At 39.9% G+C, this 288,358-nt stretch overlaps 9 protein-coding genes and 2 long non-coding RNA genes across 14 annotated transcripts; 5 read left to right on the top strand and 6 right to left on the bottom strand.

The window, feature by feature from the left end:
- Nucleotides 1–9,491: 9,491 nt before the first annotated feature.
- LOC124262148 lies at nucleotides 9,492–22,202 on the bottom strand. The gene is made up of 4 exons (XM_046696609.1): nucleotides 22,136–22,202; nucleotides 20,734–20,796; nucleotides 14,695–14,735; nucleotides 9,492–9,966 (listed from the first exon to the last, which is right to left on the bottom strand). Exons 2-4 carry the CDS (start codon nucleotides 20,784–20,786, stop codon nucleotides 9,581–9,583), a joined length of 480 nt encoding a protein of 159 aa, XP_046552565.1. The 5' UTR covers nucleotides 20,787–20,796; nucleotides 22,136–22,202; the 3' UTR covers nucleotides 9,492–9,580.
- Nucleotides 22,203–31,764: 9,562 nt separating this feature from the next.
- LOC124262139 lies at nucleotides 31,765–43,467 on the bottom strand. The gene is made up of 3 exons (XR_006894502.1): nucleotides 43,458–43,467; nucleotides 35,931–35,934; nucleotides 31,765–31,882 (listed from the first exon to the last, which is right to left on the bottom strand). It is a non-coding gene; the product is annotated as an uncharacterized LOC124262139 (long non-coding RNA).
- Nucleotides 43,468–53,619: 10,152 nt separating this feature from the next.
- On the bottom strand, nucleotides 53,620–56,072 carry LOC124262133. Its single transcript, XM_046696592.1, has 2 exons — nucleotides 56,012–56,072; nucleotides 53,620–54,799 (listed from the first exon to the last, which is right to left on the bottom strand). Exons 1-2 carry the CDS (start codon nucleotides 56,048–56,050, stop codon nucleotides 53,894–53,896), a joined length of 945 nt encoding a protein of 314 aa, XP_046552548.1. The 5' UTR covers nucleotides 56,051–56,072; the 3' UTR covers nucleotides 53,620–53,893.
- A 62,176-nt stretch (nucleotides 56,073–118,248) lies between these two features.
- LOC124262146 lies at nucleotides 118,249–132,031 on the bottom strand. The gene is made up of 5 exons (XM_046696608.1): nucleotides 131,938–132,031; nucleotides 131,473–131,541; nucleotides 126,734–126,774; nucleotides 120,067–120,144; nucleotides 118,249–119,574 (listed from the first exon to the last, which is right to left on the bottom strand). Exons 2-5 carry the CDS (start codon nucleotides 131,537–131,539, stop codon nucleotides 118,702–118,704), a joined length of 1,059 nt encoding a protein of 352 aa, XP_046552564.1. The 5' UTR covers nucleotides 131,540–131,541; nucleotides 131,938–132,031; the 3' UTR covers nucleotides 118,249–118,701.
- A 20-nt stretch (nucleotides 132,032–132,051) lies between these two features.
- On the top strand, nucleotides 132,052–135,960 carry LOC124262147. Of its 2 annotated transcripts, XR_006894504.1 has the most exons (3): nucleotides 132,052–132,281; nucleotides 135,413–135,531; nucleotides 135,801–135,960. It is a non-coding gene; the product is annotated as an uncharacterized LOC124262147 (long non-coding RNA). The 2 variants fall into 2 exon arrangements; XR_006894503.1 differs by lacking the exon at nucleotides 135,801–135,960 and having other exon boundaries at nucleotides 135,413–135,768.
- Nucleotides 135,961–139,340: 3,380 nt separating this feature from the next.
- Nucleotides 139,341–149,108, top strand: LOC124262145. The gene is made up of 4 exons (XM_046696607.1): nucleotides 139,341–139,619; nucleotides 140,831–140,873; nucleotides 143,859–143,933; nucleotides 148,534–149,108. Exons 1-4 carry the CDS (start codon nucleotides 139,374–139,376, stop codon nucleotides 148,947–148,949), a joined length of 780 nt encoding a protein of 259 aa, XP_046552563.1. The 5' UTR covers nucleotides 139,341–139,373; the 3' UTR covers nucleotides 148,950–149,108.
- Nucleotides 149,109–153,605: 4,497 nt separating this feature from the next.
- Nucleotides 153,606–224,042, bottom strand: LOC124262142 (propionyl-CoA carboxylase beta chain, mitochondrial-like). The gene is given in 18 exon segments (XM_046696601.1): nucleotides 153,606–153,959; nucleotides 154,802–154,881; nucleotides 154,883–154,902; nucleotides 156,978–157,076; nucleotides 158,014–158,114; nucleotides 159,751–159,858; nucleotides 160,912–161,035; nucleotides 161,933–161,961; nucleotides 161,964–162,013; nucleotides 163,165–163,285; nucleotides 164,553–164,619; nucleotides 203,535–203,576; nucleotides 214,096–214,145; nucleotides 216,263–216,437; nucleotides 217,600–217,656; nucleotides 219,030–219,098; nucleotides 219,874–219,987; nucleotides 223,812–224,042. Coding segments are annotated over 18 exon segments (1,623 nt in total). The 5' UTR covers nucleotides 224,007–224,042; the 3' UTR covers nucleotides 153,606–153,837.
- Nucleotides 180,656–202,782, top strand: LOC124262144 (beta-1,4-galactosyltransferase galt-1-like). Of its 3 annotated transcripts, none has more exons than XM_046696603.1 (3): nucleotides 180,656–180,772; nucleotides 198,772–198,958; nucleotides 200,600–202,782. In XM_046696603.1, the coding sequence occupies exon 3, from the start codon at nucleotides 201,252–201,254 to the stop codon at nucleotides 202,731–202,733; it is 1,482 nt and encodes a 493-aa protein (XP_046552559.1). In that variant the 5' UTR covers nucleotides 180,656–180,772; nucleotides 198,772–198,958; nucleotides 200,600–201,251; the 3' UTR covers nucleotides 202,734–202,782. The 3 variants fall into 3 exon arrangements, with proteins under 3 accessions (XP_046552559.1, XP_046552561.1, XP_046552560.1); XM_046696605.1 differs by lacking the exon at nucleotides 180,656–180,772 and adding an exon at nucleotides 189,506–189,627; XM_046696604.1 differs by lacking the exons at nucleotides 180,656–180,772; nucleotides 198,772–198,958 and adding an exon at nucleotides 198,998–199,310.
- Nucleotides 224,043–224,175: 133 nt separating the features above from the next.
- On the top strand, nucleotides 224,176–240,428 carry LOC124262141 (alpha-1,2-mannosyltransferase ALG9-like). The gene is made up of 17 exons (XM_046696600.1): nucleotides 224,176–224,348; nucleotides 227,484–227,622; nucleotides 228,995–229,129; nucleotides 229,823–229,893; nucleotides 230,171–230,333; nucleotides 231,106–231,167; nucleotides 231,550–231,637; nucleotides 232,198–232,303; nucleotides 233,035–233,123; nucleotides 233,779–233,815; nucleotides 234,128–234,198; nucleotides 234,761–234,832; nucleotides 236,095–236,224; nucleotides 237,106–237,256; nucleotides 238,193–238,322; nucleotides 238,463–238,590; nucleotides 240,251–240,428. Exons 1-17 carry the CDS (start codon nucleotides 224,281–224,283, stop codon nucleotides 240,369–240,371), a joined length of 1,761 nt encoding a protein of 586 aa, XP_046552556.1. The 5' UTR covers nucleotides 224,176–224,280; the 3' UTR covers nucleotides 240,372–240,428.
- A 4,430-nt stretch (nucleotides 240,429–244,858) lies between these two features.
- On the bottom strand, nucleotides 244,859–251,193 carry LOC124262143 (interleukin-1 receptor-associated kinase 4-like). Its single transcript, XM_046696602.1, has 3 exons — nucleotides 249,505–251,193; nucleotides 248,801–248,803; nucleotides 244,859–244,885 (listed from the first exon to the last, which is right to left on the bottom strand). Exon 1 carries the CDS (start codon nucleotides 251,121–251,123, stop codon nucleotides 249,573–249,575), a length of 1,551 nt encoding a protein of 516 aa, XP_046552558.1. The 5' UTR covers nucleotides 251,124–251,193; the 3' UTR covers nucleotides 244,859–244,885; nucleotides 248,801–248,803; nucleotides 249,505–249,572.
- A 4,141-nt stretch (nucleotides 251,194–255,334) lies between these two features.
- On the top strand, nucleotides 255,335–284,847 carry LOC124262137 (monocarboxylate transporter 12-like). The gene is given in 7 exon segments (XM_046696596.1): nucleotides 255,335–255,438; nucleotides 279,122–279,339; nucleotides 279,831–279,974; nucleotides 281,040–281,173; nucleotides 281,175–281,844; nucleotides 282,126–282,176; nucleotides 284,469–284,847. Coding segments are annotated over 6 exon segments (1,308 nt in total). The 5' UTR covers nucleotides 255,335–255,438; nucleotides 279,122–279,152; the 3' UTR covers nucleotides 284,591–284,847.
- Nucleotides 284,848–288,358: the final 3,511 nt, after the last annotated feature.

Raw genomic sequence — 288,358 nt, 5'->3', positions numbered from 1 at the left:
AAGGACATCAAGGAAAGGTAGTTGGTTGTTCTGCTCTGTTTCAATGGTGAATTTGATGCGGGGATGTTGGCTGTTGAGATGGTCGAGGAGCTGCTTTGGATCTTGCTGAGGTTGGAGGACGACCTTTTATTGGTCGTCCTGCGTAGGGTGTGGTCTGGGGGCTTATCTCGTACACGTCCTCGGTGCGTATATTCAACAACGGATTCCAAACTGATCTGGAAGGACAGGCAAGCCGTCCCCACAACGATGACGTCGTCCGCACCCAGGTTGGGAAAGCACACCAACAGCATTTGGTTTTCGTCGATCGTGGTCGGATTGTTGGTGATCGTCACCGACTGATGCACGGCTTTGACCCCAAGGGGTTCTCTCAATCTTCGGAAAGGGTTTAGTTTATGCCCGTTTTGCAACGACATCGTTTATATTGAATGTATGTTTTCATATCTTCAATAGAAACATGGCTGAAGGTGGTTATGATGATATTTAAATGGATGATTTGGGGGACGATGGAACCCCGTTGCTCAATGATGATGATGATGATTACGCAGACACGTCGTTAACGAGCGACCTCTTGAGTGACGAACTCTTAAAACAGACCGTCAATGATTATTATGATACCTTAAAAAGATATAAAAATTACGTTTTGATCGATAGGAAGGTTACGCTGCGATTGAGAGCAGAAGCAAAAATCGATCTGATAAACACCCGCACGAGAAAACCGCTCGCTCTGTCGACTCTGCCTGAAAATGATGGCGCCCAATTCGCTTGGCATTTAATTAAACCTGCGTAGATTACGGTGGCGCGACGGCCCAAACTACATCCTCCGCCTCAAGGTCGCTCCAAGATCTCGGGAAAACGTGAGTATTGACTCAACAATATCACCGCTGGAGACGATCTGAAAGACGCCCCAACATTCCAAAGAAACTTCGGACGACATCGAAAAATTATTGGCAAGACATACGCTGACAAACTCCTTGCCTCGCTCGAATTTCAGGAACTGCGAGGGCTAAACAAGGCCTTGCAAACCATTCGTTGGTATCGCCGTGGACAACATGGCCAAACTGAAAGAAATCGACAATCGTTTGCCTTATGAGACAACCAAACTCAAACAAGCGGATGATATGGACGATGACATCAGCTGACGTCTGATCGAGGAAAGGCTACGTCAGTTGTGCGATGAACGATCGACCTGATTAGAAGCGGCGTCGTACAACCGAGACGAGCTTCGATCCCAGATAAGCCGCGTGCGTGAAACCATCGACCGAGTGTTGAACGAAGACACCACATTGGCCGACAGGATCCGAACATTGTTCCAGGAACAAGGAATCACCATCGCCAGAGTTCTGATTGCTTTGGGCTTCATCGTCTCGACCCTGGTCTTAGCGCTGACAGGTGGCAGTGGAGGCGGCTGAGGTACGACACAACCACCACCAAAAAAAGGTGGCAACGTCAGAGACTAGATTAAAAAACAGTTGAAATCGCTCAGGGAAGCCTTGGGGAGACTGGCGGGCAGCATCGTGTCCTGGTTGCTGGGCTTGTTGTCGAAAACGGTCAAGTGGCTCGGTCAGAACCTGTGGGCGTTCGTCGTCAGTGTGGCCGGTCTGGTGTATGTCGCCGCTAAAGAATGTTTGACCAAATGAGGCACACCCCGACCGCGATCCCGCCGACTATGAGGGCCGTTTTACGATCAATGTGTTGCTGATGTTTAACCTCCTCGTGTGGTGATAGGCGTGGTGGTGGTGGTGTGGGTCGAACGCTGGGCTCTGGTGCTGGTGGCGGCGTCACGATCCCCGTTTCACCTGTATGTTTGGGTGGTGGGATGTGGGAGGCGTTGACATCGGGATTGATACCAAACGTTTGATCGGCGGTCACGATGATGATTTTGTTGTTGTAGTCCACCACTTTATGGATCCTCAGTCCCATGTCGCTCAGAGCCATGTACAATCCCACATCAAACACGTAGTCGACTTTCGATCGGGCATATTCCAACGTGTCCTGGTATCGCTTGATGGCACTCGATAAATCCACTGGGCTGGCGATGGCGTCCTTGACGTTCAACACGAACTGTTTCTGCACGTCGTAGCCTGAACCGAGGATGCCAGAACGGCCCACATGTACGTTCGAATCGAATCGTTCAATCTGACAACACCAGGACAAGTAAACCCCTTATATCCAACATATATACTTTCCAATCATCTTCAACGTATTGAGGCTGCTCCACCTTTTGAACGGTGAAGGCAACCCCACCTTTAAAATTCATATGATCATCTCGCCATTCATTACTCGACAGAGCAAAGTCCTGTCGGAGCCAACCACTTTTCAGTAAACCATCACTGACTTTTTTCACGGATTTCACTCCACTGTATGGAATACCCAAACCGTGATTCACTCCCACCGGTATATGCAAATCCGTGTTCGGATCGATTTCGAATTCGCCACAAATTCGTTCATATGTGCGCCGATCATGCGGATTGTTCGATGCATCCATCGCCTTGTCCTGTGGAAACGGGGTGCTGATTTCTTTCAGGATGCGTCTGATCTGGTAGTACACATGGAAATAGAACACGGGCTGACTCAGCGGATCATGGCGCATGTCGTTCAAGGTCACACCGCACCCCGTCGTCGCGCACCAGAATTGCATCGGGTTGTGAAACCATGCATGGACTGCCTTGACGTTCGTGACCGAAAGCCTTTACTATACCATGATCTTCATGTGCGTGAGATCGGTAGCGGTGACCTTTGTATCACTTTTAGGATAAATCACTCCCGGCTTGTACTTGGGTGTAGCCATATTGAAAGCCATGTGTAACATGTACGTCACGCTCCCAGGAATCACGAACGGCGAGCCAGTTTTACTGTAGCACTCGATCGATAACATGTCAGGGGACCTCGAAGTCGCGCTCTCGCGATCTCACCTACTACCTGCCATGGACGAACATCAGTCAACGTCAAGGGAACAACAATCATGGCAATCGCCACGAGTCGTCTGATGGTTATTACAGCGTGTGCATGCTCAATGAGAATTTTCAAACCCATGGGAGCCAGCCTCAAACTCAACGAGTCGAATGGCACGCTGACGTTCACGAATGGGGAAAAACCCATCCGATTCGGTAGGTCCTTGGCGAGAACGCTCGGGTTTCTGTCGAACAATGTACAACCCAGAGACAACATCACGGGTTCGAAATTACCTAGCCTCGTGGTCTATCACGAGGTGTACGTTCATCTCAACCGGGTAAGCATGATGGACAACATTCAAGGCGAACGCCCTTCCATGCTGCTGAGAGCCATGCCCATCAAAAGAAAAGTGCAACGATGGCAGAATGGAATCGTTTTCGACCTTGCAGTACAAAACTCGGGGCAACATCACGGAACTCCGTTTTAGATATAAAACATAAACCGATGCATATCGGCTATCTCAGCGCCATGCTGCACAATAAACAACCATGACTCAAGCTTCGGGTCCCGGAATGGTCATGCCCTACCACAGCGATCTCCGACCTCAGAGACACGCGCGGCTTCGACGACCCCATGGTCGAAGTCAAGTTATACGCTTTCGAATTAAGAAGCAATACTTACAGGCGAGCGGAAGTCCGCGGTGTTGGTGGTGGTAACCTAGGAGATTTAGACGATGTCAAGACAGGAGGGCTCAGGAAAAACATCCAGTACATTCTCGTCCGCAACGACAATAACAAATGGGTGATGGTCCCGGCATTCGATGGCAATCTAGGCAATTTAGACAATGTCGAGACCCGAGGTCTCTTAAAAAACACGTCTTACATGTTCGTCCTCACCGATGATAACCGATGGACGTTGCTGTCCTCCCAAATCGACTGGCTACTTGATATCACCCTCGTTTCGCCCTACGTGTTTGCGGAGTCGAGGGATCATTATTTAACGAAAGTCATCAATAAGGGGATTCTCATCGCGGCTTACGTGCGCTCGCAACGAAGGAGTGTGCTCGTGAGCATCATCACTAGAAAAGCAGGTCATTTGCTAGCGAGTCGACCGGATAGTCGAAATACGAGTTTGAAGTTGGTGCTTGAATTCGACGAGGCGTCCGATGTCCTAGAAGAGATTCCAACCAAGTCTTTCTCGGGGAGGCATCACCCACCCAAAGTATTGAATTATAACGGGAGTATACCTCCGTTGGCCTCGTAAACATCAAATCATGTGTGCTCCATTTAAGTACAGAAAGACGGCAACACTTACGCGAGTCACGATTACCATGGTAATCCAAAAATCCATCTCATCAGCTTAAAGTTTACGCTCGAGAAATGATCAGAGAATCAATTGAAGGCTCTTCCCTAACACGAGTATAACCACCATGAGTAACATGTCAAACCAGGCTACCATCGCGTTCTCCAATCTCGGAGACACGCGAGGATTCGACAAACCTGGGACGGAAAACGCCTTGTATGTATTGCACTTACAAAACAACGTGTACCGACGACGATAGGTGAAGCTAAAAGTTGACTGGTTTATTAACCTTAAATTCATCTACCTATCTTTAGATGATAATGGTTACGTTATCAAAGTAAAAAATAAAGGGATTATTTGGACGCCTGCCACTCCAGCACCTCATTCGATACAACTTTTGCAAATACCAGATCATAGTGGCTCTATGTTAGCCCCCACCCATAAACAAGCCGCACTGATATGTGGTATTCCCCCATATCAATTTGATTTTTTAAATCCCGATTTCAGTATGAAATTACATTCAACACCGATTATAGAATGCTATCTTGGAAATTACCCCGAAAATGAGGTGATCCTTTTGCATGGGGTAAACATATGCTGGGGTCCCGGACATAACCATCCACGTTGCCGTATTTATATGCAACCTGGCACAGTTCCCACGACCAACCAGGTAGGAGTTTTTGTTTGTATTCCAGATACCCTGAAACCCATTAAAATATCAAGGGTTTATTTATATGCCAATCTCAACCTCATTAGCTATAAATATATCAAACAAAGATTGACGGCGGACCAATTGAAGCTAATTTCCTAAACTCGTCATATACTCGATATGGGATTGTTTCCAGCCATGGAAGACGTGGCTCAAACGCTCGAAACCGTGGATGGATTTCGGTTGCGACAGATCTGTGAAATTAAACACCGATTGGAACGAGAACGCAACGGATTGCACAAAAAGTACCATCGAGCTGTCAATGTCATCCACGGCGTGGACACATCTCTCATGGCAGCTGCCATGGGATTGGGCGAAGCAGGCGTTGGCTTATTATCCACCATCATAGCCACACCCATCGTCCTGGGATGGAAATAGCCGTCGGAGTATCGTGGTTGGTGGGAGTAACCCTGAAATTCATTTCGCGTCGCCTGCAACGGAAGGCCTTAAAACACGATGAGATCAGGGTTCTGGCCGAAGCCAAGCTAAACACAATTGACGATCACATCATCATTGTTTAAAAGCGGTTTGCATATCACGTGATGAGGCATTGTAATTTGTCATTCCACATGATGATATTCCTCTGTCACTCATATTTAATCAAAGGATGCCTCGCGCTACACCCTCGCCGATTTTAAGGTGGGCTTGGAGGCTTAAGTCCAATAAATAAGCCTCTAAGCTGCATGTGATGCAGAACCCCCATTGTGCTACTACTTTGGGATAACACTTTTTCACTAAAGGCATTATGTATTCATAGTCCTAAAATATATTTGATACATTTGGTATTTTTTCATATTTTGTAAAGCATCGAACTATTAATATTGAACGAAATTATGTAATGTTACAAATATTAAAATGCAAAAGAAAAAGAAACTTATCTTCACTTATTATTGTTTGTCCTACAGACAATGTCAACCCAAAGTCTGCATGCCGTTACCAATAATATCTGTGACGAACACAGAAAATATTACTGTCCATAATGATATATCATGAGCTGATTTGATAAAAATCGATTCAAACAGTTATTAAGATAAACTTTCCAGTAAATAGCTAAAGGTTCACCACAACCAAAATAATATATTGCAACTAAACAGGATCCCTGCAAGGTGGTCTGGCAAGGCAGCCTTAAAGTTATATCATTTCTGATTGTCAAAAATAACATCCCATTCTGTCGCCAGAACTGTACGTTAATATTTCCCTCTCAGGGTCTGGCTTTCAGACTTAATTTCACTTGGTACACAAATCCTGAGTATTGTTTAAGCCTTAACATATTAACAATGTTAACATACTAAATGTGAAATGTGAACATTAAGTATCTTTATCTCAAGACAGTACAGGATATAGGTGAACCAGCTCACCTTATTAGTGTCCTTGTCTATGTTGAAGATCACTTCCATCCCGGATGGGAGAATTTGTTGGTGTGGAATACTATTGGTCTGAAACATTACAAAACAGTGTCAGATTGTTCATACGATATAGGCGACACGTGAGGGAAAACTAACAAGGAAAACGTTTTATTGCGTTCTATGACTTTGCAAATGGTTTGCCATCGATCGTGAATGCAATGTTGTTTCACGGGGACGGAAATTCGGAATCCTTGAGGTCAGTTAGATTATATGTGGGATGAATGATTTAGCGTCTTTTGGTAGGATCAGGCTTGCACCTATCTTGGATGTTCGAGACAACCTGCATAATGCCCAAAATCAAGAGAAAAATTGGGCTCAGTATAAATCTTGCTTAGGGAACCTCTCGAGCTCAGAGTTATCCAGCTAACAATTTCGTTGTGGAAACGTTATGATATTACGCCCGTACAACGTTATTCTGTAAACTCCCATTAACGTGGTCGCAACGTTGTGACGTGGCGTTGTAATGCGTCATTTTCATGTCGTCACAATGTTATAGGAACGATATAAGTACGTTGTGATAACGTTGTATTTTACGTTGTAGGAACTTGATGATAGTACGTCCATATAACGTTATTCTTTTCACTCCAATTCATGTTGTCACAACAATGTGGCCTGATATTATGATAAAAATCTGACATTATAATAAACATCGGGAATATTTTGAATACAATTAGTTGATATATTATGCCTATATCAAGACAATTTTCAAGTCCATATTTATGTTTTTACGATGCTATCTCATGTTGTTGTTCTGTGTATTGTTAACTCCCTTGCAACATCTGCAAATACAAACTCACACCCGTAGCCTGTGTAACGCACCTGGATAAAATTTCACGATACGAACAGAAGTTTGTCCAGTGAAACAAAGAAGAAATTCACTTCATTGTTATTTTGTTTTCGATTTCCATGTTGTTTTCTGACGCAGTAGCTGAATACTATGGTCGACAAGGCTTAAGTGTAAATGGCTGCTTCATTTGTTCACCAAATTTCTTCAAGCATTTTGATACGTTCAATGTAGGAAACAAGTTCGATTCTGACCATCTTCCTCTACAGTTAGCATGTAAATTTGCTGACAGTGAGTGACACTGATAATCTATTTGAAGAAAAGATCATTTGGAATTATTCTCTTTCTGAAACATTAATTCACAATTTACAGAAACGGTAGTTGACCCATGTTGAGAGTTTAAGCGAGACAATCGAAGTGGACGTGAATCGTGCTATTGCTGACTTTGTAGATATTGTAATAGATTCTGCGGATTGTATGAAAAAAAAACGATTTTATTATAACACAAATTCGAATTCAGTAAACAAATCCAGGCTGCTTAAGTGCAAAAAGAGCATCGTTCAGGGATGTAAGGCAATTTAGAACCACGCAATTTCTTGTTGATAGAGCAATGCATATACATGTATGACTTGCTGTGGAAAGTACAAATCCGATCTTTTTACAGTACGATAGGGGAAAGATAACTTCTCCTATTTCTAAATGTGAATGGCTCGGACACTTAAAAAATGCATTTGCAAATATTGAGATATTCAACAATAATCGACTATACTTGATGATACCATGTACTCCGATTACGATGATGATGGTGATGAACAGGTATTAGCTATAGATTTTCCAATAACAGAAATGGAAATATGGGAAGCTTTAAGACATTTAAAGAGGGAGAAAGCATATGGACCTGATAATATTGTTATAGATATGTTAAAATGTTCGCAAAATGAAACTATGCCTTTTATGTAAACAACACCTTTACAGTAAAACTTACTTGCAATGTTTACTTGTTTCAAAGTGTGGCAAGTAAAGCCGATATATCACTTCAGTGTACATGATTGAAAACTGTCATCTCTTTTAAATGAAAACAGAATGTGAGAGTGAGCTCCCTTGGTATAGTCTAAATTTTCATATCTTACATGAAAAACCTTACAGTTTAAAATCTAATTTGCTGGAAAGCCTAAATTCCAGTTGTCGGCTAATAATTATTGCTCAATAAGTCAAATGTAGTTTTCCATACATGTAAATTATAATATTGTATTTTTCTAGTGAAGTGAAATATTTTTTTTAATTCAAATTAGTCAACATTTCCAGTGGATGCTTCCTTCATACTGATGTTGTGTTTGCAGACCCTACTTACTCACTCCCTACCTTCACCCACAAGGGAACCCTCAACAGCGGTATAATGACAGACTGTGTACAACCAGAGTAACCATAGAGAGGACCTTTGGCCGATTAAAACGAAGGTTTCATGTTCTGCATTCTGAGGTATTAAGATATATGCATTTCCTCGCAATTGATTTAAAGTAAGGGCAGATAGCAGTTTAAAGGAAATGTAATATTTTCAGTAAGATATGTAAAATAACATATTTCTTAGATAAAGTTTTCAATACATAAATAATGTTTGATTGCTTATATGATTTTTAATTAGCAAATAATGTGATATGCTTTTTAACTTTTGTTTTAGATCCGTATGAACCCGGGAAAGGTGTGCAAAATGATATTGACCTGCGCAATATTGCACAACATAGCTATCCTTCGGAATGAGGTTCTTGATGCCGATGATGCCCATGTGAGACAGGACCAGCCACTCATTGACCACTACAGAGGACGGAATGACGTCAAGGCTATCAGGGATCATATAGCAAGTACTTTCTTTGCTAACTAGGTAAGTAGAAGTTGTTTTATAAATATAATCTGTATATAAAACACCATGTTTAGGTCAGTTCAAGATTACCAGTGTATTAATTTACAGGGATATGTTAAAAATATTGTAATAAACAAGCACAACTGAAACATTACATATGTATGAAACAAATATATTATTTTTTTATAATATCTGTATTTACTGAATCTAATTCAAAATAGCTTTGTCTTTAAGAAACAAAATCACAATGACATAAGACATGGTCAAAGTGAGATAATGTCAAAGGTGTGATGTATGTGGATTGTCTCCCTTTGATTAAAAACAATAAAGAGACTCAGGAATTTTAACTTTTGATACTTGTTATGAAATTACACTGGCTAAGTTGATTCATAAATGAAAAAGAGCTCATTTTGAACAAATTAATATTTACTCAAATGATATTGAGCACCATTATAATTTGATATGAGTGTTAATAGTTAATAGAAGTTTGTATATACAGATAGAGTAATGTGGAAGAAACAATTTAAGTATATTTACCATCTTATTCACTTAATCATTATCAACAAACTATTACAATAACAATGACATCATTAATTGTGAAATTAGTAATGCAGCATAGACATCAGAAGCTATGTTGGATTAAGGTTAACGTCCAAATCATTCTGAGCCAACAGGCGTTGAAGTAGTTCAATCTGTAGTTTCAACCTCTGCTTCTCTAATATCAGTTTTTCTTTTTTCAGACTCTGGTTCTCTCTCTCTCCTGTTAAGACCTGGTACTGCATATGGAGTACATCGTCATTACTGTGTTTAGTCTTCCTGGATTTTCTCAGTCTGCCCTGGACCATCTCTGTCTGCACTTCATCTTGCCTGCTTGATGATTGAATTTTAGAACGTTCAATTGGTGTATCCATAGGTGATGCTGGTAGTTCGACGCCAGATTCAGGATCGGTTGGAATAGTTTGCTGATTATTTGTAGAAAAAGATACTAATTCCATATCTTCCAGATTGACTGTTTCTGTAATTGACAAGTGTTACACTGCATCAGATTTAAATATACTAATATAATGTAATGTGGCATACACCTCATTGTTTACTAATTAATACTTATGTAAAGTTCAATTTAGTAACTGATGTTTTGAAGCTGCAATATGATGTCTTGTTATTTTCATCATTACTTTCTATATTTAGAATCAACAATTTAAAAAGAAATGAAAAATTGACAATCAGTTTCATATCATTTTTATATTTTCTTTCATAAGAAATGAAGTTGTACAGAATAAATATATTATCTGTATAGATTTGTGTATATAATGCTACTATAATGTCTTCATTCACAACTTTCATACATTTAATAAAATCTGTTATTCAATTCAAGTGAATACATTTGTTTTGTGTGTTATCATGACTTAGTAGTCATTAGATATGTTGCTACCTTTGAAGCTGTGAAATTACTATGATTTTTTCATTTATGGTCATTCACAATTATAATTGATTTGTTATCCTTGTTGAAATTATAATGTAACATATGTATTTCCACTCTCCATGCAATGAAACATAACCTTGATGAAATACAAGACATATATTTATTTCTATGTTTCAAATAAATCTGTGCTATTAAAGTGCGCGGGAGCAGTGTCATCGATTGAGTGGATGCCCAATCTTTGTCTTGAGAAATTTTATTCACAACTGTTAGTTTATATATTTTTTTTAAATCAGTATCTTTAGATCATTCATATCACTATTGATGCAAAACAAACTGCCAAAACTAAATAATAGCAATCGTAATGTTTAGTAAAATCAGTAACATCGGTTGTCTACTAGTAACATGTAATCTATAAATAGGATCACAACTCTCTCTACGGAGCGATAAATAAGGCTCTTTCAAACACCACCGTCGACAACCCATACTAAATCACCAGATGTGGGGAGCGGGAACAGATACGCCTATGGGATATTACGATGACATCAACGTTATATTTGGAGAAAACACTTGATAATTTTGTGTTTGATAGATGAAAACATCATTTATCACTCAAGGTTAGTAAAATAAAAACTTTAATTGACATTAATGATGAAAATTACGTTTTTGTCTTACATCGTTGAAAACAGGGATATTACATCATGCCTAACATTTTTGTATCATCTGCATACTATGAAATTTTAATTCATTGAATTTATTGTGATACAAATGTATAGGGATAGAAAATTATATGCACTTAGTAGTATGTAAACCTTTCTGAAACAGGCTAGTTATAATCTCAATGGATAACTGAGGTTCAACGGTGGCGCTGATTGTCACTTCCTCTTCCTCTCCACAGGGGCGTGTCACGCTTAGAAACAGCGTTAGATATATAGGTATATAGACCCTACCCTAGTACTATAAAAAAGGAAAGGGATGTAACGACGGAACCACCCCCTCCTCAATCAAAGTTAGATTTCACCACGTAAACTATTTGTAAGGCCCCGTCGAGGCCTACGGATCGAACGCGAGATGATGTCCCTACAAAATGAACTATCAATGGTCACAATCGGATCATTATTTCAAAAGTTATACGCCTAAAAAACCTCTAAAATTATTCTCAAAAAATTATTCTGAACAATTTACTGTTCCTCACATCACTTAAATGTCAAACTTCAAGGCCATTATGGCCGACAATCTTGGGTATGTTGGTTGTCGATGGTTTGGGAGAAAATGCCTGTTTACTCTCGGGGAAAGGATTTGTAGACGTTTCAATATGCAATAAGTTTTTAGACCCGTGGAATGCCGCTGCCGATCGAATCTAGCCCTACATAGGTGCTGTCAACGTGGCTGGAATTAATAAACGAATTTAAAAGGTGAGTTTTCGCTGTCTTGGGTGATCCATGATTTTGGCTTGGAATTGCGGAGGTAGCTGTTTTCGGTGAGTCGTGGCGTATAACTTTTGAAATAATGTGACCATTTATAGTTCAGTTTGTAGGGAAATCATCTCGCTTTCGATCCGTAGGCCTCGACGGGGCCTTACAAATAGTTTTCTAACTTTGACTGAGGAGGGGGTGGTTCCGTCGTTACATCCCTTTCCTTTTATATAGTACTAGGATGGGGTCTTTATACCTATATGTCTTTTTAACGCTGTAAGCGTGACACGCCCCTGTGTTCCTCTCAGAACATGTTAGCATGGACGCTACTGTTAGAGGCTGTATCCTTTATAGAATCTATGATGGTTGCCGTTGCCTGGCTCATCTCTGGGGGTGGGGGCCCTCCCCCCGTCTTCCTCTGCTGCATCGTGTAATCGCTGAATGTCTTTTTTGCTTTTTGGGCCATGTTTCCCCATTTTTCCCTAACTTGATCCACAGTACGGCAGCAAACGCCTTTGTTGTTTACACAATCTGTTAGTTTCTGCCAGATTGCAGCCTTGCCCTTATTAGTCACCTCATTGCTGAATTTTTTATTAAGAATCTCAGCATTTTCCTGAAACATTGCCTGAATGACATTCTCTTCTTCAGCACTGAAATTATTTCTTCTTTTTCTATTTTTACAGTCAGAGGTTACTGGGCTCATTTCAGGTGCTTCTTGTTGCGATGCCATTTTCACAGGAAATCATGGGACAGTATTCAAGGAATTGTGGGTAATGGTTAGGTCCTTAACAGGCTGTTAACCTCTAATCATACCATTAGTTAACGGCCTGTTAAAAACACCTTCCAGCAACCAAATTTTAACGTACTGTTAACTAACTTTTCGTTAGCTATTTAACGGGTCGTTAGTGTTTAACGGTACGTTAAAATAACGGTGCTTTGAGCAACCGGGCCCAGTTCAGTGACTGGGGTGGGTAGTGGTTTAGGCTGACAAATACTTCTTTCAGGTGGTTGATTTCCTCATGGAGATTCGTAGAACAAATGTTCTTAGATCTTCTGGTAAGCGGGGAGATGATGCCTGACTTTACTCGTGGAGGGTGGTTGGACTGATAGTGGACATACTGGTTGGTGTGGGTAGGTTTCCGGTATACAGATGTCTGAAGTTGGTTGGAATCGGTGCGGGATACAAGGACGTCTAGGAATGGGATCTGGTTGTTGGATTCAGTATGTCCACTATCAGTCCAACCACCCTCCACGAGGAAAGTCAGACATCATCTAATACATACATACATACATACATACATACATACACACACACACACACGCACGCACGCACGCACGCACGCACGCACGCACATACATACATACATACATACATACCAGCTTTCAAGCCACAGTCATCCTGGGAGTGTACAAATCATTATCTAGAATAATATAATATCTGATTAATAATAGTACGTCCTTATATAATTATTTCCAAGCAGTACTTGTTACATGTAACAGGCATTCCGTATCAAATACATACATACCTACAAACCAGCTTTCAAGTCACAGTCATCGTGGGAGTGTACACTAATCATTTTCTGATCATGAGTAATGATATTTTTTAGATATTAGATATTTAATATTTTCTCGCGGTAATCGGTATGTCTGGTTAAACCAAACTGTTGGCCATATTGATGTTTTTATTAACGATTTTCGCAATCGAGCTATTAATGTTTCACAAAGAATGGCAATCACGTTTGTATAATACAGCACGCTATGATTGTTATAAGACATTTGAAACTTTACTACAACCAGAAAAATATTTGTCTACACTTAGATGCAAAGATTTAAGTTGATAAAATTTAGACTAGGATTGCTAAATTTGATGGTAAATGAATTGAGAGGAAAATGTCCATTGAAAGGAATCGAAGAATCTGTCCATTATGCAAAGAAGCAGTAGAAAACGAAACGCATTTTACTTTTATCTGTAAATCATATGTTGACATTAGAAAGAAATATATACCAGACTATTACCTCTCAAAACACTCCGGTGTAGCTTTTAAGTCATTATTATGCTCGTGCAATAAACAAAATATCAGAAATCTGTCATTGTTTATAAAACATGTCAGTAAGTTAAGGGATAAATTATTGCTGAAAGATTAGCAACAAACAATTGATTTGTAAAAGATACTTATGTATAAATGTTGGCCGTAGGCTTTGAATGCAATAAAATTCGTGTCTTGTCTTGTCTGACTGTAGAACACCTTGTCAATGGATGACCTTCATTGGCAAAAACATCGCATCTTTAGCGACATGATGGCGTGGCATCTATTGTTCAACCACGAATATGTCCAGGGCGTCATGGAAAATGACAATTTTTAACTTCTTTGGAACAGGTCCATATGCATCCTATACAAATTCCTGTTAACAAACCTGATCTTGTCCCGTTTTGATAATACCATTTAATTGAAATGTGTGTCTCAATATGATTGTCAAGATTCAGGATAAGCATGATAAATTTGCCCACTTCACCCTTGAAATTCCTAGCTTGCATCCCAAGCTCACTGTCGTCAGACTACCCATTGCTCTCGGATCCTAGGGTTAGGTACCTCCTGCTCCCTTGGCGTAGATCAGGAGAGTGCCAGGATTCTCAATCGATAATACAGCCCTTCTGACACTCTGGGTAATGGGGACATCGACAGTGTTGGGGAGTCTCCACAGTCTCCAGGTAAGATCGACTAGTCAGCGCGTCCTGGGAGAAGTCCCATTCGTTGTCTGTGCTGCATGTAGAGGGGGCAAGGGTACCTGAGATGATTATAACCCTTACTAGCCAGACTGTGCCTGGACAACCCGACCTCTCTCTACTGCAAGTTATCTTAATTTGTAAAAATGCAAACAAAACTGTGTTTTTCCGTTTAGCACTTACCAGTGGGCTCGGTAAGGCTGAATGTTTCAACCTCAGTGTCCCTGAAAAAAGTGTATCAAACATTAGCTGTAGGGCTGAACTAAGCTGCATAAGCAATAAGCATACATACATTGCTGCATTTAGTTTTCTTAACTTTCTGCGCCGTTGAAGATCTTATGTGTGGCTAATGCTATGGCAATCCATATTTTGTTTTGTGTTTCTCATAACTAGATACCATACCAGCAAATGAGCGAAAATATATTTTTATAATATTAAAAGACGTTTTAAAAATATAACATATTTATAACATTTTAAAGTTTACAAACACATTCTGCCAGTTTTTTGGTCCATTTATGACGTTGTTTTGAGTTGCTTTGTTTTGGATAACGAATTTGTAATATATTTGGTGAAGAAAAATCAAGTTTATCTCAGTCTTTTTTGTGAGTATGCTAATGTTGAAGTATGTTTTTCATATTGAAGTACAATTATCCACAGTGGCAGGGGAAATGTAGATACAAAACCGGTTTTATTATTTCAAGCTGGGATACAGGTCAGGGTTGGTGGAAGATGGGAAACCCCAAAAGTGGAAGGCATACGAGTACCATTTGGCTTTTGGTTATGTAATCGTCCTATTGTTGACATAAATGGATTGCCATCCTTCCTATATTATATATATAATTGAGTCGATCATAATGATCCGTTTTAAACTTGATTACGGGTCCATCATTTATGGTGGGTCTTGTAAAACAATTTAAATCATTAGGCGATTATGTTCATCACTAAAGCCAAAATCGTCAGAACTTCACCGGTTGATAGTTTGTTTGTGTAAGCTGATGAGCTCTCCACCAAACAACGTCCTATTAAATTATCATGGCAGTATCATTGCTTTTCTACATTCCGTTCTGCAGAATACAGTTACACTATATGACTTATGTTTGAATAGAAAATTTATCCATTTCTTGGAAAACTCTACAAACAGATCATAGATGTAACTTATTCCAACACATTTGATAAGAATACAAACAGATTATCCTGCTGCTGAAAACACACACCCCACTCAGCCTTTGCCTTCGTCATGTTAGGTGGACCTAACATTGAGTGAGTGAGTGAGTGGTTTTAAGGGAGGGGGTAGGTTTATGTCGCTTTTAGCAATATTTCAGCAATATCCATTGGGGGACACCAGATATGGGCTTCACCCATTGAACCCATGTGGGGAATCAAACCCGGGTCTTCAGCATGACGAGCCGACGATGTAACCATTAGCCTACCCCACCGCCCCAACTTAACGAAAGATATCAGAATCAAATCAACATATTTATCAATAAGTAGATCAGCCGTGTAAACATCTACGTTTAATCCAAATTCTTGAGTTTTATAATGATCATGCTACAAGCCAATACGATATCGTATTTTGTTGGTTACCCACCTAGGTTTGAATCATCGGTACCGCAGAGGGTCATAGAACTGCAAATGCAGTACTCAACCAATCTGAGCTCCCCAGATGCACATAGACAAACTGATCTTCAGAACACATTCATGCATGGACATATTCATCTATAGACACGTTCATGTATGATCATATTCATCTATAGACACGTTCATGTATGATCATATTCATCTGTAGACACGTTCATGTATGATCATATTCATATATAGACACGTTATAGACACGTTCATGTATGATCATATTCATCTATAGACACGTTCATGTATGATCATATTCATCTATAGACACGTTCATGTATGATCATATTCATCTATAGACACGTTCATGTATGATCATATTCATCTATAGACACGTTCATGTATGATCATATTCATCTATAGACACGTTCATGTATGATCATATTCATCTATAGACACGTTCATATTCATATTCATATAGACACATTCATGTATGATCATATTCATCTATAGACACGTTCATGTATGATCATATTCATCTATAGACACGTTCATGTATGATCATATTCATCTATAGACACGTTCATGTATGATCATATTCATCTATAGACACGTTCATGTATGATCATATTCATCTGTAGACACAGCCATGCATGGACAAATTCATATGTAGACACATTCTTGCATTACAATATGTATCTATATGCACATTCATGCATGGTCACCCATGGTCCCTAGTGTGGTGATCTACCTTCAGTTGTTGGCGATCTATAGCCTATTTTTATATTGTATAATCCTCTACAGTTAAAATATTTTAGATTTAATAACTAGTTTTAAATACATATCTATGATAGTCTAGTTGGTTTTACTGTCCTTTGTCGACAGATATTTTAAATTGATTACCTTGTTTTCATCGCTATATGGCTGTAATATTGCCGATGCGAAGTAAAATTTTAACTCACCCACTCACTAATGCATGGTCATATTCATCCATACACACATTGTGTCTACATATGAATTTGTACATGCATGACCGCCTCTACATATGAGTATGTTCATGCAGGAATATGGACATATTTATCTACCGACACATTCTTGAATTGACATATTCATCTATACACATTCTTGCATGGATGTGCATGTCTTCCTATATAGACACATTCATGGATTGACATATTCATCTATAGACGTATTAATCTACCGACACATTCACGCATAGACATACATGCATTTATAAGAGACCCAATCATGTATGTAAATAGTCAGGTATGGACATAGTCATAGACATATTAATGTGTACAAATATTCATGCGTAGATTACCCATGCATAGATAGAATGTTGTGCGGACACATTCATCTAAAGACTTATTCAGTTTTGGACATACTCATGTATCATCTTTTGAAATTGGATGGCTTTTCTGATTAGTCACTTTGAAATAACAATGAACCGAACATATTGACTGTTTTAAATTTACAATGTCTTGGCGTCGCATAACAAAAGATAACGTCAGATCTCGGCGGATCACACGTTACCCCAACAAAGCTTGATCAACCACGTTATGCAACAACCAGGACAGCGCGTAACAGGATCGTACTGAATCAATAATATCACCTGGCATATAATATCCCTGGTGTTTTTTGTCCACTAGCCTCGAGTGTAGTAACTGTAAACATTTTCTGAAATGTCAAGGTGACTCTTATGGGTAAATGAAATATGGCCAAATGGGGAATTGAATATGAAAGTACATTCATTTCTGTTATTCTAAACAATTGCGTATAACTTGTCACATTTTGTGCAATAGTTCTTACAATGCCCCACATGCCGTAAGTTATTAACGTTGCATGGCGTTGTGAGAATGTTCACGACAGTAATGAGGAGAAAGAATTATTTTCTGAGAAGGCAGGACTGGTGGGTAATAGAAAACAAAATAGCATGCATGTGTATCTTTTAAACCACTGTTTATTCTTTCCTGTCCAGAATCATAGGAGATTCACATTAAATTGTTTCGCTGAGATCAACATTGCATAGTTTATTGATGTGAAAATTTATTGCTAGGACAAACAACACTTACATCCCTGTCGAGTGATCACAATAGTGCACGTGACCAGGAAGTGTTGGCTTGAGTCATAGGCCGTGTGACCAGGAAAGTGCCGATTCGCGGTCATAGTGACCAGGAAGTTGGCTGGGGATTCAAAAGTGGTATGCACACTAGCGGAGAGAGATAAGGGACTGACAAACGCTTTATTTATGAAATAAATCTTTACAGAGTCTTTTGTTGGAAGTGATCTCTTACCGCTATTCTGTAAACTACTGCACGCCAGACAGTGGGAACACACGGAAGACCATATGCCATGTATCATCTTTCGAAATTTTATTCTGATTAGTCACTTTGAAATAACAATGAACCGACCATACTGTTTTTATTTACAATGTCTTGGCGTCACATAACAAAAGATAACGTCAGATCTCGGCCGATTACACGTTATCCCAACGAAGCTTGATCAACCAGGATTTGCAAAAACCAGGACAGCGTGTAGCAGGGTCGTACTTAATCAATAAAGTCATCTGGTAATAAAGTCATCTGGCCTGCCCCGGGTGTATTGCAAACATTTTTCTGAAATGCCAAGGTGACTCTTATGGGTTATTGAAATGTGGCCAAATGGGGAATTAAAAAGAAAGTACATGCATTTCTGTTATTCTAAACAATTGCTTATAAACGTGTCACATTTTTTTGCAATAGTTCTTACAATCCTCCACATGCCGTTAGTTATTAACGTTGCATGGCGTTGTGAGAATGTTCACCACAATAATGAGGAGGAAGAATTTTTTTTCTGAGAAGGCAGGACTGGTAGGTAATAGGAAACAAATGAACATGCATGTGTATCTTTTAAACCACTCTTTATTTTTTCCTGCCCGGAATCAAGGGAATATAGAGGTTACCTTTGCAAATATACATTGTCATTTTTACGTCCTGGCTAAATTGCAGATAAACACAGTGTGTAGAAAACAAGACGTACTCTCTGGAAAGCGTTTCTTTCGCAGAAAGGATAACTGTAAACTCATTTAATGTTTTGATTGTATATTTCTGACAATATGTCCAACTTTACCTGAGCAAAGACATTCTCACACAGAATGGAACCCAGGAAATGGTCTCAAAAACGCAACCTGATCTCGGAGATGGTACGGTGTTCTCCATAGTTTTCATGCAACTCATGCTGCACGTGCTGTTCACAGGGACCAGCCCTATAAAATGCACCCCCAAACCTGGTTGCAACATTCACATTACAACGTCAGCAGCATGCCGCGACACTTCCGGGTCAACGTTCGGACCATCTACAGGCTGCAGCAACGTTTCCGGGCCACCAACACCCCGTACTGGCAGTCCAAGGGTGACCACAAGACGACAACACCGCCATGTTGTGCGACAGCATGTATAGAATCTCTTCATGCAGGCATCCGAAACAGCACACCAGACAGTGGGAACACACGGAAGACCAATCACTACTGATACAGTACAGTATTATTTAAACCCAACTGAACATCTCTGGGATGAAATTCAGAGGAGACTGAATAATGTCATACCAAGGCCGAACACAGACGATTTATTGCGCCAGGCCTTTCTTAGAGTGTGGTTCCAGGTGCCAATGACCTTCATCATCGATTGGTGCACTCCACGCATAGACGCTGTGCTGCAGTTATTGCCGCTCGTGGTGGTCACACTAGATACTGAAGTTATTCATTGATGTGTCAAGATATTGTACACAAGAAATGTTTTTGATCTGCCTATTATGTCAATTTCTGTAATGATTTGATTACAGTGTCTATCTAATTTTGAATTCGCACTGACGTTTTGTTTTCCTGCTGAGTATATTTCTAGATGTAGCATATATTTGCTTACAATCCATGAATGATGAGGAATGTTAACATCTCCGACTACGTATAATATGACTCCACACACTACACTCTTGACTGTTCGTTAGATGCTCATATTCAGTAAAAATATTGGGAATGTAGTATTGTATAAAAGAAGGTATTGGGTACAAGATAGTCACGATCAAGTTATGAGAACAAGAAATTCACGACGATCACGTAAAACTGTTAATACATTCTTTCCTTTACTTTTTTTTCCTGTTTATATTTTATTCCGTTTATCAGTTATACTTGTGCGCATTTTCATTTTGCATATTAACAAGAAGGTGTTGGTAAACTTCAACAGGTAACGTGGCTTCCGTCCATACAAAATAGCTATCCAATGATAATATGTGCGTTGTTGTACACTATTTTATCTATTATCTTACTTCTTTTCCATTCATGTTCACTGCAGACAAGGAAACCAATTGTTCATGAGGTATGACACTAAATTTCACATATGTAACCACACGCATGCACACAGTCCTGTTACTATATACCTGCCAACACATTGTTCTGTTAGCAGACATCATATGAATTCTACCTATCAAGAAACTACCAGTTCTAAATAACTCACATTTCGAAACTGAATAATGAGTTATAGGTGGGTGATAACCTTGGATAAATACCAACGTCAATACACACTTACAATGTGTGGTGTACAATCCAGTGATTAACATTTATGCGTACATCGAATGGCTGCAGCGAATGTACAATACAATGCTTCAACATAAACAATTACTTACAGAAGACGTAAGTTCCAAAGATAAACACCAGTGTCAGACCAGTTTTCCTCCATGAAGCCATTGCTGTAAAATAATGGCATTGAATATCAGAAATGTTTTCAAATTTGATGAAAAGAGTGGTTGATCGTCCGTTGTATTCGCCAATCAAACCTTGATCGTCTTTCATTATGCACATGTGGGGAGTCAAACCAGGCTATTCAGCATGCAATATTTCAGCAATATCACCAGATATAGACTTCTCACATTGTACCCATGTGGGGTGTGACAAGCAACCACCTTATTGTCACATCTCCCATGGAATACAGGACAGGACTCCAAGAACGCCTTTCTGAATCTACATGTGGCATGCGGTACAGGACAGGTGGAGGGAGGGTAGATCAAGAGGTCATTCACCGTGTGAACCAATTCCCCTTTTCGAAACACAACTCGATTTGCACATTCACTGGCATATCGTTACCAGCCACGGTCTCTATTTTTGCATAAATATTCTCGATCAGGTCCGTACGTAAGTCCCAAAACATTCAAAGTTAATTTAAACTCACTCACTTTTTTTAATCGCAGCATATATGTTATAATTAATGTTGGCTAGATTATCTAAACTTGCCAATAGCTGAAGGGAAGATGTAAATCCAACAAGGGTCCTTACAGGTAGCAAATGAACTGTAAGTCCCCATGGTCCCTAGTATCGTGATCCACCTTCAGTTGTTGGCAGTCTGTTTTAATATTGTATCGTCTTGTATAGTTAAAATGTTTTAAACCTGATTACTAGTTTTTTTTAAATTTACATATGTGATAAACTAGTTGCTTCTTTACTTTACTTTACTTTACTTCTTTCTAATTAACCTATAATTATTATTAATATATAACTTAAAATAATCACAATATGGCTGAAATACTGCGATGTGACTTAATTTCAATTCACTCGATTATGTCCCATCTAAACCCGAAAGTATTGTAGCTACATGATGAACTCTTGTCTTTGAACTCTTCAACTTAGAATATCTATTTTCCTATAACTTGTCTTATATTTGGGATCAGACTTTCTTAGTAAAGTGCAGATTCTTGTACTTTCGTTGGGTTGAGTCCCATCCGGGATTCGAACCCCCACCCACGGAATCAGGCACCTAATCGCCTGCACACAAAGTCAGCCGCCTAACCCGCTCAGCAACCGAGAATTCCACAAAAATCGAAGTCGGGCAACTGGTAGTCTAGACTGCGGACTTTGTGTACCCCTCTGATAATTGTTAATTGACACGGCTCCCACGACCGAAAGCTATGATTACACAATGTCATTTAGAAAGTGGTCAAATGTTTCATGTGTTATATTTGGGATTACACTTTCTTAGTAAAGTACAGATTCTTGTACGTGTGCACTCTGTTAATGATATCGTTTGGAGCTTACCGTTGAATTGTATTCACCACGTCGAAGATTACTCCTCCCGTGTGTGTCACATGCGCCAATGTATGATTTTGCAATGCTACTGAGCATGCGCATGTTTTGCTGTTGCGAGTTAATGTTGTGTGGGTTAATAATAGCAGTGATCGTTGTTCTGGTGACACAGGAAGACAATAAGAGAATCAATACATATCATGGGGCGGAATTTGTCGTCCTCTCATTGGTCTAAGAGAGAGATGTCAACTAAATATACAAAATATAGAAGTAACCAGCAACACCGGTTTGGAAAACTTAACAAGCTGCTTTGAAAACCAATCGAACTAGTTATATTATATGTATCAGTGCACACTAGGTTTGGTTTTATGCAGTAATGTGTTTGCGTGACACAAGTCAATGCATGATACATTGTAAAGCTTCTCATTCTCAGAAAACAATGTCGTGAAACATTGTGTCACAAAATGGTTTTAAATTTTATTAAGTGTGTTTGAGTCTTAATGATAAATAACAGGTGATGGATATTAGTTCGGTCGATAGAGTATGTGGTATACAGTATACGCATGTGCAATGAGCACAGTATGCGAATGGACTTTTTTAAAGATTCGTGAATCAGGTTAATAAATAGGAGGAAACACGACCTCAACGAACGAATATGTTTTATTTTAAATATATATGTTGATAAGACACGTATTTTGTGTTGTGACATCAGAGATTCCTCATTTGTCAAGGTCTCGTTGGATTCACAATCACCTTTGAATTTGTAGTTTTTAAAAGAAGTCTAGCACATATTTATGACTACAGACAACTCCACTGTGACCCAAGACATGTTGTATTTCCAACACCATTTACAAAGACCGAGACGTGGGGTGACCTAACAAGGACCGGGTACACAGTTACTAAGATACGTTAGAGTTTAGTGCACTAGATAACAGAATCAAAATTGTTTTCATTGTCTCGATAAGGTGTGTGTCCTCAAAACCTCTGTTGAAGACATATAATCTTATCGGAGCTAAATAGTATCTCAGCACGAAGGTTTTCCGGTATATCCCTTTGGATCAGAGATACTTCACGGAGATCAACTGAATATTTATTTACACTGAAGAAAAAGCACCTACCAACTGCACTCAATCCACACCCTGCGCGCATGCATATCGTAAGCCCAGCTTCGGCAGAGTTCGGACTGTTACGTTGACACTGCATTCGTCTACATAACAATAAAGTGATGGTTTATTGAGGGGGTGTCCCTCCCCATCCATAAAGGTACCAAGTGTCATTTCTTCACAATTCTAACGTAAGGGTCGTGTGGAAAATTCGGATACAGCATAAATGGTATTAATGGTAAATATGTACAAATACGTACATTACCTACACCTTTACAAAGGTAAAGTCAGCAGAAATCATGATAAAAACGATGTGTTAGACATCGATAGTATAAACTATGCTGTACAAGGTTTTGCTTTGACAACTCAGTTTTATAGATAAGTGACAAAGGGGAAATGGTGTTTGTCAGGTGTTTTATGTACATTATTTCACTGGATAATATGGATATATGTTTATCATCGATCAAAAGTGATCAGTCGGAGGACGAGTTTCCTTTCAAAAAAACTATACAGAGATCGACAATAAGAATATGGCATACATGTTTCAGATAAAATGTGAGAGGTATCTTGAAAAAAATATTGTCAGTTCTATTTCAATATTTCCGTTTCAATCACTGTTCTGTTTAGATTTTTCTTCGTTTACGTTTTGTTTGTGAGTGTAATATAAGGTAGTCACTGATATAATAAGTGATGTTTTTGACCAAGACAGTGGCCCAGGAGTTGTGGATTACAAACGTTGTCGATAGAGACTGAGATTGACCCGGATTATGCGTATTTAACAGCAACGTGACAGGCAGTGTTGTAACATCGACAATGACCACCTTCCCTGGTCGACATGGGCCAGTCTCCGGTCAGTCTCTTCAACGTGCCAGCGATGTGACCATTAAGGATATAGTAAACAACTGCTGAGATCCTGTTATCATTTATGGCCTTTGTCGACATGGGTCAGTCTCCGGTCAGTCTCTTTAACGTGCCAGCGATGTGACCATTAAGGATATAGTAAACAACTGCTGAGATCCTGTTATCATTTAGAGTGATGTTTTATTTTGCTGTAGTTTCATCTGCACGTGTTTAATTTTGTGTTTCCGTTTCCGCTATGCTTTTAGTTTTACGTCTATGTGTTCGTCTTGTATTATTACTTTAGTTTCTTTCCTTCTTATGGTTAGAGATATTTGGAATTTAACTTTATTTTATTACCTTGTTATTTTTGCTTTTATTTGTAATTCCATCCTAATTGTTTCGTAGCATTTCTGTTTGGGTTTACCTATTTACACGAGAGAGATAGTTAACATGATAAGTATGAAGAAGGTGTGCATCATAGCTACATGGATAGAAAAACATAGGTCATGCATTTAATACGCACACAATTAAATAATGGCCAATTAATTTAATATCTCTAAGCCACAAATACAATCCGAAAAATAGGATCGCCTTTCTATAAGCGGGAAGGATACAACTTTGATTTCAAAGTCTTCTCGTTGTGAAGATGCTGTTTACTGTACGTAGGAAGGCCATGGTGGACGATCAGAGCTCTGTGACTTCTTTTGGTTCTGTTGATAATGACAGTGGAGCAGCTACACTTGCTAAACAGCAGATACTACAACTTACATGAGTATGCATAATAAACGTCAGTAAGAGTCAATTGTCGATGTCCGTCTGGCATGTCATGTCTTGCTTAGTCTTTCCTTTTTTCTTTCCTTTTGTTATATGTGTTGGAATTTAATTTAATTTTTGTTAGGTTTAAGTTTTTAGTTCGGTTTTAGGTTACTCTTTTACACGAGAGAGATAGTTAACATGATCAGGACGTAGGAGGTGTGCATCATAGCTACATGAAGAGACATCATACCTGATGAATTTAATACCCACACAATCAAATAATGGACAATTATTTTAAACATCTCTACAACACAAATACAATCCGAAACCTAGGATCGCCTTTCTATAAGCTGGAAGGATACAACTTTGATTCCTTAGTCTTCCCGTTGTGAAGATGCTTTTTACTGTATGTAGGAAGGCCATGGTGGAAGATCAGAGCTCTTTCTTTTGGTTCTGTTGATAATGACAGTGGATCAGCTACAATTGCTAAACAGCAGATACTACAAGTTACATGAGTATGCATACTAAACGTCAATAAGAGTCAATTGTCGATGTCCGTCTGGCATGTCAGGTCTTCTGCCCATTAGCTGGGTGTACACTGCATCACTGATATAGCAGCTGACATTACAACCATAGAGCACAATACCGAGTTCTCTTTTCCCAGTTGCCACACCTTAAGGAATTGAAAAGATTTAAGATGACAAATCATACACTGTTGCTGCAAGTGATCGTCCCTTATCCCTGTCTGCAACACCGGCGTTGGTGCTTGCTTCCAGTAAAGTCGTCTTTGAGTCAATGCCAATAATGGAACTGGTTTCACTGCACCAGGCAGCCATTTCACTACCTTAATCTCTCCTCTAAGGGTCGTCCTTGTATCTTCGGCATGCGATATATTTCAGCAATATCACTAGATACACGATTCACACATTATATCTATGTGGAGAATCAGACCTCAGTCTTCGACATGCAGTTTTGCAGCAATAAACTCCAGATATATGCTTCACAAATTACAGCTATGAGATGAATCACACTTTGGTTTCCGGCATGCACTATATAAGCAATAGACACCACATAGGCTTATGTCAAAACCTGGGTCTTCAGTCTTCCGGGTGTGCATGCATGTATCACACTCTACTCCAAGAACGTCGTCCTGAATCTACATGTACCATACTGTACAGGACTGCATCCGTCACCATTTACCCTTTCTGTAAGCTACAAGAGGACTCGACACCTAATCGTAATACATTTGCTTTATCTTTATGTGTATCCACGTTACACAACTGAACGAGCAGACGGCAAACAGCAAGAATATTACTTCAGTACTGAGAAGTCAGTTACAGTTACATCTTTACCCTTCATCAGCAATATTGAGAGATAGAGAGTTTGTGTGTGGGAGAGAGAGAGGGTGAGAGAGAGATACACACTCACACTACCTCATAAACAGGCTATACATGTAAATTCTATATTTCAGAGATAAACGTATAATTTTGACAAATCGATAAGGGGTATGTTCCGATCCATAGTTACAGGTAAGGTAAAATAATGAGCTTCTGGGATTATTATACAGACTACTGGCACGTCTGAAGGCCCTGTGGTGCCGAGCGAATGCAGCTCGTACAGTCAGTCAGGCATATGAGATTTTACACCCGCCTCAGGATGTAGACGATGTTGCCGACAGGGTAGGTGGGTTTACATAAAAACTACTATCTACATAATAGAGAACAAAGCACATTACCAAAAAGCTAAAACGTGAAAGATGAAAAATTAGGTGTGTATACCTGCGTTCGTGCGTGCGTTCGAACGTTCGTTCGCTCGTTCGTTCGTGCTTGCATGCGTGTGCGTACGGTCGTGCGTGCGTGTGCGTGTGTCTGTGTGTGTGAAATAGATTATACCCGGTAATATGAGAGTATGTTAGATAACGGTAGTACATAAAGTGGGCTTTTATTTTGAAGTGCAGTTAATTGTAAGCTGCTGCTAAGAAAAGGAAATATATATAACTAGTATATATATTAATATAACTAGGTTGGGCCGATACAATAGCTGAGGAGCACTCCACCTTGTTAACACCCACAGTCTTCTCACTTCCTATTCATAACAGACTCACTCAGTGCCATCACACAGAAACAAAACATGTGCTCCAAATTACGAAACGATATCCTCCACAACACCATCCAACAACACACACTCCACTCCAGCAACACAAAAAACATCCTTCTCTGCATTTCCAGTCACATAAACATCAACGGCAATGACACAAGAGCCACAGCAGCCAAACTAGCCACAACACAAAAAACACCCAACTGCATCTTCCCACATCTAAAACTGAATCAAAACAACTAATTAAATCACAAATCCATTCCCTACCAAAAACCCAACAACAACACCAAATCAACATGGATTAAAGCGCTCATACAAAGACCCATTAAGAAAACACCATAATTCTCCAACTCCAAGTGCGATATATTTCAGCAATATCACTAGATACACGATTCACCCATTATATCTATGTGGAGAATCAGACCTCAGTCTTCGACATGCAATTTTGCAGCAATAAACTCCAGATATATGCTTCACAAATTACAGCTATGTGATGAATCACACTTTGGTTTCCGGCATGCACTATAGTAGCAATAGACACCATATAGGCTTATGCTAAAACCTGAGTCTTCAGTCTTCCGGGTGTGCATGCATGTATCACACACTACTCCAAGAGCGTCGTCCTGAATCTACATGTACCATACAGTACAGGACTGCATCCGTCACCATTTACCCTTTCTGTAAGCTACAAGAGGACTCGACACCTAATCGTAATACATTTGCTTTATCTTTATGTGTATCCACGTTACACAACTGAACGAGCAGACGGCAAACAGCAAGAATATTACTTCAGTACTGAGATGTCAGTGACATGTTACATCTTTACCCTTCATCAGCAATATTGAGAGAGGGAGTTTGTGTGTGGGAGAGAGAGAGGATGAGAGAGAGATACACACTCACACTACCCTATAAACAGGCTATACATATAAATTCTATATTTCAGAGATAAACGTATAATTTTGACAAATCGATAAGGGGTATGTTCCGATCCATACTGGCACGTCTGAAGGCTCTGTGGTGCACCTCGTACAGTCAGTCAGGCATATGAGATTTTACACCCGCCTCAGGATGTAGACGATGTCGCCGACAGGGTAGGTGGGTTTACATAAAAAATCTACTATCTACATAATAGAGAACAAAGCACTTTACCAAAAAGCTATAACGTGATGCGACTGAAAGATGAAAAATTAGGTGTGTCTACCTGCGTTCGTGCGTGTGTTCGAACGTTCGTTCGCTCGTTCGTTCGTGCTTACATGCGTGTGTGCGTACGGTCGTGCGTGCGTGTGCGTGTGTCTGTGTGTGTGAAATAGATTATACCCGGTAGTATGAGAGTATGTTAGATAACGGTAGTACATAAAGTGGGCTTTTATTGGCATGAGAATAATTAAAAGCAATATGGGAATAAATAGCAGTGAGTATGGAATGTTTTCCTTAAACTCATCAATGTAGATGAATCCATATTATTTGGTTTGCCAATTTGAGAAATGTTAACTCTTTCCCCAAGAGAGGAAGAACTTTCTGCTTCTTCTTCTCCGGCCAGTCAATCGTTGTCAGGACCTTCTTCCTGCTTTCCAGCTTCTGATATTTGAAACAATAAACAATCAGGTACAAACAAACATTCGTCAACAATTTCGCTAGCTGGAGAAAGGAAAACTGTCCAATGTTCCTTAAGCTTGAGGAAAAATAAACTGTAACCACTGTTCAATAAGCACGAAGTTCAATAAATCAAAACTGATCATTTGACCTGAAAAGTGATAAAAGTTTCAATCGCAGAAGAACTTAGTGAAATTTTGTAAGAGTAGAGAGACAAGCGAGAGTAAAGGACATATTTCCTTAGCTTTGGTTGGACATTTGATGACTGACAAAAGGTTTTTCTTTCACTAAATAACAGTTGTGACTTATAGAAAAACATTGACATTGAATTAATAACATCTCTTAGGAATGCACACTAGCAAATTCATACTATCATTGCCTATTTTTCCGAGAAATTCTCATGTGAAAGCTATAACTTATTTTCTGAATGTTACATACATTATGCTTTGATATCACATGTATAGAACTACGAATTATCCATTATTTTGAAAATAATGTGAAAAGAAATTTTTGGGTTTAAAAAATAATGACGGGTCATTCTGGCAGACAAGAAATAGAATGGGGTCAAAGGCGGACCTCCATAACTAATATCTCATACTGCTATTGACAATGTGCTTGCAGCTACTATTTAGTGGGGTGTTGTTAATAAATTAATAAATGTACATTGGCGCTTTACTATATACTATTTAAAACTCTTTTAGCTGCATATTTCTAATTATACATTGCACGTATTAAACAGTGTTTATTTTGAAAGCTCTTTTGAATATCAGTGTACATTTTCATGAAATTACATTGAAGATCACATATACTCTAGGGGGGTACAATAAATAAATCACTAACTGGCATCGCTATAAATGAAACCCTGTCATTAAAACTACTCACTTCGATCTTTAATCAACTTAAATCGACCTTTTTTGACAACAGTGCACAATTCTCACCCGCGAATGAAATTTCAACCAATCAGAGCGGGCGTCTCTGTGACGTCATATGAGGAATAGATATGAGGGCCGATGCAGAATTCATCTACATTTCAGGGGTAAATTATCTTGTTTACAGGTTTGTATAAACCTGAAATCGTGACAACTGTTGTGGAAAATGAAAAGCTATATGTTCTCACAATCTTCTGTCATATAATTTTGTCTCCTGCTTTGCCTAGTTTCCGAGTTACAACTTGTTGTTTTCTTAGACGATTCTGTCAAAATCGCTTGGTGTCGTTAGGGCCTTATTTGTATAATGACTGATCCAAATTGATCCCATTTCTGTGCTTTTTACCTCGATATTTAATCATGTCATGTGAAAATATGACGTCCATTACGCGTGATATTAAAAATGACATTTGATTTATTTGAATCGGTAAACTAAACAATCCTATTTTGCCATTGCTAGAAGAATCTGAAATTTTACTTTAGGTAAATAGGTACATACAGTTTTAGCACACAGCAAATGCTTATATGTATTTCTTATGCAACAATGAAGCTCTGTTTGTATTCTCAAAACAGTTTCGGCCCACAAGTTTTCATTACATGCAATTAAAATTGCATGCAATACAGCAATTAATACTCCCCTCGTTGTAACCCGTGTTAGGTGGTATAAACCTACACATGTTATTTGTCATCATTCACTTGATGGTCAGTTAATGAATTTATAACAGGTATAATTAGTGGTAACACCACTTAGATTACCCGACAAAGGTTCCCATTTGGCATTTCTCGTGTCTGGAGTAAATATTCAACATTATAAACATCGATAAAAAGGATTAACCGAGAACACGCTGATTGATTGATTACTTTTATCTTATACAGCGGATTTGTCAAAAGGTAGTGTTTATCTATGTAGATTTATTAATCTTTACTGAATACACCCTGTCGTGGCTGTGTCTGCGTAAAAACAACGTCCTTCCTTCAAAGGATTAACCGTCAATACAGTGATTGATTGCTCATTATTGGCTAACTAAATTACCGCTTTTAAAGAATGGTGGACATTATGCAATCAGTTGCCAGGTGTGCTATCTTGGGTGACCAATGAGACTATACACCAATGTGACATACCTGAAACTATATATCATCACTTTTCATATACTAGACTGTTGAAAGACACATCACTTGGAACAGCTGCAGATGAATGGCATATCACTCGGGTTTTTTTTATATTGATGGATACTTTCCTCGAACAAGGTAATAGCCTGACATTGTTCCTATAAATTTATTCTGTTTTAATTTTAATATTTGCATTTTGTTTTTATTCATTTGTCGTAGCATTCAACAGAATTGTTGTTTTCGCCATGAAGTGTAATGAGACATACTAGGGCGTGTGTGCGAATTATGATTCACATTGACAAACTATAAAATGTCCACATATTACAGTCCTATTATAAATGCACTATAAGTATCAGCAGATCATCTGCTTTTTATTTAGTTTCAAAATGCATACAAGTATGATAATAAACTAATTAGGATTATAAGACCAAATATAAAGACGTACATTGACTAGTACATGTATAAACATACTGGTGAGTGGACGTAAACCACGTGAATGTAGCAAGAAAGTTATCGCGCAGTATTGTCACTTCGACCCCCAACCTCGCTTCCGTGGAAGAAATCGTTATGTTATAAGTTGTGTCATGCAAAATGCTTTTGGTTATGATTCAAATTAGGAGATAAATTTCAATTGGAACCGAACGCGTAGCGTGAGGTCTCGTAACGCGTAGCGTGAGGTTTCATTTGAAATGTTTAGTCGCCATCAATTCAGTAAAGCATGTCTCTGATTTTCAAACACACAAGGGTTATCTCCATTCTACTATGAACCATTTAAAATCGAACTTCCTCGCTCTGCGGAAGACACTGCGTAATCCGGCATGGGACGAGAGGCGAATTGAACTCGTCTGTGAAGGGTGCGGTAGGTGTCGTTCGTATTTTTTTAACATTACAACATAACAATATTCTGTCTAAAGAAATCAAACTACTGTTTATTCAATGCAATTATGTAATACCCGAGATCTTGGGGTTTTTTTCATTCCAACTCCACACGACTAATACCAGCCTATTGTTTGTGTGCCGTGAAACTGTACCCCCTACACACTATAATGGAATCGTCTGACCTACTTATTTTCATCGAAGTAGTCAGTTACGCAACAGTTTGAAATGGCGGACGAGCCAGTGTTTACGTTTTGCGAAAAGTTGAAATTTGAAGTGACAGTGGGGCAATATGACTAACTGTCGAATCTGAACCCTGCAGAATCGAAGAATAGATCCTTTCCTGATCAACCTACGACCTGTAACTCATCAAAGACTGTTGATTTTTATGACCGGCCGATCATGATTTCACTTACTGCCTCCACCCCGGCATGCAGGACAAAGGGGTGACAGTGCTGCTAGGCGTATTACATGCGACTAACTTGTGATTCCTTGGAACTTTGTTTTCATCATTTGGGACTGGACTGTGTCCAAGCGTGTTTCAAAGTAGATGAACATAACAGTGACAACCTTGCGGGAAGCTGGCAGAGAGAGCAGATTTATTTTTGTGAATGATGCAACGGGATATGATGGAGTATACCTGTGAGTGGCATAAATGTGGTGTTTCGCCAGACCGTTAGATCTATCTTGAATTTTCCCATTCTAAACGGAATTAAATATACCATTTACCAGGTAGGTAAATGTGTACTATGTTTTGCTGCATATTTTGTATAGATAGGACGTATTTTTACAAGGCTTTTCTGATTTATATGTTAGATATTGTTTTGTTTTTATGTTTGGGGCTTTTTGTATTGTAAACTGAGTTTGAATATTTTTATAATAGAGGGTGACCTGATGATAGTGAGGTTCCTCATAATTGTGGGGAAATCATATAATTGTACTTTTCGAGTTTAAAATAAATGTTTTATCAGCATTTCATCACGTCTGTTGTGTTGATATTAGTCATGTTGGTGGTCAAGCTGAAGTAGTGCGGCAGTGTTCCATACGTGCACAGTGAAGCGCAATGAAATCAAATGCATTTTATTCCAAACATTTCCAATTGCCTATGGAATATTCGAAAGTCAGCGTCAAAATCCATGGAGTTGTTGTTATGATCCGCCATCATTGTGGTCAAACGGAAGTAGTTCTCACAATAAGATTTGTTAATGCGCGGTGAAGCGGCCTTACATCAGATGAGCATCAATCCACAATTGATGCCGTCTGATTTTCTGAACAACCAATCAGAATCTAGTATTTCCTTGATTCATGGTAGAATACATATTTAACTACGAGTAGAAAGTAGTTTTGATTTTCTAACGTGATGAAAAACAAACCATAATCTCATTAATTCTAACAGGCTTTAGCCCGTGACTTCACGATTTTCAAAAATGGTGGCGCCCTGTCGAGAACATCCGCCAATCTGAGTATAAATGCTATTTAGGTTAGTTTTCACCGAGTTACGCAAAATCAAAACTTTTTCTACTGGTAGTAAAATATGTATTTGATTGATGGTCAATAGGATTTTTGCATGACATAGCTTATAACATAACAATTTCTCTCGTGGAAGCGAGGTGGTTGTCAATATAATACTACTTACAGTATTATTGTTACTTCGACCACAAACTCGCTTCTGAGGCAGAAAATCGTTATGTTACAAGTTGTGTCATGGAAAATCTTTATGGTCATCAATCATATACATATTTTACTACGATAAGTAGTAGTTTTGATTCTTTAACTTCCGTGAAGCGATCTGAACACAAGTAAGATATCGTTTCAGGCTTCCACAACGCTCGCTTCGCACTCTCACAAACATAACCCATTTTGCACGAACTGCGGGGTCCTGTGGAAATCTGTGCATGGTGACACCATCGCCCGACCTCTAGGAGCAATTGACGACAACGCAACGATTTGGCATGTCTTCGTTGATGTCGAGAAATCATCAAAATGACGAGCTTGCTACACATTTTCTATACAACTAACTGAAAATCCTTCCTCATATGACGTCACTGCAGTGCTCTGGCGACAGAGTTACGTAACCTGTCTGTGGTTTCGTTGGCGGGCGAAAGTGAAGCAGGCGACTTTTTGGCAACTTTTAATCGCTCGGTACTAATTAATCACAAGTTTTTAAGAATGAATTTGGTGTTCCCCATAAGACTGACCACAAATCTTTCATATGTAATAGTTAAAAGAGTAAAAAAAAACAAAGTTTATTTGTTCTTTAAAATTAAAGGTCTCTTTTTTGGTAAATCAAAATTTACTGGCTGCCCTTTCCAAGACATTTTGTATGTGTATCTTAAAGGTCAAATGCAACCAAAAAATCAAACATAATTAAAACACAATTATCACTTCTTCATGACATATAATTAGGAGATAAACCTACTGTGTGGTAAAATCAGAGGTATATAACGAAATTATAATAGCTCTAAATTTCATTTAAAACCGAACAGCGTAGCGTGAGGTTTTAAATGAACAATTTAGAGCCTATTATAATTTCGTTATATACCTCTGATTTTCCAACACAGTAGGTTTATCTCCATTCTACCATGACAATTTTATGAACAATTTCAGGTGGAGCTCTTTCTTTGGTTACGAGTCAATACGTGAAGCGGCCTCGCATTCCAATCTCAAGTGGTATCGCCCGAAACAGGGTGTTTGGTGGCAAACCGTCAATGACTAACAAACTCCAGATTCAGTAATAACAAATCACGTTTTGTTTTTTCAATGCATCAATCACAAATCATTAACTGATAAGTTGGAAAACATATATCAAATAAGTTTCAAAAGCTTGGTTCACATTTGAAAATTCCACCGTAGACCCTTTCCCCACCAGAATAGTGGCAGCAACCTCATGGCCTTGACCTTTTCTCGAAGTCATTGTTTACATTTGGAAAGATGCGACAGGAGAGCCACTGACAGTTTGCGCAAGGTTAACCTGATTGTATGACTGAGATAGTCTTTGATATCTAATTACTGGTACTGGTACAAAATTTAAGAGTAGGGGCGCTTTTGCTGTAACGAGAAGTCCGTGTTGTACCGAATTTAGATACTGTTGAATTTTGCGCCCTGTCAACTTGACGATTTCACGCACCTCTACGTCTGCGTGCGACAGCTGTGGTGACTCTTACACACTCATGTGTGTACTTTGTGCTCAAATTCGATTCTACGGATATTATTTTCTACATTTTGGAAAGTGTTTTGTGACCTAGTTGCTTCAAAGTGTAGTGAATTCAAATTGAATCGGATTGGCTGGCATGTTCGCGAGTCTGTTGACAAAGAGCCAGATTTTTGGTGATATTTCCGAAAGGATGGATCAGGACACGAGGGTGTACCTCTGGCATAAACACGGTAAGGTAATTAATTATACTTTAATAGACTACTTTAGATCAAGCAGTGTAATGGATAAGAGGATCATGACTAAGCTAAATAACTTTTTCAACGATATTATACATTTAGAAAAAAAAATATGTTGGGCTAAACAGAACGGTTTTGCAGATTCTGTAGATCTAATTGTGTTTTACTACCGCTAAATTTGAAACAGTACAAATTTCAAAATATCATTTTGTTTGAATTGATAACCCAACTGTTTATTTATGTGGACGGAAGGCATTAGAATCTAAAATTTCTTCGGCGTTCGATGTTAATGCATCCTCCGTTACCGGATCAAGATCAGTGGCGATATCGTTGACGAAAGCTGATAATAAATTTAACACGGAAATTTTGTAGCAGTCTATTACTGGATCTATTCTGACATAACATAGAATCAACGTAAACATATTTGTTTTTGCTGAATTTTTATTCGGAAAGCAGACGATGTTTTGATCTTGTTCGACTGAATATTTGTTTCCATGCTTTCGAAGTACTTTTGTATGTATAAACACCTATTGCTGTGATTTACGCAAGTAGTGAGTCGTGCCCGTCATCGCTAAATCCATCTTTAAAGACATATGTGTAATTTCCGACAGTAAAATCGCCGTAATTTATCGATGCATCGGTAGGTTGTTCGGTGTCCGCCATGTTAGTGGGCAGACAAAAATAGTGCATTACCGTAAACCATGTATGATTGCGCACGGAAAACAGAGACCTGTATAACGTGATTATATACCTCTGAATGACTTTAATTAACCAATCACAATCCAGTGTTTACTGAAGTCATGGTAGAATATGCATTGCTAATTATGAAAAAACTAATGAACAAAATTATAAGCGTATAATCGCAAATCAAAAGTGCAATATTTTGTACTTGGGTTTACCTCCCTCGAAACGAAGCAGCCGGGATACCGAACCCAGTCAGAGCGGGTGGATGTGCACTAAAGTGTAACGGCTGGTTCATTAGCAGATGCCGCCTTCACGGCTCATTGTGTGTGTATATATAGAGATGTTGGGTTTTGTAAATACATGCTCATTTTTTGTGTATAACATTTTGCAATCAACAGACATCATAACATGTCATGTGTTCAAGTATCACACCTGCCTGTCTGTGTTATTACATAATGTGACAGAGACCGAACTCGGGCCATAAATCAATGCATTTTGTTTATGGTGTATAGCCTGATTGGTGTTAAGTTCAAATTGCATGTGGTCAGTGATCGCAGTTGTGTATTGAATATTGTCATTAGCAGACAGGCAGGCAGACACACAGGTGTCAATAAAACAAGACATTGAGTTTTGTCTGTGACAACGACATATCTATATCACAGTTAGAAATACTGTCAACGCTAAATAATGACATTGCTTTTAAGTATCGAACTGAGAAAGTGACTCGGTAAGAAGAAAGTGTGGTGAAATAGACAAATGAAATTATATAAACAGTTTATTTACTGTCATAACATATAAAAAGCTCGCGCCTGTGAGATATCAACAAAACATTATGAAAATAGCTCACACCAAAGCCTTCACCGAGTATTCACCAGACAGCCCGGGGGAAAATTAGTGAATCGTTTGAACTCCGATTTCGCGCGGTTTTTTTCATCGCGTTATTTTTCAACTTTATAACTTGAATTTGCATTTTTGATGATTTGTTTCGGTACGTCCATACCGAAAGGTATCAGAATCTGCAAAGTTGTGTTTTACGTTGCATGTGACCTTTAAAGAATTGACCAAAGATTTGTACTCTTTCTCCTAATTCTAAATGCTTTTGTTTCTAAAGTTTTATGAGACTGCTGATTATGTAACTAAAAATAATAGGACAGAATGTAACTTAAATCCTTGAAGATGTTCAATTATTGACTTAATTTCAAAGTATGTATCAATATATGCAATTAGTAAAACTTAATGAGTCCTAAATCAAACGAAACAAGGCAGAATAGTATATAAATCATTGAATTAATTTCAAAGTATGTATCATTATATCCATATCTTAATACTAAATGAGTAATAAATCAAATTAAAGAGATTATATTATTTAACAATTTACGCCCAAGCTTAAAGCTTATGCCCAAGCTCATTAATTTTGACAAGAATCTAAACATGACATATTAAGTCACGTCTGGGCGTTTGCTCGCACATCGAAGACCCGTGTTCGATTCCCCACATGTACAATGTGAAGCCCATTTCTGGTGTTCCGCCAAGCGGTGATATTGCTGGAATATTGCTAAAAGCGGCGTAAAACTCATTATCACTCACTATTAACGATGGCAACGATGTCATATGCATGCTTCACATGCTTAGATTTATATTATGTCTTAAAATAGTACTAGCCCGAAACATCCACGAAAATTAATCGAAGTCGAAATGTCGAAGCAACGAGAAATCATTCTGAATTTCTGCATTTCAAGTTGTTAAAAGTAACTTCAAGTAACGAGAAAATACTTGACCAATTAATAGAAGCAATAAGAAAATAATTGAAATAACGAGAAAATACACAAAGCAATGAGAAAACTAATCAAGGAAAGAGAAATGTCGATGAAAAACTATCTTATCTTACAAAAATGGCTGCTTTAGGCTTTTCCTAATTCAAAGGAACGCTAACATTTGTGACATGTTAGAAAGCTTAGATGCTTGAAACTATTGCATCTAGTTTTTCGTCTGACAGTGGTTGAAATAATACACCCATCAATAATTAAAATGTATATGAGTGATTGCCATATATTACTCCAGATGCAACAATACTTAAACATAATCGCGGCGGACTGTGTAAGTGGGAGATCACAAGGCCATCATTACGCCATACTCTCACCTCCATTTTTCAATGCAGGAAGGTTCTCCTCTTCGAACTTGAAGTTGGAGCCCTTTGGCTCCCCCACAAATTGTGAAGCAAGTATCCACTTCTTTGCCTTGACCATTTTGATGTGATCCTGCTTATCTGTGTTCCCGATCTATATTTATTGAGCCGCGGAAATGACACAGCAGAAAACACTGAGTGTCCAGCAACGAACACATTCGTCTAAAGTTCGGGGGTAATTTATCAGCAAATCTATGCATATTTGCGGCACTGTGGGTTGTTGGTGGAAGGTCATGTGTAGGCATCACAAGTGTTCTCTTCAAAAATCTGCAACGCAATATGCTGGAGTGTAGTAGGATAGGAATGGTTTCTGACCACAACGTCCCAGTTTTCCCGTGTGGATACGATAGGTGGTCATGTAGCGATGTGCTGATGTAATGTTGACTGTCACTAGAGGCACGTGGTATTGTGTACATGTTCTGGTTGTGATTTATGTATTGGGGAGTTCACCGTCTGAGATGAAACGTGGAACTGTGTGGTCTCAATATTGGACATGACTCAACAAAGTTCGTACATGCATTGAGGAGAGAGATGGACTGAGCATCAGTTATGTATCATGGTAAGAGTGAGTGCGTGACTTTAGTTTTACGCCGCTTTTAGCAGTATTCCAGCAATATCACGGCGGGGACACCAGAAATGGGTTTCATACATTGTACCCATGTGGGGAAGTATCATGGTAAGAAAGATCAAAGTGAGGCTGGTGAAGGTTTGCTCTCCTGGTAACATGCCGTAGTATGGTGCAGTCAAACCATGGATCATAACCAGGTCCAATCTGGGATTCAAACCTTCGGAAGCATTACCATATGCATGTATATTTTCCTAAGCCACCCTTCAGATGTCCACAACCTTAAAGAACAAAGCCTCACCCCAAGGATGTATGACAAAAAGGATTATGTCATCTTCCAAGTTCCAATAGTAAACTTTCTCTTAATGTCGAGCAATATTCCAACAGCACCAGCCTTTGGTGCTCTCATTTCGCAACTTTTGAGGTACAATCGAGTATGCTCAGTCACCAGGATGTCAAAGATCTTTATATGACTCTTGCTCAGAACTTGTTCGATCAAAGTTACAACATTCAAGGCCTAAGTAAAGCTATCCAAAGGTTATATTATACTCACATGGGGAACATTTCTAAATTGGATGCATCAGTAAATAAATGATATCCGAAGCAATCCCCCAATATAACTTGTACCATGTGTTCACGTGTTTTTGGGGTGAACAGTTGTCTGGCTTTACACGTGTGTGTGAAGAATACCAATTGTTATGCAGGATACGTTCAACTGTTCGCGAACAGCTGATATCAATATTTAATAAACATGAACACATTGTTTTAATCGGAATCGCACAATCGACTAGGCTTTTTGACACATATTAGTTTTGATGTGGAACGTTTTTCTACTTCCAGGTCCTTCACGACTGTCGCTCCTTCTCGTTTTCGAGACTTACATATCTGTTATATTTTCTACAAACATGGCTTTACATTTTTCTTACATCTTTTACGACTTTTACTCTCTTCACAGTTTCCTGACTTACACGTCCTTTGGGACATTTACTTCCCTCAACGTTGTTTATATATTTCCGCTTTGAGGAACACTATTTCTGCAAATTGTGTACCAGTAGGGCAGGACATGCTCGCCTGGTGTCAAATACATAAATCACTAACTGGCATCGCTATAAATGAAACCCTGTCATTAAAACTACTCACTTCGATCTTTAATCAACTTAAATCGACCTTTTTGACAACAGTGCACAATTCTCACCCGCGAATGAAATTTCAACCAATCAGAGCGGGGCGTCTCTGTGACGTCATATGAGGAATAGATATGAGGGCCGATGCAGAATTCATCTACATTTTCAGGGGTAAATTATCTTGTTTACAGGTTTGTATAAACCTGAAATCGTGACAACTGTTGTGGAAAATGAAAGCTATATGTTCTCACAATCTTCTGTCATATAATTTTGTCTCCTGCTTTGCCTAGTTTCCGAGTTACAACTTGTTTTCATAGACGATTCTGTCAAAATCGCTTGGTGTCGTTAGGCCTTATTTGTATAATGACTGATCCAAATTGATCCCATTTCTGTGTTTTTTTACCTCGATATTTAATCATGTCATGTAAAAATATGACGTCTATTACGCGTGATATTAAAAATTGACATTTGATTTATTTGAATCGGTAAACTAAACAACCCTATTTTGCCATTGCTAGAAGAATCTGAAATTTTACTTAGGTAAATAGGTACATACAGTTTTAGCACACAGCAAATGCTTATATGTATTTCTTATGCAACAATGAAGTTCTGTTTGTATTCTCAAAACAGTTTCGGCCCATAAGTTTTCACATGCAATTAAAATTGCATGCAATACAGCAATTAATACTCCCTCGTTGTAACCCGTGTTAGGTGGTATAAACCTACACATGTTATTTGTCATCATTCACTTGATGGTCAGTTAATGAATTTATAACAGGTATAATTAGTGGTAACACCACTTAGATTACCCGACAAAGGTTCCCATTTGGCATTTCTTGTGTCTGGAGTAAATATTCAACATTATAAACATCGATAAAAGGATTAACCGAGAACACGCTGATTGATTGATTACTTTTATCTTACACAGCGGATTTGTCAAAGGTAGTGTTTATCTATGTAGATTTATTAATCTATACTGAATACACTCTGTCGTGGCTGTGTCTGCGTAAAACAACGTCCTTCCTTCAAAGGATTAACCGCCAATACAGTGATTGATTGCTCATTATTGGCTAACTAAATTACCGTTTTTAAAGAATGGTGGACATTATGCAATCAGTTGCCAGGTGTGCTATCTTGGGTGACCAATGAGACTATACACCAATGTGACATACCTGAAACTATATATCACGTTTTCATATACTAGACTGTTGAAAGACACATCACTTGGAACAGCTGCAGATGAATGGCATATCACTCGGTTTTTTTATATTGATGGATACTTTCCTCGAACAAGGTAATAGCCTGACATTGTTCCTATAAATTTATTCTGTTTTAATTTTAATATTTGCATTTTGTTTTTATTCATTTGTCGTAGCATTCAACAGAATTGTTGTTTTCGCCATGAAGTGTAATGAGACATACTAGGGCGTGTGTGCGAATTATGATTCACATTGGCAAACTATAAAATGTCCAGATATTACAGTCCTATTATAAATGCACTATAAGTATTAGCAGATCGTCTGCTTTTTATTTAGTTTCAAAATGCATACAAGTATGATAATAAACTAATTAGGATTATAAGACCAAATATAAAGACGTACATTGACTAGTATATACATACTGGTGAGTGGACGTTAACCACGTGAATGTAGCAAGAAAGTTATCGCGCAGCATTGTCACTTCGACCCCCCACCTCGCTTCCGTGGAAGAAATCGTTATGTTATAAGTTGTGTCATGCAAAATGCTTTTGGTTATGATTCAAATACATATTTAACTACGAGTAGAAAGTAGTTTTGATTTTCTAACTTGATGAAAACAAACCATAATCTCATTAATTCTAACAGACTTTAGCCCGTGACTTCACGATTTTCAAAAATGGCGGCGCCCTGTCGAGAACATCCGCCAATCTGAGTATAAATGGTATTTAGGTTAGTTTTCACCGAGTTACAAAATCAAAACTTCTTTCTACTGGTAGTAAAATATGTATTTGATTGATGGTCAATAGGATTTTGCATGACATAGCGTATAACATAACAATTTCTCTCGTGGAGGCGAGGTGGGTGTCAATATAATACTACTTACAGTATTATTGTTACTTCGACCACAAACTCGCTTCTGAGGCAGAAATCGTTATGTTACAAGTTGTGTCATGGAAAATCTTTATGGTCATCAATCATATACATATTTTACTATGATAAGTAAGTAGTTTTGATTCTTTAACTTCCGTGAAGCGATCTGAACACAAGTAAGATATCGTTTCAGGCTTCCACAACGCTCGCTTCGCACTCACAAACATAACCCATTTTGCACGAACTGCGGGGTCCTGTGGAAATCTGTGCATGGCGACACCATCGCCCGACCTCTAGGAGCAATTGACGACAACGCAACGATTTGGCATGTCTTCGTTGATGTCGAGAAATCATCAAAATGACGAGCTTGCTACACACTTTCTATACAACTAACTGAAAATCCTTCCTCATATGACGTCACTGCAGTGCTCTGGCGACAGAGTTACGTAACCTGTCTGTGGTTTCGTTGGCGGGCGAGAGTGAAGCAGGCGACTTTTTGGCAACTTTTAATCGCTCGGTACAAATTAACCACAAGTTTTTAAAGAATGAATTTGGTGTTCCCCATAAGACTGACCACAAATCTTTCATATGTAATAGTTAAAAGAGTAAAAAAACAAAGTTTATTTGTTCTTTAACTTGATTTTTTTTCAAATAAGGTTTTCCTTAAATTTTAACCTGTGTAACATTAGAATTGAGAACGGTTAGAATTTACTTACACATATGAATCTTTTGCTGTTCTTTGCGGACAAAGGCCTCTGCTTTCCCACTTCTTTGTCTTCTAGGTGAATGAACCCTCTTGTTCGTCCAAAACCGCCAAACTGCTTCTGAAAGGAGATGTGTATAAGTGGAAAATATTTCCAGTTGGAAGTTACGAAAATGGGGTTGTGTAATTTTTATGTATTTTTCTGATTCATAGGATTTACATTATTTGGATAATTTTATGTACATCATTTACTGAAGGGTTTGGATTACACATACCTGTTGCAGGTCAAGATCAGTTAGTCATCTTCAGTTTTTGCAACACTGCCCCAATGGAATGCTGGAAATGTAGAAATTAAGGGAAAAATCAGGAACTATCTAAGTGATATTGTACTCTTGATAACAATAAGGCATGAAAATAGAAGAATAAATATCAATTTGCAAGGTGTAGATATGCTAATATCAAAAGAAGCAAAATTAACAAGTTCATTTAATTTTAGGTTGGCAATGTACATCAATGTATCCCCAACATATCCTATTAAACGTTCTATATATCCAACTTTCTTTACAAACTTCTTTTGTGGATCTAACAAAATCCACATCTCTTCATTCAGAGTTAGATATCTTGACATTCTAAGTGTAAAATTGTTTACATCAGATGATTAACTTAAATTACCTCATACATCGATCAGTAATCCATCCTATACCGACTTGAAACCCTTTTAAAAAACAGTTTCCAAATATATTGTGTTGACAATTTATCCACTCAACAGCATTATAGTATCATGATAAATATCGTCTTAAAAGTTGGCTGGAAAATATTGTCGATTTTTGGGGGTCATAGGCTGTCTTGTAACTTTAATAACTAGACAAAGAATTTTGAAACTTCACTCTAACCATGCACCAAATCTGCTCAGAGAATTCCTATAAATGCAAAATGACTCACTATCCCCCACTGTATTGTTTTCAGTGGTACAAATATCAAAAGGAATTTGCAATAACAAACTTTAAAATAGAACTTCCAATCATTGGATATCTTGCAATAATATTCGAATACTTCTAAATACGTTTGGAAGTTATCTTGAGTCGTCACATTGCTGGATATATTTGTGGTTCATATTGTTCTTGCAAAGATAATACTTCATACATTACGATAATGAACCATTTAGTCGTATGTGACCTGATCCAAATCACAATCGAGTTCTTGAGTTGACTAAGTAAAGGAAGCCATATCTCTTGCCAACATTTCGACACGCAATTGCTTATCGAGTTCCATCAAGTCCAAAATTTTGATTTCATATTTATTGTCCTAGCTACTTATGTACATTAAACGTTACACATAACATGAGCTATTGCTTAATTCAAGAAATTTACACTGTACCTGACATGGTCGTGGAATGTTCCCTTTCTCCCTCCGCGATCGACGACTGCTCCTGTCTTCAAGTTTTCACGTACCAGAGCCTCCAAAGCTTCTAGTGTAACTCGCATTGCCATTTTCTTGATTCAGATAACATGGACAAGCGAAGGAATAATTCACTGTGCTGGGTTCCTTGTTGTGTTAATAACGGGAGACACTTTGGCCCACTTTCAAAACAACTTCTCATGAGATCAAGTGACAAAATGGCGGCAATTGTGTGTAGGGGCATTGTGGGTAATAACAAATACATAATCCCTTTTCGATTGGCAGGTATGAAAACATTATCTGACCCAATTTGGTTGTGATTTCAAGACATAAAAGACGAAAATGACCACTTCAGTACATAAAACCATTGCTTTTATAAAATGTCACGAGTTCGCGCGTGCCCACGGATTACCGACTCATTACTTCTACAGCAATTTAATTTTGATAATAGGTGCCCGTTAAGACGAGACAACCCCAAGGAAGCCGACACACAGACCACGACATACAAATGACATGACACTGATTGTTTGCCAGGTACTTGAACTCACTGTCAAAGCATACTAACTCTAAATGCTTTTAATGGTAAACATTACTCACAACCTCTATTCATAGTACAATTCCCTGATATTCTAGTTATTGAGAAATCCGTAATGTATTGACAATTGTTTGAATTACATTATACTAAAGTTCCTAAATGCTTATACTCTTTCACATTCTAAAGCAAACATAATTCAACCGATTTTCCCCTCAAATTTCACTTTTTGACGTTTAAGATTTTTCATTACTACAGTGAAAATTTTTAATCATCGTAGAATATCATCCATCTATTTAGATTTTCAAAATTCCCCATCATATGGAATCCCAGGATGGTCAACTTTATGCCAAATACTTGCAAATTTTAAGTTACTCAGTTCAAAACAGTGCACAGGAAACCAACATGAAACTACATATTCTGGTTTCATGTTGGTTTCCATTTAATGAAACTTCAATTGCCAATTCCAGGAATGGAAACCAACAAGAAACCTCTAACCTTAGTTTCTTGTTGGTTTACAGAAATGCAAAAATCAAAGAATCCAAAATGGAAACTAGTTGGAAACTCAGTTACTCAGTTTCAGTGAATGGAAACCAACTGGATTCGCAAATTACCCAGTATACGGATGGTTTCCAGGTTTCAGGAAACCAAGTCATTTTTGTAGTGAGGACACGTTCGGCCCCACAACAGCCCTATCAGCTCTAACTCTGATAAGGTTGCACTGAGGGACTGTTTATAACTTGTCACATATTACACATGCGCACCATGAAAAGGATACCGTATTTCCTCAATCCATTGGCGGGTATCGAAGAAATGACGTGTCAGTTACGCTTTATATGCATGCTTCCTCAGCTATTAACCCCACAAAACTAAGCAGCACCTTCCTGTTACGAACACACGAGGCATAGGATCCGTGCTTCATAAGTGTCACAGTTATTCCGCATTGTGGTCTCAGTGCTACAACTGTTGTAAGATTGTGTTGAAGTACAGTGGTTCTGGAAGTCTTCGCACTAAGACTTCGCCACTTTGTGGGAAGGGCCCTGCTTTTCATTTGAGCAGGTCCTGTAATCTTGAATTGCTGGCCCAAGCTCAGAATTGCGGAAATGTCATATCTGTAATTTAGCTTCATTTTGACAACCAAGACCTTTCTTTTTAAACAAGGATAACTTTCTATCTATTGCGCTATCATTAATGTAGGAATTTCTTTACCTTTTGGATAGGATTGAAAAAGACAGAACGATTCAAATTATTCAGTTTATTAAATGATCCTAATCATTGTGATCAGGTCTTGATGGGTCTTTAGGCATAAGTAGCTTATTCTGCAACCCAATTTCTAGTCGAGGGATGCTTCACTCATGATACAAAAAAACGATCTTACTTTGTTGCTCTTAAATATATGGTTGTATCAATGGTATAGATTCAACTCCTGCTTGTCTCTCACACTAAGGACGCCACTCTGCTCAGCGATTTTCCTCACTACCCTTGTCCCGTCTCACCACGAGTGACTAGGACACTTTCTTGGCTCTATCACGCTGTGGACGCAATTCTGTCAGTGACTTTCCTCACTATCCTTGTCCCGCCCCACCCCGAGTGACTAGGACACCGTCTTGGCTTTGTCACGCTAGGGGCGCCACTCTGTAAGCGATTCTCTTCACTACCCTTGTCCCGACCCACCCCCAAGTGACGGGGACCCTCCTGTTTTCCTCTCACCCTGGGGAGGCTTCTCTGCTCAGCGATTTTCCTCACTACCCTTGTCCCGCCCCACCCCGCTGGGACACTGTCGTAGCTCAGTCACGCATCGGACGCAAACCAGAAACTTGTCATGCGAGTATTGTCAGAAGAGTAATGTCAATATTCCCTGATATTATACCCGGTATAAGTGTTCAATGAGGAAATGAAACTACCGTGTTCAACCGAGTGGATTCTCAAATGACCCTTTGACGGTGTTTTGTGTTGGTAACGAACGAATCAAGGGGGATGCGGCTGGCAAGGAAAGGGGTAGTGGTGGTGGTGTTAATAATAAGGGGGCTATTAACGAAAGCAAAAGGGAATATGTTTAACTAGTTCTGATAAGGTTGGACTGAGGGACTGTTTACACCAAGTTTAAACATGAACATAACTTATAAGCCAGAGGTCTGTGTAGTTCCACTTTTTGTAGGTCAGAAGAATCAATGGCATTGATCTTTTTTTCCTCGAAATAACACAAATCTTTGATCCTGACTTAAGAAAAGCTCCATTACATTGTGAAGTCATTTACGTAAACCAACATGTTTTGACAGCAAGAAGAACATTATTTGTTTCCACTTTTATTTAGTTTCGGTTGAAAAACAACCCTTCCAAATCGATTCCTGAGCACATTTTTCGCATATTACAGATAGAGCGACAGCATGACAGTGGATGCACCTTTAACTTTGTCAACCTTTGGTTACAAATAAAACGATCACAGTACGAAACCCTGACAATGCGACTGTTGGACAGGCTTTTAACAGGCGGCTGCTACCTTCATATACCAGTAACTGAGGTCCGCTGGATCCTTGGAAATATATCACTTGCAACAAATTCTGGTTCACCTAAAGTGTGGTCTGGATCAACAAACCCGTGAAGATCCGTTTAGAATTGGTCTTCAGCAACCCATGCTAGTAAGAGACGATTGACGGGATCGGGTGCTCAGTCTCGCCGGTTGGTCGATGCATGTCATCACATACCGAGTACGTGCACGGATGCTCATGATGTTGATCACTGGATTCTCTGGACCAAACGTGATTATTTACAAACTGCCGCCATATAGCTGGAATATTGCTGAGTGTGGCGTTATACAGCAAACAAACCAACCAACTGAATCATCAGTGGTAAAAACATGTGGTTTCATGGAACCAGAGAGCTGTTGAAAAAGGACGTCTCAAATATGGAGACAAGGACAAAGACTGAGCATGAGTAGAATCAAGTCAAGTCAAGTATTTTTATTCCGTATGTAGGCCACAAGCCCATATACAACATACATATATTTGTTTACAAATATAGATACACTTTAAAGGGCATACATATCAATAATACACGTGTTATTTGTTCAAATAGATTTCTTGTCAGTATAAATATAATATTTAATATAAACATATATACACACCTTTATAAACATTTAAAATGGAAAAATGTGTGGTTTAAAGAAAATTTATTGGAGTTTGTTTGCTCTGAAAGATATATTTACATAAATTTCTTAAAAGTGTTTCATTATTTGTTGATAACAGGGACTTAAATTTATAGTAGTTTGGTTGTTTCTGATATACATGTGGCAAGTATTTTAATCTAAGGGAGTTACATTCAGTACATATAAAAATAAAATGATACTCATCTTCTACACCCAGCTTACACAATGGACAATTACGTTCTGCAACCTCAACATTTAACCATCTTCCCTCATTATACTTTAACCTTAATAACCCACATCTAAATTTGATCAAAATATTTCGAAACTTTTTGTCCAAGATACATGATAAATATTTTTCTGGAGTTAACAGACTTTTAAACTATCAGTAAATACGATATCGTGAACTGTTATTCAATGTACAATTCCATGATTGAAAACACATATTGATTGCAACAGTCTTGAATCTATTTACAAATGAAGCTGCATCACCAACTGTCTGAGACATCCAGACGTAACCAAATCCATGTGAAAAAAGTATTTCTCTAATATATGAAGCATATGTCTTATATCCACAGTTATCGTAATACATTTGCATTTTGTACACTTTGAAGGGAGTTGTATCTTGATGAATATGAATAACATTTAACCAATATTTTAAAGTTTTACACAATGCGTTTATAAAGAGAGGATATCTTCCACATTCGCCATATACAATAGCAGTAGGCGTTTGAGGGCTGACATTCATGGAACGTTTGCAAGCTGTTAGATGAACCTTTTGAATTTCATAAAATTTATGTATTCCCCAGATTTCTGCCCCATACAGTAATATCGGTTGTATCTGCGCATCAAATATCTTAAAATACACACTGGGGTCTACTATTCCAATTCCATTTAAATTATTTATTACTTCCATTAAAGCCCGCTTACCCCTTAGTGCTAAATCATTGATGCAATTTCTCATCTTAAATGTTGATGAAAATATAACTCCCAAATATTTATAAGCATTTAATGTTGTTATTGGTTGGTCATTTAAAAAAACACTTTTCATTTCTTGCTAAGCGCCCCCCACCCCCTCTAAAAACAACAATATTTGTCTTGTCTAAGTTTACTTTTAGACCTGAATATTGAGTGTAATTATTTAGAATATTGTATCAGATATAAGAACAACATCATCTGCAAACATAAGTAACATGATTTCTAATAAGTCTGGAAATAACTGCACTCCATTTTTACCATATCTAGATATGTCGTCTGATAATTCACTAATGAAAAAGGAAAACAATAAAGGGCTAAGAACACAACCTTGCTTTAAACCAATTGGACAGTCAAAATACTCAGTATATCCGTTATCACTTCTAACACAAGCTGTTACCGAGCTGTAAATACTAATTATAGCAGTTAGCATTTTCCCATGTAAACCAGATTTGAATAAGCGCATATATAACTTAGAACGGTCAATTGAATCAAAGGCTTTTCTAAAATCAATAAAAGCAACATATGACTTTTTCCTTTTCTTAATTAGACATTTTTCTATAACACCATGCAAAGTAAAAATATGATCAATCGTAGAGTACCCTTGTCTAAAGCCTGCTTGTGTTTCGGGAACTTTACTCATACATTTGCCTAGTTCGTGATACGGACATTTAAAATAGATGTATATAATTTATTTAATATACACAATAAAGAAATCCCCCTGTAATTATCTGGGTTTTTGCGATCACCCTTTTTATGTAAAGGAATAACTATTGCTTTCGTCCAAGCCATGGGAAAAACACATGTGTTAAAAATACTATTTAGCAATATCTTTAAAAAAGGCATAATAATATGTATATAATATGTATAGATGATTTCACCAGGTCAACAATTACACCATCTCTACCAGCTGACTTGCCATTTTTCAGATGAAAAAGACATGAACTTATTTCCTCATCAGTGATAGCAGACTCAAGAATACAGCGATCAATGTCATTAAAGGAATATTTACATCAGGACTGAAAACATCATTCTCAATGGTATCATCAGCTTGATTTTGGGGTGTGAACAACCTTTTAAAATGATTATACAATAAAGATTTATGTAATGGACAACGGGAGCTCTTTGTATTATTCAGACTTCTCAACTCTTTCCAAAAAGCAGAAGAGTTATGGATAGAAGATTTTATCATGTATCTGGTTGTTATTAGTTTCTACTATTTCGCATGTGTTTACCTTGAAGGAGTGGCAATTCATCATCACTGACATGCATTTTACGAATATCCGACCATATGGTTTTACGTTAAAATCAGACACGTACTAACATGGTGTATTTGGTGGTTCATGATATCGTTTAATCAGGGTAGAGTTCGTGTCGAGTGCCAAAGCATGTTGCTCCTATTTACTCAAAATGTGAATATATGTGACCTGCCACTATATTTCAAGATTAGTCCCAGTGGAGGTACGTTTCTGTTTCCTTCACTTTTACCTTCCACGCAAGGGAATTTAATTACGGTCACATGTTTTAAACTTCGAGAAATTACAGTTCAAAATCAACGTGCTGTTAAGCCTTTTTACTCTATTAACTATTGGTGATACTTATATCATATAATACTCTGGCCATAACTGTTGTCACACATGTCTATTAATTAGGTACCAACTATTTGTATAAACATATGTTATGGACTTATGACTGAACACACATTTGTCAGGCCTTAGACAGTACATTATGTGCAATGAAACAGTATTTATGTACTGTTCGTACAGGTAGCAGTAGTAGTAGTAGTAGACTAAGGCTTAGTCTCTGAATATATATAATTTTGATAGTAACAAACAAGCCCATTTATATTGAAAAGGAGCCCTAGGGAGACCAGAGATTCAGAGACTAAGAACATCTGCATTGGGGCTACACGTGCTGGGGTCATTACCAATTAGAAGTCGCATCATACAACCATCAGATAACGCTATAAGTGAATGGCATATTTATTGGCCCTCCTGTTAAGCCCTGTCCTATCTCCATGCTGTCATCACCTCATGTGGGCCAGTCAAGTGCCCCTACTGCCTAACATTTTACTGTTGGGAAACTTGCAGCCCACAATGTCACTTGGACACTAGATGACCAAGGTGCAAGATCTGTGTGGAACACCAACAAAATTATTTATGAATTTGAACTTATCTCCAAATTCAAAAGTTTCCATTTGTATAATATGCGAAGAGAATATAGATAACCATCTTTTTTTAAACAAACTGTTCAATGGAAGTGGAAAGGCCAGCATCTGTCTTACGCTTGAAGATGTTCTTGGTATTTATAGATACAAGATCATCTTCACTAGATTTCACCTTGCATGCCTCAATCACATCACGAAGGTAAACAGATTTAATTCCGAGATGCTGTGCCTTTAGAATTTGGTTCTTCATGAGAAGGCGACTAACGGGGTCGGGTGGTCAGGCTTGCTGACTTGGTTGACACATGTCATCGTATCCCAATTGCGTAGATGTTCATGCTGTTGACCACTGGATTGTCAGGTCCAGACTCGACTTATTTACAGGCCGCCGCCATATATGGAATATTACTGAATGTTGTGTAAACCCAAACTCACTCACTCACTCTTCATGAGTGCTAGGTCCCTGCCATATGTTTTACTGTTGAGCAATTAGATAAAAAGAGATACTCAAAACACACCAGAATTTCACACGGTAAGAGTTCCTCCCGTTCCCCCATCCCAAATAATATGTATAAATATTCTAGAATTATAAACGAAACTTAACGCAACAATTACTAGAGAACACACAAAATGATTAAAAGTCCAAAATTTAAGTTAGGGCTAGGGTTAGGTTTAGAGTTGGGGAACGGAAGGAACTCTTTCCTTTAACACAATAATCTTATATCAGGAATAAAAAAATTAACCCTTGTTTTAATTACAATTAAATCCTTAACCGCATTTACAAATGGGCCGCTATGTGTGGACCCAAGTCAGACAATGAAACAATACTTTTTACAACATTACATTCAGGAGGAACCTTTCCCCAAGATTTTGGTGGATTTGTCTCTTAAGACCAGAAACTGTGCACAAGGCCTCCACTATAGCTTCATGTCACCCAATGTGCTTGTTAATTAAGAGTTGACAGATGAGGCAAGATTCCAGGCCACTGGTTAGGATGTTGGTCCGGCCAGCCATGGTAGTTAGATATGTTTACTTTGTAATCCGACCCCCAAAGTGAGTTAGTTTTCTTGCAGATGTTAACAGACCCTGAACCTGAGGAAATTTAGACTTGCTTTATTTGGGGCTTTAGCACAGCAGAGAGGGCTTGGCAGTGGGGAAATTAATGTGGTTCAGTGACTGTGAGACAGACTATAGTAGTAGTAGTAGTAGTAGTAGAAGTAGCAGTAGTAGTAGTGGTAGTGGTAGTACCAGCAGCAGCAGAGCAGCAGGGAGATCAGCGTTTGGTCACCACACAAATAACCATCCTTTGAATTTTCTAACCTCTTAAAGCTGACCCTGTTTACTATACGATTTATGTTTTGTATGATAACTTGTGGGAGATATTTTCGAAGGTTCCGCTTTTGGCACAGACTACTGCTCTGATTTCCTTGTTTTTATTAGTTGTTGAATCTGCAGGCATAAAACCAATTGTCCATAGATCGTTGTCTCTAAGGTATGTAAAGCTACTAAAAATACATACATAAAATACACTTTTCAGAGACTTTAGCCAAACATCTTGCAAGAGCAACAGGTCTGTAATTTTTATGAATAGATAACAAAGGCAATTTTCTAAGTGGAAGCAAAAAAACGAAATTATCAATAACATATTTAACACTTTGACAATGGCGGATATGCTAACGTGGTTTTCAAGTGACTTTTGGTATATGATTGAAAAATCGTGCAATTTTAATATCTAACAATGAACTTATTGACAAATCAGGGCGATCTGTTCGAAGGGTTGTCAGAACATTATCAGGCAGAGGGTATAAACAAACATAAAGATTATATCAAGTCGTCCTGACACAGTGATCGCTTGCTTGGTGTGTGGTAAAACTTTGTGAGATTATTATCTGGCTATGCACGCACCCATAAGCCCAAACATGTCCTCTCACAATCAACATACACTGTATACAATGATAAAACACACAAAAACTTACAACTATATGAATTGCCATTTTAGACCCATGTAAGTCTTATATCTGGGTGGTCCATGCAGGTAACATAGGCACTGTAAATCCCCATTGTCCCCACTATAGCGATCTACAGTTGCTGGTTCTCTAATACCTGTTTTTTATATAGTGTTGTCTTGAATTATAGTATAAGTCTTAAGTTACATGCTAGTTTTATATTTCCATCTGTGATGCACTAATTTTTTAATTTCTAATTTTATTGATCTTTACGATAGATATTAACTCACTCACTCTCTCCCCTTATATCTGTGTACAATCTACGACGAATCTTTTCTTCTGGTGCTGACATATCGAATCATAATTACTGCGTAATACACCTCTTGTGATCCTAATACACTGTAGATCTGGACTTGACAACATTATACACGATGCATTGCAAACCATTGGGGAGCATAATCCTTTTTCAGACTATTGCTTAAACATCGTACAAGTATAAGCTAGTTGATCTATAGCCCGTTTGTGTATTGTATTGTTCTGATAGAAGCATAATTTTACAGATAAATGCTAGTTTTAAATTCTGTTTCTGTGATATACTAGTGTTTTTTTACTGTCCTTGGGTTGTTTAGGGGTGGATTGTGGGCACAAACCATCCGAAACCGGCTGCGAGCTGCTCACTTTAGTGTTTGACGACCAAATCTCAGAACCATTTTGACGCCATTACATCGACGTCAGCGTTTGCTGTGGGCACGACGACACCTCCGATGGACTCGGAGAGAATGGAATCGAGTTGTCTTCAGTGATGAATGAAGATTTACCCTCAGATTCGCTGATGGTAGGATGAGAGTTTGGAGGCGACGCCGTGAACATCATGCTCATAGTTGTGTATAGGAAGTTGACATATTTGGGGGCGGAAGTGACATGGTTTGGGGTGCTTTCTGTGGGATTGCCCGTCCCCGACTTCTGGTTATCCGTAGGAACCTTAATGCTGCAGTTTACCGCGACCAGGTTCTTGCCCCCCGAATTTATTCCATTCATGGCAGCACATGGTCAAGGTCTGCACTTTCAACAGACCCCATACAGCTAATCTGACCAGGATTTACCTGACCGTCAAGGGCACCTGATCTCAATCCAATCGAGGACATCGGGGATGCTCTTTGTAGAAGTCTGCTCACTCTCAGGAACCGACTCCAGAATTTCCAGGATCTTGGTTCTGCTTTACACAATAATGTGTTTACACGCACCAGACAGTCAATGAGGAGGCGTTGCTTGGCAGTTGTGAACGCAAGAGGTGGCACATTCGACACATCAGATTACGTTTCTTGTGACTTGACACTTTGTTTACGCCTTTTATTGATAATTTCTGTAACCACATGGAGCCTATTTTGGGCACTGTGTTTTTTCTCCGTTGATCCTATCTACCTTAACAAATAAATGATAACTTCTATACCACACTCTTGTGTCCTTTCTTTTATATATCATTTAATGTATGATTGTGAAGTTTCTAGTTTGACTCAGTATGTATGGTGAAAATCCAAATGGAGCCGTTTAGGTTGTTGTATACTTGACATGAGTTGGACTCCTTTTTCAATTTATTCTTCAGTTCTGGAAGTCAGGCTTGAACTATTCTTGCGTGCAAAATTTTGACCGTTCTGCCATGTCTCCCTGCACAAGTAACCAAGGTAAAACCATGGATCATACCGGCTTTTCGTTTGGGAAAATAACTGGATTTGTACTCGAGGCTTGAAATCAGACAGTGGGAGATACATTGAGTATATGACCTGCTGGTCGGTGTTCATTAAACGTCGTTTCAGCAACATCTTGACTGTATTCATGTAGTCTTCAGTATAATTGTGCAACACTTCAGGCGTTCCAAGAAACATGGCACCACCTACCCATACCTGGTTTCCTTTGATTACGCTTTCTGTTGTTGCTTTATCATTAAAATTAGACACACGGCTATAGGCGACTTTCCTTTTGTCCCATTCGTTTGGTACTTGAAGCTTGAACATCGAGGTATCGTCAACAAGACCACGAAAGAGTCCAATATCCAACCAACAAAAATATTTGGTAGGAAACAGTTCTTCCATTAAGACTTTGTTAACTAGCTCAAACTTTGCATGCATCGCGCATGAGTAGTTCTCATTTACTGTGTTTGGATGATGACGTGGATAGTTAGGCTGAATGTAAATATTTCGAATTTCCTGCGCCAAAGAGAAGGACCACAGATTGGCCCTATCTATAAGGAATACCTTTGTAATGTTGCTAGGGAACCTACGTCTGAGGCCCGTGAGTAAATCAAAGACATCTCTGGAATCCGTATAAGCCACAAGGTTGTTCCTGATTCGGCCAAACACCTTCATCCAGTTCATATAACGGCTAGGTGTGTACATGTTAGACTTGCTTCCTTTGGCGAAGGAGCCAATGTTAAAGTATGCTGTAATGACGGTGATTTCTGGTTGCAGAAGGGATGGGTCTTCAATACTTTGTGACAGAATCTGAAAGAAGGTAACTTGTTATAGAATTTGGTGACACATTTTTCACTCATGACGATCAAGGTTAGAATCAATCGCATGAAGTATATTTTCAGTTTAATTCACATAAAGACCTTCTTCAGTCTTATATCTGTGCTTATAAAAGACAATGTACAGGTAGGTGAAGCTGTAAGAGGTTGAAGATTTCATTTATTACAGCATGTTTATATGGACCTGAAACATGTCAATTGACTAGCATGTCAAATAGGAATGTACAATTACTTTGCAGTGCGTCGCATTCCAGCTCCTGAGCGATAATTTGACAATATTTGGGATCACATGACTGACCTCACCCTGTAAAGGTATCTGTAAGTCCATGTGTGTATTCACTATTAGTTTCACACAAAATATTATTTGTTTTTGTTCTTGGTGAAACAGATTGAGTTAATTGCATCATCATTTCGTTTGATTTGGCAAGTATATTGTTCAAACAAGATGAACATGTGCTGCATGTGTTTGATCATGTGTACACTTTGATCAACTTCTTTAGAAGAATGCATTTACGTTTTTCATGTGTGATGATAGCAATGGTCCTGGAATATAACATATGTTATATTTGGGATAACACTTTCTCACGAATGGCATTGAGTATTCATAGTCCTAAAATATTTTTGATACATTTGGTATTTTTTCATATTTTGTAAAGCATCGAACTATTCATTTTGAACGAAATTATGTAATGTTACAAAATATAAATGCAAAGAACAACAACTTTTCTTCACTCGTTATTGTTTGTCTACAGACAATGTCAACCCAAAGTCTGCATGCCGTTATCAATAATATGTGTGACGAAGACATAAAATAGTATTGTCCATAATGATATATCATGAGCTGATTTGATACAAATCGATTCAAACAAAGGTTATTAAAATAAACTTTCCAGTAAATAGCTAAAATTGTACCACAGCCAAAATAATATATTGCAACTGATCAGGATCCCTGCAAGGTGCTTTCTGATCGTCAAAAATAACATCCCATTCTGTCGCCAGAACTGTACGTTAATTTTTCTCTCTCATGGTCTGGCTTTCAGACTTAAACTCATGGGGTACATAAATCTTGAGTATTTGTTTAAGCCTTAACATATTAACAATGTTAACGAACTAGATGTGAAATGTGAGCATGAAGTCGGTGTATTATTACCTTAAGTCATTACAGGATATAGGTGAACCAGCTCACCTTATTAGTGTCCTTGTCTTTGATGAAGGTCACTTGCATCCCGGATGGGAGAATTTGTTGGTGTGAAATACTATTGGTCTGAAACATTACAAAACAGTGTCAGATTGTTCATACGATATAGGCGACACGTAAGGGCAAATTAACAAGGAGAACGTTTCAGTGCGTTCTGTGACTTTGCAAATGGTCTGCCATCGATCGTGAATGCAATGTTGTTTCACGGGCACGGAAATTCGGAGTCCCTTGAGATCAGTTAGATTATATGTGGGAAAATGTTCGCGAAATGAAACTATGCCTTTTCTCATAGAATGTATTGATTACCTTTTAAACAGCGGCACTTTTCCGGCTATCATTATCCCACTACAGGAAAAGGGGCCAAAAGTATTCTATGCTGACGGAAATCTGTGAACGTTGAAAGACCGGTGCAACAAACTATTTTGATTGTCCTATAGGTTTGCGACAATGTTGCATCCTCAGTTCCATTCTACTTTCGACCGCCTCCGTGATGTAGTGGTTAGAGCGTCTGTCCAGAGAGCGGAAGGTCGCGGGTTCGATGTCCGACCGCGTCATACCAAAAGTCGTTAAAATATGGTACTTGTTGGTCCCTGCCTGGCGCTAGGCATTCATGGGTACAGCAAGGACTGGTCGACTCGGAGTCAGTATAATGTGTCTGGGTGGGGTATTCATGCTTCACTGCGGCATGGTATCTCAATGGGCTAGCACTATAAAACCAGCTTAAGTCTAACCAGTACAAGCAGCCGCACATACACATACACACGCATGCACGTCGTCATATGAGCGAACAAGCATGTCCTGCTTGACTGTATTGAATTTTCTATCACAAGGGATAAGTATTTCAATGTTAAGACTGTAAAGGATCTTTTAGTAAAGTAAATTATCAATTAGTTATTGAATTTTTAAAAGAAATAGAATTACTCCATAAATTTTGATAAATGGTGTGTATATAGATAAATATTTTATATTTGGTAGTTTAGATTAGTAACTGAGATTGTTAGTGGCTGTACCCTCAAAGGGGGTTGAAGTATTGTAAAATATTGTCCTCCTGAGAGGATACGTAAGTCCCAAAGCATTCAAGATTAGTTTAAACATACTATTATTCTTAATCGTAATATATATGTTCTTTTAATTATTACTAAATTTTCCTACAATCTCCAGGAGCTGAAGGGATGGTGTAAATCCAACTAGGGTCCATGCAGGTAGAAAAGGTAATGTAAGTCCCCATGGTCCCTAATATGGTGATCTACCTTCAGATAATCTAGTTGTTTTACTGTCCTTCGTTGACAGGTGTTTAAAATTTAATTTTTAATCATTATAAATCTGTACCTTGTCTTAGTCACGATATGGCTGAAATATTGCCGATGTGACTTAAAATCTTAACTCACTCACTCAATCATATGAGCGAAATATTCTCAGGCACGACGTTAAACCCAATTCCACCCCCACCACAACCATCCTATTTTTATTTTTAATCAGTGAAAAATATGATGATAGCGCATCTTTTGGAAATATGGTATTCAACTGTTTCCAGATTACTCTTCGCAGATGATGTGATTTTACCATGAGATACAGTCGAAGGATAACTAACACAACTTGGTCATTACTGCTTGACGAATGCCATTACTAAATTCTATTTATTGAACAAAACGCACTTTAAATCCGCGATAACTGTTCTGATTTTCTACTGTATCGTGTGTCAATATCTAAAAGTTGGCTTAACTAGCTCAGTGGTTAATACGTTTACAGCGGACGGTACTTATGACGTCTTACTGTCGTCCACATTTCCTTGCTTATGATAAAATCCTCTCCTCTCTCGTCATTCGTTTGCAGAATGTCAGAAACAATCTGTGGGTGTTGTGAAATGTCAGGACATTACTTTTATTGATTACAGCTTGGAAATAATTTGTGCTGGCATAATTCATGTCGAAAGTAGATTAATCTTTTAAGTACTATTTCGAAAAGCGCATCACTTCCTGGTTTTAATGCCGCCATGCACAGGTCGGCGTTGTTGTTTTTAGAAGATTTGTGGGACTGCTGTTGGATGCCTTTTTGTTTTTGCTTAACATTCTAGATAATTACACTAACGAATGGAAACTCCCAGTATATCTTGATGAAACCAATGTAGTTATTGTTCGGAGTGGTGGTCAAATTTCTCAAAAAGAGAAATGATTTTTTGGTTATCAACTTGTGAACTTTATCAATATAAAACAGGAAAAGTGTTTATGATCTCTCCCTATGCCCTAAGAAAGCTCTTGTCCAGTTAATATCGCGATAATTTACAAGACTGGAATGTTAACACCAGGTCTATTCTTTAAACATTTGGATGACCAAATACTGTTACGGTTAATAAATTGCCGTGACAAAAGAATCCCCTTTGAACCAGCAAAATATAAAACAGACAAGTCTAAAATATTCAATAATATATTGAGCAAACAATGAGCAAGCTACAATGAATCACATTACAGATTTCTAATACAATGCAATTGAGTCACAAATCGAAAGTTATGGGTCACATATATTAACTCACCAGAGTCTTGGTAACCACAGTGAGATCAGTTATTATAAACGGAGCTTGTTTACAAATGAAAGCAGTCAGGCACGAAGTGTCAGGGTCAGACGATGGCGATGTGACGAAGGACGAAGGCAAACAACGATGCGCAAGTCCAGTGATATCGAAAGTCCCGTGTAATTCAGTGTGTTAGTACGTGTGTCAGTCCTTGCGTGTCACACCACACAACAGCCAGCCTTTATATATACTGACACAGATTCTCGAACATTCCAGCAAAGCATGGCTGTATCCTTAACCACTTAGATCTTTCTCGAAACGTGTTTAACATACGCCATGACGATGTCAACACATAAATATCCGGTCAAGGGAGGTAACCCTGGAGCGCTATCATAAAGGCGTGCCTGTTACGACGTAAATTGTAATAAAAACGCAAATTGTAATACTTGCAGCAAATTGTAATAAACTTGACGTAAATTGTAATAAAACGTAAATTGTAATAAAATTGACGTAAATTGTAATACGCAAAATTGTAATAAAAATTGACGTAAATTGTAATAATTTTCGTTGCGGTAAAATGTAATAAATATTTACGTAAATTGTAATAACAGTTTTAATCACTCGTAAATACGCGGGTGTTTGTTTTTCGTTGCATTTCATACATCAAATAAACTTGTTAGGGCGATAACTCAAGAAAGAAATGATGGATTTTGTTCAAATTTGGTACCAAGGTATATTGGCGAGATTCACCGACACAAGTGAAATGGACTGACCTTGAGATGAGTTTCAAGGTTTCTGCAAAAATCTGAGGGTTTTGCCAATATAATGATTGTTAGCGCGATAACCCAAGAATGAATTGACAAAATGACGAAAATAATATTCGTCCTGATATATAATCGATATAAACTGTCCTCTGTATCATGTCTTTTCGCAAATATCTTTTGAGGTTTTGATATGTATAAATATAAAGTAGGGTGGGGTGGGGATGGGTTTCTAACGGGTATATCAAATCAAATCAAATCAAATTAGACATTTGTATAGCGCTACATATCCAGAGTCCTGCTCATGTGCGCTTAGTCGAATGCTCGTTTGGATGGTTTTGAGACACGATCGGAAACTGTTGATATTTTCCGATTTTCTGACATTTTCAGGTAATAAATTCCAGAGTACAGCACCCGGTCTGCTAAATGATCTGTCTCCGTATGTTGTGGTTCGGACAAATGGAATAGCCTAGCTGACTAGCAATGAAATGCATCACAAATTAAACTTACAGGAAACAAAATATGCAAGAAACATTTTGTATGTTTGAGATTGGTAGAGGTCGGCTAGAATCAAACTTAGATATTAAACTGCACAAAAAGGCAAAATGACACACACACACACACACACACACACACACACACACACCCCAATATTATGCTGAACATATTTTATATGATACTATCTGAGGGTATACCATTATCCAAGAGATAGCGCAATAGTGCAGTTGTTGAGGCGTCTGCCTATCACGCTGAAGGGCCTGTTTCGAGGAGGCACCTAGGTTCGGGTCCCGAGATGGGGCACATTTGCGTAGTATCCTTGGACAAGATACTTAGATCTACACTAACTCAGTTCACCCAGCTGTAAAATGGGTACCCGTGAGTATGTGCTGGCAATGTGAGTGTTTAGTTCATTGCGCCTAACAGGCAGCATGGCTGTACAGTCCCCAGGAGTTGAAAAAGTATCGGAAACTACGATAGTGTCCTATGATCAGGGATAGTAATGTACGTAGCGCTGTGAGCAGGCAATGTGCCTGGATGTGAGCGCCATATAAGCGGACTATTACTATTACTAGATACAAAAAGGGAAATCGTTTTCCATTTTCTGCAAATTTGCAAGAAACATAATACCCCAATGTTGTGATGACTAATATCTCGTTAACCACATTACCCACATGAAATTTTGATATGACTTTGCTAATGATTCCTTCAAAATAAAATGGAAGCTGTTTTTCAAATATTGGACATCGAGAACATAATTAGTTTGACTACTTTTCAACGCCCCTCGTAACATACTTAAAAAGAAATGAGAACGTCTAAGGAAAAAAAAAAAAAACATTTCGATCTCTGAATACTTCTGAGCTATTTAAATACAAAAAGCAAAGGAATAAGTAAATAATCTGAAAAGAATAGCCAAGGGAAACTTTTAATCTATTTTTGATAACTATTTATCACTTCAGTCTACTCAATCAGGTTGTTACTACTTCATCGGGACCCATTCCCTTCTTGTCACTGATGATTCTGGGATACCTTCAGGTTTTACAGATTTGGATAAAGCTCAAACATTAAATGAATATTTTGTATATATAATGTATAACAAATGTCATTGTAACCGAAAAGGAGGTATCTGATAAGACCTTACCAGCAAACAAATCTAGTGGACCTGATGGCATTAACATGAGAGTGTTAAAACGAATTTGTACATCTATAGCTGAACCTCTTTGTTTGTTGTATAATATATCACTGAGTGGCTGTATTTCCTACATTGTAGAAAACGGGTAATGTTACTCCTATTTTGAAAGAAGGAAATGCATCCCTCCCAACTAATTACAGACCTATTAGTTTAATATTACCTATCCTTTGGAAAATCCTTGAAAGAATAATGGTAAAGCATGTGCACGACCATTTCCATGATCATAACATTTTAAGTAAATTCCAGTCAGGTTTTACTGCTAGTCATTCTACTACATCTCAACATAGACATTTATCATAATATATGCTCAGTCCTAGATAATCACCACCTTTACTGTATGCTGATGCCAGACGGACATATTAAAACAAAATCGGATAATTACTTGGAGTATAGACTTATATAAAATAGCATATTAATTAACAATGATATCAGTTTTAATAAAATCACTTATAATTCTGAAACGTTGCCGATAAGCCTGGAATCGTGTTCAGATGTTGTCATAAATACACTCACACGAACGCCCAAGTGCACTTTGCGCCCTATTGGACAGTGTTTACAAAATCACGTCTCGCGAAGGCCGGTATTGAAACGCCAGTTACATCACTTGTATTTCATATTCACGAATCACTGCATTCTATATTGGGACGGATACTCGGGTACTCGAATCCGGGTCGGTACAGCTGGAATCGAGTCCTATTTCTAGGAATCGAGTATCTGGAAAGGGAGAGAGCTCTGTAATGACAAAGGGCAGACAATAGCTTTTCTTTTCATTTTTGACGTAACACACATTTACATCAAAGAGTGAGTGAGTGAGTGAGTTTAGTTTTACGCCGCACTCAGCAATATTCAAAGCTATATGGCGGCGGTCTGTAAAATAATCGAGTCTGGACCAGACAATCCAGTGATCAACAACATGAGCATCGATGTGCGCAATTGGGAACCGATGACATATGTCAACCAAGTCAGCGAGTCTGACCACCTGATCCCTTTTAGTCGCCTCTTACGACAAGCATGGGTTACTGACGATCCATATTCTAACCCGGAAATTCACGGGTTTGTACATCATTGGTATTGTCCAATTAATGGAGCATAGTTTTAATGACTGTAATTTATCTGTGCATGAGCAGTGAGTGAAGTTAAGTTACAGTAGCAGCAGGAACAAAACGTTCGTTGTTATAACGAGGAGTGTAAGTAATGGTGTTACTCTCTATATTGGTTAAACAGACGTAAATTCAAAAAGCTTGGGGTCAGTTTTAATGTCTTATTACCAACTGTTCAAGTTTTCTACAATAATCTCTGTCAAATCGAGATTGAATATTCAGAAAGTTGACCCGAATGTATTTCTTACATTTCCGGGTACTCGATTCCGATTCGGGTACGTACATGCGGGTACTCGATTCCATTGTTTCCTACTCGTCCCAGCCCTACTGAATTCCTCATACATTTTAGAATCTAATTACAACTGGTCTTTTGGCACCAATACCAAGTGTCTAGATAAAGAGAAACGAAAGATATTGGGGTTGGAAACAACTGCTGTGCTCGAAAGACAACACCTGTTTGAAATGTAAACAAAGAAAATTTCAGACTTTTCACTGTGTAGCATTTTTTCTCAAATTTTCAGACACCCATTTGCATGGAAAGAGCATAGTAGCAAGAAATAGGAAATTAAAATAGATACAATGCAGGAATGTGATGTGTTTACACGAAACTGTCAAGTTTCTGTGCTGCGTGACGCCATGACTGACGCAAATCACGCAGAACGACAACGGTAATAATCGGCATTTCTGGCTTCTTCTCTATCTTAAAATGGGAGTGTATTTGGCAATTTCTCTGAGGTGAAGGTCGGTAGAATAATAGTATACACAATCACCATATCAGTATCATAATGTAATCGTTCGGATATTTTTCATGAAACTAATTTAATTATCTACATGTAGCCTTGTTCAATATCATATCATACGTGGGTATAGGGTGTACGTGTTATATTCTTTGAAAGTGTTTGTTTGAATAATATTTACAGAAGAAATTCACACATTTAGTGTAGTAAAGCATAGAAAAACCTTTCCAAAAGTGTTAAAAGATTAAACGTAGGCATCATGTACTTGTACAACATGTATTTTAGTTCCTATGATGTGCATAGATACAGTTTCGAATGTAACTCTTCGTCACAATAATTTCCAATATCGAAGTCCAGTCCACGATACACCCTATCCTTTCTTTGCTGAACTGGCATCATGAAAGCAGTGTTAGCCATGAACGCCATTTGCGAGTTAACCACACTGTTAAAAAGTTAGCGGCGGTCCTTAGGTGTGTTAACTTAACGTCACGTTAATAGCCTGTTAAAAGTTAACGGCTGGTTAAAAGATAACCGAGTTTTGAACAACCGGGCCCTGATAGACGACAGTGTGTCTCTGTTAATGGAACATTATGAAAACTAAATGTTACTGCAGGGGTTCCTCAAGGATCTGCCCTTGGTTAATTTGTGTTCCTTGTATATATCAATGATTTACCTGGAAATTTACAAAATATCACAATAATGTTGGCCGATGACACATCAATCGGTGTTGCGGGAAAATATGTAAAATCCATAGAAGCAACTCTAAACTATGATTTAGCCCAATTGAATAAATGGGCAGAAAAGTGGTGTGGTGTGTTCTAACGGTATATCTAGCATACTTGAAGACATAGAGGGGGTGGTGGTGGTTCTAACGGTTATATCTCAAATACATGTAGAGGCGGGAGGCCTAACGGGTATGAACAACAATAAAAACTTTCATTGCATTTATGACCCACATTTTCGAACCTTTTATCAGCCTCTAAAGGAGCTGGCAATAGATTTTAATGAGCTTCGTCCTTCAACCCTGGAAACCTTTTTAATATGGTTGATTAATCCTTTGTCATTTAACAAAAAAGTAGTGAGGTTGTGCTCTATTGTTATAGATTTCTAAAATATATGGACACTATTGGGACGTTGGTAACTGTCACCAGACATTATTTGACGACATTTCTCATGGTTTGAATATAGCCGACTTTATAGAAGATAAATATCAGTTTACAACACAAATGCCTAAATCTTGGTATTTTCGAAATCAGAGAAGGGATTTGCCGATATTTAGCCTCGTTAACCTAGCATATTATGGTCACGAATATAATTTTCTATTTATTAACGAAGTCTTTAATTGCGGAAATTATGCGATAATCTACTTTCCAACAGGCTCCCCGTCATCGTTGTATTTAGAAGGCGGCTTCTTAGAAGCAACGTGACGTCATAATATTGTTCATGATGTCATGTCACCATGACAAAGTGATATTTTACCCGGTGCATATCGCATGAAAACATATTATCCCCGATAAATTTGCCCCTCGTATGTTATAAGCATTGTTATTATCATTCTTTGAGGTTAATGCCACCCGTTGAATTCTTTGTTTGTATTTGAGCGGTGAAACTAAATAAATGATTTCTTTGGTCTACCCATAACAATTAAGGTGTCAACTTCCACTGTATATCTTACAGAAAGAAGTTTTGACTTTACTTTGCTAACGAGCACATCTGATCGATTCCTTTGAAGCAAAATGATGCAATTCAATATCATTTCTACATTTTATTTTAAATGCATCAATCAAAATACAACAAATGAGGAGACAGATTGACTGCTATGTGGCAAGGAATAATCAGGCGCCAGCGATTCATGATATCCTTAGCAAATGTAACTTAAAATTCCTCTCATAAAAATACAATAATATGTAGTAATATGATGAAGAAAAAATAATATGAAGCAGGTTAAACTATGACAACGCAATATATGAATGTATCATCGAAACATAAATCATAATAAATCACATATGATTAAAACATTAAATTAACTTCAAATATGTCATTGCGTCAAAATTGAAAATAATTCGAAAATGAAGAAACAGAAACGTACATTTCAAAGCGTAAACAAATAATATGCTGTTATTTTGGGATATGTTATGAAGAACTTCAAAATGTAATAGAAATAAAATTAAATTATTAAAAGCTATTGCTCGTAAAATATGTCCTTGCGTCAACATCGAAAAATAACTCCATAATGAAAAACAATTAACTTTAATTTTCGAAACATACACATATAATCTCTGGCTTTTTTAAGACGTGTCACGAATAATTTCACAGCTGGTAGAATTAACATGAAATTATAGAAACCATATCCTGACAAAAATTTGAAAATTAGTAATGACAAAGCGTTTGTAACAAACATATAGCTATTACCCCCGCCACATGTCGATATCTGAATGTAGCAATTATCCTCTGTCTGACCCTGAAAATTATGTAAACGTTACCGAAACTGTCATCTGATGGCTTGATACAAAATGCGAACAAATTCCATCCATTAGGTTTGGAGATATCCAAGAATACTCGCTGTGACCTTGAAAATAATCCGAAGGTCACTGAATTCGACTGGCGTTAGACGATACTCCCAACGCATCTTGGTACTACCTTTAAGCAAAACATATTAATTCTGCCTTGTATTTTCGCACTAAAAAGTTAGACATGTGCAAAACACTTTTCACTGTGAACTTAATATAAGCACAATGGTCTGGAAGCCAGACCCCCCAAATGGTGAAAATGTGGTGCAGTTCTGGCGACCGAATGGAATGTGATTTTTCACAATCAGGAATGATTTGGCTTTGATTTAAAGCCGGTTGTCATCAGCTACCGTGCGTGACTACCGTACAGAGGCCCTGTTAAGGTGCAACATGTCATGTCAGTTATGGCAATATTTTAACCGATAACTGGATGGTTTAATTTAATAACTCTGGTTTGGTTTGAACGATTTTCATAACACAAATAGTTTTGGAATGATCAGACCATGATTTAAAATTGTGGACAATAATATTACATATATGTTCATCGCAAAAAATAGTTTGGTAAGGTCAAAGGTCAATTTCAATAGAAAGGGCATTTGATGATGAAAAAATGTGAGTTGAACTTTTTACAAATTAAAGGTAGTTTTCCCCAAATCATGTGTTTCTGATTCGGCTATATCATTTGAAGATCATATAAACCTTTGGTTGGCATCGTATTCATGAAAACCATTACAAGGAAATGAAGGTCTGTACTTTGTATTTAGATCAGTAAAACATAAGATAATTTCAGCTCCATGCTTTACAAAGCATCAACAATACTAAATATGTCGAAGATACTATTGAACTATCATACAAATTTGCGTTTATTGACATTCTAGCAGAAACAACAATTCAGCTGATGTCAGAAGGAGATAAGTGTCAGTATTGCACTGACATGCCGTGAAACCCTTAAAGCTGATGGATAATAACATGACATCCTAATGGAAGGTTTACAATTGACATTATGGTGTTCCATTTTTCTGTTTACAATGTGAAATATTACGACTTTGGCTTTCTTTATTTATTTTACACTGGCAATCATTGATACATTGTAAAAAGATATGACACACTCATCAGAAAGGCGTTATGGTATCTTACCACCAAATATACACACACAGTCATGTCATCATAACACAAGCAACATTACCTTCATATCAATTCGTATTTATTGTTCTTAATAGTCATAGTGTATTCCCAGTTGACAAGTTAGTCAATATCAACATTGTCAATTTCACGGGAACATGTTTCATGTCCACATCCACATGCCGAAGCACACAACAGGTTCAACCTCTTGCAGCTACTCCTTCCTGTACATTGGCGTTTATATGCACAGATATGTTGAAGAAGGTCCACGGAAACGATTTAGTCTTAACTTATTTGCAACCTTATCACAGAGGAACAGAGGAATATTTGATGAAGATCTATTACGAAAGAAACGTACTGCTTTAAATACAAAACATTAAGTGCCTAGTTTTGTGGACAACTCAAAAGAAATTCCTAGACAATATTCATATAAACATCTTGCTTCTACTGTAACGTTCATAAAAATATGCATACCTTGGTTTTAGTAATATGTAATGATATACACAAAAGAGTTACACATAGCATGGTCATGACACTTTGAGCATCAATCTTCACAAGTGGGATACGATGGCATGCATCAAACAAGTAAGTGAAAACGACCACCCGATCACATTAGTTCGCTCTTTACAACATGGGTTGCTGAAGATCAATTTTGACCGAATTAACATATTTGTGAACCTGCCAGAATGGTTAATGAATAAATGCATAGTCAGTCTCGTGATATCTATCTAGCATTCCAAATGCTATTACTGACAACAGAATGTATGTCACCAATATCTTTTCTGGTCTCTGCATAAGTCGTACCTCAGAAGCCAATTGTCAAGCTGCATTTAATTAATATCAGCTGTTCCGTACACGCACAGATGTTGGTATATACGTTATTGTCTTTGTTGCATTTGTATGGGCTGGGGCTATTCAAGATGAAATCCACCTAAGCAGGATTAACTGATTATTTTCTCACCAACACAGCGAGTAGCGAATGAAGAGACCTACTTTTTGTTTGTACCATAAGCTCCCCGTTTCTCCTGCTAACGTCAGTGTGTGTGTGTGTGTGTGTGTGTGTCCTGATTGGTGAAATGCCACACAACTACATCGTAATCACTATATTTATTCATGGGTAAATTTTCATAATGTCTGCACTGTAAACTGATCAACATGTGGATGCTTGATGGGCATTTAGAATTTGGAAGATAACATAACAACGTATGGTATGGATTTACATCTTCTTTATTATTTACAACACAACGTCTCTAGGCTGCTTTATAGTAGCCTAGAAACGTTGTGTATTTATGATAATGAATATTTGCTTGATATTGTATGGAATATGGAAAGGTTAATCCAAGTACATTGTATGTACAATTGCTTGTGCGATCTCTTAATCAGAATGATTAGTTTCTTCAATTATCCATGGGGAAGTATATTTCACCAATCAGCACACACACACACACACACACACACACGCACGCACGCACGCACGCACGCACGCACGCACGCACGCACGCACGCACACAACACACATACGCGCGCGCGCGCACAATACACACACACACACACACACACACTGACGTTAGCAGGAGAAGCGGGGAGCTTATGGTACAAACAAAAAGTAGGTCTCTTCATCTCGCTACTCGCTGTGTTGGTGAGAAAATAGTCAGTTAATCCTGCTTAGGTGGATTTCATCTTGAATAGCCCCAGCCCATACAAATGCAACAAAGAAAATAACGTATATACCAACATCGGTGCGTGTACGGAACAGCTGATATTAATTAAATGCAGCTTGACAATTGGCTCTCTGAGGTACGACTTATGCAGAGACCAGAAAAGATATTGGTGACATACATTCTGTTGTCAGTAATAGCATTTGGAATGCTAGATAGATATCATGAGACTGACTATGCATTTATTCATTAACCATTCTGGCAGGTTCACAAATATGTTAATTCGGTCAAAATTGATCTTCAGCAAACCCATGTTGTAAGAGCGAACTAATGTGATCGGGTGGTCGTTCTCACTTACTTGTTTGATGCATGCCATCGTATCCCACTTGTGAAGATTGATGCTCATAGTGTCATGACCATGCTATGTGTAACTCTTTGTATATATCATTACATATTACTAAAACCAAGGTATGCATATTTTATGAACGTTACAGTAGAAGCAAGATGTTTATATGAATATTGTCTAGGAATTTCTTTTGAGTTGTCCACAAAACTAGGCACTTAAGTTTTGTATTTAAAGCAGTACGTTTCTTTCGTAATAGATCTTCATCAAATATTCCTCTGTTCCTCTGTGATAAGGTTGCAAATAAGTTAAGACTAAATCGTTTCCGTGGACCTTCTTCAAACATATCTGTGCATATAAACGCCAATGTACAGGAAGGAGTAGCTGCAAGAGGTTGAACCTGTTGTGTGCTTCGGCATGTGGATGTGGACATGAAACATGTTCCCGTGATCTTGACAATGTCGATATTGACTAACATGTCAACTGGGAATACACTATGACTATTAAGAACAATAAATACGAATTGATATGAAGGTAATGTTGCTTGTGTTATGATGACATGACTGTGTGTATATTTGGTGGTAAGATACCATAACGCCTTTCTGATGAGTGTGTCATATCTTTACAATGTATCAATGATTGCCAGTGTAAAATAAATAAAGAAAGCCAAAGTCGTAATATTTCACATTGTAAACAGAAAAATGGAACACCATAATGTCAATTGTAAACCTTCCATTAGGATGTCATACTCATTATCCATCAACTGTAAGGGTTTCACGGCATGTCATTGCAGCTGAGCGCGAAGTGACACATATATAAACAATATTGACACTTATCAAAACATATCTCCTTCTGACATCAGTTGAATTGTTGTGTTTCATGCATGCAGTGCCAACCAAAGATATGTATGATCTTCAAATGATATAGCTGAATTATAAAACATAATTTTGGTAAAATTACCTTAAATTTCTAAAATTGATAAAGTTTCAAATAAGTTAAGACTAAATGGTTTCCGTGGACCTTCTTCAACTTCATAACTGTGCATGTAAAAGTCAATGTACAGGAAGGTGTCAAAGAGGTTGAACCTGTTGTGTACTTCGGCATGTGGATGTGGACTTGAAACATGTTCCCATGATCTTGACATTGTTGACATTGGCTACCATGTCAACTAGGAATACACTACGACTATTAGGAACAATAGACACGAATTGATATGAAGGAAATATTGCTTGAGTTATGATGACATGGCTGACTCATCATTCTTTGATGAGCAAAGAAAGACATCTGGAATAATAGAATTTTACATTTAAGAGCTTTCTGTTATGTTGTGTGGTTTTAGAGATAGTCCGACAGTATCATCGACATATTTGGTATCGTTGACTATGCAAAGCATGGAGCTGTTACTGTTGAACAGACATTATATAATAATATTTTGCTGATCTAGATACAAAGTACCAACTTTTGTTTCCTTGTAATGGTTTTTTCATGCATACAGAGCAAACCAAAGGTATATATGATCTTCAAATGATATAGCTGAATTAGAAAAACATAATTTTGGAAACAATTACCTTTGATTTGTAAAGTTCAACTCATATTTTCTCATCAAATGCCCTTTCTATTCAAATTGACCTTTGACCTTACCAAAATATTTTTGCGATGAACATATATGTAATATTATTGTCCACAATTTTCAATCATGATCTGAGCATTCCAAAACTACTATTTTGATGAAAATCGGTCACTCCAAAAACAAAGTTATTAAATAAAACCACCCAGTTATCGGTTAAAATATTGCCATAACTGACATGACATGTTGCACCTTAACAGGGCCTCTGTACGGTAGTCACGCACGGTAGCTGATGACAACCGGCTTTAAATCAAAGCTAAATCATTCCTGATTGTGAAAAATCACATCCCGTTTGGTCGCCAGAACTGCACCACATTTTCACCATTTGGGGGGTCTGGCTTCTAGACCACAAGTTTCCCAATCAATTGGTGTTGGGGGAATCCCGCCAATACACCTTGATATAAAATTGGATCAAAATCTATTAATACATTCCTGAGTTCGCGGCTACCACGCTTGGCATGTGCAAAACTTACACCTTCGCTGTGACCTTTAAAATGACCTCAAGGTCACAAAATTCAAGTGGTGTCGGTAAATCTCCAATCTCCAGTCAATAAACCTTGGTACCAAATTTGAACAAAATCCATCATTTCTTTCTCGAGTTCTTTCAGTAAACAGAATGGGGAGTCATTTGAACAAGCGATTGTAGTTTCAAATTGCTTTTTTTGTGCAGTTTTATATCTAAGTTTGATTCTAGCCGACTTCTACCAATCTCAAACATAGCATATTTTGTTTCCTGAAGTTTGTGATGCATTTTATCGCAGATTTTACGTTTTTGGGGAGTACCAAGCCAAGATACAAAGTCTCACAAAATGGGATCGTGAGGCTGCAACATAGCAAAACCAATTTGCTTGAGGCTGACAGATAATATGTAGAAAAATAAAACATAAAAACAGCTGCATTTGTATCATATTCTAGGTGAGGCTGACTACTATTTGAACGCCCCTCGTAGTTATACCCGTTAGAACACCCACCCACCTCTCCGACTCTACATGCATGCAAGTGTGTTAGATATACCCGTTAGAAACCCACCCCCACTTTATATGTATACATATCAAAACCTCAAAAGATATTTGCGAAAAGACATGATACAGAGGACAGTTTATATCGATTATATATCAGGACGAATATCATTTTCGTCATTTAGCTAAGATTTGTCAATTCATTATTGGATTATCGCGCTAACAATCTTTATATTGGCAAAACCCTCAGATTTTTGCTGTGACCTTGAAAATTATCTCAAGGTCACTCCATTTCACTTGTGTCGGTGATATACCTTGGTACCAAATTTGAACAAAATCCATCATTTCTTTCTTGAGTTATCGCCCTAACAAGCTTATTTAATGTATGAAATACAACGAAAAACAAACACCCGCGTATTTACGAGTGATTAAAACTGTTATTACAATTTACGTAAATATTTATTACATTTTACCGCAACGAAAATTATTACAATTTACGTCAATTTTTATTACAATTTGCGTATTACAATTTACGTCAATTTTTATTACAATTTACGTTTTTATTACAATTTACGTCAAGTTTATTACAATTTGCTGCAAGTATTACAATTTGCGTTTTTATTACAATTTACGTCGTAACAGTGCCGCTAATATAATGTTGCCACTGAACATATATGACTCAAAATGTGACCCACAACCAACACCCAAAACTTTAAACATTGTGACTCATAATTATTATCACCTAACCAATGTTATTACAAATTACAAAAAACACACTCTCGTAACACAACTAATTTTATTATATAGTTCAGCAAAATAGGGATTTCCACGTTTCGATTGTTTAGAAAAAAAACATCTATTCGCATGTAAAATGTTTTGGGGAGTTTGATCGTCAATACCGAATGTTAATGGTGTATGTGGAGTGAGGTAGATACCCACTTTACATTGACTCACATAGAAGATGTTTAAAAACTGACTTAACATTCGTAACATGCCTAACCATCGCATTCCAAATCTGTCCTATAATAATTAGGTTATTATAGGACAGATAGTATCGGTAAAGTAACTTGGGCATCAAGCGTTAGATATTAAATATTTTCTCTCGGTAATGGGTATGTCTGGTCAAACCAAACCGTTGGCCATATTGCTGTTTTTGTTAACGATTTTCACAATCGAGCTATTAATGTTTCACAAGGAATGGCAATGGAAGATATAAGAAACTCAAAATCATTATATATGTATTCTGCCTTTAAATCCGATATTGTTCCGGAATTGTTCCGGAATTGTATTTGATTGCACTCTCTGCGTTACATCTGAACCAAATTCAGATGCGGCTCCACCAATTTGAAAATAGTTTCGTATAGAAGATCTAAAGACAATGACATTAGTGTAGCTATGTGCGATTATTGTAAATGTGTACCAGAAGATGAGTATCATGTGTTAATGAAATGTCCTTTATATGCAGCGGTATTATGAACCCAAATAAACAAAAATGTGTACATCTTCTAAATACTAAGAACCATAATATAACACTCCGTCTGGCAATTTTTGTGAACAAAATCATGTCCATGCGCTCTGAAAAAGTTTAATCTAAGTAGTCATTTTGTACTATTGGCCTCATGGCCACATTTATGAAATAAACCTGTCTGTCTGTCTGTCTGTCTGCAATGGAAGATGATAATTTTAAACTTCTTTGGAACAGGCCAATATACATCCAAATACAAATTCCTGTTAACCAACCTGAACTTGTCCTTTTTTGATAATACAATTTAATTAAATTGTCTGTCTCAATATGATTGTCAAGATTCAGGATAAGTATAATAGATATGTGGACCTAACCTTGGAAATGCCTCGCTTGCATCCCAAGCTAACTGTCGTCAGATTACCCATTGCTCTCGGATCCTAAGGTTAGGTACCTCCGGATCTCCTGGCGCAGATCTGGAGAGTGCCAGGATTCTCAATCGATAATACAGCCCTTCTGACACTCGGGGTAATGGGGAATTCGATAGTGCTGGGGAATCCCTATAGTCTCCAGGTAAGTTCGACTAGTCATCGCGTCATGGGAGAAGTCCCATTCGCTGTCTGTGCTGGATGTGTAAAGGGGGCGAGGGTACCCGAGATGAGTATAAGCCTTACTAGCCAGACTGTGACAGGACCACCCGACCTCTCTCTACTGCAACTTATCGTAATTGTAAAACTGCAAACATAACTGTGTTTTTGCGTTTTGCACTTACCAATGGGCTCGGTGACGCTGAATCTTTCAGCCACTGTGTCCCTGAAAAAAAGGGTATCAAAAATTAACTGCAGGGTCTGAACTAAACTGCATAAGCATACATAAATTGCGGCATTTAGTTTTCTTAAATTTCTGTATGGTCATAGATTCCATGAGTGGCTAGAGCTATGGTCATTCATATTTTTGGGGTTTGTGTTTCCTAAGTTTCTGTGCGGTTGAAGATTCAATGTGTGGCTCGTGCTATGGCAATCCAATTTTTTGGGTCTTTCTCATAATTACAAACCTTACCAGCAAATGAGCGAAAAGATATATAATATTTAAAAAAATATTTTAAAATATAGCATACCTATAACATTATAAAATTGAAGGACAGCTCCACGTAAGAATCATGCAAAATGTTATACATCGCTGGGATTTTCTCTAAAATATGTGCTCTAGTTTTCAAGATACACCAATATTTCCCCAAGATGAATAGGAGGTAGACGAGTGACGATCTCCATTCGTTTGAATAGTAAAGTACTGTTACTTCGAAACTAGATTTTGAATAACAGCAAAGGTGTGGCATTTAATTAAGTATATGTACAAATAAAAGAATCCGTAATCTAACCTTTTCCATCATAAAAAGTACGTAAAATTCTAATTTGCAATAAAAAGGTAATCTAAACGTGAGCGTCATGTCATCATTCAGGTACCTTGTAGAAATGACACCGGTAAGATATTTACTCAGAATAAAATATGAAAAACAAGCACTGCATATATACTGAAAGGCAAAAGAAACGATGTAATATTGGAAATGACATTCGAGAATCAATGGAGTATTTGAACCTACAGCTTGTTCAGCTTGACCTGATCAAGTGAATACTAATGCATTGCGTGACCGTGTCACAACTGGTTGGGTCTATTATTGTGAATGGGTGCACCTTTGTCAGTTGATTGTCAGTTAACATGTCCGAACAGCCGAGACAAGGTCGCCGTTTGACATCTCAGTGACGAGAAATCATCAGCAATGTCCTTACTTTCTTAACAAATAAGCTACAGTTTAACTGGGTGTATAGGGTGATAGCGAGAGTGAATCGGATTGTGAAAGTAACTGACGTCTGTTCGTTGTATAGTTAGTAAACCAAGCTAGATAGCATAGCATATGACTGAATAAATAATTCAAGTAAAACAAGAAATGATTTTTTTTTCTGAAGTGTTGTTTTCCGGGACAAGTTCTGTAACGAATTCATGTATGCATGCTTCGCACGAACGCAGCATTAATGACATTCTCTGCTCCCCTAATGAATGAAGTTAACTCGACCTGCCGTTTTTGCCATTTGACCTCCCGGGTCATGCATATGCAGAGTAGCTCAGGTCAAGCTGAACAAGATGTATTTTTTAATATATATACACCGGAAGTCAGGTTTGAGATAAACATGAAACACGGTCGTATTGCCCAATAAAATATTAAGGTTTGAAAAGTTTTTGTTTGTGGAAAGTGAAGAGTTCGTACAAACACAACTTTGAAATCGACATGCACATGCCTCATGCATGCATTCAGGCATAAATTGCCGGCTTGAATGGCAATCGTTCACTTGTTTTCTGAACACAGCTGCCATGGCTAGATTAACTACAGGCTGGTCTACGTGCTCGAGTCATTGCCAATGACTTGAATTGCAGCGTACGCCTTAGACAGCAATACAACGCCACCAACAGCACTGATAACCGTCCACGTCGTGAAGGACCCCGTGTAACAACACGTCGCCAGGACCGTCATATCGCCCATCAACACCTCTCGTTAACCTAGCTTATCCCAGCTGTGTTCAGAAAACAAGTGAACGATTGCCATGTTCTGAACAGGTACCTTTTAATATTTTCTGAAATTTGAAATTGATATTTTGATATATTTTCCCATTTCCATGGTTACAAGTTGGACTTGAACAAGATTCCATAAATGAATTCCATTAAAGAAATTACCTTTCTCAATGGAAGATATATCCTATGATTTATGTTGGACTGCCGGGATATGCTATCTCTTGATGACTCTTGTTTTATTAAACAAATAGTATTGTAATATGCATATGTAACCCTTACATTATTGAATCCCGATGAATACCTGTTAATTTACATTTAACTATACATGTATATCTGTTTTCAGAGTACTTACAGGCAAGACTGTCAACCATACAAATCTCAAATTGAAGTTACGACAAGGATTTGAGTTTGAATGATGTGAATCATACCCTAGAAACATTACCGTAGGATCATCCAGCCCAATACGAGCACGCCTTCTTCAGTAACGGAAAGCACAGTAAACTAATACAAAAGAAAAGCAAACGAGGCTGTTGGTGCTGTCTTAGATATGATTACGCCAACTGTTCAAGAAGTCAACTTCAGCTGCAAAATTGACCAAGCAAGGCTAATGTCAAAATCTCAAACAAGTCCAAAAGACGACGTCATCGAATGGACAAAGGTAAATTGCAACATGCGATGGATTTCTTTTTCAATCCTTGTTTCATGCAAGTTGTATCTTTTGAGACTACATGTAGATACATAGAGTTGGACACCCTCGAAAAGATAACTATTCCTGATCTCAAATAGTCTAGATTTATGAAACCTTGTGTGAGGAAACTAACTTAACACCACTTTGCCAGTCCACCCTTTTTCACAATTTGCAAGCCTGTGCTGCATCTAAAAGGAAGAATCTCCATGGTTTAGACAACACTTCTGCTGACGGAGGAGAATGGAATAAAGCACTTCAAGATCTAGTATGTAGACTGCACAGCTGTGGAATTATATCAGCACATGCTTTCAATGATATAAAAGGTCAACTTTCATCAAGTCGTATCTACATGAAAACTGATTAACTGTATTACTTGGGGACTCAGTGATCCAAATGACTCAGCATTGCAGATATCCTGTGACCATTTGCATTCTCTACAGTGTGACAGATGTCAGATTTTGGAAGATGTTGGAGAAAGATTCTCAAATATTGTAGGAAGTATAGAGGAAGGAAAACTGCAAGATGATTCAAGGACCTCATCATCCGATTCATTACAGCAGACCTGAAATTGGAAAACACACGATGCCAGTATTTTAGTCGATTTATCACGTTGGTTTGAGTTGATTTGTTTTGGATAACGAATTTGTAATATATTTGGTGAAGAAAAATCATGTTTATTTGAGATGTTTTGTGAGTATGCTAATGAAGAAGTATACTTTTCATTTTGAAGTGGCGGGGAAAATGTACATACAAAACTTTTTTTTATTATTTCAAGCTGGAATACAATTCAGATGGGAAACACAGAATATGGAAGGCATAAGAATGCCGTTTGGCTTTTGGTTACGCATCGGGCTGAATCGTCCTACTGTTGACATAAATGGATTGTCATATTTTATTTATATATAATTGAGTCGATCATAACGAACTCCTGTTCAATGACTTTAATGACACACGTTTGGACAATTACACTTTTTCAATTAACGTGAATGTGCATATTTCTTTCTTTCCCCTTATTATAATCAGGGTCAGGTTGTTCCAAAAGGCAGTATTTCGCCTGTCACATATCGCTTTATCAAAAAATTTAAGTGATTCAGTAATTCAATTGATGGATCACTTTTTTAATGTTATGTTAAACACAGCATGTGTTTGTTATGTTAATATAAAATCAACAAATGATGTTTAGACAAATAAACATATGCTTTCAACGAAATCAACGACTATCTTTTTTCTCTTTTGTCGGATATATATACCTCGAGCACTTTACGGGCAATCGCTAAACTCTGTAATGGAAGCCAAATTCCTGTTATTATTTCTCATCAACCTATAAAGAGCACTGGTCCGTTTTAAACTTGATTACAGCTACATCATGTATGGTGGGTCTTGTAAAAACAATTTAAAACATTAGGAGATTCTATTCATCACCCAAGCCAGAAGGCTTACTCCCATTAGTTAGACGTCCCATTAGTTAGACATCCCAATTGTCAGACTCAGATTCAGATTCTTTATTCTCCATAGGACCACTAAAGGTGGTATCAGAGTGAATTATTAAGTATAATAATACAGTATGGTGTGCAAGATGGCAGTACATATAATGGGTACAACAAACATGATAGAGAGAGGCTATGACACTCTTTTTGCAATACTATTTATACATTTTGCCAGGGATTTCAGTTCCTTTCTTTTACTGAAAGACACTGGACAAGGGATTAATTAGGGCAACACCCATATATAAATCGGATTGTCCCAATTGGATATTTCAACCAGTTAGTTGAACCTAAGGAAACTGTTATATCGTATCTTGGAGTTATTTTTTATAGAAAATGTTCTTTTTTAACGAAGTCGAATATTAAACTTATCAATACAATGCCAACTATATCTCATTGATTCAATGGGGAAATCAATCTAGTTGTACGGTTGTGAAATTTGGGAATATGCTAATCTAAAACAAATTGAAAATGTACATAAATGTTTTATGAGAAAAGTATTACCTGTAAAGTAAAGTACCCCATTGAATATGCTTTATGGTGAATTAGGTAGAGTCCCAATTTCTGTACGTTAAAGTTTTGGTCTAAATTATAATTAGCAAGCTGTTCATCTAAGTTATCTGCAATCTTTTATTCTATTGTATATAATCTTCATAATAAAACTATTCACAGCTGTAGCCGGATTTCATGAATAGAGAATATTTTAATAGCATTGGTTTAAGTTATGTATAGATTTCACAGTCTCCTATTTAATCTTCCTGGGTCACAAATACAGCTCAATCAATTTTAAATGCCAATGCTATTCAAATCAGGAGCTCAGGGGTGGAAATTCAAAAAAAGTCAAACATATTCACTTTTGATGTGAACTTGAAAATTATCTCAAGTCCCTACCCTTTAACAAAGTTATCCCCTTACTCCATTTTCCTACTTCATGCCACCATTTACTATTTGAAAAGTAAGATGGAATAGGATACCAAAAGATGAAAGAAAATGTAAATTATGTTGTATGAATGATGTGGGTGATAACTTTCATTATATTCTCAAATGCACATATTTTAGAAAAGAAAGATCAATGTATATACCAGCTTCCTTTAAAAACAGACCAAATATGTTACAATTTAAAACACTCTTTACATGTAAAAGGATATCCGTTATGAAAAGTCAAAGTAAATTCTGTAAATATACTAAGCAGCAAAAGAAACGCCAGTTTGGAATTTTCGTCTCAGAAATGGATAACTGTAAACTCATTTAATGTTTTGATTGTATATGTTTGACAACATCTCCAACTTTACCTTAGCAAAGACATTCCTTCCCAAACTCAGAATGGAAACCAAACTCAAAAACGCAACCTGATCTCGGAGATGGTACGGTGTTCTAAATGTATTTCATGCAACTCATGCTGCACGTGCTGTTCACAAGGACCAGCCCTATAGAATGCACCCCCAAACCTGGTTAAAACATTCACATTACAACGTCAGCAGGATGCCGCGACTCACGACAGCATGATCGCCCCGTACTGGCAGACCAAGGGTGACCACAAGACGACAAGACCGTCATTTTGTGCGACAGCGGGAACCTCCATAGCCGTAGACTTTACCGTGGACCTATCCTCACCCCTCATCGGCGTGAACGTCTACAGTTTGGCCTACAACACCAAAACTGGCGATACAGGCAATGGAGAACTGTTCTGTTCACAGATGAGAGTCGGTACTGCGTATCAACTGCAGATGGCAGAACAAGAATATGGCGACATCGTGGCCAGCGTTACTCAGACCAATGCGTTATAGACAGAGACTCATGTGGAGGTGCAAGCATCATGGTATGGGGTGGTATAGGCCTGAACCTGTGAGTGGGTCCTGTGGTGTTCCAGAACCTTGGTCCATTGAGAGGAGGCAGCATCACAACGGTGCGCTACATCGACCAAGCTATTCGGCTTTGTCAAGTTTAGCACGTCAACGGAACAACATTTTCCAGCATGTTATCGCCCGGGCCCATACTGCCAGAGCTACACGGGACTTCCTACAGCAGAACGGTGTCAACATTATGCAGTGGCCAGCCCTTAGTCCTGATTTAAACCCAATTGAACATCTTTGGGATGAAATTCAGAGGAGACTGAATAATGTCATACCAAGGCCGAACACAGCCGACTTATTGCGCCAGACCTTTCTCAGAGTGTGGTTCCAGGTGCCAATGGCCTTCATCAATCGATTGGGGCACTCCATGCATAGACGTTGTGCGGCAGTTATTGCCGCTCGTGGTGGTCACACTAGATACTGAAATCAAGAGTCTGAATGGACTGCAAACGTTCACGTAATGTCTTGAAATTGTCTTGAGTTATTCATTGATATGTCAAGATATTGTACACACAAAAAATTTGATCCGCTTATTATGTCCATTTCTGTAATGATTTGATTACAGTGCCTATCTCATTTTGAATTCGCACTGCTGACTATATATCATGCAAAGTTTAAAATCCTTTATTGCCATTTGTACCTCATGTGCCGATGATATCCGCCTGAGAGTAACAAAGTTCTGATCTGTTATTTATTTAAGGGCCATTCATATTTCATTAAGATATGATAGGCAGGGTATTAGCTGAGCACTCAAGCAGATGGTTTGTTGTTTTAACCAGTCTGACTATAGGGATGTCTGACAAATGGGTGGACACCAGCCAGAATCGTCAGACTTTCACTGGTTGATAGTTTGTGTAGGTTGATGAGCTTTTCATTAAATAACGTTCTATTAAATTATCATCGCAGTATCATTGAATTTCCGAATTCCGTTCTACTGAATAGTTACTGTACATGACTGTGTTTTCATCAATTCCTTGGAGAACTCTACAAATAGATCATTACTTATTCCAACACATTTGATTACAATACAAACAGATTACTCTGCTGCTGAAAACACAACCCCCACTCAGCCGTTGCCTTCTCCGTGACAGTTAGCAAATCCAGAGGTGAGTGAGTAAGTGAATGAGCCTGGTTGGGTGGGTTAGTGAGTGACTGGGTGGTGAGAGAGTGAATGAGTGAGGGTCCCGCCATCCATGTCCGTGAAGCAACCATTACCAGTACGACATAAACACTTTAAAACAATAAATTGAAGATCTGAGCGAAACCTGTTAGCATCTTTACTTGACAAAGCCGAACGTTTTCATCACAGTTCGCAAAGAAAACTTCTAGCAATATTTCAGCAATATCCTTCCAGGGAACACCAGACATTGGCTTCACACATTGAACCCATGTGGGGAATCAAACCCGGGTCCTCAGCATGACGAGTCGAGGATATAACCATTAGGCTATCCCACCGCCCAAACTTAACGAAAGAAACCAGAATCAAATCAACATATTTATCAATAAGTAGATCAGCCGTGTAAACATCTACGTTTAATACAAATTCTTGAGTTTTATAATGATCATGCCACTGGCCAATTGTGTTGGTTACACACGTATGGTCGAATCATTGGTAACGCTGAGGGTTTCAAGCTGCAAAAGCAGTACTCAACTAATCTGATCTCCCAAGATGCAGATGGACAAATTGATCTTCAGACACATTCATGCATGGACATATTCATCTATAGACACGTTCATGTATGATCATATTCATCTGTAGACACAGCCATGCATGGACAAATTCATATGTAGACACAATCTTGCATTACCATATTTATCTATATGCACATTCATGCATGGTCACCCATGGTCCCTAGTGTGGTGATCTACCTTCAGTTGTCGGCGATCTATAGCCTATTTTTATATTGTATAATCCTCTACAGTTAAAATATTTTAGATTTAATAACTAGTTTTAAATACATATCTATGATAGTCTAGTTGGTTTTACTGTCCTTTGTCGACAGATATTTTAAATTGATTACCTTGTTTTCATCGCTATATGGCTGTAATATTGCCGATGCGAAGTAAAATTTTAACTCACCCACTCACTAATGCATGGTCATATTCATCCATACACACATTGTGTCTACATATGAATTTGTCCATGCATGACCGCCTCTACACATGAGTATGTTCATGCAGGAATATGGACATGTTTATCTACCGACACATTCTTGAATTGACATTTTCATCTATATAACCATTCTTGCATGGACACACATTATTCCTATACAGACACATTCATGGATGGACATACTCAGCTACAGACACATTCATGCATAGACATACCTGTATTTGTAAGATACCTACTCGTTTCCAGACCTATTCGTGTATGTAAATATTCAGGTATGGACATAGTCATATATAGACATATTGATGTGTACAAATGTTAATGTTTAGATTACTCACGGATAGATACAATATTGCGTGGACACATTTATCTAAAGACCTATTCATTTCATACTGATGAATCATCTTTTGAAATTGGATAGCTTTTCTGATGAGTCACTTTGAAAAAAATGAACCGAACATATTGACTGTAATAAATTTACAATGTCTTGGTCTCAATGTCAGATCTCGGCGGGACACACGTTACCCCAACGAAGCTTGATTAACCACGTTATGCAACAACCAGGACAGCGTGTAACAGGGTCGTACTTAATCAATAAAATCACCTAGTAATAAATCCCTAGTAGTTTCGTCCTCCGAGGCCTGCCCCGGGTGTATTGCAAACAGTTTTCTGAAATGTCAAGGCGACTCTTATGGGTTATTGAAATATGGCCAAAAGGGGAACTAAATAGAAAGTACATGTATTTCTGTTATTCTAAACAATTGCTTATAACGTGTCACATTTTGTTTAATAATTCTTACAAACCTCCACATGTCAGAAGTTATTCACGTTGCATGGCGTTGTGAGAATGTTCACCGCAATAATGAGAGAGAGGAATTATTTTCTGAGAAGGCAGGACTGGTATCTTTTAAATCACTGTTTATTCTTTCACGCCCTGAATCCAGGGAATATAGAGGTTACTTCTGCAAAGATACATTGTCGTTTCTACGTCCTGGCTAAGTTGCAGATAGACACAGTCAGTACAAAAAGAAGGTGGAAAGCGTTATTAACAACATTTAAATATTTCTAGACGTAGCATATATGTGCTTACATTCCATGAATCACTCCACACACTCCACCGCTGACTGTTAGTTAGATGCTCATGTTTAGTAAACGTATTGAGAATGTCGTATTATATATTATGAAAGTAGGTATTTAGTACAAGAAAGTCACGATCAAGTATTGAGAATAAGAAAGTCAAGTAAAACTGTTAATACCTTTTTTCGTTTACTTTTTTTCCTGTTTATATTTTATTCTGTTTATGTGTTATGCTATTGTGCATTTTCATTTTGCATATCAACAAAATGGTGCTGATAAATCACCACAGGAAACGTGCCTTCCGTCTATACAAAATAGCTATTCAATGATAATATGTGCGTTGTTGAACACTATTTTATCTATCATGTAACTAATTTGTTATTCATGTTCACTGCAGACAACCAATTGTTCATGAGTTATGACAATAAATTTCACATATGTAACCACACGCATGTACACATTCCCTTGACTATATACCTGCCAAAACATTACTCCGTTGGCAGACATCATATGAATTTTACCTACAATCAACAAACTACCAGTTCTAAATAATGTGGAAGTGGTAAGGCTACTGATATTTTGTGCTGGCGATTAGGTGCCTGACTCTGAGGGTGTCGGTTCGAATCCCGGTTGGAACTCAACCCAACAAAAGTACTAGAATCTGTACTTTGCAAAGAAAGGGCAATCCCAAATATGACATATGTTTACAGCTCTAAATAACTCGCATTTTGAAACTGAAATATTTCCTGAGTTGCAGGTGAGTGACAACCACGGATAAATACTGTGTGTGTGGTGTACTATCAAGTGATTAACACTTATAACATCAAATGGGTGCAGTAAATTAATGTAGAATACAATGCTTCAGCATAAACAATTACTTACAGAAGATGTACGTTCCAAAGATAAACGCCAGTGTCAGACCAGTTTTCCTCCATGAAGCCATTGCTGTAAAATAATGGTAATGAATTTCAGAAATGTTTTCATATCTGATGAGAGTGAGAAAGTGAGTTATTATTTAACGTCACATCGGCAATATTTCAGCCGTATCGTGACGAGAACACTTGACATTGAAATAGAATATATATAGAGATTATAAAACCTGCCGACAAAGGACAGTAAAGCAACTAGAGTATCGCAGATATATATGTAAAACTAGTAATTGAATCTAAAAAAATTAACTATAGGGGACAACACAATATAAAACACGGGCTATAGATCGCCAACAACTGAAGGTAGATCACCATACTAGGAACCATGGATATCTGATGAGAAGAGTAATTGATCGTCCATTATATTCGCTAATGAAACCTGGGTTTTCCGTGTGCAGTATTGCAGCAACAGAAACCAGATATACGCTTCACACATTATACACAGGTGGGGAATCAAACCATGATTTTCAGTATGCAACATTTTAACAATGTCACCAAATATAGATTTATCACATTGTATTTCTGTTGGAGAATAAACCTGGATCTTAAGCGTGCAATATTTCAGCAATATGACCACATAGGCTTCACACAGTATACCCATGTGGGGAATCAAACCCGGGTGTTCAGTATGTAATATTTCATCAATATCACCAGAAATATAGATTTCTCACGCTGTACCCATGTGGGGAGTTAAACCCCGGTCTTAAATATTCAATATTCCAGCAATATCACAAAATATATGCTTCTCACATTGAGTCAATGTGGGGAATCTGAAATTATTACTGACATTGTCTGTTAATGACATCGTTCGGAGCTTACCGTTGTATTGCAATCACCACGTCGCAGGCTAGTTCTTGTGTGTCAGTCAAATGTGCCGATGTTTGATTTTGCATTTCTACTGTTAGTCAATAAATAGCAGTGATCGTTGTTCTGGTGGCACGGGAACACAATAAGAGAATCAATAGATATCATGGGACGCAATTTGTCGTCCTCTGATTGGTCTAAAAGAGAGAAATTGGTCAACTAAATATACAAGATATAGAAATAACCAGCAACACCGGTTTGGAAAACTTAACACGTTGCTTTGAGATACAATCGAACTAGTTATATCATATGACAGACAGGCAGACAGTTTTATTACCGTATGTAAGGCCATGGCCAAACTTACAATACATTTCCACATGCTTTTATTTGATGCTGGTAAACCTGTAGCAATCATACAACAGCAATCCGCGTTCCTAAAATACCAAACGTTTTTGCACAATGTATAGGCATATATATTCATATAACAGGTGAAACTTAGTATGCAAAATATTGACTGAAATTTATGCATTTCTAATTGAACGAGCCATAATAAGAAGTTTAGCAATACTGATCAAAATATTTACATCCTTGCATGATACAAGTCTCACACAACTTTCCCTACACGGGTTACTAATATAGGTATGGTGAAAACGTTCAATTCTTGCATCTTCATAGCTTTGACAAACCATCAATAAGTGGTCCTCATCTTCAACTAATTACATACCTTTGCTATGACAATAATAGTCTATTACAGTATAGTGTATTATTATTTCTCCTTGTTTCATTTGCAAGTTTAAAGTTATTACATCTGAACTGGCTTAAACCATGTTTGTAATACCATGGGATGTTAAAGGATATATATCTTTCAACTAGCAACATTGTCTTAAATTCGCAGCATGTCTGACATTTACTTAGATGTGAAACAGTATGATGCCTCAAACAATTAAACAATCTCTGCTTAAAAAGTGAGGTAAACATTTTCTATATCCTGACTTAACCATGACATACCAAAACCAAATTGTGAAATACAATATTTCTGGTATGCGATTTGTGGGCTGGAGAGGTACAAATGCAGGCCTCAGATACACAGTGTGCTGTCGTGGAAACGTCGCTCAGACGTCGAACATACACCGCCCATGCGCATGTTAAACATCGACACAGGGACGCTTTGACGCCAGAAGCATGTCTTGCTTGACTGCATTGAATATTCCATCACAAGGGATAACTATATCAAAGTAAACACTATGAAGGATCTTTTTAATAATGTCAGTTCTCATTTAATTATTGCATTTTTAAAAGAATTAGATTTGTTAAGTGATTTGTAACCCTTTCTGCACTGCAGAAGTCCAAACTGAAGCGAGTTTAGTCTCCCAATGGTTTTGAATCTCCGAGATCACTAAGGCTAGTTCGGTTTAAATGAAGTTATCTATATTTATTAAAGTTTCCTATACTGTAAGCCATTAAAAACGCAATTGGTATTTGTTGTCCTGAAAGTTACAAAAGTTCTATTGAAGATTTTCTCCTGCGATACAGAGGAAATAGGGATAGAAGGCTGTTATTCTGGCCCATTTCGAGTTCGAGTCCCGGAGCATTCCTCTCACATGAACTTTGATACTTAAAACTGAACCTTTGACATTTCTCGTAAACACAACCACATTCATGAAACACGTTGTGCACACGCATTACCTGCACCCAGGGCCTGTAAAAGCACAAGGAATTGTGGAACTCAATCACTTTGAGAAAATGCCACACTTGACACAAGACGAAAGGAATCAGGTTATCGGTATGGTCTGCCAAGGTGCTTCAGATGTGATGATTGCCAGGCACTTTAATGTGCATCAATCCACTGTAAGTCGACTCAGACAACGTTTTCGGGCTACCGGAAGTGTTGCTGATCGTCCGCGACCTGCTGCACCACCTGTGATAACAGCTCGACAAAACCGCAATATTCGAGTTTCACACTTGCGAAATCGGTTCCAAACAGCTGATGATTAGGCAAGGAGGACAATTGGGACAAGTCAACGTCATTTCAGCGCCCAAAAGGTGCAAGGACGCCTTGCTGCCTTCAACATCCGGTGTCGTCACCCGTACCGTGGTCCAACCTTATTGCATCGCCACAGACTTGCCAGACAGCGATGGGCAGCAAATGGGGCCAATCTTGGCAACAGGACATGGCCAGATGTCATTTTTTCAGATGTAGCCAGGTTTAACTTATCCTTTGCAGATGGACGTCAACAGATTTATCGACGTAAAGGAGAAAGACTTGCGCCAAGCTGTGTCCTTGAACATGATCGTTTTCGGAGGTGGTGGTGTCATGATCAGACCACAGACCATCAGAGGCTGCAGACCATCCAACAGCTGTTCCTGAGAAATGTGTGTCTTTCAATGCCCCAAAGACTGCGAGCATGTCTTGTAGCGCACGGTGGACACACACGATATTGACTGCAAGTGACCCCTCCTTTGTTTGATGTCGTTGTTGCGTCACTGATGTTGTTGTTGACTGGACATTTTCAGATGAAATTATTCACAGATGTTCACTTAAAACATATCTGCCAGTTACGTTCATATATGTTGAAATTAGTGTGAGTAAAGAAAGTATGAATGTCAAATTGCGTTTTTAATGGCTTACAGTATATTTTCAGAGACTTTGCACTTTGTATAACCTTTGCCAGGATCCTGTAGGTATTGATCATGCCCAGGAAAAGCTCAATGCTTTTTCAAGACCATACCTATATTTCTCCCACATTAGACAACTGTTGATAGATCGAATATTGAACTTCCACGCTGTGTGGTCTTTATATGGTATGTGTTGTATGTGCGTATGCGTCAACGCGCGCGTGCGTGCGTGCGTGCGTGCGTGCGTGCGTGTGTGTGTTTTCCTTCTTGTTACATTTATATGAGATGGGCGCCATTTAAGATGAAGCTAACTGTACAGTATAAATTGATTACTTTCTGACTACCACAGAAGGAGCGAATTGAGTGATCTATTGTTTCTTTGTATCATAAGCTCGCCTTTGTTTTGGTGACTTGTTTTTGCATGTGTTTTTAACGGGTAACAGATGTAGGCCAATGTAAAGGGTGTTAAGTTTAACTCTTAATTTTCTCAGCAAATGCACTTTCTATTAAAATTAACCATTGACCTTACAAAATATTTTTGCGATGAGCATATATGTAAGATTATTGTCCACGAATCATTTTAAATCATGATCTGAGCATTCCAAGACCACTATTTTGATGGAAATCGGTCAATCCAAACCAGAATTATTAAATTAAACCATCCAGTTATCGGTTGAAATATTCGCCATAACTGCACCACATTTTCACCATTTTGGGTTCTGGCTTTTAGACCGTGTGTGTTGGGTTCAGAATTTAATATTATTTACTAAGTTTGGTTTATATTATCATCACTAAGGTAAGTGACTGTAGATTACCAAGGGTCAAATATTGGCTAATTTTGTCATGTTTGTGGCCTCAGTTTTCGCGCATTGTGTCTCGTGAAATTCTCATCTCAGGTTGACCACAGAAATATCTGGGTATGGAGAGCGACAATGATCTGGATAGGGATGATGATATTCATTCTATCTCATTTGAGGACATCTCGACAGATGCCGACTTTGCAGAGAAATACGAGTCAATGATATCCAAACGTTTGAAGCGAAAACCTGAGGATGACCGAATTGTGAATGATGTGACTACGGCATTACCTACCACATTTGTTCTCATTTTTACTTCAGTTGACCCAAGATTATGTTTAACAATAAAATAAACATTGGCGATGCGGAGCATAGGAAAAAAAAACTGGAAAAGGGAAAACTAGTGATTTACTGTAGGACGGCAGAGTAACTTAACCTTGCAGTGAATGTTGCGAAAATCTGCGAGTGAGTGAGTGAGTTAAAATTTTACGTCACATCGATAATATTTCAGCCGTATCGCGATGACTAAGAATAAATCTCAGAATACTTCATAAAAAGCTGACATCGAAGAACAGTACAACTATTAGAATACCACATAGATTATTAAAACAAGTTTGAGAAAATTAATATATTAAGCTATTCATTTACATACACAATATAAAAGTGGGATTGGGGTTGCTAGCAACTGAAGTGAGGCCAGCATACTAGGGACTGTGGGGACTAATACTTCTGCTTCCTGCACGGTTCCCCAGCTAGATGTATGCCATCTCTTCAGCTGCAAGCGATTGTACGCACTGTTAGCCATATATCTAAAATACACAAATATACTATGTTTTCCAGTGAGTGTATTGTTTAAGGAGACTCGTGGCGTAGTCCAAGCATCATGGTGTGGGGCGTAATTGGTCTGAACCAAAGAGTTGACACCGTGGCGTACCAGAATCTCGGTCCAGGATGAGGAAATGACGTGACAGCTGCTCGCTATATTGACCAAGTCACAAGGCCCCACGTTGTACCACATTTTGGACGTCACGCATATCTCTTCTTACAGCAAGACAACGCTCGTGCCCACACTGCCCGAGCAACATTGGACTTCTAAGACAACATGGCATCCGAACCCTACAGTGGCCTGCACTCAGTCCGGGTTTAAGTCCAATAAAACAACTTTGGTGTTAGATTTAAAGATGACTGAATGATCTCCAACCAAGGCCGACAAGTGCGGTTGGAGGTTGGCTCGACCAGGTATCAAGACTGACCAAGATTATATTATATATAACGGGAGGTGATCAGACGGAGCAGGGAGAGGCGAACGGCAGCATAGGCGAACGGCAACAGAGTTGGACAGAGAACCGACAGACAGCAGCAGGAGAGACACCAGCAATCCTGCCCAGATAGCCAAGCCTCTGACAAATGCCATATTAAACAAGAACAAAGACTCCACTCTGCCTTCTTTGTTGTCCTTACTTTGTCACAAAAAGTGTTAACCATAATTGTAAACTTTGAACTCAATCCTCCTTTTTGATTGTTAATTAGAGTGAATTAAGGTGTGTGCCTTAAGAAACCTCTACCGGTGTGACGTTTCATTTGCGGTTCAGTATATACTACAGGTTAGCCAAACGTAGATGAATATCTGAAATATACTAGCCCCAATGAAGGTCCATATTTCATATGTGGAGACTTCAACAGCCACAATATGTTTTAGGGAAGTAACAAAACGGATTACAATGGTCAAATTGTTGAACACGTTTTAGATGAAGCAGATCATGCCCTTTTAAATGATGTTAAAATGACTCGCATGGATCTTGGCAAATTGACTTTTTCTCTATTAGATCGCTCAAATATATGACCAGTTTCAGGTTCGACCGCATCGTGTTTCTTGCGATAATGTCAGTCAGTAAAAAATTGGGCACTTTTTTCTTGTCCGTGTGCTGAAGATATCACATCTGATCTTATAAATGGTGAAGTTAATATGCCTAATGAAAATATCAGAACACAAATAATAAGAATTGCAGAAGAAGCCAATATCGCAAGGTAAAAGGCATATAATAAGATTCGTCACTCGTCACTACTATCCGTTTTGGCTGACTTTCGTTAGAAACGAGCTACGATCGAGCGTATTGTACGGAGTACAAAACGATCAAGCTGTCGGGAATATATTTCTAATATCAATAGATTCACACCATTAACTAGCATCTGGTCCAAGGTGAAAATAATCAATGGAACTAACATTCGTTCACCTTTACCGGTAATGGTAAACTGGGGAACTCATAACAAAAAGTCAGAAAGCAAATGTTGAACAATTTAAATCTGTTTGCATTTCTGAAAATTATTATCATGATTTTAAGAGAATACAAACAAGTCTTTGAAACAAACCTTCTGCCGGAAATGTCTTCAGCCATGTTAGAACGTAGATTGGAACTTAATGTGGCTTTTACTCATGATGAACTCAAGGCAGCAATATCAAGAACACATAATTCGACCACAGTGTCAGATGAGTTAAGCCATAAAATGTTAAGCATTTGCCAGATTCTACTCTAGCTGTTATTAAACTATGTAAATGCTTTACAAGGCTCTTACCTTATCTTGACTTGACGATGGTTGTCAGGTGTGTATGTCTGCGGCTCAATGTCATCTTAATAAGCTTGACCGTATTCAGTCTAAATTCTTTTGAATATGCACAGGGGCTTACGTAACAACTAAGCTCTTCAAGTTGAGTGTTCAGAAATGCCTCTTCACATTCGAAGACAACAGATATCTTTTGAAACACCATGCAGTCACTGAGAATCTTAATGACTGTGTGGAACGTGTCATGTGTGACTGGTCTCAAGGGAAACTTCCCTTTGGCTTGAATATACAGAGATTAGCTGATCAACACGGTCTTACAAATGTATTCTATTTCAATGTCAAATGTTCTCGTCACGATATGGCTGAAATATTGCCGATGTGACGTTAAATAATAACTCACTCACTCACTCACTTACAATTGTAACCCAGTCGATCCTACTGATTCGCCTGCCATACCCCCGTGGCTTCTGCTGAAGCCGAGATTGTTGATACCCGATTTCTCAATGGCTTATCTGTTTTGATTCCATGATTATCTGTCGGTTTTTGCAGCTGAACTTGTCCATTTTGCAAGCATTAACATGAGTAAATGAACATGACCATGAAGCATATAGCTTTTCAGATCCTACGGCAGCAAGTAAAGCTATAAAAGCTGGTTCAAATGGATCCAGAGGTGACTTTGTTTATGAGATATTAAAGTTGAATATATTTCTAAGCTCGAAGTACATTGCATGCGATTTTGGCTGGGTCCCAGCAAATGTTGGAATACATGGGAATGAGATAATTTTGACATGTCCGGATCACCATATCCTGAAGATGTTTTATTAAAATGTCAACTAAGCCCTACATATTTTGAAAATGTTTTGTCGAAATCTGTTACAAGGAGTTGGCAACAGTTGTGGGAGGCTTGTACTACCGGCCGACATATATACATATGTACATACTTTAAAATCTGGTCAAAATATTCGTCGGAAAAGGCGTGATGAGGCCATTGTGACACGTTTCCGACTTGGACACTGTGAGCTAAATGTCTACAGGAGTATAATTGATAAGACGGTCTCTTCTAAATGTGGACATTGCAAATTGGAGATGCCTGAAAATATTGAACTCTAATTACATGTCCTGGGCATAACAACATACGACAAAATCTCAGAAGTGCTGTACTTGAAGTTGATGATATATTTTCTTCAGTAAGAGTTTTGGACCCCACTTTCATGTACGAGTCCGTGCAACGGGCAGTTTTAGATTTTGTCTCATCATATGGAAAATATGATCTAATTTAGACAGGCTCTCAAATGGCTTAGAAAGAATTAGTTCTGTGATTCAAAGTAATTCAGCGCTCTCTCATGTTGACTTACTGCTTTTTATTGAATGAGTATTTCATTTTTCAGAAATGGGAGCGATTACTTAAGGTTTTAATGCGTAAATGAAGCAGAGGTCATTATTTGTTATGTATACAGGTATGCAAATGAATATTAATATTGCTGATGTCTCCTTTATGCTATCTAAACGATTCCCTTTGGCGATATAATACTTTATGATTTATATTAAGTCAAGTCAATGAGTTGGGCGCAAATACGCCTCTCAAATAGGTGTTGTAAGGGGGGAACAAATAGGCCCACGTCGCCCCGGTTGTCTTGCACCAGACCACATTTCGGAACCTTAGCCTCTCCTTCAAGGTTCGTCCCTGTCTCTTCGGCTTGGGATATGTTTCAGCAATATCACTAGATAAATGCATCATACATTATGCTTATGTGGGAAATCAAACCTTCGTCTTTGGCATGCAATATTTTAGCAATATACTCCAGATACAGGCTTCAAACATTATGCCTACGTGGGAAATCAAACCTGGGTGTTCAGTCTTCAGAGTGTGCCTGTAGGTCTCACACTGTCCTCCGGCAGCGTCTTTCTTAATCTACATGTACCATACAGTACAGGACAACAGTCGTCACCACTTACCACTACCCCTCCAAGAGGAATCTACGCCTAATCGTAATACATTTGTTGTATCTTTATGTGTATCCATGTCGCACAACTGAATGTATAGACGTAAAACGCGTAGACTCTCTTGATATTAAGAATATTACTTGAGCACTGATACGTCAGTGACAGGTTACATATATATCCTTAATCAGCAATACTGAAGTAAGTTACGTACATTTAAAGTACTGTATTTCTTTAAAACTATCGATTTGACTTTCCTTGGTAGAAATACCATGGAATGGTAAGACAGATGCACTTTTTTCAAGGGCTTGTCTGACATCTGACTAAAACTTTTATCATCAAATGATACCATTCACCTGGCTGAGCAATATATTTTCCCAACCTCGTTTTTAATTTCTTGAAAAAGAACAAAGACATTCACCCTGCGCAGTAGTCAGTAGTCCGTCTGATAGTCCCTGAATCTGAAGTCACTGGGACTCCTTTTCAATTTACATTTGTTTAAGAGAACTAATTGAAAAGGACCTGTCAAATGTGGAGACATGGACAAGGATTGAGCATGGACAGAATCATGTATCTGGTTGTTAATAGTTTCTACTGTTCCGCATGTGTTTATCTTGTAGGAGTGGCCTTCCATTGTATAAACATTTCAAGTGTCATTAGTACACAGCATTAGTACTGGTTCTCCTGTAGGAAGTCCCGTGTAGCTCTGGCAGTATGGGCCCGGGCGTTATCATGCTCGAAAATGTTGTTCCGGTGACGTGCGAAATGTGGTATGACGTGGGGTCTGAGAGCTTGATGGTGCTTGCACCTCCCCATGTGTCTCTTTCCCCAGATAGCATTCCGACTTTGGCCCAACGTTGGCAATGGTAGGCAACGTCGCGGTCGGATTTCATACGTTGGCCCGACGTTGGCCCAACATCGGGGTAGCATCGCGGATATTTTACTCCAAATTGTTAGCTTTTCCCAGAGGGCGCTCAGATTCTTCGAGCAGACGACGCGACATGATCACTAGCTTCGCCATCGGAGTACAGGTTTCCTCGAATATATAGCGGTAAGTGTTTCATTTTGTGTTTTTATTATGTTCAACTCTATTTCCGAACTGTGCCCACCGAAAAACAGCCATGGTTCCTTCAGAAATAGCAACGTGAATGATTATTTACTTGAAATTGAAAACATGTCATGACTGTTAAATGACCACATCGCGGTTCTCGGCTAAGGAAATTCATGACTGAAACCCAATAGGTACATGAATATGTGATCACACTGGTGGCTTTGAAAATTCAGCATTCCAGCATCAAAAGAAAATCGAGCTTGTCAGTATCATTTAGTTGGTGGTGATCTAGAGTGCATATAAGTTTAAAGTTACAAGTCGGCGAGTGACCCTCGCCTGCTCGCTGTAACGCGCGTAAATCTAACTTCTAAATACAGTCCGGAGATCATAAGCCGTCCATCCACCTACATGACCACCGAATGAGCCCGAATGTTATATGATGGTTGATTGTGGCAACGGTAAAAAAATATTACAGTTACAGTAGCAGTCATCCATGTAATCGACGTGCGGAGCTTCACTGGTGTAAGCGAATCGCGAGTTCAGTTTTCGATCACTGTCTGGGCGTGTTTTACAGACTCGTGCCAGTTATATTCGGACACTTCACGTAATTTCCATAGGCAAACATGTTATTTCAGTGCAGCATAAATAATTTTCATGAAGTGAGTTTAGGATGGATCTTTGTAAAATTTGACACTCAGACAGGCCCTGCCACTCAGTCCAAGGACTTGTAATTTAAGAAATAAATTAAGATGATCTCAACCAGAATTATCTTTTGTTCATTTTGTCTTGTCATAATAAAACTTTTAAGTGATCAAGAAAATCGATTGTGGGGCATGCAGATGCAAAGGCTATTTTGCTGCTCTCACTCTTGCCCTTGGTGTTAAATGTCTGGGGTAAGGCCAAGAAAACATTTAATATTTCAAATCATTGTGTCGGGCTTTTTTCAGGGGCCTATTGCCTAATGGTTATCTATTTAAAAATCAACTTTTTTTTAATATCGTTTGTGATATATATAGATTTGAAAATTGTTTTGAAATATGCATAATATTTTAACTTATTGTATTCAGAAACACATACCTCTTACCTAACATTTCAGGGTAGGTAAAAGGTATTGAGGAATGAAACAGACGTTGATCCAACGTTGGCCCGACGGTCACGATTACGTTGGGTCTGTATCAGTACTGATTGGTCTTCCGTGTGTTCCCACTGTCTGGTGTGTTGTTTCGGATGCCTGCATGAAGGGATTCTGTACATGCTGTCGCACAACATAGCGGTCTTGTCGTCTTGTGGTCACTCTTGGTCTGACAGTACGGGGGCGATCTTTTGTGTTGTTGGTGGCCCGGAAACGTTGCTGCAGCCTGTAGATGGGTCGAACGTTGATCTGGAAGTGATTGGCAATGGCTTTTGCAATGTGGTCAGCTTCAAGTCTTCCTAGCGCCTGGTTCCTCTGAGCATCCTGCTGACGTCGTAATGTGAATGTTTCAACCAGGTTTGGGGGTGCGTTTTATAGGGCTGGTTCTTGTGAACATCACGTGCAGCTTGAGTTGCATGAAAAACATGGAGAACACCGTACCATCTCCGAGATCAGGTTGCGTTTTTGAGACCATTTCCTGGGTTCCATTCTGAGTTTGGGAAGGAATGTCTTTGCTCAGGTAAAGTTGGAGATGTCAAAAATATACAATCAAAACATTAAATGAGTTTACAGTTATCCGTTTCTGCGAAGGAAGGAACATTTTTTGCCTCAAACTATGACTTTCGAGTTTGTTTACCACACAGGGCATAACCTGGAAGACGCGGAATGCGGGCCATCACAGTTCACGCATTTATAATCCTTCTGACAGTCAGCATCCTCATGGCGGTCTCCACAACGCTGACACACCACTGAGTTACGACAGGGTTGCGAGTCATGTCCCAAGTTTTGACATTTATAACACCGAAGTGGACTGGACATACACCTCCACTCCGATGTTCAAAGACCCTGATTTAATTCACCATGGAATAGTGGAACGGGCAAACGTCAATAGATAGGCATTGGTGTTAATGATGACACCCTTTCTCTTGACGAACGATGCCCCGACAGAAATGTAAACTTCTGTGCACAGCCACACCAACCTCGATATTTCCAAACGATTGACAAAAGATTGAGAGATTGTTGTCTCCGTGCACAATGTAGCGAGCCACCACGAAGACGGGTAACATTAGTTACTTCCCCACAAATTCCAGAAATGGCTTTTGAAATCGTAAAGGGTTTCAATTTGATAGATTATCCTTACCTTCAATAACTAGGAATCTAGCCCGTGAATCCGCATTAGTAGATATATTTCTTGTAGTTTGGTAAAGTTCATCCAAACGAATTTTCTTTTCATTTCTTGTAGAACAGGGACCCGTTCCTCAAAGCGATCGTAGCGCAAAGTTGATCGTAACTCCCATTCTTTAACATAGACTTACGACTGTTGTAGCGCTACGATCGCTTTGAGGAACGGGGCCCAGGTTTGTTGTAGTGCCATAATAAACGAATAATGGTTCACCACCCCTGTCCCCCATCCACCACGGAATGTCAACAAGGACAGTGCCATATAGCACATGATCTCTGAGATGCCTGACACAATGGGTACATGGGTGTTATACTCAATCGAATATGACTTCAATGGCAGTATTTGTATACCAATTAATTGTCAGGCTGGTTCTGCCCATGACAAAAATGGGATACATACTGAATTTGACGCCAGCGGCTGAAGGGATGATGTTAATCCAGCTAGGGTCCATGTAGGTAGCAAAGGTACTGTAAGTCCCCATGGTCCCTCGTATGGTGATCTACCTTCAGTTGTTGGCGATCTATAGCCCGTGTTCTATATTTGATCTTTACTTCGTTAATTCAAGCTGGTGTATTGACTCAAATTGCATTAACTCTACCTCAGTAGGAACTGGGACGGAATTTCCACGATTGGCCAGGAATGTCCATGTCAAATTCGCATGAATATGTTTATATAGAAGTGTAATGTATTGTAAACATATTTGTATTAGGTTTCAGATGAAGACGACTATCTAATGTAAGCAGTGTTTTGGAAGTTACTTTTTGTGTTTTTGGCGTCAGGTGTAATCTGAAATCTTCTATATCAGCTATGGGCCAATGCAACACGGTATGGAACTTTCTAGAAGGTATTTAGACTTAGACTGTATGGGAAGTGGAGAAGCGGATGCATCTCACATAACATAACACAAAACCAACTGTTGTTAAGAAATGAACTACAATAAACTAGGTAGTGGGTGAACGCACACGGCAACATCCGTTGCATTTTCTACTTGCATTAAAATCTTTGATTATAAATTACTACATGTATCATGTCTGGAGCTAAAACCTGGTTTCCTCGATTGCCATAATAAAGCCGTATTAATGACATTATTCCACCATTTGGAATAGGAATACAATATGACATATTTCTGCAACTAAAACAGCCCTTGAGGCGGCTCCTGCAACAATACTACTGTTACTTTACCATCGTAAAACTTCACACGGAAAATCAAAACAAAGTGATGATAGTTTGTTGAGCAATGTTTTTTATTTATTTATTTTTTATTTTTTATTTTTTATTTTTGGGGTGGGGACAAACGTTATGACACATTTTTTCCAGAGTTGGTCTGATGTTTTCATTACATTTTGCGTTGAAATGAATGTTTGATCATGAACCGATTTGGAGTTAGATTGTGATTTATAGTTATCATTTTCACCAAACAGACTATAGGTACCACCTGATCTCTTGGCGCAGATCAGGAGTGTGCCCATGTTTCCATTTGGGAGGACAGCCTTTCTGACACTCTGGGTAATGGGGAAATCTGCAGTGTCGGGGAGTCTCCATAGTCTCCAGAATATTCTTGGTGGGTTCGACTAGTCAGCCCTTCCTCGGAGAAGTCCCATTCGCTGTGTTGACTGCGTGTAGAGGAGGCAAGGGAACCTGGGATGAACATGCCCAGGGCGTCATGGAATATTATTCTTTTAAACTTTTGTGGAATAGGCCTATATACAGCCACAGAAGAATTCCTGCCAACAAACCTGCTCTTGTTCTTTTTGATAAAGCAAATGAGTTTATTTATATCATTGAATTCTCTGTCCCGTTTGACAGCAACGTGATTGGCAAGATTGAGGAAAAGCATAATAAGTATGCGGACCTCGCCTTTGAAATGTCTCGCTTGCATCCCAAGTACACTGTCGTCAGACTCCCCATTGTTCTTGGTGCCCTTGGTTTGGTACCTCCTGATCTCGTGGCGCAGATCAGGAGAGTGCCCGGGTTCTCCACCGGAGCACAGCCCTTCTGAAACTCTGGGTTATGCAGAAGGCTGCAGTGTTGGGGAGCCTTCATATTCTCCGGAAAGTTCTTGGTGGGTTCTACTAGGCAGTGTTTCCTGGGAGAAGTCCCATTCGCTGTCTGGGCTGCGTGTAGAGGGGCAAGGGCCCTGAGCTGATGATGAACATTACCAGCCTGACTGTGTCAGAACCACCCGATTTCTCGCTGCTGCAGTTTGTCTTAATATCTAAACAAATGCATTTTTGCGTTTAGCACTTACCTGTGGGCTCGGTGACGCTGAAAGTTTCAACCACAGTGTCCCTGAAAAAAATGTATCAAACATTAACTGTAGGGTCTGAACTAAAATGCATAAGCATACATAAATTATAGCATTCAGTTTTCATACATTTCTCTATGTTTGAAGATCCCATGTACCGTGTGGCCATTACTATGACGATCCATATTTCTTGTTTTGTGCTTTTCATAACTACTAACCTCACAGCAAAAGAGCGAAAAACATTTCAATTCTATTAAAAGGCTTCTTATAAATATAAAGCTAACTTATTTATAACATTTTAAAGTTAAAACACTTTGTGCCAGTTCTTGCATCGATTTATGACGTTTTTGTAGTAGCTTCGTTTTGGATAACGAATTTGTAATGTATCTGGTGGGCGCGGTGGGCGAGCTGTCTAAGGCGCCAGGCTAGTAATCCAGTGAGCTTGGAGGTGCCGGCATCGGGCCCACCTGTGACCGGGTGTAAAAAACCTTGGAGTCAACTTTGTGTGCAGACTCTTTCAGTGTTGTCACAACCCCAAGTGTACAGTACACAACCCTGTGCACTTAAAAGAACCCACGCATCCGTTGGTAGATGACCAGATGGTGCCACATGAATACGTGCAAACACCTAGTTGCGGGTACAGCAACGTGCAGTAAACTTGGACAAAGTACTGTGACTATGTGTCCCAGTCCACCCAGCTGTGAATGGGTACCTCGTAAGGATTGGAAAGCCACATTAACTCGGTGCGCCTAGTAGGCAGCAAGAGTCGTATACTCCCCAGGGAGTTCAGATTGAAAATACGATGTGCCGTTGTGATGGACATCCAATGATTGAGGGAAAACAAAGCGCCTTTGAGCAGTTGTACTGGATATCGGCGCTATACAAATGTTTGTATGTGTGTATGGTGAAGAAAAGTCAAGCTTAAGTGAGTGTGCAGTTGCAGATGTATATTGTTCACATTGGTGCACACGTATCCACAGTGGTGGGTGAAACGTAGATACCAAACATTTTGATTATGTGGGAATACAAATTAAGAATGGGCGGAAAGGGGAAACACAACATATGGACGGCCTGAGGGTGCTATTTGTTTTTTGGACACGTTTCGGACTGTCTCAATCATAATAAATGTTCATATTTTTTCTTTCTTTCTCGTCATTACAACCAGGGTCAGTGTGTTCTGCATGTTCCCCAACGAAGCTTGAATAATGCAAATATCACAACCAGGACAGCGTGTAACAAGATCGTACTGAATCAATAATATCGCCTGGTAATAAATCCATGGTGCTTTAGTCCAGCCAAGGATGTATTGTAAGTAGTTTTCTGAAATGTCTAGGTGACTCTTACGGGTTATTGAAATATGGCCAAGCGGGGAACTGAATAGAAAGTACACGCATTTCTGTTATTCTTGAAGAATTTTCTTCTTACGTGTCACATTTTGTGCAACAGTTCTTACAATCCCCCACATGCCGTAAGTTATCCACGTTGCATGGCGTTGTGAGAATGTTCACGGCAATAATGAGGAGGAATTATTTTCTGACAAGGCAGGACTGGTGGGTAGTGGAAAACAAAATAACATGCATCTTTTAGACCACTGTTTATTCTTTCCCCCCTTGAATCCAGGGAATATATATATAGAGGTTACGTTTGCAATAATACTTTGTTATTTTTACCTCATGGCTAAATTTAAGATAGACAGGGTAAAAAAACTGAGTTACACTCCGGTCGCATTTTGCGACATTAGAGGTATATGCTTACATCATTATATACAACATATATATGTTGTATACATGTATGATACAAAAAATGGTAATATATACATATAACTTGGTTGCGAGAGTAAACTTTGTACATGCATTTCAACAGTTAAAAGAAAACTGTTACACTCATGCGTTATTGTTTATCTTTTGCGGGGGCGTTGCTTGAAATGAGACATTATCGTTAGCAAAATATTGCTAATTTCCTATTTTTTCCTAGTTTGTTGGAGTGAAAAAGCAGGTTCATTTTGCTCATACTCAGGTTTCTACAGAAATATTTCTTGATATATTTTTCTTCCTTGGGCCAAGGTAGGGCTAATAAACAAAACGTTAAATTTATCTCCAATATCGTTTGCATTACAAAGAGTACATAATCTTTCATTTGGGTGTGTTTTAATCCATCGTCCTGATTCAACTGGAAGGTAATGGTGTGAAGTTCTGAAATTACGTTACACCCTATCATTAATATAATGTAATACATTCAGACATTCATATTTCAGTTCAGAATTTTAGAAAAATACTATAAATAGTTCCTCTTGAAGGTATTTTTATATCCATGTCTGTAGAATATTTTATTTCAGTCTGTTTACAAGTGCTTTACGACTATTTTTAATAGGATATGCCTGTGTAGCCCAAGTGTAACTCATTCCGAATTTGTCAAACGTGTCATTAATACAAGATGTGTTACAAGTTGCATCAAGTAATACATCTATTCTCACGAAATGAGCATCAACTGATAGCTGGAACTGCTACAAAATAATAATGAAAATTACAATACTCATTTTATTGTTAGATGATAATTTATTGTTAAAAAAATTCAAACTATGAAAAGTCAGATGTCAAGGAGATAACGAAGATCGCCAATCATTATTGGGTAAATTAATTTGCATATTCTTTCTTTAACTAAGTGTTACTGGATATATATTTCACATACGTTTTATCTGTATGATATTGTGATAAATAACAAACCTTGGCCTTTATACAACTTCAATACCAATCTTTTAATCTACGTTACCGTAACACTACCATATCTATATGGAAATTTAGAAAAAATTACTGGTGAAATGTTGCTATACGATTACACAGGAAGGTTCGTAGTTATTCCCACTGACAAGGCCTCAAATAACATAAACATATACAAAAACATACATGTAAACATCATTAAATAAATTGTTTGATCAAAGAGCTTGGGATACGTGACATATCAAATAATGCCACATATAGGGCCAGTATGTTAACTGAGGAAGAAATTGGCCTAAACCATTCAACGGTGCTATCAACCTTTGGCTTGACTCTAAAACCTGAAGACATGTCTATTCCTCTTTTGTACTGGATTCCAAAACTACATAAAAATCCGTACAATGAGAGATTTATTGCTGGTTCCATTAAATGTACCACCAAATCCCTGTCTCCTAGATTAGCCATAATCCTTAACAATATCAACGGAGGACTTTCTCGATATTCCCAGACAATGTTTGAGACAAGCGGAATTAATACCATGTGGATTCTCTAAAACTCAAAGGATTCGCTTACCTTTTCAGAATCTCAGAAATGGACCGAGTTCCCTTCTGTCAAAACATTTGATCTTTCAGCACTGTGTACCACTAACAAACTTAAGGGAAAATTCCATTCCTTGATTCATGGGGCTTTTGTAAACAAACGTGATGAGCAGAGACATACCTACATATCTTCAGAGGTTCAGGACAGTTTGTCCAAAATGAAAGCAAATGTCATTTGAAGTTTACCGAGACAACAATATGTGAAAGTATCTCATTGATAACATCTTTGCGAAGTTTTAGGGTAAAACATTTCGACAAGAAGTAGGCATCCCCATGGGATCATGCCACTCTTGCTCAGAATTTGTTTGATCAAGATTACAACATTCAACGCCTCAGTAACGCTTTCAAAAAACTTTATGGTAGACATGTGGAGGAAATTTCCAAATTTGATGCATCACTGACAAAAATGATGTCCGATGGAATTCCCTATTTTGACTTATACCATACGTTATTTCAGGTGAAAAAATGACTAGACTGAACATATGTTTGTAACTGTACAATCGACTCTGCTTTGGGCATAATCTGTTTTGTATAATCTGTTTTGTTCGCACTAGATGAATATTTACTTTGAAATATTCACTCAAAATATTACACTAGCTTTGGAGACATGCACATTTTAGTGATGTTGACAAACGTTTTACCCTGAGTCATACACATGAATAGCAGATCATTAACAATTTCTATGTCCCGGATACCTACCAACCCTGTTGACTTGCCATCACTCCAGTACATGATACACAAAATTTAATATTTTAATGCATGCTTTGAAAAACTTTTAAACATTTTCCGGTTATGTTGTTTGATTTCAATTTATCAATTTTTGCCATAGTCCCAACTGCCAGTGTTAAAGGCTTTTTAGAAATATAAGAAATTCTGCTCTTTAGAGGAGTTCCGAAAGATGATAAATTGTACAAATGTGGTCCATTGTAGAATACCCTTTTCTAAATCCCGGTTGTGTTTCAGACCCAAACCAGATTCATCCCCCATCAAGATATCCATCCCCTACTCTGGCAAACCGTCCCATCAAATCAGCCGTCACCTAAAACAACAAGCTGGCATAGATACCACCTTCTCCGCGTCCTCCAGCCTTAAAGGTCACATGCAACGTAAAACACAACTTTGCAGATTCTGATACCTTTCGGTATGGACTTACCGAAACAAATCGTCAAAAATGCAAATTCAACTTATAAAGTTGAAAAATAACGCGATGAAAAAAAACGCGCGAAATCGGAGTTCAAACGTTTCACTAATTTTACCCCGACTTTTCGGGGGAAAACGGGTTTCAACAGCTGGGCTGCGCTCATAGCACGTGCGCAGTGAAATAGGTTCGCGCAGCTTGGAAGCGGGTTGTCGGTGAATACTCGGTGAAGGCTTTGGTGTGAGCTATTTTTCTAATGTTTTGTTGATATTTCACAGGCGCGAGCTTTTTATATGTTATGACAGTAAATTAACTGTTTATATAATTTCATTTATCTATTTCACCACACGTCCTTCTTACCGAGTCACTTTCTCAGTTCGATACTTAAAAGCAATGTCATTATTTAGCGTTGACAGAATTTCTAACTGTGATATAGATATGTCGTTGTCACAGACAAAACTCAATGTCTTGTTTTATTGACACCTGTGTGTCTGCCTGTCTGCTAATGACAATATTCAATACACAGCTGCTATCACTGACCACATGCAATTTGAACTTAACACCAATCAGGCTATACACCATAAACAAAATGCATTGATTTATGGCCCGAGTTCGGTCTCTGTCACATTATGTAATTACACAGACAGGCAGGTGTGATACTTGAACACATGACATGTTATGATGTCTGTTGATTGCAAAATGTTATACACAAAAAATGAGCATGTATTTACAAAACCCAACATCTCTATATATACACACAATCAGCCGTGAGGGCATCTGCAAATGAACCAGCCGTTACACTTGAGTGCACACCCACCCGCTCTGACTGGGTTCGGTATCCCGGCTGCTTCGTTTCTGGGGAAGTAAACCCAAGTACACAATATTGCACTTTTGATTTGCGATTGTACGCTTATAATTTTGTTTATATGTTTTTTCATAACCAGCAATGTATATTATATGTCATGAATAAGTGATAATTGTGTTTTAATTATGTTTGATTTTTTGATTGCATGTGACCTTTAACAACATTCTCCATGCCAATGGAAGAAAACCAGCCTCCGTAAAGAACAACAACCCAAAATGTGTCCTCTACAAACTAACTGTGATTGTGGGCAGAGCTACATAGGCGAAACGTCCCGACCCATCAACACCCGAGTGAAAGAACATCAGACCTCTGTTACCAATTCCGACAGCAAATCAGCCATTTCCGACCACATCAAAGCAAGCCCCAATCATCAAATAGAGTGGTCTGACATCACCATTCTCGCCATCCACATCAAACGCCCAAAACCCACCATCAACCGAGACCAAGGATACTTCATTCCATCCGCTTATGATGCACTCATCCAACAAGCCCAATCTACTGTAAAGACTCTATTGTATAAACTCTGCTGTATAAACATCTCATTATTATTTGTACATCATTGGCTTCCACACCTGTCTTTTGTCTACTCTCTGGCTTCATCAGCCTACTGCCTAGCCAATTATGTTAATTATGTTGTTTTCTTTGTTACATTGTTACATCCAGTATATATATATATACCCCTTCTAGATGTTCCATTCTTGCTTGGCAACGGTATAAGAATCTGTATCGAAGCGTCGCACTCACGAATAAATAGAAGTTGTTATCCATAAAGCTTGTTCTGTATTGTACTTCCCAACTTCTAAAATGCCACTCAACGAAGTGATGAATGTTATGTGCGAAAGTAGGACAAACCAGTCAGAATGTTCGTAAGGATTAAACTGCTTTGATAAAAGTAACGCCGAGCAATTGAATCCGAGCAAAACATGTGAGTTTTTAAGAACTAGTGAAAAACAAAGTTCATCGTGACATTACAAAGTACATAGGCAGAAAGCACAGAATTGTGTTGCTTTAATTCAAGTTGACAGACACACCATGCACGTTGAGCAATTTCAATACTCACACATACGTTTGTTTACACAACGGCTACATTACGCATTTTCTCTGTCGATCTATTTGGCTTAATTCAGCTTAATCGTGGTTTTACCCTGAATGTCGTCTTTACATGTTTACTGGGGATATTCCAGCTGTATTATGTTTCATTCTATTTTGCAAACTATATTACGCCGAAGGTACATTATACTGCACATGAAAGACAAACGAAACGGTATTATAGCATTAATATCTATAAAACCGATGAAAGTAATCCGCAAAATAATGAATCAAAGCGAATAATATTTTGGGGATTTCTTCATATATGTACTACTGTACACTACAGCACATCACCTCATCGCATGAAACGAAATTATCGTTAAACCGAAACCTGAAAATTGCCGGTAGTGCCTTACTACATTAATAAACTATACTCAACTCCAAAAGAAACGCGACAAGTCTCATATAAAACAAGGTACCATTTGCTTGTGGTCGTGATAGCTAAGACAGCGATCGAGTTCTAAAACAAATGCAATAAACAACAACTGATATGGCTTTTTGAATGTTTTTTGCTGACATTAAACAATGGTAACCTGGATGTTAGACTGAATAGCTCTTACCACACTGTCATGTTATCATGTCATAAAGAACTGCCAGTATCGGGTATGGCCGCCATTATTGTTGACTACAGCCAAACAACGCCTCCCAATGGACATGAACAGATGCCTAATGAAGGCACGGGGGTTGTTGTTGTACACATCTAAAACGGATTGTCCAAACTGACGCCGATTCCGTGGGAGAGCTGGTCTCTGACGTATACGTCTATCAATCTCGTCCCACAGGTGTTCCACGGGGTTGAGGTCTGGGCTAAAAGCTGGCCATTTCATATCCACATATCATCTTCATAAAGGATAAAGCTCCAGGGCAGATTGTTTGTCGTGCACACGGGTACCATGTTTCACACACATCCCATCACCTGCTGTAACCCCCAGGTCAATATAACAAAGAAGGAAACATCTTTAATTTGAAGTGTCAAATTTTGAAACTGACTTTTCTAATCAGGTCAAAGGATACAAATCACATATATCTAATCATACACAAACATAATCAGACGACTTAAAATCGCCAACAACTGGGTGCCATATGGAACCAATTTTCCAATTGGTTAAAAACAAAAACAGATATCACATTGAATATCGATAAGATGAAAATCATATTTGGATTCTCTGAAAAAAGGAACGATGTGGACAGACGTAGAGAGATAACAGTGGACAGACGTAGAGAGACAACAGTGGACAGACGTAGAGACAACAGTGCACAGACGTAGAAACAGCAGTGGACAGATGTAGAGACAACAGTGGACAGAGGTAGCGACAACAATGGACAGAGGTAGAAACAACAGTGGACAGACGTAGAGAGATAACAGTGGACAGACGTAGAAACAACAGTGGACAGAGGTAGAGACAACAGTGGACAGACGTAGAAACAACAGTGGACAGAGATGTAGAGACAACAGTGGACAGAGGTAGAGACAACAGTGGACAGAGGTAGAGACAACAGTGGACAGACGTAGAAACAACAGTGGACAGATGTAGAAACAACAGTGGACAGATGTAGAGACAACAGTGGACAGAGGTAGAGACAACAGTGGACAGAGGTAGAGACAACAGTGGACAGACGTAGAAACAACAGTGGACAGATGTAGAGACAACAGTGGACAGAGGTAGAGACAACAGTGGACAGACGTAGAGAGACAACAGTGGACAGACGTAGAGACAACAGTGCACAGACGTAGAAACAGCAGTGGACAGATGTAGAGACAACAGTGGACAGAAGTAGCGACAACAATGGACAGAGGTAGAAACAACAGTGGACAGACGTAGAGAGATAACAGTGGACAGACGTAGAAACAACAGTGGACAGAGGTAGAGACAACAGTGGACAGACGTAGAGACAACAGTGGACAGACTAGAGAGATAACAGTGGACAGACGTAGAGACAACAGTGGACAGACGTGTGGACAGACGTAGAAACAACAGTGGACAGATGTAGAGACAACAGTGGACAGAGGTAGAGACAACAGTGGACAGACGTAGAGACGACAGACAGACGTAGAAACAACAGTGGACAGACGTAGAGACAACAGTGGACAGAGACAACAGTGGACAGACGTGAGAGACAACAGTGGACAGACGTAGAAACAACAGTGGACAGACGTAGAGACAACAGTGGACAGACGTAGAGACAACAGTGGACAGAGTAGAGAGACAACAGTGGACAGACAGAGAACAACAGTGGACAGACAGTGGACAGATCGTAGAGACAACAGTGGACAGAGATGAGACAACAGTGGACAGACAAGAGACACAGTGGACAGACGTAGAGACAACAGTGGACAGAACGGTAGAGACGTAGAGACAACAGTGGACAGTGGACGTAGAGACAACAGTGGACAGACGTAGAGACAACAACAGTGGACAGACGGTGGTAGAGACAACAGTGGACAACGGTGGACAGACGTAGAGACAACAGTGGACAGACGTAGAGACAACAGTGCAGTGGGACGTAGAAACAACGGTGGACAGATGTAGAGACAAACAGTGGACAGAAGAGAGACACAGTGGACAGATGGACGGACAACAATGGACAGAGTGGTAGAAACAACAGTGGACAGACGTAGAGAGACAACAGTGGACAGACGTAGAGACAACAGTGGACAGACGTAGAGACAGTGGACAGACGTGGACAACAGTGGACAGACGTAGAGAGACAGACAGTGGACAGACGTAGAGAGACAACAGTGGACAGACGTAGAGACAACGGTGGACAGACGTGGACAGACAGATGTAGAGACAACAGTGGACAGAGTAGAGACAACAGTGGACAGACGTAGAGACAACAGTGGACAGACTAGAGATAACAGTGGACAGACGTAGAAACAACAGTGGACAGACGTAGAGAGACAACAGTGGACAGACGTAGAGACAACAGTGGACAGACGTAGAGACAACAGTGGACAGACGTAGAGACAACAGTGGACAGACGTAGAGACAACAGTGGACAGACGTAGAAGACAACAGTGGACAGACGTAGAGAGACAACAGTGGACAGACGTAGAAACAACAGTGGACAGACGTAGAGACAACAGTGGACAGACGTAGAGACAACAGTGGACAGACGTAGAGACAACAGTGGACAGACGTAGAGACAACAGTGGACAGACTAGAGAGATAACAGTGGACAGACGTAGAGACAACAGTGGACAGACTAGTAGAGACAACAGTGGACAGACGAGAGAGATAACAGTGGACAGACGTAGAGACAATAGTGGACAGACATAGAGACAACAGTGGACAGACGTAGAGACAACAGTGGACAGACGTAGAGAACAACAGTGGACGTAGAGAGATAAGACGAGTGGAGAGACAACAGTGGACAGACAGACATAGAGAGACAACAGTGGACAGACGTAGAGACAACAGTGGACAGACGGTAGAGAGACAACAGTGGACAGACGTAGAGACAACAGTGGACAACAGAGATAACAGTGGACAGACGTAGAGACAACAGTGGACAGACGTAGAGACAACAGTGGACAGACGTAGAGACAACAGTGGACAAACGTAGTGACAACAGTGGACAGACGTAGAGACAAAAGTGGACAGACGTAGTGACAACAGTGGACAGGTAAAGAGACAATATCATTACCTTGAACGTATTGATGTGACGACACACTCTGCCCGGGGGATAACTAATCAAGGTTATAAATGTAAGTTAAGGTTATACTGTAAACAGTAATTAAGTACATTGTATTAAGAATAAACATTAACCTAAAAAAATAACTACACTGAAGTTATATATGTCTTGGCTGCATAGCAGTTGGCCTATGGAATTTAATGTGTATCCAGACAATGGCTGTCCTGAAGTAGTTGCTATGACAATCTCAGTAACTTTGATCGTGATCGCCGATTTCCTTAATCTCAGTCACCCTCAAAGGTATCCAAATATCCCTACTCAATAACTATTCATCGTTGATAACAAATACCATTGCATCAAACTCTTATGACAGCCCTTGAACAGTCCAGTCAATTTTCAGAAGGGATCTTATTAGAATTGATCCCCAGAAGCTCACGTGGTCTGGATAGGTGGCTAATTAAGTGCGTATTGCCCAGTGTTGTGAGTTTAGTTTTCCAGCAATATCACGGCGGGGAACACCAGAAATGGGGAATCGAACTCGGGTCTTCTGCGTGACGAGCGAACGCCTTAACCACCATACTACTCCACCGCCCTGTACCCGGAGGGCGTGGATCGTTATTTGTTTTGTGCGTATAAAATGTCAATCGCCAGTGTATTTGGTGGCTGTTTGGCATTTACAGACTTTCGATCAACTAGACAAACATGAGCTCTCAATGTCACTGCACCCTTTCAACATGCCAGATCGACCAGCACGTCGCCTAGTGCTCGAGCCACGGATGTCGAGTGGATTTGGTTTGACAAATTCGTTACTACTTCTGTGAAACATTCCGTATTCGTTAGAGGCTTTAAGTGTTAGTGATATGTTTCATTAAACATTTTTTTAAAATATTTAATCAACCAACCAAAATTCTCTGACACTCAAGTGCAGCCATAGGTTACTGACATGAAGCGTAGGTGATAAAAGATATGGGTGATTGCCTCAACACCCAAAGCAGATTACAATAATTAGATGAAATGAAAATGTTCGAGTCTGGACCTAAACACCAGTGGTTAATAGCTGCCATTCATCCAGGATGGTATGGACACGCATAATCTTGGCAACCGGTTTTTATCAAGCAATGTATTAATAGTGTATATTTTTTATCGCACAACTTGTTGGTCTAGAAGCCAGACCCCCAAAATGGTGAAAAATGTGGTGCAGTTTTGGCGACCAAACGGGATGTGATTTTTCACAATCAGGAATGATTTAGCCGGATTTGAAGCCGGTTGTCATCAGCTAACGTGCGTGACTATCGGGCCCTCTTCGGGTGCAACATGCCATGTCAGTTATGGCAATAGTTTAAGCGATAACTGGATGGTTTAATTTAATAACTCTGGTTTGGTTTGACCGATTTTCATCAAAATAGTACTTTTGGAATGCTCAGACCATGATTTACAATTGTGGACAATAATGTTATATATATGCTTATCGCACAAATATTTTGGTAAGGTCAAAGGTCATTTTTTTATAGAAAGGGCATTTGATGAGCAAATATGAGTTGAACTTTACAAATTAAAGGTAATTTTTCCAAAATTATGTTTTTCTGATTCAGCTATATCATTTGAAGATCATATATACCGTTGGTTGGCATTGTATTCATGAAAAACCATTACGAGGAAACAAAGGTTGGTACTTTGTATTTAGATCAGCAAAATATTATATAATGTCTGTTCAACATGCTTTTCAACGATACTAAATATGTTGGACTATCATTAAAATCACACAAGATAACAGAAAGCTCTTAAATGTATAATTCAATTATTCCAGATGTCTTTCTTTACTCATCAAAGAATTATCAGTGAGTCATGTCATCATAACACAAGCAACATTGCCTTCATATCAATTCGTATTTATTGTTCCTAATAGTCATAGTGTATTCCCAGTTGACATGTTACTTAATGTCAACATTGTCAAGATCACGGGAACATGTTTCATGTCCACATCCACATGCCGAAATACAGAACAGGTTCAATCTCTTGCAGCTACACCTTCCTGTACATTGACGTTTACATGCACAGATATGTTGAAGAAGGTCCACGGAAAAGATTTAATTTGCAACTTTATCACAGAGTAACAGAGGAATATTTGATGAAGATCTATTACGACAGGAACGCACTGCTTTAAATACAAAACATTGAGTGCCTGCTTTTATGGACAACTCAAAGGAATTCCTAGACAATATTCGTGTCCATTGTTCCTAATAGTCATAGTGTATTCCCAGTTGACATGTTAGTCAATGTCAACAATGTCATGATCATGGATCCATGTTTCAAGTCCACATCCACATGCATAAAAACACAACAGGTTCAACCTCTTGCAGCTACACCTTCCTGTACATTGATTTTTATATGCACAGATATGAAGTTGAAGAAGGTCCACGGAAACGATATAGCCTTAACTTATTTGCAACTTTATCAGTTTTACAAATTTAAGGTAATGTTACCAAAATTATGTTTTATAATTCATCTATATCAATGGATATTCAGCTGATGTCAGAAGGAAATATGTTTTGATAAGTGTCAATATTGTTTACATTTTTGTTACTTCACACGCCAGCTGCACTGACATGCCGTGAAACCCTTGAAGCTGATGGATAATAATATGACATCCTAATGGAAGGTTTGCAAGTAACATTATGGTGTGCCATTTTTCTGTTTACAATGTGAAATATTACGACTTTGGTTTTCTTGATTTATTTACACAGGCAGTCATTAATACATTGTTAAAGATATGACACACTGATCAGTAGGGCGTTATGGTATCTTACCACCAAATAAACACACCCCTCATATACCTCTGAAATACACAGTATTTCCATTACATTCCTTTTGATTGAAATAGGTGATGAAATTTCCGACTCGTTCCTAACTTTACTTTAGTTCGAAATATGGATATGTCCTTAGGTGGGGAAACATTTGTAAATATGTAAAATGTTCAAATGTTTTCATGGCTTAAAACCTTGTGCATCATTCTGGATATCAAGGGTATGTATTTGAACACTTTTTATATGCTTATGTTACCAGTACTAAAACAAATGGTTACAGAAAAACTGGGTTCACATTGTGTTATTCACATATGCTGAAGCCTTTGACATCAAGGCTCATACCGAGGGCCTGGCTAAAGCAAAATATTGTTGTGCAAGCAGACAGGTTTCCATTAGGTCACCAGCTTAATCACTTCGTTTCACCCCATTGTCAGTTCTTTAGACAAATGTGAGTGGGCGAAAAGGGCTACAGATGTTACAGACTTAAATGTTGTCATTCACATTGAGGTTTGATAGTTGTTTTGGCTATGCAATATGTTATTACTCTCTCCTGGTTTATTGGCTGTCAACTGCCAACAACATTACAGTTTGCAACATGTTTCGCATCCATGCATTATACAATGCAGTTCTTGATTCATGATTCATGCATTCAATCAATAACAAAAGATCTGTAAAAATACTTGTGATCGGAACCTGCTTAAAGCTGCATTGCGTTCGCTCGTCATGCCGAAGACCCGGGTTCGATTCCCCACATGGGCACAATGTGTTAAGCCCATTTCTGGTGTCCCCCGCCGTGATATTGCTGGAATATTGCTAAAAGCGGCGTAAAACTAAACTCAGTCAGTCAGTTAAAGCTGCATTACGCATAGGTACTTTCGCTCAGTGTTGTTTTACTTTTCAAAGTTCTTTTAGGTAAGCTTGTCTTCAAATGTATAGATTTACTATTTCAAGCGACGCTGCAGGTTATCTGGAGGTGTGGACGTATCAACGCATTAACGACTTGAACACATACCTCCCATGTTTCCTCTGTTTCCTCTACCCCATGAATAATTGGAGAAAAGAATCATGCTTATTAAAAGATCGCACAAGCAATCGTACATACAATGTACTTGGATTAACCTTCCCATGTTCCATAAAATCATGCAGATATTCAATATCATAAATACACGACGTTTCTGGGCAACTAAGAAGCAGCCTAGAAACGTCGTGCTGTAAATAGTAAAGAAGTTGTACATCCATACCATACGTTGTCATGTTACCTTCCAACTTCTAAAGGCCATCACGCATCTACATGTTGATAAGTTTACAGTGCAAACATTATTAAAATTTACCCATTATTAAATATAGTGATTAGGATGTAGTTGTGTGGCATTTCACCAATAAGGACGCACACACACACACACACACATAAAAATCAGGTCACCAGGAAAAACCGGCAGCTTATGGTACAAACAAAAAGTAGGTCACTTAATTCGCTACTCACTGTGTTAGTGAGAAAATAATCAATTAATCCTGCTTAGATCGATTTCATCTTGAATAGCCGAAGTCCATACAAATGCAACAAAAACAAACACACGCACAAAACCAAATGCCATTAAAAGGCGTGCAAGTTTAATATTGGATCTAACAACAGTTGTTTAATGTGGGAGAAATTCAGAAATATAGATATGGTGTTGAAAAACCAATAAGCATGACCGGAGCATGTTTGGATCCATAATTACAGGATCCTGGGCACGTTATACAAAGCGAAGCCTCTGAAAATAGGAAATATTGATAGCAATATATAACTCCGTATATATTGAATTATCCCCAGTGCACTCGGAGATTCAGAACCAGTTGGGGGTCGAGGCTGGCTTCATTTTGGACTATTTCATCACAGAAGGGGTTGGGCCGAAAGTTTGGAGTATGAGACTACTGGCATGTGTAAGGTCCCAGCGACCAGCGAGGGAAACGCATTTATAAAAGCTAATCTCCTAGTAATATTCGCGTTCGTATTTCGGAAAATATATATATAGATCTGGGCAACCAGAAGATGTCCTTCATTTGAAACACACTCTGCTGATCACAGCTGGTGGCTTCATAATATCTGTTGGAACAATGCAGTTCACTACAGCCGACTTGGTAATGGTCATCTGGGTGAAGTCTGTCAATATTTTAGAGCTGACGTTGTACTGTCGACCTTCATCAGCTGATGAAGATAGTGATTCACGTGAGCCAATTCCATGAAGCGGTAACTATTGTCAATTCATTCACTCTCTGCTTGACGAGGTCACTCAATACTTTCAATATGTATAGACGATTCAAGGTTTTCCGCGCACAATATAATTCTAAAGCGTCTGTCATCGTAAATGCCAACTTCTGTATTGTATTGAATAGCTGATAGTAATTAAATGTAACTTGACAATTGGCACACTGAGGTACGAGTTATGCAGAGACCGCAAAATATATTGGTGACATACATTCAATAATAGCATTTAGAATGATCTACAACAGATATCATGAGACTGACTATGCATTTGTTCATTAACCAGTCTCACAGGTTCACAAATATGTTGGACCAAATATAATGTTCAGCAACCCATGTTGTAAGAGCGAACTAATATGATCGGGTGGTCGTTCTCAATAACTTGTTTGATGCATGCCATCGTATCCCACTTGTGAGGATCGATGCTCATAGTGTCATGACCATGCCATGTGTAACTCTTTTGTGTATATCATTATATATGACTAAAATCGAGGTATGTATATTTGTATGTACGTTACAGTAGAAGCAAGACGTTTATATGAATATTGTCTAGGAATTCCTTTGAGTTGTCCATAAAAGCAGGCACTTAATGTTTTGTATTTAAAGCAGAACGTTTATGTCTTAATAGATCTTCATCAAATATTCCTCTGTTCCTCTGTGATAAAGATGCAGATAAATTAAGATTGAACCTGTTCTGCTGTTCGGCATGTGGATGTTGACTTGAAACATGTTCCTGTGATCTTGACAATGTTTACATTAACTAACATGTCAACTGGGAATACACTATGACTATTAAGAACAATAAATACGAATTGATATGAAGGAAATGTTGCTTGCGTTATGATGACATGAGTGTGTGTATACTTGGTGGTAAGATACCATAACGCCTTTTTGATCAGTGTGTCATATCTTTTACAATGTATTGATGATTGCCTGTGTAAAATAAATCAAGAAAACCAAAGTCAACCTTCCGATAGGATGTCGTATTATTATCCACCAGCTTTAAGGGTTTCACGGCATGTAAGTGCAATACTGACACTTCTCAAAACATATCTCCTTCTGACATCAGCTGAATTGTTGTTTCTGCCAGAATGTCAATAAACGAAAATTTGCATGACAGTTCAACAGTATCTTCGACATATTTAGTATTGTTGATACTTTGTAAAGCACGGAGCTGGAATTCTCTTATATTTTGCTGATCTAAATTCAAAGTACCAACTTTTGTTTCCTTGTAATGGTTTTTCATGTATACAATGCCAACCAATGGTATATATGATCTTCAAATGATATAGCTGAATCAGAAAAACATATTTTTGGAAAAATTACCTTTAATTTGTAAAGTTCAACTCATATTTTCTCATCAAATGCCCTTTCTATTTAAATTGACCTTTGACCTTACCAAAATATTATTGCGATGAGCTTATATGAAATATTATTGTCCACAATTTTAAATCATGGTCTGAGCATTCCAAAACTATTTTTTTATGAAAATCGGTCAAACCAAACCAGAGTTATTAAATTAAACCATCCAGTTATCGCTTAAAATATTGCCATAACTGACGTGAGAAGTTGCACCTTAAAAGGGCCCCTGCACGGTAGTCACGCACGGTAGCTGATGACAACCGGCTTCAAATCAAAGCTAAATCATTCCTGATTGTGAAAAATCACATCCCGTTTGGTCGCCAGAACTGCGCCACATTTTCACCATTTTGGGGGTCTGGCTTCTAGACCATGTCAAGGACAGTGACTTGCACATATAAGGATATTAAGAATAATTTTGTGAGGTGAGGTGAAATTTTATTTTACGTCGTGCTTGAGAATATTTCGCTCATATGACGACGTGCATGCGTGTGTATGTGCGGCTGCTTGTACTTGCCCAGACATAAGCTGGTTTTATAGCGCTAGCCCACTGAGATACCACCATGCCACAGGGAAGAATGAATACCCCACTCAGACACATGATACTGACACCGAGCCGACCAGTCCTTGTACCTATTAATGCCGAGCGCCAGTCAGGAACCAACAAGTACCATATTTTAACGTCTTTTGGTATGACGCGGTCGGGGATCGAACCCGCGACCTTCCGCTCTCCAATAATTTGTGACATATATAAACGTCAATAAATATACTGAGGGAAACAAATAAGGGAACACCACTTCATGGCAGTGGTCCTTTATTTATTCTCAGATTTCCACCCACAGCGCTATTCAAAGCTTGTGATGAAAACTGGAGAATAGTAAAGGAACACTTCAAGGCTAGCTCCCTGTCGTTAAATCCCCAGATCGAGTCCTGGAAGTACCTCTAGTACAGCATAAATGCTGTCTAAAATTATTGATGCTTGATTCTGCTCGGTTAAAAAGACTAACCGTTATCCGACTGATTAAGCCTTTACACATAAAGAATGAGCGTATGAACACAGCGAGCTTTAGACAGTGATGTATCGATTGATACAAAGGCTACCGTAACTCATATGAATATCGGATTCCGATCGATATCAAAACAACAACTTATCAAACAAGATAAAATTTCTTTCAGAACACACACATTTACCTGAACGTTCATCGTCGCACCTCCAACCATCACAATTTACATTATTGTTTTATCACTATCACGGTAAACAGGAATGGTAAACCAACCTTGCACCATAACTGTGTTCAGGTATTGACAGAATGGAAACTAAACCCTTCATACCATAAACGTACGTTCCTCACTCGGCTGGCAAACGAAACAGGTGCTTACGAGAGGCGTTCACAAAGTAGCCAGTCTCACCTAGAAAATAATACAAATGCTGCTGTTTTTATGTTTTATTTTTCTACATATTATCTGTCAAGCTCAATCTAACTGGTTTTGCTATGTTCCAGCCTCCCAATCCCCATTTTGTTTGACTTTGGTTGCCCAAAAACGCAAATTCTGCAGTAAAATGATCACAAACTTCAGGAAAGAAAATATGCAAGAGAAAATATGCAAGAGACTTTTTTTTGTTTGAGAAAGGTAGAAGTCCGCCAGAACTAAAATTAGATATTAAAGTACATTAAAAAGCAAGTTGAAACTACAATCGCTTGTTAAAGTGACTCTCCCCTTCATGTATACTGAAAGAGCTTGTTTTGGAGGCAGTACCCACCCCCCATTTCAGAGATTCATAAGGAGACAACTTATTCTAATGTTTTCACTGATTCATACATGATTCCAAGGGTTCAAACTAAATACCGAATAGTCATACAAGTGTCAGCTCTCAATGTATTGTAAACATAGCCATTTTGAATATCTGGATATATGTTTTTGAAAGATTAAGTCTAAATATAAATCAAGCAATCCAAATCCTTGAATGTGGATGCTTCGTTTGTTTGTTTCTTTGCTTAACACCAAACTCAGCAATATCCTAGCTATATGACGGCGGTCTGTAAATAATCGTCCCTGGACCAACAATGTAGTTGGTGACATCTTGAGCATCTATCTACAAAATTGAGTGAGTGAGTGAGTGAGTTAAAATTTAACGTCACATCGGCAATACTGCAGCCATAAAAAAATTATCGTGACGAGGATTTGAATAAGAAATAAAGCCGTAATAAATAAAGTCAAATTATAAAACCCTGTCAACGACTGACTGACTGAGTTTAGTTTTACGCCGCTTTTAGCAATATTCCAGCAATATCACGGAAATGGGCTTAACACATTGTGCCCATGTGGGGAATCGAACCCGGGTCTTCGGCGTGACGAGCCAACGCTTTAACCACTAGGCTACCCCACCGCACTGTCAACGAAGGTCAGTAAAATAACTAGAGGATCACAGATAAAACTAGTATGAAAAACTAAAAACTTTTAACTATAGAAGACAATACAATATAAAAACAGGATATATATTGCAAACAACTGAAGGTAGATCACCATACTAGGGACCATGGGGACTTACAGTACATTTGCTTCCTGCGTGGACCCTAGCTGGATTTACACCACCCCTGCAGCCGTTAGCAATTCAGTCAAATCTAGCCATACATTAAAATGACACATATTCTACGATTAAATAGGTGGTAAGAATATATTTATCTTGAATGTTTTGGGACTTACGTACCCGCTCAGGGGGACAATAATTTTGCAGTACTTCAACCCCCTTTGAGCATACAGCCACTAACAATCTCAGTTGCTGATTTAAACTAAACCAATTATAAAATACATCTATCTACAAAACATATCAATCAAAATGAATCAATTAAATTAATTTCTTTTAAAAAAACAATAATTAAATGAAAATTAACACTTGTAAAAAGATCCTTAACAGTTTTAACATTGAAATATTTATCCCTTGTGATGGAAAATTCAACACAGTCAAGCAGAATATGCTTGACCGTGGTTCTCTCATCACAAGGGATACATCTACACAATTGAGGTACGATGACATGTGTCTCACCACCCTAACTAACTCACCACCCGATCCTATTAGTCGCATCTGACGACAAGCATGGATTGCTGATGACAAATATAACCCGGATCTTCACAGGTTTCAATTTAAACTGCAAACCTCACAGTAAGAAAGCATAAATGAAGCGTGTTTATATGTGCATATGAGTGGCTAAAAGGAAAACTATATAAAGTCGTTGCATTTACGAGTAATAATTTCCACATCGAATTTTAACATGACACCGTCATTAAAGACGAAATCCTTCCCACTGAAATTACTATTCGCAGTACTATCAAAACGTGCAAACAGTTTACTTGCTTGTCTGGCCAAAGGCGCGTAGTGAATCATGTAAACAATGATGTAGGGCCCGTAAGTAAGTCACGGCACTTTGCGAGACCTCAGTACTTCCGGTAACAAACAACGTTTCATACCTTTTCGAATGGTCTCATGGTTGTCAGATGTCAGTAAGGAACCGATAACCTTCCAGGAATAATAAATTCCCGATCTAACCATCCAAAACTTAGCCAACTTTTACGACTGGTCCGGTCTAGCAAAGTCATATGTGGCGGTCGCGCAATTTGGAACCAGAACTGGTTCTTGAATATACGCTTATCACCAGAAATCTGTTACAGGAAGTAAGCTGGGCCCCGTCTCACTTAGTACCGGCAGAGCATCTCGCGAGACATACAGGCCCTAATAGTAGCAGAACCTTGCAATAGCATATACAATGTAGTATGGTTAACAAAACTGCATTCAATAATAGATTACTATTGGCCTTTCTATATGCAGCTGCTTACTGCAATATTTATTTATTCAACAATTCCATATATTTATTGTTAAGTGGTTGGCGTGTGGTAAGGTATATGGCTTATTAAACTGGCATCAGACTTGGGTGTTGTACGTGATCTTCATGTTCGTCAGTGTGTAGTGAGTGAGTGAGTTTAGTTTTACGCCACATTCAGCAATATTCCAGCTACATGGCGACGGTCTGTAAATACTCGAGTCTGGACCAGACAATCCAGTGATCAATAGCATGAACATCGATCTACGCATGTGTCAACCAACGTCAACCAAGTCAGCGAGCTTGACCACCCGTTAGTCGCCTGTTACGACAAGCATAGGCTATTGAAGATCAACACTAACCCGGATCTTCACGGGGCCGTCAGAGTGTATACAAGTGAACTTCTTTGTGTGGCGTTTTGAAGTACAACACTGACAATGTTATGGATCACAAATTCTTCTATTTTGTGAGCACGTCATTTTGGTACAGATTCTTGTACTGCTGTGCAGCGGGACAAATACCATTTTCAAAGATGGACACGATTTTTTCCAAATGTATATTTTTATTTACGACGTAAAAATGTCATGTCCTTCTTTGAGTGTCACACTATGATAATACACAAATTGAGTCATTGATAGATTGCGGGCTTCGGCATTATATGTGTATATATATTATCGATTGTTGTTTTTTAGCTCGTCAATAAATAGAAATCGGAAGAAAGTGGAACCTCATACTTTGCTCACAAACTGTTAAAATTATATCTATAGAGTGCAGATAAAAAGACGCGTGTATTTCAAAGGGAAACGTTCTTGCCACACACAAAATAAAACAGAATCACGCACTCGCGGACACGCACGCACTCACTCACTCACTCACTCACTCACTCACTCACTCACTCAGGGTCTGGGAGTCATTTTTGCGTTCTGAAAAGTCTCCCTGCACAAGTAACCAAGGTAAAACCAAGGATCATAACGGTTTTTCGTTTGGGAAAATAACTGGATTTGTACCCGAGGCTTGAATTCAGACAATGGGAGATACATTGAGTATATGACCTGCTGGTCGGTGTTCATTAAACGTCGTTTCAGCAACATCTTGACTGTATTCATGTAGTCTTCAGTATAACTGTGCAACACTTCAGGCGTTCCAAGAAACATGGCACCACCTACCCATACCTGGTTTCCTTTGATTACGCTCTCTGTTGTTGCTTTATCATTAAAATCATACACACGGCTATAGGCGACTTTGCGTTTGTCCCATTTGTCTGGTACTTGAAGCTTGAAGATCGAGGTATCGTCAACAAGAGCACGAAAGAGTCCAATATCCAACCAACAAAAATATTTGGTAGGAAACAGTTCTTCCATTAAGACTTTGTTAACTAGCTCAAACTTTGCATGCATCGCGCATGAGTAGTTCTCATTTACTGTGTTTGGATGATGACGTGGATAGTTAGGCTGACTGTAAATATTTCGAATTTCTTTTGCCAAAGAGAAGGACCACAGATTGGCCCTATCTATTAGAAATACCTTTGTAATGTTGCTAGGGAACCTACGTCTGAGGCCCGTGAGTAAATCAAAGACATCTCTGGAATCCGTATATGCTACAAGGTTGTTCCTGATGCTGCCAAACACCTTCATCCAGTTCATATAACGGCTAGGTGTGTACATGTTAGACATGCTGCCTTTGGCGAAGGAGCCAATGTTAAAATATGCTGTTACGACGGTGATTTCTGGTTGCAGAAGGGTTGGGTCTTCATAACGTTGTAACAGGGTCTGAAAGAAGGATATCTGTGATAGAATTCGATAATGTCATGTCATTTTTGAACCGGAAAGATCAAGGTTAGAATTGGTCTTCAGTAACCCATGTTTGTCGTAAGTGGCTACTGAGTGGATGGTATGGTCCGACTCGCTAACTTGATTCATGCATGTCATTGTATCCCAATTGCGTAGATCAAGGCTAAATGAATGTATTGTTCTGTCCAGACTCGTTCATACAGATCGCTGTGACATAGCTAGAATACTGCTGAGTGCGACGGTAAAAAACAAACAAACGAGAATGCACTTAATGTATAATGACCACGGATAAGTGTACTTGTGAAAGCAGGTAAACTTGCAGGTTACATAAAACAGCATATGCTTAAACTTTGAGATATGTCTGTTAATGCAAATACACTGTTAAGTAACCAAGGTAAAATCAAACGGGGAATATGAAACGTAATATCAATATATCTTTTATCTTCAGACAAGGCAAATGCACCTGCCCACCTTAAGAGTCTTCGTGTCTTTGTTGAAGGCCACTTGCATCCCGGAAGAGAGAATTTGTGGCGGTGAAAAACTATTGGTCTGAAACATTACAAAACAATGTCAGATTACTAACAGAATATACGCATCGCATAGAATTCTTCAGGCTGCTCGAGTTGTACAGTATAGCTTAAAGTGGTACAATCTACAATAATTAGCACATATAAATGTTTGCAACATCTCATGCATGCTTGCGCTGGCAGGACTTACTCAAAAAGAAAACAAAAAGGTTCATTTTATGCTGTGTCTTTGCAAATAGTCATCGACCATGAATGCCTGAATCTAATGGAAAGATTCACAGGATGTGATGTATTAAGAATATCGTTGACTTTAGCATTGAAACTAAAGTCCCTACATCATTTTAAATAAATGTTTTCAATTATATTCATATTTTGGTAGGCCCAGATTTCGCAACCATATAATAATATCGGTGATATCATCACGTCAAAAGCCTTCAGTAAATAGTCCAGAGGAACATCAGAATTTCTAGATTTCTTTAAAAGACAGAACATGGCTTTAGATGCACACTCTGATAAACATTTGATTGCTGACCTGAAGTTCCTGTTTCTACTGAATATAACACCTAAGTATGTGCAATTATCTACGATCTCAATTTCGGTATTTACCAAATAAAAAGATAACCTACATTTTTTGGACGGCCGGTTTCTAAAGATAAGAACTTTAGTTTTTTTCAGGTTAACATTCAATTTCCAGATATTGCAATAGTCTTTAAAGGAATCTAATGTTTTCTGGAGTTCAGTTGCAGAATCAGCAAGTAGGACCGTGTCGTCCGCGTAGAGAAGGATTAGTGAGTGAGTGAGTTTAGTTTTCCGCCGCACTCAGCTATATTCCAGCTATATGACGGCGGTCTGTAAATAATCGAGTCTGGACCAGACAATCCAGTGAACAACAGCATGAGCATCGATCTGCGCAAGTGGGAACCGATGACATGTGTCAACCAAGTCAGCGAGTCTGACCACCCGATCCCGTGAGAAGGATTAAGAAACAGATACATAATTGCACATGTAAATTGTTCGAATCGACAATTCTAACAACCGTGCATCCGTCTTTCAGTAGGAATGTTTCAAGATCATTGATGAAGAGACAAAATAACAGAGGTGATAGCTTTTCTCCTTGCCGCACGCCTGAATAACATAGAAAATACTGTGATACGGCACCATTTATAGACACACATGACCTTATATTTGCATACATATTTTGGACTAACTGGAAAAATTTACCCTTAATACCACATTTTAGCACGTTATGCCATAAGCCACTCTCCACACATTGTCGAAGGCTTTTGAGAAATCAATAAAAGCGCAATATTATCTTCTCTTACTTTGTTTAAGAATTTGAATAAGCATAGACAAAGATGAGTTGTAGAGTAACTCTTTCTAAATCCGGCTTGCGCTGAATTCAAAATATTATTTATCTCCAGGAAATCATTTAACGTTTTATTAAGAACAGCGGTGAAAAGGTTTCCAAAGAAGGTAAGTATTGTGATGGGTCTGTAAGCTTTAGGATCGGATCTGGTACCTTTGCCTTTGTATATTCCTGAAGATAATATTAAATTGAAATAATCGACAAATAGAATCGACAAACATCAAACGAATCAATAAGATAGTCGTTCTCAATTCTGTCGGACCCTGAAGCTTTATTACGTTTAAGACTCTTAATGGACTGTGCCATTTTATCCAAGGTTTTTTCTCTGTTCAACACATTGTCATCATAATACGTTTCTTCGTCAGTTTCTTCGTTTGCTTCCAGATCATCCACATGGTGTTCACCGTTTACATTCTTAAAAGCTAAAAAAATCAGTGATATTGGGTGTTTCCGAATTTTGGTTTACATTACTTATATTGAGAATCTTCGAGAATTCCTTAGGTGAATGTTTAGCTTTTTCTCTTATCATTGTGCTAAATTCAGTTTTGTACTTATTGATATGTTTATTAAGACACCTCTTATATTCCTTTGAACTTTGTTGATAATTACGTTTGTCAATTGTTGATTTATGTTTAAAGTATCGACGTTTTGATTTGTAGAATGTTTTACGTTTATTTCTACACTCTGTCCCAAACCAGGGTTTACTATTTTGACTGTTTGTCGGGCCGTGATACAATGGGTGGATTACCGAACAGCTAACGCCATATCCCGCCTAATTCCTGTTGTGTTTTATATATACAAATAATACGAAGCAATAACCCAGGTAACACTTTCACGTTGTCCCAACGTTCTGTGGACTCCAATTATCGTTGTCATGTGACGTTGTAATAAGTCATTTTCACGTCGTCACAATGTTAAAGTTATTTGATGGTAACGTATTTTACGTTGTCTTTACGTTCTATTTAACATTGATTATTAGCTGCATAAGCTTACTCGTCAATTTCCATGTTGTTTTGGTCGTGTGGTTTCTGAAGCTGTAGCTGAATAGTGAAGAAAGATTAACAAAGTGACAAGTTTTACAGAAAACTCTATCGTAACAGCAAGCTATTGGGTAACAGACGATACACAACGTTTTGACAACTTATATATGTAACGTTGCTGTACCGTTGTGAAATAACGTTATAAAAGGACGTAATACTAATGTTCTGACAACGTTGTGTCATGACGTTACCAATCTACAACCTTTCCACAACGTTGCGAAAACGCTGTGTGTTAGCAGGGAAGTAATGCTAACAAAGAACCGTTCAGTGGGAATCATACACATACACATACACATACAGAGGCAAGAAAGTCCTGTCCCCAAATCATCAAATATCCATAATTGTTTTCAACTCTTGTCGACTGGTCTGAACACCCATGTCAGGCTATTCCGTACAAACGGTGCGCCATAAACATTTAGTTGTGACCGAAGTGTCGTTGCTTTGACGCGTTATCGTCTGTTTTCAGTTGTGTACAGAAGGTTGATAAACTCTTTCCTCGTTCCTGTAACAGGAACAAGGAAAGAGTCCCTTGATCGATAGTTGTCGGCCTTGATAGTCCATTACTATTCCAGTATATAAAGCAGCCAACATGATTTGTACTTCCTCAGAATCTTGTGAAATATAAACATTACGTTGAAAATAGGATTCGTGCATATAAATATATGATAACTATATTTCACGATTTAATATTACATTACAGAGGATAATTCGATCGATCTCTTGTCATTTGTTTGAAGACAAAATTTGTCAACTTTTAAAATAAACACTTACATTGGCGCAAATTTATTATCATTTATCTATTTCTCACAGGTGTTTTCACTATTCGTTTATTTGGGTTTATAAAAGATAACTAAATCGCAACATTTTCCCAATATCGCCAACGTTCTGCACAGATTACAGAACTTATTACTTGATCAGTCGTATAATTGATTTGTATGTATGTTGCTTTTGAGGTTGAATGGATAATTTCTCATGAAATTATTTATTTCAACATGGACAGTAGTGATAATAACCGAACTGTTGTTGTTTAAAGATATCATATTCGCGCTCTTATAGGACCAAGGATACACGATTATTTAAGACTAACATACATTTGGCCTTTTGTGGCACTTTTAGTATCGGTTAACAATACCTTAAGTAATTGAAATTTGAGTAATTGATTTTTTTTCTCTTTTCGTCTTGTTTCGATTTATATATTGTATGTTAAACGACAGTTTTGCTGGAAGGTACTCTGGAAGCTCTGATGCTACACACTAAGAAAAAGCTGTCACGACCAGCTAGTTGAAAAGAAATACAGAAATGTAATTTTATTCGGTAATAGCCGTTTGTTCGAAAGTACGCAAAACGCCGTGAATGGCGATTTAGTAATACATGTATGTCAAAACTGGCGAGATTAATGATACATGTTTCAATGATACATCACATCAAAGTTAGGGTTGATGAGGAGGGATATACTGTACGATTTATAAAGAAATTAGGCAGCAAACTTAGAATGCCGGCACATTCACTGATGACCAGCTGGATGTAGTGCATATACCTTTCACTTTTGCTGAAAGAAGATATTATTGGAAGGTGACCGACACAGGTTGAATGTTATATAATTTGTTTACGTGGTAACACTTTTCGTACAATACCGTGGTAACACTTTTCGTACAATACCTTAAGTGGTAACACTTTTCGTAAAATATATACCTTTTTCCCAAACCGCAATGTTATTACAATGTGGAACTGACTGGTACACAAAGCCAGCTGACGGCCAGGTGTAAACGGTGCTTTAAAACCTGGCAAAATATTTTATCGAAAATGCATTTATTTTAGTGGTAACTACTTGCCAGCAGTTATGTCCCTTCAACTATGCAGCACGTGTTGATAGGTACGGATGCGCACTTGAATTTGTTCCATGCAACTTGCGTTCCAACATAAAGGCCTGAGCGTTAAAACTATGCTTTCATTGTAAATTCAGGTATATACAAAGCACCAAAACACATCCCCTTGCCCCATTATAATATTATGGACATGTTTGCTAGGTTTCATGTGAAGACATTTGTTTTAAAGTTGTTAATTCATCATTTTTAGGGTAACCAAGTTACGCGACACTGAATTGAGACAGGTCATGTGGTAGATTTCCATGTTTCGCTGGGTTTTTACCAAATAAGTTTCTTTTGAGGATTCGTTTGTATAAAGATATTTTCTGGTATATATTTACAATATTCTAGTCATCTAGAAAGTGCAACAAGTATTTCAAATACTGATCTTCAGTATCTACTGGTCATTTTGCACGTGGTTGAAAGAGTTATGTCCCTTGGATCAAGTACACATTCGTGTCAATGTCAATCGTCATTTGGTTGTAATGGAAAGAAGGTCCTTTGTTTTACTCAATGATAATCGTTATTATTATTATTATATTTGAATAGCAGCTAGGCAATATCGGGTATATTTTAATGTAAAATTGTCATGTTTTGTCATTCTCAGTAACTAGAGTAAGGTCACTCTGGCCATTATATCACATGGAAATATAGTTTTCTCAGCTAGATTTGAGTTATTTCAAAGCTGCATTTCAAATTGTTTAAAGTCATGTTTATTCTTCTTTCGTGGAGTACAAATTAGAATCTTAGTACATAACTTTTTGTCGTCACAATATGGCTACAATATTGCCGATGTGACGTAAAATATTAACTCACTCACTCACTCACAAATTAGAAACGTGTTGTATATATTTAAACACTTTTTATTTAAGTGAGTGAGTGAGTTAATATTTATCGTCACACTTTCTATTTGAACTTAATGTTTGGTAAAATGTGTATTTCAAAGTATTTTATTGAAGCAAGTGTTACTAGTATTTCAAATGTGGTCTTATGTTAAGTCATATATTTCATTATTTTATGCAAAGTGTTCAAGTTAAATATTTAATATAGCATAAATATGTCAGGTTCCAAGTATATACAGGCATTAAGTTTAGATAAGTAACACTTTGAGAAATGTTTTAAAGGTTTAATGTTCAAGGTCATGTGTATTAGAAACTTGTCCTCATACAGCTAAGCCTCACTTAGAGTCATATTGTTCATTGTTGTAAGCTAGGTTTGTTCAAGTTAATGTTGTTGAACAACCATACATATGCTGTAAGCCTTATGAGGTTGAAAGTTAATCAATGATGTGATAACTGGTAACCTTAAAGTTAGATACCAAAGAGTTAATGTGTATCAAGCTAAGGCACTGATTATTGTCAGGTTCAAGTTACAATCCTTGGTGCATGTGCACTTGAATTCGTTCCATGCAACCTGAGTTTCAACATAAAGGCCTGAGCGTTAAAACTATGCTTTTATTGTATATTCAAGCATTGCAAACCATCCAACCCCAAGAACCATCAGTAACCTCCCATGTAGCTGGGGAGCAATGACACAACTAACAAACAACAGACAAGAATTATTAAATTTTTAAAGCTGTTACAGAGGCAACAAGTCGGTTAAAACGGTAGCCTGTACATCGAGACACAAGAACCACACCTATAACTGCACCACGTGCCCTCGACGAGGGCTCGAGTTAAGAGAGGTTAATCTACTTGCACCAGGTGCAACCTAAGATAACAACCTAGTTCCATCAGCCAAATTCCAGTTGCAACGTAGCGTGTTAAAACGTTAGAGGTTTCGGTGCACATAAACATATTTCCGTGATGTAGTACCTATGAAACCATAGAAACTCAGAGACACAGCTGATCCCTGCTTACAAGAGCTGTGATAGCTGAAACGTGTATATGAATAGCAATATTTCAGTGCCATGGCTATTCAACGATTAAGAAGAAAAATGAGCTGACATATTTATGCTTATAATGTTAGATTTATTGTTGATTTATTTCTCAAAATTGACTTGCACCTTGTGAAAGCTAAGACTCATAACTAGGTTGCACTTTGTAATATTGCGTTGCACCAGTGCAAGTAACAAACACTAAATCAAGCCCTGCCTCGTGTCGTTGCCAGGATTAAAAAATTGAGATGACCCCAAGTCGAAAACTGGGCATGAAACATTGTACTGTGAAGCATTTCGACTCGGGTGTCGGGGTCAAATTCCATTTTAACCTTAATCCTCGCAAAGACACGCAGGCCTGTGGGCTTACTGTACCAGAATCACCATAACCCTAGCAACTGCTCCGAGTTATCTCACTCTGTAAATAACAATAATCAGAATATGTTTTGGTATTTAGCACTTACCGCTGCGCTTGGTACCTCCGAGAGTTTCAACCACACGGTCCCTGAAGAAAGAGGACACAGAACATTGAGAGTAGGGACTGGAGCACTGACTGACTGAGTTTGGTTTTACGCCGCTTTTAGCAATATTCCAGCAACATCACGACGGGGGACACCAGAAATGGGCTTCACACATTGTTACTATGTGGGGATTCGAACCCGGCGGGACTGGAGGAAAATGCTTAAGTATACAACAGGTACTGGATTGTGTGTTGTGCTACTGCAGGGGCGGGTAGAGGAGGGGTGGGGGTGCACAGTTCATTTCCACCCGTTTTCACGACAGTTTCAATGATCATTTAATAAACTTTCAGGACAAACGGGACCTGCACACCTCCCCACCCCCACCCCCCTTTGTTTTGTTGAAGTCTTAAGAGTTTACCGATTGACATTATTTATACTCTGTATGACAATGTGATTTTATGATCACTTCTGTTAATGAAAGTATTTTCAAATAGTTACCTTGGTTTTGTTTACTAGAAACATTATATTTTACACGTACGATGGGTGTGGTCAATGTCATATACATGTAACATTCACATATTTACATATTTAATGTTGGTGAGCCAGTGGCATTACTTAAACTGTTTGTGAGATTATTTCAACAGACATAAAGATATGTGTGTGAACCAACTTCAAGATTTCAATACTATGTACATATGCATAAGTATATTTAACAGTACTATTCTAGCCTGCCCCATTGCAAGGCTGCTCTGCATTTTGGTAATAAAACACCTTTAACCAAACTCATTTATTTTTGTCATTTTATTGGGAAATGTGACAATAGTCAGCTTTTGCCTGGTCAGCTGATGCTCCACGACCTTTCTGAATATACAAACAATTAACACCAGGGTTTCATGGATGTCTGTACTTGGACTTCACAGAAAACGTCCACTGTGACATGTTCACCTTAAACATGCTTGTCTATGTTCAGCTGCATGTACTTTATGTGATGCCACAGATATTGGTTTGACTCCCTACCCCAATGCAAATGTATACAGTTGGTGCCCTTGATTTGGATGTGACTGGCATGGTGTATAAAACCAGCTACCTCTACATGACCAGCTTTGAAGACTCTGCCTTATCTATGTCTCCATTCCAGCCTCTATGTCGGTACAGGAAGGTCGATGGTGTGTTTGCCGTCATCCATCCTGACCATGACCCTGGTCAACCACCTCAACAGCCAACATGACCGAATTCAATTTACTATGGAGACCGAACAACCACACCTTGCCTTTCCTCGATGTTTCACTCCATACCTCGCCTGACAAGATCACTACATCCGTCTACAGAAAGCCAACCCACAACGACCAATACATCCACTACCTGTCCAACCATCCCCAGATTAAACGCGCCATAATATCAACTCTAACAAGACGAGCCAAAGCAATCTGTGACCCCGTGCAACTACGTGCTGAAATAGATCACCTCAAGAGAACTTTCATCACCTTCAACGGCTATCCAAACACCTTGTAGAGCTAAAACTCTCAACCCGCAAAACCAACGCCTACCAAAAAATGAACCATTGCCAATCAGGACCAGCATCCCCTACCAAGGCCAGATTAGTCATCACATCAGCCTACTTCTCAGAAAAACTGCAAGCACAGACGTGGCACTTTATTCAGACAAAACTTTGAAGACCATCCTAAAAGCAAATGGACGAGGCACCAGCAATCAGACTACGCACAACCCCCGAGGCTGCATATACCAACTAAACTGCAAGTGTGGCAGTAGCTACATTGGAGAGACATTATGGCCATTTCATATAAGACTCAAAGAACACAAAACATCGGTTGAAAAAGCAGACCACAAATCTGCCCTGTCAGAGCAACCCACCCACTCCATTGGCAACATACCAGTATCTTGGCTACCAATGTTCACGATTGGCAAAAACGAAATATACTAGAAGCCATCAACATCTCTAGATTAACCCCAGAGATTAATAGAGATCAAGGTGTATACCTCCCTAGTGCCTGGAACATCACAAAAGCCGCACCACGCTCGCCTCTACTGTCACGTAATTAGCGGTATATCACTCTGCCGTGTTCACATCTCCTTACCCCCATTGTTTGTGTCAACTGCTTTACCTTATCCCTATGATCATTGTTTTATAAGTTCTTTTCAACTTTCATCATTGATTGATTGTATATACATGTACATTTATGGCTTCCTGTAAATCTGGTGCATATAATATGTTTTCTACACCTGTCTTTATCACCTGAAGAAGGGGCAAGAAATAGCCCAGAAACGTCGTTTTATATAATAAAGAAGAACCTTGCCATCCATATACTCGTCTTGTATACCTCTCATTTCACACTTTATTTAAATATTTTCAAAAGATGTCCCAAACATTTAGACTTCGGATGTCTATAGATTGATCAGTCATCTAGAATGTGGGTGACACAACACTCCCTTCCCCTGTCAAACTCTTAGATACAATGATACATAACTGATACAATGTATATCACTGTAATTAATGTAAAGGTTAGTAGTAGTAGTAGTAGTAGTAGTAGTAGTAGTAGTAGTAGTAGTAGTAGTAGTAGTAGTAGAAGTAGTAGTAGTTTGTACACATGCACTAGGGGTGTTTTCATTGATTTTGTACATGATATCGGGGGTGGGGGGCATTCAATTTGTTCATTAAATATCGGGGGTGGGGCAAGGGTCATCCATGAATCCATGAATTTACTGAAATCATTGGTTGATTAGTGAGTGAGTGAGTTACAATTTAACGTCACCTCGGCAATATTTCAGCCATATAGTGACGAGAAATGTTTTACATAATAAACAATAAATTTAAGATGCTAAATAATCAGTCATCGAAGGACTGTAAAATAACTAGAGTATCACAGATGGAGTCTAAAACTAGCATGAACATGTAAAACTATTTTATTTACGAAGACAATACTATATAAAAACGGGCTATAGGTCGCCAACAACTGGGACCATGCCATTGATTGATTAAAGTAAAGTGTATTTATGACTTGTTAGATTGATCAGTCATCTAGAATGTGGGTGACACATAACACTCCCTACCCCTGTCAAACTCTTAGATACAATGATACATAACTGATACAATGTATATAACTGAATATATATAGTAGTAGTAGTAGTAGTAGTAGTAGTAGTAGTAGTAGTAGTAGTAGTAGTAGTAGTAGTAGTAGTAGTAGTAGTAGTAGAAGTAGTAGTAGTAGTAGAAGTAGTAGTAGTAGTGGTAGTAGTGTAGTAGTAGTAGTAGTAGTAGTAGTAGTAGTAGTAGTAGTAGTAGTAGTGGTGGTAGTAGTAGTAGTGGTAGTAGTGGTGGTAGTAGAAGTAGTAGTGGTAGTAGTAGTAGTAGTGGTGGTGGTAGCGGTGGTGGTGGTATTAATTTTTACACATGCGCTAGGCGTGTTTTCATTGATGTTATACATCATCACCCCACACACTCACACACACATCCCACCCAGCCTTAAGTTATGAACGGTCCCTTTCAAAACTTCCGATCAAACGTTTAACAAACATTTGCATATTTATATATATGCCCTCTCGTTGTACGCTATTCACTTTTACATGTGCACGGCTCATCAGAGGTAGAGGCACTCCCTTGTTCAAGTGAGAAGTAGTGCGTACGAAACACGTATCACGTGGTCACCTAAGCTCCGCCCACTCATGTAAATTTATTCCTACTGTGCGCCTAAGACCATTGTAGGTTTAAGGGCACAACAAACGTAGCACAGAACTGAAAAACATAACTGAAAAACGTGAAATACATTTCCAGAGTTTGCAAGTGAGTGATAACCTTGGATAAATACCAGCGTAGATTATTAGTTACACGGTGTTTTGTGCGCACCCTCCTTTTGTCCTGAAAGTTTGTTCAAAGACCATTGAAAGTCGGGTGAAAATGAAGTGTGCAAACAACTCCCCACCACCCAACCTTTTCCCAATAGTGTGCATCCCCCTTCTCAAAAAGCTGCATCCGCCCCTGTTAAGACCCTTGTAAATTCCGTATTTCCTGAGGCGCTGTCCCGTACACCTTTTCAAAACACTATTTGACGAATTTATTACCCTTAAGATCTAGTTATTTAGCTTATCTTTAAAAAACAACATTCAATCTTTGGGAGAATGAGACGCAAAATATTTCACCATGAGTCTTCCGTAACGGTTATCAAGGGAGATAACTCGTTATGGCTTAGTTTATGACAAAACTTCTCGAATTTTAGCATTTGGTAAATGACAATTGAAATGCAGAAACATAATATTTGTTTTGATATTTTTAATGACACAAACAAATACAAAATTATGCCATCATTTTATTACTCTGTTTATGCACATAAGTGTACAGGGGCGGATACAGCTTTTTTAGTAAGAGGGGGTGCACACTATTGAGAAAAGGAGGGGTGCACACTTCATTTTCACCCGAGTTTAAATGGTCATTTAACAAACTTTCAGCACAAAAGGGGAGGTGCGCACCCCTGCACACACACAATCACTCTCTCTCACACACACACACACACACACACACTGACAGACAGACAGACAGTCAACTCTAAAATTTCGAAGCGATCAGACGTTTGGCAGCCACACATCTAAGGCCACACACATTTGTACAACCCGTGTAGTGTGTCACGGTTAGCACACCCGTATGCTTTGGCTATTAACCAATTTATCTGAAGGGGAATTTATCACCAATAAGCGTAAATTACAAGGTTTCAACGTCAACAATTACTTACAGTAGACGTACACTCCAAAGATAAACACCAGTGTCAGTGTCAGACCAAGTCTCATCCAGGAAGCCATTGCTGTAAAAGATTATAAGTCCTGTATCGATATTGATTGATTACGAAATGCCTAACATTGCCCAGGTAGATGGCACACAATGAATGATATGCGTCAAAGGGACTGATAACCGGCTGCAATATTTTATCGTAACTAATCCGGACCTCTACGGGATGAAATGTGAATGATTCTAAGGTAGTTATGTTGTATTTAATCACCTTTGCGTGGTTTGCATTTGACAATGAACATTCAAGTGTACCGTTTACCTTTCATGGATTGTAAAGACCTTTATTGATTTTCTAAAGATGGAACCCAAACAAGACGTAGCATCATTCAGCATCCTTTTAGTGACATTTGTAATAAATGTGTGAGTGTCAAGCCAAATACATGTGAGTTGGCAGGTCGTCGTTTGGACTTACCTATAAATTATCATCACCTCGTCGCAGATTCCTCCTTGTCTGTCTGTGAAATACGCCGACGTTGCTTGGGAATATTTGCTGAGCATGTTTTTGCTGCTGCAAGATAACGTGAAGTGGTTTACACATATAACAGTGGGCGTTGTACATGTTTACCTTGTGACGGTGGATAACGATAAGCGATTTACCCGGCCATCAGCACAGCAGGTGAATTCAGTACTTGAAACATGCTCGAAAGACGATACCTGACAGTGTAAGAAGATCCCAACGCATGGATGTGGATTGAGCCCGAACAAACTTAACAACGAAGCATGTCATGAATGCACTAACTTTAATTACAGATTAAGGTGAGATAGAGAATACTAAACGATGTCCCTTGTAATACAATATTTATGAAACGAGTGAATGGTTTAGTATCTAACGAAGGAAAGATTTATTGTCTTCAACGGGTGCGTAATAAATGTTCATATCAGCTTGCGGCGATCTCAGTCACATGATTTATAACATAATCTCATCCATCTATGTTTCTGGTCTATAAATAGAATGAATGTATTTTCCTGATGGTATTTAATCTGTCTTAACAAGTGTATACTTTGCGACAAGTCACTGTGTTTGGTTAACATAGCTTTCTCGTTTGTCAAGATGACATCGGGATGGAAATCAACCACTGAACTCTGACAAGAGATAACCCCACTGTGACCTTGTACTTCTAGGCCAAATGTAGAGATAACATCATTATCAGGTGATATGATACACCAGGCCTTATCACCCATACTGCATATCCTGATCATGTTGAACATCAGTGCTTGTCACCGTCCATTAAACCATGTGGTTAATACTCATGAAGTTGGTATATGAACATGTGGACACTGTTTCAACAGCAGGGTAAAACCTTGATTGTTCTAGTAACCTGATGCATTCTGTGTCTTGTTCCACATTGACAAGAATCTCTGGAGGGTGGGAGTTGTCATACCAATTACCGGATAACGCTTTTACTGCTGCTGAGAGATCCTAAAAGATAGGGAGTTTTCTAACATTTGGCCTAGGACTACTTGGCTACGTTGTGTAACCACGTACAAGTCACGAGACGACACCACGGATACATTATCTGTGGGGATGACAACTGACCACAAAGGACAGGGTGGGCTGTTACTGAGATTAGTAAAGGCTGCACGCAATAGATAACAACATCAAATTTACCATAGGCGGATCCAGATGAGGGGTGCAGGGGTGCGCAAATCCACCCACCCCACCCCCATTTGTGCTAAAAGTTTGTTAAATGACCATTGAAACTCGGGTAAAAATGAAGTGTGCACCCCTCCTTTTCTCAATATTGTGCACCCACCCTTTCTCAGAAAGCTGTATCCGCCCCTGTTTACGTTCCTGTTCTCGACGAAGTGTCTTTTATTGTTTTCCTTAAAATCTCTGTCGACGTCGTCTTCTAATGTTTACGACACACTAACTATAATCATCTTGATTTTCAAAAGGACTATATTTGACCTTAACCAGAAACGATTGCCGACCTTCCAAACATTAATATGCAAAGTCCGTGATTATTATAATATTACTAAATGTGCAGGTGAAATGTCAAATAGAGTCGATATGTTTTACAAATTCTGGTTTTATTGTCATTTGCTGTTCATGTAAATGTATTGTGTGATTTGTACCTGTATTTACTTTAAAATTAAATCTTAAATTAAAAAAATACAATTACGGGACCTTAATTTCGTAGAATAGCATCAACAGGATATCAGGGATACGTAAGGGTTTTTTTGACGAACACAAACAGGAATGTTCAATTCATGGAAAATCAAATGAATGAAATCTGTGTTATATTTGATTTAATCAAATTTGCATCCTTCGTGTCTGTTGTATAGTGAACAAACCATCAGACTACAAATGCGCTGACAATGCTTTGGAGTAATTCATTTTCAAGTATGTGTGTGCCAAGCAAGAGCTTTTTCCAGTCGTAGCGGGTACATTTGTTTGTAACACAAGCTCTTCATGACTGTCATGTTGTTTCAGAATATCTACTTTTGCTTGTAACCTTGGTATTTTGCACTGGAATATGTCATCGATTACACTATGTCATGCTCATTTAAGACAAATATCGGAAAATGTGTTTGAAACGTGAACATATTGTACTGTGCTTTAAAAGAGATGTAGGTTCAGAATTGATCTTTAGTAATCCATGCTTGTCGTAAGAGGCGACTAACGGATCGGGTGGTCAAGCTCGCTGGCTTGGATGACACATGTCATCGTATCCCAATTGCGTAGATCGATGCTCATGCTGCTGATCCCATGATTCTCTGGTCCAGACACGATTATTTACAGACTGCCGCCATATAGCTGGACTATTGCAGAGTGCGGCGTAAAACAACATACTAACCAACTTTGCAGAATAGTTGTGGGAGGTTCGATGACGATATTTGTTGTCCGAATTGTCGCCGTGTGCTTGCTTGCATTATGAAACCGGCATCAGTGAAGACGAGTACTATCTATTGGATAGTATGGGTATTGATGGAAATACACTTATTTCTCAACTTCCCAGTATTCGAAATCATTTTGATTTATTTACTTACAGTATGCCGTATGCCTTATTATGTTTGGGTATGTTTGGAAATCAGAGTCCACACCCGTCCGTGTATCATGTCATATATGAGTAGTTGTAGTGACACGAAACCTAATTATTGCCTCCTGTGGGGGTACGTAAGTCCCAAAACATTCAAAGTAAATTTAAACATACCATTATTTGTTAAGCGTAGAATATGTGTTATTTTAACTTATGGCTAAATTGTCTAAACTTGCTGACGGCTGAAGGGATGGTGTAAATCCAGCTAGGGTCCATGCAGGAAGCAAAAGTCCCCATGGTCCCTAGTATGGTGATCTACCTTCAGTCGTTAGCGATCTACAGCCTGTTTTTAAATTGTATTGTTATTTATAGTTCCAATATTTTAGATTTAATTGCTAGTTTTAAATGGATATCTGTGATACACTAGTAGTTTTACTGTTCTTCGTCAACAGGTTTTTTAATTTCTAACTTTATTCATCTTTAATATAATTATAAAATGTTCTCGTCACGATATGGCTGAAATATTGCCCATGTGACGATAAATATTAACTCACTCACTCACTAATTATTGCCATTTTCATATCTGTACATATCATTTGGAATACTTCGGACAGCTTACTTTTTCAGTCCACATTTCAAACGTTAGAAATAAAATATTTCTATTAAATTTCGAGAGGCAGAAATAGTTAGGAAATTGTACGATTTCAAATGTTTTGCACACGCTTGAATCATATGAGATAGAACTGGCACCTACACGTTTGAAATAATTATTGAAATACAAGTCAATTCAGTGGGATGCGTGTAAATTGATTTCCTTTTATGACCATATTCAGGTATTTATGCTGTATGACAAAATGTGTAATATTTTGGAAATTTTGGAACATTTAACTGATTTCATCTTGGCAGGTGCTCGGTATCTCTGCGGAGTCTGTCAACAAACTCAGAGGTCGGTAACTGGGACAACAGGATGCTGAGCACACTTTCGAGGGATGTCGAAATGTTGGTGCACAACAGGAAGGTTTAGTGTAAGCTTATTTTAGCAGATGGAATGTTCGATTAATGATAGAGCGTACTTGGCACATTTATTGACTGATGCGATTTTTTTAATTACTAGCAATTTTTGTACAAGTGTTGGTTTTTAGGCACATAAATCTTTAACATTGCACTAAGGTTACCTTAGTGACTTGCCAATGTGGTATTCGCCCATGTTAACTATTTACTACCTTGTACAACCCGAAATCAATATAATTAATTTCTCCAAATGTTAACTTTCTTCTTTTTTTCTTCCTTTTAGCATATTTGTAACTTTGTCACAATCGACTACATTGATGAAGAACTATTACGACAGAAACTGTGTGGCTTAAATGCTGACACAAGAAGGTGCCTACAAGAAATTTTCATCCGAAACTGGGTTCCACAGGAGATATTGCTTGTGTGAGATATAGAGAATACTACACGAGGTCTCATTACATACGAATTATACGAAACGAGTGTCCTTCCTATGGTATCTGACAGAGCGAAAGTTTCGTATAATTCGTATGTAATGAGACCGAGTGTGGTATTTTATTTATTACCCACGTCTTACATGCATTAAATTGACAAACCGGTTTCATAAAGAGGTTGCGGAAGAGTTTTGTACTGTAGTACAATATTTGCATGACGTCACACTGTAATGACGTCACTGCCTTGGTAACCGACGTCACGATGCATGTCGGTTGTCATCGCCTCGTACAGCCTCCTACAGTAGCACTCCGTTTCTTGGTTTGCAGTTGCTTCATTCGGCTAACATCACTGGTGGAAACATTGCGTTTATGTTTTTCGACGGATATGATGTCTCAGTTCGACTAACAATTAAACAACGACACGGCAACGTTCGCAATGTTTACATTCCCACAATGCATTTAAGTTGTAGAATGAATGAATTCACGTGTTTGTTATGAATGAAAACATAGTTACGTCAGAATGTGACCTAATTGAGAGGTCATCGGTTATCCAATCAAATCGTTAGAATCTCAGGTCAAGTCGTTACGACACAGGTCAATGCGATACGACACACGTGTGACGTACGAGATTAGTATGCAACTACCCATACGTTGACCACGTGGGTAATAACATACGATATCTCCTAGGAGACAGTAGATTTTGAACAATGCCCTGGCAATGCTATGACGTCATGAACGTGATGACGTCACAGTGCTATGACATCGCTGCACTGCAAGTGTAATGGTAGTACCGTGTTCAGAGATGTTCATTTTTTATTGAAAACTAATGAAGAGTGATTTTTTTTTATGATAAATAGAATATCACCCATGTGTCTACTGATATCAATTATATCAACAATCGTTGATAGAGTTACAAATATTCTCGGCAAGCCTAGACACTATTTATATGAATAGAACCATTTTACCGTAATGTTCATATAACTATTCAGATGTCCATTTGCAATAGCTAATGTTGTGTACAAGACATTAACATAACACGCTACATATATTATCTACAAGACTAATCAAACACACACACGTCGGTTTACGTTGTAGGTGAGGTGAGGTGAGGTGAGGTGAAATTGGGTTTTACGTCGTGCTTGAGAATATTTCGCTCATATGACGACGTGCATGCATGTGTATGTGTATGTGCGGCTGCTTGCACTAGCCCAAACTTAAGCTGTTTTTATAGTGCTAGCCCACTGAGATACCATGCCGCAGTGAAGCATGAATACCCCACTCAGACACAGTATACTGACTCCGAGCCGACCAGTCCTTGTTGTACCCATTAATGCCGAGCGCCAGGCAGGGACCAATAAGTACCATATTTTAACGTCTTTTTGGTATGACGCGGTCGGGGATCGAACTCCGCGACCTTCCACTACTCCGGGCGCTGTAACCACTACACCACATTATTTTCTACTGAGATCAATTATATCAACAATCGTTGATAGAGTTACAAATATTCTCGGCAAGCCTAGACACTATTTATATGAATAGAACCATTTTACCGTAATGTTCATATAACTATTCAGATGTCCATTTGCAATAGCTAATGTTGTGTACAAGACATTAACATAACACGCTACATATATTATCTACAAGACTAATCAAACACACACACGTCGGTTTACGTTGTAAGTGAGGTGAGGTGAAATTGGGTTTTACGTCGTGCTTGAGAATATTTCGCTCATATGACGACGTGCATTCATGTGTATGTGTATGTGCGGCTGCTTGCACTAGCCCAAACTTAAGCTGTTTTTATAGTGCTAGCCCACTGAGATACCATGCCGCAGTGAAGCATGAATACCCCACTCAGACACATTATACTGACTCCGAGCCGACCAGTCCTTGTTGTACCCATTAATGCCGAGCGCCAGTCAGGGACCAACAAGTACCATATGTTAACGTCTTTTTGGTATGACGCGGTCGGGGATCGAACCCGCGACCTTCCGCTCTCCGGGCGGACGCTCTAACCACTACACCACAGAGGCGGTCCGATCCCGTTAGAGACTTTATTGTCTGTCTCACAGTCCCTGGCCACATTATTTTCCCTACTGCCTAGCCCTTTCTGCAATGCTAAAGCCCTAAGAGAAGCAAGTCTAGATTTCCTCTGGTTCAGGAATCTCTGGTCTCCCTTGGGCTCCTTTTCAATTTAAATGGGTTTATTTGTGATATATTCAGAGACTATTAGTCTAGTCACATTAAAACATGCGCAGATTGTTGAAACAGGGTTTTACCTTGACCAACAAACATTAGGATCCCAGGGACCCCCATTTTTTAGTTTTAAGGGACCTTGTAGGCAATGCGAGGGTCCTGTGAAGAAACAGTGTAGAGAACTGTATGTTTAGATAATGTTTACGCTTTAGACCTTCCGCACTCCGGGCGCTCTAACCACTACACCACGGAAGCGGTCGTTTACGTTGTAAATACTTTGTATTTTAGTTCATATTTTTATTCATATTCCATACACATCGTCTTTCTTTCTTAGAGCTTATGCGGGGCGGTGAGGTAGCCTAGTTGTTAAAGCGTTGGCTCGTCACGCCGAAGACCCGGGTTTGATTCCCCACTTGGGTACAATGTGTGAAGCCCATTTCTGGTGTACCCCGCCGTGATATTGCTGGAGTATTGCTAATGATGGAGCACTCACAGATAGTGATATCTGCAGACATTGGTGGAGCTGATATCTACAGACACTGATATCTGCAGACATTGATGGAACACACACGGACATTGATCTGTGCAGACATTGACAAAGCACTCACAGACACTGGCATTTGCAGACATTGATGAAACACTCACAGATAGTGATATCTGCAGACATTGATGGAGCTGATTTCTACAGACACTGGTATCTACAGACACTGGTATCTACAGACATTGATGGAAGACACACATACACTGATATCTGCAGACACTGATGGAGCACACACAGACACTGGTATCTACAGACACTGATATCTAGTTTCCGGTCAGGTGACTTCTAATCACATGTACCATATTGAAACGACAGAAATAGATAGGCTTGAGTAAAGAGCAGTCATAAAGATTTGGGTCCTCGAGGGCCACCCGGCGAAGCGGATCAGATGTCACGTGACCGGAAACTAGCGTGCATGTCAATATTACGTTAATGTGAATGATATAAATCATTTTTCAATATCATACAGTTATTTATAACATATACATATCAGAAATATTTTAGGCTCAAAACTTTTTGATAGCCTCTCGTACACCCGGTTAAAATACGCCGTGCGTGTCAAGAAGCGCGAACATTCATATTATGCCGAAAATAGACCAGGAAGCTATCCCCTTTCCAGGTCACAAACTACCCCGAATTCAACTGCGCGGACATGTCCGCCGGGTTTTCCTCAATCCAATCTGACGTTATGCTATATTTGTCGTGTTCAAACCGGGGGAACATGGGGAGACAGTTTCAAATAAGCGTTGTGGGTGTGCTTGTTATCATGAGTATAGTTCTGATTGTAACGATAGTCATGAATCTACAACTCCAGAATGCTTTAAATATCACTCAGGACGAATTCAGCCGAATTTTGAACTCAACTCAGCAGATCGAAGACCCGCGACCGAAATGGACGAAACTGAAAACAAAGCTAAACGAGTTGTCAAGGAAGGCAAGAAATAGTTTTGTACATAGATACATAGATTAGATAGCCTAGCCGTTAGGTGAATAGCGTTTTATGAAATTTAACATAACTTCATGTGACACGTGTAAAATTATGACCACCACTATTCAATACTATTAGTAGCCTTTTCATGATTTATACAACACATACATACATACATGCGTACGCACGCACGCACGCACGCACGCACACACGCACGCACGCACGCACATACATTTGTAAAGCGCTAGTATCCAGCGTTAGCTGCTCAAAAGCGCTAGTGTCTGACATGATTGAAAGGGTCACTGAAATACCATATTGAATATGTATTATGTATTATATATTTTTATATTTTATCTTTAAATAATAAAACAACATGACACCATTTTGTATCCAATAATTATAAAACAGTTCCATCCAAACAAACCAAACTAACTTCTTAAAATGCCAGGGGCGTTGCGGCAGCCTAGTGGCTAAAGCGTTGCCTTGTCACGATGAAGACCCGGGTTCGATTCCCCATCGAAGCCCATTTCTGGTGTCCCCCGCCGTCACTCACCCACTCTTAAAATACCATGAAAATGTCACTGCTGCACATAAGCAATGTTAAGTGTCGATTAAGTGTCGGGTTCATATCAAGTTTAATGTGCTGACATCATGGCGACGTGTGTATGTGTTTCTTGTGTGTCCGTGTTTGTGCTTTATATACATATTACACACACACGTGCGTGTGTGTACGTAGCATATATAGCATAGATATTTAGATGGAGAGAGAGCATGTGTGTTTGTGATGTGTGTGTGCGTGCGTGCGTACGTGTGTGCGATGTGCGTGCGTGTGTGTGCGATGTGCGTGTGTGTGTGATGTGCGTATGTGCGTGTGCCTGCCTGTAGGTGGCTTGGTGAGAGTTAGGTGTGTGTGCTAGTCATGTGTGTATATGTGTTATGTGTGTTGCTTGTGACGTGTCTATATATGAGTGTGTGTGTGTGTGTGTGTGTGTGTGTGTGTGTGTGTGTGTGTGTGTGTGTGTGTGTGTGTGTGTGTGTGTGTGTGTGTGTGTGTGTGTGTGTGTGTGTGTGTGCGTCTCACTCTCTGGGGGACAGTTTCGATAAATGAGACCAAATTTTAAAACAATTCCGATTTTATTCTAACCAGTTCATGTATCAAACCTTGAACGATATTTCCACACTGCTATTTATAATCTTCCCTTTTCTGTTTTTTTTAGAATGACATCCTCAACAGATCCATCAAAACCCTGGAACGTCAAGGTATTTTGAAAGACATCTACTTAAAGGCGAAGACCTGCGCTAGTATTGGGGGATGGGGTTATGTGATTTGTTTGTGATTGATGCGAAGTTGTTTTTGGTTTGAGTTCTCTGTTTCTATTCATTACAAAGTGCAACCATTGATTGCATAGGACGTCAACTTACCACATCACAGTACAATCACTCATTCCACGGTACAACCATTGAATACATAGAATAAGCTTTGTTTGCATAGGGCAACCATTGAATGCATCCGGCAACCATTGAGAACGTAGGGCAATCATTGATGACATAGGACAACCACTGATAACATAGGGCAATCATGGATTGCACAGGGCAACCATTGAGTGTACTGTTCAACCATTGATTACATAGGACAACCATTGTTTATATAGTGCAAACACTGATTTCAATAGGGCAAGCATTAAGTACATAGGATATACCTTGATTGCATAGTACAACCACTGGTTTCATAGGGAAACCATTTATTACTTATGGCAACCATGAATTTTACAGTGCAACTACTGATGCCATTGGGCAACCATTGCGTACGTAGGGCAACCGTGAATTAAACAGTACAACCACTGAGTACACAGGGCAACCATTTATCAAACAGTGCAATCACAAATTCTATAAGGCAACCACTGAGTACATAGGGCAACCATTTATCAAACAGTGCAATCACAAATTCTATAAGGCAACCACTGAGTACATAGGGCAACCATTTATCAAACAGTGCAATCACAAATTCTATAGGGCAACCACTGAGTACATAGGGCAACCATTTATCAAACAGTGCAATCACAAATTCTATAGGGCAACCACTGAGTACACAGGGCAACCATTAAGTATATAGTTGATGTTTAAAGTCAAATCGGCAGTTTTTCAGCCATATAGAGACTAAAACAAATATACATTAATAACACAGTGTAAACTAAAAACTGTCATGATGTGGTGTCATGAAATGACAGTAGAGTAACTAATGAGTGAGGGGGGTCAAATTTATCGTATATTTTCAGCCTTATCGTGACGAGAGAAAATTCTACAACAACTATACAAATGTACATAATCATGTAGTCAAAGTACAGTATAACAACTAAATTATCATATTTTATTTAAAAGCATGTAAAATAATAAACTGTCAATTAACATCACTATATAAAAATGGGCTTGAGGTCGCTAACCGCCAACATGAGGGACCGTGGGACTTACAATAAGTTTGCTTCAGTGCAAGCTTTGATTACATAGTACAGTTACTGATTCCACAGGGAAAAAGGACTATATCATTATAAAGGTCAATCATTGAGTCCCTTGTAGAACATATGTTGAGAGACCAGAAACCCTCCCACTCTGAGGGTAGCCTAATGGTTTAAACGTCCTCTCGTGACGCTGAAGACCCGGGTTCGATTCCCCACATGGGTACAGTGTGTAAAGCCCATTTCTGGTGTCCCCCGCCGTAAATATTGCTGGAAAATTGCTAAAAGCTGCGTAAAACCATACTCGCTCACTTATATGTACACAGATGTTTCTTTGTTTGCAGTTTAAGGCCGCATTCGGCAGTATTCCAGTTATACGAGGGGGTATAAAAAATGTACTTATCACCAAGACGTGTTCAGGGCAGAAACTTTATTTTGATTTCTTGTCCTTAAGACTTCTCTACATAATCACCATCCAGAGTGACAAATTTCTCCCAACATTTCTTGACTTGTGCAGACGCTTGAATACACCCCCCTGGTTTCATGGAGAACCAACCCTCCACCTCTTCAATGGCATCATTGGTGTCGTTAAAACGGAGTCCACATCTTGGCTCAACTGTGAGGGACATATGACCCCGGTTTATAAATGCCTTTTCCATCTCGGCGATTTGTAAACAATTGAGTTTGGTCCAGACAATCCAGTGACTAACGTCATGAGCATCGATCTACGGAGTTGGGATACGATGACATGTGTCAACCAAGTCAACGAGCCTGACAACCCGATCCTGTTAGTGGTCCCCTACGACAAGCAAGGGTTACTGAAGACCCCTTCCACCCTGGTTCTCGCGGGTCTTCAGAGATATCGGGTCGGACTAAAATCTGATTATGTCGAGATTATTACATGCGTGTGCTTCAGATACTATCTATTTCATGAGCTTGTATTTAACGAGCGAAAGCGAGTTTGATAAGTTTAGAAACAAAGAGTTGCAACATACAAGTTATTATGTATTTTCTGTAATCTGTTTCTTCGACATATATTCTGGTTATTCTCCTGATGAAGGTATAACTCATGGCACATTGAGACATAACAGAAAGGTCAGTTGTGATGTCATGCTGTCTGCTGCCTACGCATTTCTGTTGTTAGTCTCTCAGTCTCCTGGCGGTGGAGTAGCATGGTGGTTAAAGCGTTCGCTCGTCACGCCGAAGGCCCGGGTTCGATTCCCCACATGAGTACAATGTGTGAAGCTCATTTCTGGTGTCCTCAGCCATGATATTGCTGGAATATTCCTGAAAGCGGCGTAAAGCCATACTCACTCACTCACTCACAGTCTCCTGACGGTGGAGCAGCATCGTGGTTAAAGCTTTCGGTCGTCACGCGGAAGGCCCGGGTTCGATTTTCCACATGGGTGCAATGTATGAAGACCCTTTCTGGTGTCCCCCTCCGCGATATTGCTGGAATATTGCTTAAAGCCATACTCGCTCACTCACTCTCTGTCTCCACACAAACGTTTCCAACATGCGAGGTAATGAAAGCTAGATAACACCAAAGACCATTTTTAGAACTGTAATGCCGAAAGCTTTCGGCCGATGCACGACTAGCGTGTCACTACAATCAGGTGAGTATTCCTTCATTATCAGACCATAGGTCACCACACATAGTCGCCATTTAGGGACTTGGAATTCCATCTCACACGTGTTTGATGCCAGATACCTCACATGGGTTTATCGATCACCAACAGGTGTGTAAGAGATGAAATTCATGTCTGTTCCTAATCTTCCTGTTTGATTTCAGTGACAAAACAAAAAAACGAATTCCAGCCGGCCGCAGCTCACCTGTGGTTAGACTTGACAAAAACTCGGCGTGCAGGTATGTTGAAACCCATAGGTCTCGCAAGTACCAAAAGCTTTCGTCCATATCTCCGATGTTTATAGGAGGCATATACACATGCTTTCTGTGGGGATTCATTTGTTGGTGTTTATTAAATCGCCAAACACTGAGTTGCAGTGACAGAAGTGTACAAAATCCGTTCCAGATATATTCGGACACTTGACGTAATTTCCATAGACTTACATGTTATTTCAGTGTAGCATAAATAATTTTCATGAAGTGAGTCTAGGATGGATCTTTGTGAAATTTGACAGGCAAATTTGAAATTATCTCTGCTCCGCGGACATAATTTAAGTTCAGTTTTCCGACCACTATTTAACTAATGACATCACATTTATCAACTTACGTAATACTATGGTTCCACAATGCACAATCCCATAGGCCGCCGTGTTAAAGGAATTCACGGCACTATACATATATTGATTAAATTGTTGCCATTCGATAAATAAGCAACGGAAAATTAAACAGAAATTATGTGATTGTAGGTAAGATGATTCCTCACAAATGTGCAAAATTTGACTTGAATCTTAGGAACATTAAATTCATGAAAATGATTTATGTCACACTAAATTAACATGTAAGTCTATAGAAGTACGTCAAGTGTCCGAATATAACTGGCACGGGTCAATAGGTCGTCAGCGCTTGACTTCACTATCTCCGGCGATCTTATTGGCTGACGCATATCATAGAATGAATGGATTATTATGTGTTTCTTTAAAAAATATCTTTACTCGTATTTAAAATTATTCTTACCAAGATAAAACATCAGACAGTGACATCTTGAATGAAAGACGTTTGAATTTCACTCTAATTTTCGTACGTGCAGTTGTCATTTTATTAATCAATTTGATTGCCGGAAATGGTGATATAGAGATATCAGCTGAGATAAGATAATCCTTTAGGGGAATTAAACTGGGGGAGCAAACGGCATGTCAAAACAAAATACAAATAATATCCAGTCCTGTCGATCTTTGGGTGGTCATGCCACCTATATATTGTGAGCCATTTAGTAAGATGGCTGAATTTCTTTCTATGGGTATCATACTATTTTACATATCTCCACATAAACTTCATGAAAGAAAGACACGTAAGATGTTAATCAATAGATGAGACATGTGAAACATACATGAAAGAGCATTAAATATCTTTGAGATGACCCCTTGTACTTGTAGGCAGCACATGCATTTCATGCCAGGTGAGTCGACGTCATACCTGGCTGAGCGACCTAACTGCCATCTGTAGTCTGTTCTGTTGTTTTCAGCAGCTATTCGTTTTTTCTTCAAAGTTTTGCCCGATTTACGAGTCAACATGCTTTCCTGGATATCCTATTACGCATCCCACTGAACGCCCAGTTAGACCGATGTGAGTTATTTCGACTTATGCTATTTGCAATTGTGTAAATTTTAGGGATAATGATAATGTGTCCATTTATATAGCGCCAAACTCCACACTAGGTATGCTCATAGCGCTAACAGTCAAGGCCATTATTACCCCGGATAACCCAAGCTGCCTGTTAGGCGCTAGAAGGTTGTAGTCATATGACTTTTTTCCACCGGGTACCCATTTTCCTGCTGAGGACACCAGACACCTGAGGACACCAGAAATGGGCTTCACACATTGTACTCATGTGGGGAATCGAACCCGGGCCTTCGGCGTGACGAGCGAACGCTTTAACCACCATGCTACTCCACCGCCAGGAGACTGAGAGAGTAACAACAGAAATGCGAAGGCAGCAGACAGCATGACATCACAACTGACCTTTCTGACCCAACCTTCCTAGATATCCTATTAGGCATCCCACTCAACGCCCAGTTAGACCGATGTGGGTTATTTCGACATATGCTATTTGCAATTGTGTAAATCTTAGAGATACAGAGTAACAGCCTAAAAACAAGGGTTTTTTTCTATTTCCGGCGTACTTTAGGTTTGATTCTCGATATGGGTTTGTTGTAAAGATTTTAGCTTTTAAGCTTCTTGACTGGTATGTAACTGTCTGAAATAATTAATAAAGCTGAAGAAATAAATTGACAAAATCAGCAGTTTTCAGTTTAAACATATTTTATTCACAATGGGAAAGGATCGGGGACAAGTTCTTTCAACTTATTAAACCCCTCTCCAAAGATATTACAATGACTAATTACATCACAAGCAATTATTAGAAACAGACAGAGAAAGACTGAACGATAACAGCGGGAAATGTTACAATACAAAAGGTGTATAGAGAGAAGACTACTGGAATCGTTTAGATTTGCATATATACTGATGTACATTTTTTAATATTATTTCCTTTTTTCGATTTGTCATACCTGCAAAGCCGTTTAAAATAACAGATAACAGCAGTTATTATGTGCAACAAATTTTGCGAAAAGTGAGGCAAGTATCAATTGACATGTTTTATCCTTCCTTAAAGGAAGGGTAGCCTAGTGGTTAAAGGGTTCGCTCGTCACGCCTAAGACCTGGGTTCGATTCCTCATATGGGTACTAAGTTAAAAGTTATTGTACTAAAAGCATGGCATGAGATATTGTATTAAAAGTTGTTTAACAAACGATCATAGATTCAAATCGCAAGTATGGGCTTGTATTACAAGGGGGTAAGCGCAGTAGTTGGAACAGTGAAACATATAATAATAATAATGCTAATTTTTGCGCCTAGAATCCAACACGATGCTGCTCTCTGGCGTTACATTATTACCCTGACGGAATTGTACTTTCAAAGCTGCTACTAAGCGCTAAGCGCGACCGTATAGGTCCGTACATCCGCTTCTCAGGTACCCATTTGAACAGCTGGGTGGACTGAGTGCAATGTGGAGGAAGTGCCTTGCCCAAGTAGACAACAAAGCATGAGACCCAGGTCACAAATTTTGGTGTCTCCACCGGGATTCGAACCCGGGCCTTTGTTGTGAGAGGCCAGCATGCTAACCACTACACCACTGTGCTCCATGTGCGGTACATGATGAGCGTTAACTTAGACCAACCCTACGTGTTCTCGGTGTTTCATTTAATGTGCATACCCCTTTGTAATGCAAACCAATAATAGCGATTTGAAACTATGATCGTTTGTTAAACAACTTTTATCCTAGGTTGAATAAATTTCTGAGATTTAAATGTTCAGTTGGCAAGGTAAAATTATGAGGATTTGCAATTTTCATTTCACTTTATTTTATTTACTTTTTTGTTTGAAGTGTAATTCATCGGTACGTTTTCACTACAAACAGACCATAGCTAGGATTCGACCAAGGGAGAGAACTGCTTAACTTCCGCTGTGTGGCTTTCTTCAGACTATGGTCCATGCGGTCATAAGTGTCGCGAATCTTAATCCACAAACGCAATACAACAGATCAGTGTTTCAAAATCTGAGCATCGGGTATATTAATATAGACCACAGAGTCAGTTTATATTGAACAATAACTGCCATCTTTTTTGGTAGGATTCGACCAAGGGAGAGAACCACCTAACTTCCGGTGTGTGGCCTCCTCCAGACTACGGTCTATGCGGTCATAAGTATAGCAAATCTGACAGATCAGTGTTTCAAAATATCAGAATGGGGTATATTAACATATACCTTAGAGTAAGTTCATAGACCCGTGAAGATCCGGGGTAGAATAGGTCTTCAGCAACCCATGTGCTTGCCATAAAAAGGCGACTATCTTATCGTAAGAGGCGACTAACGGGATCGGGTGGTCAGTTTCGCTGACTTGGTTGACACATGTCATCGGTTCCCAATTGCGCAGATCGATGCTCATGCTGTTGATCACTGGATTGTCTGGTCCAGACTCGATTATTTACAGACCGCCGCCATATAGCTGGAATATTGCTGAGTGCGGCGTAAAACTAAACTCACTCACTCACTCACTCAGTAAGTTCATATTGAATGGATATATAAATATCTGGTTTATCCAACACCACTATTAACAGGTTTTATATAAACGCTTGTGGGAGTCAACTCAGATTGAAATACCATCAATAGGTTGCATCTTCATTAGATTTAGTTACATCGAAATAACCAGCATTTCATGTTTAATGCAATGTAATAATTATCGATTCTTCATTCACTACTTTGTTGGTTTGTTTGATCTTTAACGACATACTCAGCAATGTGAACTCGTCAGTACAAACTGACCCGCGAATCCACTCTGCCTCTTCATCCGAGGGACCCGTGAAGATCCAGGTTATAATTGTTCTTCAGTAACCCCTGCTTGTCGTAAGAGGCGACTAACGAGATCGGGTGGTCAGGCTCGCTGACTTGGTTGACACATGTCATCGTATCCCAGTTACGTAGATCGATGCTCATTCTGTTGATCATTGGATTGTCTGGTCCAGACGATATTAAAGACCACTACCATAAAGTTTGAATATTGCTGAGTGCGACGTTAAACAACAAACAATCAAATAAATCAAAATCTCCTTGCGGTCATGGCGACCAACATTCATATCCGAAAGTTACGGTTGTGAGGGTTTGTGGTAGATTTGTAGTGGAAGAGCCCTAACTTCAACATATTCAACAAGTCCATATTTTCACCATTAGTGTTCTCCATTATAAATCTTTTCTCTTATTTCGTGAATACATTATGTATTTCAGATGGTACCCTCTTGTGGCGAAGCACTCGAGAGCAAAATAATGATCATTTCGTGAACGGTGGCATCAGCAGCGGGAATGATGGAGTCATCAGCGTCACAGACTCAGGCGTCTATCTCTTCCATGGTCACATTTGTTTTGATACGTTCCTCAACGGCTTAGAAAAGAAATCCGAATTGATTAGAATATTCATCGTCATAAATCGTCGAATCTCTGGTCCAATGCCGTTCTCGAAAGATATCATCGATTTGGTGAAGGTGAAAAGATATTCGTACCTGTCGACGTGTTTCGTTGGCTCACGTAAACTGGCAGCGGGGGATGAGTTCTTCTTCATGTTTGAAAGTCGTGTTTCTACGCAATACATTGCATACGGAAATTCATCCACATGCAATTCGTTGACAATCGTCAGAGTTTTTTGACGTAACTCACTAGTATGGGAATCGAGGAATGAAACTCACTCACTGGTGGAGTTTGGGATGGAAACTGGATATATCTGTCAGCTACAGCTATGAAAAATAGATATATTTCTAATGAACCCTTATCGTGTTTTCAAAGCAGCGCCAAGTTTTGGATTTTTTTTAATTTCATATTTTCATGACATACAAAGGATATGGTGCCTGACTAATGCCATCGGAAGAGGTACAGATCTTTTTCAGAGGTACAGAGTCCACTTCCGGGTTTGTGCTTCTGATGTACTGAGCCTCAGATCTGATCTAAAGACGTTATTATAATCAGTTTTCAACTCAATCCCTCTCCACAGGGATACACATTTGCAACTGATGTTGGAGGGATTCTATCCAAGTGTCTCATTTTATTCAAAATCCGTTTCTGTGTTCGGAATCAGATAGAAGTCTGACTGAACCCGACCAGGAGAATATAGTGGGTGCTGATGGAGTCCAGAGCCACACTCGCGGATTGCAGTTGTGGCGATGATTGGTCCGTGCACTGACACATTGTCCTGATGGAGTGAGTGAGTATTGTTTTACGCCGCTTTTAGCAGTATTCCAGCAATATCACGGCGAGGGACACCAGAAATGGGCTTCACATATTGTACCCAAGTGGGGAATTGAACCAGGGAGAATAGAAGACGTGCTGTAGATCATCCCTGACTGAACCCAGCCTTGACATGATGAGCGAACACTTTGACTACAAGGCCATCCCACTAAAACACAAGTACGGATTTGACATTCCAGTGATTGATAATGTGATTGAGCATCCATGCAGTTGGGATATGTTGAAGGTTATCCTGAACCTGCTGTTCAGATCCTTTATGTCAGATCTCATGATCAGCCAAGTAAACTAATCTATATCTGGAATCCCAAGGATCAAAAGAAACAAGGACTGACTCTCATGGGGTAGTGTTTGTTTGCTGTTTAACTCACTCAGCAATATTTCAGTCATATGACGGTGATCTGTAAAGTCTTAACAATCCAGTAATAGACATGAACATCGATCACCGTTTTCTTGTTAAGTAACCACCTCTTACTGCATGGGCTGCTGATGACCCAGATCTTCACCACTTGAGAGATTTTAAAATTTATTCATCACATGTTAGCTTTTAAGCCTCTTGGCCGGTATGTAACTGTATGTAAAATAGTGAGTGAGTGAGTTAATATTTAACGTCGTATGTAAAATAAATAATACAGCTCCTGAAATAAACTGACAGACAACATCCGCAGTTCTTATGAGCAACGAAATCTGGTCGGTCGGTTTGTTCTTTAACGCAGCATTCAGCAATATTCCAACTATATGGCATCGGTCTGCGAATGATCGAGTCTGGAACAGACAATCCAGTGATCAACAATATGAGGATCGATCTACGCAATTGGGATACGATGACATGTGTCTATCAAGGTAGCGAATCTGACCACCCGATCCCGTTAGTCGCCTTTTCATGAGTTGTTGCAGATCAATTCTAACCCGGATCTTTACAGGTTGCAACAAATTCTGAAAAAGGTGAGGTGCCTCCGTTTCGGTTGATTCTTCTTCTTCATCTTCACTGGCTTGTATTGATACGGTCTAAGATCCATTTAAAAAATGACACGGGGAACATAATTTATTGCTTTAGAATCAATGGTCACTGTCAACTTTTGAGGTAAAATCAATAAGGAAGTCATCGGCAACAAGAACATATGACGTCATGTCACGTGATCCCCCCCCCATATCTCTGCTCGTGAACTGTCGGTTGTTTCCGTAATAGGCGGAAATACGAGTAAGTTTCGTTTATTTTCTTACTGATATTTTACAGAGTTTGTGTTCAATTTTAATCACGGAATGCCTTCACCCCTATGATGTCTTTTTGTTTTCTTTAGTATTATCGTGTGACATTTTTCACTCATGTAACATAATTATATTTTCATGTGGTTTTTAATCATTGTGTGATACCTGTACATGTTCTACCTGTCTAAAGACATATATTCTAATCTCATACATACACATTGTTTCCACATTTACTTATTTATTATGTGAGCCTGCAGCTGTATGTGTGATGGTTATTGTCCTCATTTCATTTGTAATACCCTGTGTTATTTGCTGACGGTTGCTGTGTACATCAGACCTAATATGTTGCAAATAAAATTTTCACAGTATAATAAAGCAGTACCTCATATGTTCACCTTGTTTACTGCGTGTTGAAGGAAGAGTAATTCTAAAGTTACAACTCATTGCCATTGTGAAGAAATAAAGGTAGATTACTGGTTCTGTAAACTCTGGCATCGATGAACTGAATTCACCTTTCAAAAAAAGGAAGAAATCCACAACAAATCCACTGTAAACTTACAAAGAAATAACAAATGTTCCCAAAGTCTTTATTCATTGGTTGCATCTTGTATCAATGACACCATCTTCCATACAACAAGTGACACATGTATGTTTTTCACAAACAATGATCTGGCCATCAACAAAACAAAATATAGTTTCATAAACAAAGAGTAAAAAGTGCCAAGGAAGCAAATGATGTATATATTAACTGTGTTTATTATTCTTGCAAATGTCCTTTGACTTTACGAAAATTAGAGAAAAATTGAATTTTTTTTTTTGAAACTCCTTATCTTGGTCTCCAAAAACAATTGCAACATTTCATGATTAAAGTACAGTTAGAATTTGTCTGCTAGTCCATAACAGCATGACTGTAAGAGTGACAGGGATGGCAGCAAGAAAATCTATTTTGAGCCCGAAACTGAATATTGTTTCAATGAATAGGGGGCTCAGGGATTTAGATTATTCACAGAATTGATCAATTTGAAATAAGATCAGCAGAAATCTGTGGATGGGCGGAAAATTGCCATCCCTGGAGTGAGTTTGGCTTAAAGCCCCTTGAATAGTATTCCAGTTACTTCAAGGTATGTCAGGGAGGTAAGTGATGCCAGTCTGAGATATTCATCGCTTTGGGATAATGTGGACAAACCCAGAAATATAATCCAGGTGAAACAGGATTCCAACCCATGATAACAGGTTCCTGATATGCCCAAGGGATGCAACTCTACACATGAATTGCAGCACTTTGGACAAGCGGATCACCAGCGCTTCCCAGGTACAGACAGGGGTATGGATAGTCAGATGTTGAAAATCTAGGAGTGGATAGTCTATCCCCAAATCCAGTTATGTACAAAGACCTCTGGTCAAGAATGAACTGGATGCAACCCATGGTGTCTACCCCAGCATATAACCTCATAACAAAGAGCTAGTACAACACACAGTGCAGGGTGCAGGGTTCTAATCCACAAACTTTTTGTGGATCGGGACCCAGGTTGTTATAACAGAAACACTCGAAAACAGACACAATACATGGGAGACATAAGCTGACATGACTTGAGAGAAGCTGTGGAGATGCTCGAGTCAGTCAAATTACTGGGTATCTTTATCCCCTGAAAACCTTTCGCCATCATATAGAGGCAGTGCTCTTCATTCCGTGAGTGAGTAGGATATGATACAGTCCATTATATTGAAGTTCTATCACAAAATACCTGAGACAATCAAGCTTGGACCCCGGAGTGGTGGGTAGTATGAGAAGTGACCTTGCACGGTCAGTTTTATGAGAGATCAACATCCTCAGCAAACAATGACCTTGAACTGTGTATCATCCATTTCGGTCATCTGATTTTTAGTTTAGTTTGGCAGTAAAATGACGGACTTTGTTGTGGAACTTGAATCTAATGCCACTTCGAACAATGTTTCAGAACATGTGAACCAGGATATTAACCTACAGTTACAGGTTTCTGATACCATATGGGATCATGCGCTGCACTCAGCAATATTGCAGCTATATGGCGGTGATCTGTAAATATCAGGACCACACAATCCAGTGATTAACAGCATGGACATCGATTTGGGATACGATGACATGTTCAACTTAGTAAGCCTGACCAAATGATTCAATTAGTCGCCTCTTACGACAAGCATGGGTTCCTTGTTGAAAGTACATGTGTCCTACACCTGGAACTCAATACTGATAGAGGGAGGCATTGAAATATGTTTAACATGTTATTATAGTCCGCTTATATCATTGCGTGTCATTTCAATGTCCAATAAGAATATACAGTCAAATCCCGATGAGTCGAATCGCTGGGGACCAAGTAATAAATTCAACTTATCGATGTATTCGAGACATAGGTATGTCTATGGGGGTAGAAAAAAAGATGATTCAGTCCTAATTCTTCCGCCTAAGCATTTGTATATCTAATGATTTCCATATCACTAATAGGGGGCACCTTTCAGTTCCAGTCTGATTAGCACAGACAGTGATTTCCGTAAAATCACTAATCTGCCATTTGAACCCACCCGTCAATGGCGGAAAGGTGTGAGCCGCGCTGGTTTGTTACTTGGATCAGTTTGCTACACCAATCAACTTCTCATTGACTGACTTCGGCTTATGTATACAAGATTGCGGTTGTTTGAATCTCATGGGACCAAATTTCCTTCTCGAGTCATCGTGTGTATTTATGAGTCGAATTTGTGTAACCGGAAATCAAATGATGACAACTAGAACAGGGAATGGTCGGGACCGACAGGTACTTCGAGTTATGCATAATATTCGCGAGACACCGGCATTCGACTCATCGGGATTTGACTGTAAATCATATTTTAGTGTGATACAAATTTGTTCAATATTTTCGTATCATTACATCAACAAACACCAATCTACACATATCATCCTTTTACATTATCAATCACACATGCACACACACACATAAAGATCTGAATTTATACATATATGTAAAATAGCACTTTATGCGTTTCAGCTAAGCTACCAACATATGCACATAGATCACGTCTGCCTATCACGTAACACATCACACATCTGTATCCTCACAACGGCATGTTGGCATGTTTCTTCCATGGGTTTTCCATCTTCTTGCTGGATAACACTTCCAAGTCCTGGCAGATCCGCTGTCTCGTTGTCCTGGGCTCAATGATGTCGTCGACATACCCTGAAACATGCACAGAACATTCAACCATTCTTGAGGAGTCAGTGAGTTTAGTTTTACACCACTTTTAGCAATATTCCAACAATATCATGGCAAATGACACTACAAATGAGCTTCACACATTGTACCGATGTGGGAATAAAGCCGGGTCTTCTGTGTGACGAGCGAACGCTTTACAAATAGTCTACACCACCACCACCCCATACTTGAGACCTACTGGTGCTTTTCCACATACACATCTTGCTATCTCATCGTAAACTTCGGAATGGTACTACTTCCAACTGAGATGTGATGAGAGGTTTTACATTTAAATAGTTAGACATGCTTGGAAGTTTGACATTTGAACTGTACTACTGGCTGAGAGATGTTACATTTGAATTGTCAGACTGGCTTAGACTTTCTTGAAATAGTGAAAATGGTCTCGTTTTCATCCAACCTTTGGATTTGTATCTCAGACAATGTAAACCCTGACCCAATCTTGCCCATAAGTGGCAATAATAATTTCTCATTATTGTCAGAATTGGAGTGAGTGAGTGAAATTACATTTGCAGTGATTTCAGCCACATTGTGATAGCAGAATTAAAAGAAGATGAAGTAAATAGGAGTACTGACACTTTCTTTGTGATAAACACAGTGAGTGAGTGAGTGAGTATGGTTTTACATCGCTTTCGGCAATATTCCAGCAATATCACGACGGGACACCAGAAATGGGCATCACACACTGTATCCTTGGGGGGGGAATCGAGCCTGGGTCTTCAGGGTGATGAGCAGACGCTTTAACCACTAGGCTATCGCATGGCCCATCAGGGAACTCTGTGCTGCACCTGTGGAAGAGTTTTAGTTACCTCTGTCTGCAGCTGGGAATGGGTTGGCAAACTTGTCAATGTACTCCTTCTCCTGCTCGGCCTGGGTGTCGCTGCCTCGGGAAGATGATGGACACAGCACCCTGGTGGGGAATACAGACATCATAACTACGGAAATATCACTTCTATCTACCACCTAGTCCATACTAATTCTTAATCTCTAAAATTGTATAGTTTTGCTAAGGATCAAATCCTGGATTCAACAGAAAACTATCATGTGGGGTCAAATTTGGTTTAAACATCAAAGCTTATTGTAAGAATGGATCCTAGGTTTCAGTATGTCACTGCATCTTGTGGATCTCATACCTGCTATTGACAGGTGTTGTGTACTTGTCAATGACCCGTGCCATGATTTGCAAAATGGTTGATTGGTGCCATGAAAACCATTTTTATTGTTACTTATGTATCAAGTGCATAAGGTTAGATTACAGTGGCTGTTTGCCTAAGAGGTGTTACAATATTATTATTTATCCATTCTTAAATGGATACAATTTCAAATCATAACTCTACGTTTGAGTACAGCGTATATACAGCAATCTATGGCTATAACAAACTCAAGGGACTACTGATGTTGGTTCATTATAACCACAGTTTACACGCACTTCAACTAAAATAAACAGCAATTGGCAGGGAGCCCAAAACAGTTCTACACATCCATCAGTTCATTGTTTAATACTGAATTAATATTTAAGGAGCAGAAAGGCAGTTCAAGTGTAGTGTTGGCTTTTCATATATAAACCTGAAGGGCGCTTCTAACTATATATTAGACATGGCTTCTTTTCCCGGAATTACAGAAGCTATTACGAGGTTTTACTTTTGTTTGACCTCTTCCCAGGTTTTACTTTTTGTAAAAAGACCTATTTCCGGTTTTACTTTTTGTAAGTAAGACCTCTTCCCAGGTTTTACTTTTTCCTAACTCTATATTAACATCAACATTCAAATTCAGATGATATGTGAGTGTTTGAAATCAATTGAAAAATATCGTCAAAGATCAACTTTAAAGTGCAAATATTTTCGCTAGCAGGAATGGAACCGCATGTATCAGCTTATTAAGCGGCAGTCTAACTCACGGCCACCGGCCGACAAAGAAGCCAGGGTTGAATTATCTATATATAGTTAGTCCTACTGTCATTAAAATGATTTTACCAGCGTTTCAGTTACTGTTATGTACCTTCATTACATGATTATCTAATTATCCATCATGGACGGTTTACATGTATAATAAAGCACTCCTCCTCGGTTATGGTTGGGAAAGTAAGCCCTCGACCATCAGGTGGAGAGAAGTAAGACCTTGAGCGCTACGCGTTCTCGGTCTTACTTCTCCCCACCCTCCAGTCTCGGGTCTTACTTTCCCAACCATAACCTCAGATTCGTGTTTTATCCTACACATAAAGCATATATATACTAACATAATCTACATCAATGAGTAATTCTTACACACATTGTTGGTGCAGTAGATCATGTAGTACTTCTTTGTCATAAAAAGAAGTCCAGAGGATACGCAACAGAATCAAGCAAACTAAACCCTCAGGAGAGAGAATTCACTGCTGGTCATGATTCTCTGACAACGAACAGTGCTTCACCTTTACAGGAAGGGAAACGGAATCATCAAGATGTTACTTCTTAATAGGTAACAATTCATTCATGACAACAATACTTCACCCTTAACTTACGGAAACCAGAATAACAGCAACCTCAGCAATTTTACCTTTACATTAAGGGGGAACGGAATCAGGGCTCCAGATAATTTTTCAACATCAGGAGTATGTACTCCTTATTTCTTTCAGTATATGAGTACTGGAAAACAATAAGAGTACATTTAGATTACTAAATGAAAATTAATGGAGTATCAGTAATCTTGTGTTTCATTTCATATATGCACCACAGCATTGCTACTCTTGTGTAAACAGGTCAATGAACAATAAAACAATACTTTTTTCCGATAAATACGCCTGTAAATGATTCTAAGACCGTACGCCATTTCTGTGGTGCGTATCTGCTACGTTTTCCAAAATATTTCCTACCGTATCTTGATTTTCTATCCGTACATACGCCGATACGGCTCTTATCTGGAGCCCTGCAGAATCATCAAAAAATTACCCGCAGGAGGGACAATTCCTTGTACATCATGATTCTCTCACAACAAACAGTACTTCACCTTGGCTCCCATGACAGCAACCTCTGCAGTCGGCCAGCAATAGTTGGTGTCGCCACGGAGATGTTTTGAGCTCATCACATCGTAGGCACCGCCATATGCCTGCAACAGCATCGCTCGGGTTAGGAAAGTTTCATTCTCTAGGACACTGTTTTTCATAAAACAATAATTTTCTTTCTAATCTGATGAGTAGGCGAGTTTGGTTTTATGCCTCCATGAACAGAATGTCAGTTATCATGGCGAGTCAGCTGATGTGTAGAGCCCCTAGTGAAGCAGGTGTCAGATGTCTACGTCATCGGTGAAACCCACAAATACGTGTGTTGCCGAGAAATATGGAAACATTATTATGGTTCACCAGCATTTGAACACATGATCATCTGATTTATTGTCATTTTCTCTGTAAAACACCAAATATTACCAGCTTGACTGAGCATGTGACTAAGATGGGTGTTGCACCACTTTGAACAGTGTTTTAGTTGCATGACAGTACATCGGTTCAATCGGTAAAGAGTGAATGAGTGAGTTAAGTTTCACTCAGTTGGAACAGCATTCCGGTCATATCAGGATTTGTCAGCTTGGGAGGTGGGAGTGAGGCAGTTCCCAAATATTTACCTTTCTGGAGTAACCAACGAGAAAGGGTACAAAGCTGACAATTCCAGAATCACAATCGGGGCAAACTGGGATTCGAACCCACAACAATAAGTTTCTGGGAGGACCAAGGGACACAACTCTCCACAGTGAGTGTGAGTGAGTGAGTATAGTTTTACGCCACACTCAGCAATATTCCAGCAATATGGCGGCGGTCTGTAAATAATCAATCTACACAATTCAGATAAGATGACATGTGTCAACCAAGTCAGTTAGCCTACCTAGCCGATCCTGTTAGTCACCTCTTATGATAAGCATGGATGGCTGAATATCAATTCTAACCTGGATCTTCACGGGTCCAACTCTCCACACTTTAAAGCAATATCTTGGACAACATGGCCACCCATGCCTGTGAGAGTGAGTATTTGATGATTCAATACAGAATCCCTACCTTTCTGGTAATAACTGTGATCTTGGGCACTGTAGCTTCTGCGAATGCATACAACAGCTTCGCTCCGTGACGGATAATTCCTCCATACTCTTGACTCGTACCTGTAGGGGAAACAAATGAATTCAGAATTTGGAACTTGCCCTCTTTGTTTATTATTAAGATTAGTTGGTCTGAAAGCTTCGCTCATGCCGAGAGCTTATATACCTTCCCATTGATTAGCGAAATCATGACCTATAGTGAGTAAGTGAGTTTAGTTTACCGCCATGTTTAGCAATATTCCAGCAATAACACGGCAGGGGACACCAGAAATGGGCTTCACACAATCTACTCATGTGGGGAATCAAACCGGGGACTTTGGCACGATAAGCGAACGCTTTAACCACCAGGCTACCCCACGGACCCCATGACCTTTGGGTCTTTATGCAAGGAGGTATTGTATCTTATTTGAATGAGATTAAGAATAATTGAAAAATTGATATTACTGAGCATTGTTTTCAGGTTGTTCATTCCCAAGTGAGCATTAACATTCTATCATATCTGGATTATTTTGTCCAGTTGGGCACTAAAGCATCTATCTTGACAACATTAAAATAAAATGTGGCCAAATTGTTCAGCGTTTCAGCAGTGTGGATGTGACCCTGCAGTCACCTAAAATGGGGCCAAGCCGTAGAAGCAACATTGCAAACTCCCGCCAGCCCGACCGTCCAGGACGGTCTGTTTTGCGACCTGGACGGTCAGTTTTAAAAAGTTGCACGCCCGATGGTCTGTCTGTTACATCAGTATAAATTAGTAATATATATAATGACTAAAGCCTTGACTGAAAAAAACATTTGAAACTTGTTTTATTGTTGCAATAACCTGATATTAAACAGTTCATTCCTCTTATTAACCTTCTTTTTATTTTTCTTAATCCAGAAAATTCTGGACTGGCAACTTTGCAACGGGTCTGGTAACTTTTGAGAGTTACCAGACCAGTTGTCTGGCTGAAATTGTGGGGAGTTTACAACACTGGTAGAAGTGGTGGTGGAAGTAGTAGTAATGGGTTCCGGAAGGATAAGATGTTTATGTGACTGTCAACCTCACAGGCAGCTTAAGTGAGTGAGTAAGATTGGTTTTACGCCGCTTTTAGCAATATTCCAGCAATATCATGGTGGGGGATGCAAGAAATGGGCTCATTGTACCCATGTAGGGAATAGAACCCGGGTCTTCGGAGTGACGACCGACTACTTTGTGTAGTAGTAATAGTAATAGTCATTGTATCACAGTGGCATACACCGATGCTCATGCTGTTGATCACTGGATTTTCTGGTTCATCCCCATATAGCTAGTAGTATTAGTAGTAGTAGTAGTTCACAAATTTTAGTTTCTGATAACCATATTTTTTACTTGTATTTCTACCAAAAAATAAAGCAAGTCGACATAACCAAAATAGAGGGTGTGTGATATCTGTAATATCTGTTATAAGTGTGTTCATTATAAATGTAGATTACAGCAGTAGTAAGGAATTAGCATGAACTGGGGCAAAAGGAACTGCTATTTGTGCCAACAAAGAATATGAAGAATATGCAGAGTGGCCTCCCTTGAATGCTATTACCTCCCCTTAACTATCACAATCTCAAAACATCTGACATGGTGATGCAGTCAACAAATTCATGTGGCTTGGCAACAGTGCATTGAAAGAACTCTAGACTGTAATGCATTGTCATTAGCATTAAGCATCCTCAGCCATAATCCTACCTGGCAAGAATCCTGGGACATCGACGAAGGTGATGATCGGGATGTTGAATGCATCACAGAATCTCACAAACCTGGCCCCCTTCACCGAGGCATTGATGTCCAGACAGCCTGGTGGAATAATGAACAGAAAGGTTTGAATGAGATCCTCAGCTTTGCATTCACTACACTGGAACTCTCTTCTGTGTCGCTTGCTTCATTAGTGTGGCTAAGAGACAAAAACCTTAACAACACAGAGCATTTTGGGACATTGTGATGTTCAATTCCTTCACCAGTCTGAATGAGGCAACACGAAATCAAAACCTGAGTGCAACCTATTATTGCAGTTCCAACCTTGACAACACAAACACTGAAAGGGAAGAAAAAGGTTTCTGTCAACTTGGAGTCCTCCCCAGGTGAAATACAATCATGAAATATTTTTGATGATTAATTAACGAAGACAGCTGTGCTCATATTTACAGTGACAAAAGTCATTCCACATTAAGGAATATGTACAGTAATGGAGCAAATTGCAAAGAACACTGAGGAGATCTTCCAAGAAGAATCTTTCTGATCAGGTAATCAGCATTGAGGCTTGTAATACCTTGGTATGACTGAGGGAAGCATTCCTACAATCATGTCATATTTCTTGAAACGATCAAAGACAACAAATTCTGACTGACTGACTGGCTGAGTTTGGTTTTACGCCGCTTTTAGCAATATTCCAGCAACATCACGGTGGGGGACACCAGAAATGGTCTTCGCACATTGTCCCCATGTGGGGATTCGAACCTGGGTTTTCGGCGTGACGAGCCAACGCTTTAACCACTAGGCTACCCCGCCGCCTCTACAACAAATTCTGAAAGTAGATAGGTAAGTAAACCTGATCCAATACATTGTTGTCTCTCAGAACTATGGTTTCTACAACCAGCAGGACTGTCATCGAGGGAACATTTGTATTCTGTATGGGTTTTCATTTGTGTAAAACCTTTTGAATCAAGAAATCAGATCTCTTTGAAATGAAGCAAAATTATTTTTGAAAGCTGAATTCTGATTGGATCAGCAGCCCATTTAGTTAAGTTCAGGGTTCAGCTAACATCTCACTTGACCTCGTCAGATGTCCAAACATCATCCCACACAGTATCCTATCAAAGGTACAGATTTAATGGAGGCTGGAGGACTTACCAGCTGCTACTTTAGGTTGATTACCAACCAGTCCCACAGTCCGACCGTTCATTCTGGCGAACCCAATCACTATGTTCTTGGCATAGTTGGTCATTATCTCAAAGAAGTCCTGTTCGTCCACCACCTGTCAACACAGACATTGAGTGCGTCACATGAAAGTCAGCAACACTCCAGCTGTAGCAGCAGCTTCATGATCAAATCAGAGTGAGTGAGTGAGTTTTACGTCGCACTCAGCAATATTCCAGCTATATGGCGGGAGTCTGTAAGTAATCGTGTCTGGACCAGACAAGTCAGTGATCAACAGCATGAGCATCGATCTGCGCAATTGGGAACCGATGACATGTGTCAGCCAAGTCAGCGAGCCTGACCACCTGATCCTGTTAGTCGCCTCTTACGACAAGCATGGGTTACTGAAAGTATATTCTAAACTGAAGATCAATATTCTAACCCGGACCTTCACGGGTCTGATCAAATCAGAACTGTTTTTGGACGCATTTAGAAGTGATGCACATAAAGACACGAATTTATGGATATCAGCCTGTTTATTTTGAGGAACATGATGTTTCAGATTATATTCTTACTCCTTCATCATATTCACCTGATGGAGCAAGAATATACTGCAAAACATCATGTTCCTCAAAATACAGAAGTTGGCATCCATAAATTCTTGCCTTTAAATCAGAACAGATGCTGAGTGACCAAATGAACATTCTTGCAATTAATCACTAGCTTCAGTCCTTCCCACTGCACCATTAAAGCAGTCCAGTGAAGATCCTGGGTTAAAGTTGGTCTTCAGTAACCCATGCTTGTCGTTAGAGGCAACTAACGGGATCGGGTGGTCAGGCTCGCTGACTTGGTTGATACATGTCATTGTATACAATTGCGTAGATCGAAGCTCTTGCCGTTGATCACTGGATTGTGTTGTCCAGACTCGATTATTTACAGACCACTGCCATATAGCTGGAATATTGCTGAGTGCAGTGTTAAACAACCAACCAACCAATCGTACAAACACGCTTACCCCTTGTATGACATCCTTGATGTCGTAGCGGCTGTGGATTCAAGGGGGACAACTGTGTCAAGACCAGGAACCAGTCTGTCCCTGAAAAAAGAAATTCTCAATAATAATGGACAGGATTTTTCCTTTCAACAGATGAACTCGAGATGTGTCAATAAGCTATGAGCTAAAACTGCAGATTTGAAACATTGTGGGAACTATGGACTAGAATTAATTTGCCTCCAAAATACATAATTTACATAATAAAAACCATATTGACACTAACTCCTTTCAGTGGCAGTTTAAAACTTTGGAAGTACAATACTGACAAATTTTTGGATAACTAGTTTAAATTTTTTGTGTGGATGACATTTCCCTACAGATTCTTGGACCATTGTCAAGCATGAATGTAATATGGAGAAGAAAAGATGTATATAAACCGAGTGTAACAAAGAAAACAACATTATAACATATTTGGCTGACTGTAAATTGAACATCAAACCAAGGATATTTTATTCAACAGCTTATAATGAACTCCTCAACCAAGCCCAATAAATTGTGTAAACATCTCTTCCTTTCTAAACTACCAGCAGGCTTTTGATTTGTACATCTCGGGCTTCCACTGCTTATCTCTTTGTTATTTCACTGGAATTTAATCAAGTTACTGCCTAGCCAGTTATGTTAATTATGTTGTTTTCTTTGTCACACACAGTATATATGCGTCCCTTCCTCCTCACATTACATTCCTGTTTGACGGAACTCCGTGGTGTAGTGGGTCCGCCCGAGGCGGAAGGTCGCGGAGTTCGATCTGACAGCGTCATACCAAAACATCACAACAAGGACCCACATGCTTCACCGCGGCATATATCTCAGTGACAATAAAATGAAATTGTCAGTATCACGTTGACACTAGGCAATGTTTTTTAACAAATACTAATTACATATGATTTCCTGTTTGACAAGTACAATAACAAAACATACAATAAAATAAAACAGTATCCGCGTTGACACTAGGCAATTATTTTTTAACAAATATAAGATGAGGCTAGATAACAATTAAAATATATACACATATGAGAAGGGGCTAGAACGAGATGAGCTAACAAATCAAGATCAATCAGTAGTTTCACAAAAAGTATTATTTTTAAAAATCAAGTTTATTTTATTGTTTGAGGTTAGTGACACATTTACTATTTTTATCAAAATGAGAAACAGACTGCTCCACTACCCAAGATTTGATGTATAAAACCACTGACCAAGGGTCATCACACTGTCTGATAGGGGCATCGTCCTTGTTGCTGAGGGGGAGATAGTTGTAGAAGTCCCGTAGCTGCAGGAGGGCATCAACATCGTTCTCAAACGCCTTGTGGGCAACACCTGGAGTTGAAAAAGACAATCAGGACTGGCAAATAAGGACTGACAATAAGGACTGGCGATAAGGACCAACAAATGAAGAGCCTACACTGTATCTGTGATAACAACCAGTTTGATTTGGACAAGTCTGTGCAGCATCTGTCATAATGACCTCTCTGATTTGGGCAGGGCTTTTGAAGCATTTATGATACACAACCAGTGAATGCAACCAAAATTGGAAAACCAGTATATGCAGTATCTGTGATATCACCTTGCCAAGATGGGCAAGTCCATGCAGTATCTGTGATATCAACCTTGCCAAGATGGGCAAGTCCATGCAGTATCTGTGATATCAACCTTGCCAAGATGGGCAAGTCTATGCAGTATGTGTGATATCAACCTTGCCAAGATGGGCAAGACTATGCAGTATCTGTGATAGCAACCTTGCCAAGATGGGCAAGAATCTATGCAGTATACAGTATCTGTGATATCAACCTTGCCAAGATGGGCAAGACTATGCAGTATCTGTGATATCAACCTTGCCAAGATGGGCATTAAGTCTATGCAGTATGTGTGATATCAACCTTGCCAAGATGGGCAAGACTATGCAGTATCTGTGATATCAACCTTGCCAAGATGGGCAAGTGTATTCAGTATCTGTGATATCAACCTTGCCAAGATGGGCAAGTCTATGCAGTATCTGTGATAGCAACCTTGCCAAGATGGGCATTAAGTCTATGCAGTATCTGTGATAGCAACCTTGCCAAGATGGGCAAGTCTATGCAGTATCTGTGATATCAACCTTGCCAAGATGGGCAAGACTATGCAGTATCTGTGATAGCAACCTTGCCAAGATGGGCAAGTGTATTCAGTATCTGTGATATCAACCTTGCCAAGACAGGCAAGTCTATGCAGTATCTGTGATAGCAACCTTGCCAAGATGGGCATTAAGTCTATGCAGTATCTGTGATAGCAACCTTGCCAAGATGGGCAAGTCTATGCAGTATCTGTGATAGCAACCTTGCCAAGATGGGCATTAAGTCTATGCAGTATCTGTGATAGCAACCTTGCCAAGATGGGCATTAAGTCTATGCAGTATCTGTGATAGCAGCCTTGCCAAGATGGGCATTAAGTCTATGCAGTATCTGTGATAGCAACCTTGCCAAGATGGGCAAGTCTATGCAGTATCTGTGATAGCAACCTTGCCAAGATGGGCAAATCTGTGCAGTATCTGTGATATCAACCTTGCCAAGATGGGCAAGTCTATACAGTACCTGTGATATCAACCTACCTGAGACTGATGTGTGTGTTTTAGCACCTCCCAGTTCCTCTTGAGTTACATCTTCATTAGTAACAGACTACAACAACAAAAACACAGCATAAGCATCTGCTCAGACAGCTCACAAAACAACAAAAACACACTATCAGCATCAAATCAGAAATGTTACAACATTACAATCACATCCTTGTTCCACAACACGTTATCAACACTGAGAGTATCGTAAGTCCATGTAACGTTTCGAGTTGGGGAGTTACGATCACCTTAGCACTAAAATCACTTCATGGAACAAGGCCCATGACTTCAAGCACCTGATCTTCAGAATCTCCAGATTTGTCTAGTTTGTAGCTTGTACAGAGATTTAGAAATATTAATACCCTTATAAGTTGGACTAGTATGTATTAAATCTTTTTGTCGTCCAAATCAATAAATATCCTTTATAAATATAACACATTTGTTTCAGTAACAACATAACAATATGCCCAAATGAATTGACACAGCAGTAAAATCTCAAATGCATTCAAAACACATTCATATTATTCTGGTCACCTTCATAAACCAGTCTGCCAATCTGGGAGTAGAGTGTTGAAAACATTCAACATTTCAGATTAATTTTTTTCTTCCCTTCTGAACGTTCTAATTAATTTCTGTCATGAAAAAAAGTTTGAAGTGCGCCATTAGAGGAAGGAAGGAAACCTGCCATGACCATATTTTCTTTCAGGTTCTCCTTTCGGAATCCTCTCAACGGATCATCTACAGAAAAAAACATGTTTTCAAAGTTTAATATTTTTTTTAAATCAATCCTACATCAAGCAATATCATTAAGGCAATCTCCACTACGATGCTGTACATCCTCACTCAATGTGACATTCTTCCTAACATGGGTCTTGTAATGACCCACAAATTTACGTCATGAATACCCAGATAATATTAATATTTTGAATAAAGACAATTCTTTTGAAAAACAGCCTCAGTGTCAGTTCTAAAACAAAAAAGATAAAATCAGATATTTTGTAGTAACACCCAAGAAAAAAACAATTTCCTGATTCATGGACCAGTGCTCTTTCCACGCCGACCATAGCCACGACTGCGAGAAAGTCGTTACAGCAAACCGATCACCTTAACGCTGCGATCGCTTTGTGGGACGTGCCCAGGCATTTGACGGTAACACCACAGTTTCATCAGTCTAAGTGACACAGTCTATGTTTGAACAGGAATCTACCACACAATAGACATACAATCGTCTTTACAAGTTAGTATGAGTCATTGATCCATTGTTCGTGTGATTAATGATGAAACCTCTGATTCAATGCTTCTAAAGCATCTGAAAACCCATAATACGAGGATATGTACAATGAAAACTTTTTTATTGCGATCTGCACTGAATTTCGCTAGTTAACAACACAATTAAGTTGATCAAAAGAGCAGAGTTGGTGATATGCTATTCCCGATGATGTGAAGATGTGTAATCGCTTTTCTTCATGGGAGCAACGGATTACCCTGCAGTTTAACCGAAACCACTGTATCACGAAAAGCGTCATCGCAAGGGCTGACTGTATGCATATTTGGCACTGAAGTAACTATCTGAAGCACTAACAAGTGACCAGAATGGCATAAACTGCAGTGATTTTTTTCAAAGCAGTCTAAGTGTAAAAGATTACAGCAGAAAAACCCTGTTTCAATTTCAATAACTATGCCAATTTCAACATATGGTTTAAACAGCCATGCTAATATACTTAACTGTTTATGCATTTTCTATATCTCTCTATGCTGAGATGTTGTTATGACAATGTTCACAAAAACAAAAACAATTGTGGGTTACTACAATATTCTCCCTCGGGTAATACGGTCTGATGTACGCCTCTTTGTAGCAATGTCACCAAAGCCGGTAGGCTAGAGATGACACTGCTACAAAGAGACGTACATCAGACCGTATTACCCGAGGGAGAAGCATACAACGTATTTATCTTACCGCCACATTGTTAAATGTACAAAGTATCATTTTATTATATTTTAAAGATCGCTACCAACTATATGACACGTAAACAAAATGGTGTCTGCCTCTCGACTGTATTTTTTACAGCAGTGAAACATATTCTGACAAGGTTAACACTGCTATAAAAATGGTTAATTATGTTTTAAGTTGAGGGTGCAAACGAATCAATGTATAAAATAGTTTAAATAAAGCAGTGAAAGTCGGTAACATAAATCTGTACATAGTGAACTCAAAAACAGCTAATCAAACTGTTTTAGAACTCCGTACACTGCATGCGTCATTATATGACGTCATACGATTGTTAGCGATACAGCTTCTCAGCGGAGAGTTTGGCGGTTACCGTGGCGGCGGGTAATATTTTTTCCAGTTGTCACCCTCCTGGGAGGGGTGACATGGAAACTTGTTACAGCGTCATTGACCAATGAAATTAAAGTATTTCACAGGAAGGTCAGATAAATCCTAGTATTTCCTGAAGTTGTAAATGTCAGAGTTTGCAATGCTCCAGGCTTTCCTCCCACTTTAAGCAGACCTAGTGATATAACTGGAATGCTGTTCAAAGTGGTGTTAAACCACTCCACCCACACTTAGTCAAACTATGTCCAGACTATACTTCGGTTACAATGCAGGGCCCCATTCTTCAAAGTGATTGTAGCGCTAGTCGTTAGTCTATGTTAAAGTATGGGAGTTACGACGTAGTGCTATGATCGCTTTGAGGAACAGGGCCCTGTACATCCTCTCTCAATATGGGATTCTACCTGACATGGGTATTATAATGACCCACACATTTACGCCATGAATACATACAGATAACAATATATTATTTCGAACAAAAGTTGAATGATCCAATTCTTTTGAAAAACAGCCTCAGTACCATCGTTCAGGCTTTCCTCCAATTTCAAGCAGAGATGTAATGATATAACTGTAATACTTTTATAAATGGCAGCAAACCTGGTGATGCCACCCAGGCTCAGTCAAACTATGTCCGTACAATACTTCAGTAATACATATTCCGTGAGTGAGTGAGTATGGTTTTACGCCACTTTTAGCAAATTTCCAACAATATCACGGCATGGGACACCAGAAATGGGCTTCACACATTGTACCGATATGCGGGAATCGAACCGGGGTCTTCGGCGTGTTGAGCAACGCTTTAACCACTAGGCTACCCCACCGCCCATATACATATTCAGTGAAAAATTGAAACCAAAACGGACACATTCCATGTTAACTTTTTCTTCTAAAAAAATAATTCTTTTCCTCCACAATTACGAGGGAGGAATGCAGAGAAAGGGACAGCCAGGTGTTAGAGAAGCACCTGCACAAGTGGCCACCAAGTTATTGATTCATTAGCCTGTGCTGTGCCGTCTCCATCCTTTCTCGCACACCTGGCTGTCCCTTTCTCTGCACTCCTCCCTCGTAACAAATAGTGAACTGTGTCAAAATTTTAATGATAGTTTCTTAAAGAACTTTTTTGGTGGTGTCCGGAAAAGTTTTAAATATAAGAACGCTGTTGGGTATTAGTAAATGATAAACATGTGTACTATTTATATTTATGTGGCAGTTTTGTACAATGATAAAATTTGCAATTCATCGGTCCGTTTCTGACTCAAACGGACTGAAAATGGGGGTATAAGTAAGAGATGAATATTGTTTTCTGTCAATTCAGTCATGGCAAATGCACAAGTTACTCGTTTCGTTCCTAACGGTCGTGGAGGTCAATATTTAGTCTACTTTGGTTACAAATTTTGTATTGAGTCGACAGAAACGGCGACAGAGTCCACTGAAAATGTTGTCAGAAGACATGTCGTTCCACCATCAACATACAGAACAACCTCGTGACAACGTACAATAATTCCCACAACCATCCAGCTGAAAATGACAAGATCCAGGTCGATGAATTCATCTTTCATGTGAAGAATCTTGGTCAGAAGTTGTCCAACCAATTTTGTTACAATTTGTTATCCTTTTAACCCTTATAAAGATATAACCTTATATTACTCCTACTTGTACGGCATTCAACTTTCCAAGACTATAGTCGATACATCAAAGACAGGATGGTAATCCCCTGTCCAGGATTATCTGTCGGCACATCAAACAAACCGGACAGGTGGTGGTGGTGGCTCATATGACGACGTGCATGCGTGTGTATGTGTATGTGCGGCTGCTTGTACTAGCCCAGACTGAAGCTGGTTTAATAGTGCTAGCCCACTGAGATACCATGCCGCAGTGAAGCATAAATACCCCACTCAGACACATTATACTGACTCCGAGCCGACCAGTCCTTGTTGTACCCATTAATGCCGAGCGCCAGACAGGGACCAACAAGTACCATATTTTAACGTCTTTTGGTATGATGCGGTCGTGGATCGAACCCGTGACCTTCCGCTCTCCAGGCGGACGCTCTAACCACTACACCACGGAGGCGGTCCCGGACAGGGGGGACTAACCCCTTTAAACACAATCAGTACATTGTTTCCTCATGACTAATTTCTAGAAGCAAGCCATTTTAACAAAAACATTTTTACATTTTGCAGCACCAAAACACCATGAATCTAAAAGGGAGAACTGCAAATCTTAATACAAATATACACGCTCTCAATTCCAACACTGCAGTTGAATAAATCTTTTGTACATGTAAACTGTATCACCTTCAAATGTTTGTTTGTTCAAAATGCTTGAATTACACGTTCCTCACACAAGTGAATTAGGAGAGTGCATTTGGAATGCAGGATTGTAAACATTCACAAATGCAGTGCACTCAGGCTCCAGTTAAAAAAATGAATTAATTTGAGTATTATTTCCTGCATGTAACCGGGAGTGTTCAGAAATAGGAATGGATTTATTTGAGAGTCGGAGTCAGAACAAATGAGTTCCAAATTTATTGCACTGACTGACTGACTAAATGGATCTAAAGCTGCTTTAATAATAATAATAACAATGCTCCAGCAATATCACGGCAGGGGACACAAGAAATGGGCTCAACACATTGTAACCATATGGGGAATCGAACCCGGGGGTCTTTGGCATGACGAGCGATTCACCGCCCACACCAGAAATGAGCTTCCGATATTGTACTACCATGACATGTAGTGTTGGGAATTGGTTAAAATCTCATAATTGATGATTGGTCCATTACAACCGATCAGCCATAAAAAATAATTGGTTAGCGTCATTTATCAAATGTCCCCGTTATCCTTGTTAATGCACACACACTTGGAACGAGCTTGTAGTGCTTATGAATGTAAACTTAATGGCACAGAAAAAACCAACCTTGTGAAAAATGTTGTTGATGTAAACAAGTGTTACAAGATTGGTTGCATTCGATTATGACAAAACATGCTCTATTGCTTGGTCGTTTAGTCACTGCGACCAATCTTCGACTATTTCAATTAATTGGACCACCACTAGTGACGTGACGACTTGAACTCAGGACTTTGGGATGATGTCCCAATTTCTAACACCACCCCCAGCAAAACCAGTATTTTATTTTTTCGCATTTCTGAGTTTGACAGACTTTCGTTTCTCAGTTTAACAGACTTAAGAATTCTATGCTATAGTACAGGGTGAGAGCAGTCCTATTGAATATTATTTCCTATCTCCCACACACTTCACTCCAGATGCATGACTCCATAACTGCCATCTGCTCTATTAATTCCATGAAATCAAAAGCAGGAAATTCCAAACATCACATATTCAATGAGAAAGGTCATCTCACCAGCAGACATTGTGCAGATTCCAAGTCTGTCTCACAGTCCCTGAACCTCATTATGGTCCCTTCTGGCTTGCCCCTAGACTAATGCTTAGTCTCTGAATATATATGAGGAGCCCTAGGGAGACCAGAGATTCAGAACCTGAGGAAATCTAGACTTGCTTTATTTAGGGCTTTAGCACTGCAGGGAGGGCTTGGCAGTAGGGAAAATAATGTGGTTCAGGGACTGTGAGACAGACTACCTTGCCCCTCCTGCAATGCCAAAGCAACAAAAGTCTGGATTTTCTTTCAGGATCAGGATTTCTCACTGGGGCTCCTTTTAATGTAAAAGGAATTGTTTGTTTCTATCAAAATTATATATATATTCAAAGACTAAGTGTTAGTCAAAGATTCCAAGTGTTCTCTTGGACAATTTAGCAGATAAATGCTTAAATACAGTGTTATGTCACACACCAGATGGACTGAGTAAGGTTAAATGGATCAGCTAACCAGACAGACTTGCTCACTTGAGTGAAGCCGGTCATTTTATTCCATAATCATGCAGGTGAATGCTTTTGACGTCAATTATTGAATAGCATGGTTCAGACCCTGTTATTTACATCCCATTAATATAGCTGGAAAATTTATGAGAGGAGTATTCAACAAACATTCATTAAAGTTTTACAATGCTTCAGGACAATTTGTTCCAGCTGTGGCCATGAAGACAGACCAACCTTCAAGTCCTGTAAACAACAAAGCAGTCAGACTGCATACAGACTCTGTAACCAATACATCCAGTAGACTGACTGACTGACTGAGTTTGGTTTTACGCCGCTTTTAGCAATATTCCAGCAACATCACAGAGGGGGACACCAGAAATGGGCTTCACACATTGTGCCCATGTGGGGATTCGAACCCGGGTCTTCAGCGTGACGAGCCAACGCTTTAACCACTAGGCTACCCCACCGCCCCACATCCAGTAGAGCCCATGCAAGTCCATGATATTAGCAAGTGTAGATTACTGCGGAAAATGTACAAAGAGCTCTTTTTCCTTATAATTCACTAAGACCTAAGACCTGTTATATTTTTCTAATATCTTGAATTCAGAGTGTAGATGTCAGCCTAACAAAACCCTTCCAAGTATGTTCTTGTAACTACAGGGTGGTGGGGTAGCCTAGTAGTTAAAGCATTCACTCATCCCGGGTTCTATTCCCCACATGGGTACAATGAGTGAAGCCCATTTCTGGTGTTATTGCTGGAATATTGCTAAAAGGGACATAAAACTAAACTCACTCACTCACTAACTCACTAAGTACCATATTAATATTACATATGTGTAGCTATTCCTACCGCAAGAGGCATGCATATACACTGGATGTATGTCTCATAATGTACCAAGCACTCAGGTAATTAAAAAATTGAGCAATTAAAAAACCCCACACACACCCAAAAAACCCCCAAAACCCCTCCCTTACATGAGCACTTGGCCTTCAGGTGCATGTTATTCTAATCAAGACACTACAGCGTATCTCCCTTTCTTCTCCTCAACATGGTAAATAAAAGCATTATATCCCCCAGGGTCCCGTACAGAGGAGATGATAGGCTGGCCAGACAGCTTCATCTACCTCTACAGAGTATATCTGCTGAGATACAGCTCCCGTGGGGGCCCTGCCCCAGCCAAGTGAAGCCCCACTACATCACAGTGTGTATGGACCCATAGTCACACCCTCCACAAGCTGGGTAATGAGCTGAAAGTTTATTTACAGACCCGTCTGCTGGCCATAACTCTAACATCACAGAGGCCTGGACAGCTCATTGAGTGGAGAATGCTTGGAGAGAGATTCCTTCCCAACTGGAATGATGGAGAATGGATAATTGGCGGGAGGAAATTTTCTTCATCTTCTCAACTAATCCGCCTGGCAAAGTGTGATGTCTTCATTAGACTGAACAGAAACTCTTTGGTTAGACTTGCTCCAAGGCTGTACTGAAGGCTAAGCCCATGGAAGTATAGTAATTTTATCCTTTAAAGAGGCAAGACAAGATAAGCCAGTCTGTTAGAGGGATATTTATATTTTTTAGAAATTATCATTTAACTATTAATTATTACCTTAGAGACTTGTGCAAGTCTGGGGACATGGAGGTATAGTAATTATAGTAATCCTATAAGAGGCAAGACTAGATAAGCCAGACGGTCTGTTAGAGGTATATATATATATATTTTTAGAAATTAGCATTTAAACTATTGATTATTACCTTAGAGACTTGTGCAGTTCTACACTTTGGTGTCATGATATATGTCTAGAATTAGCCAGTTCTGTCATCTTCTTACTGCTTGGAATGACATCTGTGGTGTTTGTGACTTGTTGTCATGATTGGGCGGTGGGGTAGCCTAGTGGTTAAAGCGTTGGCTCGTCCCGAAGACCGGGTTGAATCCCCACATGGGAATGAGTGAAGCCCATTTCTGGTGTCCCCCGCGCGTGATATTGCTGGAATATTGCTAAAAGCGGTAAAACCAAACTCAGTCAGTGTTGTCATAATCCAAACAGTTTTCAAATATTTTCACCATTTTTTTTAAAATAGTGAGTGAGTGAGTATGGTTTTACGCCGCTTCTAGCAATATTCCAGCAATACCACAGCGGGAGACACCAGAAATGGGCTTCATACATTGCAGGCATGTGGGGAATTGAACCCTGGTCTTGACAGGTGACGTTTTGCAAAACAATCCCCAAACACCAGATGTGTACTTTCTTTTCTATGTCAGTATATAACAAATATTTTGAAAGCTTCTCTATACATTACCATAAGGAATAGTAATAACTACCATTGAATGTGCTTTTAAAATTTTATTTTTTTTCAAATTTCAGGATCTTTCTATTTCAAAAGCTGTTGATCTTATGATGCTAGAAGCAGGAATAGGATCGGCACCGCACAATGCCAAGAAAGTCTGTGCAACAACAAATACACAACTGTTATTGACAGGGTTCCAGGAAACTTCACAAGCCATTGAATATTTACTCACATGTTATCATTCACACAGGGCATGTCCAAGTTTTTACACCCTTGGATCCAGTCTGTTGAGTTATTTTAAACCAATGAGACAAAATAGGCATTGTAGACGATCATTCTTCTTGCAGTGCATGGGCTGTTTATGAGTGAGTGAGTAAAGCAGTGTAAGAGTGAGTGAGTGAATGTAGTGAGTGAGGAGTGAGTGAGTTGAGTGAGTGAGTGAGTGAGTGCATTCCGTGACATATCAGGTGGGTGACACCAGAGTGAGTCACACATTGTAGTGATGTGGGTGAGTGAGTGAGTGACAGTCCAAGAGTGGGTGAGTCTGAGTGAGTTATTATGCAGCCAATGAGACAAAATAGGCATTATAGGTGAGTGACCCTTCTTGCAGGCTGTGAGTGGATGTAAGAGTGAGTGAGTGAGTGAGTGAGTGAGTGAGCAAGCGAGAGAGTTTAGTTTTACACCACTTGTAGCAATATTCCAGCCATATCACTGCAGGGGACACCAGAAATGGGTTTCACACATTGTACTGATGTGGGGATTCGAAGCCGGGTCTCCAGTGTCATGAGCAAATGCTTCACCACTCAGCTACACCATCGCCCCACTCACAGTGTGTCAAAGGTCACTTACAACAGTGCTTGTGTCACGTCCAGTAAGCGTGATGTATAACTTTTGAGTACTAATCACTGTACTGGTGATGCCTGTATTCGTTCAGTGAAAGAAGAGGTGTAAACAAGCTGAAAAACCTTCACTGGGTATTTTACTCTGCACTGTTTGTTTTGCCCACTGCGTTGTTATACTGTTCTTGTTTGATATTTTGCCATGCATGTTTCTTTGCATATTTCATGCAAATGAATATTTGGGGCTTTCTGTCGAACAACTATCTGTCAAGTGAAATAACCATTCTTGAAAACTTGATCATAACACAAAATATTTAGGTTCACCTATTAATCTTCAATTCTTCTAAAAAATATTACACCTTGTCGCGGCTTTTGTAAATCTGACCCAAAACAAAATAAATGTGTATGTACTGAAGGCATTTAGGGTTATCCTGTCTAGTTTTCCAGCAAGCACCATGTGTCTGGCGTTATCTGGAGGCAGATGTGTTATCTCCCAGTCTCTCCCTGTCTACACAACCCCAGCCTCCCTGCTGGTGTAGCTGAAACATCCACAACAGGTACCCACTCCATCAGCTACAGCAAACATAGACTAACACAACGTCACCCAAAAGAAGCTAGATATAAGCTGAAAACAATCTCATAAAAGAATCCTGAAGTATTATGGAACCTTCAAACCCTTTGGTTTTTTAACACTGGCATTCATTCTGTAATAGTCGTATGGAACCCTCAGGAAGGAAGCCTATAGCATCAAGGAACCTTCTAGTCGTACAGACCCTGAAGCAAATATATCCAAGAAAGCCCACGCAAGTCTAGAAAATGTGGCAAGTCTAGATTTCCACAGCTTCACGGGGCGGGGACACCAGAAAAAAATTCTCTGTCAACGCTTTAACCACTAGGCTACCCCACCGCCACCCATTTCTCTAACAGACATGAGCAAGTCTAGCTGTGAGTTTATATCGGTGCCAGACTATATTTTTCTCTAACAGACATGAGCAAGTCTAGCTGTGAGTTTACATCAGTGCCAGACTATATTTTAGCTCTCTAACAGACATGAGCAAGTCTAGCTGTGAGTTTATATCGGTGCCAGACTATATTTTACTCTCTAACAGACATGAGCAAGTCTAGCTGTGAGTTTATATTGGCGCCAGACTATATTTTAGCTCTCTAACAGACATGAGCAAGTCTAGCTGTGAGTTTATATCGGTGCCAGACTATCTTTTAGCTCTCTAACAGACATGAGCAAGTCTAGCTGTGAGTTTATATCGGTGCCAGACTATATTTCGACTCTCTAACAGACATGAGCAAGTCTAGCTGTGAGTTTATATTGGCGCCAGACTATATGTTAGCTCTCTAACAGACATGAGCAAGTCTAGCTGTGAGTTTATATCGGCGCCAGACTATATTTTAGCTCTCTAACAGACATGAGCTAACAGTTTACATGAGACTATATTTTAGCTCTCTAACAGTCATGAGCAAGTCTAGCTATGAGTTTATATCGGTGCCAGACTATATTTCGACTCCCTAACAGACTTTATTTCAACATGGGCAAGTCTAGTCCAACTCCTGTTATCAGCCAGTGCCAGACTCTGCCTGGGGTCTAGGATCCTTGCTAGTCTGTATCAGAACAGCCTGTAAGAGAATACCTGACTGGTCCATGTTTATTTATTTTGTGAAATTAAGGGGTGAAAGATAATCAGTTGTACATGAATCAACATGGGGTTGGGCCTGAAGTGATGACCTGAGGAGCCTAGTTTATCAGTGGTAGTTCTGGGCACCATGTCTCTCAGACTGTATGCTCCATCAGGAACTGTGAGGTCTACCGTTGTTTGTAAACACCATCTACAGGAGTCAAACAAACTGTAAGTCGGGATTAATTTGTCTTCATGTTGCCACTACAGTTGTATGTTTATTACACAGAGTTTATATACAGTAATCAGTTAGCCAATACATCAGATATACATGCACAGGAATACATAGCCTGAAAAACAATTTATAGGTATCTATAGCTTAAAAATAACAATTTATAAACATCTGTAGCTTCAAAAATAATTTAAATATATCTATAGCTTAAAGGTCAATTTATAAACATCTGTAGCTTCCAAAATAATTTAAATACATCTATAGCTTAAAGGTCAATTTCAAAAGACCATCGGACTATAAATGTCCATACATTTTCAGCATGATGACGTGGGATATAATTTGCAGTAAAGCATCACATATTTGTAAATTCTTAGATGAGGCTCTTTTGTTTCGAGTCATCTTTTATAACTTAAAGTGAGATGTGATAAGAAAGGTAACAATGAATGGTTCTTAAGTGTCCCATAATAAGACTGACTGACTGAATTTTGGTTTTACGCCGCATTTAGCAATATTCCAGCAACATCACTGCGGGGGACACCAGAAATGGGCTTCATAAATTGTACCCATGTGGGGATTCGAACCCGGGTCTTCGGCGTGACGAGCCAACGCTTTAACCACAATTTTACAATAACATGTAGTATAATGACATGGAAAAGACCACAGTAGTCTATTTAATTGTAAATATAATGACATATTTTGGAAATTGTTTCAGGACTTCTGTTTGTGAAAATCGTTAAGAACTGAACTTCTTTTTAGAGAGTGTAGCAAATTGTTGATCATGATTAAGCATTGTTTGTAGAAGTAATTCCCTTTCTTTGCTATACATTGTACAGGATATTACATGGTGTTGCTCATCTTCTAAGCCATAGTGGTTACACGAAGACCCGGTTTCCCCACATGGGTACTATGTGTGAAGCCCATTTCTGGTGTCCCCCGCCATGATGTTGCTGGAATATTGCTAAAAGCGGCGTAAAACCAAACTCAGTCAGCCTAAGACATTACACATTTCACAGAGACGTTGTTCTAGTGGGGTTGCAGGGTTTGTACATCTACCAGTTTCAGTTTTCAGTTTATGATTACTTAATAATAATAATAATAATAATAATAATAATACACAAGATTTGTATAGCGCCTTTTTTATTTTTTTAAAAAACACTCTAAGGCACATATAACATACTGTATGGTGATATACAGACGGTATACAAGTGATGCTAAAAGATGAAACATCTAACACATGGTAAAAACACATACAAGGAGTAACATTCTACACAGTGATAAAACCAGTGATACATTATATGGAATAAGCAGCTTTAAAAGATGAGTTTTAAGAGCTTTCTTAAAAATGTCCAGTGAGGATGAATTTCTTAGGCTAATTGGTAAACTGTTCCAAAGATTAGCTGAAATGCTGTCAAAACATCTGTGGCCATATGTTACTGTACGTGTCTTTGGTTGACAGAGACGGGATTCAGATTCTGATCTGATTACTTAACCATAGTTTTGAAAAATGTGATCTATGAGCTTTGTTTTAACTATGAAATAGATAATTCTCGAAGATGATTTGACCAACCTGTATGTTCTTAATTTGTTATTTGATGTAGGAGAATCACTTAATTGAATGCTTGAACATGTCTTCACATTTGGACTGGAGTTTATTCATGGTAGATTTTGAGGACTTGCACATTGTCTCTCTGCACGTCGCTCCACAAGCGATGTCACTCAGCACTTATAGAATAATACAAACATTCTCCCATTCAGCAGGCATGGTATATTATTCATCTATTCATGTTCACTGTTTCAAAAGATTGCTTTATTTTATTAACTTTATGAACCAAGCCTATATTGTGATCACAGAGACTGATATTTGCTTCCAAGGCATCTTTAAGGATGATATTTGTTGTGTTATCTATATGGAACAATTATCTTTTTGATGATTGGTACTAGTAATGGGTACACACCTAGTTCTGAGCGACAGTAGTGTTGGGAATTGGTTAAAATCTCATAATTGATGATTGGTTCATTACAACCGATCAATCATCGAAAATAATTGGTTAGCGTCATTTATGAAATTTGTTAATGCACAAACATATAAGGAAAAACCATGTAGTTCTTTGGGGTCTTTTTGGGCAAAACTTCACATCTTTAGAGGATGACTAGTATGTTAGGAACATACATTTCTTGGTGTCTTCAAAATTCAATCTTGACTTGGAATGAGCTTGTAGTGCTTATGAAATGTAACACACAAAACCAACCTTGTGAAAAATATTGTTTATGAAAACAAGTGTTCCAGAATTGTTTGAGTTTGATTATGAGAAAACATGATCGATTGCTTGGTCGTTTAGTCACTGCGACCAATCTTCGATTATTTCAATTAGTCGGACCACCACTACGCGACAGGCACAGTTATGTGCTTTCTTGCCTACTCCGAACAATGATTTACAAAACAGAAGCTGTAGTTTTTCTTCATATATATCACAGTTTAGTCTTCACAAGAGTGTCCACTGGCAAAACTATCCACTAGCTTAAAAACTGTCCACTGCTTCCAAATGCATAGAAATAATGCTGAATTTAATCCATCAACAAACACACAAACACATCACTCCAAGAAGAAAGTAACTGAATAAGTTTGGTATCCTTGAAGACACAACACATTCTCTTTCTGACTGGGTATGCAGAAAAAAAGGAAATTTGACACCTTCTTGCCTTTCCACATGTGGAATGGTTTGAGGGAGAAGAGTTCCTCTGTTTGTTATCTCAACTTCAACATTTTCACTCCATCCATTTAACTGCCATGGCAAGAGTACACAGGAGGTAATCTGACACTTAAACAACACAAAATGATACAAAACAGAACTACCTGGCCCAATGTAGTAACCCCTGATGGTCCCCTGGGGGTCCCAGGGAAGAATCGTTTCATATGAATACCCACTGATTGTCTCCCTTGGTGTTTTCTTGTGTTTCTCATGATTTCCCGATGTTTGTCTCCTTAAGTCGAAACAGGTCACCAGTATCCACTGCTAGTCTTCAGTGGCTTCAGTGAAGAAAATAGTTTTTAAATTATTACTGAGTACCCAAATCATTGTCTCAAAGTTTGGACCAGTGAAGGTCCGTGTTAGAATGAACCTTCAGTAACCCATGCTTGTCGTTAAGAGGCGACTAACGGGATCGGGTGGTCAGCCTCACTGGCTTGGTTGACACATGTCATCGGTTCCAAATCGATGATCATGTTGTTGATCACTGGATTGTTTGGTCCAGACTCGATTATTTACAGACGGCTGCCATATAGCTTGAATATTGCTGAGTGTGGCGTAAAACTAAACTCACTCACTAAAACTTTGGCTTCCTGTTCAGAATTGGTTTCCAGTACCCTTTGGCATAGACTAACGCTTAGCCTCTGAATATATATAACATTGATAGCAACAAACAAACCCATATAAATTGAAAAGGAGCCCCAGGGAGACCAGAGATCCTGAGCCGAAGGAAATCTAGACTTTCATCATTTAGGGCTTTAGCATAGCAGAGAGGGCTTGGCAGTAGGTAAATAATGTGGTTCAGGGACTGTGAGACAGACTGCCCTTGGCGCTGTTGTCTATTCAGGCTGAAGGCACGGGTACTGTTGTTTCTGTACACAAAAACTTACCCTAGCCAAAATCAGAATACAGAAACGTACCCTAGGACGAGTCCATTCCGCATTGTGTCATTGTCTTGATCAAAACTGGCATTCTGTTGTACTAGATCCATTTGATAGCATTATACAATGTACATGAAACAAGCATAGGCTGTAATTCATATCTCACAATGCACAGTACCAATCATATTCAGTTGAACAGGAATAACTGCATACAGTATTGTTTTTTGGGGTTGCAGAGTATTTAATGTCCACCATTTAGAGTACCAGGTAAGTACCTGGGGTACATTTCTAGAGTATCTGTGCCTACAATGACCTCTTCAGCTCTATGCAGGGCTGAATTTCTCTAGTCCTCTAAAAGTATCAGGTCTGCTCTCAATTATTCAAGTGTCACATCGCCTCATGCTGACTTACCAAAAGCATCTTCTTCCAAGATATGTCAATCAGCCCCTGTACCCATCTCGGGCACTTACCTCCTAAACCACCTTCACTCTCCCACTTAAGAACTCCTCTGAAGGCCCCTCAACTGATAGACCCCATCCCTTATTACAAATTACCTCCCCATGCATATACCACTCCCTATCCCTTAACCAGACCCTACATGTCCTGATTTAAACCCCATCCTTCATGTCCCTATATCTTCCTCATAACTCCCTCATCTCCTCCCATCTTTCAACTCCCCCCTCTTACACCCTCCCCCGTTTCCTACACCTTCCCCCTTTTCTACATACTCCCTCCCTCAGCTGACAGATCCCCTCCCTCAACTGATAGATCCCCTTCCTCAACTGACAGATCCCCTCCCTCCACCTTACCTTCCCATGCTAATACCCTTCCCAATCCCTTAACCCATGAACATCCTGGTTAGAATTGTTGTAAGAGGTGACAAGCAGGATCGGTTGGTCAGGCTCGCTGACTTGGTTGATACATGTCATCCTATCCCAATTAAATAGATCGATGCTCATGATGTTGATCACTGGATTGTCTGGTCCAGACTTGATTATTTACAGACCGCCATCATTTAGCTGGGAAATTGCTGAGTGCTGCGTTAAACAACAAACCAACCAATCTTCCAGACCCCAAATGTCCTGATATAAACCCCATCCTTCATGTCCCTTATCCTCCTCATCAACTGTAGCCCCTCACTCCATCCCCTCTTTCAACTCCCCCTTACACCCACCCCCTGTCCTACATACTCCCTCCCTCCCAGACCCCCTCTGTCCCTCTCCCCAACCCACCCACTAGGGCCTGATTGATGTGTCTCATTAGGAGCTATTATCACTCTATATGGGAGGTTACAGCCCTGGCTGACTGGAGGCAGTGCAGCAGTCTGGCTGTGAGGGGGAACACTGACAGTTCACTGGAGGTACATATCCTCCATCTGGAGTAAGCCTCTGCTTCGGCAGAAACAGGAGACACAGTATCTTGCCACAAGTCAAGGTAGGTTTCCTCAGATAAAGTCTGCCCTGGTCTTAGACTAATGTTTAGTCTCAGAATATATGTTATATATATAAAACAATTTTTTAAAACAGATTTTACAGAAAAAAGGCTCATAGTGAAAAAAAATCAAAATATAATGAAAAGGAGCCCTGAGACCTGAAGCTGTGGAAGACTTGCCACATTTTCTGAACTTGCGTGGGCTTTGTTGGATATACTTGCTTCAGGGTCTGTATGACAGACTACAATATACATACTTCTTTGTCTTATCTATCAGAAGAGATTCCTGGTAAAAGTTTTGATCCATAGCAACCTGTGCTTGTTGTCAAGGAGATTAACAGAGCATCAGGTGAACAAATTTGATTAGTCGCTTAAAATATACATTCTTTGGACTGAGACAAGCATCTAAATGTGAAGCCCAAAGAATCCCCAGTGAGATTCAAAACCTATGGAAAATCTAAACTCGTAAATCTATGTAAATTGACAGCATTATAGTTAGTATGTCTCATAGTCCCTGAACCCCATTATTTTCCCTTCTGGTCAGCCTCTTCTGTCTTCTACAATGTTAAAGCCCTAAATTAAGCAAGTCTAGATTTCCTCATAATCTCCCCTCACTTGGGCTCAGTTAAAAAGAAATGTTGGTTTCTATCAAAATTATACATATTCAGATACTAAGCATTAGTCTAGCCTCAATTTTGAAGACACAAAAAACCCTGTTCACTATATATTCTCTTGTTGCAAAAGACAACCCTGTCAGTGTGGTTTAGGAGGCATGTTATGCTCTAGTTGATCCCCAGACAATAAATGGAACTTTTCTCAGAGGCTGTACAGCATAAGGACTTTAGATATGGGGGTAACAAGAGGCTACCTAAATCTTCCCTGGAAATCATCCGTAGACATTTTGAACTATGAATAACATTTATGTGAGCCTTTCAATAAAGATGTTGTTCTAGAAAAGCCTGTTGTTCTGGAAAAGCCTCTTGTTCCAGAAAAAAGACTTCTGGAAAAGCCTCTTGTTCTGGAAAAGTCTTTCCAGTGATTAATAATTCAGTATTGAAACAAATTGGTCTGTTCTGAACAAAAAATACCTGCTTTATTTTGGTTCAGTACTTGGTTAAAGGTCTGTGCCAACAAATGTTTTCTTGGAATACAACCCCCCTAACTCCACCCACCTACCCCCACTTGCACCAAACATTTTGCCTCACCCTCTTGCTGGCTCTAAGTGAACTTTTTACAAGATGAAGTTGACGAGACGTAAATATCCAACTGCACTGTATAACATGACTGTCTGTAGATTTCTAGTTAACTGTTCTTGTGGAATACATTTAAATTATTTACAACCGGTAAACACATTTCAATACAAGTGGGTAGCTACACGTGGTTAAATCAATGAAGGAAAAGAAAACATATATCTGGTCTAGGTGTAACAGATCCACTTTGGCCGTGTTTCAACTTCAAACAAACAGGCACCTCTTTCTCCTATAAAATCACAGAAAGCATGAATTCCAAATCCTCGTCCCTGTACCAGACCCCACCAACACTCAATGACCCCCACCAGCACTCAATGACCCCCACACCACGACCACCACAACCCGACAGGGGGAGACATGGCCTTGCTCCAAGGCTGTACTAAATGCTAAGCCCATGGATGTATTGTAATTCTGTCCTTTAAAGAGACAAGTCTAGACTGTCTGTTAATCATATTTTTTAATTATTGAAATGATTAACTATTACCTTAGAGACTTGTGCAAGTATAGGGGGAGAAGCTGATTAATGAGATGACGAATTCAACTATTGGGAAGACATTTTGGTCTCAAAGAGTTGTTTTTTACACTTTTAGACTAACATCTAGTCTTTGAAAAGAACATAGTTTACACACAAAAATATGGTTCCTAGGTTAGACGTATAAAATATAATAAAAAGGAGCCCAGAGACTCAGCAATATTCCAGCTATATGGCAACTGTCTGTAAATAATCGAATCTGTACCAGACAATCCAGTGATCAACATCATGAGCATCAATCTACGCAATTGGGATAAGATGACATGTGTCAACCAAGTCAGTGAGTCTGAGCACCCGATCCCGTTAGCATCTTACAACAAGCATGGGTTGCTGAAAACCAGTTCTAACCCAGGTCAACACGTGTTAGACAAAACATGACTGAATGTTTTCATTAAATTAATGTGAATTTTAACTTTCATTTCTCTAACAACTCCCCCCCTCCATTCCCACTGACCTCCCCAAGCCCCCACTCCCCATCCAATAGCATCTGTAACTTGGCAACCCGACACTGACACTTTCCTACACCCTGACCAGGAGCTGTGCTGCAACCTCAGACAGCAACATAGGGAAGATTGAATTTCATTTAAACTAATAGATTTCATGGGTCCCTTAATTCACCACCTCAAGACCCCTGTAGACAAATGATTAGTTTCTTAGAATATCCATTATTTGGACAGAGACAAGCATCTACATTTCAAATCCAAAGAATCCCCAGTGAAATTCAAAACCTATGGAAAATCTGGACTTGTAAATCGATAGCATTATAGTTTGTCTGTCTTACAGTCATGGACTAACAGCTAGTCTCTGAAATGAACTAATTTTACAGAAAATAAAAGTTATTAAATTAAAATTAAATACGGTACAATAAAAAGAACCCTAAGACTTTCTTCATTTTCAGAACCTGCAGTAATCAAGAATTGTCACACATTCCAGACTTGCATGGGCTGCATTGAGTATATCTGTTTCAGGGTGTGGATCACAGACTCTCACAGTCACTTAACCCCATTATTTTCCCAGCAGCTCAGCCCTCTCTGCAATGCTAAAGCCCCAAATGAAGCAAGTCTAAATTTCCTCAGATTCTGAAAATGCCTTTCTACTGAGGCTCCTATTCAATTTTCCATCACGTTTGTTTCTATCAAAACATATATTAAGAGACTAAGCGATAGTCTACATTATGGTATGTGATGGGTGGAAGGCGAGATATATTTGTTATAAGATAATTGGGAGGTGAGTGAGTGAGTGACCACCTTGAGTTTTTACTCTGCACTCAGCAATATTCCAGCTATATGGTGGCGGTCTGTAAATAATCGAGTCTGGACCAAACAATCCAGTGATCAACAGCACGAGCATCGATCTGTGCAATTCTGGGATAACCGATGACATGTGTCAACCCAGTCAGCAAGACTGACCACCCAAACCAATAGTCACCTCTTATGACAAGCATGGGTTACTGAAGGCTCATTCTAACCCGGACCTTAACGGGTCGGGGACTATAAGACTGACTGGGACATGCTTGTAGATGTTAAACACCAAGGAGGCATTTAACTCACATCAGTTACTCTTCTTTACAAGAACAGATAAATCTATCTCCTTGTAAACCCTGTTCCTAAAGGAAGCAATCAATCACTTGGTTATATATAAAATGTTCAGGAACACAAGGGTGGAAAAACAAACGAGTGCAAATACAGGCATGTTGTTAACTCAATGGTTAACTTGTAGCTGAACACCAGCTTGTGTCAAACAACTGTAGTCCACGTCAAATCATCAGGGTTTTACATAACGCGCGATTCCTGGGCATTTGACGCAACAATTTTGTAAATGACTCTCAAAATATTATCATACGAGTCAAGCTTGATGCAAGTTTTATGGGTGGCCCTCACAATTCAGTTCAAGAAAATCAATTTGATAAGCAAAAAATGATATTGTTCGATGATAGTTTGATTTTTACAGAGCTGTCAGATTGTTCCAGAGAACTCAGAGGAGACAGTAATCCTGTCTGTTTGAATTGAACAATGCTGTAGTTTCATTTGGTGGTGTGACATACACAGTTACATACTGAGAATGATACATTAACAGAAGAAATACTATAATTTTCATGACTCCCAAAAATAAATATTGTGAGTCACCATGACTCCCATTTTTAAAAGTCTGTGTAAAACCCCGATTCATCATATTCCATGTGGAACCTGTATTCCAAGTCCAATTCATATTACACATCTTGGGCTTGGTGGTTGCATATCATTTCAAAATCATTTCTAACAATTCATGATTCCTGAAAAATATTTTCAGGATTATAAACATAGCTGTTGGCGTTCCTATGGTGCTTGAGCTCCAGTCAAAAGTGTATACAGAGAAATATTCATATACAATAGGATTATAAGTGCTTTGATACAATGAACCAATTTCATTCAATTGTAATCAAGATGAAATAAATACACAATGACGGCATCTAGCAGAAATGTCACACAAAATAAGTCTTGGTTCTCAGCTCCCACTGATGTGTAAGTATATCTAGTTCAAAAATGTATCATAATGTTGCATAAAAACACATTTTATTAGGTTCGCCCTCAACCCATCCACCCATTACCTACCTCTAAAGTGTTAGTAGATTTCTTTCTAAACCTTTGCAGAACTTTTACAAAATATATAATCTTTGTTACCCCAACCTGACCCCCTTTCCAAAATTTGAGTGCTAATATAAACAACTATTTCTGTTAAGACATTTGGCACAACATAATAATTGGGGTGTTTTACTCAAGTGTTGCATTCCCATAAATTTATTCACTTACTTTATTAGTCTCTCGTACAGACCCTGAAGCAAATATATCCAAGAAAGCCCACACAAGTCTAGAAAATGTGGCAAGTCTAGATTTCCTCAGCTTCAGGTCTCAGGGCTCCTTTTCATTGTATTTTATTTTTTTTTACTATGAACTTTTTTCAGTAAAATATGTTCATTTCAGAGACTAGTTGTTAGTCTATTACTTTATCTGAATGAAAAGACGTTTTAAACTTTGACTGTTTTATGATAGTATGGTAAAATGTTCATTTAAAACCATAAAATGTTTATTACCATAGTGAGTCCAATTATCATAAACCAAAGAAACCAAAGAAACCAAAATATTACATTACAGTTCCAATTCCTAATATGAGATATTTATTACAAAAAAAAAAACCAGATACTTTCTCCCATGTTAAAATCAAAATATTCCACTACAAAATTCTTCATATAAAATAACAAAGACATGCAATGCTCAGACAATAGTTTTTCCTAATGACTACCTATGGTAGATATACCAGTTACTAAGACCATTCTACACACTAACACTATCATCAACACAGATCAGCACTACCAGGACTCCAGGCTGCCATCACCTCAGAACTGAGGGTTCATCCTTGTCTATTTCAGCACTAACAAGGAAGTGTTATCACCTTAATCAGCAGGGCTTATACCCATGGCCAAGGCCTACTCCTGAACTTTATCTGCTTTCAAAGATAATTGGACATTTTATCTTTGCATTTGACGCCATGTCTATCTTCTCTGCCATGTTGTTTTAGTGTTTATTTCCATCTGTGTAAACAAAGCCAATTCCTTGATAGTTAATTGTATGCAGGGAAGCTACACTCTTGTTTCCTAACACAGTTCCTGCATATGTTCAGCTTCATCAAGGCAGAGAAACAGGCATTAAAGGAAACTAGAGATTCACTGGAAAGGCTTTCAAAATAGTATATGAAATGATACGTAGGTGTGGTTGTTTTCCCTGGAGCTTGCTGAGAGGATGCAGAGATTTGCTGGAAGTCAGAGGATCCTGAGAAAATGTTCTCTGGTTGTGTTGACTGAAACCCTTAAAGTTGCAATGTACATGCATGCATTTATTGGAAATTAGCCATAATCTGTGATACCAGATCATTTTTTCTTGTTATTTCACAATTCACAAAGAAAGTTTGTCTCATCTTATGGAATAATGTGTCTGTGTCTCACAATCCTATTAATAAACTGAATAAACTCAACAAATCAAATAGGAAGCAGCAGCATCTCAGATAAACATGATTAACAGTGAGTGAGAAAAGGTAATATTAACAGTTAAGCTGCTGCTGCTGCTGCTGCTGATGATGATGATGATAACAACAACAATGATTTCTTTGATTGGCATTTTAGAAGTTGGGTAGATGAAGAATGACAACTATTTTTAAGGATATACAACTTCTTTATTCTGTATAGGCGACATTTCGACATAGATTCTAATGTCATTGTCAAGCATGATGATGATGATGATGATGATGATGATGATGATGACAAAATAGCTGTAGATGAGGCTGATAATGACGAGGCATCATGATGATAATGCTGATGATGATGAAAGTGATATGTCCAAAATCTTTTTCATTATGTGTTAGAACTAACATTAACAACCACATGAGCATAATACTACAGAAGTCATGCAAGTCCTATCTCTTTAAAGTTCAAGGGAATTACACCTCCAACCCACCAACGACATCTACATTACATACTCCAGTCATACGCAGGTTCGTCGTTTCACATGTATTGTTTCAATCGCCTTGCCTTGACGGAGTTCAGCAATCATATGTGCACCACATGCTGGGGGTGATAGGCTGCACATGACGAGGAAATCGGCACAATCCCCTGTGTAAACAATGATTTCCTTCCCATCAATCTCACATAAATATAATGTATTCTCTACAGGAGGTCACACAACAATTACTGTTTTGTGGTGGAGGTATAGACATCTGTGTACACAGCTTCATGTTAACCCACTCTGTCTCCATCATATAATAATTCGAAGAGAGTTCCTGCAAGATGGAATATTCTTACAAGTGTAATGTCTGAATGACTAGGTAATGGCTGTCAGATGCTAGTGCCAAATATTACCAGTAACACGTTTGGGATTATTTCTGAAAGAGTAATTCGAGTAATAGATATGTTTGTTATTTAATGTTAAATCTACCGTTCAACCTAGGCTGACATTTCAGTCCCAGAAATAAAGTTAAATTTAAAAAATATATTTCTGCAAAAGAGATAAATTAATATGATCTAAAAGCAGTCCAGAACATTTCTAGAACTGAGGCTGATTCCCCACCAGTTCAATCATTCCAGATTGGAATTGGACTTTTTAAATATATGGTATTCCTTTGGGTCTGGAGGACAGGCTACTATCAAACCCATTCAATAAGGCCCTGTAGTATGACATCCAATGTTCTCTTAGAAGTCATCCATCTACAGCACAGTGGATCATGCTGGAGAAGTTCATCCAGCAGACAGGCAAAGAAGGTGGCATGATGTCAGCAGGCTAAAGGTCAGGATTGAGGCATCCAAACCTCTGTGGGAGAATAACTAAGTGAGATCTAATATTCCAGTTCAATATTTAGTATACTACATTTTTAATTTTTTTTTATCACTTTATTTCTTTATAATGGGTACATAATTTATGCATTTGTGGTACATGTAAATATTATAAAACAAGGACATGGGTGGTAGATAATCCGTAGGCTATAAGAATACATTTGTTGTTGCAATTTATGTGAAGAGGTTATGGCAAGAAGACCAAAAGGTGAAGAATTTACCATAGTTGCAGTGCGAAAAGGCAGTACATTCGTCAATTTCATACACGGTGTGTAGATAATTTTTTAATCCAGCAATTTGTAGTATACTACATTAACAAGGCTATATAGCTTAATGGTCCATGTTGTTTCAAACGTATCCTGTCGTGTAAGCCAAAGATCAATGTGTTTATGTCTCCAATGCAACCCCATGGTTTCACTTAATCATCTAAGTGTTTGATTGCCCATCCTTCCCTGTGGTTTAACTCAGTGGTCAATGTGTTCATGTTGCCACCTCATTGTTTTACTCAAAGCTCAGTATGTTCAGGTTCGCACCCCACCAAGTGGCTAAACTCAAACATCAATGTGTTTCTGTCTCCATCCCACCCTGCGGTATTACTCAAATGTCACAATGTTCATGTTTCCACCCATCCTGTCGTATAACTCAAACATCAATGTGTTTCTGTCTCCATCCCACCCTGTGGTATTACTCAAAGGTCACAATGTTCATGTTTCTACCCATCTTGTCGTATAACTCAAACATCAATGTGTTTCTGTCTCCATCCCACCCTGTGGTATTACTCAAAGGTCACTATGTTCATGTTTCCACCCATCCTGTCGTATAACTCAAACATCAATGTGTTCATGCCTCCACCCCACCCCATGGTCTAACTTGACCACCTGAGTGTGATTTAATAATCACAATTCAACTTCATGGACTGCCTAACCATTAACTCAAAATATAATACAATATAACTGTCATCATCAGACCAACAAGTGAACACAAGCCCCACCTAGCCTCTTGTTACCAAGGGCAGTGGGTTAGCCTAGTGGTTAAAGCATTTGCTCATCATGCCGAAGACCCGGGTTCGATTCCCCACAAGGGTACAATGTGTGAAGCCCATTTCTTGTGTCCCCCGCCCTGATATTGAGGGGATATTGCTAAAAGCGGCGTAAAACTAAAACCACTCACATCTGTACTTGCCACAACCAAGCTAAAAGCGGTGTAAAATCATACTAACTCACTCACTCTTGTCACTAATCAGGGAACAGCAGACCACCAGTAGAGGTGGCTAAATCTTTTGTACACTTCAGAGAACATGCATATAAAAACAATTGCTTGGTTAGGCAATTAAATGCCCAGGAATTACTTTCAATGTATCTCTCGTCGCGATATGGCTGAAATATTGCCGATGTGACGTTAAATATTAACTCACTCACTCACTCACTTTCAATGTATCTACATATATTTAGCACACCTGTTTGCATCTGTCTCAGCATCAAAAGAGTCAAAGCACTATAATATAGCAGTATAAGAGTTAATGTTCCTACCACCTGGCCGACAGGAAATCGCTGTCTGTGTTGGCCGATTCCACAAACACACAACCCTCGCCAGATTACCACACACTGGCAAATATTGCAGGTTGAGTAACAATAATTTGTCTGCTTCCTGATTCCAAGAAAAAGTTGGTAAATTGTGGAATTCCACATCTCCTCCTCTTTACACCTCGGAAGACAAGGTAAGACCATCTTGTGTATACATGTTTGGCAAAAAGGGGATATTTTATCACACTGATTAGATATCAAATTCTTTGTTGCCTATAAAGTTAAAGTGCGTATGTGCAGATTGGACGCAGCAATGGTGTATTTAATTGTAAAATCAAACCAACTGATCAATATACAGAGCTCATTTCAAGAAACATGATCAAACTGCCACCAGGTGCATGTTGACAGGAAAAGCTAGTTGTACGAGACAAAAAACAAGTAATGATGTTAGTCAGACAAAAAATTGAAGTTTTGGAACACACATTTGGTGCATTGTACATGTAAATACTAGGTTGCATTTTTGTTATAGCTTGCACTTGTGCATATTTCACAAAGCTATATCAAGCTCTGTTATGAGATAATTAAGGCAAAATAAGAAAATTTGGGTGTGGTTTTGACCAAACAAAATTTCTCACAATTGTATAATAATACATATCTTTATATTTTTTACATTTAAATTTAAATTCTAAACTCATGCAGCAATCGCACTACCCTACATATTTCTAATAAACTCCCTACAGTAAAACTTGGTTTAAATTGGTAATTAAATCTTTCAGTAAAATACCCACTTTAGAAAGGGAAAGCTTTGAACTGGGGACATATGCACTCACTTTAGCTTCCTATTGAGGCAAAAAAAGACTTATTATCCCTTATGACTTGCCTGAAATCGATAACTGAAACTTCGAGGCAAACAGCTTCCAAACAGGTAACACTTGCCATATATTGAATGTAAACAATTGCACCGTACATAGAAAACTGTTGTCGGTGTTTGCTGAACTGGTTTCAATCACAAATTGCACTATAGGATATTCATAAAGAGCGCTCCAAGGAACATAACTCTAATGGCTTCGCTTGAAATAATGTTCGACTGTAGAGGGTGCGAGAGTCGATTTAATGCAACGTTGCATTAATTCATTCGATCTTTTTCAGTTAACATTGTAATCTAAATACCTAATGTTCTTGGGAATACATTATATGGTTACTAAGTCTCCCCGAGGGCTGATAGTATTATTGAGAGAAATGCATTATGCATTTTTAGAGAAATGCGGTGTGACATTGTGCCTTTAAGACTATATGGAATGACTGATTGTTATGTGGGAAACTAATGTAGAAAATAACAGGATCAATGTGAACTTGCATAGCCAACACGTTAATCCTATTTACTGTGCCCTTTCCCCAACCAATGCCCCCTGCAGTAGACGTTCCTGAACTGCTTTTCAACATGAACAACACTGTGTACCCTACAACACTACAGTAGACGTTCCCTAAACCTACCTCCAACATGAACAACACTGTGTACCCTACAACACTACAGTAGACGTTCCCTAAACCTACCTCCAACATGAACAACACTGTGTACCCTACAACACTACAGTAGACGTTCCCTAAACCTACCTCCAACATGTACAACACTGTGTACCCTACAACACTACAGTAGACGTTCCCTAAACCTACCTCCAACATGTACAACACTGTGTACTGTGTGCCCCCTGCAACACTACTACAGTAGTAAACCTACACTCCAACATGAACAACACTGTGTACCCTACAAACTACAGTACGTTCCTAAACCTCTACCTCCAACATGTACAACACTGTACTGTGTACCCTACAACACTACAGTACAACACTGTGTACCCTACAACACTACAGTAGGCGTTCCCTAAACCTACCTCCAACATGTGTACAACACTGTGCGCTTCCTAAACCCTACAACACACTGTGTACCTCCAACATGTACAACACTGTGTACCCTACAACACTACAGTAGACGTTCCCTAAACCTACCTCCAACATGTACAACACTGTGTACCCTACAACACTACAGTAGACGTTCCCTAAACCTACCTCCAACATGTACAACACTGTGTACCCTACAACACTACAGTAGACGTTCCCTAAACCTACCTCCAACATGTACAACACTGTGTACCCTACAACACTACAGTAGACGTTCCCTAAACCTACCTCCAACATGTACAACACTGTGTACCCTACAACACTACAGTAGACGTTCCCTAAACCTACCTCCAACATGAACAACACTGTGTACCCTACAACACTACAGTAGACGCGTTCCCTAAACCTACCTCCAACATGTACAACACTGTGTACCCTACAACACTACAGTAGGCGTTCCCTAAACCTACCTCCAACATGTACAACACTGTGTACCCTACAACACTACAGTAGGCGTTCCCTAAACCTACCTCCAACATGTACAACACTGTGTACCCTACAACACTACAGTAGGCGTTCTCTAAACCTACCTCCAACATGTACAACACTGTGTACCCTACAACACTACAGTACGCGTTCCCTAAACCTACCTCCAACGTACAACACTGTGTACCCTACAACTACAAACCTCCTAAACCTACCTCCAACATGTACAACACTGTGTACCCTACAACACTGTACAACAGAGGCGTTCCTAAACCTACCTCCAACATGTACAACACTGTGTACCCTACAACACTACACCTACCTCCAACATAAACCAACCTACAACACTACAGTAGACGCTCCCTACAACACTCCAACATGTACAACACTGTGTACCCTACAACACTACAGTAGACGCTCCCTAAATGTGTACAACACTGTGTACCCTACAACACTACAGTAGACGTGTAAACCCTACAACAACTACAGTAACACGTTCCTAAACCTACCTCCAACATGTACAACACTGTGTACCCTACAACACTACAGTAGACGTTCCTAAACCTACCTCCAACATGTACAACACTGTGTACCCTACAACACTACAGTAGACGTTCCTAAACCATGTACCTCCAACCTCCAACATGAACAACACTGTGTACCCTACAACACTACAGTAGACGTTCCCTAAACCTACCTCCAACATGTACAACACTGTGTACCCTACAACACTACAGTAGACGTTCCCTAAACCTACCTCCAACATGTACAACACTGTGTACCCTACATCACTACAGTAGACGTTCCCTAAACCTACCTCCAACATGTACACCACTGTATACCCTACAACACTACAGTAGATGTTCCCTAAACCTTAGTAACCTCCAACATGTACAACAGTGTGTACCCTACAACACTACAGTAGACGTTCCCTAAACCTACCTCCAACATGTATAGACTAAGGCTTAGTCTCTGAATATATATAATTTTGATAGTAACAAACAAGCCCATTTAAATTGAAAAGGAGCCCTAGGGAGACCAGAGACTGGGGAAATCTAGACTTGCTTCGTTTAGGGCTTTAGCACTACAGGGAAGGCTAAGCTGTAGGGAAAATAATGTGGTTCCGTGACTGTGAGACAGACTAGAACATGTACAACACTGTTCCCTGGTTGTGTGTGTGGTTCACCTTTCACATACCCTCCCAGTCTCCCTTCCCCTGTGTTCAGACCTTACCCTACATGCTGCCCCCAAGACTGTGTTGAATGAGCTGGTTCCGAGTTTCTTTTGAAATGTCAACTATTTAGATGATCTTTCCCTTCCGAGAGTGTTTACCCGTGTCTCCTACAGCAGGAACACACTGGCCTACAGGATTAACAATGAGCCCCCGTTTGTAACTAAGTATCAACATTAAACCACAGTACAGTAACAGGGAACAGTAACAGAACTGAGAATATAAATGTGTGACATTGTGCCTTTAATTATGTTCCTGTGAATTTGCAATATGTTTCTGTCACGTCCTAGTCTGTCATACAGACCCTGAAGCAAATGAGTGTTGGACATCACCGAAGCAAATATATCCAAGAAAGCCAACTCAAGTCTAGAAAATGTAGCAAGTCAAGATTTCCACAGCTAGAAAGTCTCAGGGCCCCTTTTCATCATATTTTATTTGTTTTTACTATGAACTTTTCTTTCTGTAAAATATGTTCATTACAGAGACTAGTTGTTAGCATAGTCATGTCCAAGCCGCAAGAATTAAAACTGTGAGAAGCAATGCAACAGAAAAGGCCAAAACCATTTATTTCTAAGATACCTTCTATCAGAGGATGTCTTCAGGCTACTTATTGCAGAAACAAAGAACAGGGGATCAAGATCCTGGGACAAGTCAGTTTTCATTTCAGGCAATCAAATAATGGTATCTTACTTGTCCGTGGGCTACTAGATAATCTCTGTTTACGGTTTCAAACTGCAAATAAACCATATTTCATTTCATATCTGCTCAAAATGTAGCTATTACATTTTGCAATGATAATCAAGTAGAGTTATCCTTATATGTTATTTATGACTTCTCGATAAATAGTCCAGTAAACATTAACATCAAATACCATGTTGATTTCTTCTTTCATAATTACATCATCATAATTATGTCATAAAAAAAAGGGCAAGTGGAAAACTAGCCAGGACAAGTTACTTTCTTAAAGCCACTTGCCTGGTGGCAAGTGCTTTTAAGAAATGTTTTGAACCCCTGAAAGAAGAAACACGAGTTCTACTATCAAACTGTTGTTGCCTTATGTATCCTTATTTGAAAATATACATGACATGTTGTAACAACACTATTGAAAGCTAAGCCCACACACATCCATTGTGGTCCTTCCACTGATAACATTCTATGTCTAAATAACCATGACATTTTCAAGAACAAATACCAGTGTGTCAAAATACATCATAATGATATGTCAAAAAAAGGAAATAAAACAGACAGGAATATTTGGAAAATTGAACAAAGACCGTGTACAAGGTGCAACATGAACAACATTGTCACAGTCCCTAATATTTTTGCAACATTTTTCCCTCCTTAAATGAAGGATATTCTCAGAATGTTACAATATCCTAATAGCAAGGGAAGGAAGCCAGTTATAAAAAATAAACCACAGCATACTTCCAGCTAGCTTTTAACACATTCCCTAATCTGAAAGAAATATTTCTCTGAGGAAAAAAATTAAAGCTTTAAAGTGATAGGACAGACATATGTCAGCCGTTATCAGATTTCCCTGGCAGCCCCTTTGACTGTTGGTTTCTCTGCTGGAGGCATGGAGAGCTGCCTCACCTAATGTCATACTTAACACTGTGGGCAAGTGAGGAAGCCCAGCTTGGTTATAATACCAGCAGGTTTTGCCTCTAAAATATCACACTTTCCCAACTGACATCTAAATAAAGTTCCAATCTTATCAAGTTCAAAACATTCCCTCTTCATGCTCTTTGTCAGCGTATAGAGCTGATATTTTCAAAGAAATTTTCACCTGTATTCTCTTATTTGTAAGGAGCTGTTACTATCAGGGGATAATATACTTCAAAGAAGTGGCATATCAAATTTGGTCTAAGAATTTTGAAACGGGAACAAAAACATCCTGCTAAATCCCTAATAAATAAATAATATTTTCAAAGAAGTGACTTCTTTTAGTGGCATTTTAGAAGCTGGGAAGTACAAATTTGACAAACTTTATGGATAACTCTCGTTATAAAGAAGTTGTTATCCATAAAGTTTGTCAATTTTGCACTGGTTTGTGGAGTCCTACACTGGCAGGTGTGTCTAAAACACTGCTGACTACTGCTTTTGACATTCATCCTCTCCGGTAGTCTAGTGGTTAAAGCAGTCGCTCGTCACACTGAAAACCCAGGTTCGATTCCCAACGTGGGTAGAATGGGTGAAGCCCATTTCTGGTGTTCCCCGCCATGATATTGCTGGCATATTGCTAAAAGCGGTGTAAAACCATAACCTCTCCACTGGACCCACTCATCTGTCTGGATAGCAACAATTCAACAGTTCAATCCCCAGTTTGTTCAAACCAAAAGACATTAAAAGAAGGTGCTTGTACAACAAAAGGAAATAAAACAGACAGGAATATTTGGAAAATTGAACAAAGACCGTGTACAAGGTGCAACATGAACAACATTGTCACAGTCCCTAATATTTTTGCAACATTTTTCCCTCCTTAAATGAAGGATATTCTCAGAATGTTACAATATCCTAATAGCAAGGGAAGGAAGCCAGTTATAAAAAATAAACCACAGCATACTTCCAGCTAGCTTTTAACACATTCCCTAATCTGAAAGAAATATTTCTTTGAGGAAAAAAATTAAAGCTTTAAAGTGATAGGACAGACATATGTCAGCCGTTATCAGATTTCCCTGGCAGCCCCTTTGACTGTTGGTTTCTCTGCTGGAGGCATGGAGAGCTGCCTCACCTAATGTCATACTTAACACTGTGGGCAAGTGAGGAAGCCCAGCTTGGTTATAATACCAGCAGGTTTTGCCTCTAAAATATCACACTTTCGCAACTGACATCTAAATAAAGTTCCAATCTTATCAAGTTCAAAACATTCCCTCTTCATGCTCTTTGTCAGCGTATAGAGCTGATATTTTCAAAGAAATTTTCACCTGTATTTCTCTTATTTGTAAGGAGCTGTTACTATCAGGGGATAATATACTTCAAAGAAGTGGTATATCAAATTTGGTCTAAGAATTTTGAAACGGGAACAAAAACATCCTGCTAAATCCCTAATAAATAAATAATATTTTCAAAGAAGTGACTTCTTTTAGTGGCATTTTAGAAGCTGGGAAGTACAAATTTGTGAAATCACTTGCCCTGATAATTTTTCCACTATACCGTCCGTTTTCTTGTTGATTTTTTTAAATAAACAACATAATTAATATTGGAAAGTCAACTGGACACCGGTACAGTGTGATATACAAATTTGCTTGCCCGACAGAAAAAAACAATGGACTCGGGCGTCGGGCAATGGGTTATTTCCACCCCTGAGTGTCTGAGTTGGGTATCAATGTTAAATATCCTTAGTATCTTTGTGGGCTGGAACATACAACAGACAAATATACTGGGCAGCCACACAAACTGACATGTGCAGATGTTGCTATATCAGTGAAACAGTCTTGAACAAAACATTCACCTAACCTCACCCCATACGTCTGTATTGCTTAGTTCCTTAGATCACAGACATTGTCCAGGAAATCTTAGACACCATTAAAGACTTATTACTAATATACAATAAGTTCATTCTCATTTGCCTGTTGATTAGGTAATATTACAGCTACATGGCGGCGGTCTGTAAATAATAATACTTTATTGCCCGACAAAGGAATTCCTTTACAACAGTGAGGCATACAGCATGGTTAAAACAAGTTAAGCAAAGAACAACGATCACCTTAAACACACAGATAAACAGGATGAGAAGGATAACCAGTGTATACTGTAAGAGACCAGTAGACAAATACATATAAAATTGTGGCTAGGTCTAACATTCATTTAAAAGTCTAATGCTAACAGGTATAAAAGATGTTTGGGACCTTTTTGTGCGAACTTTAGGTACGAGGAATCTATGTCCAGATGGTAAAAGTTTAAAACAAGAATGTAAATCGTGAGACGGGTCAGATAAAATTTTGTTCTCAGACGTTAAAACACGATTCTCATACATATAACAAAGGGGGTTAAAATTCATGCCGACAATTTTTGAACAGATGGTTACAACTTTTTGCAGTTTGTTTTTGTTTTGGAGAGAAAGGGCACCGAACCAACATTGAACAGAGAACAGTAAAATAGATTGGATACAGCAGTTATAGAAAACATTCAAAATGGTATTGTCAGTGTTAAAAGATCTGAGCTTTCTCATAAAATACATCTGTTGTGGACATTTCTTGTATATAGCCTCGGCATTTTGAGAGAAAGTGAGTTTACTGTCTATGATAGTTCCGAGATACTTGTAATCCGTGACAGTCTCTATCGTTTCACCGTGGATTTGCAGAGGGGCACAGTTTGAATTTTGCCTGAAGTCAATTACCATCTCTATAATAATGGGGGCTGGACCAACCAGACAATCCAGTGACTGACATCATGAGCATCTATCAACACAACTGGGATACGGTGACATGCATTAACCAAGTCAGCAAGTCTGTCCGTCCGATCCCGTTAGGTGAGGTGAGGTGAAATTGTGTGTAACGTCGTGCTTGAGAATATTTTGCTCATATGACGACGTGCATGCGTGGGTATGTGTATGTGCGGCTGCTTGTACTAGCCCAGACTGAAGCTGGTTTTATAGTGCTAGCCCACTGAGATAACATGCCGCAGTGAAGCATGAATACCCCACTCAGACACATTATACTGACTCCGAGCCGTCCAGTCCTTGTTGTACCCATTAATGCCGGGCGCCAGACAGGGATCAACAAGTACCATATGTTAGCGTCTTTTGGTATGACGCAGTCGGGGATCGAACCCACGACCTTCCGCTTTCCGGGTGGACGCTCTAACCACTACACCACAGAGGCGGTCCGATCCCGTTAGAGACTTCATTGTCTGTCTCACAGTCCCTGGCCACATTATTTTCCCTACTGCCTAGCCCTTTCTGCAAATGCTAAAGCCCTAAGAGAAGCAAGTCTAGATTTCCTCAGGTTCAGGAATCTCTGGTCTCCCTTGGGCTCCTTTTCAATTTAAATGGGTTTATTTGTTATATATTCAGAGACTATTAGTCTAGTCACATTAAAACATGCACAGATTGTTGAAAACAGGGTCCCGGGGACCCCCAATTTTTAGTTTTAAGGGACCTTGTAGGCAATGCGAGGGTCCTGTGAAGGAACAGTCAAGAGAACTGTACATTTTGATAATTTCTTTAGAGCCTGGAATGAATCACTGATCATGTGGATTGATGGATGATATGATACACGCAGCTGCTCTAAAAGAAACAACCAAACACTTAGCAAAGTCATAGATGTGTTGTGGGTACACTGAATAATACTGCGCACCTCACTGGATGCAGTGAATTTGTATTCTGCCTCCATTCTCTACATTTGCGTGTCTCGTAAAACCCAGTGAAGACAAATTCTAACTCAGATCTTCAAAGGTTTAAATAACATATCCTCAGTAATAAAAATCAACTTTACTGATATCATGACTTCATCCGGGTATAACCTCTTTAAAATTCACCAAAGAAATAAGGTTACCCTTCTGTGCCACAAAGTAGACAGAAATAAGGCAAACACATAATCTGAAACTATCAACACTGCAACATGTAGCCCAACCTTCCTTAAACACAAATAAACACAACTTGAGCTTCTGCCAATGATTACTAAAAGCAATGATGAAAGGATATTTCAAAAGGCTGATATTTTCCAGTGATATCAAAAAAATGAAAAGCGTATTTTTATGTTTACTGTAATTACATTTGCAGGGTCGCAAAGTATGAGCTGCACTCTACAGCGCCAGCACTGCTCCATCAAGATAGGCTGGGGAGCAGTGAGAGATAAGTGAAGAGTGGGGCACAGCTGGGGAGAGAGAGGCTTACGTTACTGGAGGGAGCTCTACGACAGCATCCGACAGCATCACGCTAATAAAACACATTTATACAATATAGAGAGGTAATTGCTAGATTCGGCAGTAACGAAAAATGTTTTTGTAGAGAGAGCCATGTTGAGGTCAGCGTAATACATACGACTGTGGGGCAAGTGTATGTTACGGCTGCTGGGGACGGAGATGCAGGGAAAATCAACTGATGCTGTACCAGAGGTGGAGGCTTTCTATTGAAGCCATAGGATGGACATTTGCAGGCAATACTAAATACTGGATGACTGTGTACAGCATTGTGTGTGTGGACTTTGCTGCAGTCAGTGTTTTTCTGAGGATATTGAGAACAGGATTTGTGGAAGCTTACAATTTCACAGTCTGACTGGTTGTGTAGAGGTTTTTTCTCTGGAAATTGTGCAAAATCAGGTTTGTGTAAATATCAAAAAACAACATCATACTCAACATCATCGCTCGAGGTTATGTTTAGGTGATCAAGTCTTGCTCAAGGTGAAAGATATTCTGTTTAAAAGAGAACTCCGTTGGCTAAAACCAGTACATTTCGTCCTCAGTTAGGATTGAGCGTTGTTGAAATGTTTCTCACAAAATGCAATATTTTGATGAGTTAAATAGGACAGTGGGCTGATGTATTTGTCAGAAGCAATACCAGACTTCTTCATGAAGTTCTGCCTGGGGGATGGTCATTTATCCCTTCTTGTCAGAACACACAGATAACGAGTCACCTGACACTGGGGTATTCAAATCAACACACAGTGGTGTCCTGCAGAAATGAAGGTTGAATGAGGGATAAGGCTGTGTACCTCACCTGGAAGTTTGTTTCCCAATGTGTGTGTGGGTGAGAGAGAGAGAGAGAGACAGAGAGAGAGAGAGAGAGAGAGAGAGAGAGAGAGATGGAGAGAGTGAGAGAGAGGCAGAGAGAAAGAGAGGGAGAGAGACAGAGAGAGAGTGAGAGATAGTGAGAGACAGACAGAGAGAGAGAGAGAGAGAGACAGAGAGTGAGAGATAGTGAGAGAGAGAGAGACAGAGAAAAAGACAGAGAGAGAGACAGTGAGAGATAGTGAGAGACAGAGAAAGAGACAGAGAGAGAGAGACAGAGGGAGAGAGAGAGAGCGAGAGACAGACAGAGAGAAAGAGAGAGAGACAGAGAGAGAGAGAGAGTCAGATAGAGACCGAGAGAAAGAGAGAGAGAGAGAGAGAGAGAGACAGAGAGAGACATCAACTTGTGTGTTGCCAGTGTTTATATGTGAGTGAGTGCATGCTGTATCAGAAGTAGGAGGAACAGAGAGAGGGAGGTTAAATGGATGGTTACACCACTGTACAACACTTTTGCAACTGTTAAGGAGCAGACACCATTACCCTCACTACACGCTCAACTTGTATCTCATCGGTATCATAGGGAATCAAACACAAGATTCCTTTACAACAGGCCAATGCACTATCCTGTAGACCAGCCTTCTGACTAAGTGACTTGTAGTGAGTGAGTTTGGTTTTACGCCGCTTTTAGCAACATTCCAGCAACATCACGGCGGGGGACACCAGAAATGGGCTTCACACATTGTACCCATGAGGGGATTCGAACCTGGGTCTTTGGCGTGATGAGCCAACGCTTTAACCATTAGGCTACCCCACCGCCCCAAGTGACTTGTAAAACACAAGATGACAGGTACACTGTTATTAATGCATGTTACTTCTTTCAGGTTGGCGTGATTCAAATGGACTGCAACTGTGTGGATATGGCTACCAGATGTAGAGAATTACCACAAACAGCAAGGAAGCCAGCTAGGAGTGATTGACCTGCCGCTTCAGCACCAGAACCTCAAACTGGAGGCAACAAAGGTTGCCCACTCCATCACTGTAAGGTGACAGAGGTCAACAAACTGCAGCACTGAACAAACAGCAAAGACAAACTGTCGTTAACAGATTAGTTCACATTCACAAACACACAGCACTTTATCAGTAGTTTAGGCTGATATAAGTAGTTATGGTTCAAAATATGTAATCTGTGAAAAAGAGGGCCAAGCAATCAAGACTATTGGACTGCAGATCTTGTCCCTCATATTGTGTCCGGTTGAAGACCCAGACCCGTTGGAAACAGAATCACTGGAAATATAGTATTCAACTACAGAAACTTTGTCCGAACACAAAACTTTGCTCAAATAATCATCATTGACAGTTTCTCATGATCATTATGAAAGACCAAATCTGCTTTAACTGTTTCAAAAATCCAACATGTGAAACATTCACTATGTTGCAGCATGGATACAAGTAAAACAAGAGCTGGGTGTATCACACCCATGTGATACCATAAAAACGGCAAATATCCTTGTTTCATATACACAACCAATCAAGATGAGGATGCTACGAGTGCAGCGGTATACGTATTATTTCATCCTCGGAGTGATGGCGTACCTATCTCTGGCCTACTACATCCACTTCAGGTCTCCACAGATACAGGAGTGGACACCCCTAAGAGACACTGGTCAGGACACTCACAGCAGACCAGTGTCCATTCAAGAGAAGGATGGCATCAGAAACATAAGCACGTGGCAGAGGACAACTGACCAGATGCGACTCATTGATGCTTCAAACTATCACGGAACAGACGTCCATCGTCCGTTATACTTTGAGAAGGAAAACATTAATATCAAACTTGGAAAGATCAAGTTTGGATCAGTCGAATTCCAAAATTTGGAGCATATTTATGTGTATGCAGCTTTTCTCGATAAAAGAATACAGAATAAGACGTATGCTCGGATATTTGCACTTCAGAGGACTACAAACCTGGAAGGCCTTTTGTGCAGATTCTACTTGGGTGAAAACAAGGAAACTGCTCTGACTGTTTTCACCGAAAAATATGAAATGTGTGAAAATCATGGCAAAGGGTATGGTGGGTATATTTATACATGTCAGGTGCCTGAGTTGATACACGACACACCCACAACTGTTTCCCTGTCAACTTATTCCACCAACTTTGCTCAAAGCAATCCTCAACTGACCTTGAATTTAACTCCACTGCAATCCAATTCCAACTCTGACTCGCAACTAAGTTTTTTCCGAGTATGTGTGCCACCCATATTTGGAAATATTCCACTAAATATTCTAATTCAGTACATTGAACTGACAAAGATACTAGGTGGATCAAAATTATTTTTCTACAAGTATAACGTATCAAAAAGTGTTGAAAAACTTTTAAAATATTACACAGCAAAAGGTGACATCCATGTTCTGAACTGGAATCTCCCGCCTGGCGTCAATGTGTTCAATATATGGTACAATGGACAGTTGCTGGCAATTCAAGACTGTCTGTACAGGAACATGGCAGCATTCAAATTTTTACTGTTTACCGATCTTGACGAGATTCTAATTCCCCGACAAGCCAACAACTGGGTTACCATGCTGCATAACATGGCCTTGAAATCTGAACATAGTCTTTCAAACTTGGATGACATTGCTGGTTTTTCTTTTCAAAGTGTTTTCTTCGGTCCAAACCAAGAGCCAGATCCGGGTCAAACGTTACAATTCCTTCAAAGACGTGACCGAACTCAAGTAACAAGCAAAATAAGGTCAAAACTGTTAATCCAACCAAGTCACGTGTTTGAGCTGGGGATCCACCACATGAGTAGACCGATACGAGATAACATGACAGTCATGAGCGTGGGTCCAGATGAAGCTCTGCTACATCACTACAGGTCCTGCGTGAGGTCATTTGATGCAAATATGAAGTGTTATCCTCAAATACGAGATGACACTGTATTGAAATATGCAGACTTGCTGAATGCACTTACAAGGAGTGTAATGCTGGATGTGTTGAATTTACTCAAACAATCATAAGGCATCTCTGTACGAGACTATTTATTACCTCATTAAATGAATATGTGAACTTCAAGTGTTGCATGATTTGTGTAATGATGACAATGGATCATGCATTATAAGCACCAAAGAGTTATGTCCCTTGAACATGGATCATGACTCTCATGCTTGTTGAGTTTAACTACATAACCTCTTGAAATAGTACCGCCTTTGTGGTGTAGTGGTTGGAGCGTCTGCCGGACAGCGGAAGGTCGCGGGTTCGATCCCTGACTGCGTCATACCAAAAGACATTAAAATATGGTACTTGTTGGTCCCTGTCTGGCGCTCGGCTTTAATGGGTACAACAAGGACTGGTCGGTCGGCTCGGAGTCAGTATAATGTGTCTGAGTGGGGTATTCCTGCTTCACTGCGGCATGGTATCTCAGTGAGCTAGCACTATAAAACCAGCTTCAGTATTGGTTAGTACAAGCAGGGTTGTTGAGGTGAATTCGGGTTTAACGTTGTGCTTGAGAATATTTCACTCATATGACGACGTGCATGCGTGTGTATGTGTATGTGCGGCTGCTTGTACTAACCAATACTGAAGCTGGTTTTATAGTGCTAGCTCACTGAGCGCCAGGCAGGGACAAACAAGTACCATATCTTAAAGTCTTTTGGTATGACGCAGTTGGGGATCGAACCCGCGACCTTCCACTCTCCGGGCAGATGGTCTAACCACTAAACCATGGAGGTAGTTAATAATATGTAAGGGGGGCAACTCCGCATAACAAACAGTGGCACCATACCTAGGGAATATAATTAATATGTGATATAATCACTTACCTTGACAACTTCAGGTCCTGTGATAAACAGGTATGAGGTTTCCTGGAAATGAGTACAAAACAATGACAGCCAGACATAGAGATTATTATCATGATTATACAAGCATGTGTCATAACATCTTTCTAGAACTATTTTTAGACCTTTTGAGCTAGCCAACATGACTCTCATCTTAGTATGTTAGGAACACAGATTTCCTAGATTCTTTAAGACAAATTCCATCATGACTTAGAATGGGCTCGTAGTGCTTATGAAATGTAAACTTAATGACACAGACAAAACCAACCTTAAGAAAACTGTTGTTGATGCAAACAATTGTCCAAGATTGGTTGCATTCGATTATGAGAAAACATGTTAGATTGCTTGGTCGTTTAGTCACTGCGACCAATATGTAATTTTTAGAGTAAAATTGATATTTTATACTTATCCTGACTCATGCTCTTTTGCTTGTCTTCTTCTTCTTGCGAACATAGTGGAACACTTGTATCTCCTTAATTGAAGCTCCCTTCAATGTAAAACCACTAATTGGTACTCACCAAGAGTTGCCTCCCTTGCCCTTTGCGCGTGAACAGGTGTCGCCACCCTCTGGCCTCATGCTTCACTCTCTCCTGATTTTGCGAGCCCAACACTTGAATTTACAGGGAAATCCAAAGTGTTATGTGGGGAGGATTGGAGGGCTTACCTCATGAGTCAGGATAAGTATAAAATATCAATTTTACTCTAAAAATTACATATTTTTCCTTATCCTGACTTATGCTCTTTGTTTGTAGAATCCTACTGGAAGCGGAGGTGGGAAAACAGAATACTTTGGATTTATAGAATTAGTGATTTATATAGATATAACTGTAATAACCCCTTACGGGAACTTCATAAAGGCATAGACTTAGGATATTTCCTCTATTATAAGCCATAGGTTATATATTGCCATACTGGGGTATTTACAATAATAATATACTGTGATATTATCAAATAACAATATAAAAGCGACTCTGATAGAGAAGCTATACAACTGAACATAATCATCAGTAAAAGCTTAAGGGTGAGTAGACCTAAGCTAAGTATATAAACATAGTGCTAGAACTCCGTAGAGTTATAGCTAGATAATGCATGTATCAATTATGCATATTAATCTCGTAAGACTATGTGTTAACGCGTTCTGAGGGACTGTCAACTGCAAAGCGAGGACCAAGGGACGAAATGGTGAATACCTGAGACGCCCTCGGTGGTGATATCTCTCAGATAGTGATTAGCAAACACCATGTTAGATTTCCAAAAGCATCCTTCCATAATTGTATTCAATGAACAGTTACCGTGTAGGGCGAGAGAGTGGAAGCCAATGCCCTGATCTCATGGGGATTTGATGCTGTTGGAGGGTCCAGTCCTGCTGCCTTGTAGGCGCGAAGTATGACAGTTCTTATCCATATAGATATGGTGGTACGAGAGACTTCTGTCTGAGTTGTTGCCGACAAGGGGATGAATAATCGTTTGAGAAATCTTCGCCTTGTTTTGGAACGTCGTAAATAGATTTTGAGAGCTCTGACTGGGCATAGAGACAAGTCCAGTGTATCTTGAGATCCGAGAATCGAGGATAGTGCAGGGATATGGAATAACCTGTCTGGTTGACCTGGTAGTTGATTTTTGGCGATGAAATCCCATCTTAGTCCCAGGTGTGCTGTGTTTTGATTGTCATCAAACTGTATCCTTTCATAATCTAGTGCGTGAATTTCTGACATCCTGGCTGCTGTGGTTAGAGATAACAGGAAAAGCGTTTTCTGTGAGAGAAATTCAAAGGTTGTCGATTCCAACGGTTCATAAGCCTCACTTGTGAGGTGTTGTAGCACTATATTCAGATCCCAAGCTGGAGCGTGGAACTTCCGCTTTTGGTCCTCCAATCGGAAAGCACGTAGTAAGGCCAGTAACTCTGGAGTCTTAGTCAATTTGACACCCGTTCTCATAGTAATCACAGAACTAAGCGCGACAAGATATGTTGACAATGTCGAGCCTTTTAAATGTTTGTTTTGCCGTAAGTAACACAAATAATCTGCCACTTGTGGATGAGTAGCATCTCTCGCTGTAAATCCCTTGAGTAATTTTCGAAACTGTGCCACTTGTCGTCGTACAAGTTACGTGTAGAATTGCGTAAGGCAAGCGTGACGCTTTTGCCGCCCTGGTAGAATATCCTCTCTTGTTTAAACACATTTTAATACAGTCCATACATGAAGTTGGAATACTTCTGGGCTTCCGTGCACCTGTTTGGTGTGTGGATGTATTAATAGATTTGAGCGCTTGAGTAGCTCTAGTGTTGGTTGACCGATTTCTTGAATTAGAATGGGAAACCACGTTCTGGCTGGCCAGTAGAGCTGACCAAAGTGAGTTGGAGGCTCTGTGTTTGTCTGATTTTCTGTAACACTTGAGGTATTATTGCTGGCGGAACGCTGCACGCATTGAGGCCTTCCAGGATATGCTTAGAGCGTCCGCTGCCCATGCTTGTGGGTCTGGGACTGGTGACACGAATGTCGGTAGCTGATTGTTGAAGCGTGTGGCGAATAGATCTACTAGCGGCGCTCCTATTTGCTTGATTATCTGTGCAAATATTTCTGTATTGAGCATCCATTCTGATGGTGACGGTTGATGTGGCCGAGAGAGTGGGTCTGCTAGTACATTCTTGGTTCCGGGAATGTGACATGCTCTGACATGTAGGTTTAGATCGTGGATTAGATCGAACAGTTGAAAGCTTAAAGTCAATAGGTTCAGTGATCTCGTTGAGCCTTGTTTGTTCACATAGAACGCCACTGTCGAGTTGTCGGTATGAATCATTAGGTGCGCATTCTGTAGAATGGTGCTCCAATGAAGTATGGCATTGATTACAGCTTTCATCTCTAACATGTTTATATGGAGCTTGCTTTCTTGCTGATTCCATAACCCTGATGCCGTCCGGTTGGCGAGATGAGCTCCCCAACCTTGGAGCGACGCGTCTACATATAGATGGGTTTTGAATTCCTGCTCTGCTAAACAAATACCTTCGCAGACATTCGACCTCCTGGTCCACCATAGTAGATGAGGTCTGAGATGTTTCGGTAGACTGAATGGTTGTAGGTCGTCGAGATGTGCGTTGATGAAGACCTGTAACTGGTAACTGTAATCTGCCTCTGACTGTCATGTCTTGGGCTGATGTGAGGAGACCCAACAAGCTCTGCCATTGTCGTAGTGGTAACGGAGAGAGTAGAGCTGGCGGAATGGTCTGTTGGATCTTGAGCCAACGGTCTTCTGGTACGACAATACGGTTGAGAGTCGTGATAAATCGAATGCCTAGGAACTGCAGATCTTGCGATGGTACTAGGTCCGACTTGAGTAAGTTTACTAACCATCCTAGCTGTGTTAGTAGCTTTATGATGTAGTTTAACTGTAGTTTGAGATGCTGTGGATCTTGATCTACTTGTATCCCGTCGTCGAGGTAAAACACACTGCGTAGCCCTAGACGATGTAGATAGGTGACAATAGGTTTCGTTATCCTCGTGAATAGCCAGGGGGGCTGATGATATTCCGAATGGGAGTACTTTCCATTGGTAATGCAGCCCGTCTAGTCTAAATCGTAGGTATTTCCTGGATTCGGGATGTATCGGGATATGTAGATATGCGTCTTGCAGATCTATACTGGCCATGTAATCCATGGGGCGAATCAACTGCCGTAACTGAGGTAGGTGTATCATGCGAAACTTTGGTGGTTTGCGTAGATAATTCCTGTTGAAAAAGCTCATGTTGTAAATGAGTCTGTATTTCTCCTTGGAGTTTTTCTTGGGTACTAGGAAAACTGGGGAGTAGAAGCCTGGTTCGATGTTTACTTGATCTAGTACTTCTATGGCCTGCTTGGTTAGGAGTGATGTAACAGCCTCTCTTAACTTTGGTAGTTGTGCCTGTAAGTCGAACTTGTGAGGGTTGACTGTCAGCGGAGGCGTGGCCTGTAGTGGGATACGAAATCCGTGTTGAAGAATGTTGGAGACATATGGGTCTTGTAACATTCCCCAGTTCTCCCAGTGTAGTTGGAGGCGTCCACCCACTTGTGACGGTTGTACTGGAACGGCTGGGGGGTGGAAGACTCCAGTCGTTCCGAACCTGTCTTTCAGCGTTTATAGTTGCGGGAACCTCTGGGTGTCCTGCCTCTTCCTGACCCTCCTCTATAGTTGCCATATGGGCGACGAAAAGAATCTTTTCCCCTGGCGCTGGCTATCTTCCTATCCCGTGCTCTCTGTAGTCCAGAGAACTTAGATCTCCCTGAGTATCTTTGTGAAGTCTGCCTGATGACGCTGGCTAGCGTGTCCATCGACTTGATCATAAGGACTTCTCTGGAGTCCTTAGTGACTTCCTTGGAGACTTTGTCTATTCCTCCATCAACGATGGATGGGGAAGACCACGGGGCTGTATAGAGTGGAGCTGTAAAGTTCTCACCCCAGCTGCAGGAAGCGAGGAGGCCTTGACGACGAGCTAAGGTCAGCGCTGCTGAGACAGATGTGAGATGATCTGTTAGGAACTGCTGGTCCTTCTTTTGCATCAGTAGGGCCGAGTAGATCATCCTATCATCTTCAGAGGTCGTATTACGAAATCTGGTGATAAGTGTCTCATTGATCGTTCTAGATCTATTTAGGCCAAAAAACATGGCGTCTCGTCATGGTTTCTATCTGCACCAGCTTGCGATCGTCAATCTTGTAGTTCTTGTTCTTAACATCGCTGATCAGCTTGTAGTTGTCATCGATGTCTTGTGCCTTGAGGAAGGGGTCCATATTGTGCGTGGAGAACTTCTTGGCGTGAAAGTTCGGCAGATGTGGTGTCTGCACTTTCGTGGCTTTATGGAAGGCTGTATCTAGATTCTGTGGCACCGCAGCAATCGGGTCGATCGGAGGTAGGGTGACGGCGTCTGCATCATCTTCCTTCATCAGGTATGTCTGCGCTGAGTTGCCACTCTTGGACGGTGAAGAGAGATCTAGGTTGTTTACCATCCAATATCGTATCTCAGCGTCTGAGAAAATGATGCCTCCATCATCTTCTGTTCCAGCATCGGTGATGAGAGGTTGATGCTCTTCTGATGGTGAACTGTGTGCTGCTATCTCTATGTCGGGTGACGCTTGGGGAGACCTGACTTTAGACTTGTGTGCAGACTTGTGTGGTGACCTGCGAGGTGATCGACGTGGTGATGTACGCGGAGATCGGCGTGGTGAACGTCGCGGAGATCGTCTAGGTGATCTGCGTCTATGGGATGACCTTCTCGGAGATCTGCGAGGAGAATGTTTATAGCTTCGCGAAGCTCTTGAGTAGTCCCTCGATGTCCTTCTGGACGATGACGATTTGGGGTCAGGTGTCCTTCGTGACGGCCTTCGTGAAGCTTCCTCTGCGTCCGGACCTGGGGAACGGCAACTTGACCTCCGTGACGGCTTCCGTGAGGTCTGGTGGTCTGAGTCCGCATCTGAGGCCGAGGAAGGTGACGATCTCTCCCGCCTTCGAAGGCTGTACATCTGGGTCCTTCGTCGAGGTGGTCTGTGACTTCCTTCTCGAAGGCGGCCGTCGTGGCTGCTACGCTGACGGGGGGTGCCTCTGGGGTGTCGTCTGCGTTGCTCAGGCCCTGGGCTGGCTGCTTCTCCCGTCTGTAGTGGCCCTCCATCATGGTCATGATCTGCCGCAACAGCTCGTCTGGGATGGTCTGCGACGAAGTAGTCGGTGCCCTCTCTGCGATGATAGCGGCTGGGCCCTCAGGGGAGTCGTCTGACATCAGTGTAGAGACATCAGGCTGCATGGCGATCTCTGCTGATGTCACTGTAGCTGTCACCGGCCGCTTCTTGTGGCGTACGTCAGGGATGATGATCGGCTGATCATCGTAGAGGCCCAGTTCGGCGGCTGGAGCGATCTCGGCTGAGAAAGTTCTTGGCGACTTCGCGAGACTTTCCTTTGAGGTAGGCGCTGCCCTGGGGGTCCGAAGTCTGCGTTGAGAAGACGTCGAGGCCCTCTTGGACTTTGCCTGCGATGACGGACGTCTGGGGAGGCAGGACGCTTCTTAGAGGTGGCGGACTGCATCCCACGCCCCTCTTCCGACGGGGTCTCTAGCGGAACACCAGACGTGAGGGGGTCGATCGACAGCAGCTGACTGGATGGGGAATCCGATGTATCGGCCATGTCTAACCCTTGTTTGCGTGACCTATCTGCATGTAACGCCTCAAGACGCAAAGATATTTATGAAAAGCAGAATTAGATAGATTAATGCAGTAACTGCAACGTGAATCAAACGCACAAAAGTAGCACAACTAGGGCATAATGCATGCGGGTCAGCAACAGAAAAACGTAATCTACAAATAGTACAGATTTTCATCAACGTAATACTAGCTGAACAATCACGAACTCACGTGAATAAACAGTAGAAATACGATTAATTATCAATGCAAATTAATGAAGGATACTAGCTATACCTCTATAGTAACCTATAAGAGGTAACTAACTAAGAAAAACCAAAGGATATAGTGTGTAAGGAGACACAGGCGCTCTCACATCCTGCTCACTGGGCGAAGAAGGAGAGAGTGAAGCATGAGGCCAGAGGGTGGCGACACCTGTTCGCGCGCAAAGGGCAAGGGAGGCAACTCTTGGTGAGTACCAATTATTGATTTTACATTGAAGGGAGCTTCAATTAAGGAGATACACGTGTTCCACTATGTTCGCAAGAAGAAGAAGACAAGCAAAAGAGCATGAGTCAGGATAAGGAAAAATCTTCGATTATTTCAATTAAACGATTATTTCAATTAATCGGACCACCACTAATGTATTCCTCACAAAACCGTAATTGGCATCGTTCAATTTCCTCACCACCTCCGTCATTATAATGTTATTTCATTCCAACCTTACATGAGAAAAACATTCAAAGACATCACCACTACCACCAAGATGAAGTAAACAATACTCCTGAAGTGATACTTGCCTTAGTGCACATACAATAGTTATTAACTTGGTTGTTGTCAACCCTCCAGGAAATTTACTAGGGGTGGGTATTGCAGAGAATTTTCATATTGCGATATATTGCGATGCAAAAGCATTTATTGCGATATGTATTGCAATATATTGCAAGAAGTTTTTTTTAACAAAAAAGAACTTATAATCGAGTTAATGCTTGATTTATAAAGCAAAAACACAACAAAATCACTATGCTTGATTAAGCTTTAATAAAAACTTTCAATCACGAAAAAATAAAAATGTGAGTAATATTGGGCACAAATGAAACGAGTGTTACAAAGTTTTCCGAATGCATGTCAAAATACCGGTTTTCGATCAGCGTATCGCAATACGTATCGTTTTCATGTCTGAACATATAAATAATAAAACCGGTTATATTGCACAGCCCTAATCATCAATGTTCCATTCCTCCATCTGTTTGGGAATTCAGACTTGTATGTTACACTATTTTGTTATACTATCTGACATTTGGTGTGTTTGGTTTAAATGATCATTATAATCAAATTAAACAATGTAACTGTGTGTGTATTCAAGGTGTTTTAGCATATTTGTTCTATATCTGAAAAGAAACAAGATCTGTGTGATAATACCCATACCTACACAAGGGCAGCTTTCTGATAAATGTACCGGCGCCATATGGCTGGAATGTTGCTGAGTGTGGTGTAAATATAAACTCACTCACTCACTCACTCTTATAAATGTTACAAGACAATAGTGTTAACACTGCCCCGTCATGAGACACACTAGATTATCTTTCTGTTCATGTGGTGAACAATTGGAAGATAATCTGCATGTTGAAACAAGTGTTACCATGAAGTCTGAGAAAGAGGCACTGTTGTGACTATGTAACGGGAAATTTTGATTAAATGTAAAATATATACGTACAAAAGACCCCTTCTGGTTGTTGGTTTGAAAATGCAGGGGTGGAAATAACCCATTGCCCGACGATCGAGTCCAGTGTTTTTTTTCTGTCGGGCAAGAAAATTTGTATATCACACTGTACCAGTGTCCAGTTGACTTTCCAATGTTAATTATGTTGTTTATTTAAAAAATCAACAAGAAAATGGCCGGTATAGTGGAAAAATTATCAGGGCAAGTGATTTTACAGGAGTACACTAGCAACTTTAAAGATATTTCCACCCCGGAAATGGGTTGAAGGTTGTGTAGGAAGGTAAATTAGGGTATCAATATTCAGTCTTCACTTCTCAAAGAAGGGTCTGTAAACTGTTATACAAGTAACTTTAGTTGAGCAAATTACATGCATTGGAAATCATGGAGCAAGAGCCTTCATTTAAGACGCCAACATTTGAAATCATTTATGATCATAACCAATTGCATTAGTGAGCAAAGTTTAACCACCGGTTATATTGCGCAGCCCTAAAATTTACCAGTAACAATATACTTCCCATCAAAAGACTCACTATTGTAAATATAGCCAATTACTTCAGGCAACTGTTCTAACTAAATTTTGCAAAATATTCAATTTTGTTTAAAGGTTCTGTTTACAGATGAACTGATGTATTGTAAAACAAATTTGTAACGCTGAAAAGATTATTGTCACGAGTTCAATAAATGATAAAAATCTGAGAAAATTGGTGAATTCTTAACAAAACTTTACACCAAAACACAACTGTTCACATGCACAATATTTGCACATTCCTTTCAGCAATTTGATGCATGATCCTCATGCAATTCATCTGCATATGGTTTGCAGTTGATTCCCCCAAGTTAGTGGAGAAGTCAATCTTTGATGTAACCATATGTATATACATATAGTGAATGTTTTAAGTGAGTCTGAACTTTTGATGGGAAGTATAATGACCACTGGTGACTGTTCATCAAAAACATTCATCAAGCAGGAATATAGATTCAATACAGCTAATAGTCCAGGAGGAGGCAGCTGAAAAAATTTCAAATCGTAGCCTCCCCAGTACTGATTCTGTTTGACACTGTTTTCAGTTAGTATGATGTCTTGGGCTCATGAAAAGGCCTGTAATACTCTCAGCTTGTGGTATCAGTATCGCACCTCGAGAAGAACCTTTCCCTCAGCATATCGGGTTTGACAACCCTATGCCTCTACCTCAATGTTTTTGTTGGAAACATCTTCAATAAATAAATACAGAACCAATCAAATATTTTCATTTATTTTTTACAATATCTGCACACTGCAATTGATAAATTCTCCTTCCACCTCTTCCATTCTCCACAGGGTCACTTGAATTCAACAACTACATCAAGCAAATAGACAAAGGTCATCCCGACTAGTGACGTTTTTGAGTGACAAATATGTACACTAATAAGGACAATGGGCACAGCCGTCAGAGAAAGCTGATTATTAATATAATACACAAGTTAAATTTGTAGTTGGAGATTGGGTAGAAAACAAACTTGGATGAATGTCGGGGAAATATAACATTTCCATCATATGCTTACTAGGCAAGTATAGATTAAACTATGGTTGTAATGAACTCAAATTAAATATATTTTGTCGTAACTGTTGTTCATTATACACATTTGACTAAAACAGCTAAGTGGATTGTTTGCAAAATATGTCGGTTAATGCAAGTAACATCATCATCATAATTAAACAAAAAAGAAACACTTTGATATATCCTTATTTGTTATAAGCATGTTTGTCTTAAACATCGTATACTGTACATACCTTTGCTGGTGAAAGTACTGTAAAAATTCTGCATTATACACAAGAAACTGTCACGTTTAACTTACTACTGGTAGAACAGGGGCCTATGACATGTACAAGGCCTACTTACAAATTGACATAGAAGTTGACATATGGCAAATACGGCAGAGCTTCATATAAAATTTAGTTCATGTGGGTACGTTACCCACTGTATTTTTTGGGAGTGGGTATTATGAATGTTGAGTGAGTATTTCATTTTCCGTTACCCACTGCTTTCAAATATGTGCGTATTTCAGTCATTTTATTCACCTAAGTATTATGTCATTGAGTAAGTTTACTAAGCAGGTATGTTCTGCCTTATGTCATACCTAATCATAAAAAACTTAAATATAATGGAAATGATTTCATAAAAAATCACTCATCCTATACTGACAGTACAACACTAGTCCTATACTAACAGTACAACTTGATAGCAATAGATGTCTTTTTCATTACGCAAGCGATTTTTATAAATATATTTCGTACGCATTTGTTTTAAACCTTTTGCATATCCGACATTTTAAACGCATAATTTGTTCGCAACAATTATTTTTCAATGCATTGGAAATTTAATATGCGTATTTGACCTGGATACTAAGCTTATCTGAGCCTCTGAAATATGGAATGTGCGCATCAACATGTATACAGTCACGTTCCAGAAAGTAGGGATTCCAAAGGACAGTGGTCAAAAAATCTAGTTTTCACTTGTCTTTATTGTTAAGCCTTAAAACAATCTCATTTTACTTCAAATTCAACAAAAATGGGCTTCACAAATTGTACCCATGTGGGGAATCGAACCCAGGTCTCAGGCACAACGAGTGAACACTTCAAACACTTGGCTACCCTACTTCCTGGCTCCATGCTGCAAACAGTTGTTGGATCATACACAAAACTCACCTTGACCATGAAGGTGAAGTCTGTCAGAGCGGGTGAGTACACAGCGCCACCTACAAGGAAAAATTGGAATTAGGCCTGGCAATCTATATACCTCCTTTACAATGAAACACGAAGTAAAGCTTGTTCAGCTTGACCTGAGCTACTCTACATATGCATGACCCAGGAGGTCAAAATGGCACAAACGGCAGGTCGAGAGTTAAACTCATTCAATAGGGGAGCAGAGGATGATAAGCGGCGACCTTGTGTCAGCTGTTCGGACATGTTGACAATCAACTGACAAAGGTGCACCCCTTCACAATAATAGACCCAATCAGTTGTGACACGGTCACGCAAAGCATTAGTATTCACCTGATCAGGTCAAGCTGAACAAGCTGTACAAGGGACCACAGGAATCAGCTTTTGATACTCAATACTTGGAACATTATGTTAAAGCATTAAATCTCATAAAATGTAAGTTTAATGTTTATTTTACAAAAAGGTTTGTCCAACTTCCAGATTATAGTTAAGATTAGCACACAAGTTTGGCAAGTGCGCATAGTCGCTGCTGATAGTCAGCCAATTGTTACTGACATCTGATTACACTGAGATTTCTCAGTTCATTATAAACCTTATACATTTATGGCGGATCAAAAATAAGAATTCACTGAAGTATGTTTAGAGTGTATGTTGTATAGATGCACATTTTACATGGTAACAGGTAGGAGCTAAATTAGGGATTTCATACAAATTTGTTGTTGCTGCACTCTTTCGCTGTTCAATCTATCTGTGTTCTACAGTAAACTGCTGGTGATAATGTGGACAAGTGAAATGTGATTTAACTGACAGACAGAGTTTGGTTTTACGCCGCTTTTAGCAATATTCCAGCAACATCACGGCGGGGGACACCAGAAATGGGCTTCACACATTGTACCCATGTGGGGATTCGAACCCGGGTCTTCGGCGTGACGAGCCAACGGTTTGACCACTAGGCTACCCCACCGCCCCTGTGATTTAACATTGCACTGAAGATTACTTCACTCACACAAAGAAGAGCATGTGTGTATGTGGCTGTTTGTATTAGTACGAGTGTTGCATTGTGCTGTCCCTCTGATAAACCATGCCCCAACATACTGGCAAACAAGGATAAGTTGGACCGGCGCATAGAACACGTTTACGAGAAATAGGCGGTGCATGGCATTGAACAAACCCATTTGGTTTGTGAAAGGTAGAGCAGATGTAGCCTAGTGCAAGTGCATTGCATGACAATGAAATTGATTCCGCGTGTAGCTGCACTCGCCTTGCGCCTCGCTTCACCCATCGCACTACACTTGATCGCGGACAACCTGGGGCCCCTTCGCTAACAATGTCAAGCACCAGTGGGAGGCACTCATTCATAGAGAATACTACACGAGGTCTCATTACATACGAATTATACGGAACGAAAGTGTCCTACCTATGGTATCTGACAGGGAATCAAATAACTGACTTTCCCTGTCCTAGAATCAGGAGCTTTGAGTCTCAATACACACTCAGCATGCTCAGTCTCTCTCCGCTCGAACTGAAGATCGCCAGCATGGTGTGTGTGATGACGGACAACAATGGGGCTCTGTCATGACTAGCATTGAGTAGGTGATTGAGTTGTGTTTTAAAAATGATTAATATTTCAGGCACATCACTGTATGTCAGCTTGATGTGGTAGGAAAGCCAAAAGTAATGAAGGTCTGAGATGATTACCACTTTGGTGTTAATCCATCAGCATATGAATGGTTGGGACAAACAAAACCACTATCATGGTAAGCTTTGTGTTTTTTGAACCAATATTCACAGGTTCCTGGCACATCTAAGGACACAACTCTGTAGACCATAAAGAAGACCTCAAGCAAATGGCCACATTAGCCCCAAGCTAGTTGATTAATCATCTAACGGGACACAACTCTATAGAGCAAACAGAAATGCCATAGGTAACATGGATACATTTAAGGTACATCACTCCATGTCAGCTTGTTGTGGAAGGAAAAACCTAGAGTGATGAACATCTGAGTTGATTACCACTTTGGTTAAATCCACCAGCATGAGAATGGTGAGGACAAACAAAACACTATCATGGCAAATTTGTGGTTTGAACCAACAATCACAGGTTCCTGGCACATCTAAGGGACACAACTCTATAGAGCGAGATCTACATTACCTGCACACGGCCCCATTATGAGTGAGATCTGGGGTATCACACCCGATGCATTGACATTTCTCTGGAAGATGTCAGCATATCCTGCTAGAGATTCCACCCCTTCCTGGATTCTTGCTCCTCCCGAGTCATTGAGGCCAATGACTGGGGCGCCAACCAGCATCGCTTGGTCCATGATCTGTAATACAACAGTCGATCTGTAGTCGACATCTCTTTAAACCTATATGAATGATGCACTATTAAAACAATCAGAATCTTGTTTGTTTCTGTTAAAGTCAACAATATCCTAGCTGCACACCAGCAGCCTGTAAAATTATAATCATAATAATTGACTCTGGACCAACCAATCCAGTGACAGACATCATGAGCATCAATACCACAAATGGCATAAGATGACATACATCTACCAAGTCTGGAACTTCGACCAACTGATCTCATTTGTAGCTCCTGAATATTCTAACCCTGATCTTCAGAGTTCAAACCAATCAGAGGTACGATTTCTGAAATGATTGAATTTTCTTACCATATCAAATTGAAATTTCATTCTTAACAACCAAAAACCTTATCCTTAATAACTTCATCTATTTGGCTTCCATAATATGGTGCTCATAAACAACAGAATGTACTTAAAATATCCACAGCCATATAATACAAAGGCATCTATTTTGTGGATTTGAAACTCCCCAAATATATCAAATATGAGTGACTAAATGTACAGAGGTATCTGTACTGACCAAACAGGGCAGAATAGGGATTGATAGGTCTATATCAATTTTGGTTACCATTTACTTTTATCAAGGCGCTGGTATTTTTCCCTCGATCATTGGATGTCAATCTCAACGGCACATCGCATTATCAATCTCAACTCCCTGGGGAGTATACAACTCTTGCAGCCACTAGGCGCACTGAGTTATTGTGGCTTTCCCACCCTCACGAGGTATCCATTCACAGCTGGGTGGACTGGGACACATAGTCACAGTACTTTGTCCATGTTCACTGCACGTTGCTGTACCCGCAACTAAGTGTTTGTACGTATTCATGTTGCCACCATCGGGTCAAATACCAACAGATTCATGGGTTCTTTTAAGTGCTCAGGGTTGTGTACTGTACACTAGGGGTTGTGACAACACTGAAAGAGTCTGCACACAAAGTTGACTCCAAGGTTTTTACACCCGGTCACAGGTGGGCTCGATCCTCACACCTCAACCTTGCTGGATCATTAGCCTCGCGCCATTATACATTTTCCCATCAAATTCTGAAAATTTACAAGCATTCCAGTAGCCATTACTGAAAGTAAACTATCTCAGGCCAGTGGGCCATTTGCACCCGAGTAAACTCACCTTGCATATCTTCTTTGCATGGGCGCCCGACAAACTTCCACCAAATACAGTGAAGTCCTGAAACAATACTTGGTGAGTGAGTATGTATGGTTTTACGCCACTTTTAACAATATTCCAGCAACATCACGACGGGGGACACCAGAAATGTACCATGTGGGGAATCAAACCCGGGTCTCCAGCTTAACGAGAAGACGCTTTAACCATTAGGCTACTCCACCGCCTCTGTCGGTGTATGAACAAGATGAAAATATATTCTGGAAGTACATTAAATATGGTATTGTTATTGTTGTAAGTTTTAACAATCATGAAACTGAAATGTGTATCTTCCTGATTATTATAGAAATTAAAACTGTTTGTTTACAATATCAATCTTGTGCCCTAATATATATATACTCAACATTGCCCTGTTGCTAGTAGAATCACAGAGGTCGAACTGTTCAGTGACTGTTGCTATGTATGATACTAATTCCTGAATGATATTGAAGATTTAGGAACAATTCCAAAAAGCAATTTTAGCACTCCAACCACGGTAAGATGCTGCTAAAGTAGCACTACAACTAATGCACCGTTAAGTGTTTACTGTCTGTTGAATGGAAAAGGAGATTTTAGAAAACTTCAGCAGTTTTGAAACAGACTCTGTAGATTCAGCTTTTATTAAATCACTTGGAACCTTATAATCATTGAGAAAATCCATTCAAAGAACAAAAGCGATAGTTGTGCTAGGATATTCACTGACATAGAGCTTATCAACCGAGTGTGTTTCCGTATGAATAATATCATATGTTAGGAGCATAATACATATTTTTTATTCCTAACATATGATATTAATGATATGGAAACACACAAGGTTAATTATCTCTTTATCATTTAATGTCATTCTTAAAATTAAGAAGAAGAAGCAAATTGTACGTGAATTTATATGAAGAGAATCGAGCATTCGCGTAAGAATACTTAGCGGTACACCAAGGTGAAGGTCATTCATGATGGCGGCATATGGTTGTGACTAGTCGCTAATAACTAGGGGTGGGTATTGCAGCAAATATTCATATTGTGATATATTGGGATGCGAAAGCATGTATTGTAATATGTATTGCAATATATTGCATGAAATATTTTTAAACAAAACACTACTTATAGTCGAGTTACTGCATGATTTATAGAGCAAAAACACAACAAAATCACTATGCTTGATTAAGCTTTAATAACAACTTTTAATCATGATAAAATAAAAATGTGAATAATATTTGGCACAAATGAAACAAGGAAATATCCGAAGATTTCCGAGTGTTACGACGTTTTCCGAATGCAAGTCAAAATACTGGTTTTCGATCAGCGTATCGCAATATGTATCGTTTTCATGTCTGAACCGGTAAATACCGGTAAACCGGTTATATTGAGCAGCCCTACTAATAACTAGGGAGACAACTTACCTGGCTGAAGACAAACACAAGCCGTCCGTTGATGTAGCCCCTGCCCGTCACTACACTGTCACCAGGATACTGAACAGAAAATGTGAGAACTTCAAAACTTACAATTGAAACTTTTCAAAATCCCTCGTCACATCATGTCAGTTCATTTAGCATGGTGAACAGATAAGACAAAGAATCTTTTGGGGTAAAATGGACCTCCTCATGATAATGAAAATTATTAACATGAATATACTTCTGATACTGACTGACCAGATGGTTGATGGCTTTTTCCCTTTACAATATCAACACAATCAAGAAACAATTAATACCATTAGCCCTTTGAGATGATAACATATTTCAATTTAGAAAAATCAAATGCATCCATATTCCCCATTCATCAATGCATCAGAACCAATGGGAATGTTTTAATAGCCCTGAAGGAACTTTCCCATCAATTGTTTTGAGATTTAGCATTATATCTGTAGTCTGTGCCAAACTCACATTAAGATTATGATTTGCTACTGATTTCAAGTTCAGGTGTGAGAGCCATAGATGACTGGTAGTTTAGAAGGAAATGGAGACACCACTTCCTAAACAACATGATGGTGATTATGGTCAATGTGTCCAAGGTAACACAGTCATAACACAATGGACATACACTTGATAATTGAGGATACTGGTAACAAGTTGGTCAATGTGTCCAAGGTAACACAGTCATAACACAATGGACATACACTTGATAATTGAGGATACTGGTAACAAGTTGGTCAATGTGTCCAAGGTAACACAGTCATAACACAATGGACATACACTTGATAATTGAGGATACTGGTAACAAGTTGGTCACAGAAACTGGGACAAAAACCTTTTCCTTTTCCATGTTGAAGTCAGTGCAGTTATGTTCCAGAAACATGTCATATTCAACAAACGAGTTTGGATCCAGCAGAAGATGAACTCGCTCCCGTGCTGTCAGCTTGCCCTGTAATGAGGACAAAGATAATTACTGGATTTTTACAGGTTGAATTCATGATACAAACTATAATCAATACGTATCAGCCTTTCACTGACTGACTAACCGAGTTTAGTTTTACGCCGCTTTTAGCAATATTCCAGCAATATCACGGCGGGGGACACCAGAAATGGGCTTCACACATTATGCCCATGTGGGGAATTGAACCCGGGTCTTCGGCGTGACGAGCCAACGCTTTAACCACTAGGCTACCCCACCGCCCCTATCAGCCTTTCGAATGTGATACACGTTTATCAGGCACATATTAAGCCAACCTTACTAATAAAATTTCTTTATTAATCTTTACTCCAGTTGTATACCTCCATAGAAGGTAACATTTAAATACCAAATCAATGAAGCATGGGTTCTTAAGCTCATCAGATGTTTCTAAGCTTTCTAAAGTGGTTCGGCTTCAGATTGTTAACCACCTATATTCAGAAATGTTGACTTGTAGAAATGAAAGTCCACACAGAATTAGTATTCCTGCAATTGTTCTATGTGTTGGGTGTAGATCCCATTCCACTTTGTAGAAACACATCTACAACAATTAGAGCAGCAGTATTTTGGAAATCCCTCATATTTGTTTTAGAAATGCACAAATCAGATATGTTCATCATCATGTTAATTCTTCATTCGCTCGTACCAACCCCCTCTGTGGTGTAGTGGTTAGACCGTCCGCCCGGAGAGCGGAACGTCGCAGGTTCGATCCCCGACCGCGTCATACCAAAAGACGTTAAAATATGGTACTTGTTGGTCCCTGCCTGGCGCTCTGCATTAAGGGTACAACAAGGACTGGTCGGCTCAGAGTCAGTATAATGTGTCTGAGTGGGGTATTCATGCTTCACTGCGGCATGGTACATCAGTGGGCTAGCACTATAAAACCAGCTTCAGTCTGGGCTAGTACAAGCAGCCGCACACACACATACACATGCATGCACGTCGCCATATGAGCGAAATATTCTCAAGCTACGACGTTAAACCCAATTTCACCTCACCTCACCTCGCTCGCTAGTACCAACAATTTAGACTGATTGGCTGAGAAAGTCACTTGACACAGATTACTGTAAAACGCTCAAGTTCCTTTCCATCAAGAAAAGGTATCGCATACTGATGTAGATCAGATCATACCAAGTGTGAATCAGAAGTCTGGTTGACAACTGAATTGAATCGAATAAATATTTATATAGTAGATTCCAATATATAACAAGTTTTATGGATAACAACTTCTTTATTTTGAATTGAGTCACGGCGTTTGATACAGATTCTTGTGCGTTGATAAGCAGAGTGATATGAAGTGTAGTGAGCTGCATATATATGCTGTATATAACAATGAAACAACATAATTAGAAACAACATAATTGCCATGATTGGCTAAGCAGTAAGCTGATGAGGCCAGTAAGTACATAAAGGATAGTGAACGGAAGCCAGAGATGTAGTTACAATGAGATGTTTATACAATGGATAACTACATCTCTGGCTTCCATTCACTATCCTTTATGTACTTACTGGCTTCATCAGCTTACTGCTTAGCCAATCATGGCAATTATGTTGTTTCCTTTGTCTAATATGTTGTTTCATTGTTATATACAGTATATATATGCAGCTCCTACACTTCATGTATCACTCTTGCTTGACAACGGTACAAGAATCTGTATCGAAACGTCGCACTCACGAAAATAAAGAAGTTGTTATCCATAAAACTTGTTATATATTGTACGTCTCAACTTCTAAAATGCCACTCAAACAAGTTAGTAGATTCCAGTGTTAACATGTTTAAGCAACCATCTTCAGCATGAACTTCGAGCTGTCATAGTGACATGTTCACTTCTGAGAATACTGCACCTCACAGGGTGCACTCTCCCATTATCATGAGGGTGCAGGAGCATATGCTCTATCATAAATAATTATTGTTTGTTTAAATACTTTTCCACAACATTTCTGCATGTGCATTGTAGCCACCTTTTAATAATATAACTCTGAACTTGATATGACCTACACAGGATAAAATTATATTATTTTTTTAAAAGACATAATGATAAAATAACATGTGCATTTATATTGCGTTAAAATTCATTCACTACATGAATGCTCATAGCGGTAACAATCAAAGCACAGAATCTAATTAACCCTAACTTTAATCATGTAAACTCACTACTATAGTCTGTTTGCAGTGAAAACGTACCAATGAATTTCAACTTAAACAATAAAGTAAATCAAATAAAATGACATTAAGATTTTGAATCCTCATAATTTTACCTTGACAATTGAAAATTTAAATCTCAGAATTTTATTCAACTTAGAATAAAAGTTATTTAACAAACGATAATAGTTTCAAATCACCATTATTGGTTTGTATTAGGGTAAGCGCACTAGTGGGAACAGTGAAACAAATGTGTGGTACGTGATGATCATTAACTTCGACCAAATCTACATCATGTTCTCAGTGTTTCATTTAATGTGCATACCCACTTGTAATACCCGCTCAGACCAAGGACACATCTAATGCACCGAATCTTGAAAGGATGTTTGATTGCTTATGCATGTTCTTGGCAAATAATTCAGCTGAATCCTGTTTTTGTCTAATCAGGCCAGGACTCCATTCGTTGGTTTCACATTAATTTTCGACTCGCAGTGCGCATGCGCAGAGCGTGTAAAAATATCCACGGGCCAACTTCCGGTTTGGTCGTAAGCTTAACCGATAGTGTAAACACACTCTAAAGAAAGCAAAAATCAAAACAAATATATGGTTTTATGTCAAATTTAACTGGTCTCAATTCATTTATGAATGGAAGGGACCTGCATTAGTTAAATAAATAGCTTAACGTTTGTTAACAAGCTCTTGTATAAACACATCTCACCACCACCCATCCACCGTCCTTCCTGCACATCCCCTTCTCACAAGTAAAAAAACACATCTCTGATGCAATGCCACCAAAATAGGACATCAATTATTGACAAGCATAGGCAAATGGATGTATGTACTCAACTATGAACAGTTGTCACGCGAAATAATATTCATACAGCATTTATTTAGAGTGTGTTTACAATAATGCTAATACGACCAAACCGGAAGTTGACCAGTGGATATTTTTACACGCTCTACGCATCGCACAGCGAGTCGAAAAATTAATGTGAAACCAATGAATACAGAAAATTTCCCTGTGCAGCAATTAGCTGGAGTTCTCCCCCTCTTCAAGCTGAACATTAGGGCTTCTTTCACTTGGCATGATAACCGTAAATAATAAACTTTATCAAAATATGCATAGTTAGATAACATATAGAACATCTGATACAGAGAACATGAATGATCATAGTCATGTTAATGGACTGTAATTATTTTATTCAGCATGCATATAATCTACTGTAATACCTCAAGATTGCAGGCAAACCCTAATGACTGATCTAAAGAATGTGAATTCAGAGAAGAGAGAAGCACAGTCTGAAGCACATGTGAACAGACAGATTTTATGCTATATTAACCATTTGATAACTGCATTTAGTAGCAGCTTGCTAACACGGCGCGAATAAGATAGGCATGACCACTGGTAACAGACTGATAGTGTACAACAATAAAGTGTAATTACGTGTGTCTCCTAAATAAATGTGTAATTGACTGTGTGTACCAATTGTGAACGCGTAATATCTGCAGAAACGGAAGATGTCAGTGCAAGGGAAATGTTCGTTATGCAGCTGATATTCATCGAGTTCATAATTCTCTTGATTTTGTAATGTGAAACATATTTCATGTTAAATACCATAAAGTAACAGGTGAGTTGTAATAACGTTGGATATACCTTCTTATGTTGTGTATCTATTCTCTTTTGACCACCGCCTAACAGCGCCTTTTGGCGTGTTGTTTCGATCCTCTTTTTAACCCCAAGAGTATGTTCAGTACTTCCAGCGACGACAGCGCACCATCTTTCTTGCGAACGAAGAGGAAACACGTTCCTCGATAAAAGAGATCGTGAAAGCCTGATGAAGGTCGCCATGATTTTTATAGCAAGGTGAAGGACAAATTTTATTCAGCAGATATTTCTCGCCAGCAGGCGCTGTACGTGACGTTTGATAGCGGAGCGAGTCCTACTATCTGTGTAGGAAGCTCTATGAAGTAATTATTTACGCTTCCTTATTTCAGCTCAAAAATTAATTCGAGTTATATAATCTGGTTGAACTTGATATTCTTGTGATGATGAATGTATCAAAAAGTCCTCAAGATAACGAATGAATTAATATTGAAATTTGTGCGAGCCTAACATTGGGAAAATGGCAGCCGCCGTGAAAAAGAGACCGGTCTCAAAGCCGAAGAAAGATGAGGTGTCTAAACAATCTAGGTAGTACCAAGCACTTTTTACCTTTGACGATTACGATAGATCTCGTCTGGGTCAATTCAAGAAATGGTAGAAATGAAAGAAGTCTTAAAGGTAAACTATAAGAAGTGAATATAAACATCAGGACGAAACACGTCGTCTGCTTGAACATCACGTTGCAAAATGTTTGTTCAACTGTTCGGGCCTTTGCCACGAAGTCGATCGCTTTTTTATGTAACCGTAATCTGGGATGTACCCATAAAAACACTGACAACACGGAATGAGTATGTTTATGAAATGACTTTATGAAAAACAATATTTCATCATTCATTTGGTTCCATGACATTTCGGGTCCATGGTTTTAGAGACAGCTGTTTTATTGGGAATGATGTTTGGAAATACTTCCTTTTAGCGGGCATATTTTTAAGGATTTCGTTTAGCTCCAAACAGAGGGACGAACATGTGTTGACAGCTTGAAGTTCAGCTAAAGAGTTAATCAGATAATTAACAAACACTTTATCCCATGACCACAGGTGCTATCACACAATTGGTGCAGATTGGTGTATCTTTAGAATCTGTTCACCCTCAAGGTTAAGGGAAGTTAGGGGCGAATATACTCTATAATGGGTTAGGGTTAGGGACTCAGCAGATTTACCCAGTTTATAGCACCTGATTGGATTATCATGATGTGCATGTCTAGTAGCCATTTTCTAAAGAATTCTGAACTTGATAAAAATTGGGAGCACCTTTAGAATACAGCACCACAACTTCTCGTGAGGACGATCTCTGCCGTAGGTCACGTGTCATTAAGACAAGCAACCAGTTTGTGAGAACCCGTCGGACGCGAACCCCCGACCTTCGGATTGTTAGCGTGACAGCTAACCGACTGAGCTATGTCCACACTGTTGCATAATGTGCAAATTTATCGAGTCATTCCTGTGACGTCACGGAAATGAACGGAAAGAATCGAATAGGTCACGGACAATTACGAATGCTACGGGTAGACTTGGTGTCTCATGATTTTATTCTACGGACAATTGCCGAATGGATTCGATGCCATTTGGCACACTCGTCCCATTCCGTAATCTACAAATTAACGTGTGGCGTGGAATGAGCCGATATGCCTCAAACTGAAAAGGGTTGTTGACGTCAGGCGTCAGACGTAGATTTCACGGTGCATGCATGAATGACGCGCTTTTATATAAATCTGTGATTTTGTGACAGAAAAGTGATGTAGGGAACACTGTAAAGATAATGTGGATCGCACTAAGGAATGAGGGAGACATGAGCATGTGTAGTGACGGCACGAGGGTGAGTTAGCCTTACAAAAAATCGGAAGGGTGTGTTGAGGCGTCAGGCGCCAATTTCCATTAGATTTCTACATTGCATGCATGAATGACGCGCTTTTATATAAATCTGTGATTTTGTGACAGAAAAGTGATGTAGGGAACACTGTAAAGATAATGTGGATCGCACTAAGGAATGAGGGAGACATGAGCATGTGTAGTGACGGCACGAGGGTGAGTTAGCCTTCGAATCATTGGATTAGGTCCCTAACCCTAAACCCTCAGCCCTAACCCTAATCCCTTGAATTTATCCTAATAAATAGAATGCATTGACCGAACCTGCACAAACAAGACTGACGTGTCTAGTGTAATGCATTATTACCGCTTCGAAAAATAAAATACTAATAAAACACTTGTCTATGTAAAGGTGCAAATTACTGAATGACAAAAATACATAAGTAAATTTAAAAAATTACAAAATACAAAATACACAAAACATAACACCTCAGCAGCCCGTAATACAAATATATATGAGCGTATCAGTGAAAAAAGAAAAATATTTCAAACTGGTGCTTGCAAAATATTGAGCATCCACCGGTATACAACTACTGGAAACTCTCAACATCGTTGGGCTTATGCAATGACATAGCTCGTAGAGATGAAACACCAGTGAGCGGAGCTTATACGCACAGGCTGAGCCAGACAACTGTGTTGCCATGCAGGCGTCATAGGGCATTGTTTCGAGAACGTGCTTTCGAACAAAATCACATTACATTACGTAAAAGGGTATTATGACGTATTTATAAAGTTTGTGGTGCTGTATTCTAAAGGTAGGCCAAAAATTGTATGATTCTCCTCAAATCATTTTGGAATAATATCTTAAGAACTGAAATAGCTAACCCATATGCTAACTGACAGCTGACCCTGAGGATCATACAGGGTGTTTTGATCAGAAAAATATCTACCCTTAACAACAGTAAAGCTGTTCTGGATCAGTAAGTGGATCTAAGGGCTCAGGATACCATTGGGGTAACCTAACCTAACACTTTTGGTCTCAATGGCAAGATAAGTGAATGACAGCCAAGGCCTGCAGCCTTGTAAATATTAAAGAATGCTTGACAACGATATTAGAATCTATGTCGAAATGTCACCTTTCACAGAATAAAGTTGTATATCCATAAAATTATCATCATTCTTCATCACCTCAACTTTTAAAATCCCCATCAAATAAGTTGACAACAACATTAGAATCTATGTCGAAATGTCACCTTACACAGAATAAAGAAGTTGTATATCCATAAAATTCTTCATCACCTCAACTTCCAAAATTCCATCATATAAGTCCTGTAAATGTTAAGTTTATATTTGTGTCTGTCATGGGTTACCATCCAAAATTTGAACAAAGTGAAAACAGTCAGAAGGTAGTAGTGTCATGCATTATTTTTCTCTTTTTATACTGACTATTGATGATTCAATTCTCTGTATCTCAATGCAGCAGGGTGTGGAGTCATCCAACAGGTTTCATCTTTACCATGTCAGGTTGCTGACGGGGTTAACCTATTTCATAATGTAGACAAGGCGTTCGATTTCGGATCAGGAGGTCGTGGTTCGAATCCTAGCACAGGACACAGGACTGCTATTATTGTCTGTGGACTATTCCAGGTATACTCACAGGATAAAATTGCCATTCCTTCTGAAATGATGTTTCCTGGGAATACAAATATCAACAGTTTCTGATCTTGTCTCAAAACCATCCTCTTCAAACAAGCATTCGACTAAGCGCACATGAGCAGGACTCTGGATATGTAGCGCTATACAAATGTCTAATGTGATTGATTTGATGTGCTAACGTTTGTTACTTTTTCAAATGTAGAGCAACAACTCAGGACCTGGATCAGCCATGGACACCTGCTGGTTACACAACATTCAAAATTCTTATGTCTGCTCGATTGTGTGCAGCGTGGTGGAGCATCATTACAGACTGTGACGAGACATTTAACTACTGGGAACCGGTAAATAGTTCTACATATCTCACATTATGGTTACAAATAATAGAGTATTATGTATTTAAGCATGCTGAGTAAACTTATAACAAAAACAAATTTTCTATAGCTGTACTTACAATTATTTTAAGCTCACGTTGACAAATCTCAGCCTTCCAAATTCACATTGGTATGCTATCACCCTATCCTGAGACTGCAAAAGTATGCTAAGGACATGTAAAAATCCAAACATTATGGTCCTGATTGATTTATATATCATTTTAGATGTGTAATCATGAACCAGTTCTCAATGATACCATTGTAAATGTAGTTAACAGTTTTGTCTTGTGAAAGCATGACTAGATACACATTTTTATGACATGTGAAACAAGGTTTTCCACTGTCTTAAAAAATGAAATTCTAAGGCTGAAATCTACTGAACATGACCACTGCCGTCCTAAATATTCAGCAGACCCATGAGAAGTGTCCTTTCATTTGCCAATAATTAGAATCCACAAAGTTTTATACCAACCATATGCTTGATGAGGAACCAGTAATGATTTTAATATTTCTTGTGCAAAATGTCTACTGATATCACTAACATTTATGGTCAAAGAATAAAGAGTAGAACATGTTTTTATTGTTATATGCATAGATATATGGATTGATTTATACTGTTATAACTGTACTATCGTGATTGCAGGGTTCGAAATACCCCATATATTAGGGTGCCATGGCACGGTAAATATAGAAATGGCACGGATAAAAAATGTTTTTGTGCCCTTGTGGCACGCCTAAGACATAACACACCTTTAGTCACTTAATAACCAAACAAAACACTTATGCAAATGACAATCAAGTAAAAACATTTATTGACTTTATTGCCCAGGAAATCACTGGAATTACTGATGGTTCTTGTAAAGAAATCTGGTTGTTTTTTTCATTTAGAGTGTTGGGAGTACTGATAGTTCAGTTATTGAAGAGGAAATTGTGTATGTTAGATATGAAAAAAGTGAACCTCTCACACAATTCTTAGCTATTAAAGGTGCTGGGAAAGCAGAACAAATGAAACATAAGAAAGCCATCTTAAACAGAAGACATATCAGTGATAACAGAAAACTGGTTACATTTGTTGTTTTCTGACAATAAATTTCAAAAGATCATCATCTTTGCTACAGTCATTTATTCTAAAAACATGGGCACACCTGATTTCTGAAAGGCACACCTAAAATATTTACCTGGTGCCCTAAGGCACACTTAGAAAAAAAGTATTTCTATCCCAGTGATTGTAATGGCTATAAAAAGAAACTTGGTTTAAGTTCATATAGCATCATCAGTTTCAAAAATTTTCATCCAACATTTTCCTCATCTGCACCTCCCTGTTTCTGGTTTTCTATTTTAGACTCATTTCCTGCTGTTTAACAAGGGATTCCAGACATGGGAATATTCTCCAACCTACGCCATCCGTTCCTATGGCTACATCTGGCTCCATGCTCTACCCATCAAATTATACAAGAAATTTTTGGATACAAATAAGGTCAGATATGAAGATAGTCATTTTTATTTTTTCTCAGCTTGCACCATGCGGCAAATCAAGATATAGGAAGTCTCTTTACAAAGGGGATTCCGAGATTATGAGGCAGATTGCCAAGCAAGGGTTGTAAGCAATAATTAGTGACAGAAATGATCAATTATCAGTGCTGTATGATTTTGATTTAGTTTTGGCTACATCTGATGTAGTAACCATTGTCTAAGATTCTGTAATTTACTGAGTTGTTTCCCTTGGGCACACCAGAAACCTGTGATCATGTGTATAAAATCCTGGCTAGCTATTCTCGAAATATTCGTAGCCCTACGATCTTCTTAAGCCCATTCTTAACACATTGACTATGATCAAAGTTAAGACTTCTTAGGGCTACGGACGTTTCGAGAATAAGGGCCCTGGTTGGCCCCTGTTGTGTTTCTACACTTGTCAGTGTGGTAATCAAAGTTGTCAAAGTGGTAATCGTCTAGGACCTGCAACACTTTCATCTTCCTCCAACATCAAGTTGATGTGTCTGGTGTTTATTTGGAATACTGTTGGAAAGTGGCATTGAACTCCACTCCGTTCCGCTCCGCTTCACTCACTCACTCACTCGACCACTCACCTACTTATAAATGAACCCACCCATAAGGCAGTGTGTAGAGAGTAACAGGGTTTGGATGCATGTTGTCATTTCTCTCCCACCAGATTGTGTTGTTCTATCTCCTGCGCTGTATCCTAGGATTTATCTGCGCCCTGTGTGAAACCTACTTCTACAAGTAAGTATTGATTAAAAACTGGGTTTTTTTTGCCACATATGCTCTGTATATATTATATATAAGAGACAACTAACATGAGAATAGAGCAACCAAAAAGTTAAAGTTTTTTGTTTTGTAATTGTAAAACCATCATTTTGAGGGATTTTAACCACATCAGAATTTCAAGTTAGTGGTGCCCTTGCAAATTTGTACAATAATTGTTTAATAGAGACACCCTGATGTTTTAATTTTTATGGTAGGATTTGGACTTATAACACCAACTTTGTGTCTGTTTCAGGGGAGTATGTAAGCACTACGGGGCCAACACTGGCCGACTGACATTGTGGTTTCTGCTGTTCAGTGCTGGAATGTTCATCTCTTGCTCCAGCTACTTGCCCAGCAGTTTCTCCATGTATCTCACCATGCTGGCCATGGGGACGTGGTTACTCAGACAGTATCATGTAAGTGTTGTTGTCGACCTGGGTGCTGCAGTTTCTCCATGTATCTCACCATGCTGGCCATGGGGACATGGTTACTCAGACAGTATCATGTAAGTGTTGTTGTCGACCTGGGTGCTGCAGTTTCTCCATGTATCTCACCATGCTGGCCATGGGGACGTGGTTACTCAGACAGTATCATGTAAGTGTTGTTAGGGTGAGATGTGTATACCTAGGCCCAGTAGTTTCTCCATGTATCTCACCATGCTGGCCATGGGGACGTGGTTACTCAGACAGTATCATGTAAGTGTTGTTGTCAACCTGGGTGCTGCAGTTTCTCCATGTATCTCACCATGCTGGCCATGGGGACGTGGTTACTCAGACAGTATCATGTAAGTGTTGTTGTCGACCTGGGTGCTGCAGTTTCTCCATGTATCTCACCATGCTGGCCATGGGGACGTGGTTACTCGGACAGTATCATGTAAGTGTTGTTGTCAACCTGGGTGCTGCAGTTTCTCCATGTATCTCACCATGCTGGCCATGGGGACGTGGTTACTCAGACAGTATCATGTAAGTGTTGTTGTCGACCTGGGTGCTGCAGTTTCTCCATGTATCTCACCATGCTGGCCATGGGGACGTGGTTACTCAGACAGTATCATGTCATGTTGATGAACTTGAAACTATGTATCTGATTTGTTTTTAATTCCATAAATTGAAAGTGATGAGCATGCTTCACATCTTTATTGTATTTAGATGCTGTATGATGTTCAACTGTTTCCATCTCCCCTTGTTGCAGCTGTCCATCCTTGCAATAGCAGCCAGCACCATCATAGGCTGGCCATTTGCTGCAGCACTGGGGTAGGCAAATATTCCTGACTCAGCAACTTTGATGGGTATTAATCATAATACTAAACATATGGTCATATACTTTATCAATCATTTCATCATTATCTCTCAGGGATAAGCATGACAAATGGTGTAAATGCAACAATACATAAACTCTATATGTTTGTTGTCGTCAAGAACATTTACATGTTAAATATCAGTCGCAAGCTTCTTGTATGAATCTGTACTCTTACAATGTTCACTTCAAACAAGGAATTCTTTTGCATCCTGTGTTTTCAGTATCAGTTGATGCCTTTGTCTTTTGAAAATAAATATAGAATTTGGACCTCTTAAAATAAGATACAGCAAAAACAGTCTACACAGCTCTCAGATTTTGTCTCTTCTTTTTTTTCAGGATACCTATAGCGTGGGATATTCTGCTCCGACAGAAGGACATCAGGACATTTGTGGTGTGGAGCTTCATATCCCTTGTTCTCTTCCTGGTGAGTTTTCTGGGTTGTTATCGTGTGGTTTGTACACGGCCTGGCTGATTGTGTATCTTCTGCAGTGAACTATTATTCTTATTAAACTCATATTGCCTTTGCCAACAAATCACAGTTAGAGAGAACTGAGCAGTCTGTGACCATAGGCGGATCCAGAGGGGGGTGGAGGGGTGCGCACCCCCCCTTTTGTGCTGAAAGTTTGTTAAATGACCATTGAACCTCGGGTGAAAATGAAGTGTGCACCCCTCCTTTTCTCAATAGTGTGCACACCCCCTTTCTCCAAAAGCTGTATCCGCCCCTGGAGTCCATGGCTAAATTTGATCAGGAACTTAGGCTCAGTGTCAATATACCCTGACAGTGTCAGATACTGCTCAGTATACCAGTACATAACTAGTTAGTCAGACCCTGATTATTCATGATCTGACATGTAACATGTACATCTGACTGCAGTGAAAATCTACAAACAAATATACTTTTGCTCCACGGTTGTGAAATACAGCCTTTAACTTATTAATAACAATAGTTGAGTGTCTAGTTACTGAATGCCTCTCCTTTTAAAGCTGCCCTTGGTTCAACTCGACTCCTTCTACTACGACAAGTTGGTGGTTGCACCCCTCAACATCCTACTCTACAATGTCTTCAGTGATCATGGGCCAGACTTGTATGGTGAGATAGCATGAGATATTGTAGCAAGACAAATATCAGGCAGTTGTCCTGATTAGTATTTTTAGTGTAAATCCATCTCTCTCAGTGTTTAAGGAGAGTTCTGGGGTCATTGAGGGTTTCTGGTATCATGCTTGAAAGAAGGGACCCCAATTGTTTTGATTTTAAACTAAAGGATTAAAATGAAGCTGTGTCTTTTGTACCCTGTACTTGATTTTGAACGCTGTCAGTGATACTATGCGATAATAATATGGTAGTGCAGACATCCTGATTAATTATATGTATATATCATGTTATTCATCTTTTCTGCCAAGGACGACTAACAGGATCGGGTGGTCAGGCTTACTGACTTGGTTGACACATGTCATCAGTTCCCAATTGAGCAGATCGATGCTCATGCTGTTGATCACTGAATTGTCTGGTCCAGACTCGATTATTTACAGACCACCGCCATATAGCTGGAATATTGCTGAGTGTGGCGTAAAACTAAACTCACTCACTCCTGCCAAGGACAGAATTGTCCAGCCTGTCCCTAGAGCCAAACAGCGACAAGATTCAAAATAGCCCTAAAATATTGCTCACCTCAGGAAAAAATTCAAACATTCACCCTGTTATGTTTACTGTTTCATGCAAGTGACAGCATCCAACTGTCCAACCCTTGAAAACTTGCCAAATATTTGATGGTTTTGAGTAGTTTTGATTGACATGGTGTCATTGTGTTGTGGTTGATGCAGGGGTGGAGCCTTTCTCCTTCTACTTCCTCAATGGATTCCTCAACTTCAATGTGATGTTCTTGGCTGCCCTGGTCTGTTTACCTGTAGCCGTGAGTAGTTTCAGTGATGTTGATTATTTGCAGGAATAAGCATCTTGTGTGTCCAGATTTGCATGTGCTATGGAGTATTCGTGGCAGCCAACATCATCAACTAGAAACCCTGTTTATTGGCATTGTATGTGTTTGTTTTGCAATGAGCTGTACAGAGCTGAAGCCTGTGATCAGAGTATAGAGGTGCAAATCCGAGTTTGGCATGATAATGTTTCACGATTTTTTCTCACACCATAGCTGTGCTTATTTCACCAAAATTATGAAGTTTAAAACCTGCATCAGTTTCTTCCACCCTGAACTTGATATATAACCATGATATATACATTGTATCTGCAATACTGTTTAAGGCAGTGTTAAACCAAACATGTCCACTATTGACATTTTAACAGTAATCAGGTATCTGTGAAACAAGATGTCATTCTACAAAGTAGTTAAAAAAGTGAGAGTCTTGTATTTATAGAATGAATATGGCACTGAGGTAAAAAATCTAGTTAGTTATGAGGGAAGTGTTTGGCAATCCGATTAAAATGTAAGGACTTATAAAGTATTTCTGTTTGACTTTGTCACAGGCGTAGTTGATACAACATTTCTTTGTTCTTTACACCATGATGAGTTGAAAATATAAATTGTAATCTCTAAAACGTGTCTTTTTCAGATAATTGTTCGCTGGGTGGTTCGCTCATCGGACACTTGTAAGTGTGGACAGAACTATACTTTCAGTCAGTTTATATAGTTTCTAGGTCCACTCCTCGGGCTGGTAGGATAGCATGCATCCCCAGAGGTAAAAGTGAAGAAAGGGTTCTGGGATTTGCATCTATGGTTCTTGAATATATGGACCTCAGTAAATTTGTGATTTTTAACCCAAGAATAATTGATACATGGAACCCTGAATGTTCTTTCACAATTTCTAACAGCGGATTTGTTAGTCTTTAGGTAAAGAACATCAGTATTGCTGTTCCCAGTGACACTAACACCACGTGACTCTACCCTACATTGTCCTGCAGGTATTCCAATGTGGCTGTCCTTGGCTCCAATGTACATCTGGATTGCCATTTTCTTCACCAGGCCTCACAAGGTAATTGATAAACTTCCCATTGGATTTACTTGTTATAGTATGAGGGTTTCACCTGGCCTGTGGAAGCTTGGAATCATCATGATCCAGAAACAATTTGTAATTTATTACTTTAAATAAACACATTGATTTAATGTGTTCTAGAAATACTATCAGCAAGTGTGACTGTAGATCATACACAGCAAACCTGATGATCAAGAGCTAAAACAGTGTAATGCAAAATTCAGTTACATCAACACGGCTAAACATTCAGTGCTGCACAAGCACTCATGGTGACACCACTAAAACTGATTGTCATTTATCCCTGAACTCAGCCATTCAATCTGAGATAATATTACCTTGTACTTTCATTATTGCAAAATGTTGAAGAGTATTTTTTAGATTTCAATTTAGAGATTTCTTGCTCCATAACTTGTGTATTTTCTAGATTAGAAATCTCATGCTCTAACATCATTTTAGAATTAACTTTACTAGTGTTTAATCAGTTTACTAAATTTAAAGCAATAAAGATTATCTCCTAATTTGCATCAAGTGTATATTTGTCATTCTTCTGTGTATTTTGCAGGAGGAACGATTTCTGTTCCCAATATACCCCTTCTTTGCCCTTGGAGGTGCTATATGCCTGGATCATATACAGGTAAACATAGACATGTGTAGTCAGAGCTAGTGTGTCAGATAAGTAGAATGTCTGGATCATATACAGGTAAACATAGACATGTGTAGTCAGAGCTAGTGTGTCAGATAAGCAGAATGTCTGGATCATGTACAGGTAAACATAGACATGTGTAGTCAGAGCTAGTGTGTCAGATAAGTAGAATGTCTGGATCATATACAGGTAAACATAGACATGTGTAGTCAGAGCTAGTGTGTCAGATAAGTAGAATGTCTGGATCATGTACAGGTAAACATAGACATGTGTAGTCAGCTAGTGTGTCAGATAAGCAGAATGTCTGGAGCATATACAGGTAAACATAGACATGTATAGTCAGCTAGTGTGTCAGATAAGCAGAATGTCTGGATCATGTACAGGTAAACATAGACATGTGTAGTCAGAGCTAGTGTGTCAGATAAGCAGAATGTCTGGAGCATATTCAGCTCAACAGACTTTCTGGACCATGTACTGTTACAGGTAAAGACAGATCTATGATGAGATAATTGGTCAGCAGAATGTCAGGATCATGTACTGGTACAGGTAAAGACAGATCTATGATGAGATAATTGGTCAGCAGAATGTCAGGATCATGTACAGGTAAACATAGACGTGTAGTCAGAGCTAGTGTGTCAGTCTGGCAGCATGCAGACTTGCTGTTTTACAGTGTCGACAAGTATTACAGGAGATGTTTGGAGATGTTTAGATACAGTGTTTGAAATTGCTATTTGCCCATCATGGGACACATGGGTTGGTTTTGATGTATCAAATTGTTTTTGATTACCGACCATTTTGGTAAAAAGGACAAATCAGCAGTTTTAACTTGTATCGATTGTATCAGCAAGTCGGGTGAAGCCAATGAAATTTAGTTTTGGTATCATGTGATACTTGTTTACACACGAGTGAGATACATGGCTTCGTCAGCTGTGAATCCAGTCTTTTGTCCAATAACATCTCTTTTCTTCACACAATATCCCGCAGCAAATTATATTTGTTGCAACTACCGAACATGTTCAACGATGTTGGTATCCAGCAAACATGCGTGAGGGATGAATTAGACTAGTTATCTTTGTCTAACTTGATTGATAATATCGTACCCATACATCCTGGGATGTCCTCATTATGTCAAATACTGTTATTTCTTGCCCAGACTCTGCATCGCAGTGTGCCCTGATTTAACTGGAACACTGCAGAGTGCAAGGTTAAACAACAAACGTGTTTCAGTTGTGGATTGTTGTTGGTTTTTACAGAAACTGTTGAGCTATCTGTTCCCTAAGAGATCAGCCTACCACTACACGGATCACACCAACTGGATATCAGTGTTTAGTGGAGCCCTTTTCACGCTGCTGTCTGTGTCCAGGATCATTGCTATTTACCAAGGTGCGATTTGTAACTTTGTCAAGGGGAAGTTAGACATAGAAGTAATTAGCTGAACAAAGTGTCTATGTGCCTGTATGTGTCTGTGTTCATGTATTGTTAATAGTAGTGGTGTTCCGATTAATTGAAATAATCGAAGTATGGTCGCAGTGGCCAAACGACCAAGCAATCGATCACATTTTCTCATAATCGAACACAAACGATTTTGGAACCGCTGTAATAGAGTTTGAAATACTTGATGATGGAACATATCTAGGACGTTGTCAGGGCCAGAAAACGTGTTTAATTCTTAGAAAACTCACTTCACTTTCTGAAAAGTCATGACTGAATATTTCTTGACGAATATGGGAAGTTTATGTTACACTGGAACTGAATCATTTAACACTGGATGTGAAATTTGCAAATGTAATTTGTGCAGTTTCTAAATAAAACAAAAAAACATTAGAGAACCGAATGTTTTTTCTTTATACTTATCTGCAACTACAACCTGAATAGGAAAATCTAAAAAATGACGCTAACCATTTTTGTCCGATTATTGGTTGTTGGTATTGAACCAAACATCAATTGTGAGATTTCAACCAATTCCAACACTAGTTAATAGTATATCATATCATTATTACATTCAGCATTGTTATCAACATAATAATATAAGGGTAACGCTAATTTCAGGGCATTATCATTTGTAGAATCCGTACAAAGGAGAGCAGTTGAAAAGACCGAGAAAGACCATTTCTTATAACATGCGGGCGATAGTGATAATTCCATCCATTTTAGCTGTAATTAATTATACCAGTAACACAGATTCAGTTAGTTCACATTTAGTATTTGACTGGAGAATATGTTGTTACTGACATGTTTTTTACTGACAAAGTCCCTTTGTGTAGGCTACCATGCGTCTATGGATATCTATGTAGAGTTGAACAAAATGGCAAATGACCCGAAGATTCACACACTACCAGCTGACCGACCAGTCAACATCTGCGTGGGCAAGGAGTGGTACAGGTTTCCAAGCAGTTTCTTCCTTCCTCATGACAAGTGAGTCAACCCTGCTCCTACCTCAAGACAAGTGAGACACCCCACCCTTACCTCAAGACAAGTGAGACACCCCACCCTTACCTCATGACAAGTGAGACACCCCACCCTTACCTCATGACAAGTGAGTCAACCCCGCTCCTACCTCATGACAAGTGAGTCAACCCAGCTCCTACCACATGACAAGTGAGTCAACCCCACCCTTACCTCATGACCTCATGACCGCTTGAGTCATGACCCCGCTCCTACCTCATGACAAGTGAGTCAACCCAGCTCCTACCTCATGACAAGTGAGTCAACCCCGCTCCTACCTCATGACAAGTGAGACACCCCACCCTTACCTCATGACAAGTGAGTCAACCCTGCTCCTACCTCATGACAAGTGAGTCAACCCCACCCTTACCTCATGACAAGTGAGTCAACCCCGCTCCTACCTCATGACAAGTGAGTCAACCCCGCTCCTACCTCATGACAAGTGAGACACCCCACCCTTACCTCATGACAAGTGAGACCCCCCTACCCACCCTATGGATGCGTCAAAACCACCCCTCCCTCAGCTTTCAATGTCCAAAGCTTTCATACTATCATGGTTAAGAAACTCATATGATGAAACAATGCTTGGCTGAATAGCCCCAACTTTGACCTCTTGTAGCACCAATTGTTTCCATCAATCATTCCAGATCGGTTGGCTTACCTGTATACATAATTTAGTTGACGAGGTGGTGTATCACTGTTTTCACCTGTCTCAGATCACCTGACTTACCTGTATATTGAATTCAGTTGACGAGGTTGTGTATCACTGTGTTCACCTGTCCCAGATCACCTGACTTACCTGTATATTGAATTCAGTTGACGAGGTCGTGTTTTCACCTGCCCCAGAACACCTGACTTACCTGTATATTGAATTCAGTTGACGAGGTCATGTATCACTGTTTTCAGCTGGCATCTCCAGTTTATCAAGTCAGAGTTCAGAGGTCAACTACCCAAAGCTTATGAATCAGGACCTGATGCAACAAGAATTATTCCGACTCACATGAACGACCTCAATCTGGAGGAACCTTCTAGATATGTGAGTTGTACTAATGTCACTTGATAGCACTAACCTTTTCAAATAACAGCTACAGTTAAATTTGATCCAAATTTACAAGACTACAAAGTACGCTCCATGTCACTCATTCTCTCTTGTTTACTCTCCATGACACATTTCAGATAAACATCAGCAGATGTCACTATCTGATTGATCTAGATTTAGACCAGGAGTCCCCTCATGAACCACGGTATTCACAGATGGAGGACTGGAAAGTTTTATCTTCCGTAAAATTCTTAGATCCAACGAGGTGAGTTCTTACATTCACACACCAATTTAATTAATATTAGCCCTATTTTTCAGCTGTGATTCTTCACTGTGTGAAGATCTGAATACCCCTCCCTAGGAAGGCATGTCAGGTGAACACAGAGTTCTTGAAATGATCAGATGATAGCTTTCTAAAACAATCAGGCTTCATTTCATAACCACCCCCATTTGAAATCGTTTTTTTATCAGTGAAAACCAACACAGCACAAATATGGACTAGACTGTACTCTCTTTTGGCGAAAATGCTGTAGTGCTTGGGTACAAATAGGGCATGAAATACCATGGCAATATGTAAGTGTGTTCCTTTTTTGCCTATAATTTTGGATGCAGAAATCAGATATGCTTGTCTTAATGCTTAACTCACTTCTACTACGAATTTAGCAGCCTCGATACAGATTAGGTGTTCAGAAGAATTCACCAAACATTGAAATATATTGAGGTCTTCACACATAAAGTTATCATGTTGGAGTAAAAGATTTTAGTGACATTGAGTCGCAGATAAGATATTTCTACCTTTCATATTCTGTCCCGGCATTCAGTTTGGAGATATTGCAGATGTTCGGTCACCAGTATTCCTCAGGGCCACAGACAGCAATGTAGTTTTCACTGGAGACATCAGAGCATTATGATTTGGCTTCATGTTTGATCAGCAAGTCAACACCATTTTGTTCATAAGTCTTCCTAATAAAGAAAGAAATACTTGAAACTTTCAAGTGTGCAAGGTGCCATGGTATGCAAACTTGTTTCAACAGACGGATTGAGCTGATGCCTTTCTTGTAATTGTACTAGAAACTAGAAATTCTCTAGAAACCAAAGTATGGCAAATATAAGAGAGTTATTACAAGCTGTTCGGCTGGAGATTATCTCCCCACTAATGAGTGCTGAAATGCCAGGCAAATATGTCAACTTCGAGGTTTCAATGTTTCAGAATTCATCAGTATTTTATTTATTAGGTGTTAGATAGAGGTGTGACGATACAGAAATTTCACGATACGATACGTATCGCGATATCTTGGAACGATACGATTCGATTCAATGCATATCACGATATGCTTTCTTTAGTTATTTTCCTTAAAAAATTATATTTTAATAGCAAGAAATTTTGACATAACTGTCAATATCTAATGAAAATTAACAATTTTAAGGTCAAAGATACATATCACGATAAGAAAAAACATATCGATATATTTATCGTCAGATAAAGTATCACGATTATCGATACTACGATATATCGTCACAGCTCTAGTGTTAGAAGGGTTGATGATTTGATGGTTGATTGCATCAAAGATGATTGTTGATGAGATGATGGTTCGTAGTTGATGAGTTCATGAGATTATGAGTTGACGGTTCATACTTGAGATGATAATTGATAAGTTCACAAGTTGATGTTTGATGAGTTAACAAGCTGAGGATTGATGAGTTCACAAGTTGAGGAATGAGGAGTCCATTTGATGGTGACTCCCGACTTCACGAGTCAATGGTTGACAATTCATGAGATTGCCGTTACTAATGATTACGAAGAGATGCTAAGGTGACAGTTCAAGAGTACATGATATATGATGCTGGTTTTGAGGTGATAGCTGATGAGCTGTTAGTTGATGATTGCTGAGTTGTTATTAGTTTATTATGCTTCTGTCTTTCAGATCTCATCGGCTGTTGCGAGCGTTCTACATTCCATTTGTATCAGCAAAATATTGCACTTATGTGGACTACAATCTCCTTAAAACAACCAGAACGAAAAAGTCTAGAGGGAAATCAAGCTGACTTAGACATGAGTTGATCAAAAGTCACTGACACCTGTTTAAGACTTCTTGTTATCATGATTATAATAAATAAGTGTATGTTTGGAAATATATTGCATTAATTCATTGGAACAACATGAAGAAAGAATTTATATGTATAAAACCTCAAAAATTTATATGTATAAAACCTCAAAAAAAGGCGAAAAATAAAGATCCATTACTAGGGTTTAAAGAAGAAAGGTTGGTAAGTAAAGTGAAATATAAATAAATAAGTGTATGTTTGGAAATATATTGCATTAATTCATTGGAACAACATGAAGAAAGAATTTATATGTATAAAACCTCAAAAAATAAGGCGAAAAATAAAGATCCATTACTAGGGTTTAAAGAAGAAAGGTTGGTAAGTTAAGTGAAAGACAACTTTTGATTGAGGTATTATAATACATGATTCATCAAACTGATTTTGTTTTATGTGTAAATGTTAATCCTATGGAATGTCCGAGGACCTCTATCATAAAGTGAAAAGCATAAAAGAATTTTATAGTGTTTCCCCATGGCATTTTTAGCAGGGCTAATTGATATTAACACTTACTGGTTTTTAGTTTCTATTTCATATCGAAGTGCTCTTTAAGCCATTAAGAATCATGTATACATGAATAACTTAACATAATTCTAGTTGGAAATCTGCAATTGCATGACCCTTTTGAAATTCTGTTGCCGTGCCCTTTTCGGATCCTGGGGAAACACTATTATATATACACCAGCATGTGGCTGGCTTGTTAGTTGTTTAAGAATACTTTACATACAGATGAGTGTACTGAGGTCTCCTCCCTTAATCATATCCATGCTCAAAATGTTTTTCAAGGCAGCTATTTCTTTACTACATTACTAGAAACATAGAAGTAGAGTTTCGATGATTCCATGGAGCATGATTGTTTGTAGTTTAGCGTCACACTTAGCAATTTTTTGCAACTATATGATGGCGATCCGTAAGTAAAAGATCTGGACAAGACCATGCTGTGACTGACATGAGCATCGATCTACGTAGCTGGGATACAATGACATGTGTGAGCCATGTCAGTGAGTTTGGCCACCTGATCCCGTTTATTGCCTGTTTCTACAAGCAAGGGCCCAGATTTTCAAAGCTGTCTTAGCGCTAAGATAGTCGTAAGTTAATGTTAATGTATGGCACTTACGACTATCTTAGCGCTAAGAGAGCTTCGAAAATCTAGGCAATGGTCTGTTGAAGACCAATTCTAACCCATATCATCACTTTGAAGTAAGAGACACACTGTTTAGAAATATGTAACTGTAGATTAGATACTTCTCTTTTAGACATTTGAATTGTCATGCTGTTAGGGTAGAAGTCAACAAACGAATACTCTGTACTCTGTGTTTCATTTAACAGAAATGTTTTGCAGTGTTTGAAATTCGCCATTAAACAGGATCCTTGGATTACTGATGTTTGCTGCTACAGTGTGTGAATCTATGGACAATAATGAAGCATGTAACTTCACGGATAACAACTTCTTGTTGATTCTAGTCACCAATAACAAAGTCCAGTCAGTGGACAACATTGGGGTCACGATAAGGAGTTTCATGGCTAACTGTAAACTATGCTTAGTATATGAAACTATTCTCGTGCAAAATATTGATCACGTCTTTTAGAAGTTATGTTTGATGCAACACATCATCATTAGTCTCTGCTAGTTCCATAACATCCAAGGGACTGTTACAGAATTGTTCCATTATGAATCATGTCACTCAACAGAATGAATGTTTACTGACTAGCATGTTTCTATACTGAAATGGATTGTTTTTTTTTTGTTTTTTTTATAATTATTTTGTAGACTGGAGTTAAACTTGTTCATCAATCTCTGGGCGGTGGGGTAGCCTAGTGGTTAAAGCGTTGGCTCGTCACGCCGAAGACCTGGGTTCGATTCCCCACATGGGCACAATGTGTGAAGCCCATTTCTGGTGTCCCCCGCTGTGATATTGCTGGAATATTGCTAAAAGCAGCGTAAAACTAAACTCAGTCAGTCAGTCAGTTCATCAATCTTTTAATAGTTACAAGGACTCCCCAAATTAATCAGTTTTCATAGCCTGGTGGTACCTTGTGTACTTGTGCTATGCTTGTGTTTGAAATTAAGACGCTATGATAACAATATTCATATCAGTGAATTTGCATAGTAGTAATAGTCCACTTTAGTGCTATAGCCTTTCGATGTATAGTAGGGCCTTGGGGTAGCCTAGTGGTTAGAGCGTTCGCTCCTCACGCCAAAGGCCCGGGTTCGTTTCCCACATGGGTACAATTTGTGAAGCCCATTTCTGGTGTCCCCCGCCGTGATATTGCTGGAATATTGCTAAAAACGGCGTAAAACCATACTCAGTCAGTCAGTCAGTCGATGTATAATAAGTCATGATTATCATAAATCAGAGTACAAAGCAATGTAAGACACAACAATTTTAGTGCTGATTGCAAGCATCAAACTGTATAACAACTGAATTAACCCTGCTCCCCCTCAAAGTGCCGCCCTTGACTTTTTTGTATGAAACATTATTACTATCAGTCTGTCATGTTTTTCTTGTAAATGTTAGTCTCCCTTCACTCACAAAATAAAAGTGATTTTGTAGCATTCTTTCAACAGACTTTTCTGTTCGTGATGTAAACATGTGCTATGTTAGTCAACTTATTTCCATAGTATTTAGCTAATGTAAAGGATTGATATTCTGGTATGGTATTCAGAACCAAACGAGAAAAGTCAGGTTGAAACAACATTTGCAGTTGTCAAATGCACATTCACGAATGTAAAATTCAGATTTTTCTCTGAAATATTTTAGCTTATCCCAAAGCAGACTGATGTTCCCCAACATCTGAAACTGCCATCGTGATATTGAGTCAGTATTGTGTACAGTGGCATAGCAGCAGCTCACAGTCTTTTTTAGTGTTTGAAAGGATATATATTTAGGATACTGATTTCACAATCTGTCTGTAACATATATACCAGTAGACATACATTCCCCAACTGGACATGTCTCACAGGTGAAATCCTGTGATCTCTCTTATGTTCACACAAGTGCACTAGTATAGTCGAAAAAAAACAATGAATTTCTAACGCTCATTGTGTGATAATTCATTTTTTATAGTTAACAATAGATCAACATTTCTTCTGAGTTGGCAGTAATCAATATGTCTCTGATATCATTATCTCTATACTATCTACATATTAGTTAAGGAAGTTATTACGACATAAACAAAGGCCACTCAAGGAGGGAGTAAAATTCTTCTAACTCCTCTTAGATTTGCAGAATTTGAGGGGGAAGTGGGGAGCCTAGTGGTTAAAGCATTCAATTGGCATGCTGAAGTCCTGGGTTTGATTCCCTGAATGGTTACAATCCCAATTTTTGGTGTTCCCTGCTGAGATATTGATGGAATGTTTTAATATGGCAGCATAAAACCCAACTTGCTGACTTACATCTAATAATTGTTTTTCTATACAGTTTTAGGCTGCCCGACTGACACTTGAACATGTAAACAACGATTGTGTTACAGTAGGCACAATTCATCGAAGACACCATCTTTAATGTACTATTAGTATAATAGCAATGTTTGAAGAAGTATATTTATCTAATGGTAGTTTTATAAGATACTAGGGCTGTAAGGATGCATTGAACTATCGATGGATTGCAATTGTTGAGTCTCCGATAGCAATTAATCGATGGCAGAAACGAAACATTACCGATGCATTGATAGATGTGACTATAGTTTAGTAGTTGACTTCCTTTGATAAATGTGCAGTGCAAAATACAGGAAGTACCAGATTCATTCACTTTGATTTAGAGTTATACACCCCTGTTACCTCCCAAACAAACTTGATCTTGGGTTCAAGTTCCTTGTCAGTTATTAAAACAGACTGAAACTGACTGAAGGAGACTGAGACTATCGCAATAGTATGTTGCAATATACTATCGCTATTGCAGTAGTTGTTTCCCCCTCAATAGTCATCCTATAAGATCTTCAGTGCTACATAACAACTTGACAAATTGTGGCATGTTAGTGATCCTGCTAAGACTATGGACTCAGAATGACATTGTTTGCTTAAAGGTCACATGCAACCAAAAGAACAAACATAATTAAAACACAATTATCACTTATTCAGGACCTATAATATACATTGCTGATTATAAAAAAACCCAAATAAATAAAATTATAAGTGTACAATCGCAAATCAAAAGTTCAATGTTTTGCGCCTTGGGTTTACTTCCCTCGAAAAGAAGCAGCCGGGATACCGAACCCAGTCAGAGAGGGTGGGCATGCGCAGCGCAGCTGTTCAGAATCAGAATATGCAAAGTTGTGTTTTACGTTGCATGTGACCTTTAAGGAACAGGATGTGAGGGATCATCTATTTACTCATGTACTGGTTGGTCTGACAACTTGTGGAGGTGAAAAAAAGAAAGCTTCCTGATGACTTATTTCTGTTCCTTTTTAGTCTGAAAAAAAATCTTTTTCAAACTTTCCTGATTTACATTATCAATCTCCCAGGAAGCGGATATTTGGAAATGTCAATGAGAATAAACTGTACCATGGCATTTAAGATACCCTTTTCATTGTTGTGTTATGAATTTTGTGAATTGTTTTCATATGTCCAAACCATACACATAAAGATGCAATAAAATTGACATTATAAATATCTGTGGTTTATTCGTTTTGTTTTAACAATAGATCAATAGATGTGATATAACATATCTAGTGTTAATCACTCATTTTACCATTCAATTTGTTCCCAAGTAAACTTTCGTAAAGACTGTGTAAACATTCATAGAGTTATGTCCCTTCATTATGATGTGTACTCGTACTGCATAACTCCATACACAAGGTGCATGTTCTAAGCACTAACATTATTACCCTGGGCCTCTTTTCACGAGACCGCCTCCGTGGTGTAGTGGTTAGAGCGTCCACCCGGAGAGCGGAAGGTCACGGGTTCGATCCCCGACCGCGTCATACCAAAAGACGTTAAAATATGGTACTTGTTGGTCCCTGCCTGGCGCTCTGCATTAATGGGTACAACAAGGACTGGTCAGCATGGAGTCAGTATAATGTGTCTGAGTGGGTTATTCATGCTTCACTGCAGCATGGTATCTCAGTGGGCTAGCACTTTAAAACCAGCTTAAGTCTGGGCTAGTACAAGCAGCCGCACATACACATACACACGCATGCACGTCGTCATATGAGTGAAATATTCTCAAGCACAACGTAAAACCCCATTTCACCTCACCTTTTCACGAAGCACTAAGGTGGTCGTAAGTCACTAAGGTGACCTTAGCGCAATGTTTAAGAATGGGAGTTAAGGTTAACCCTAAGTAAAGGTTGCTTCGTGAAAGAGCCCCTGGTCAGTGGATCACTGCACTTTGTATCCTCTCCCTGGGAGTATTGCTTCTCAAACTCCTACATGTAGTAGGCGATGGGGTAGCCTAGTGCTTAAAGTGCTCGCTCATCACACCAAAAGTCTGGGTTCGATTCCCCACATGAGTACAGTGTGCGAAGCCCATATCTGGTGTCCCCTGCTATAATATTGCTGGAATATTGCTAAAAGTGGTGTAAAACTAAACTCAACTACTCTTAGGCTCCATAGGGTTTAACAGCTTAATAACTGCATATCCAGCCGGACACATATAGTGACTGCTGTGAGAGCAGAGGCTTGTTTCAAACAAAGTCAATTTAGCAAGGATAACTAGCACCAAATGTTCTTCAGTGTAGGGCAGAACTAGAAACTCTCAGAAGCCTTGTCCGCCAACCAAATTTAACCGGATGTTTAGGATTAGGACAATGTGCCAACCCCAAAGTGTTGCAAATGGTAGTTTCAAGGATCAAACTAATTAGTTTGACCATGAAATTAGTAGTCAACTAAATACTTAAAATCATGATGGATTCTGAGAAAGACAATATGTCACTAACAAAGTGTGAAGCTTGAATTTCACATACCTCCAACAGCAGATTTCCAAATTATCAGCATTACATTTCTTCTTGTCATCTTTTTGGCGAAAATGTATTTAATCGACAAAAATATGTTTTTGTCTATATATCCGAATTTTAATGAATTTTCTTCAAATTTCATAGAATTTCTAGTGCAATCGTATTGATGTAGTTTGAAGCTAACATTCGTAGCGACTACGATAAAATCGTAGAGGTTGGCATCTCTGCACGGGTATCCCCTCAAACAAGAGTACACTGGTACAGCTCCCATAAGGGAAAGCATGAAAACCCAGTGTCATGTAGAAAGTGGTCATATTTTGGAAAGTGGCTATATTATGAATTACTTACATTTAACCACTTCCTAAAGGCAATGGGTGTTCCTTATCAATGTCTAAAACAACCTGCTAAATGTAGGCTTTCGTCATCATGCCAAGCAAGAAATCAACATTTTCGTTGACTGATGTACACATCAACTATCCTAGGAAGTCATGAGAGTTCGAAAATAAACATTGAGAGTAGCAGTAGAATTTTCAAAAATCTTTATTTCTTCACCGATTTTGTTAAAATTTGAAATGTATGTTAATCATAGCATATAAATACAATATATGATTGCAAAAGTCTAGATTTTTATTTTTATAAATTCTTGTCCAAACAATGTTTGAACCCCTGTGCAATAATATTGCAGTATTTAACTTTCACATGATACAGTAATGAAAATAACCTAACAATTAACTTTTACTCACTGGCATACTGTTCAGTAACTGGGCAAACGTTTTTCAGCATGAACACAGTGTAACTACCTGCACCAAAACGTGCAGCCTGTGCAGCTTCTGAGGCAAATAAACAGATGGTAACGTGTGTTTATTGTTTATTGTGTCAGCGGAACAAGTACAAATACATTGGTCATAGTTTCAATGTGATATTATCATCATCTCATCATGACTTTGATGATTTTGAATGCAATTAACGGAATGAGGCCTCTGAATTGGAACATTACAGCATAAGATCAAGTTAATTATATACATACATTCAAGCTTATTCAAACCATGAAGATCCAGGTTAGAACTGATCTTCAGTAACCCATGCTTGTCGTCAGGGGCGACTAACGGGATCGGGTGGTCAAGCTCGCTGACTTGCTTGACACGTCATCGAATCCTAATTGCGTCAATCGATGCTCATGCTGTTGATCACTGGATTGCCTGATTCGATTTGTTACAGCCTGCCACCAGATAGCTGGAATATTGTTGAGTGCAGTGTTAAACTAAACTCACCCACTCAAACTTATTTATGGCAATATAGCATAACTATCTTAGCTATATCTCCATACATTAATAATTTACCGTATATTCCCGCATATATTTTTAATTATTAGATGACTCCCTTCTACAAGCCTTTAAAATCAATGCTAATTTGAATACCCTGTCTATAACGTGAACATAAACAAAATAAATGATCAGAGCATACAACATTCCTAAATTTGTAATAAAAATATGTTTGCATCACAACATTTTCTTACATGATGACTGGCCATGTAGAACTCCAGCACATGGCACCTTTGTGTGTCGACAGTGCAACATCGAACTGATGACAGTAAAAATAAACTTTCTGCTACCATTTTACAGACACACAAAAGGCGGTCTTATATGAGACTGTACTAGCTATATCTGCACACACTGATAACTTAAGCAGTGTACACATATTTTAAAGACACACAGAAAGCGGTCTTATATGACACTGTACTAGCTTTATCTGTACACACTGATAACTTAAGCAGTGTACACATATTTTAAAGACACAAAGAAAGCGGTCTTACCGCGGTATGTAATTTTGGTCACTTCAGTTTGATGTGCATAGCCTGTAGTGAGTTTGAACAGGTTGAATAAATCATCCTGAATATCTAGTCTGAATCTCAGTGGGCTTTCCACCCACCTTTGACTGACAGGACAATATATGTAACATTGCATTAAATGCACTTGAATATTTTACAGCTAATAGTCAAGTCCCACTGTTCCACACCAACATAAATGTTCATGACAAAATAATACATAACAGAAACATCATACAAAAAAATATATCAGTCATGTATTGGTATCTCTGAAGCCTATTTCTGGTGTCCCCTTCTGTGATGTTGCTGGAATATTGCTAAAAGCGGCTTAAAAACTAACAACAACAAAAAAACTTACTCTAAGTCATATGCTGCTCAAAGTGTACACTCCCCCTGCAAGGGACTCGGACATATAGGCCCCAACAACAATACTCCGGTGAGAGAGAATGGTTTTACACCACTTTTAGCAGTATTCCAGCAACATCATTGCACCGGACACCAGAAATGGCCTTCATACACGCTACCCATGTCAGGAATCAAACCTGGGTCTGCAGCATTGCAAGCGAATGTTTTAACCACGAGGCTACCCCACTTCCCCAAAGACTGGGTGACTTGGTTGACTTAATGGCATCACATCCCTTCAGCACAGGACTTTCTTCACTATATCAAACACTGGTTTGTCTGTCCAAGATTTCATTATTCACAGGCCCTATGACTTCACTGGAACATTGCTGACTGTGTATGAAAAAATCTACACCACTCCTACATGTCTTGTGACAAAATCAGTCCTAATATGGAACATGTATCATATTTATCAAAATATATCTTATCAGGCTTGTAACATGTACAAAGCAAATATTCATATTTATGGAGTATATTAGCACACTAGTGACGAGTCATGAGAAAAGGTTTTGCATCCTAATGGATTGCTACAGGCCATGCTAAAAATATATATACATAGGGGCATTACACTGTACCTTAATTAAACTACCCAACTGTGGCCGAAATTCACAATAAATCAAAATGTTACTTTCATCATCCTGTTTAGAAAACAGGTTTTTCATTGTGGTTTGGAAGTCTCATGTTAAGTTGTTGTTGTTATATAACTACAGAACTCCTTGTTATTGCTATATAACTACATAACTCCTTGTTACAGGGGTGGAAATAACCCATTGCCCGATGTCTGAGTCCAGTGATTTTTTTCTGTCGGGCAAGCAAATTTGTATATCACACTGTACCAGTGTCCAGTTGACTTTCCAATGTTAATCATGTTCTTTATTTAAAAAATCAGCAAGAAAACGGTCGGTAGAGTGGAAAAATTATCAGGGCAATTGACTTTACATGTGTCACTGTCACAAAGTTATTAATACCTCTGCTGTTATTGTTACATAACCATATAACTCCTCAGTCCTATCACACAGTTCTTAATTTGACAAGTTCTCCAGTTCTGGAAGAATGTCTTCAATGAGAGGCCTTTTCTTCTTCTTGACAAGGCACCTGGTTGCGATGTCGTACATGGCGATGGCCGTCTCTTCCTTCCAGGAACCGGCCAACTGATCAACCATGTCCATGATATCCTCACAGTTCTCCTCAACGTGGCTCCACAAATCTCGATCTTCTCGCTCCTCGTCATAGGATGGAAGACCTGTCAACAGTTCAAGGAGGACAACCCCATAGCTGTATGTGTCCAGTTTGGCAGAGACATCAAACTGCAATGCCTCCGGTGCTAAGTAAGCTGACGTGCCAATCACTACCATTGTCTGTGTGAATGTTGTGCCCGTTCCTTTTGGTGCTAATCTGGCAGTTGCAAAGTCACCAACTTTAGGAATAAATTCTTTGTCTAGTAAGACATTTGCACTTTTGATGTCTCTATGAACAAACCCATTCTGATTGAGATAGTTTATTCCCCTTGCCGTGCCCTGAGCTATGCTTAATCTCACTGGACAGCTGAGAGGCTCTGTCTCATTCTTTCGCGAAAGTCGATCTTCTAATGATCCGTTAGACATGTACTCATAAATCAGGCAGTGGTTTGCATCTTCTCTGGAATATCCCAGAAGATGGACAATGTTTTCGTGACGATACTTCGAGAGAACATTCAACTCTGTCTGAAACTGTTTCAGATTATCATCATTTTCTTCCTTTAAGCATTTCACAGCAATCTTGAAACCATTGTTAAACTGACCCAGAAAAACTGTCCCAAATCCTCCCCTGCCTATCAAATTGCCTCCCTTGCTCATTTCTGTCTCATTGAAATTATTAGTGATATGTTTCAACATTTTGAAGTCAAGTTGTCGTAACAGGATAGCCTCATTTCCATTGAGCTGTCTCAAAACTTCCTCTTCTTCGGCAATTTCATCTGATTCTCCAGGAGCTCGTATACTCCCTAGACTGAGTCCTGACTTCAGATCGGCAGATGGTAAACCACTTCTCACAGAAAGTCTTCTCTCCTCACTTAAACTTTCAAAGGATTCCGGGATTTCTGATAAAACCTGATCCTCACGATGTTTCCGAACATAAATGGTTTCTCTATCTTCATATTCTTTTGCAGCACTTGTATCCCTCTCTGACAGGCCTTCTTGACCCGTTCTGTCATTAGGTGTTTCCAAACGTGGTCGTGGCACTGGTTCCCCACCCAACACATTCACTGACAAGTAATCCGCGGCTGCGTACAACTCTGAAATCACCAGTACTTTGATCAGATGTTTAACACGCACATTCTGGGTTCCCCAATCGTCCAAGATTGCACGTGTTGAACTTGATCCCATCTTCTTGCCTCGTTCATCGATCATACTTACATACGTAAGATCATACTTCGGCACAAATTCATCCTGGTCCAACATCACCAATTTTCGTGGTATGTTTACAATAAACTTCTCCCATTGTTTTCCTGGATCTAGAAGTGACGTTAGTTTAGCCACCACGGAGTATGGCAAGTGCCTTGTAAACGTATCTCCGGTTACTTTCTGACCACCCATTTTGTTGATGTAAACTACGAAATACTCCCTCGACAGCAAGAATATTGTTTCATCTCGCCAGTATACAACAGGAAATACCCCTTCTATTTATAGACTATGTGACGTCACATCCAATCGAAAAGTAATACAGAACCCGGAAGTATTTTATTAAGTCGCTATCAGCTGGAAGAGTTACTTCCCTTACCTGTTCGTGTCACACATTGGGAAAAGGTGATTATTCAAGGTGGTGATATAGCTAACCAATGATATGTTGCATATCTGAATTTCATCATGTCTTCGCATGAAAGTAGCATTCGTTATGGCTTAATATATATTTTAAAGATAGTTACCGGTGAGATTTGCCACAGGATTATCTTAAAAAATCTGACTTGCTTGGCACTATATAATATTGTGATCAAGATGGACCGTTCATAAGTTATGGCTATGGGGGTGGAGGAGGACGATAATTTATATGGAGAAACATGTACAATGTCAGTGACCACACACACACACACTTACAGTTGTAGCGTCTAACCCATGTCCAGGCACCGCGGTCGTCCTCGGTCGACATGCAGGGGCGTATCTGAGCCTATATTATGTGTAGGCAAAAAGTTTAGATTGCAATTATTATACGTACATATACATGCTTTCAGCATGTTGAAATAAATTCACCTGTAACGTTTTTCTTTTTAAATTTATCATTTCCTTTATTTAATATTTTTTATACAAAATTATCTGTAGGCAATTGTCTTTTTGCCTATATGGCAGCCACGCCCTTGACATGCCAGTTGTAATTACATTTATTTTAACATTACGAGGAACACAACGTCAAATATTAGAATCATGCCACCACACATGACCTTTTGTCTGTTCACTTGATTGGTTGTCAGTCTATTACAGCCCTGTGTAACATCAGGGAGAATAGAAGACGTAGATTATCACTGGTAACATATAATGGAGTGTGCCAAGGTGAGGTGAGGTGAAATGGGGTTTAACGTCGTACTTAAGAATATTTCGCTCATATGACGACGTGCATGCGTATGTATGTGTATCAGTGGCTGCTTGTACTGGCCCAGACTTCAGCCTTTTTGTCCCCATAGTGCCAACTCACTGAGATACCACGCCGCAGTTAAGCATACATACCCCACTCAGACATATTAAACTGACTCCGAGCCGACCAGTCCTTGTTGTACCCATTAATGCCGAGCGCCATGCAGTGACCAACAAGTACCATATTGCAGTAACGCCTTTTGGATTAGATTATTATATGGTCTCTGGTTTAACCCGCGACCTTCCGCTCTCCTGGCGGACGAAGCTCAAGTGTGCCGAGAATCGTTACAACTTTGTATAGCATACTAATGTGTTCACAATAACAACACAACTCGCGAACAAACGTTATTTAACAAACCGATATAGCATACGCTAAAACCCTAATTCACCCACTCACTGAGTTCTGAATGTTACAACATGGCAACTCGCGAATATGTTACACATCATATAATCAGGAGCAGCACTACAGATAAAAAACACCGCCCATCAGCTTACCGCCACCCAAACTAATTAATCCAATCTCCCTCTCTCTGGCTTCTCTAATTAACCCCTAAGTAGTTATCTCCACCCTCAATGGTAATCGTATCATGCTTTTAGCTTGTCTCGTGTAGCAGGGCGTGGAGTCATCCCACAGATGACATCCATACCTTGTCAGCTTGCTGACGGGGTTAACCTCTTTGGTCATGTGGACAAGGCGTCCGACTTCGGATTAGAAGGTCCGTGGTTCGAATCCCAGCACAGAACTCGGAAATTTTATGGCCGCTACATTGGCGCCCAACGTGGGGCTGAGCACGTTCATATTAAATTTGAGCAAAATAAGTCTCAGTACCCAACTATGCGGTCTGTTGACGGGGGAGTATGTAGCAGGGCGTTGAGATGACATCCATACCTTGTCAGCTTGCTGACGGGGTTTACCTATTTGGTCATGTGGACAAGGCGTCCGACTTCGAATTAGAAGGTCCGTGGTTCGAATCCCAGCACAGGACTCGGAAATTTTATGGCCGCTACATATACATTTCACAAAATAATTCACTGTAGCGCGTAAATAGTGGAAACATCAGTGGTAAGTTAACAGACGCATTTTCATCAGAAATCTAAATGATTTATTACAAACTTGTTGAATTTATTTGGCATGCAGTTAGTCTAAGCTGGCAAATGAGTACTTACCGTCTGCTTCAACCCATGGAAATAACGCGCACCGAGAACTCGTGCAACGGAAGTGAGGGCTCATTGGCTGAACCAGTAACCATGGCACCAAGTGACAACTGAGCCGAACACCTGCATGAAATATACAACGCTTCAATCCTGACTTGAGAGTTGATTATGTATCGTACAGAAGGCTTAACGAAGAAGCTATATTTGACGAGCTCTAATAGCGTTGTGGTATGGTCTTGTGTTCAGTTAATCCAGGGTTCGATTCCCCACAAAGTTTGAAATTTACACCCATTCTTTGTCCCAGTCCACCCAGCTGTGAATGGGTACCTCGAAAGGATGGAAAAGCCACATTAGCTTGGTTCGCCTAGTGACTGCACGAGTTATACAATCCCCAGGGAGTTGAGATTGAATAATACGATGTGCCGCTGAGATTGACATCCAGTGATCAAGGGAAAACCACAGCGCTTTGGGCATGCATGTACATGAGATGGACAATAGCGCTATATAAATACCTATATGCTATGATATATAGAGGATATTATATTCGTGCCCATGTCATACTGTGTTTAAGGCACGAGTGTCGTAAACATAGTATGATATGGGAACGAACATAATATTTTGTTTATTACCGAAGTCGTCAAATTGAGGAAAATACACCCAAATCTACTTTCAAACATAGGCTGGCTACTCGCCGTCGCCGTATGTAGAACACGTCATAGAAGAAATGTGACGTCATAACATTGTTCATAATGTCACGTCACCACGACAAAGTGATATTTTGCCCTATGAAATGTGAAAAATGTATGAAAAAATGTGAAACCCGATATTTTCGCCCTCGTAGGTAATAAGATATGATATGATATTATATTATATGATTTATATTTTCACATATTAATAAATGAAAGGTATATGCTGAAAGATACACACTTTGGACGCTGGACACAAACACGACAAGGGACAAGCTCACCGAAGCCATCTACATCAAACGCCAAAAGCCCACCATCAACCGAGACCAAGGATACTTCATTCCATCCGCTTATGATGCACTCATCCACCAAGCCCTATCTACTGTATAAATTCTGCTGTATAAACATCTCATTATTATTTGTACATCATTGGCTTCCACGCCTGTCCTTTGTCTACTCTCTGGCTTCATCAGCTTTCTGCCTAGCCAATTATGTTAATTATGTTGTTTTCTTTGTTACATTGTTACATCCAGTATATATATATACTCCCCTTCTTCATGTCCCATTATGCTTGACAACGGTACACGAATCTGTATCGAAACGTCCCACTCACGAATAAAAGAAGTTATTATCCATAAAGTTTGTTCTATACTGAATACATATACTGATACTTTTTCAGTTATCCACACAGGTCACGTTTTTCCTTTTGGGATGGGCGTGATACGTGACTTGTATGTCGGATGACCCGGAAAGATGTTGCGGGCGGATACTTTTACCAGAGGGACACACTGTCCCGCTACACCGTTTCATTGTCAACACACACAAACGGAGCTAGTGGTAAGTTGTGCTATAATTTTCTGTCGAGAAAGGTTTCTGCTTCTGTAAACTAATCTATTAATCTCTGTCACCAGTATGTGAGATATAATTTTAAATCTGAATGTGAAACTCAAACTGAAACATGCCAGCTAATCTGCACTTATAGACTAACAATTAGTCTCCGAACGTATATAATTTTCATAGTAACAATAAACCCATTTAAATTGAAAAGGAGCCCCAGTGAGATGGGACATTCAGAACCTGGGGAAGTCTATACTTGCTTCATTTCAGGCTTTAGCATTGCAGGGAGGGCTAGGTAGAAGGAAAATAATGTGGTTCAGGGACGGTGAGACAGACTACTGCACTCACAGCGATTTACAGATCTGAAAATCAACCAGACCCGGGGTTAGTAAAATCCGTATATTATAATGCAGACACGAAATGAACGTAACACGTGGCTTGAATATCGGATGAATCCTGTCTGGCATGTCATACGAGGGATTTGTAATCCTGAACGGGAACAACATATGCTGCCCTCCTAAGGTGTTGCAGGTGGATATTTTCACCAGAGGGACACGCTGACCTGCTACACCGGTTCATTGTGTGAACACATCCGAACAAGGCTGGCGGTGAGTGGTGCTGTTGTTTACTTCTGTCAAAGGTTAAACTTTCAATTTCTGCAAACTACTTTATTAATCTTTTTGTAATGACATGCTCCACACATGTGAGTTTTAATTGTTCTAATTCAGACACACTAACCATTACAAGTGCACATTATGCATTTTTTGTTGCATTCATCAAGTGCGCCTGTGTACACAGACGGGTGAGAATCTAGAGCGAGTCCAAGCTGATAAGATTGGGAAGGTTTAAGTATAACATTTCTTTGCTTGTGTAAACAGTTATAAGTGCATTTCCTACGCGTCAGATATGTCACGACAGCTCCTTGTTCTGCCTTCGTCAAGGGCGGTGGGGTAGCCTAGTGGTTAAAACGTTCGCCCGTCACGCCGATGACCTGGGTTTGATTCCACACATGAGTACAATATGTGAAGCCCATTTCTGGTGTACCCGCCGTGATATTGCTGGACAATTTGTAAAAGCCGCGCAAAACTAAACCTCACTCACTCACTCTTCACCCTATTGTATACTGTGGAAATCCCACTGTCCTGCCCGATTAGCCTGTCTCTATCTTGCATTCATGGTGTACAGTGGAGGGACGGGTCATGCACCATTCCTTTCAAGATACTGCTGTATAAGTAAATAAATATCATACTACAATCTAAACAATCAGGTAATCCCGAATCCCGAGTGAGTGAGTGAGTTGTTATTTAACGTCACATCGGCAATATTTCAGCCATATCGTGACGAGAACATATGTGACATTGAAATGGAATCCCGAATATATCCTTTCTGGCCAGGGTAAGCCACTGGTGCCCATTTTACAGGGTTTACCTACCTTAAAAATGTTAACGGTTTCCCCTGTTCCTCTTTATTTTATACCCGTGAAGATCCGGGAGTAGTATGGTGACCGCACATTTCCGAGGTGACGTAACGTGACGCAACCTCGAAAATATACGGCCACACTGACGTCATACGTATGACGTCACGACGATTGGTCTCGTGACGTCACGATCTACAAACGAAGGTAGTTACGTCACTTGATGGTGACGCAACCTCGAAAATATACGGCCACACTGACGTCATACACGTATGACGTCACGACGCTTGGTCTCGTGACGTCACGATCTACAAACGAAGGTAGTGACGTCACTTGATGGTGACGCAACCTCAAAAATATACTACCACACTGACGTCACGCCCTACAACGACGGTATTGACGTCACGTGGTCATTGAACCGTCACAAATAAAGGTAATGGTCGTCTAGTACGTGTTCGTGCATGCACGTGTGTGTTGTGTGTGTGTGTGCGTGCGCGCGCGTGTGACATAATGGTCTCTTCTACCTTTCCACACTCCCACAATTCGCGAATCAGCACCAACTAAATGTGTACGATATCAAAAAAAAATTTAATACAGGTATATACAACATATAACACAATATAATACAATATATACATACAATTTCATACATTTCACAAAATGAGGCGACCTCTCCGGTTGCGCACACGGATACGGCGAGTGGGTGTCTCGCCGTTCCTGTGCACGTCTGCAACCACTGTCACCGTATTTTCTGAGGGGTGGTGACGGTTATGAGAGGCCTCCTCAAAATTAGTGAAAGCTCCTCCATCGCCGTCGTCGTCGTCGCCCCACGACAGCTGCTGGGCGTGTTCCCCTTCCTCTTCATCGTCGTCGTCGATGAAGAGGGGGGAGTGTACCGATGTCGGGTGGGAGGGGTAAGGGGAGGTGTTGTCATCATATACAAGAGGTCCCTGAGGGCTGAGGGCTCCATCTTCATCATCTTCTTCCACCTTCTCTGTTGGTATGCTCCTCACAATAGGGGTAGCCACCCCCAAGGTCCCTCCCCTTTCACCCCCATCCACACTACGAGCAATGTTTCTATATTGTATGCTAGACATCACTATCCCCGTAGTCTGTGTGCCAACATCAGATGTCTTCACGACACACTTAGCACACCTCTCTACGGGGATCACCAGGGCATCTTCGGTGGTCCAGTCATCTGTCGTAGGTTGTTCCCTTTTTGACCTTCTTAGCGGCGGGGGTGACATCTACCGCACATGACCGGGCGTAGTGGCCACTCCCTCCACACTTGTAACATGTGGCCGTCGGACATTGGGGAGCCCAATGACCAGAGTCCCCACACCTATAGCAATGACCATAAGAAGGAGTAGTCGTGGCAGTCGGTGTAGGAGTCGTGGCAGTCGTGGACGGCGTGGAAGGTGGGGTGGTGATCACGGAGGAAGAGGACATGTTGAAGGACGGGCAGGTCCTCCTGTAATGGCCACTCTGTTGGCAGATGGTGCACGGCATGGGGCAATCTTTTCCCCAGTGCCCCTGTTCCCCCACACCTGTTTCCACACACCGCCAATGGACAGTTCTTAAACACGTGGTCATTTTTCTGGGGACACTTCCAGCAGTATAGCATGGTTGTTGGAGCAGCATCACACATCTTGCTTGAATCCATGGTAGTAGTAGTAGTGGTAGTTGTAATAGCCGTGGTAGTAGCAGTAGTAGTAGTAGCGGAGAGCTGGTCAGGAGTACGTCTTACTGTATGGCGAGCAGTAGTCAGTATGATTTGACAGTGGTCAAGTTTAATGGTCATATACACCCCAAAGGGTAATTGAGCGTCCGCGTTGTAGACATGATCATACACGTCCGACACGCCGCAGCAGGAACACGAAAATCGCCTCTATTATCTTACGCACCATATGTCCACGGTTTATCGTATATTCCTACTCATGGGTCTAACCACTCCTTATTACACAATCGTTTCGACCACCGCTGTGTCGCGCCTAAGCCTTCGAAAATAGCCCCTACGTCGCCTCTATATCCGTCGTTAATCGGCCTAACTGCTCTAATCGTCCCCCTATTATACGCGAATCGTGAGTGTACACAACCGCCCCATCGCCTCTATATCTAACTTCTCGAAATCGCCCCCCAGGGCGTGAGTGTACCCCGTCGCTTCTCTAGTTGCTCTAATCGACCCCTCTATTAATGCAATCGCCTCTCTACACCCTTCTCCGAAAATAATCCCCTACGTGCCGTTAATCGGTCTAGTTGCTCTAATCGACCCTATTATACACAGCCGCTAGTGTCCACCCCTTCGTCTCTTCACCCCCCTCCTTCGATAATAATCGTCCCTGTCATACACAACCGCGAATGACCACCTGGTAAACCAAACAACCTTCTCTCTCTCTCTCTCTCTCTCGCTTATCACAAAATGGCGCACAACGACAACATTCTCATCATGGTTGACGAGGAAGACCCCGTAAACGAACTAGTAAGAAATACGAACACGTCTCTTATAGAACATTCCGAGGATGACATACTTATATTTTTTTCGTCGGATGATGAGGAATTCCAACGCCTCAGCAGTGACACATGCCGACAGTCCGGGACAGGGCAACCTTTGCGACAACACGACGACGACATCATCGAGGTCGTAGAGGAAGGGTTGCCGTGTCATTCTCCCCGCAACGACGGTCACAACGAGGTTATCGAGGAAGAAAATGGCGAGCATGACTACTCGCCGCAACAAGTTTTTTTCCTCAGAGAACTTCGTCGGATGGATAGTCAGAGATATAGGGTGTCTAACATCGTTTACCTCTTCGGGTTTTTACAACAATTTCTGGAGAGAGTACAGAGCAGCGTGGATGTGGAAGACAACCTGTCACGCGGGTTCGACTCCCTCGTGGCTCATTTGGGTAACTCGGAAAGTAAGTGTATAAAAAACAACATAAGCTCTATACATTTACAGTGTGGTAACTAATAATTTTTTAACATTGCTTGTCTTTTCAAAGCTGACATAAGCGCATTCTTGATGCCATTATATTTTTCTTTTACTTTTTTCCCCTAGATATACGCCCTCAGGATATCGTTACCCTGTATATCCATCATCACGCCCTCAACGCCCCCGTCGCCATACCGTTCGTCAGGTTTGAAGAACTCACGGGTGACATCATATTGCGAGGTATGGAACACGTTGCCCAGTCTAACACATCTTTTACGTTTGACAGTACCATGACCGTAAGGTTACACATAGTGAGGAATCCCGCCGCTGTAGGTAGAGGTAATGATCGATTGACTAAGAAAGAGCTAATCACGCTGGAGGCTTTTACCAAACGTAAAACCACTAGGGGTGGTTGTCTTACTAAAATAGAGAACAGCGACAATTTATGTCTAGGTCGGGCTATTGCTGTAGCCCTATATTTTCTAAAGCATGCTTCGCAACCACGGGATGTGTCCAAGAAGGAACGCAGACAGCGATATACAGAGCGTGAAGCGTTCCTGAGAGATGCGCGGGGTGTACAAACGATAGCCACGCATGAATTGTACAGGCGAGCGGGTCTCCGCCCGGGAGCGTGTATGGAAGGTCGTCCCGCTTGGGAGGCCTTCCAAACATGTCTAAGGAATGAGGCTTGCTAGATGTACACACCATTACACCCGGTAATGGTGCTTCTATCTTGTACGCTCCACACACTCCTCTTGACACGGCCGAACACATCCCCTGTATCGATATTTTCTGGTGGCCTGCTAACACTCCCAGAGGTGGACCGCATGGTCACTATGACTGCATCAATACAGTGGTAGGGCTGTACGGGAATAGTAAATATTGTAGGGTGTGCCATAGAGGGTACAAGGCGGACAATACTCATGCATGCACTAAAGAGTACGCGTATGTGGGAAATGCGGGCGTAAGGGTAAAAGCTGTCTGAACGATTTTCGACGACAGAGGCAGCAACAGCGCCATAGCGGTACCCGGTAGTGGCGGTGGTGACGTCGGCGAGCTGTTGCTGTTCGGTCAACCTTGTCGAGAGTGTCGGGTGTGGTTTCCACGAGGGACTGTCACGCTGCTCATATCGCGCCAACCGCGTTTGTGGACGAGAGAAATTCTGGTGTCCTAAATGTAAGACCGATAGAAATGCAGACCACGAGTGTCTCAAAGACAATAAAGATAGGGTGTGTTATCGGTGTAAAAGTTTTTTCGGACCTTCGCACCGCTGCCACATACCCGTCGACATCGTCAAGGATGAGGACCGCGTAGACTATGATTTGACCAAGTACGTTTTTTACGATTTCGAGTCCATGTGCGACGAAAATGGTAAACACATTCCTAATCTATGCGTTCTCCAGCTCGGTTGCGGCAAGTGTATGGGATCAGAATCTGAATACCTGTGTCAGACATGCCCTTGGCGTAGTGAGAGTAAAACCGGCTGCGTGCCTACTGATTTTAAACGGGAAATAGTCATAGACGGTCCCCATACCGAGACACTCGTAGGGCTGTTTTTTTCTCGTCTCGTACCACCCGCGCAGAAACCACGAGATACTGCCGAGAACATCGCCACCCTCCCCGAGTGAGTCTACCGACACGGTCAATCACAATTCTACCGCAAATGACGCCGACAGACGCTAGCATAGTGGTCGTGGCACACTATGCTAAAGGTTACGAAATCATTTGTTTGAAATCGTTGTTAGAACATCTCACACCAGAAACCGCAAGTTATTTTGACAGGGGTAAAATTTTGAATATGACCATCGGTAGGCTACTTTTCCGTGACTCACACAACTATATCCCTACAGCTCTGAAAAAGTTCTGCGATACTTTTTCTTTGGAAGACGGTGAAAAGGGATATTTTCCGCACCTTTTTAATAAGACTGGCGCGTACCAGACAGCTATCCAGAGTAAACTACCACCCAAACATTACTACGATCCGGATAGCATGTCGCGGGACGATCGCGTGAAATTCTTAACGTGGTATAGGGAAAACCGCAGGACACCTTTCAACATGCAGGTCGAGCTCTTGAAGTATTGTCGGCAAGATGTGTCCATCTTAAGACGGGGTTGTGCTAAATTCATAGATGCCTTCATGTCCCTTAACGACGTTAACCCTTTGTACGAATGCATCACGTTACCTCATGCCTGCATGTTGACCTTTAGACGCAAGTACCTGAAACCCGACACTATAGCTATAATACCCCCCGGGGGGTACGAGGACAATCAACCGCGACAGTCTAAAATATGTACCGAATGGTTGGCGTCTCTTGAACGAAACCGGGGTTTACAGTTGGACCGTGAAGTATCCTTCACCTGCGGCGTCGTCGACGACCACTGCTCGGTAACGACGACCGAGGGGAGACGCCATACCTTCAAGGTAGATGGATACGATCCGCACAACAAAGTAGTGTACGAATTCCTGGGATGCTTTTGGCATGGTTGCATGTCGTGCTTTCCTCGTAAGCGGAATGTCAAAGTACACTACGGCTCAGGCACTACCCTGGCAGACAGACACGACCGTACCATGTATCGTTTAGGTCTTTTACGAGACCATGCGGAAGTGTCTGCCATACACGTCATATGGGAGTGTCATTACAGAGCCGTTAGACCCAGGGAAGACGAATTACCTAACGAGGCTGTCGCGCCTCCAACCTCGACGCCGTTTTACGGGGTCGGTACTAATGGGATTCACTTGCACAAAAAGTGTGGCAGGGAGAAAAATACGGTATGCAGGCGTATGTTCGCTGTACCCATACGTGTGTAAACGGTCGCTTTCCGTATCTCACCCCGCGCGTTTTTACACAACCCTCTCGGACGAACTGTTCGAATTGGATGGTCTCGTCAAATGAGACATTCTTCCCCCTCGGCGTCTCTATCATCCTCTCCTACCATACCGCACTAACGGGAAGCTTTACTTCCCTCTCTGCCGAACGTGTGCCGAAACGCATGCCAGCAACGCGTGTCAGCATACCGACGATCAGAGATCGTGGGTGGGTACGTACACCACCGTGGAAGTACAGAAAGCGGTTCGAGAACTGGGTTATGTGGTAAGACGTATTTTCTCCGCATGGCACTTTTCCCGGTTCGAGGTTTACGACAGAGCAGCCGACACCTAGGGGTTGTTCGCCGAATACGTCGACAACTTCTACAAACTGAAACAGGAAGCTAGCGGCTATCCTGAGGAGTGTAAGACGGATGATAGTAAGGCACGTTTCGTCGACAGGGTTTTCAATAAGGAAGGTGTTCGTCTGGACCCTGCCAATATTAAAAAAAACAAGGGTATGCGCGCCATAGCCAAGTTTATGATGAACAGTCACTGGGGCAAATTTGGTCAGTCTAACGACAAGACCCAGTGCCAGTACATCACAGACGAGAGAAATTTCTACGACCTCTTTCACGACAAGACCATAGAACTGAAAGACGTCGTTTTGATTAGCCCCGACACTCTACTCGTCACCTACTCTCCCGAGGAAACACACCTAATACCTCATACCGCCAGCAATCCCGCCTTAGCCGCGTGGGTAACGGCACAAGCGCGTTTGAAGCTGTATGAGGCCTTGGACGCCCTAGGCGAAAACGTGTTGTACTTTGACACGGATTCGGTCATTTACGTACAAAACGATGACGCCCCCCTCTGTTTGAAGCTCGGTGATTCTTTGGGCGAGTGGACTGACGAAATAGAGGATGGTAATTGGATTGACGAATTTGTCACCTGCGGACCGAAAAATTACGCCTACAGGCTACACCATCCTCCGCGTGAAGGTCCTCAGGAAGTTTGCAAAATTCGAGGTTTCACCTTGAACTATCGCGCCTCGGCTCGTCTGAATTTCAAGGCCATGGTCAGGACAGCTCTTAAGCCTAGAAAAAACCGAGGGAAGATAAGCGTCACGTACACTTATTTTCTCAAGAGGGCTGGGCTTAAGCGTGGGCTGGACGTGCACACCACCGTTCAAACTAAAGAATACGGGTTTTGTTACACAAAACGTCGCATTATTCGCGACCCCGTAACCTCTAGGTTGACCTATACCGTGCCTTACGGTTACGAAACCAATGCCTCGTGATTCGTCGATCCGCGTCCGACCGGTAATAGCTCGCTAGACAGTCGCTCTCTACTATAAAAGCCACGAACAACTCCCTTAGTTCGCCTCCAGCTGTATAATAGCCTTTTCCTCACCTCGCTCCATTCACCATCACCTACGGTCATATCTCTACAGTCAAACGATCATATGTGTAAGAACGAACGACGGCGTGTTCCAAATCAGCTACGCCCTGACGAACGCCCTGTCACACGCATCATGGTGGCTCTGCGTCTTAGTATACAATCATCCTCCAGTCTGTCACTTCAGGGGACCAAAAGAGACCACACCACCACCAACAACAACGACGACGCAGACCACCCAAGCACGACCAACAACGGCAGCAGCACCACCGAACACCACCACGAAAAAAACACACTCGCGGCGACGACAACCACGAACCACTCGCCGAAGAAGCCAACCACGCACCGAAAGAGAAAACTCGGCGACGACGCAACGACGCGGAACAAGAAGAAGCAGAAGAAGAAGAACCCTACAGCATTACCGTCGCTTATGCGCGACACCGAGGACGGCGAACAGCACCCGAGGGAGGGAGAAACCAACGTCGAGATAGACATCGAGTTGCAGAAGCTCGTGGCCGAGCTGATAGGCAGCACAGCAGGCTCCGACACGAGTGCCTGAACAAGCGCACGCCCTCCCTTCTCGACGTGTCGATTATAACAACGATGATGATAATAATATTTTTTTAAAAATAAACGAACGGATCGCGTGTTCCGTTGGAAATGTATATTCCGCTATTTCTGTCGTTATTCTCGCACCCCCAAACAGGGTATGTCGAGGTCTGGATTGGAAAAAAAAGGGGTGCATGGTTGTCACAAGGTTTTTTTTAGAACTATCCCCTTCCCCGTCATACTTTTAGATCAGTTAGTTGTACATTGCGTGCGACGATGGATACTTTTAGGAATAGCGTGTCATACTTTTGGAACGGTATGTCATACCTTTTGGCGTGATTATTCGTTCTACCCATACTTTTTAGCAGTAAACCTATGGAACGGGTCCACGGCTAATGACACGATTTTGGAAGGGGTCTGTCATACTTTTGGAACAACGTGTGTGTAATTATTAGAACAACGCGTCATACTTTTGAAACGACGCGTCATACATTTGGAGCAGTAAGTCGTACATTTGGAAGGACGTGTGACACTTTTAGAATAAGCGTGTCGTAATTTTTTTTGGGGAACGGTGTGTCATGCCTTCGGGTGTGGTTATACATTCTCCCTACATTTATTTCAGTAGTAAAATCTACGGACACTAGAAAACCTGAGACAGTAATACGCGTTTTAACAAAGACGTCACGGTAACGCTTTGATAAGATTATTTATACGCGCAATGTTAGCGGTTAATTTACGCCATTCCTTCGTGGAGATAGAAATACCTAAAATTGTCTCTTTACCAGCTATAAATTGCCTGATATCTACGATGGGTAAATTTTCTTTCAAACAAACGGAAACACGTTTTGTTGTCGAAGCACGTAGCTGATTGCGCATACACTCGTTATCCGTTAGATTCACACCCGTTCCCGCGACAAATGACCCGGGGGGTGTTGTTCCGTATGAGTGGAGCGGTAAAGCTATCAGCGTGCAGCACGCGATAGCTACCAATAATCCCAACACCGTCAGACACGCATGCTTCGATACACACGAGTCTCTTTCTCCGTCTCTTGCCGTGGTTTCCATTTTCAAATAAAGACAATCCTCTTCGGGGGTATTCGACATTTTCAACGCATACACGCGCACGCAACACAAATACGGCATAAGCGTATTCCCTTCTCTACTCGTACACTCTTACCCCCCTTTATATGCTGGCGTGTGAGAGAGAGAGAGAGACCCCTTTATATACCGTCGCGTTGAGAGAGAGAGAAGCCCATAGCGTTGTCACCAACTCCCGAGTAAACATGGACGACTATCGCGTTGACGGGCAGAAACGCCTAGTCGACAGAATTCATTTCCAATTCCCAATGATATTCAGACTCTTAATAGGAGGTCCTAGCGGTGCGGGTAAAACCACTTTCGTGAAGCACATGCTAGAAAACGATATAGATGGTCCGTGGCCTTTACTACAAAAATTACCAGACGTTATAGTATGGGTCTACAGCGAAACGCAACCTGTATACGACACTATAAAAGCCATCTGCGTCAGGGAGGTATCGACATTCATTTCGTGCAAAAGATTAGTGACGACGTAGAAGGCTATGTTGACGCTTCCAAGTATAACTGGCTAGTCGTCGATGACGCGGCAGGCGATTTGACAAAGGAGGACGAGCAAGAGTTACTTAGATGGTTCGTTAAGAGATCGCATCACAGACAGACCAGCATACTATACTTACAACAGAATATTTTGCGTGAACACCGTTCCATAGAACGATCAGCTTAAATTGTACGCACATTGTTGTGTACAAGAATCCCCGGGATAGAAGTCAGATAGAGCATTTAGCTAGACAAATATTTCCGGGTCAGTCGGGCTTTATAAGAGAGGCTTACGCCCAAGCTACGTCACAACCGCACACTTACATACTGCTAGATTTAACACCGAACACGCCCGACGAGTTTAGAGTGCGTGGAAACCAGTTTAACAGAGAACACGGAGAAATAGACGTATACCGACCTAAACAAAAGTGAATAGAATGGATTGCCATAACGCTCAGAGTTGCGTTTCGGGTAATGAAATGCTGAGCAGACGACGGTCGTGGGGGGAAGCTACGACGGACGAAGACCAGGATAGCAATAGTAGCAGCAGCACCTATGACGACGACTATTCTTCGACGTCATACGACGACTACAACGATGACTCTAGTACTAGCATAGACGATACGACGACGTCTACCACCACGAGTTCTTCTTCTTCGTTTGGGGACAGCGACGCATTGCTAAATTGTCGGGACGATGTAGCTTTGTATAACGACGACGGCGATAGCAGCGACGATACCGAGGACGACGTATACAGCGGAGAACGTGTCACATTCGCCCCGGGCGACGAGGGTGGTGTGCGACGCCGTAACAACAGCAGAGGTCAGATAATACCTCCTATACCAATACCCAAGATTGTTCTGAAAAGGAAATAAATAACCATAAATACGAAGATCGTGAGTTTTAGTCGTCATTTTATTGTACACCCTCGGAGTAGAGCGACACCCTACCCCTTGACACGAGTAAATTCACTGAAAATATGCGTCGTTCTAACGGTAAATTACACTCGACCTCGCGCTGTGGCGCGCGGAAGAGAACACCGGGTGGTAAGAGAAAAGGTGTCGCCAAAGGCGATTCGGTCAACAGGGTTAAAGCCAACGTGGACATTATACACTACCTATGTAGAGCCCCACCCGCTGTCAGACGCAGACTCGTTAATTGTTTACCCAAAGAAGTCATAGACGCTTTTAGCGAGACAGCCGTTAATGTGTATTCCGGGCAATTTACCTATGACGGATGATCAGAGACTCGGGTTAAATCGCAAGAAAAGAGCTCTTCATACCCTATGCCAGAGACGCAGAGTTTCGCACGCTGGCAAGAGGAAAATATTGGCGCAAAGGGGTGGTATATTACCATTGTTGTTGCCTCTTTTAGCTCCAGTCGTAACAAACCTCATATCGAGTGTGGTAGGGTCTATTACAGGCTCCAAATAACCACGCGATGTCCTCCTTTACTAAGATGGTCGTGCTACCTCAGGCAGCGTATTCCCGACTCGTACATTCCTCTCGCGACGAATGGCCAGGGTCTCGGTCAAGATACTCTCCTCTCCAAGGAAATGCTCTTTTAACGAAAGAAAGGCGAGACAATTTAGATGAAATGAGAAATATTGTGTATGACGACGAGCGGCGAGTAGGGGATGTTGCGAATAGGACGTCATCCGTGCCGGTTAAACTACACGAGAAAATGTTGCGCTATAACGCCCTATTGGAAGACGCCCTAGATTTACAGTCGAGAGCCCGGCGCGTGGAAGGGGTAAACGGGAGTCGAGATGATACACATTTTCCCCGGGAAGCCATTAAACGATGCTAGGGTAGCAATGACTGTAGCTCCCGTGGTTACGGCGGGAGTAACAACATCGGGTTTAGATGCCACGCTTTCTAAGGTTTTGACCGATTTACCTAAAACGTACAGACGAGATGCTAAAGATATTACCGACTTTATTAAAAACGATCCAGACTTGGGGGTGTCGGACGAAGGAACTTTGAGCTATAAGGGTTCGTCTCTGGGACCGGAGACCTTGCGCGACGTATTACACGAACTGACGAAAAAAAGGGGTAGTAAATACAACGAGGTAGCTGCTTTTCTGTCATCGAGAATGGCAGACACTGGCGCGAGCACTGGCGCTATTAAAAACAGGTTATACACCGAGGGGGGTGACACTCCTGGGAAGTCACGAAGGAAGAAGAAACGAAGTAATGAGGAAGGCTGGAGCTCGGACAATGCCGGAGGGAGGCAAAAGAAAGGGCGACACGGTGGGTCGACAATTATCGACAATAGCTGAAAAGCTATTAAGCCTTACTGGCTGAAATGGTTGAAACGCACGTATTATGATGTATCGAGGGGGTTTGATTCACGGGTTGGCCTCTTAAGAAAATTATCGGAGGCTAGGCAACGAAAGGGTTCTGTCAAACCTACTCCTGCTCAGGTGACGGTTTGGTTAAAGAGACAGCCCGCTTACAGTCTACATAGGCCTCGCCCCGCCAAGCGCTTTCCTAGAACACCCTATTCCGCTACCATATGTAGAAAGGATCAGTTGTGGCAGGCTGATTTGTCGGACGGTCGCCAGATTAGCAAAGTCAACGATGGTTACAAATTTATATTATGCGTTATAGACGTGTTCAGTAGATACGCGTTTGCCGAACCGCCAAGGATAAAAGGCTAAAACGGTGACCGACGGTTTCAAAAGAATTCTGAACCCGCTAAGCCTCGTATTTTCCATAGCTTAATGACCGATAAAGGTAGCGAATTTGTCAACAGTTGTTTTAAGCATCATATTAGGAACGTTCTGGGGAAATGTTTTATACTAGTCAGAACGATGACGTGAAATGTTCTGTCGTGGAAAGATTTCAGAGAACTCTAAAGACCCGCATGTGGAGATACTTCAACACTGTGTCACAACCTCGGTATGTCGGGGTATTGGCTAAAATATTGAAAGCGTACAATAACGCATACCACACATCCATAGGACGTAAGCCTAGCGACGTGATTACTATTCTCGACGAGATAGCGGTATGGAACCACACGCGCAGGCAGAACGCAGTCAAAAGATTCCCCAAAACGAGAAATACTTATTGCCGCAAACACCAGTCAGAATTTCGACGAGTAAAGGGAATTTTGTTAAAGGTTACGGCCAATTGGACCAGGGAAATATTTTACGTGGTCAACAAAGTTAGATATAGGAAACCGACTGTCTATAAAATACGTGACTACAATAGAAACGCTATAAAAGGAACATTTTACCGGATGAGTTACAAGTCGGTCGGAGCCAGAGGCGCACTGAAGTAGAAAAAGTGTTAAAGAGAAGGGTCAATAAGACTACGGGTAAAAGAGAAATACTGGTTCGATGGAAGGGATACCCGAGCAAAGAATTCGACCAATGGCTACCAGAAAGTCACATGGTAGGGATTTCCTCAAAAAAGGGCTGACGTGCATGAGGAAGCTACCACTACACACCATCCTGCTATGCGTGCTGATCGTATGCTACCTGTCGCTGAAAGGTACCACATCGTCCGATCTAGCCGAGGATATAAAGAAGGTTGAAGAACCGTTGTTTGAATTACTGAAAGTATCGCTGCTCACGCGCCGGTTGATACCCTCCCGCCCTTTAAGAAGTCGAACAGCAACAACCCTCGTCTGTCACCGAACGTCAGCGTATGGGAGAACAGCACCGCGCATTATGATTATGAATAACAGTACGAAAGCGACAGATTTTTACATTACCCTACCAAGCGATGCCAGTCCCGAAACTCGACCGGATAATGTACAACACACTTACACCGTAGATTTACCATATACCCCTGAAGGTAAACAGAAAGGATAATTGAGGGTTGGCGTTAGTACTGTGCAGATACCCGTGACATGGCACAATTTACCCGTTCCTCATAACGCTTTCAGCGCCGTATATGACTGTCCCCGTCCGCGAGAGAGTGTATAAGAAGGGCATGGTGAGAAAGGATAGATTCGGTTTAGAAACTAAATTTCTGGGGCAGATAATGTTGCCGCGAAAGGAATTATAACGATCGCGAGACTCTTAGATACCATGAATAGTTCCATCAACGCACGGTTGGAAGGAAGCGCATGAAGAATATCATAAACATAGCGATGCAGGGGTGGTGTGGAAATCGATATAGAATTGATAACGCCTAAAGAGACTAGTAAATATGTGTACCCCAGGACGATTTAGTCTACATGGCCTCGGGCTTTGTGGAAAGCGATTTCGAGGGGTCCGATGCTGAAGAGGTGAGACATGTTTTAGGCAATTGTGGTCCTAGATTCGACGTGTCTCCTTACTTGGCTTCCATGCTGGGTTTCACAACCGTAGTGCCCGAGGCAAGGGCGACACCCGTGTATGCGTGCTCGACCCCAGAACGACCCCCGTAGCCGATACGTGTTCCAATTTCTCCAAAGAACAACTTTTCCACAATATGTACGTCTATGCCGACATTATAGACGACCAGATAGTTGGTCACACAATGGCGCCTCTGTTGACATTGATACCCGTCAAAAGGAAAATGTTAAAAGATGTAGTATAATGGAGCTAAAAAGAACCCTATTCAATATCTGTCTTTAAAATTTGACGAGATACGTTCTGTGACTATTCTTATAAGAGACGATCGCGGACGACCCGTATCATTTGCTAGCGGTCGGTCGGTGGTGATACTCCATTTTAAAAGCGAGGGATAAACGCGTAAGACGTCTGTAAGGGGATGTACGGGAATCACATACCGGTGTACGTGGGCAGGCATTATGGTCAAGGTGGTGCTGGACTTGGTAATATTTTAGGCGCTATAGGTAGAATAGCGATGCCCCTGCTAAAGTCAACGGGTAAAATACTATTGAGGGAGGGAGCCAAGGCTGCTGCGGGTGTTGTGGGCGACGTGGTGACGGGTAGTGCAAAAGCGTCAGAAAGTATAAAACGACGTAGTAGCAGGGCGCTTAAAAGCACGATGAAAGGTGTTTTGGGATCATTTCCGTCGGGGACATCGAGCCATAAGCGTAGAATCGTTAGTACGGGTACTCTGACACCTCGTAAAAAAATACGCCGTCTAAAAGAGAGAATTCCGGCTGTTGGATCCCTCCCGAGCAGAAAGAAGCGTAGGAGAAAGTCTAAGAGGCGTTTGATATTTTAGTAGAGATATCATAGCATCCATCACGATGTCGAGGGATATGGAACACGCGCAATGCGGTAAAAGCGAACTGGATTTATTTTCATTACCGGGTATGGTTTCCACGATGACGGATTCACACTGGACCAAATATAGCCCCGTTACAGGCCTCGGGCAGTTGGACGGTACCATCAGGTTTGATAACAATAACCCTATAAACAGTTACGTAGACTTGGCCGAATGTTACCTGAGAATTGTATGCGAATTTAAGACGATGGATGGTCGTGCTACAGTCGCTGACAATGTGATGAGCGCTGATGGGGAGACGGTGACTAGACGAGAGACGTGCGCCCCGCGACAAATACTCTACATTCTCTATTTCGGGAGGTGAGAGTAATAGCGGGCTCTAATCAACTAGAATTAACAGACAGTTTGGGTACATACCCGCATACAGAGCGTACATAGAAACACTACTGAGCTGCGATAAATCGCAAATAGACAACAATTTGGTAGCACAGAATTTCAGTAAAGATAAGGCGGGTGTTTTAATAACTTTCTCTAGGCAATGAAGATTCCAACCCTGCATTCGCGAAACAACGGCAAAAATGTGTGCCCAGTAGGCCCTTAGAACTCGTTGGAAAATTACACTCTGATTTGTTCATGCAGCATAGATACCTCATAGACGGGTACCTTTAAAAATCGAATTGATACGTAGCCCGAATAACTTCTATATGTTACACTCCACTACGGACGAGGCCGGTACTCGCATACCCGGTTATGCTTGCCATATACTCTCAGCCGAATTTCATGTCAGACAAGTAAACATAGCACCAGCTATTAGAGATAGCCATATAAGAGGTTTGACGCGTGGAAGTACCGCGAAATATCCCATAGCCCAGGTGAAAACTACGGCACACGACATTCCCCAAGGCCTGAGAGAATATAATTCCGAACATTTAATAATGGGTCACATTCCTAAAAGAATAGTACTCGGTCTCGTTGACAACGAATCCTTTGCGGGGGTTTCGAACAAAAATCCTTTTAATTTCCAGCCCTTTGGATTGACTGAAATAGCCGTTAAAGTAAACGGTCAGGAGGTAGGCAAAAGATGCCATACCGTCAATTTCGAACCCGACTCTACACGGATGTATCAGACATACCTAGAGCTGTTTAGAAATACAGGGGGTTTGGGGAGAAATTCCACGCACACAGTAACTCTCAAAGAGTTTTTAGACGGCACTACATTGTTTGTGTTCGATTTAACGCACGATTTAGGTGCTGACATGTCACACGTGTATCCGAAGAGCTCTGGTAAGGTCGGCATAGAATTGAAATTTTCGCAGCCAACGCCCCGAGCTCTGACGTTAGTGTGTTATAGAGAGCTGGACAGCGTAATAGAATTTGACCACTTTAGAAATGCCGCTATATACACTGACGTAGACGAGGGACGAGTTACATATCCTTCTAAAATGTTGTACGGTCGAGATTTGGAATGGTTTGGTCGTAATGAGCCTTTCCTTAAAACAACTATGGCGGCATAAGTAGCAGAGATACTTTGGAAGAGGTGTGTGGTAATAAAATAGTCGGGATGAAGAGACTGAAATATCCTATATTGTTTATTTGCAACACGGACAGAAAAAGCGAACCAGGAAGTCACTGGCTCGCTTTAAGCGTAGAGGCACCCGGTAGATTACACATGCACGACTCGTACGGTATAGATTACACGCGAATATGGCCCGAATTTCACGATTTTGTGACAAAATACGGTCGTTTGCATTATTCCTACAACAGAGTTCGTGTGCAAAGTCTATCGTCAGTAGCTTGCGGTCACCATTGTTTATATTTCGGTAGCTGGCGATCTCGAGGTATTTCTAACGGCGATATAGTTAGTCATTTCAGTAAAAGTAATACGCTTGCAAACGATTCCATGGTTTTCAGATGGTATGATAATGCCAAGAAGAATATACTCGAGAACTTTAAGAGCTATGGATTTTGACGAGGGAAAAATTAGGTTATTGATAGAGCTGTAGGAATGTTGTCGATTTTTTTTCCCACGCCATCATCTCGTCGCAAAACCGGTCTTACTAGGCAACCATACAAGGAGGTGTCAAGCCCGGGTTTTAGCGCTTACGCTGTCAGGTACTCGCAGCGATAACGACTGTGTTCGATGTAATAGGTATAATTATGTCCAGGGCCGGGATTTGACCCCTTACCGTCCAATGGCAGGATGATGCGCCCTTAGGTCACGCCCCCCTATTCTTTGGCACGTAACCGCTGATGGTGTCGAGAGTATCACGCACCCCAGCACGCAGTAGCTAGTTAGAAGCCAACTGCCCGAGAGCGAGGTTGTGTATTTTGAGTACTCCGTACCACGATGTCCTGCTGCTACGTTCCCGATTCGTATAATGACCAGAGCGATGGAGAAAGATGTAAACTTTTCTTCAATAAGAAGGGAGAAGTATCGCCATCAAAGGACTCTGGAAACGAAGACACCTTGTCTGTGGACGGGAAATATGGTATCCAACGTTTCAGCGATGATAATGTGGATTCAAAATTACCGTTTCACAACAGGGAGAATGGAGGAGAAACGGTGATAGACAGTTGCGGGTACACGCGGAGACACGTGGGGGAACCTAGGAGGCTACTGACGGATTTAAGCCAGAACTACTGTTGCGAAGCAATGCTCAGCGGCTACGCCAGGATGGTTTCTTTCCAGGACTGGCCAGAACAAATGGTTCAAAAGGGGAGACAGCTAGCCCGGAGAGGATTCTTTTATACGGGTGTGGCGGACAAGGTCGTGTGTGCATGGTGTGGATTAAGACTATGGAAATGGTGTGCAGAAGACGACATAGACTTTGAACACAACAGGTTCAGCCCGTCGTGCGCATTTCTCAAAATCACGTGCCCCGTCAGGTTTGATACTGACATGAGAACTGAGTTGCTTTGTGGGTAGAAATGTAGATGTGCATATTTACGAATAAAATTTGTGAGATGTTGTTTTTACTAGTCTCTGTTGTGTTTTATATAAAAGTGTTGACGTTGTCTACCTCGTGGGTATATTTTGGGGTGGTTTAAACAACGAGGGATACGGTGCTCGCGCGGTCTAGTATTGTAGAGAGCTTTACATAGACTGTCCGACTCAATCTCTTCTTTGTTGTATTTGGTAGAATATAACCGCCTTCCGGTGTTGTATTGTAGAGAGCTTTACATAAACTGGAGGGTGTGTTATTTTTTTGAGTGTCTTGTTACATTTGTTTTGCTGCCTAGTATTGTAGAGAGCTTTACATTGGCAGTACGACATTTACAGACCTCCTTCAAAATTATTATTCGTTCCCGCTTTGGGTTTACGATACGAGGTAAAGAACGTAACACTCGGTACCACTCTTGCTGCTTTGCCGTTTTCTACCTCACATTTTGTTTCACGTAGAATATCACCGTCTTACCGTCCTGTATTGTAGAGAGCTTTACACAGACGGGGTGGTCGTGTGATTAAGAGTGTCTAGGTGTTTCTTGCGGTCTAGTATTGTAGAGAGCTTTACATAGACAGCACGAGATTCCCTAGCCTCCTTAAAAAAACTCAAATATTATTGGCACGCTAATGGTGCATTTATGAGGTAAAAACGCGTCTGAGAGTAATTGAGAATTTAGCTTGACGGATGGGATTCTTATGGTCGCCATTTTTGTTTGTGTGACGTCATTAGTAGAGGTCACATGCGCGCGCGCGCGCGCACACACACACACACACGTACATGCACGAACACGTACTAGACGACCATTACCCTTATTTGTGACGGTTCAATGACCACGTGACGTCAATACCGTCGTTGTAGGGCGTGACGTCAGTGTGGTAGTATATTTTCGAGGTTGCGTCACCATCAAGTGACGTCACTACCTTCGTTTGTAGGTCGTGACGTCACGAGACCTATCGTCGTGACGTCATACGTGTATGACGTCAGTGTGGCCGTATATTTTCGAGGTTGCGTCACCATCAAGTGACGTCACTACCTTCGTTTGTAGAGATCGTGACGTCACGAGACCGTATGACGTCATCGTCGTGACGTTTTCGAGGTTGCGTGTATGACGTCAGTGTGGTCTCCAGTAACATACGCTTTTCGAGGTTGCGTCACGTTACGTCACTCGGTTGATAATTTACATCGTCTCCATAAAACTGAGTGAATGAGTTTAGTTTTACGCCGCACTCAGCAATATTCCAGCTATATGGCGGCTGTCTGTAGTGAGTGAGTGAGTGAGTTTAGTTTTACGCCGCACTCAGCAATATTCCAGCTATATGGCGTCTGTCTATAGTGAGTGAGTAAGAGAGTTTAGTTTTACGCCGCACTCAGCAATATTCCAGCTATATGGCAGCTGTCTGTAGTGAGTGAGTGAGTGAGTGAGTTTAGTTTTACGCCGCACTCAGCAATATTCCAGCTATATGGCGGCGGTCTGTAGTGAGTGAGTTTAGTTTTACGCCGCACTCAGCAATATTCCAGCTATATGGCGGCGGTCTGTAGTGAGTGAGTGAGTGAGTTTAGTTTTACGCCGCACTCAGCAATATTCCAGCTATATGGCGGCGGTCTGTAGTGAGTGAGTGAGTGAGTTTAGTTTTACGCCGCACTCAGCAATATTCCAGCTATATGGCGGCTGTCTGTAGTGAGTGAGTGAGTTTAGTTTTACGCCGCAGTCAGCAATATTTCAGCTATATTGCGGCTGTCTGTAACTAATCGAGTCTGGACCAGATAATCCAGTGATTATCATCACCGATCTACGCAATTGGGATACAGCGACAGTGAGTGACGTTTTACGTGGCTTTTAGCAATATTCCAGCAATATCACGGCGAGAGACACCAGAAATGGGCTTCACACATTGTACCCATGTGGGGAATCGAACCCGGGCCTTCGGAGTGACGAGCGAACGCTTTAACCACTATAGGCTACCCCACCACCCCGCAATTGGGATACGATGGCATATCAACCAAGTAAGTAAGCCTGACCACCCGATTGCGTTAGTCGCCTCTTACGACAAACTTGGGTTGCTGAATATCAATGCTAACCCGGATCTTCATGGGTAAATCACATAGTCATGATACCAGGCGTTCGCGGAACCCTGATCGTATTCCGCCCCACCGGTGACACCCGTCAAAGACAAGTCACATTTGGCTGTTGGAAAGTTTAAATCATCCCACTTGTCATACAGCCTTGTGGAGAGTTTTTGTCACTGTGAATCTTTATGCATAGATCTTAAAATGGACCAGTTGAGGCTGTCTCGCTTGATTCCTTAATTATTATTCTCCTTGGTTATTGATCGATGTTAGATCATGGATATACCGGAAGCTTAAGTTAAATTTCTTGGCCAAACTACATGTTTGAATTTTGCCAAACCGAGCAGAAACTATGATTCATATGCACAAAGAAATAGATTGTTTTAAAAAGACAAAATCGCCCTAGGACAGTTATTCAGTTATGCTAATAAAACACTTCCAAGGACAATGGACAGAACTTTCCCTAGTGGTTTAAATAAGTATACCTGTGTTCACGTACCTGTAATTCATGGTTTAAAGAATGAAAAGTTTCCTTCAGTTTGTCATGGATAGTGGTGTACAACGTTGAAAAATCAAATGTTTTGACAGATCTGAACACGGTCCGGTGTTCAAAGTCTTTGAAGTTTTGAGAACCAGATGATGTTAATTCTGCTTGTCTCAAATACTTTCTGATATATAGTCCTTCCTTGATAGTATTAAAGATTATGGATATTTTTTGACAGCGATATGGTGGTATATATGCTTGACCCAGCACTATATCTCTCTTTCTATTAAATATTTTATGGAGCTTTGGAAGCCAGTACTAAAGAGGAATGGGCGTGTCTTCTGGTTTCAGAGTCAAGACAAACGTTGACTGCACCGATGAATGGTTTAGACAGATTTCTTCCCCAGTTAACACACTGGCCTTATATGTGGCATTATTTGATATGTCACGTACAGCAAGTTCTCCTGGTAGAAACAGTTAATGCAGTGATGTCTACATGTAATGGTTATAATATTTGAGTCCTTGTTAGTGGGAACAACTACAGACGTTTCATTTAGGGAAATAAGACTTTGGATGACAGCTGGCTGGGACATAATGGGTCTATTCCAAATCTATTTCCTCTTTTTAAGTTGTGCATTCTACCATTAACGCCACTCATCTACTTTACCCACCTCGAAAGACATTCTACATGTTCCTCTTCGGCAGCATCCAAATCCATAATTTTGAAGTTGTAGGTGAGGTGAGGTGAAATTGGGTTTAACGTCGTGCTTGAGAATATTTCGCTCATATGACGACATGCATGTGTGTGTATGTGTATGTGCGGCTGCTTGTACTAGCCCAGACTAAAGCTGGTTTTATAGTGCTAGCCCACTGAGATACCATGCCGCAGTGAAGCATGAATACCCCACTCAGACACATTATACTGACTCCGAGCCAACCAGTCCTTGTTGTACCCATTAATGCCAGCGCCAGGCAGGGACCAACAAGTACCATATTTTAACGTCTTTTGGTATGACGCGATCGAGGATCGAACCTGCGACCTTCCGCTCTCCGGGCGGACGCTCTAACCACTACACCACGGAGGCGGTCTTTAAAGTTGTAACTACAATTGCTAGGAGGTTGTTCACGACCGACCAAACAACGATATTTTACATATTTGTAAATATACCTGATACATTGCAACATTAAATCAACTACACATATGACCACATGCGTCATTAATCTTATCCAGTGAGCAGATGGAATTTAAATAGTGAATCCTATATCGATTGATAAATTTATTCAACCATATCTATTCATTGTTCTTCTTAAATTACAAATATAACTATAAATATCATTTAACTTAATATTCAGTGGTCTAATAAGATTTCAACGAATTGTAAGTTTGCTATCGCATCTACACACAGCTGTTGCAACAGACAAAGATATCCAGGCGCACGGCCCCATGTGTACGTGGAGTGGAGATTGCATCTAGAGATATAGGTCACACAGTCTCGAGTTCGGTAATTACCCCGGACCTACATTGCGGTATATCAGTGAATATAGTCATGCTATAGTATGACCAGAAATTTTTGAGAATTTTAGGAATATGTTTAGTTTGATTTCTAGTATATCAGAAAGAGTTATCCCCTTTGTTTACTTGCTAGCAGACGACATTTTCAGTGATCCTCAGTATGGATGATTTAGAGAAGGGGATGTTGATTTTAGAGTATTATAACAAAGACATCAGATCAGCTAAAGTGATTTCAAGCAGAACAGGCATCCCTTTGTCCACTGTTTATCGTGTTTTGAAAAATATTGCAAATGGATATGGCATTGAGCACCAGGGAGGCGCAGGTAGGCCCAGAAAATTGACTTTTGGTCAGCTGGCGGCTTGGTATTCTTGTTTCTAAAAACAAACGAAGGAGTTTAGAAAACTTAAGGCTGGATATGATTGATAGAGGAACTGTGGCTGTCTGTAAGGAGACAATTAGAACTGAGCTGCATGCAATGGGTTGGCAGAAAAGTCGAGGAATTTCATCACCGATCATGAAACCTGAACAAAAGGAGCGAAGGTTGAACTGGTGCTTACAGCATAGAAATTTGAACTGGGACAATGTGATTTTCTCAGATGAAAGTTCTGTGTGGCTGTTTCCTAATACACTGAAATTCTGGACCAAACAAACTGAAAAACTTTTGTATCAGCACCCAAAGTACAGTACGAAATTCAATATGTGTGGTGGCATATCTGTGTTAGGGGCAACGCCCCTCTGTGTATTTGAAGGGAATATGAACAGTGAGCGGTACACAGATATTCTCGAGGGACATTTATTTCCATCTGCTCACGTGTTCTATGGAAGTTTTTGGATGTTCCAGCAGGACAACGACCCAAAACATCGTTCAAAGCATTCACAGGCTTGATTTCGGACCAAAAATATGACATTATTAGATTGGCCAAGCTATGGCCCTGACCTAAATCCAATAGAAAATGTTTGGGGACTTATGAAGGAAAGTGTCAATAAGAAAAATCTGACAAATATTGCTGAAATGAAAGAAGAGGTGGTCCGATATTGGGACAGCATGGACCACGACTTTCTAACTTCTTTGATCAGTAGTATGCCCCGCCGCGCTGAAGCCTGCATTGCTGCCCATGGTGACTTGACAAAATACAAACTGTTCACCTGTCTTTGAATCTGGAGTTATGTTCTGCTCATCTTAACATTTATTACGTGAGTAATTAGTGAAAAAAATAATAACATTAACAATCTGTAAATTCTCAATAATTTCTGGTTGTACTGTATAGTCATTTTATTATATAGCTTGCCATTAAGTCAAACAATACTGTCATATATATAAAGATAAATTGTGGCGCCATCCTCATATGAGGACACCATGAGTGGGAGAGTTGGTTAGACAGAAACCCAGTAGTTATTTATGAAAAAGTTTCTCAGAACTGTCTTTTGGGCAGCTACTAAGGATGTTTCATGTCCCATATGCATACCTCTCATTACAGTGGTTCTGACAGACCCAGATGAGCTAACAACATGTCCGACAGACTCGAGCCATGGGCATGGGTGGTGGTAGTGGCGTCGCTTTGTGCTCTTTTCCTCAACACGAGCCTATCCAGTATTGCTGGCGTCATGCACGTGGCGCTTCTCGAGACGTTTCAAGATGACCTCACACTGACGTCATGGGTTGGCTCTCTCTACTCCTGCATGTTTGCCCTTTCAGGTATTTTCACAGCATGTTAGAAGTAGTACCTAAACACGACACAGATGATATTTTCATTAGTCAGTGTGCTGGCAGGCTGAAGAAGGGTTCAACACAACTCAGAAAATATCAGAAAAATCGTATCGTAGGACGGACAGTCCAGTTGGGTAGCCTTGTTTATCATACTTGGTTTGCCAGCGCCACACCTGTGGTCGTAGCTTGAAAGCTGACAACATCTACGTTTTGCATCCCTAAGTGTTTGGTTCACAGTAAGCTTACAGGTTTTAGTGCTAACAGTGAATACTGTTCAATCTCATGTTAAATCAGCTCACTCACAGACAGGCCTGTTAGCCTTTTGGTAGTCATAGACGTTGGTTTGGCACAGGTTGTGTTTGGTGAGGCAGGAAGAAACAGGTTTCATGATTCTTTTTCATGGTTCTGTCCACAATTGCCCCTGCTGTTTTTCTGAGGAAAGTATTGAAATACATTTCTACCTTCCCTTTTTAATTCAGGTCCCGTGGCCAGCTTCATCATCAACAGATGGAACTGTCGGTGTTGTGTCATAGTAAGCGGTGTGCTTGGCCTCGTTGGGTTTGCTTCCAGTAGCCTCGCTGATGACATACGCTGGCTCTTCCTCACATACGCGCTGATGGCGGGTAAGTCAGGACAAGGGGCACGGGTGTGGGGTCGGAATTTAACGTAAGCGTAGTTTGACATAAATGTTTTCCTTCACACATGCCTTGATGGCAGGTGAGTATGGACATACATGGGAGCAGTGGTCACTGGTATGAGGTAGAGAGTCTGTTGTGCTGGCAGTATGAGATGAACACGTTCCTGTATGAGTAAAGGAAAACCAAGTTCTATGGATAGTCAACTTCTTCATTGCAATGAGTGCGACGTTTCGGTGGAGGTAACTTGCTTGATAAGGGTGTTAGTGCCTACACCGAAACGTCGCAGGAAAACCAAGTTCTATGGATAGTCAAATTCTTCATTGCAACGAGTGTGACGTTTCGGTGTAGGTAACTTGCTTGATAAGGGTGTTAGTGCCTACACCGAAACGTCGCAGGAAAACCAAGTTCTATGGATAGTCAAATTCTTCATTGCAACGAGTGTGACGTTTCGGTGTAGGTAACTTGCTTGATAAGGGTGTTAGTGCATTCACCGAAACGTCGAAAACCAAGTTCTATGGGAAAACCAAGTTCTATGGATAGTAAACTTCTTCATTGCAATGAGTGCGACGTTTCGGTGTAGGTAACTTGCTTGATAAGGGTGTTAGTACCTACACCGAAACGTCGCACTCATTGCAATAAAGAAATTGACTATGAATAGAACTTGGTTTTCCTTCACCTATACAACTTCTAAAATGCCTCTCAAAGAAGTCATGTATGAGTAGTTACTAATTTTGTAACCGGTGATAGCTGATTATTGCTTTTTATATATTTTTCTTTTTCAAGATTTGTTTTGTCAGCACAAAGTAGTCGATCGTAAAAGCTAGACATAGTTTGTGAAAGATATGCAATTGACAATTGAAAATAGTTGTCAGATACATGAATATAATTTCTTGAACTGCCCAAATTTACAAATTCCAGTCTCGATGAAAAAAGAAGCATATGTTTCCAATCTATTCGCACATGATAAATGAAATACAGCGATGCTGTTCTCTCTATAAATGAAACATAACGATGTTGTTCTCTTTTTAATTATCTAAATTGCATTTCTAGGACTTGGCCAAGGATTGTGCTACACTGGCTGCCTCGTGTTACTAGGGTTTTACTTCAAGAAGCGGACAAGCCTAGCCACGGGGATAGGAATAGTTGGCATTGGCATCGGCAACTTTCTTCTGCCCCCCTCTCACACAGTACCTAGTGGATGAGTATGGACTCAAAGGGGCCTTCCTTCTCCTGGGAGCACTGACCTTTCAGTCTTGTGTGTGTGGTTTTCTCATGAGACCATCCCAACACGAGCGTCAAAGACACGTGAGGTATCAAGAAGACGGAGAAGCCAACCAAGAGAACCTAGCCTCAAGATGTCAATCCTGCTTCAACCAAGTCCGCTCATGCTCTATACCACACTTCCTAAACATGGCCTTTTCTTTGTATCTGTTAAGCGTTATGACCTTCACAATTGGAAACTCGACCTTGAAGCTGTACTTCCCTGATTTTGTGATGAAACAAGGGGCGACCTTCCAACATGCGTCGTCGCTAGTGTCAGTTATCGGTGTCGGCAGCATTGTGTCCAGGATCTGCCTCGGATTTGCTGCAACAGACCCCAAGATTGGACCGTCGCTTCTGTACTCTGGGGTCAATGGTCTCACTGGTGTCCTTGTGTTCTTCATACACCCCTTAACTCGAACGTCTGTGTTGAGGATAATATTTTCCTTTTGTTATGGAGTATATAATGGCGGCATATGGACCCTTTTTAACCCAATAACATACGCCATTGTGGGAGTTCATCATCTAGCATCCGCCATGGGTTGGGTGATGTTTACGTGCGGGATGGGGTACCTCATCGGAGGGCCCATAGCAGGTAAGTACAGAGTGTGGATCAGTTTCTGAGCTCATTTATTGTAGAGCATAGTTAAATGATATCGTTCACTTGGAATTGATCATTTATGTTTACACGGTGTATAATTATAATCGTATCCCCCATAATGTATATCAACACCTTTACATGGAGCTGTTTGAAATGCACTGAAGGACATCCGAGTCATGGGATGGTGGGCGCTAAGCAAAAAAACCAAGGAACTCATGAAAGTTGACATGACATTGTAGAATTGAGATAGGTTTACACCTTACCTACTGTTTCAGGAATGCTGTATGAGGCGACGGGAGACTATCAGACTGCCTTCATATTTTCAGGTGAGAATTTCAATGTACAACACCAATGACGTATCGCCATTTCATCGATCTCGACGTTTTGAACGTTTTGACCCATCATCACCATTCTACTTCATACTGACATTACATTCTGTACTTGATCTGAACTGTGTAGGTAGGTCACAATCCTCCTCTGAATAGAGTTTTCGGTCAGCTCCTCTTCCCTCTTGAAAGTCTCGATGTTCAGGCCAGCTTCATAACTTATCAAAGCTGATTCAATATCGACTGTGAAATTAACCCGATGTGTGTAATGTATATCGGCGCTCAATTAAACAACACTGTCCGTCAACATCGATGCCCCTCGTCACTCATTTCGACATAACGACTATAGTCTGATTGCAGTGAAAACGTACCGATGAATTTCATTGTCAACAAAAAAGTAAATCGAGGATTCGCAATCTTAATTTCAGTTTATTTGATTTATATTTTTGCTTAAAGTGAAATTCGTCGGTACGTTGATACCAAAATACACCATGTGCAATTTTCTTGACATACTGCCTTGACGCTCCGTCCATGTCAGCTCTGTTACCTTTTAATCAGTCTGAATTTGTCTCTCAGGTGAAAGTTCTCTCGATAATATATACTTGGGTTATTTAAGCTGAACTTTCAGCCAGTGATACATAGTCTCTTTGTATTTTGGCAATTCCAAAATGATTCCATAGCTGCAGCAAATTAGGAGCCACGTGACCATGTGGGTAATCCGAAATTATTGTCCACTTTACTTCATAGTTAATGCGGAAATCGTGTTTTCTATAAATTTCTAATTCAAGCACATTCGGTGTTTTTACTGATAAAAAACGTTGATAAACTGTTACACTTTCAATTCAAAGCAATTTTACACGTATTAGAGCACACTTGTACTGTTCAGTGCATAATTTCGAATTGCAGAATCGGAAAATCCATTACAATTTACTTGCACCTATTAGCTTTCCCATGAATTTAGCGAAACGGCCGACAGGTTTTCGAGGAATTGGTTGGATAGACATCTTCAGTAACAGTACCGCAAGTGCTGAGCGTACATGTTATACCTGTAAGTCTCGTGAGGCGCCACTTCCGGTACTCAGTTGGTTCCCGGCTCCCTTTGCGTGCACCGACTTGCTACATGCAAGACGGGGCCCAGTTTACTTCCAGTACCAGATTTCCGATGACAAGCGTATATTCAAGAACCAGTTCTGGTTCCAAATTGCGCGACCGACAAATATGACTTTGCTAGACCTGTCGAAGTGTTCAACCATGCTTGGGTGTCACAGCTGTCGGAAATCATTGGCTAATTTGGGGATGGTATGATCGGAAATTTGTTATTCCTGCAAGGATTATCGGTTCCTGACTGCCAACTGACAACCACGAAACCATTCTAAAAGGTATGAAACATTGTTTGTCACCGGAAATACTAAGGTCTCGCGAAGTGCAGTGACCTACTTACGATCCCTATAGACACTGGCCCTGCAGTGTCACTTCTGAACAAGTCTTACACATGCAACGAGATGCATTTTGGATGGGTGAATTTCTTGGCAGGAGGGCACTGTACCGGGTGCAGACCGTGCGGCTCGTTGCGGAGCAATTATCGCCCTCTAGCACTGTCTCCCTTCGCTGCCTGTCTACGATCCTTGTGGTTAGGGTTTGGGTTTAGGGTTAGTTTAGGGTCATGGCACACTTTCCGATCCTTAGACGCTGAGGCAAACAACCCTTTACGATCCTTGAAGGGGTAGGATTCACATGACATTTGCAAATAAGCGGGGGCCTTTTGATGACTCGTTACCATCCGCCTTAAAGTAGAAGCAATATATAGAACCATGTTTCTTCCGTCCGTCACTAGTAATTCATTTCCAGATATGGTTAGACATGACAAAGACCTTTGATATAAAATGTCATATACTGGAGATTAGAGTACCCTATTTGCGATGCGAGTACAGATCTTTAACAGAAGCAAATCTCTAATAGCCGAAGGTATGGCCATCGTGGTGCTCTTGAAATCAGCTTCACCCCCCAAATCATCTCATGTCCTTCTCACCAAATTTCTTAATTTACTCATGTGCTTCCAACGTTGCCATTTAAAAGGCTTTTCCTGTTATATATTGAGTGAGAAGCTAACCATTTCAACCTAATCGTTTCAATCAATCAATACTTTATGTCCGGCACGCCCCTCGACATTCCACGATCAGGAAATGATAGTCAGGTCGACACATTGCTCTTGCTCCATTTACGAACATTTCAGCTCTGCCGACAGTCTACTATCTATTTACCGAGATAATCATTTAATTTCCTTTCCTCCAGCTTCGTCTTTTCTTTTGGCCTCCATACTTGGTTTACTGATGAACTGTGCAAGGTCAGAACATCCGGACTTGGAGACAACACTTACTTCCACCCTACCGGAAAGAGAGGCCTTGAAATCTTAGATAAAGCCAACGCTTGTGTTGGAGAACTGAACTCCTTGTTAGTTAATCAGTACACAGTGGAACCTTGCAAGTTACCCATATTTTATTTAATCTGGACACTTATTAATCTGGAAATCCCACCTAATGGTTGATTCGCATTATCTTTATACCATGAAACATTTAATCAGTAGGCACACTGCAATCATGGGTTCAACTGTGCAATTGTGCTTGTGTACAGTGACGATGATAAAAAGGGAATAAAGAATTACTGCAAGGACGCCATGGATTGTACTAGTAAAATGGAACACAGAAGAGATAATGAGAAGGGCGATTTCAGTTAATTAATCATGAAACGTGCAATACTTCTTGTTTTGATCGTTCGTTAACTGGTGTTGTGCACTCACGCAACCGTTTGAACCTTTTGCACCTGGATGTAACAATTTTTATATGAATGAACACAAATGTATGCAACATGCACGTGCAAACTGTGATCATTATGCAGTAGCAATGGTTATAGAAGGTCAAACGTCAGTAAGCATTTTGCCATATGTTTGTCGACTCATGGGAAGTGGCAATTGAGAGTGAGTGAGTGAGAGTATGGTTTTACGCCGCTTTTTATTCTTACACTGCCCTTGTTTTACGTGTCCTTTTCTTATACAGCTCTTTCGTCCTGAAACGCCACACACTGACACCTCTGCAGGTGATCCAGACCAGACTATAGGAAATCTGCAGCTTGCAACTTGCAATTGTTAACTTTGGTATATTTCCAAACAATCCCAACACGTCAATTGGTGGTATTCGAGTGAGTGAGGTTTTTTACGCCGTTTTTAGCAATATTCCAGCAATATGATGGCGGGGAACACCAGAAATGGGCTTCACACATTGTACTCATGTGGGGAATCGATCCCGGGTCTTCGGCGTAACGAGCAACTGCTTTAACCACTAGGCTAGCCCACCGTCCAAAGTGGCGAATGAGGAGAGTGAATGCTGCCAATGGTAACATTGCAATTGGACCTCTTAAAGATGGAGTACCCTTTATCGTTTCTGGGATCGGTATACCCGCCTCAATCCAACCTAACTTCAAGGTCGCTGCAACCAAGTCTTTGTTAATAATGGGATCGATCAAAAGCATTCATGATATCCGAGGTTGTTATGCTCTAGCGGTAGCACCCACTATATAATCATCATGCATATTATTATGTGGGCATGGGATTGACGTCAAATGTGGTTTTAATTTCGGATGAATACTGTCTGGCTGGTCATAAGAGAGATGAGTAATCATGGACTGGAACAACATATATCCTCCCCTCTCGTTAAAGATGTTGCGGGTATGTGCAAATAATAATTCAGACTACAGAGTGTGGTGTAAGACAAGGTGAAAACCTATCACCACTATTGTTTTCACTGTTCTGAAATGATCTTGAGTCACACATTTCTGATGATAATTGTGATGGTGTTCATATCGAGGGTCTAGATGTGATGTTGGTTTAGACATATTTATTCTCTTATATGCAGATGACGCAGTACTTGTTAGTCAAAGTCCAAATGGACTCCAGAGATAATTAAATTCGTTCCGTATGTATTAAGTGCAGTGGAAACTTGATGTCAGTATATCCAAAACCAAAATTGTAATATTTGGTGGTGGAGTACATTCTAAAAGTAAACATATATTCTATTTTGGAACACATACACTCGAGATTGTTGACTGTTACATGTATCTAGGCTTAAAACTACATAGATCTGGTAGATTGGTATGTCCTGTCTTTTACAAACGGCAGGAAATATTAACCCCCGACTGACTGTTTAGTCCGTTCTTTCGATGTAATGGTTGTTCCTATGTAGTACCATTTTTCATATGAACGTAAATATTCACCTTTACGGAATACAACGCTATTTGATTTCTGCATATTTAACGTCAACCCCCATTTTATACAAAAAATACAGAGTCCGCGGCGTTAGCAACAGGATCGGCGTAGAGAAGTGAACATACATTAGGGAATTCCTCTGATATAAATATTCCTTTACAGTTAGACGTTGACATTTCAGTGACTAGTTCTTTGATGTCTAAAATGAACAACAGTGGGCTGACCATACAACCTTGGCGTGTACCGACGCAGCACTGGAAACATTCCGTAAGTCCTTTATCTGTACGGACACAAGACTGGAGCTTGGAGTACATATTTCGTAAGATTTTTAAGGTGTTCCCATGTATTTCATATTTGATAAGCCGATGCTACATTTATGTATGATTGATGCTATCAGAAGCCTTCGAGAAGTTAATAAAGAAGACGTACATTCTCCCTACAACTGATTTAGACAAGTATTTCGCGATCATGCCGTAGAGAGAGAATATGCTGTCGACTGCACAATACCCTTTCCTAAAATCTGCCTGCTCCTCATGAATGGTGTTGTTTTCTGTGATCCACTGTTGAAGTAGCTGGTTTAATAATTTAGTGAATACCATTACAATCGCCGGCAGGAGCGAAATTCCTCAATACTTATTTGGATCGGATTAAAAACCATTCTTGTGTAGTGGGCAGATAATAGCCGTGCACCATGTCATTGGGAAATCTCCAGTTGCCAATGTTTCATTAAAAAGGTATGTCAGACTGGTTGAAATGTGATTGACAGAATGTTTCAAAACTCTGATGAAAGACCATCCCAGCCTGGTGTTTTTCGGCACCTTAAGTGAGTGAGTGAGTTAAGATTTAAAGTCACATCGGCAATATTTCAGCCATATCGTGACTAAAACTAGTTCTAAATTAATAATACATACATATAATATATAAAACCCTGTCAACGAAGGACAGTAAAGGCACTAGATTATCACAATTAGAATTAAAACTAGCGTGGAAAGTTTAAAACTAATAGCACTCTTGGGGGACAATACAATATAGAATCAGGCTATAGATCGCCAACAACAGAAGGTAGATCACCATACTAGGGTCCATGGGGACTTACATTACTTTGCTACCTGCATGGACCCTAGTTGGATTTACACCATCCCTTCAGCCATTGGCGACAGAAGAGAAATCTAGCCAGAAATTAAAAGCACACATATTCTACGATTAAAACGTGGTAAGCCTAAATTTACTCAAAATATGTTGGGACTTACGTATTGCCCCTCAAGAGGACAATAATTTTAATACTTCAACCCCTTTGAGGGTACAGCCACTAACAATCTAAGTTGAAAATCTGAACTACCAATTATAAAACCTCATCTATTTACAAAACATATATCAAAATTCATTTAACAAATCTATCTCTTTAAAAAATCAATGATTAAATGATAATTAACATTGCTAAAAAGGTCCTTTACTGTTTTGACATGAAAATATCTATCCCTTATGATGGAGAATTCAACACAGTCAAGCAGGACATGCTTGACCGTGGTTCTTCTCATCACAACGGAGGATCCTCACCTTTCAATAGGTACGCATGAGTATATCTCAGTATGACCAATGCGACATCGTCATCAGAATGACCTCTTCAAATCTGGACTGACAACCCAAGTAAGTGTAGCCAATACAGGGTTTAATTTCATGTAATTTATTAACACCTACTTGAGTGTCCCACTTCTTCTGCATCAGATCACGGATGTAAGTTCTAATGCTGGCTTTTGTAATCAGAGTATGGAATAAGAAGTGGTGTCACAGATTTGTTGAGTGCTGCCTTGGCAGCAAGATCGGCCAAAGTATTCCCAGAAATACCAACGTGGCTGGGTAACCAACAGAGGACGATGTCGTATTGGCCAGTAGCAAGATCATTATATAATTCTATAATTTCTAA

This window comes from Haliotis rubra, unplaced genomic scaffold (genome assembly GCF_003918875.1).
Source record: "Haliotis rubra isolate DU_JTF1 unplaced genomic scaffold, ASM391887v1 Scf823, whole genome shotgun sequence".
Taxonomy (NCBI): domain Eukaryota; kingdom Metazoa; phylum Mollusca; class Gastropoda; order Lepetellida; family Haliotidae; genus Haliotis; species Haliotis rubra.
Note: the sequence above shows the minus strand (reverse complement) of the source record. Positions and strands in the feature narration are given on the sequence as shown.

What these genes read in the sequence shown, in the direction of transcription:
- LOC124262145 (XM_046696607.1), top strand. Translation starts at nt 139,374, where the DNA reads ATGCTATATTTGTCGTGTTCAAACCGGGGGAACATGGGGAGACAGTTT. An exon ending in TAAACGAGTTGTCAAGGAAG is followed by an intron (nt 139,620 to 140,830) that starts GCAAGAAATAGT and finishes TGTTTTTTTTAG; the next exon opens with AATGACATCCTCAACAGATC. An exon ending in GACAAAAACTCGGCGTGCAG is followed by an intron (nt 143,934 to 148,533) that starts GTATGTTGAAAC and finishes TATGTATTTCAG; the next exon opens with ATGGTACCCTCTTGTGGCGA.
- LOC124262148 (XM_046696609.1), bottom strand. Translation starts at nt 20,786, where the DNA reads ATGGAGGAAAACTGGTCTGACACTGGTGTTTATCTTTGGAACTTACGT. An exon ending in CTTTGGAACTTACGTCTTCT is followed by an intron (nt 14,736 to 20,733) that starts GTAAGTAATTGT and finishes CACTTTTTTCAG; the next exon opens with GGACACTGAGGTTGAAACAT. An exon ending in CAGCCTTACCGAGCCCACTG is followed by an intron (nt 9,967 to 14,694) that starts GTAAGTGCTAAA and finishes TGTCAATTACAG; the next exon opens with AAACAGTCAATCTGGAAGAT.
- LOC124262141 (XM_046696600.1), top strand. Translation starts at nt 224,281, where the DNA reads ATGGCAGCCGCCGTGAAAAAGAGACCGGTCTCAAAGCCGAAGAAAGAT. An exon ending in TGGTCTGTTTACCTGTAGCC is followed by an intron (nt 233,124 to 233,778) that starts GTGAGTAGTTTC and finishes TGTCTTTTTCAG; the next exon opens with ATAATTGTTCGCTGGGTGGT. An exon ending in GATCATTGCTATTTACCAAG is followed by an intron (nt 236,225 to 237,105) that starts GTGCGATTTGTA and finishes CCCTTTGTGTAG; the next exon opens with GCTACCATGCGTCTATGGAT.
- LOC124262133 (XM_046696592.1), bottom strand. Translation starts at nt 56,050, where the DNA reads ATGCAAGTGACCTTCATCAAAGACAAGGACACTAATAAG. An exon ending in AAGACAAGGACACTAATAAG is followed by an intron (nt 54,800 to 56,011) that starts GTGAGCTGGTTC and finishes ACCTTCTTTCAG; the next exon opens with ATTCTGTCACAAAGTATTGA.
- LOC124262143 (XM_046696602.1), bottom strand. Translation starts at nt 251,123, where the DNA reads ATGGGTGGTCAGAAAGTAACCGGAGATACGTTTACAAGGCACTTGCCA.
- LOC124262146 (XM_046696608.1), bottom strand. Translation starts at nt 131,539, where the DNA reads ATGGCTTCCTGGATGAGACTTGGTCTGACACTGACACTGGTGTTTATC. An exon ending in CGGAGGTACCAAGCGCAGCG is followed by an intron (nt 120,145 to 126,733) that starts GTAAGTGCTAAA and finishes GTAATGTTTCAG; the next exon opens with ACCAATAGTTTTTCACCGCC. An exon ending in AAGACACGAAGACTCTTAAG is followed by an intron (nt 119,575 to 120,066) that starts GTGGGCAGGTGC and finishes TCCTTCTTTCAG; the next exon opens with ACCCTGTTACAACGTTATGA.
- LOC124262144 (XM_046696603.1), top strand. Translation starts at nt 201,252, where the DNA reads ATGAGGATGCTACGAGTGCAGCGGTATACGTATTATTTCATCCTCGGA.